We start from the raw sequence: 288,358 nt of genomic DNA on the forward strand, positions 1-288,358 counted from the left end.
AGTAAGAGGCGACTAACGGCATCGGGCAGTCCCCGTCAGGCTCACTGATCGATGCTCATGATTTCAAGCCATTCGTGACTGGATGTCAAGCACTTGACTGTCTGGTCAAGCCTCGATTATTTACTGAACGTCGTCATATAGCAGGAATGTTGCTGAGTGTGGCGTTAAACATCAAATATAAGATATAGCTACGCGATAAATCGCGAAGAACGAGGCGTGGTTTATTTCACGATAAAACATTGTTCTCTCATGACGTCATTTCTGGAGATTCGAATATGCGCTCGAAACGTGATGACGTTATATATTGGACGACGTTATTTTAGATAGGGAAGTGTGTAGTGAGTTGTTCCCCATAGATTTAGCTGGGCTACACAGATAAACGCAGTGGCCGAATGATCGCATGCGAAAGTGGTAGAGATCTGACAATCGGTATTAGGAGTTGAAATGGACTTGTCCGACATAGCCGAGGTCAGATTCTAGTCAGGTAGTTATCATTATTAAATATTTGTAAAGCTAGTACATTCTATCGTCATCCTGACAATTTTTAATGTTGGCTGGTGTTGTACACAGCCACCGGTGGCTGGAGTGATGATGTAAACCCTGCTGGGGTAGCATGCAGGAAGCCGAGGTACTGTAAGTCCCCATGATCCCCAGCGAGGTGGCCTAGCTTTGTTTACTGGTGGCCTATAGCCCGTGTTTTATATTGTATTATATTGTTATGCTCAAATATGTATCATAAATTGTTTTTAAATAAAGTATGCATGAATTGATTTTAAATATTACTTTGCATAGATGACTCAATTGTTAACATATTAAACTTGGTCACGTCGCTATATGTCTGGAATAATGCCGATGCGACGTTAAATTTTAACTCACTCACTCACTCACTCACTATCGCCATCCTTTAAGAGGCTGTACATTATGTTGATGTCCCATGTAAGAAATAGACGACTCATGGTCGTTGCTTGTCGTACAATAAACCACTGAGGGTAGAATTAACCATGAGGGGCGCAGAAAATCGTATATGCACTGGTGCAAAAATATCACTTCGCCCACCAGTGTAATTGTTTACGTCGTCCGGGCGGCATTGTTGACGTCATTCGAATCTTATTATGACGTAAGGTTGAAATGACCTCACACCAGAAATGACGTCATAGCTGAAGAATATGGACGTCTTTCGACAATGATTTTCTTAAAAGGCGATCGTGATCAGTGCATTTTTTCTAAAGGAACTCGGAAAGGGATTAAGAAATAATGGGTAATAAAGAAATTATTACACTCGCATGTTTGTCACACTGAATTTACGAAACTCGTGTAAAATTCATGTTTTACTCTTGCTCTTGCTCAGGAAATACAGGAATTCTGACACTCGTTTTGTAAAGGTTTTATGAGACACGTGCTCGTATATAATGACGTTAACAGATGGTTATGACCCTGTCTGGTGTTCGGCTTTAGGGGCTAAACAAGGACAGGTCGGCTCGGAGTCAGATACTGTTTCAGAGTCCGGTATTCATGTTAAACTGCAGCATATACATGTATATATGGTATCTGAGTGAGCTAGCACTAGAAATCGGCATCAGTCCGGACAAGTACAAGCAGCCACACACACACACACACACACACATACACACACACGTCGCTATATAAGTGCAATAATCTTAACGCGACGTTAAACACGTACCTCACTGTAGATAATGATATTAATTGGTGAATGCTGCGTTAAACACCAAACAAACAAACTATCCCTTGGAAAGTGTTCCAGCTTCCATTCCCTACATACTTAACAGTTTTTTTACGTGCGAGCAATTTTTTGTGTCTTCTTATTTACTATTTACTTATTGTGAATGTGTTTTTACAAACGCTGAAAGAATATGTCTTTACAACAAGGAATGGGTACATTACAATTGATTCCAACTCATTCGCCAGTCGCGTTAAATGTTAAATAGTCACATTGAAGATGGGCCGTCATGATCATATAGCTGGAATATATTGCTGAGTGCGGCGTAAAATTAATCAACAAACAAACAAACATTGAAGACGGAGATTGTAAAAGCGTTTATACTCAGTTATATTTATGCTAAATCAAAAACAATATCTGTACTTCAGCTTTGACAATAAATAGTATATAGTTTTTCAATTTATTTCGTATAGGTCTAACCATTCACCAACACACTGATTGTTTTTCGAGTTCAAAGGATCAGCTATATAATCTAGGATATCCTATGTTTGTGGGGGTGCGTTTCACACTATCCCTTAATACTTATGCTGGCTCATATAACAACAAGCACAATGAGCGTTGTTTTATCTTTTAATCGCTACGCATGATCGTTCATGATCGTTCATGGGAAGTGAACCTCAGCTGTTCCTTGGCAGCGTGATAACAACTGAGCTGGATTTCCCAGGCTAGGGAACCTGTCAAAATCCCATTGGATGCTATTTATAGATTGTATTACTACACCGCATTTGAAGTTTTGTTAAGATACATAACATATGCATTTCTAAACTATTAAACAAGTATATATGAAGTTTTGTTATCAACCTCTAGCGTTTCAGAGTGCTTGAGTTGAAATAGCTTGCAGTTTCTTTACTTTACATGCGAACTATTTTGTGCATTAGTACTTCCGGGTTATAGTGGTCTGCCACCGCCACACATGTCAAACTTGCAAACATGGCAAAGATGGAGAAGTTGGCACTTGTGTTATTGCTACTTTTGGGAACTTCTGCACTGTTTGTAAAGTGCGATGACTTGGATGAAGACGAAACCCCCAAAGTACCAGGTACGTTGCGCACTGGCATGCATAATGACAGTGAATGCAGGCGGTAGATATCTTCTGCTTAACGAAGTACCCCTCTTCCAAAATTTGCCTAAGCGAACTTAAAATCATTTAAATCAATATTGCACAGAAGACTCATTCGAATGTTCGCCCATTCACACATTAAGTTACCAACTAAGAGACAGTCCATTGGTTGAATTATTTACTCAATTCATTTAGTCTATAAAGTATCGGATATACGAAACGTTAATTATTTATCCATATTTATTTTAATCCCATTTGTAATTTGTACACGTCATGATTTTTTTCACAAGTACGTCATGCTTAAATTTTTTTTTTTAGAAAATAGACCCTACGTCATGACACGGCGGTAGACATTGGCACTAGTCCTATAGTCCTTGCCAAACTGCCCAATAGTTAAGGTATCATATGCACTAGTAGAAATTTGCCCCTTTTTTAGGGTTTTGTTATATGTTATCATTATAAGGACAGTGGATGAAAACTGTTTGTTTCTAACGATGTGACAGCATTGTCACGTATGCATGTTTTTGTTTTCATAATTTTCATGGTTATTTATTAAGATAACATTACAATAAGTTTACATTTATTAAAACAGAATTTCTTTTATATATTTTTTTTCTTGCCCAACTGCCAGCCACGGTTGTCTAATTACATTCCTCATCTACATTATTTCAGAGGAGGAGTCAGATGAGGGAACCGACAAGGATGGCGTTCTTGAGGAGGAGGATGTCCTGGTGTTAACCAGTGCTAATTTTGATAAAGTTATCAACTCAGAAGACATCATTTTGGTGGAGTTTTATGCTCCTTGGTAAGGAATGAGTTCTTATTATCCATAGCTCTGGTGTTGACCGTGTTAACCATAAACTCATTCTAAGTGAGACCCGTGAAGATTCCGGGGTAGAATAGGTCTTCAGCAACGCATGCTTGTCGTAAAAGGCGACTATGCTTGTCGTAAAAGGCGACTAACGGGATAGGGTGGTCAGGCTCGCTGACTTGGTTGATGCATGTCATCGATCCCAATTGCGTGGATCGATGCTCATGATATTAATCACTGGATTGTCTGGTCCAGACTCGATTATTTGCAGACTGCCGCCATATAGGTGGAATATTGCTGAGTGCGGCGTTAAACAACCAACCAACCAACCAACCAACCAACCAACCATTCTAAGTGAAATTTGTTCTTCCATCATGCTCATTATCAATCCTGTCTCAGAGTATTTTCTTTGTCGCTTAGTTTCGATTATGATTTAAAAATTTGCAAACCAGGGTTGAATGAGGTAGGGGTTGATAAGGCACATCTTTGGGTGGCCCTGGCCGGGTTCTTATTTCATACCTCTGCAAAGCAAATGGTGAATTAAGAGTTGCCTCCCCTTTAATGTTTTGAATAACACCCATTTGTTGCATAAGAATGAGAAGTGTGACACCATCAAAACTGCTGACTTGATAGTGCACACGTCTGACTTGTACACCTGTCAGAACAGTCTATCGTCATTCAGAATTTTGGTGCTTGTGTCATGATTAAAAGGAAGAGTAAAATTGTGTAAACATTATAATTTGACAAACAGTCATGTTTTATGCACAGGTTTCAAACTTGCAATTATCTTTTTAGTTAATTATGCTATATCGATATATCGATAGTCCAGTCAGAGAACGTTTCACAAAACCACCATCCCATTTGCTGAAAACATGCAGGTTTCAGAATTTGCACTGAACGTCTTTTAACACTTAAGCAAAACAAGTATTTTTTCTAGTAAGTATTTACAATTTTGAAATCAAGTCGCCCAAGTCCTGTGCATGTAAGCAGTATGATGGTGAGATCAGTCATACCCAGAACTGGTATAAACATTCATATGAAAGTGATTTACCACTGCCTGTCCTTGTTGATATGAATATGTCTTTTCCTTCATCTGTCTTTCCCCCTCAACGATTTTCTTTGTTTGTCTGTCATGGATGAAATAGCTAATGTTTTCTTTATCTGATTGACCAAGTCTTTGTCTGTGGCAGTTGCAATACGAGCCAAGAACAGTGATCTGATTGGATATCAGTGTGTTCATTACAAGGAGCACAACTCTTCATCTATGAGGTGGTGCCATGATTGAGAAAATTGCGCTTGATGTGGCAAGGGTAGAAAGTAGGCTATGATATAGGCTTAGTGGACAGGCTTGCCTCAGGAAGATGTTTTTAATCAAGCATAACTTTGAGCAGTACCCTGTCAAATAATCCGTGTAAAATCCGGGGGTACGGGTGGCCCAGTTATCTAAGGCGCGACAATTCACTGTGCAGAGTTGCGTCCCTATGATTGTGGGTTAGAATCCCCGTTCCCCCCGATTATGTTTCTAGGTTTGGCAGCACTGTACCCATACTCGTGGGTTTCACCAAATTTGTAAACGTCTGACATCTGCATTACTTTGGGCTTTCCTCCCACATTAAACCGACACGCTGTGATATAACTGGAATGTTAAACCCAACTCACTCACTCACTCAGTGTAAAACCCATTTCACCTCACCCAAGTGCATGTTCTGTTCAATGACTGGGGGCACGGGTGGCCCAGTCGTCTAAGGCGCCGCGATTCGCTGTGCAGAGTTGCGTCCCTTGGGCACGCCAGAAACCTATGATTGTGGGTTCGAATCCCGGTTCGCCCCGATTATGTTTCTAGGTTTGTCAGCACAATACCCGTGCTCGTGGGTTTCACCGAAGTGGTAAACGTCTGAGACCTGCATCACTTCGGGCTTTCCTCCCACATTAAGCTGGCACGCCGTGATATAACTGGAATACTGTTAAAAGCGGCGTTAAACCCAACTCACTCACTCAGTGTAAAACCCGTTTCACCTCACCCAAGTGCATGTTCTGTTCAATGACCAATGTTTCAGGTGTGGACATTGTAAGAGTCTGGCACCCAAGTATGCCAGCGCTGCCAAGACACTGAAGGACCATGATCCTCCAATTCCCCTCGCAAAGGTCGACGCCACTGAGAACGAGGATCTGGGTACAAGGTCAGTACTGAGTTTCCACTAAAAGTGTTGCTTGGGTTGGTAATTTCAAGGACTGTTAGTCCCTGTGTAGGGTAGAATAATGGTATACTTGTAGCCATTATCTGACCTGGATTACAGCAACAGCCTCTTGGGGCATCATGGGGAATTTATGTAAAAATAATGCGAATCCAGTACTGATTTGTGTGGTAACACCATTGTGACACCATTACATGGACACAGTTATCTCCCTTGGGCTATAGAAGCAATTTGGCTTTGCACTAGGCTTTATGGTCTGTTTTACAACAGCTAGTCGTAGCCTGGTATATTTGTGTCAAAATAGCAACTTAGGCTTAAAAGAATAAGAATTGGTTCTCAGGCAGTGGCTTTTGAAAATATAGTGCAGATGGGTGGTGTGTTTTTGTTGTTTTAGGGGGAGGGGGGTGTTAAAACTACTATGTAACCTCATAAACAGTTGTGTAAAATCAATCTGGGAAAGGGCCTCCCTACATAAATGTATTCCTTCATGAGTAAAATACTGGAATACAGTATTTGAATACCATTGGACTGGGAATATATGAGAATTTTTTGTTTTTCTTAAAAATGGAAATAAAAAACAAAATGTGCAGCGAACTTTATGTTGATGCAGGAGGTGCCTGAGAACCAAGCCTGTTATTTTTTAGCCTTATCTGACATAACACACAGGTCTTGGTGACAAGGGTATGATTGCCCTGACTGATGCTGTCATGTATGATTTTCCCACAGATTTGAGGTGTCAGGTTATCCTACTCTGAAGTTCTTCAAGGATGGCCAGGCCTTTGATTACGAGGGGGGAAGGACTGAGTTTGGTAAGTGCTGTGCTGCCATGTCTGCAGCTGATGTGACGTCAGTAACCCTGTAGACCCGTGAAGATCCGGGGTAGAATAGGTCTTCAGCAACCCTTGCTTGCCGTAAAAAGCAACTACACTTGTCGTTAAAGGCGACTAAGGGGATCGAGTGGTCAGGTTAGCTGACTTGGTTGAAGCATGTCATTGTATCCCGATTGCGTGGATCGATGTTCATGACATCAATCACTGGATTGTCTGGTCCAGACTCGATTATTATCAGACCGCCATCATATACATGTAGCTGGAATATTGTGTTAATGTTTAACAAACAAACAAGAGCAAACTATGAAGTTTGTCTTAATTAGTGCTAAAAATTAAAATTAAAGAACACCAGGGCTGTGGGCAGTCTATGACAACTTAACATTGTGCACCATCATCGGCAGGAACTGTGCCATTGTTGAGAATCTAAAGGAATCTCACATTTAATTGATGTGTAACAAAACAGTGTGGTTCCGATTTGTTCATGTCGATAAGGGACGACCCCTGCTGTCATGCTGAATGTTGCTAAAAGTGGCATAAAACTGTGCTCACTCATGTCGATAAGGGACGTCCTCCTGCCGTCATGCTGAATAATACTAAAAGTGGTGTAAAACTATGCTCACTCACTTATGTCAATATTATTTAGAGTTACCAGGTTTTTTATCAATAAACATTCACACTTGGTCTGCTTTGAATTCTGTGTTCACTCAAACAGGGGATTTGTCCGATTCTAATGTAGCAAAGTATCGAAGCAAAGTAAGAGATCTGATGATGTTGAGATTGCTTTCTGCCACCAGATATTGTGAACTATATGAAGGAGAGAGCTGACCCACTGTGGCGGCCACCGCCCGATGCTGTCATGACGCTGACCAGTGACAACTTCACCGAGGTCGTCAACAGAGAGGAACTCATCCTGGTGGAGTTCTATGCCCCATGGTAAGTTCTACACTACACTAGACGACACGACACGACACTACGCTACGCTGCACTACACTACACTACACTGTGCTACACGACACGGCACTACACTGCTACATGACACGACACTACAGTACACTGTGCTACACTACACTACACTCTGCTACACTACACTACACGATACTACACTGTGCTTCACTACATTACACTACACTGTGCTACACTACACTACACTACACTGTGCTACACTACACTGCACTGTGCTACACTACACTACACTACACTATGCTATACTACACTACACTACACTACACTGTGCTACACTACACTACACTGTGCTACACTACACTACACTGTGCTACACTACACTACACTATGCTACACTACACTACACTGCTACACTGTGCTACACTACACTACACTACACTACACTACACTACACTGTGCTACACTACACTACACTACACTGTGCTACACGACATGACACTACACTACACTGCTACACTACACTACACTACACTGTGCTACACTACACTCTGCTACACTACACTACATTCTGCTACACTACACGACACTAAACTGTGCTACACTACATTACACTACACTACACTGTGCTACACTACACTACACTACACTGTGCTACACTACACTACACTACACTGTGCTACACTACACTACACTACACTACACTAGCAGGAAACTTATTACCAGCATAAATATAACCATCTTCAAGATTGGTTGGTGGGTTTGTTGTTGTAAGCAATATTCAACCAAGTCGGCGAGCCTGACCCCCGTTAGTTGCCTCTTACGACAAGTATAGTCGCCTTTTTACGGCAAGAATGGGTTGCTGAAGATCTATTCTACTCTGGATCTTCATGAGTTACCATCTTCACGAGGCAAGAGCTTCCAGTAGCCTTTATATTAATGTCTTGTTTCCACCCTTGCCACATCAAGCCCACTTTTATTGTGCTAAATATGATTGGACTGTCGCACATGTCGATAGTCCAATTTGACAGCATTTCACAAAATCATCATCAACGACTGGTACACCTTCATCTGAAAGTGATTTATAGCTGCCTGTCTGTTGACATGAATATGTCTTTTTCATCTTTTAAACCCCCCAATGATTGCCTATGTTATTTTGTCAGGGATAAAATCGCGAATGTTTTCGTTATCTAATCGATGAGGTCGTCCCCAATGGTAGTCGCCATTTTTGTGAAGCTGTACAAGATGTGAAGACCTGCATCACTTCGGGCTTTCCTCCCGCATTAAGCTGACATGCCGCGATGTAACTGTAATACTGTTAAAAGCTCACTCACTCGCTCATTGTGGGGCAGGACCGAACCACTAGATACTCCTGCTGCCGGTCACCTATCCAAGATCTCTCCATTGCCCCGGCGTTGCTTAAAAAACATATTATAGGTCATAAACAAACATGGAAATGAGTTCCTATACAATGCTTAATATAGTGACCCTGGGGTAGAATATCTGGGGTAGAATAGGTCTTCAACAACCCATGCTTGCCGTAAAAGGTGACTATGCTTGTCATAAGACACGCCGCGTTATAACTGGAATATTGTTAAAAGCGGCGTTGAACCCAATTCACTCACTCACCCACCCAATTTAGTTGTGGTGGGAGAATGTGGTCCCAGTACCTCATGGTTGTTGTAACAGCTGAATTATTGATTTGATTAGCAATGCTGTCATGCACTATATTTTCAAAAGTCAGAACCGATTCTTTATTGATTTAAGCCTTGTCTGCTTATGGTGCGGGTTTTTTACATTTTCGTCAACGGTAATGTTTCAGGTGTGGACACTGTAAGCGCCTGGCCCCCGAGTATGAGAAGGCTGCCAAGACACTGAAGCAGCGCCAACCTCCGATCCCCCTGGCCAAGGTGGATGCAACAGTCAGCGCCGAGCTGGCCAAGGAGTACGGAGTGTCAGGATACCCCACCCTGAAGATGTTCCGTAAAGGTCGGGTGTCCGAGTACAAGGGAGAGCGGGAGGAACGAGGTGAGGCTGGCAAGGGGGGTGAAGTTGGCATTTGTGTACGCTGCTCATGAAGATGTGGGGATATCAGTTTACAGTCTGTCCCCAGCATCTTTGCTGGTTGTGTAGCAGGGCGTGGAGTCATCCCACAGATGACATCCTTACCTTGTCAGCTTGCTGATGGGGTTAACCTCTTTGGTCATGTGGACAAAGTGTCCGACCTCTGATCAGAAGGTCCATGGATTTCGAATCCAATCACGGGACTTGGAAATTTTATGGCCCAACGTTGGGCGCAAATGTAGAGGCCCGTTGGCAAGCTGACAAGGTAAGGATGTCATCTGTGGGATGACTCCACGCCTTGCTACACTGACAAGGTAAGGATGTCATCTGTGGGATGACTCCACGCCTTGCTACACTGACAAGTAAGGATGTCATCTGTGGGATGACTCCACGCCTTGCTACACTGACAAGGTAAGGATGTCATCTGTGGGATGACTCCACGCCTTGCTACACTGACAAGGTAAGGATGTCATCTGTGGGATGACTCCACACCTTGCTACACTGACAAGGTAAGGATGTCATCTGTGGGATGACTCCACGCCTTGCTACACTGACAAGTCAGGATGTCATCTGTGGGATGACTCCACGCCTTGCTACACTGACAAGGTAAGGATGTCATCTGTGGGATGACTCCATGCCTTGCTACACTGACAAGGTAAGGATGTCATCTGTGGGATGACTCCACGCCTTGCTACACTGACAAGTCAGGATGTCATCTGTGGGATGACTCCACGCCTTGCTACACTGACAAGGTAAGGATGTCATCTGTGGGATGACTCCATGCCTTGCTACACTGACAAGGTAAGGATGTCATCTGTGGGATGACTTCACGCCCTGCTACACTGACAAGGTAAGGATGTCATCTGTAGAATGACTCCACGCCTTGCTACACTGACAAGGTAAGGATGTCATCTGTGGGATGACTCCACGCCTTGCTACAGTGACAAGGTAAGGATGTCATCTGTGGGATGACTCCATGCCCTGCTACACTGACAAGGTAAGGATGTCATCTGTGGGATGACTCCATGCCTTGCTACACTGACAAGGTAAGGATGTCATCTGTGGGATGACTCCACGCCTTGCTACACTGACAAGGTAAGGATGTCATCTGTGGGATGACTCCATGCCTTGCTACACTGACAAGGTAAGGATGTCATCTGTGGGATGACTCCACGCCTTGCTACAGTGACAAGGTAAGGATGTCATCTGTGGGATGACTCCACGCCTTGCTACAGTGACAAGGTAAGGATGTCATCTGTGGGATGACTCCATGCCCTGCTACAGTGACAAGGTAAGGATGTCATCTGTGGGATGACTCCACGCCTTGCTACACTGACAAGGTAAGGATGTCATCTGTGGGATGACTCCATGCCTTGCTACAGTGACAAGGTAAGGATGTCATCTGTGGGATGACTCCATGCCCTGCTACACTGACAAGGTAAGGATGTCATCTGTGGGATGACTCCATGCCCTGCTACACTGACAAGGTAAGGATGTCATCTGTGGGATGACTCCATGCCTTGCTACACTGACAAGGTAAGGATGTCATCTGTGGGATGACTCCACGCCTTGCTACAGTTGTACGAGGTGATTGGGTTGTAAGACTCAGTCACTTGGTTGATTGTGCAGTTGTGTCATCATACCCAGATTGATCATCGCTCAATCACTGGTTTGTTTGGGTGAGTGAGTGAGTATGGTTTAACGCCGCTTTTAGCACTATTCCAGCAATATCACGGCGGGGGACACCAGAAATGGGCTTCACACATTCTACACATGTCGGGAATCGAACCTGGGTCTTCGGCGTGACGAGTTAACGCTTTAACCACTAGGCTACCCGACTGTCCCGGTTTGTTTGGTCTAGATAGGATTATTTAGAGATTCAGTGGTTTTATTGGGCGTCATCATACCCCAAATGCATACATCACAAAAGTAGTCACTGGATTGTCTGGTCCTGGCTTGACAGGCTGCCTTCATACAGTGGAATGTTGCTGAGTGTTTTAGATGTGAGACAAACAACTGAAACAGCTTGTGTTTTCATCAGCGGTTTACCTGGTCCTGGCTCCGGAATTTCCAGGCAGCCATGGTGAAGTAATTGTGGCGATACTTGACATTCACTCACTCACTCACCCTATCCATAGTGTGGAATCGGTGAAGTTCAATCTGTACATGCTGTCATGCGAAACATGAAACGTTCTTTCACGATCGCCGAAATTATTGTGTCCTATAAGCATACAAATTGAGAATGGACTCAAATAATTTACATGCAGAAACATAACATATAACCAAGTCATTAAATTTATCTGTCTTGTAGGTTGTATGTTACATACAACTGACATTTCTGTTCTGGTAAGACGTCCAGTTGAGGGTATCAGTGATTGATTTAACTTCTTGAAGTCCCCATCTATACATAGACGGATCCTGATGGGAGATGCAGAGGGTCAGGCCCCCCCCCATCCTTGAAACCCAGATGTAGTATGTTGTAGGAAAATAACCTGAGAGAGGATTGAGAGCCCGACCTTTTAAAATTGTAGGAACCACCCTTGCTATAAAAGACTTGAGGCTTCTAAGTATGAGCAGCGATATGACATGATGCTTCTTGGACAGAAAGTAAATCGTGTCAGTGTCGCCTGCCATGGCTCCCATCTTCATGCCTTGGACCCCAACAATGTATTACTGAGAGTCCCCAGGACTGAAAACTAGATGGACCCATGTAAATCCCTTCTAAAACCTTAGGGAACCAGTTTTACTCGTATTTTAATACAAGGCTTCATTTCCATTGATCCAGTCTCAATATTGCTGAGAATCTCCTATTGCTGAAACGTTGTTGACTTCCTCTCCCCCAGGCATTGTGGGATACATGATCCAGCATCAGGGCGAGGCAGCCAAGGAGCTCGAATCTGACAAAGCAGTTCGCAACTACATGAGTGACGACGACATCAGCATCATCGCCTTCTTCAGCAGCAAGGACGACCCTAGACTCCAGATGTACATGGATGCAGGTCAGTGTGTGATGGCATTGTCACGATACACGTAGTCACAATACACGTAGTCACAATACACGTAGTCACGATACACGTAGTCACGATACACGTAGTCACGATACACGTAGTCACAATACACGTAGTCACAATACACGTAGCCACAATACACGTAGTCACGATACACGTAGCCACAATACACGTAGTCACGATACACGTAGTCACAATACACGTAGTCACGATACACGTAGCCACAATACACGTAGTCACGATACACGTAGCCACAATACACGTAGTCACGATACACGTAGTCACAATACACGTAGTCACGATACACGTAGTCACGATACACGTAGTCACGATACACGTAGTCACGATACACAGTCACGATACACGTAGTCACGATACATGATACACATAGTCACCATACACGTAGTCACGATATACATAGTCACGATACATGTAGTCTAGATACATATATTCATGATACACAGTCACGATACACGTAGTCACGATACATGATACACATAGTCACCATACACGTAGTTACGATATACATAGTCACGATACATGTAGTCTAGATACATATATTCATGATACACAGTCACGATACACGTAGTCATGATACATGTGGCATGTTTAGTCACGATACACTTAGATATTCTTTGTCACTTTACACTTAGTCCCAATACTTCTTGTCACACTTTCTGATGCTCAGCACATAGGGAATTAAACCAAGACTGGAGTCAGTATACTGTGTGGGAGGAGGGCATGCACCTCATTCAAGTGCAGTAATCTTGCATTGTAATGTGCAGAATGTGGAATGGGGTCTCTTACTGTGTGTGTGTCAACCCTCGTTTATGTTGTATGTGTCTTGTTTTAGCCAATGATATGCGGGATGACTTCAACTTCGCCTTCACGTTGTCGAGCGAGGCCAGGAATCGCTACAAGGTGAACCCAGGCTCCGTGGTGGTCTTCAATGCCGAGAGATACTACACCAAGTTCGAACCAAAGTGGCACATTCTCAACAAGGTAAGCAGTTATCCCCCTTAGATAGAAATTCCTGTTTGAAAACCAACTATTTTTATGATATGTTGCAGCATCAGCTAAAATTTAAAAAAAAAATATTTACATTACGAATTTTGTTTGAGGTAACACTTTGATTTTGTATGCCAAAGACCTGGGTTCTATTCCCCACATTGGTATATTGTGTGGATTTGTGGTGTACACCCTGAAATGTCTCGAACATGTGAAGTCTCAAACACTCACGTGGACATGATGAAGTTCGATCAGTGTGTCTAACTGTGCTTCACATTTAGTGTTCAGTGGCAGCTTTTGGCCGACTGTATATTGAAAGGAACCACCTCGATTAATGAGGGACCTGCTACAAATCATGATAATCTTACCTACACAAGCCTGAAAAAATTGCTTGCTCCAATCTTGCATAAAATCAATCAGGCACCAAAAGAAGACTTGTGCTTGATGTATTGGTGTGGCAAATGATTTTCTGCAGTTGATGCCTTAGAGGCAAATTTAACTTCTGTCTCTGAAGTAATATTGTAACAATTAACAGTATGAACAATTTGATGGAATTGTGAAGAATTATTTTCTTATAGTTTATTGCACTCCTTCAGTTGCATGGGGATTATGGTGCTGCTCAGGTCCCTAGGGCCCTGTCCAACGGACCGATCTCAGCGCAAAGACAATCATAACTCCCATATCTAGACATAGACCTAAGACAATTGTCGCATTATGATCACTTTGCGTCTGTAATAAGATTGGACAGATGAGACTTGAGTCTTGAGACTTGTGATGTGTCAGCAGTAGATTGGTTACGGTTTTGGTGTCAAGAGTCAATTATTGAGACTTTTTGTTGGTCCAGTTTAAACCCAGTATGTCATCATCGCTATTTTCAGGAGGAACTGACGTCCGAGGATGTCTCAGAGTTTGTGAAGGCACATCAAGTTCCACTTGTCGGCACATACGACAGGTCAACAGAAAGACGCTACGACACCCTCAAACCACTGTGCTTTGTCTTCTACACAGTTGACTGGAGCTTTGACGGCAGAGAGGGTGTGTTGCCTTGGATGTTGTTTACAGACTCAAATATAGAGGCTCCTCGATGTGTTTGACTGGCGAAAGAATGATAGTTTTAGGATGATACTCTGCTTTCCATCAGGAGATGAAACAAGGACTGGACGGCTCTGAGTCGCCATGTTAGGTAGCCATGTTAAACTAGGGCATGGTATCTTGGTGGACTAGCACTATAAAACCGACATGAGTTCGGAGTAGTACAAGCAGCCACACACACTTGTATGTTTGATGCTATTTTAGAGCAATCGTCACGATATGGCTGAAATATTGCCGATGTGACGTAAAGCATAAACTCACTCACTCACTATTTTAGCGCAATAATCTTAAACCCCGATCCAACGACCTCTAAGACCTGCGACACTTTGGGCTGTCCTTCCACAACACAGCTTGATCATTTGTTATTTGGGGGGGAGGGGGTGGAGGCACCTAAGATTTTTTAATTATTTCATTTGTTATAGAAGAAAATCGACTGGGCCCACGCCACATCCACATCCACACCAACACCGGGGGCATGGCGTGGGTTTAACCAAAGTGGTAAATGTCTTAGACCTGCATCACTTTGGGCTTTCCTCCCACATTAAGCTGACATGCCGTGATATAACTGGAATAATGTTAAAAGCGGCGTTAAACCCAACTCACTCACTCACTCCACACCCACACCACATCCACAACATACCCACCAACCCCGCACCACACCACACCACACCACACCACACCACACCACATCCACAACATACCCACCCACCCCGCACCACCACACCACACCACACCACACCACACCACACCACACCACACCACACACCCACACCCACACCCAAACCACACTTCTACCAGGAAATTAGATGTTTGTCCCTTAAGCTCAAGCTGTCTGTATCGTTCACACTACCCCCGTGTCATAACTGACATTTCCTGTTATTTATTTCATGGCATTGAGAGTGGGAGAAGTATCTTTGCGAGAAAGTAAACAAACCAAATTGGTTGTTTAGTTTCAGTCCCTGTCCATATTTTGTAACAATAACATGATTCTATTTCTTGCTCTTCAGCCACACAAATATGGAGGAGGAAAATGGCTGATATCGCCAAGGATTACAAGAATGAGATCTACTTTGTTATTGCTAACGAGGAGAGCAACGACGCTCTGATCAAGGACTTCCAGTTTGAAGAGTCAGGCGAAGAGATGAACATCGGTATTGTCGACGGCAAGCAGAAGAAGTACCCAATGGAAACATTCGAAGACTTTGATGCTGATGACATTAGAGAATTCTTGAACAATTACAAGAAAGGTAAAGCTGTATGTGCAGTATAGACAAGGCTGTCTCTCTAACCTGTCAGAGGAAAGTCGGTCCTTGCTGAACTTTCTCATGTGTCATTCATATCTACCAGTATCTCCTGTGTTTCTCCTTGTGTGGTTCCAGGGTAGAATAGGTCCCCAGTATCTCCTGTGTTTCTCCCTGTGTGGTTCCAGGGCAGAATAGGTCCCCAGTATCTCCTGTGTTTCTCCCTGTGTGGTTCCAGGGCAGAATAGGTCCCCAGTACCTCATGTGTTTCTCCCTGTGTGGTTCCAGGGCAGAATAGGTCCCCAGTATCTCAAGTGTTTCTCCCTGTGTGGTTCCAGGGCAGAATAGGTCCCCAGTATCTCATGTGTTTCTCCCTGTGTGGTTCCAGGGCAGAATAGGTCCCCAGTATCTCATGTGTTTCTCCCTGTGTGGTTCCAGGGCAGGATAGGTCCCCAGTATCTCCTGTGTTTTTCCCTGTGTGGTTCCAGGGCAGAATAGGTCCCCAGTACCTCATGTGTTTCTCCCTGTGTGGTTCCAGGGCAGAATAGGTCCCCAGTATCGCATGTATTTCTCCCTGTGTGGTTCTAGGGCAGAATAGGTCCCCAGTATCGCATGTATTTCTCCCTTTTGAGTTCCAGGACAGAATAGCCCCCAGTATCTCATGTGTTTCTCCCTGTGTGGTTCCAGGGCAGAATAGGTCCCCAGTATCGCATGTATTTCTCCCTTTTGAGTTCCAGGACAGAATAGCCCCCAGTACCTCCTGTGTTTCTCCCTGTGTGGTTCCAGGGCAGAATAGGTCCCCAGTACCTCATGTGTTTCACCCTGTGTGGTTCCAGGGCAGAATAGGTCCCCAGTACCTCCTGTGTTTCTCCCTGTGTGGTTCCAGGGCAGAATAGGTCCCCAGTATCTCATGTGTTTCACCCTGTGTGGTTCCAGGGCAGAATAGGTCCCCAGTACCTCATGTGGATTCTCCCTGTGTGGTTCCGAGCAGAATAGGTCCCCAGTACCTCATGTGTTTCTCCCTGTGTGGTTCCAGGGCAGAATAGGTCCCCAGTATCTTATGTGTTTCTCCCTGTATGGTTCCAGGACAGAATAGTCCCCAGTACCTCCTGTGTTTCTCCCTGTGTGGTTCCAGGGCAGAATAGGTCCCCAGTACCTCATGTGTTTCACCCTGTGTGGTTCCAGGGCAGAATAGGTCCCCAGTACCTCCTGTGTTTCTCCCTGTGTGGTTCCAGGGCAGAATAGGTCCCCAGTATCTCATGTGTTTCACCCTGTGTGGTTCCAGGGCAGAATAGGTCCCCAGTACCTCATGTGGATTCTCCCTGTGTGGTTCCGAGCAGAATAGGTCCCCAGTACCTCATGTGTTTCTCCCTGTGTGGTTCCAGGGCAGAATAGGTCCCCAGTATCTCCTGTGTTTCTCCCTGTATGGTTCCAGGGCAGAATAGGTCCCCAGTATCTCCTGTGTTTCTCCCTGTGTGGTTCCAGGGCAGAATAGGTCCCCAGTATCTCCTGTGTTTCTCCCTGTGTGGTTCCAGGGCAGAATAGGTCCCCAGTATCTTATGTGTTTCTCCCTGTGTGGTTCTAGGGTAGAATAGGTCCCCAGTACCTTATGTGTTTCTCCCTGTGTGGTTCCAGGGCAGAATAGGTCCCCAGTATCTCCTGTGTTTCTCCCTGTGTGGTTCCAGGGCAGAATAGGTCCCCAGTATCTCCTGTGTTTCTCCCTGTGTGGTTCCAGGGTAGAATAGGTCCCCAGTACCTTATGTGTTTCTCCTTGTGTGGTTCCAGGGCAGAATAGGTCCCCAGTATCTCCTGTGTTTCTCCTTGTGTGGTTCCAGGGTAGAATAGGTCCCCAGTATCTCCTGTGTTTCTCCCTGTGTGGTTCCAGGGCAGAATAGGTCCCCAGTATCTCCTGTGTTTCTCCCTGTGTGGTTCCAGGGCAGAACACAGGGTTTCCAAGATCCAATTTGGCATGAGGGAGTATAAATCCTGTTTAGCGTGATGATCAAACTTTTCCGGTATTTAAGGAAGCTGTTGTTTGCAAAACCATGTTGGTGAATAAACACAAGCATGGTTCAGTGTTCAGTGTTTCTGCCACATAAAAAAAATTGGTAATAATAAAACTGTTTTACCTTACCTGATGCTACACAGTCCTATAGGTGTATCGTCAGGTAAGTAATATAACATGTCATTTAATCATTAATGCTCATTATTCATAAACAGCATGTTTGTTTGTTTGTTCAGGCAAGGTCAACCCAATCGTCAAATCTCAGCCAATTCCAAAGAAACAGGGGCCTGTCATCACTGTTGTCGGTAAGACCTTTGACAAGATTGTCCGAGACAACAACAAAGATGTCCTCATCGAGTTCTACGCCCCCTGGTGCGGACATTGTAAAAGTCTCGAACCAAAGTACAAGGAGCTCGCCAAGAAGTACAAGTCTACAAAGAAACTTGTCATTGCAAAGATGGATGCCACAGCTAATGACGTGCCGGAAGACTTCAAGGTTGAAGGATTTCCTACTCTATTTTTTGTTCGATCTGGAGATTCAAAGCCGGTGAAGTACGAGGAGGGGCGCGAGGTTGAAGACTTCAGTAAATATCTTGAAGAAAATGCCTCTTCTCTTGGTAAAAAGGCCAAAGAAGAATTGTAACATTTTAGATTATTTTATTCATTTAATTCATTCAATTCATATCATGAACATTTTGTGAATGTGAGAATCTTATTTTGCGAGGGACCACTTTGTTTTAATATAAACAATTTCTTTGTTTTGGGTTGACCAATCTATGTGCTGTTACCATGGTTACATGAATGATGTTAATGACATTATGTAATGAGGTTGAATTTCACGGTATGATGTTTTACTCCGATGTATGAATCTTAATGTAACAGTATTGATGTTTACTTTATGCGTTGTAAATGAGAAATACACACATGGATATGTACGAAACAGAAAATAGTTTTGTTTCCTTGACATCTGTTGCATGGGTGAGATTTGATTTTCATTGTTGATTGAATCATGCAGGTACTGTCTGCTTTCATCAGTGTTTGATTAATATTCTTGGTAAATAGTGACAAACTTGACAATAACCATTATATTTGAAATCAAATTGGCTCAACTGACTCGTGGAAAAATGTGAACTGTCAGGTCTTGTTATCTCCTAATATCCGATGGGTTCGAATCCTGGTTTGCCCCGATTATGTTTCAAGGTTTGTCAGCACCATACACGTGGATTTCACCAAAGTGGTAACCGTCTGAGACCTGCATGACTTCCAGCTTTCCTCCCACATTAAACTGACATGCTGTGATATAACTTGACTACTGTTGAAAGCGGCGTTAAACCCTACTCACTCATTCCGATCAGATCTTTTACTCCATTGCGATGACATACACCGTGAAGATCTGAGGTCGTGTCAGGTGAACATTCTAAAATGCCAATCAGCTTCAAATCTGGTACTTTTTTCAGTATGGGAAAACGAAGTGTTCTAACCACCGTATCTGATATCTGTATTTTGAAAGTTTTTGTGTGAAACCAATTATTTTTGTACAGCACTTGTCCTACTGGCTGTTAGAATTGTTTGGTGTACCATCATGTGACCGAGATTCTTGTCCAGAAGTTCAGATTAAGAAGACATATTGAAATGGTGTTCTGAGATTCGGTAGTGTTGACCTCCAAGAGATTCTTTGCCCTGATTGGTTACTTCTATACCAAATTCTTCGTGTGAGAGGTCACATGTTACTGTCAAGGAGAGTATGCATCCAATGAAAGTCATCTCAAGAAATTATGCATGTGGTTCTCCCACAAAGTGCCTTACTTGATTCACCATGGTAACCATGGTGACCCAGTTACCTTGTGTTTGTATGTCTGTAGTGTGAATAGTGCTGTCTGACACTAAATATTCACTCACTCACTCAGCCTGCTTGGCTAATGAAGAATTTGTGTTGATTTTTACTGCTGATACATCCACTGGAATTGAAAGTCTTATCACATCCCTCTTTTTTTCGATAATACACCCTTTTCCAAAAAAGTTATTTTTATGTAAAAAGGAGTGTTTGATTTAAAAAAAAATCCAATTTCTTTATTTTAATCACAGCTTTGGATTCCTGTGCTTCCACCGTTGACTCATCTTCACCACATGCAGCTTTAGTGCTAGGGAATACTGTGCGGAGGTTTATGTGAGATTCTCCTTGTTGCGAATTAACTGACAGTAGGTCATGTGACCCATCGTGATCTATAGTGCAAGTCATGTGACACTGCCTCCATCACTTGTGATAATTTGTGTACTTAATGCATTGGAACTACAAACATTCTTCACTTGCAACATTTATTGTTATAGTCGTGGTACTTCTGTTATTTCTTTTTGAGAATAATAATCAATAATTGAATTGTCTTGAGTATAAATTTTAGTCATTTCGCCTCAGGTTTTACCACCATCGTAAAATAAATGTCATGTGGGTCTCCCCACCCAAGCGTTTTCTAGTTTCTCAGAGAAAAACTGTGAAGTGTCTCCCAAGACATATTCTGTCACTGACAAGTATTCCATCCCTCCTTACAATATTGTCGTAAAAGGCGACTGACAGGATCAGGTGGTCAGACTCGCTGACTTGGTTTTGAATGTCATCATATCCCAATTGCGTGGATCGATGCTGGTGATGTCAATCACTGGCTTGTTGATTATTTACAGACCACCGTCATATAGTAAACATTATTGTGCTGATTTTGTAGTCACTTCTTTTCTTTTTTCTTTTTACATGTAATGTATTTTGTGAAGGGGAATTCCATTGTGACATAGTCAGGTCAGTGTCACGTGATATCCTCCAGCCTGCGGGTACTGCTCAGTGGCTACCTTTAACCCATGATGATCCGTTATCCCTCAGAACTTCATTGCCATGATCGAGAGTTTCGAATCCTATTGTGTTTTTAGGATTGTCAGTGCCATACCTGTTGTCGTGGGTTTTATCAAAGCGTTAGATGTCTTAAACCGTCATCTCGTTTGGCTTTCAAGCTGACGTGATATAACTGGAATATTGTGCAAAATGGCGTTCAACCAATATCACTCACAGAGCTTCGGTTCTGTTGGGTTTTTTTAGTGTGTGAAAGTGTGCCTGTGTCAGTTTGGGATTTCCTGCTATTCTTTATTGAAATGATATCACTGAAATACTGTTTTAAAAGCAAAGAAAGCTCAACATGTTCTTGTTAATAAGGGCGGCCTGGTAGCCTAGTGGTTAAAGCGCTCGCTCGTCACGCTGAAGACCCGGGTTTGATTCCCGACATGGGTACAATGTGTGAAGCCCATTTCTGGTGTCCCCTGCCGTGAAATTGCTGGAATAATGCTAAAAGCGGCTTAAAACAACACTCACTCACTCACTCTTGTTAATAAGCAACTGTATCCCCATCTTGTTTTGTGTTGATATAAACTCTTCCTGGTAAATGCTTGGTATTACAGGAAGTGATTGTTTGTTTGCTGTTTCCCAATATCCTTGTTAATGGCTTTGATCGATCATAAGAAGTTCAACTTGATTTAGATGTGAGTGTGTACTTATACTTCATGTTCTTGTCTGATTGACGAAAGATTATTTTAAGTTCCATGGTGACAATAAATCTGAGAGTACTCATATCACCCTTGTTGTTAAAGATATCCCCAGAGTAGTGCTTAGTGTACCTGTACAAGCAACACATGTGCATGCACATAGCTAATTAACAAGCAAGGCATAATCCCGACTGGAGTATTAAGTATAGTGGCAATACAGATACCACGGTGGGTGTTGAGTAGTAAGGTTGGTGGGGATGAAATATTTGATTTATGACCTGTAGGTCAAAAGCATAGATTGACCCAATCGAAAGCAGGTGGATCATCATTTAACCTGTGTTGTTCATGTTTTGAAGTCTGTGAACTGAAGTCAGGAATGATGTGGCTGAAATTCTGTAAAATACCCATCTAGTAATATCCTATATTTGCCACAAATCTTAGTCTATTGTCAAACCTGTGCTCTTCAGATCCAGTGTCTTGATTGATGGTGTCATCATACCCCTGAGGACGTGGATCATTGTTCATAGTATCAACCATTGGCTTGTCTGGTCCACACAATTATTTGTAAGCCACCATCATACAGCTAGAATATCTTTGTTTGCTGCATCAAACAACACCTGCACACACTCACTCTCTGTTCCCTACTGACAGCTGTATTAAGCATGTTTTCCCTTTAAAGAGCGTTATGCCACACACTTTAGGGGTAGATTGAGGTTAGACTCTTATTGTTAGTGCATTGGGTTAATAGTTTTGTTCATGTACAGTGTTAGTGATCATCTTTGTGGAATGAGGTGTAGAAGATGTCTCTGTCAATTCATGCGGAATAAATTGTTTTTGTTTGACAATATTTTCACTGTTTTTGTATAGTTGTGGATGTGCAACAAATTGAATGAGGTTGGTCTGTGGGTTCGATACACCTGCACTTGTGGCTTTTACTTGAGTGGTAACATCCTTGATTCAGATCAGCCTACCTATGATGCTTGGTTTGGATAACCCTAAGATCATGGATCATAGTCAGGACAGTCTGAACCATGAATCATCGTCAAGGCAATCCGAGCCAAGGATCATGGTTGAAGCAAATCAAATCAAGGTTCATTGGCAGGATGCTCAAAAACAAAGATCATTGTCAGGGTGCACCGAACCAAGCCTCGACAAGGACATTGTAAGGATGATCTGAGCAAAGGATCATTGTCAGGGTGCACCGAACCAAGCCTCAACAAGGACATTGTAAGGATGATCTGAGCAAAGGATCATTGTCAGGGTGATCCGAATCAAGCATCATTGTAAAGATGATCCGAGCAAAGGATCATTGTCAGGGTGATCCGTACCAATCATCATTGTCAGGGTGATCCCAGCAAAGAATCATTGTCAGGGTTGATCCGAACCAAGCATCATTGTCAGGGTGATCTGAGAAAAGGATCATTGTCAGGGTGATCCGAACCAAGCACCATTGTAAGGATGATCCGAGCAAAGGATCATTGTCAGGGTGATCCGAACCAAGCATCATTGTAAGGATGATCCGAGCAAAGGATCATTGTCAGGGTTGATCCGAACCAAGCATCATTGTCAGGGTGATCCGAAACAAGCATCATTGTCAGGGTGACCCAAACAAAGGATCATTGTCCGGGTGATCTGAACCAAGGATCATTGTCAGGGTGATCTGAACCAAGCATCATTGTCAGGGTGATCCGAGCAAAGAATCAATGTCTGGGTGATCCGAAACAAGCATCACTGTCAGGGTGATCCGAGCAAAGGATCATTGTCCGGGTGATCTGAACCAAGCATCATTGTCAGGGTGATCCGAACCAAGCATCATTGTCAGGGTGACCCGAACCAAGCATCATTGTCAGGGTGCTCCGAAACAAGCATCATTATCAGGGCGATCCGAGCAAAGGATCATTGTCAGGATGATTTGAACCAAGCATCATTGTCAGGGCGATCCGAGCAAAGGATCATTGTCAGGGTGATTTGAACCAAGCATCATTATCAGGGTGAGCCGAGCGAAGCATCATTGTCAGGGTGATCCGAACCAAGCATCATTATCAGGGTGATCCGAACCAAGCATCATTATCAGTGTGAGGCGAGCGAAGCATCATTGTCAGGGTGATCCGAATCAAGCATTATTATCAGGGTGATCCGAACCAAGCATCATTGTAAGGGTCATCCGAAACAAGCATCATTGTCAGGGTGATCCGAGCAAAGAATCGATGTCTGGGTGATCTGAACCAAGCATCATTGTAAGGATGATCCGAGCAAAGGATCATTGTCAGGGTGATCTGAACCAAGCATCATTGTCAGGGTGATCCGAGCAAAGAATCGATGTCTGGGTGATCCGAAACAAGCATCACTGTCAGGGTGATCCGAGCAAAGGATCATTGTCCGGGTGATCTGAACCAAGCATCATTGTCAGGGTGATCCGAACCAAGCATCATTGTCAGGGTGACCCGAACCAAGCATCATTGTCAGGGTGCTCCGAAACAAGCATCATTATCAGGGTGATCCGAGCAAAACATCAATTTCAGGGTGATCCGAACCAAGTATCATTATCAGGGTGAGCCGAGCGAAGCATCATTGTCAGGGTGATCCGAACCAAGCATCATTATCAGGGTGAGCCGAGCGAAGCATCATTGTCAGGGTTATACGAACCAAGCATCATTATCAGGGTGAGCCGAGCGAAGCATCATTGTCATGGTGATCCGAGCAAAGGATCATTGTCAGGGTGATCCGAACCAAGCATCGTTGTCAGAGTGATCCGAAACAAGTATTATTGTCAGGGTGATCCGAACCAAGGATCATTGTCCGGGTGATCCGAGCCAAGCATCATTGTCAGGATGATCCGAACCAAGCATCATTTTCAGGGTGACCCGAGCAAAGGATCATTGTCAGGGTGATCCGAGCAAAGGATGATTGTCCGTGTGATTTGAACCAAGCATCAATATCAGGGTGAGCCGAGCGAAGCATCATTGTCAGGGTGATCCGAAACAAGCATCATTGTCAGGGTGATCCGAGCAAAGGATCATTGTCAGGGTGATCCGAGCAAAGGATGATTGTCAGGTTGATCCGAAACAAGCATCATTGTCAGGGCGATCCGAGCAAAGGATCATTGTCAGGGTGATTTGAACCAAGCATCATTATCAGGGTGATCCGAGCAAAGGATCATTGTCAGGGTGATTTGAACCAAGCATCATTGTCAGGGCGATCCGAGCAAAGGATCATTGTCAGGGTGATTTGAACCAAGCATCATTATCAGGGTGAGCCGAGCGAAGCATCATTGTCAGGGTGATCCGAACCAAGCATCATTATCAGTGTGAGCCGAGCGAAGCATCATTGTCAGGGTGATCCGAACCAAGCATCATTGTCAGGGTGATCCGAGCAAAGGATGATTGTCCGTGTGATTTGAACCAAGCATCATTGTCAGGGTGATCCGAATCAAGCATCATTATCAGTGTGAGCCGAGCGAAGCATCATTGTCAGGGTGATACGAACCAAGTATCATTATCAGGGTGATCCGAACCAAGCATCATTGTAAGAGTCATCCGAAACAAGCATCATTGTCAGGGTGATCCGAGCAAAGAATCGATGTCTGGGTGATCTGAAACAAGCATCATTGTAAGGATGATCCGAGCAAAGGATCATGGTCTGGGTGATCCGAAACAAGCATCACTGTCAGGGTGATCCGAGCAAAGGATCATTGTCTGGGTGATCCGAACCAAGCATCACTGTCAGGGTGATCAGAGCAAAGGATCATTGTCAGGGTGATCTGAACCAAGCATCACTGTCAGGGTGATCCGAGCAAAGGATCATTGTCCGGGTGATCTGAACCAAGCATCATTGTCAGGGTGATCCGAACAAAGCATCATTGTCAGGGTGACCCGAACCAAGCATCATTGTCAGGGTGCTCCGAAACAAGCATCATTGTCAGGGTGATCCGAGCAAAGCATCAATTTCAGGGTGATCCGAACCAAGTATCATTATCAGGGTGAGCCGAGCGAAGCATCATTGTCAGGGTGATCCGAACCAAGCATCATTATCAGGGTGAGCCGAGCGAAGCATCATTGTCAGAGTGATCCGAACCAAGCATCATTATCAGTGTGAGCCGAGCGAAGCATCATTGTCAGGGTGATCCGAACCAAGCATCATTATCAGGGTGAGCCGAGCGAAGCATCGTTGTCAGGGTGATCCGGAACAAGCATCATTGTCAGGGTGATCCGAGCAAAGGATCATTGTCAGGGTGATCCGAGCAAAGGATCATTGTCAGGGTGATCCGAACCAAGCATCATTGTCAGGGTGATCCGAACCAAGCATCATTATCAGTGTGATCCGAACCAAGGATTATTGTCAGGGTGATCCGAGCAAAGGATCATTGTCAGGGTGATCCGAACCAAGCATCATTATCAGTGTGATCCGAACCAAGGATTATTGTCAGGATGATCCGAGCGAAGCATCATTGTCAGGGTGATCCGAAACAAGCATCATTGTCAAGGTTATCCGAGCAAAGGATCATTGTCATGGTGATCCGAGCGAAGCATCATTGTCAGGGTGATCCGAGCAAAGGATCATTGTCAGGGTGATCCGAAACAAGCATCATTGTCAGGGTGATTCGAGCCAAGCATCGCTGTCAGGGTGATCCGGAACAAGCATCATTGTCAGGGTGATCCGAGCAAAGGATCGTTGTCAGGGTGATCCGAGCGAAGCATCATTGTCAGGGTGATCCGAACCAAGCATCATTGTCAGGGTGATCCGAGCAAAGGATCATTGTCAGGGTGATCCGAGCAAAGGATCATTGTCAGGGTGATCCGAACCAAGCATCATTGTCAGGGTGATCCGAACCAAGCATCATTATCAGGGGGATCCGAACCAAGCATTATTGTCACGGTGATCCGAGGAAAGGATCATTGTCAGGATGATCCGAGCGAAGCATCATTGTCAGGGTGATCCGAAACAAGCATCATTATCAGGGTGATCCGAGCAAAGGATCATTGTCAGGGTGATCCGAAACAAGCATCACTGTCAGGGTGATCCGAGCAAAGGATCATTGTCAGGGTGATCCGAGCAAAGGATCATTGTCAGGGTGATCCGAAACAAGCATCACTGTCAGGGTGATCCGAGCAAAGGATCATTGTCCGGGTGATCTGAACCAAGCATCATTGTCAGGGTGATCCGAACAAAGCATCATTGTCAGGATGACCCGAAACAAGCATCATTGTCAGGGTGCTCCGAAACAAGCATCATTGTCAGGGTGATCCGAGCAAAGCATCAATTTCAGGGTGATCCGAACCAAGTATCATTATCAGGGTGAGCCGAGCGAAGCATCATTGTCAGGGTGATCCGAACCAAGCATCATTATCAGGGTGAGCCGAGCGAAGCATCATTGTCAGGGTGATCCGAACCAAGCATCATTATCAGTGTGAGCCGAGCGAAGCATCATTGTCAGGGTGATCCGAACCAAGCATCATTATCAGGGTGAGCCGAGCGAAGCATCGTTGTCAGGGTGATCCGGAACAAGCATCATTGTCAGGGTGATCCGAGCAAAGGATCATTGTCAGGGTGATCCGAGCAAAGGATCATTATCAGTGTGATCCGAACCAAGGATTATTGTCAGGATGATCCGAGCGAAGCATCATTGTCAGGGTGAGCCGAAACAAGCATCATTGTCAAGGTTATCCGAGCAAAGGATCATTGTCATGGTGATCCGAGCGAAGCATCATTGTCAGGGTGATCCGAACCAAGCATCATTTTCAGGGTGCTCTGAACAAAGCATTATTGTAAGGGTGATCCGAACCAAGCATCATTGTCAGGGTGATCCGAGCAAAGGATCATTGTCAGGGTGATCCAAGCAAAGGATCATTGTCAGGGTGATCCGAACCAAGCATAATTGTCAGTGTGATCCGAACCAAGTATCATTATCAGGGTGATCCGAACCAAGCATTATTGTCACGGTGATCCGAGGAAAGGATCATTGTCAGGATGATCCGAGCGAAGCATCATTGACAGGGTGATCCGAACCAAGCATCATTATCAGGGTGATCCGAGCAAAGGATGATTGTCAGGGCGATCCGAAACAAGCATCAATATCAGGGTGATCCGAGCAAAGGATCATTGTCAGGGTGATCCGAGCAAAGGATCATTGTCAGGGTGATCCGAGCAAAGGATGATTGTCAGGTTGATCCGAACCAAGCATCATTGTCAGGGCGATCCGAGCAAAGGATCATTGTCAGGGTGATTTGAACCAAGCATCATTATCAGGGTGATCCGAGCGAAGCATCATTGTCAGGGTGATCCGAACCAAGCATCATTGTCAGGGCGCTCCGAACCAAGCATCATTATCAGGGTGAGCCGAGCGAAGCATCATTGTCAGGTCGATCCGAACCAAGCATCATTATCAGTGTGAGCCGAGCGAAGCATCATTGTCAGGTTGATCCGAACCAAGCATCATTATCAATGTGAGCCGAGGGAAGCATCATTGTCAGGGTGATCCGAACCAAGCATCATTATCAGTGTGAGCCGAGCGAAGCATCATTGTCAGGGTGATCCGAGCAAAGGATCATTGTCAGGGTGATCCGAACCAAGCATCATTGTCAGGGTGATTCGAGCCAAGCATCGTTGTCAGGGTGATCCGAGCAAAGGATCATTGTCAGGGTGATCCGAAACACGCATCATTGTCAGGGTGATTCGACCCAAGCATCGTTGTCACGGTGATCCGAGCAAAGGATCATTGTCAGGGTGATCCGAAACACGCATCATTGTCAGGGTGATCCGAGCAAAGGATCATTGTCAGGGTGATCCGAACCAAGGATCATTGTCAGGGTGATCCGAACCAAGGATCATTGTCAGGGTGATCTGAACCAAGCATCATTGTAAGGGTGATCCGAGCAAAGTATCGTTGTCTGGGTGATCCGAACCAAGCATCACTGTCAGGGTGATCCGAGCAAAGGATCATTGTCAGGGTGATTTGAACCAAGCATCATTGTCACGGTGATCTGAACCAAGCATCATTATCAGGGTGATCCGAAACAAGCATCATTGTCAGGGTGATCCGAGCAAAGGATCATTGTCAGGGTGATCCGAGCGAAGCATCATTGTCAGGCTGATCCGAACCAAGCATCATTGTCAGGGTGATTCGAGCCAAGCATCGTTGTCAGGGTGATCCGAGCAAAGGATCATTGTCAGGGTGATCCGAAACACGCATCCTTGTCAGGGTGATTCGAGCCAAGCATCGTTGTCAGGGTGATCCGAAACAAGCATCATTGTCAGGGTGATCCGAAACAAGCATCATTGTCAGGGTGATCCGAGCAAAGGATCATTGTCAGGGTGATCCGAACCAACGATCAGTGGATCCGGGCAATTCTTGAAGACGTGGGAACCTGACACGCAGGGTGATTGTGAGCTAAGGCCCGGATAACACGGATCGTTGATCATGCCACGAGGATAAATCAAAATATTCACCGCCTCACAGATATCGATTTGTGTAACATGAGGTTTCGTCACAAGGATGTAGAAGCACCACGTTACAGACTGATAACTGTATCTATTTTCGGGAAGTCAAGAACAGAACTTGACGGGGGTGAGGGAAACTGCGAAAACAGGGAAACGAGTTATGTGCCTGCATAAAAACAGCATATCACCAAAATATATACCCGAAGATAAGAAATACATGCACTGGGACAGCTGTTTTTCATATTTCCAAGAAATGGGCTGCTGAATATAAGCGAAGCAGAAGTACCACAGACGATAACCCTGGGTCTGGTCTAAAGAAACCCCATCTGAAACTCAAGTGGAGGCTACCAACGACAAGGTTATGGCTGACCGACATGTTACAATTCAGCCTATCGCTGACACTGTTGGTATCAGATATGGGTCAGGAAAGTCCATCTTCACTGATTCATTCCACATGAGCAAGGCCCAGAATCTTGACACCAAATCAGAAACTGACCCGACAGAACATGTGAATGGCACCTTTTGACCCGTTTTCAGCAGAATCCTGATAACTTGTAACCCAGTATGAGACCTGGGTCCGTCACTTTGACCCAGAGTCAAAACGTCAGAGCAAACAGTGGAACATGTTGCCCCACCCTCAACCCAGAAGCACAAAGAGATGGCGTCCTTTTTTAGGACAGGTGAGATGAGGTGCAATTGGGTTCTGCTTGAACTAGTCCGGACTGATGTCGATTTATTGTGCCAGCTCACTGAGATACAATGCCGCAGTTTAACATGAATACCCCACTCAGACACAGTATACTGACTCCGAGCCGAACAGGCCTTGTTTTAGCCTCTTAATGGCGAGCGTAACAACAAGTACCATCTTTTAATGTCTTTTGGTATGACGCGGCCGGAGATCGAACCCCGGACCTATCTCTCTCCGGGAGGACGCTCTACCACGGAGGCGGCATTTATCGGACAGTAAAGAGATAGTCAAGTATGATCGGCAATCTGCAACGAGGTCAGAATATCAACACCCAATAATATGCCACAGAGCTACGTCTGTTGAGAGAAGCAACTAAGGAAACAGGATGAGGAAGGTTTGTCACAATATCAGTGGCAGCAGGTGCAGATTGTTGTTAGAGTTACTTCCCCTGGCCACTTCCTCTCCTGACCAAGTACACTCTGTGGTCTCTTCCCTAAATACATCTGGCACCTGATCTATTACCTGTGATGAGGATGCGATTGCCGACGTCGAGGTCTTTTGATTGTCTTTTGAAGACTTCAGGGGCAACAAAACTGGAACATCGTTGGACCAAGTGCATTGAAGTCAAAGAAGATTATATTGAAAAGATAATGAGTGATTTTTTTATTCTGAACGATTTTCTAACTGAAGCCAGGCGCCTGTCGATTTACCCTCGGATCAAAAACTAGTTTGCCTGTCCGAGACTCGATTGTCAGAGACCACGAAAGTATAGCTTGGCTATTGCTGTCGTGTCTTGAAAACACATTTATTTATTCCCTCACTCACTCACCTTCTCCCTCCCTCACTGAAATCAGAAATTCAAACATAGACCCCTCTCTGCTGGGACTACAGTAAAGTGCGTTTGTACGATGAGCTAGTTTACTCACTATTATTGCGTTATTTGTCATATTTACCTTGACCCAGGTTGATACCGTGTTTTACCAACTTGTCACTGAGCAACGAGATGACGTCCGCTGCCATTTCTCACCTGTACCTAATGCCCATCCCTACACCAGCGCCAGGCGGACTCCATGACACAAGCATCAAAGGCCATACGGTAAACGGGTAATTAAGAAAGTGTTTTAACAAATAGCAGATTACCGTGGTTAAATGTTATTGATTGGCGCGTGGATTGGGAGCACTGAGCTTGAGATTCAACTTGTACAGTGTATCGAACCCCGGTTCGCCAAGGGCCCCGTTCCACAACACGATCCTAGTGCTATGGCTGTGGCAAGTCTATGCTGTGATATAAGGGTAAGGATCATAGAACTACGGTCGCTTTGTGGAACGGAGCCCTGGTTATTTGTTGGTTTGTCAGCACAATACCGTGCTCAAGGGTTTCACCAGTTAGGCAACCGCCTAGGACCTGCATCATTTCGGGATTTCCTTCCACATCAAGTTTGCACTCAGTGATATGACTGGAATACTATTCAAAGCTACGTTAAACCCAACCCGCCCAAAACCAACGTACAAACCAATCAACTTTCTTTGTGTCTTTTTAGCGTTAAATGGTGATATAAAAGTATGGGGGTAACTTACAAAAGTTCAGGGTCTATCGTTGTAAACAGATATACTTTCATTGTCAGCTTCCCTTTCTTGTAAGACAGAAATACTATTTATTACGCGCGCACACACACACACGAACGCAGTGATTTTCTTCGTCTGCAATAAAATGAGTCTTGTTTGGTAGTGAAGCAGGCGGGATGAAAATCTAAACATTAACTTGTTAGGCCTATGAATGAATGCGTATGAACATAGTTACTTGTACATTTGAGAATATGTCAACTTTAAATCGTTTATTAGCCTTCCAGTCACCTGGGTGTAACCACAACGTGGGACAAATACAATGAAGTGTCGTCCGCCATACACGGCAGTTATCATCACAAAAACATCATCACTATCGATCTGTGTCTCCTCGCGTCAAGTGCCCCCACCAACTCCCCGAGGGCAGAGAACTTTGCGACTTGAACCCGCTTTGATCCCTGTGTTGCTGTGAGATCCATCACCTAGTCACAAATATATTTAATAATAAGAGACATTTACTTTAACGGCAAAATGTTAAAGCAGTTTTATTGCAAAGCTTTAATGTGTTTGACAATGGTGTGTCTGGCATTGTGATTCCTGCAGCTAACGCTATGGGAACTGCAAACTGATCAATGACGTAAATCATGTGCGATGGGAGCGAACCAACCACGTTGGAGGATGTTCCGGAGGCCGGGTTGCGGTGCACTGATGCTATCTTGCTGGTCGGGCTGAACCCATGATAGTGGAAACGTAAATGGTTGAGAAAATTGCCAGCGTTCATTACAGCCATTACCTGTAATTAAGTTGACAGGTGAGATTGTCACGCTGTAGCCTCACCTGAGAAAACAAAACGCGGTTAGTTACTGTCATTGTACAGGGAGGCGGTACATGGTGGGACAGGTAAGGTAGATTTTCTTAAATTTGTGTTTAATAATGTGACATTTTTTACGTGTTTTGAAATACTCAAAATTTTAATATTTCTGAATCATTCATTCAAAGGCGTGTTGGGTTGCAGTGAAATTTACGTATATGTTTAACACTTTGGGTAAATAATCACTGGATCACCGACAGAATAAAATTCAGGACGATTCGAGACCACAGCGTGTACTGACAAACCACTTGTGGCTCATACCATTAGACCATCAATAGCATCATTGTAAAATCTTCTGTAGCACCAGCTGCGAAGAATTGTAATAAGACCATTGTATAATGTTATATTTCGGAAGATTTGTAAAAACATAATTGTAAAATGTTATTCTCTTGGAAGAAGTGAAAGAACCTCATTGTAAAATGTTATAATCTGGGGAGGATTGTAGGAACATAATTGTAAAATGTTATGCTCTGGAAAGAATTGTAAGAACATAATTGTAAAATGTTACAATCTGGGGAGGATTGTAGGAACATAAATGTAAAATGTTATACTCTGGAAAGAATTGTAAGAACATAATTGTAAAATGTTATAATCTGGGGAGGATTGTAGGAACATAATTGTAAAATGTTATGCTCTGGAAAGAATTGTAAGAACATAATTGTAAAATGTTACAATCTGGGAAGAATTGTAAGAATACAATTGTAAAATGTTACAATCTGGGAAGAATTGTAAGAACCTCATTGTAAGATCATAAATCTGGGGAGGATTGTAGGCACATAATTGTAAAATGTTACAATCTGGGAAGAATTGTAAGAATACAATTGTAAAATGTTACAATCTGGGAAGAATTGTAAGAACCTCATTGTAAGATGTTACACTCAGGAAAGAATTGTAAGAACCTCATTGTAATATGTGATAATCTGGGAAGAATTGTAAGAACACAATTGTAAAATTTTATACTCTGGAAAGAATTGTAATAACATAATTGTAAAATGTCATAATCTGAGAAGAATTGTAAAAAGACCATTGTTAAATATTCTGCCATGAAATGTAATATCGGTTGAATGAGAAAACCAGGGTCTTTATTGTAGAACAAACGACAGCAAAGTTTAAGAGCTCTCATATGAAGAAGCTCAAGAGATCGATGTCGGATAAAAAAATGCCTAATTTTGGAGACATACCCTCCTCACGCCTTCAACTTTATTGTGAAAATGTTGACATCCAAAAGATTTTCAGAAAGGAAAACACAGAAATAATAGTACAAGTGCATGGGCGTTATCAAACATTTTTCAACAGGCGTGTTGGCGTAACACAACACATTATTTAAGGAAAGTTTGTTTTTAATATCGGTTTACTTGTGAAAAATATGTTTTAAATGTAAACATATACAAGACATGTTTACTGACGGTATACGGGTTCTTGTGGGGTTAGTAGTTCTGCTCTCTGATTGGTCAATCTCACTTTGCGGCATTATAATTACACGTATGCCTAGTTTGGGAATGTGTGGAAATGTTGTAGAAATGCACATTTGTGTCCCTACCCGTCCATGATCCTGGCAGGTGTGTTATGTCATATATGCCACGGGGTAGCGACACAAAACACAAATAAAGACATTGACATGTGTGCATATACCATTTGGAATAATTTGGAAAGTTTACAAATTCAAACCTTATTTCAAACGTTAGAAATATAACATTTCCCTTACATTTACAGGTACAGAAATTAATAGGAAATTGTTCAAATTCAAATGTTGCATATATGAGATAAACTTGGCACCTATACCTTGGAAATACCTAGAGAAATACAAGCCGAATCAATGAGCGGTGTGTCATGTTCTTTCCGTTCATGGCCATATACAGGCATAAGTGTTTAATCAAACAACAGATGCAACAGATGCACGTCGAAGATTTTGTGTGGATAATTTTCAAAAGAGTATATTTCTTTCTTGAGTGTGTTTGGTACAGGGGAAGGTTCAGCGTGGTAAGTGAGTGAGTGAGTGAGTGAGTATGGATTTACGCCACTTTTAGCAATATTCCAGCAATATCACGGCGGGGGACACCAGAAATGGGCTTCACACATTGTACCCATGTCGGGAATCGAACCCGGGTCTTCGGCGTAACGAGCGAACGATTTAACCACTAGGATACCCGACCGCCCCCAAACCTTATGAAATACACGGGAATCCCTGCAGGGTATGCAGGGTATGCAGGGTATGTGAACTACAGTGCAACTCGTTAAGTTGGACAAAGGATGCTCAGTACATTGTCCAGGGATATTTAATGGCAGCTGCAGGTGGCCATGGGGAAGATAACGCCTTGTTTGTTTATAACATTATCTCAGTGGATTATCTGAGGAAGTAATATTACGACAGAAACGTCGTGCGTCAAATGTATTCACGAACATGAACTCAAATATTTGCCTAGAGAACATTTTGTGAACTTTTTGATTGTTCAGTGAAAGTTGCAATAACATTTGTCGGCTCATTTTGCGATATTCAGAAGAGTTACAGTGCAACGGTAGAGTCTACTCGGTACATGTATGTAGTGGACGTTTGTGCTTCGCTGAATGAGGTCAACACGGCTATATGTTAGAGTGTGATCTAAAATACCTGTGTGATCTACACTTTGCACATCAGTCCTTGCCCTTAGCACCAACGGAAGAAAGCAACCCCTTTTTGGATTTCTCTCTCCTTATCATAAACATCAACTAGAAGAGTTTGGGAACTACAGGAACCAAACTGTTTTCTACCTTAAAGGACAAGACGCACTATGTTATTCACTTTAGCACTCTGCAGCTCTATTTACCTTCAGGTTTGAAACTTGGCAATATTCACACAGTCTTGAAATTTTCTCAATCTTGATGGATGAAACCCTATATAGATTTCAACACTAAAAAACGGAAAGAAGTTACATATGATTTTTCAAAAGATTTGTTTAAATTACTTTCCACCGCTGTCTATGGCAAACAGCTCCGAAATGACAGAAACTGTCAACAAGTGGAATTGATCACAACTGAAGAAAGACTGTGACTTTTTACATCAAAACCAAATTTAAAAAATGTTAAGATATTTTCGGACAATTTGGTGGTCGTTAACATGGAGAAAGTGTCAATGACTCTCAATCAACCCGTTTCCTTAGGCTTCTCCATTTTGGAACACGCAAAGACAATTTTGTATGAATTTCATTATAACGTTATGATGAAACACTATGGTAGTGATAATCTTAGAGTCCTGATGACCGATACTGACTCATATTTATTCGAATAAGATGGTGTACGAATCTTGGAGAAGATGTGAACCTGTCTTAAAAACGAATCCAGAACTATTTGACACGTCCAACTATCCTCGAAACCATCCAGTTGATCCCATGGACAGGCACAAAGCCATCGGTGTGATGAAAGATGAGGTAGGCGGTAAAATCGTTAGATAGTTTGTAGGGCTTCGCGCAAAAAAATATATACACATGCACAAAAGTTAAGCGCCACACACCATATTTGTGAGCTGTTACTTTTGGCACTTAATGATGACTATTATAACGAGATGAACGATTGTTAGAAGCCGAAAATGTAAACCTCATGTGATGCAATTTTTAAGTTGTCCCAAAGCAAGTTTATCTTGTGTTCCAAAAGAATATGAGCAGAAGGGAATTTTACCAAAGACCAGAAATTGAAGGATTAGAATATATTGAAAACCTTTTTTTGTCATGTAACTGTCATGATATCAGCAGACCATATCAGGTGTCACATTTTGCAAGACAGAAACGTCAGTAATGTGTGTATGATCCACGGACATTGACCACAGCTTCAACCCTACGCCTCATACTCATTACAAGTCGTTGAATGCTTCTCTGAAGTAAACGGATCCATTCTTCGTGAAGTGCGGCTTCAAGCCAGCAGGATTTTGAACTGGGGGATCATCTCTGTCCCAGAGATGCTCAGTGAGATTAAGATTTGGACTACAGGCGGCCAAGGAAGTGTGTCAATAGCTTCTTGACGGAAATAAGCCAAAACTGCCCGAGATCTGTGTGGTCTAGCATTGTCGTCCATGTAAACAGGTCTTGTCTGAAGAGTATGGTTGTCAAAATGACTACCACTGGACGAAGAACGGCATCTTGGTTTTGTTTGCCATTCAGGTTTCCACGAATTGTCACCAGCGGAAGTTTGCAGCCGAAGGAAACACAACCCAATATCATGACAGACCCCCGGTCACATGCTAAGGTCCTCTGGATGTTCCTTGGTGCAAAACGAGTGTTACGTTGCCTCCAAACACGTATTCGACCATCAACAGTTCGTAGCAGCATTCGACACTCGTCAGACCAATGCATTCTTCTCCAGTTGGCCAAGTTCCATCGACTACGGGCACGATACCATATCAGACGACTCAGCATGTGCCTCTCAGCCATGGTGATATATTTGTGGGTTTTTTTGCTGTGTGGCTATTTGTATTCTGTTGCTGCTATATGCACTATTCTATCTTTCTTCTTTGTTGTTGTTGTTTTCCATTCTCCTATTTTGCAAAGCATAGGACTCGCTATTTCCTCTAGAGCTCCAATCCGTTCTATTTCTTTCTACTAGGAAATAGCCGTATATTGGGATTTCTACATCTGTAGTAGATTCTCCATTTTCTCCAACTGTCAATAGGAATAGCAATGTTCTTCTGTTTCCTCTAAAGATTGTAGTGGTATATTTTCTACAAATGTACTCTCCTGCGGGCATGTCTAGAGCTTTTTGTTGTTTTGTTGGTATGTGGAGCATGTACTAGAAGTAGTTTGTATGTGGCATCGATTTCTATTTTCTCGTATTCTTTTTCTAGAGCTTCTTCTTGCAAAGATGCTTGCTTTTGCGGGTCTGGTGCTTCTTCTACAGAAATAGGATTCCAGAGAATTGTACCCCTACTAGACTAGAATAGAATTGCAGGTTGTACGCATATATACAATACTACTTGTTCGGTATCGTCTTTCCCTGGGTTGTTTTCTGCTCTGTTTCCTTCTACAAGAAACATATCTCTAGGGCTCCAGCAAATTTCTCTTTCGAATCTGTCTACATTGCTTTCTGCAAAGTCATGGCATTTGTCTAGCACTTTTGCAACAACAACTTCTCCTCCTTCTATTGGCACAACTACAACTCTGTTGGAGGACCAATTTTTGTTTTGGCTTTGATATCCTAGTATAGCCCAAACAGTTTTTTCGTCTACTATTTCTGCTATTTTCTTTGTTTTTGGAATTCGTGGTATATCTTCTACCAACGTTCGTGTATTGTCCAAAATGTGTGTATATTCTTGCTTTTGGCGCATTAGGGAAGATAGCAGATCTAGTTCTTTTTGTTTTTGTTCTCCATAAGATTGGTTTTGCTTTCGTTTTTCTTCTAGATAATTATAAGCTTGTCTTTTCCATTCTTCTGTATGTAGACATTCTTGTATGTCTTATAGATATTTTCCTCTATCCTTTGTGGACATGGTGTATACTTTGTAGTTTGTATTTGGACATATCTCTACCTATAACGTGGCATTTTGTTGTTCTCCACCCCCACTCTACTTTTTCTGTGGGTGGCAATAGAACGTTTCAATGTATTGCGTTTTTGTGTAGTTGTGTTGGCTTTTTGCTTGCACACAAGATAGTTTTTGTATGTTTTTGTATAGCAATATAGAGGACCTAGTTCCACACCTGACCGTTTGTGGATAGAATTTCTCCTCGGAATATTAGGCAGTTTTGGAAGCCAAAATCTCCCATGGTCCATTGTATAGCTGTATTCCATTTTGTATCGTCTTCTACACACTTTGTTGTTGGACAAATTCGTACTCCAGCTATTCTCCAAGCTGTTGTATGCGCATACCAAGCTACAAATATAGTTCCTTGTGGGCGATCTGCTACCACAAAGCAACGATCTAGACAACCAGCAAGATTTTCCCATTGTTTTGTTGTACTACAAACAAAGGCGTTGTCGAAACTATTCAGAGAGCATCTTCTACCAAATAGTCTGCTGTTTCTGTGTCTTGCAATTCATTGTTGCAGCAATACAAAGATACCTCTATACGTTTGCATCCCCTAGCTTGTACTTGAAACGATCGATCGTATAGAAACGATCGTTAAACAAAAACAACAAAATGTATTCTCTCATCACTCAGCCTAACAGTGATATAACTGCAAATAAAACAATCAAGTGCGCTAAAGTATTACACATTGTGGGTGGAGGACCAGGGGCACTTTGAGTTGACAGGTGTCATCAACTGGTCAAGTAACATCACGGTTTGTATATTCACGTTGATTGGACAGTCTAGACTTGCGCCAACTAATCATGACAGCATCTTCAGAACAAAACAGAACTTTATTTCTCCCAGGTTTAGGCTCACGTGGATAACGGTGAATTTTGTTTTAGTGCTAGCACATTTTTAATTCAATCTAATATACTTCCCTTGACTGATTATATGACTGCGGTCGTAGATCCGGATGTATCTAAATATGCTCAGTAAATACACAGGATTTATTGTTATACTATTAGGATTAATAGATACAATTGAGTATTTATACCCTTGATCATAAAGTCAGTCACTACTTTTATTTTCACATGTTCGATGTGTATGATTTGGGTTATGATTAAATTGACAAAATAAGAAATCATTCCGTGTATTTGTGTATTATATATTGTACCCCAATACGTAACTAAAATGTGTATAAATAAGGAGACTAGGTTAATTACTGTAATTGATTATTTGATAAACATATTCACCTTTAGTTGCGTAATATTTAACAGAGGTAAAGCTTATTCATAACAACTAATTGTCCCATTTATTTGGCTTCTTTCTTTTATATGAAACAAATGCTATAACATGGGGTGATAAACTTCATTGACAATAGACGTAGCATATAATTGTCCGCATGAACAGTCTACTCTGTTCCAGATATGTTTATTCATTTTGGCAGCATTTAAATTGTTGCATTCCTGGCTCAATGATTCATTTGACGAAATCTTGTTCCAGTTTTGAATTACCGTCAGATAGTTCCAGACCAATTATACAATTTCCCGCCCTATGTGTTACGCATAATTCTGAGATAATTCGAAGTTCATATTCTTGTTCGAACTCTTATCAAACTTCATTTATACCTAGTACTATTATGTAAATATGTTCATTAGTACAAATTATAATAATAAGGACCTTTATTGTCGAAACAGTCTTTGTTCTACAACAACCGTAAGTCGGTATGGGAAAACAAAATATTTGTTTAATTGTTCAAAGTTCATAGTCAATGTCATATGATTATAGACAAGCAAGATAAGAAATTAAATATAAAGAGTAGCCACTTTAAATGACAGAAATTCATTTAGTTAAATTTGCTCATGATTTGGTCTTTTCGTGTTAAATAGTGCCAAAATTCTCTTAATTATTTACTTTCATGTCATTACTAATCTCACATAAGGTCAAACGTTATACAACGTTTAACAGATATGATTATGACATGTTGTATCCAAACATATCCAAACAAATCCAAGCTTGGAAATATGACCTTGACAAATTTTGGAATGGTGGTATTTCCATGTTTTGGATTGTTTGGAATGGATGATATTTTAGTCCAGTGAATGTTTGTTTGGACAGTCCACATAGTCTGCAAGGTGTCCACCCAGTTGTTCTCGTATTTCTCCTGCTTCGAAATTTGACACGACTTTGTTGTAGAACTTCGTTCTTGTTGTATAGGCATTGTAGGTATGCAGCCATGCACAGACATTTTTCCCAACGCTATTTGTATTTTCGAGAATCGTTGGAGTATTTTCCTGGATAGCTGCTGTGAGGTCGCCTTGTTCTCGGAAACCATATTCTTTGCAGAGATATTCGACGAGAGCTACTCTATCGAGTGAACCAGAAAAGTCCCTCGTGTAGTCTATAGAATACAAACCATAGCTGTGTGCTAGAAGTTGTCTTTCAAAGTCTGGCAAAGAGGCATGCAATTCCTCTATAGGTATTTCAGAGACATCTATCTTTGCCACAAATAAGCCATGTGCCTCTTTTTCTGGATATAGTTCTTCCCACTTCTTTATTGCTTTCTGCTCTGTATCTTGCTCTATTCTTGCAAATGTACTCAGTATTGCACTATTTTTGGTTTCAGTATGTGCAGAAATAGTATGCAAAATTGTTGTATGTATATGTCCTCTTCGTTCCCAATCTGGAGTTTCTCCCATAATTGTTCGTACTGCTGCAGATATTCTCGATACTATATATTGCACAGAACTATCTTCTCCCGTACATAACAATTTTCCTTTTTTGTGTACACATTCTTTGCGGTGTAGATACTCAAACACATACAAATCGTCCACAAATGTTGGTAGACCTTCTAGCGGGATTTCCTGCCAAATAGTCTACGTTTGCAATATCTGGTACTAGGTTGCTTTGGTATGCATTTTCTAGCAATAGATTTTGCGCAATAGATTTTGCAGTTCGCAGACCCATTCTTTGGAATGTTGTCTCCAAAGTTGCTCTATATACATTGGGCTACCAAAGTTTAATTGTAAATTCTCTGCTACTTTTTGGGATATTAGGTTTTTGGGAGAAAAGGTAGCCGAAAACCCTGGTTGCCCTGCAGAAAATGGCGCTCTAGTAATGCTTTCCTATGTTTGGAAATGGGTGGTGCTGGTAATAATTTAGTTCTAGATCTGTTGGACCACCGTGGTTTGGTATTAATTGTAGGATGGGTGGATTCCTCCCGGGTGGATCGGGGAAGTCACCTTCACCTGCTAGTCTTCGGAAGTCGTTTTTTCCACATTGGCACTGCTCTGCTAGAGTTTTGGTAAGTATCGATAATTAGATACACCACCCAGCACACTCATTGTCGTACAGATTTTCTATATTAAACTAGGGATTGCTATCTGGTCTGGGGCAGCCGCTGTTCTGGTGGTGGTATGGTGGTGAATCTGTTTATCCATTTCTTGCTATCGATGCAGTGGTCTGTGGCACTGCATTTGCAAGTGGAAGTAGGATCCTCGAAGATGCTTGGTGGTGCAGGACAAGTGGAGAGACAGTCCCCGCATTGGTTGTGTGGATTTCTGTCACTTTCTCTAGAGGAAATAATACGAAGTTTGCCGAGGCTTTGATGTCTGTTGTATAAGAAAACGAAGTCTTGTATCTTGCCAGTCTGGATTGCAGGACGGAAGACGCATAGATATATCTCTAGAAACTGCTTTGGAATTTGGTGCCGCTCGTAGAAAGTATACCCTAAATACTCCAAGATTTGTTTCTCTCTATCGGATAGGAATAGACAAGGGTATCTTTTTCCGAGACAGTCATAGGCCTCCAATACTTCTTCCTGTTTCGTTTCTTGCTCCTCGTGGCTTCCACGAATTCGCATATATCTACCATGTGAAATGTGGTACTTCTGTTTTGATGCTCGAACAGATAAAGTGCCCGAACGAATTTCGGTGTATGCTTCTCTTGGTAGGGATGCTCTTGGCATTTTTATATATCCTATGTACCTCAAATGTTTAATTGGGAGTACACCTATTTGGGGGCATTCGTCCTAGCTTAATGCCATGTCGATCGTAGAATAGCATAATCATTTTAATGGAAGAAAGAAAAAAATCCCCTCTTGTAGTAGCAGTATTGGGGTATAAATCTGGCCACATCATGGGTGTACCGGTCTCATGCTATTTCCCCCCTTACCTACACTACTACTCTTATCATTATTATATACATCATGTATAATATGGACAGTACATTGTCACCTGTCAGCCTGGTAGGATTGGCCAACAGCACTCAACTCTTTTCTCATGTTGACGTTTCATGTTACAGGCAAATAAATACATTTTAAAAGAAACTCCGTCTTCAATTTTCGTCTGGGACGACTAAGAGCCTGGACCTGAGACACACTAAATAAATACATTGTGCTGTACAGATCTACACAACATGCTGTGACAGCGCACTGCATTATTGAAACGACTGAAGAACTGCATATAGCCTTGTTTAGGCTATGCACTTGTTTTTGTGTACAGATGTGACTGCGAGGTTAGGGCAACCTGACACACATGCGCATTTAAAGCCATGTTTACCTGTACTAGTTGACTGCCAAGGTTGAACTCATTCATGTGTGAAAAATGTTCTCGAGGCATCTGTACATCTACTTTGTCGATTTGCATTATTAAAGTACACATAGGTGAGGCATTTTATACATTCATATATATTTGTTGTGCACGAAGTGTAGCCCTGACATTTCCTCGAAACTATGGGCGGCCATGTAGCTTCAATATCTTAATAAGTTATATCACTGAACATTGGTCAAGGTGTAATCTGTAAACAAAGATCTGAGGGGCTGTAATTCATCTTCATCGAACACACGCTGCGTTCATCACAGTTTGTGACTTTCTAATCTAATTGGGAATCATACAGTCGTTAGGCTTACGGAAACTAACGAACTAGCACTCGTTTGGCAGGTAGGTTTTGTTAAGATTTGTTATCTTGTTCTCTCTATACCCTCTACTTCCTTAATCACAATTTAAATCCAAAAAAGACTTTCGGCCTTAACACTGTGGCAATTTTAGACCCTCTGTTTCTGTATTTACTTGAGCTAATTTCCCCTAATGTTTACATCATCTCCTAAGACTAAGTCAACAATGATGTCAAAGATGTCTGACATGTTTCTTATGAACAGTTTATGAAGCTAAACAATGTCCAAGTGACTTAAGCACAAAAATACGCGCTATCCATTTGTTCGACGTTTGTATGTGCTTTTTGGGGAGAGGAGCGTGTAATAGCGTGTATGACCTCCAGCTGCCTCAATGCATGCTGTGATACGCCTCCTCATCGATGACGTCAGTCTTCTGATGACGTGGACTGGAATCCGTTGCCACTCGTCTCTCGGGGCCTGCTGTAATTCTTGTCTGTTGACGGGAGGCTGATGGCGTGCTCTAATCTGTCTGTCAAGATGGCCCCACACATGTTCAATAGGATTCATATCGGATGAATGGGCAGGCCAGGGCAAAACGTCAACGTTCTACTGGTTTAGAAAGTTCTGAATCAGTCTTGCAGTATGGGGCCTGGCATTGTCGTGTTGAAAAAATGTCCCCTGCTGTTGGTTTTGTTAGAACGGAAGCACAACTGGCTGCAACACTTGGTCTCTGTACTGCACAGCGTTCAGGTTTCCCTGTATAATCACCAAATCAGTCTTCTGATCTCCACAAATACCGCCCCACACCATGACACCTCCCCCGCCGAATGGATGAACCTCTCGAATACACGCCGGCGCCAAACGTTCCCCTCTGCGTCGATAAGCTCGTGCTCTGCCATCATTTCCAAACAAGTTAAACCGACTTTCATCAGTAAACAGCACTCGACGCCAATTTCTCACTTGCCAGTGTCGAACCTGCCTCGCCCATCGCAGTCTCAGGCGTCGATGTTGAGCAGTCAGTACCATTCCTCGGAACGATACGCTCGGATTCCAGCAGCGCTTGAAGTCGTCGTGGTACTGTACGATGGCTAATGGGATGTCCCAACGCTGTTGCTGCCGTCGCCGTCGCCGTTACGAATCTGTTTCGCAGGTGAATGAGCCGTATCTGACCGTCTTCCAGTGGTGTTGTCACACAGGGTCATCCGGTTCTAGGACTGTCCTGTGTCCTCCCTGTCTGCCTGTACCGTTGAATCAGCCTGGCTACTGTCAATGGTGTACAACTAAACCTTCTGGCAATTTTGACCAGTGTTCCCCCTCATTTCGGACATACCGATGGCTCTCTCTCTGCTCCTGTGACAGTCGTGGCATTTCTTTTGTATGCTTTCATCACGTGTGGTTATACCCTGCAGACGAACGCATTCATACAGGTTACATGCACGTGCAGTTTATGCCATAGGCGGGAAACCCGTTTCCTCATTTTTTGTCCCCGCACGAGCGCCGTCAAAGGTGGCGCGTTCGGGTGAGGTGTTTTTTGGTTCCTGTTCCTGGGCAGTCATATTCCCAATACCCACTTTCCACTAGTTATCGCTGTTTTTAGGAAAATTACAAATTGCCCACCTATACTTTCATTTGCCGCTTAGTTTATATACACTGCAAAAAACCAAAACAAGTATGTGTGTAGACTTTATGGTCAAATGCACAGAGCCGATTAGCAGTCGGAGGTGATTGCATTGGCGGTGACTTCTATATTATAATCACTTGAAAGTGTTGAAATCGATTTGTGCTGAGCTAGGATTGCTTTGTACGGGATGCCGCTAAGTGATTTGTAACATGCTCTCGTGTGCATAGCAGATTACCCAACTGAGTGGATTGCACTGAGGATGAAAGCTATATCATTATTACTTAAAAGTGTTGAATTTGGTTTGTACGGTTTAATGGTACGGTATATTATTGGTATAATGTGAAATTTCCGCGGAAAATCGCGTTTTTTAAACAGTAGTCCTCGGAAAAATCATCTTCCGCGTAAATATATATAAACAAAGATTTAAAAGAAAATACTCCTAAAAACCGTCGCGGATTGTCCTGTTTTTTTATCAGAGCTTTTAGCACCAAACATGTCTTTATTATTCATAACACAATACTTTTATTGTCTGATCTTAAGTTTCCGGACATCATACGGTTTCTATCACGAATACTTGCACTATAACGAGGGGTGTGGCATCACACAGAAATTGTAAATACTCCGATCATGGCTTGTTTTTATGATAACGTTGTATTTTATAAATAAATGAGATGTTTTACGGTTGTTCATGTGAAAAAACTATGAATGTTTATTCAGCGTCCGAAAACTCATAACACGGGGATGTATATTGTATTGATGTCTCATGTTTTACAAAAGGTAAGTAAGTACAAGGTAAGCTTTTCTCAATATGCTTTAATATGGGAAAGGGTCAGACATTGCACGTTTGTAGCAGTATTGCTCGCAGACCAGGGCCCACTTGCACAAAGCGATCATAGCGCTAAGATGATCGTAACTCCCGTACTTTAACATAGGCTTACAATAGTCTTAGCGCTAAGATGATCGTAACTCCCGTACTTTAACATAGGCTTACAATAGTCTTAGCGCTAAGATCGCTTTGTGCAAGTGGGCCCTGGTGCGCAGAAGCTGTTCCCAATTTTTTTCGAAATTTTACTGCATCCGCCATCTTTGTTTATTTGACTTTACTTTTGCCACTGACTAATTACATTGGTTGGTATGAATATTGTCCAGACGGCACGAAACTGCTAAAAATGCAATGTTTAAAATATTTCTAGGGGCTCAGTCAACAAACTACGACTGTAAATGTATTGTACAACCGATGCAAGAAATTTTTTAAAAATGTTACAAATCCAAATTATTAACAAGTGGAATATGAATACTAATACCTGTACTTTTAAGATCAAGATTTTTTCCCATTGACGTATTCAGATTTAATTGATAGTTTGCTTTACTTATATAAATGCGAATTGTATTTATTGTGTTTCTTCATCTATAATTACACAAGGCACAAAACTTGGTTAAATTGCTTAAATCGCCTCTTTAATGCAAACCCAATTATCGAAAATGAACGGAGAATTCCATGCTTGTTTTTTTCTGCGTGAGGGAAGATAATTTATATAATGTTTTCTAAATTAGATATTAAATTATCGTTCCAACAGAACTCAGAAATTACATATGTAAGCTGTTAAGGAAGTTATACACAAAGGTGTATTTGAAAATGAACAAAAAGAAGAAGAATAGTTTATTTATGTGTCACTATTTCAGCACCCAACCATTTAAGCACTAAGTAAACAATGTCATTTAACCCTCAATTAGTTAATTAGTATAGTTAACCTGCAGTATACTGTATCTCTTCGCGTTTAAACAAGGATTGATCCCCTGTTTGTTGTTGGTGAGACAGGTCAATTAATATCTGGAAGTAAGGGATTAGCCTTAGTCACAATAAATTAACATTCCACGTGAATTCCGTTTATTAATGAAATTATTTATGATATGTTTATAATAATGGTAACTTTGAGGCCAATACCAAACTGCCAAAACGCACTGTAAATAGTTCACATGTATTTTACTTAAAGAATGCTGAAATATTTCTGGGTGCAAAGATGCCATTTCCATTTGGACATGGAAATTGTATTGATTATAAAAAAAAGTTGGTTAATGTAACATAATTTGATATATTCGCCCCATTTTCCATAATTTCTAGTTTTTGTAAAGAAACATGCGATACATTCATACAAACAATTACAGGCGAAAATCTTGTGTTATTTAACTTTAATTTGCCACAAAAATTAAGATAATATCATTTGGATATGAACATGGACCACTGACAGGCTGAGACAGTTTTAAAAAGTTGTGACGAAAAACCTCTCCCAAAAATTCAAGGGCAAGACTTGTTCGCCTTCTCGCGTATCTCCTTCAGACTGTCAGTCTGTCTCCGGCATCCTTCATGGCAGGCCATAGTTGGAATTATTTTACATTTTGCACCAGGTTAATGTTCATGGCACTACATACGTCGTAGCAGGTTATGCTGCAGCAAGGAAAGCGTCATGGTCCGGGGAAACATTTGTTTGTTTTGTTGTTTAACGCCGCACTCAGCAATATTCCAGCTATATGACGGCGGTCTGTAGATAATCGAGTCTGGACCAGACAATCCAGTGATTGACAGCATGAGCATCGATCCACGCAATTGGGATCGATGACATGTATCAACCAAGTCAGCGAGCCTGACCACCCGATCCCGTTAGTCGCCTTTTACGACAAGCATAGTCGCCTTTTACAGCAAGCATGGGTTGCCGAAGACCCATTTTACCCCGGAATCTTCACGGGTCCCGGGGATACAGGGGGATGTGGTGGAGATGGGGTTGGGTCGGGGCTATAACTAAAACAGCTGAGAGTCCATCGTACTGATCAGGTAGCCGTTGTACAAAACAACCTTATCGCTACGACTGTCGTAAGTCTATGTTAAGGTGTGAGAGTTAGGATCACCTTACCGCTAAGATCGCTTTGTACAACGGCCCCTTGATAGATAGATAGATAGATAGATAGATAGATAGATAGATAGATAGATAGATAGATAGATAGATAGATAGATAGATAGATAGATAGATAGATAGATAGATAGATAGATAGATAGATAGATAGATAGATAGATATTTTCATTGTCGGCTTCCGTTCCCTGAACGAATACTACGAGAGAATACTACGGGCGATCGATGAGAGAAATTTGCTTGACCCAAGTCAATCTAGGTGACCACATACAGGGTTAACAGGACTTAACTTGTGTTAATCTGTGTTAATCAATGATAATCACGGCAGTCGCCGAAATGAAACGCATGAAATGCAACCTTAGATATAATAATGGCTGCAAAGAGACAGAGAAACACGACAACTATGTGCTGTAAAACTATGAGAGACAAACACGTTTTACATGGCTTGACATAGCGGCCATTGTACCTTTCCTATATCATGTATATAAAATGTCAAGACGCTTAAAAAACCGCTTGTTTCAAACGACATATAACAAATATTAAATTATTTATATCAACAATCAGAAGTAAAATTTCACTGACGCATATCATATACTATCTTGGTAATCATATTCAATAAAATGCTTTTATTCATTTTGAATAAAGAAAATGACACTAATCTCTTTACCGATGACGTCATTTGGAGGCTGCTAACCAGGATACCACACCCCTCGGGTTCAGCAGGTATGGTCAACTCTTGTCAATCGAAGTGTGACGTAAATCAGTTAACCAATTTTAACTTGGTAATACCTTTGTCAAAACGCGACTATCTTGGTTTTCAAATCGAACACAATCATTTACTATTAGTCATAAAGCAAAAACACATTTATAAACACAATACTTTTAAGACATAGTCGGGATGTGTACCTGCAATCTCTAGGTTTGAAGTCAATGACGCTACCATCTCTATTACTGGGACTGTTGTCGTCACAAGTGCAAATTGTCCTAGTCACAATAACTCAGCTTGATTTGTTTTAATGTTGATATTGTAGCAAGTTAGTTCTCGTGGTATATGTGTTATACAGGTGCCTGTCCAATATATATTATACATCGTATCCATATTTGACTTATTGCCTAATAAAGGCACTATATTTTTACATGTATAAATTCTAAATATTTTTAAACATGTTGAAGTTCTGGAATGTTTAAACGTGTTTAAATTCTAAACATGTTTATGTTATGGGGATGTTGTGTTTAGGTGGTGTTTAGGCTAAGAGATTATATCTCATTTCATGTGTTTAGACCCTTAACGTGTTTAGATGGAACACACGAAATGTGTATCCCGTTTAGGACGTGAACACATTCCTAAACATGTCTTGTATGTCCTAACCACAGTACTTTCAGCGTACTGACGCACAGTTCCATAGACAGACACAGAGACACACAGACAGTCCGGCCGACAGGCATCCTTATAACACCTGCAGACAGGCATCCTTATAACACCTGCAGACAGTAATCCTTATAACACCTGCAGACAGGCATCCTTATAACACCTGCAGACAGTAATCCTTATAACACCTGCAGACAGTAATCCTTATAACACCTGCAGACAGGCATCCTTATCACACCTGCAGACAGGCATCCTTATAACACCTGCAGACAGTAATCCTTATAACACCTGCAGACAGGCATGCTTATAACACCTGTAGACAGGCATCCTTATAACACCATCAGACAGTTATCCTTATAACACCTGTAGACAGGCATCCTTATAACACCATCAGACAGTAATCCTTATAACACCTGCAGACAGGCATCCTTATAACACCTGCAGACAGGCATCCTTATACCACCTGCAGACAGGCATTCTATAACACCTGCAGACAGGCATCCTTATAACACCTGCAGACAGGCATCCTTATAACACCTGCAGACAGGCATCCTTATTACACCTGCAGACAGGCATCCTTATAACACCTGCAGACAGGCATCCTTATAACACCTGCAGACGGGCATCCTTAGAACACCTGCAGACAGGCATCCTTATAACACCTGCAGACAGGCATCCTTATAACACCTGCAGACAGGCATCCTTATAACACCTGCAGACAGGCATCCTTAGAACACCTGCAGACAGGCATCCTTATAACACCATCAGACAGGCAGCCCTGTCTGTTCAACTCCCGCTGTGAACAAAATTATTAACTCTTTTCGAGTTATTGTAAAACAAACAAAGAATAGAGAATATAGAATTAAACGTTTTGGTTTAAAAAATGCAGTCGTTAACCATTGCTGAACATGCAGTCCTACATCCCTGGGATTGATTATTTCACCCACCATACGACACAAAGCGAATAAGCAAATACACGAATCTACTTTAACTAGCACTGCGCGATTATAGTATTAGAAATTATCTCTGTCACGCTCGCATTGCTTCTAATCTGATTCCCGCTTAAAGTTGACTGACAAGGAAATGGCATCATTTTCTGTGCAAGCGATGCCCAGGCTCTATTCAAACTCAGCTGGTGGGATAGTGCATATTGGTTAAAAGGAAACCCAAAATTGCTCTGTTAATGGCCGACACAGTCAGACACGGGGTGTTTAGGGGTGTGTGTGGAAAGTGTAAACTATGATTGAGTTAAGCTTCAGACTGATTCTCATTAAAACTGTACATTAAGGTCGCCATCAAACAGCTTTAATGTGGGAGTCGTGTCAGTTGTGACATTAGACTGACTGGCAAAAACACGTGAGACCAGAGGGACGCCGATACATTCGTTTGGCAGTCTGAGAACATACGTCATTGTCGCTGAGTTCTTAGCCCTGTTTGCTTTCCTCTCCTAGCACTGTCGACCACCTCCGTGGTGTAATACTGAGATTATAGCTTTTGGGGAGTTCGACAATGGTGTGTTCTTCGCCCTGTTTTGTTTGCGATGTTTATCGATGAGTCAGAGCATCAAATAATGAACTGAAATGTGATGGAGGTATTGAACTGCATGTATAACTATTTCAGCTTCGTATTATATTGTTTGCAAATGATGTATGTCTTATGGCAGACCTTACAGTATTTACACGTTTTGGGTATAGTTGTACGTTTAAACTTTGCATGAAATACCGGTTTATACTGTTGGACATGGCTCCACTCGGTATCTGAAAGAATCTTATATGTTATTATAGGCATTTGAGAGGGGTGAAATTAACTTTGTTTAAAAATTACAGATGTTGATTTGTTAATTTCATGTGTAGGACGTGTCCAATATTTCCTTCTCGGAATTCTGTTAAGGCTCTCATATGAGCTGATATAGTAACATTTCTAGCAGCTCTACAACATACACATACACGCCGTTATAAACATATGTCGAAAATAACGTAATGAGATTTCACGTGATACGGTTAGGATAGCCTTGACCGAAGTTCTAATAATTTAAGAATTCGAACGGATAGCTATGAGGGCATTGTCAGAAGCCACCAAGTATGTCGTATATCGGTTTACATTGAGGATGAGACATCAGCAACCCTTGCTTGTCGTAAAAGGCGACTGTGCTTGCCGTAAAAGGTGACTATGCTTGTCGTAAAAGGCGACTAAAGGGATCGGGTGGTCAGGCTTGCTGACTTGGTTGATGCAGTCATCGATCCCAATTGCGTGGATCGATGCTCATGATATCACTGGATTGTCTGGTCCAGACTCGATTACTTACAGACCGCCGTCATATAGCTGGAATATTGTTGAGTGCGGCGTTAAACAACAAACAAACCAACATTGATGATGATCATACTTGCATGCTTGTTGTACAGTATACTCGAGCTTCAGGCAAAATTATTTACATTTCAATATGTATCTATGTCATCATTATATAATATTAATATTTTAATGTCAAGTAAGCAAGAAAAAGTATTCAGTGCGTTTCAGGGGAAGGTTATTGTGTTAGCAGTTGTACTGCGGGTGTGACTGTAGACACTAATAATGTATAGGGACCGATGGCCCACTCCATCGTGAAGAGAGAACCGCCTCCGTGGTGTAGTGGCTCGAGCGTCTGCCCGGAGAACGGAATGTCCGGGGTTCGATGGCCCACTCTATCGTGAATAGAGAACCGCCTCCGTGGTGTAGTGGATAGAGCGTCTGCCCGGAGAACGGAAGGTCCGGGGTTCCATGGCCTGCTCTATCGTGAAGAGAGAACCGCCTCCGTGGTGTAGTGGATAGAGCGTCTGCCCGGAGAACGGAAGGTCTCGATACCCAACCGAGTCATACCAAAGGACGTTGAACTATGGTAGCTGTTGTTACCCTGTCTGGCGCTCGGCACTAAGAGGCTAAAACAAGGACAGGTCGGCGCGCAGTCAGTATCCCGTGTCTGTCTGGGGTATCCATGTTAAACTGCGGCATGGTATCTCAGTGGGCTGGGGGCGGTCGGGTAGCCTAGTGGTTAAAGCGTTCGCTCGTCACGCCGAAGACCCGGGTTCGATTCCCGACATGGGTACAATGTGTGAAGCCCATTTCTGGTGGCCCCCGCCGTGATATTGCTGGAATATTGCTAAAAGCGGCATAAAACCATACTCACTCACTCACTCACTCACTCAGTGGGCTGGACCTGACTATGCAAGCACATGCATGGACATTGTTATATATAAAAGAGCACTAATTTGGAACACGACGTTAAAACCATTTCACCGAACCATCATACAGAGTAAACAGGAAACAGTCAATTTGAGTCTTTATTACCTTCATTCAATAGGTCTGAGCAAATACTTCCAGACGTATCAGATGACTGTTTGTTCTCTGGAGGGTTAGCATTCGTTATAGATGACTGATTGTATCTTTAATACTGCCAGAACATTGTGTGCTGTCAAAAATCAATATCACAGCCCTCAATTAAAGTGATAATTATATTGCTTAAACCTGCTATAACCCCAATCACTGGATCTCAGTGAATACGCGTGTGTATCTCACTATTGTATACATTCTCAGGAGGGTGATATAGTGAGTTGACGGACTACTTGTTTAATTCCATTACTGATGTTGCACTTCATGCATCTTCGATTATCCAGTGTATCATATACAGTGAACTACGGTTATAACGAACACGCTTATAACGAACAAACGGATATAACGAACTACTTTTTAGTCCCGACTTTTTGCTGGAGTTATACTGTATATATGCTTATAACGAATCACGGTTATAACGAACTAAGATTAGTAGTCCCTTTGAGTTCGTTATAACCGTAGTTTACTGTACGACTTAAAAGAACTAAGGACCACCCGATTCATTCATATTGTTTTAGTTATAGAGGTTATCACGCGAGTGTGTTTGGGGATGGTAAATATCCTGCATTAGGAATAAACATTGTATTTAGCGAGCCTTGGCGAGCTTATACATTTGGTGTCTATTCCACACAAGCGTGATAACCTCTTTATCATGTAATGTTATTCTTTATTTCTGTGCTTGAAAATCGCTTTCCCTCTCGCACAAACATCACCGACACGGCGACTTTTCCTTGAATGCGCGCATTAATATTTATTACGTGACAGGGTAAAAGTGATGTGTCAGTCGGACAGTGACAGTAGCCAATATAGTTCCAACTGAAATCTGTTTATTATACAGTGACGAAGCAACATATACGCAAAACAGCAAGTGTTTTTAATTGCCTTTCGCGGCAATCCATCGGTCTGTCCGCTAGAGTAACCGACCTTTGTCAAGGGAAGTTACTCTAACCCTAGTCTATGAGACGTCACGGCCACGGTCAGACGTTGTTGACAGTCGGCCTGTCCTGTCATAACGTTAAGTGTGTCAGAAGTGTAGTCAGATGTACACACAGCGACAAACGAAACAAGGTAACAATTCAAACATATTTCAGCCAAATCCATCTATTTTAATTTGTGGTGAAGCTTTCAAGCCGCAGAGGTCTACAAGCACAGATATGGCTACTGATCCCGCTTGGCTATGCCTCGTGCCCTCCCAAAATTGTTTGGAAATTTATATCTCAATTTATAAGTTGCCAAAACTTTTAAAATGCCTTAGCTACGTCACAGTTAGGCACTGATTTTCAGTATATTAGACTGTTCTTTTGATAATGATAGCAATTATCCCTGCAGTATATCCAGTTTCCCGATGGTTAATTCTGACTCGATCGCCGAATGACGAGGGCGACGCCATGTTTGTATAAATAAACAGTGAAAGTAGTCCCTACTTGACCTTTGATACGAGGGATGGTCAAAAAGTTCATAGAACTCAATATAAAAACAAGGTGTAAGTGGACTTTCATGTTTTTAATTTTTCAATATAATCTCCCTGCACTTGAATACACTTTTCACATTTATGCTGTAGACTCTCTGACCAATTCCCTGAAAATAGAAGTCTTCTGCTTGCCCCCCAAACCAAGCTTCTGTGGCAGCAATGAGGTCGTCATCATTGGCGAATCTCGTTCCACGCAGGTGTGACTTGAGATTTCGAAACAGATAATAGTCACTTGGTGCCAGGTCTGGACTAAATGGGGGATGATTCAAATGTTCAAACTTGCATTCACGAATGGCGGCTTGCGCAACTCTACTCTTGTGGACAGGTGCATTGTCGTGAAGTAGCAAAACACCAGCAGTTAACATACCGCGCCGTTTCTCTTTGATTGCATTTCGCAATTTCTTCATTCGATCTGCATAGTAAGCACCAGTGATTGTCTTCTTTGGTGGCTTATAATCTATCATTAAGACGCCCTTGGAATCCCAGAAAAGGGTGGCCATGATCTTTCCAGCAGATGGCTGAGTCTTAAACTTCTTTGGCGGCGGAGATGTCTTGTGCTTCCACTGCTAAGAATCCTTTTTGGGTTTTGGATCCCAATGATGAATCCAGGTTTCATCTCCAGTCACGCGGCGAGCATGAGTATTCTCTGGATCTGCCCTATAAATGTCCAAGAGCTCTCGACTTGATTCCACTCGTTGGTGACGATCTTGCGCATTCAGATTTCGAGGTACCCATCGGGCAGACACTTTAGACATACGCAAACGTTCATTGATGATATTGCAAACACTTCCATGAGAAATACCACACTCTGAGGCAATTTCATCCACCTTGGTACGGCGATCAGTCATAATTATATTTTGAACTTTGGCCACAATTTCATCTGTGATGACATCTGCTGGTCTGCCAGACAGTGGGTCATCTTCAAGTGATGTACGTCCGCGCTTAAACGCATTAGCCCATTTTGCTACGGTGGAATATTGAGGAGCATCCTCACTGTAGACATTAACCATGCGCTCATGAATTGGGCGAGCATTTACTCCTCCTTAAGTAAGAAATTTGATCACAGCCCTATACTCAGTTTTGGAGCTATCCATATTTTAACAAGGGTACCTCACATCAAATAAGTACTGTAACATTACTAATGGGTGTAACCACCTATACTCTTGTAGACACTGGTGTGAAAGATGTCAGAATACGATACAATCATCAAATCTTCTGCTGGGTTCATTTAGATACCATGTTCTATGAACTTATTGACCATCCCTCGTATTTGCATCTCTATCTCTATATCGTTTTTATCCGTTGGCTTTATCCTGTCGAGAAACCTACCCATTATATGATAAAATCTGTTATGTTATGACAGTGAGTATTGTTTTAAGCCACTTTTAGCAATATTCCAGCAATATCACGACGGGGGACATCAGAAATGGGCTTCACATATTGTACCCATGTGAGGAATTGAACCCGGGTCTTCGGCGTGACACTTTTAGCAGTATCAGCATTACTTTGGGATTTCCCCCCAAATTAAGCCGACACGCTGTGACACAATTCGAACACTGTTCAAAGCGGTGTATAACCAAATACACTCACTCATTCACTTAACAATGTCGTTGGGTAATACACGAGTGTTTTAGAACACGGTTTGAGAACATATTGGCGAAGGTTATATTAAATCTAGAGCTCTGAACAATCATGTACATGTGTTTAGTTTCTCTCATCAAAACGTTATCTCGTTACTTTAATATTAACATCGTTGAAAGTATTTAACATTTAAGTATACTCCATTCTATCATGTACCTGGTACCTCCGTCGCCGAGTTCTACTATTACACGTCAGCAAATCATATGACGCTCGTACGTTCGAACACTTTTTCCGAGATGTAGTTCAGTTTTATACAATATAATATAACACGTGAACGTCGGAGAATAACCAGTCTCGATTATCCAATTAGAAGACTCCGTTGGGCGTTAAAAGGCAACATAGCGGTGAAAAGTATATAATTTTTTTAATTTGACGTTTACGCGATATACGGCTTTTCCATTGGACGAGAGGTCGGTCACATGACCGCGAAATTGACGTTCATATAAGAATTGAACGTCAGTTTGGATGGGTACATTGAAGTGTGAACGATTTAAAAGCGCTGGTTAAACTTTCGTGTGAACCTCGACGTTCAATACTTATAATTTCATACTTTGTAGTTTATTAGTCTAGCTGAATAATATCGTAACAATGTTTGCTTAAATTTCAAGTTCTCTTGTTTCGCGGAAGAAAAATGCAATAATGTATTTTGTCGGTATTTGCCGGCTCTCGGTCGGTTTTCCCACTCATACTCAGTTGCGCAAAGAAAACTAGTTCTATGAATATATACCACATAATCTGAAAATATGTCAATATCAACATAATTTTATTCTCTGAACACATTAACAAACGATATTTGGGATTAATCAAATCTTTAAAATAGGTAACAGGAAAGTGAACAAAATTATTAACATGACTCGATGCACAGAGGCTAGCTCAACCTTCAAGTGTGGATTTATATATGACGTCACATAAGTTTGATTGACTTGAAAATCACGTAAAGAATTAAAGATCATAATCGACCACTGATATCACGAACGACTCTTTGTGTAACAATGACACGTGATACCCAAGCTGGCTCGATATATATAACCTTTTAATCCTCCATAAAGAAGAGTACAAAAAAAGCAGAAAATAATAGATGAACACTGGCACTGTCATCGAAACCATATGCAATGTATATACTTACAAGAATAGCGTGTTCAATTATGAAAGGGAATATCGAACACTTTTCATCCTTTCATCTTTTCAATTTCTTGGAACATAGTTTATTCAAGACGTTTCCTCTCATTGCAGATTTGATTCGCAGCAGACTCCTGAGCCAAGTTTGTTGTCCCTGAATCAGCTTAGCCCCCGGGGCAGATCCATTACCTGCTTTACAGCTCCGCAGTGAATGGGAACCTCACCAAGTCAGGACAATAATACATCAAGTCTATCCATGTATTTTTCATTAGCCTACGAACATCAAACGTCTACTGTCCAAAAAAACACTTAAAAACTAGTTTAGTTTGTTAGAGAAGAAATATTAGTTGTTTACTCCCAGGGTTTGGGGAGATATCGACAGGACGACACAGTGACTCTTCCACTTACGAAACCACCAGATCAATGTCAGTGTAGAGATATTAAAAGTGTTTCGTCGACAAAGCGACCCTATGACTACGAGATAATGTTTTTGTCGATATACCTGATGATACAGAACCTACCGTCTCTGGCTGTCTCTCAAACAATCTGAATGTAATCACAAACGATTGTTTTTGTAAAGTTTTATTGAACATTTTCCAACACCAACGAAGTCGAACTTTCAAAATGACGTCACTTCTGGATTGTCCATTGGTCCTCCTGCTGCTGTGTTTGGCGAATCAGGCGAAAGGAGACGGCTTGGCGATACGACTTCCCCAGTTTGACAACAAGCTGATGACGACGTACCTGATCAACAGTTACAGCGATGCCTTCAGTCTGACGTGGTGTGCCGTCAAGTGTTACAACGCTCTCAAATGTGGGTCATTCTTCTATAACAAGGGAGACAAGTCGTGCAAGCTTCATTCCGTCTTGTTCATCACGCCAGGAGACGCTGCAGCACATCCGGGTTCTTGGTATTTCCAGATGACAGAAGGTAATAAAGAAACAGCCGCATTCACATACAGTGAAACCTTGTTACAGCCGCATTCACATACTGTGAAACCTTGTTACAGCCGCATTCACATACAGTGAAACCTTGTTACAGCCGCATTCACATACAGTAAAACATTGTTACAGCCGCATTCACATACAGTGAAACCTTGTTACAGCCGCATTCACATACAGTGAAACCTTGTTACAGCCGCATTCACATACAGTAAAACCTTGTTACAGCCGCATTCACATACAGTGAAACCTTGTTACATCCGCATTCACATACAGTGAAACCTTGTTACAGCCGCATTCACATACAGTGAAACCTTGTTACAGCCGTACTCACATCCAGTAAAAACATTGTTGCAGCCGCATTCACATACAGTAAAACCTTGTTACAGCCGCATTCACATACAGTGAAACCTTGTTACAGCCGCATTCACATACAGTGAAACCTTGTTACAGCCGCATTCACATACAGTAAAACATTGTTACAGCCGAATACACATACAGTGAAACCTTGTTACAGCCGCATTCTCACACAGTAAAACCTTGTTACAGCTGAATTCTTATACGGTGAAACCTTATCACAACCGCATTAACATACAGTGAAACCATTTTACAGCCGCATTCACATGCGGTGAAACTGTATTAAGCCACACGTCACTGACCAAAGTGAAATTTCATGGTTTAATATTTTCCCTGATTAACGAATCAGGGTTTCGTCATAATGGCCCCAGTAAGTGTATAAACAATTTCCACGGGAATCATTCGCTCGGCGGGGTTTCCCGAATGACAGGGTTGCACTGTACATTGACTTACATCTATCAAAGCAACACCTCACATGTGGCTAATATTTGTTTCTTTCAGAACCATTTGCGATAATCTTAACCTTTGCGCGATTTGCGTCTCCTGCGGGTATTTTTCTATAAGACAACAGTGAAACCAAGTGACAGAAAGTGACCTTAGCGATACTCTTGTAAGTCTTTGATGGAGTATGAGAGTTACGATCGTTTTAGCGCTAAGATCGCTTTGTGAAACAGGGTCCTGTGAGATACATCCGCCGATACGTCTCAGTGTCAAGTTTAGGGACCCCTCCACGGGTCACGTCAGGTCAACTACGAGCAAACTCATTTTGACCACCCAAACAGAACTAGGGATGCGGCGTGTTCGCCGGGCTGATGTCAACTTTCTGAAACGAGTTTAATTCTGTTCTTTACGCGGATGAGGACAGTTTTTCATGTAAATCAGGACACGTTAGCTTAATGTGGGAGGAAAGCGTGATGGTCTAACGGAGTAAGGAAGCAGATGGGCGTAACGCCGCTTTAAAATATGAAACACACGAGCTCGTGTGTGGTACTGATACACCAATGATTATAAAAAAAAACGAATTTGGGATTCGAACCTACGATAACATGGGGCAGCTCAGCACAGCGAGTTCTAAAAGGAAGGAGTTAACATGTAAATCTATTAATTCGACATAACGTTTTGTTTCCGGCCGAATACGTATGACACAATAGTCTAAGTTGGGTACTTCACTTGTTTCGAATTACGAATAACTCGATATGTATATTATGTCACCAAGACTTCGAGTTAGCGAGGGGCTACGGGGACGCTTAGAGGTTAAGGTGGCCGCGAAATGCTGAAATCCTGGGTTCGATTCCCCACATGGGTGCAATGTGTGGAGCTCATATGAAGCTGGTACAAAACAGTGCATGACATGTAGTGTACATTCATAAACGTCCCGTTGGGATTCCGGGAACCAATATAGGCTCCATAATTACACATCAGCCTGTATTCTGGCGGCTAGAGTGATCAGGTGTTCAAGCTCGGTGACTTGGTTGATTACGAGCCGTTTTACTCCAACGGCGTGGGACGTTCTTATAATATCAATCACTGGTTTGTCCATACTTGATTATTTACAGGCCGCCTTCATATAGCTGGCAATCTGTTACCGAGAGCTGCGTTAACCTCACATCGATTCTGAAGAAGTGCTTATGGTTTCATAAGGCATGGAAAAATAAAGTTATGCTGTAGTGTGTGATTTAATTGCCGGAAATACAAGAAAACATGCAACGTGAACCTTCAGAGACACACTTGGGTTACCTAATCGATACCCCGGGGTTAGCTAGTCGATACCTTGGGGTTACCTAATCGGTACCCCGGGGTTATCTAATCGATACTCTTGTGTTACCTAATCGATGGAACTGGGTTCACACGACTGACTCGACAGCTCAAAGACGAAGCTGAATTCATTATTTACAATTTCCGTTTGCCAAGCATGATCCAGACAGTGTCTCAGGACCAGATGGTGGAGATTAACGCTATTCATACACAGTAGAGTCGTTTCTTGACAAGATGATATAGAAAAAATATACACCTGTGTCTTATGAAACGTATATACTTGGAATACTAATAGGTGGATTAATGATAGATTTTATGCCTGTACTTAAGCAATATATTTACTTCACAATATACTCATTAAACAGGAAACCAGAAAAAGAGGATGTCAAAATCGAATTTCTCTATCTGCATATATAAAGGAGAATTGCTTTGAGAATTACGATGTTAAAATGAGATGACACCAACAGCAGTACAACATTTGAACAGTAGTATGACGTCAGGTTACAGTAGTATGACGTGAGGTTGCAGTACTATGACGTGAGGTTACAGTAGTATGACGTGAGGTTGCAGTAGTATGACGTCAGGTTGCAGTAGTATAACGCCAGGTTGCAGTAGTATGACGTCAGGTTGCAGAAGTATGACGTCACGATGGACATACACAGTGTCACCACATGTGACATACAGTGAAATGCATGCAACAGTTTCATATTTTCTGTCGGACATATATATTTAAGAATTGACTTTCACAATGTCGAGTTCATTGGCGTATGAACCTTCATAGCGTAAAGGGCAAACTGTAAATATATTTTCTATTTTGATAAATACCATGAGCCCCTTCGCAACTAAATCTTGGTCTTTAGCCCGATACGAAAGACACGACGTTAAAAAATAGTCGTCCAATGAAATTACAATCTCGCGTGAGAGAAATTCGGCAATGAGATGGCGGAGCGATGGAGGTGGTAACGTCACTTCCGAAACGAAGCTAATGTAGCCAACGGGTCCAGGGTGGACAGTGGACTGGAGGTATTAGTCCCTTGGTCATCGTGGTTGGTATGGCGACTAGTTCATACATATTCAAGATGCTTCACGAAACAAAGCTAACTTTCCTGTTTCCCATTTCTCAGCTCGATGTCCGAATGACGCCGGATACGTGCTGCACCGGTCACCGGTCCTATGTTACAAGGTCCATATGGAGAAGCAGACGTACGACCAGGCCAAGGTCACGTGCCAGACAGAGGCCGCCACTCTCCTCAAGGTTAAGGACGCAGATATATCCTTTCACATGTTCGAGTTCCTCAGAGCTTCATCAGGTAGGTTGGTTGGTTGGTTTGTTGTTTAACGCAGCACTCAGCAATATTCCAACTATATGACGGCGGTCTGTAAATAATCGAGTTCATCAGGTAGGACCAGGCACCTTGATAACTCATATAAAATATATACAAACATTACTTTCATCACTGCGATTTTTAAAGTAAATATCCAAACTAATATCAAATTACAATCAAATTCCGCCTTTCAAATGAAGGTCAAGGATCTAAATAATTAATGTTTCAAATTAGTGATGTACATTAGTTTCAAAATTAATAACATTTTAGGTGGGTTTTCGATCGATTCCGTTACGCATCAAGGCCGTACTAGTGTACCGTATAAGTGTACCGTACAAGTCTACTGTACAAGTGTACCGTATAAGTGTACCGTATAAGTGTACCGTATAAGTGTACCGTACAAGTATACTGTACAAGTGTACCGTATAAGTGTACCGTACAAGTCTACTACACAAGTGTACCGTATAAGTGTACCGTATAAGTGTACCGTATAAGTGTACCGTATAAGTATACTGTACAAGTCTACTGCACAAGTGTACCGTACAAGTGTACCGTACAAGTATACTGTACAAGTGTACCGTATAAGTGTACCGTATAATTGTATAAAGTGTACCGTAAATATCCAAACTAATATCAAATTACAATCAAATTCTGCCTTTCAAATGAAGGTCAAGGATCTAAATAATTTATGTTTCATATTAGTGATGTACATTATTTTCAAAATTAATAACATTTTAGGTGGGTTTTCGATCGATTCCGTTACGCATCAAGGCCGTACTAGTGTACCGTATAAGTGTACCGTACAAGTGTACCGTATAAGTGTACCGTATAAGTGTACCGTATAAGTGTACCGTATAAGTGTACCGTACAAGTATACTGTACAAGTGTACCGTATAAGTGTACCGTACAAGTCTACTGCACAAGTGTACCGTATAAGTGTACCGTATAAGTGTACCGTATAAGTGTACCGTATAAGTATACTGTACAAGTCTACTGCACAAGTGTACCGTACAAGTGTACCGTACAAGTATACTGTACAAGTGTACCGTATAAGTGTACCGTATAATTGTATAAAGTGTACCGTATAAGTGTACCGTATAATTGTATAAAGTGTACCGTATAAGTGTATAAAGTGTACCGTATAAGTGTACCGTACAAGTCTACTGCACAAGTGTACCGTATAAGTGTACCGTAAAGTATACTGTACAAGTGTACCGTACAAGTGTACCGTATAAGTGTACCGTATAAGTGTACCGTATAAGTGTATTAAGTGTACCGTATAAGTGTACCGTACAAGTCTACTGCACAAGTGTACCGTATAAGTGTACCGTACAAGTATACTGTACAAGTGTACCGTATAAGTGTACCGTATAATTGTATAAAGTATACCGTATAAGTGTACCGTTTAATTGTATAAAGTGTACCGTATAAGTGTATAAAGTGTACCGTATAAGTGTACCGTAAAGTATACTGTACAAGTGTACCGTACAAGTGTACCGTATAAGTGTACCGTATAAGTGTATTAAATGTTCCGTATAAGTGTACCGTACAAGTCTACTGTACAAGTGTACCGTATAAGTGTACCGTACAAGTATACTGTACAAGTGTACCGTACAATTATACTGTACAAGTGTACCGTATAAGTGTACCGTACAAGTGTACCGTATAAATGTACCGTATAAGTGTACCGTATAAGTGTATAAAGTGTACCGTATAAGCGTACCGTACAAGTCTACTGTACAAGTGTACCGTATAAGTGTACCGTATAAGTGTACCGTATAAGTGTATAAAGTGTACCGTATAAGTGTACCGTACAAGTCTACTGTACAAGTGTACCGTATAAGTGTACCGTATAAGTGTACCGTATAAGTGTATAAAGTGTACCGTATAAGTGTACCGTACAAGTCTACTGCACAAGTGTACCGTATAAGTGTACCGTACTAGTGTACCGTATAAGTGTACCGTATAAGTCTACTGTACAAGTGTACCGTATAAGTGTACCGTATAAGTGTATAAGGTGTACCGCATAAGTGTACCGTATAAGTGTACCGTACAAGTGTACCGTATAAGTGTACCGTACAAGTCTACCGTATAAGTGTACCGTATAAGTGTACCGTACAATTGTACCGTACAAGTCTACTGTACAAGTGTACCGTATAAGTGTACCGTACAAGTATACTGTACAAGTGTACCGTATAAGTGTACCGTACAAGTATACTGTACAAGTGTACCGTATAAGTGTACCGTACAAGTTTACCGTACAAGTTTACCGTATAAGTGTACCGTATAAGTGTATAAAGTGTACCGTATAAGTGTACCATACAAGTCTACTGCACAAGTGTACCGTATAAGTGTACCATACAAGTTTACCGTACAAGTTTACCGTATATGTGTACCGTATAAGTGTATAAAGTGTACCGTATAAGTGTACCGTACAAGTGTACCGTATAAGTGTACCGTACAAGTCTACCGTATAAGTGTACCGTATAAGTGTACCGTACAATTGTACCGTACAGGTCTACCGTATAAGTGTACCGTATAAGTGTACCGTACAATTGTACCGTACAAGTCTACGGTACAAGTGTACCGTATAAGTGTACCGTACAAGTATACTGTACAAGTGTACCGTATAAGTGTACCGTACAAGTATACTGTACAAGTGTACCGTATAAGTGTACCGTATAAGTGTACCGTACTAGTTTACCGTACAAGTCTACTGTACAAGTGTACCGTATAAGTGTACCATACAAGTTTACCGTACAAGTGTACCGTACAAGTGTACCGTATAAGTGTATAAAGTGTACCGTATAAGTGTACCGTACAAGTGTACCGTATAAGTGTATAAAGTGTACCGTATAAGTGTACCGTATAAAGTGGTCACTGGTTACGCCAAAGTGCCGGACTCGACTCCCCACATGGGCTAAATTTGTGATGTTTATTCCTGATGTTCTCGCCTTATTATAGTTACAATATTGCTAAAATCTTACTCACTCACCTACTCTTACAGCCGTTCGTGAGACCCACTACACGATTGGAGCCGACGACTTTGACGTTCAAGGTCAGTACAAGTGGGGCGACGGCGACATTGCCACGTGGACCAACTGGGCGTCGACTGAACCAAGCTCGCCCACAGAGCGGTGCCTGGCTCTCGCCTGGTTCTTCTACTTCAAGTGGAACGACATCCCCTGCACGGAGCACATGAGCTTCATCTGTCAGATTGACGGCGTCTAGATCCGGCACGCCCACTGACTTGACAAACACAGCAGCCATGTTCGGGGACCATTTAATATTCAGAGAAAGTGCTGTGTGTCCAGAATAAATTGTGATGGGTCCTCCTTGCATCCACCCACCCCCAGCCCCACACACAGAGAGATAATATTACATGGTTGTTTCCAAACTATCACAATAATCGAATGTACTGTTACATCCGTTAGTTTTTTAATTATGAATTATGGAAATTAAACCAAAGAATTATTATTAAATGTGTGGATCCGACAAAATCGACTCCTGTCAGAAAATATGAGTGAGTGAGCATGGTTTTACGCAGCTTTTAGCAATATTCCAGCAATATCACGGCGGGGGACACCAGAAATGGGCTTAACACATTGTACCCATGTCGGGAATCGAACCCGGGTCTTCGGCGTGACGAGGGAACGCTTTAACCACTAGGCTATCCGACCGCCCCTTCAGAAGATATGAATGTCTAGAAGCATTGTTCAGTGGGGTGATGCGCTATTCTTTATTTGTGAAAGTTGATCAGGCGTCAGGCGCCTGGGGTTTAATTTTTTTTTAGATAATACTGAAAAAATTACTTATCTAAACGTATGGTCATTTGTCGTTGTTTACTTCAGCAAGCCATCTCTAATAACTAAGCCTGCCGTGTTTTCAAATTAACGCACAAATGTAACCTGTAGACTTGATGACTTGAATTTAACTTGGATTCGAACGCACATCGTGAGATTTTATAAGTTAGATATTGCACTTACCCACCAGGTTCGTACTCCGAAGTTATGTTGAAATGTAACGCGACCTGTCTCCACCTACAACATTATTACGGTTGTCACGTGACTCCGCAAGATGCCCTGTTTCCCCATCGTTCTCATGACTCAAAAAGGGTATCGGTTGGTCACAATGAGGGCTTAGTGTGGTCAGTTATACGACGTACGCTCAAGATGCTGTAGTCGATGCTGGAACCCTGTTGATACACCCGGCGGCTAACGACGGCCAAGCCTCCAGGGTCTGCTGATTGTGGTTCGAATCCCAGGCGGGCCCCAATGGTTACCCAGTGTCTAAAGGCGTCGTCATTCTATGTACAGAGTTCCTTTCCTTAGCTGCCGGAATAGTTCGGTCGGTTTGAACTGATTATAACTTAACTATATACATACAACCCGTGAAGATCCGGGTTAGAATTGGTCTTTAATAACCCATCCTTGTCGTAAGAGGCGACTAACGGGACCAGGTGGCGTAAAGCTGGTAATATTGCTGATTGCGGCGTTGAACAAGAAACAAAACAAATGTTAACTTACATACCCGTGTTCATGGAATTTAAGTGATAAACGTTGAGCCAATAGGTGAGGTGAGGTGAAATTGGGTTTAACGTCGCGTCCAAGACTATTGCACTTATATAGCGACGTGCATGCACGCGTGTGTGTGGCTGCTTGTACCAGTCCGGACTGTTGCCGATTAATAGTGCTAGCCCACTGAGATACCATGCCGCAGTTAAACATGAATACCCCGCTCAGACACAGTATACTGACTCCGAGCCGATCAGTCCTTGTTTTAACCCTTAAATGCCGAGTGCCAGACAGGGTAACAACAAGTACCATCTTTTAACGTCTTTTGGTATGACGCGGCCGGGGATCGAACCCAGGACCTTCCGCAATCCGGGCGGACGCTCTACCTGTAGGCCACGAAGGCGGTCCTTGAGCCAATAGACTGTGGTGAGCTGAAATAGTGTTCAGAGTCGCCACAACACACCAGGACCAATGGTCATTGTGGTAACGCTTTGACGGCGAGAGTAAAACACAATCCACTCACTCACACTTATTACTTTAGCAAGGCGGTAAATAAAGTCTTGGGTTTTACTGTTGAATGATCGTATTGTATGTGAGTGTAGTAATACATCTTTTCACTCACATGAAGAGGCTAAAGGAATACACTGTATGATCACTATTGATAGTGATTCATGAACACGTGCTGATGCTACAGTCGGAGCTGTACAATTGGTTCTGCTTTAGCAGGGATTTCCTTTGATAATGGAAAGGTTTTGTCGCGTGCACGGGTTTTGTATGTGCACTAGAGCAAATATCCCTTCACGCGTACCAGTGTATGGTTTACGCCATCCGGACGTCATTCGTGACGTCATTCGTGACGTCATTCGAATCTTATTTTGACGTAAGGTCTGAATGGCATTACACTTGACACGACGTTATAGCTGAAGATTGTTAACGTCATTCGACAAGTGTGTTTTTTGTGATGTCAGCACATTTTTCGAAATGAGAGCTCAAAATGATTAAGAAATAATATGTTATAACCTGTGTCGCAATATCAATGTCCACTTTTGCAAGTTATTCTGAGCAGTTAGTAATCTATCCATTTATATGCATTGTACATTATGTAATGTGATATCCACGCACGTTATGTACCGAACAAAATGTTAGAAATAAATTCTTTTGCAGAGCTAGGATTTCCTTCTGTTTTGCTTTGATGCCCCTCTAGAATCGTGATAAGCAAACAATCTACACACTATATACACTACACCACACACACACACACACACGCACACGCACACGCACGCACGCACACACACGCACACGCACACACAAACACCACACACGCACGCACACACACCACACACACACATACCACGCACGCACGCACGCACGCACGCACACACACACCACACGCACGAACACACGCAAGCACGCACGCACGCATACACACACACACACACGTTAGTTGACGTTGAAATTCCCATCTACAATAGGCTAAATGCTTCTGAGTACGTGCAATGATATGACAAGAGAAAACCATACAGGAAATCAAGTGAAGCGTGTGAAATGTCGCCCCCTCCACTCTCCCCCCAACATTTAACTGAAAGTCCCCTGGACTGGAAATTAGATAAACACAGGAGACCCCCGATGAGAGATTTTTTCTAGCGGAAATTAATATTTTAATTAACTGTCAAAGAAAGTGAAAATGACACAGCTGTAGCGAGTATGATTATTTCGAGAACAGGTTCCTCGATGACAGCAGTGTTGATGTCGGCTCCGGTCACTCAGACATTGTCTTTATAACATCAGTCATGATGTGATTGGACATTGGAGACACAACGCTACAGGTGATATGTCTTTATAACATCAGTCATGATGTGATTGGACATTGGGGACACAACGCTACAGGTGACATGTTGGGTGTCCAAATTAGCAATGAGGAAATACATCTCTGTTTGAATGTAATCGGCTACTGGTGATGATTATGTAATCAGTGAATGCTTCAATCAATATTAATTTCATATGATGTTTAAGACGCTGAGAGGGACAAAGAACAATTTCCTACTGTGACATATAAAGCAATCTTAGAACTGTTTAAGTCATCATTTTAATTACCACTGAGTCTTAGTTCGACTACAATTGTTCAATTCTACAATCATGTTGTGTTTTCTGTCGTTTTCCCCTCATTCCGTACAAAAATCTTCGGAAATAATCTTTTGATTTCTAGTTTAATAACTCGGGACGGTAAATTCTGAAATTTAATCTACATTGAAGGGTTCTTTGACATTAAAAGAAATAGGGACAAGTGTGTGCCCTCTCTTTGTGGTCGTTGTTCTTATATGCCAAACTGGTATAACTATATAATGCAGAGAATTCAAAATGATGTGAAACGTTAAACTTTGAATGCACTGCTCTCAAAACAAAAATAGTCATTCTCCAAATGTAGTTTCAAAATTCAGCCAATATCCAAGGGGCAGGTGCGAATCTATAGTATCGATGAAGACATATCAGACTGTGGATCGAAACTTGTGTAATCTTTCTGTGCTGCTTCCGTTTCTTTATTCTTTCAATTCAATGCTGAAATAACAAAAAACTTGAAATCAATACGTCAACGATGTATTCCAAGATAATGAAGTATTCCATATTTATTATTCCATTAGATCTTTCTTACAGCGTCTGAATCTTTTTATTTATTCAAACTATAAATTACAATGGGTAAAAACGTCAGACGTCAATATCACATCTTAGCATCTAAACACTATACAATGTTATAGGGATGGTTTCACGGCTTGGTTAGTGTCTGGAAGATAACAACACAAATATCCCATCTTGGCTATCAGTTCTGAAAAATAAAGCAAATCACTTTGATGGTAATTCTTAGCAGTATCTCCGATCAGACATGACGGCGTTAATTATGATTTATCATCCATCGACCATCATTTGTTTAAAAAAAATCATAACTTATTTAAAACAGACGTCATTACCACTGCATGTTAACGTTCATACATCACTCAACAGACAGATACCATTTTTTTTAATAATTAGTGGATTCGACTCGTTCCAGTGTTGGTGTGCCAAGCAAGCCTGCTCATGCATGGGTAGCCAAATGCCCAGCCGATGGTGGAACAGGATTGTGTGAAATACACACATTTACTAGTTATCTTGGGGGTAAATTGCTCCACTGAGTGACCAATAATGAATGTCCACAGGTATGGATAACACCGTGTATGACAAACAGACTTGAAAGGAATACATTTACACAAAACAGTTGAGATTACAATATCTTTTCACCTCGATAAACGAAGCATAGCGTTGAGGTAACGTTTGATGGTATACCTTAAAATATGCATGAATACGAGCAATAAGCCTCATGTTCTATTTCTATGATGAGATTAATGTAAGTTTGTACAGCGAATTTATACTTTCCAACATAATTTTCGCATCTGATATTGCGTCTACATTATAATGCGGCAGAGCGATGTCCTTCAGTTTTACGGATCCGCTGGGTGTGTTTTGGAACCTGAGTTGCCCCGATTGAAATCCTGTAACTAACTCGTTTGGTAATAGATTCCCATGGGCATCAAATGTGCTCCTCTTCTTGCTGATCTATCTCTTCATGCATATGAATCGGAATTTCTGCTCGGATTGGCAAAGTCAAAACAAGGTAATTTGGCCAAGAAGTTTAATTTAAGCTCCAGGCATATCGATGGCCAGTGAGACCGCCTAATCTGTTTTAGATCTATGCATAAAGATTCAGAGTGACAAAATACTCTCCACAAGACTGTATGACAAGAGGGATGGCTTCAACTTTCCAAAAGTCAATATTTCACCTTTATGTTCAGCAATATTCTTGCAGCTCCAGCTCTTGGTGTTTACATTTAATCTTTGGAGGTACAACCGAGCATGTGCATTCTACCAATTTTTCAACTAGCGTCTTCCGACTCTTGCTCAGAAGTTTAGAAGATGTTTGATGAAGATTACAATAAAGTTTTATGGTAGACATGTAGAGGACATTTCCAAATTTGACGCATCAGTGACAAAAATAATGTCCGATGCATCTCTATTTTGGGTATTACCAGATGTGACCGACATTTTTCAGGTGAATAATAGACTTGCCTTTGCATGTGTTTGTGACTGGTGATGGATACGCCCACCTTCTTTGTGAACACCTGGTATCATCACTATTTGAAAGAAACAGAAAATTATATTTCACCTAAACAACGGCCCAATTTCTGCTCGTTGCTATAAGGAACCATTTTTATTTCACAAAGGCATCAATTCAGTGTATATATCCAATCTGTTACAACAGATATCCAATTCTTGGAACAAAACCAGTCGGGGATAGGTAATTCGTTATTCCTCGTAAATAGTATGTTATTCTTTACCAATACGCTGGTAGTTCGCAGGTAAAGATCTATAAAAACAAGCGTATAGTCGACGAAGTCATCTATATCCCCCGCCATTTTAACACGTTATGGTCCCAAACCAGGTAACTGACCCAACATTTCTCTTATGCCATGTCAAAATAGCTGCAATGGAAATTCTAAAATAAACATTTATAAAACTCCTAAATAGCAAAAGGCACCAGTTCAGTATGTGCCTAGTAGACATGCAAAGTTTTGTAAGAAAGTATTTAATGGTTTTTGAGTTACGGTCCGGAAACAAACAGCACCCTTATGGAATCTAAGTCCAACTTGTTGCAATGGAAACGTAAAAAATAAAAATTGATAAAACTCCTTAATAGCAAAAGGCACCAGTTCAGCATGAGTCTGATAGACAGACATGCAAAGTTTCGTAGAGAAATATTTAACGGTTTCAGAGTTATGCTCCGGAAACGATTTCGGGACGCACACACACACACACACACACACACACACACACACACACACACACACGGGCGGAACCCATTTCTATTTCCCCCGCCAACTTCGTTGGGGCGGGGGATAATCAAGGAAGGTGACAACCACGAAACCAGCACGGCAGACTAGTAACACCAACATGCTAATGACACATTCACAGCAGGGGATACTAGGCTGTGTTGCTATTTCTGATCGACTTGTACTGGGTTCCTGATCGGCGCTTGATAACCCCGGATCTGAGGCCTCACTTCGACCCCCTACCGGACCTGTTCAGACCACGTCATTGGTGTCATGACCCCCGGCAGCGGAAGTAGTTGGAAGCAAAGCCGGCATCACTGTTATGGTTATGACAATGATAGGGCAGATTTACCTAATAATACTTTATCTTTCATCAACTTTGTTTTATATTTTGTAATCATTCGCATCAATGTTTTTATATATATATTTACAGAGTTATGATGGATGAATAAAAGGGGACATAAGATAATAAACCAAAGTTTAGTGTTTATCTGTCAGATCTTGTTACAAGGGAAACAAGGGCAATTATTTCAGTCAAGGAAGTAAAGAAGCAACATTCTATAATTGACCGATCTTATCATAGAGGCGATTATGTGGCAATGTAGCACTTGCAAACACGCGGATAGTTATCAGTTCGGAAAATATATATTTTGTTAATCATGTTTTGTTCCACTGATCTCCACTGGGGAAGAGTGAGTGAGTGAGTGAGTATGGTTTTATGCCGCTTTTAGCAATATTCCAGCAATATCACGGCGGGGGACACCAGAAATGGGCTTCACACATTGTACCCATGTCGAGAATCGAACCTGGGTCTTCGACGTGACAAGCGAACGCTTTAACCTCTAGGCTACCCGACCGCCCCCACTGGGGAAGAACTCTGCAGCCAAATCCATCATCAGCACTATCAACTTTTGACTCTAAACCCTACAGACATGTCTATTCCTCTTTTGCTGTGGGTTCTATAGCTCTATAAACTCAGCACTAAGAGAGATATATTGTTGGGTCATGCAAATGTACCACCAAAACCTTGCCTCAAGGAAGGTGGACTTGGCAGCTCTTGAACAAGTTCCATCCGTCTGACTAGTACTGCCATCACTTGTCAGACTGCTACCAACCTGTTAGTCATGTAATCAAAGGTGATTTATTGTTGACAAGAACAACCTTCGCCAGTTATTCAAATATAGACTTTCTTTATATTTACACAAATATCTCTAAAACACAAAGGATTGACTTGGATTTTTACAATCTCAGAAAAGAACCAAGTTCAGTTCTGTCAAAAGATTTGATTTTTCTGCTTTGTACACAACTATATCCCAAGAAAAAAATGAGATAAAACTTTATTTGCTCCAAACGAAAGCAAATGGCATCTGAAGACTACTGAGAAAATAATATGTGAAACGCCAGATAACATTTATGTAAAATAAGGGACAAGACATTTAGGCCAGACTCTGGCATCCCCATGGGTGCCAACAGTACTCCCCTTCTTACTGATCTGTTTCTTTATGCACTTGAATCGAAATTTTGCTTGGATTGGGAAAAACAAACCAAGGGAATTAGGCCAAGAAGTGTAAATTAAGCTTCATGAATGATATGATGGGTGATACCTGTAGATCAAGCCATGATTACACTTTCCGCGAATATATGGTGTCATCCCTGATATCAGTGGTCCGTTCGTATGGTTTTCATCACTGCTGTCCTTTCACGACCAGTGGAATCTGTTTTGGCAGATGATCGAGGATGATTTTCCTCGTTTTCTATTGATACTACAGCTTCTAAAATTTAAAGATACATCAGACAATACTGTTCCTTTTGACATATTCTTTGCAAATTTCAAATGTGAAGGGTGCTAGGTATTTTAAAACATTATGAACTAGTCGTAATAACTCCTACAGGTGACATGTATAATGCATGATCACATGTGGTTGGTGACCCTCATGTATGCATGATCCGTGACACCACCTGTAAAATAACTTCGTTGTCTGAGTTAAAATAGTGTGATTACGTCTTATGGAGAAATTCATTGTCATATTCAATGTTTCAGTTTGGTCCGTAAAGGCTGTTTCAGGTACAAATAAGATATATTCCAACGTTACACGAAAAAAGCCCCACTGTCTTCTTAAAGACACTTACACATGACTGTTGTTAAAAAGATATTATTACTCGAGTGTTTTTCCGTAATTTCAAATATCTGGAATATTCAACAAGATTATATACACAAAGAGAAAAGTTAAGCACACCCTAATATATTTCAGTATTGTTTGGTCCCAATATTTGTAATAGTTATGAAAGATATAATTACGTGAAGAATTATGTTTTCTCGAGATGATGTAATCAGTCATGCGTGACGAAAGCTCACGTGCCATGCATGGTGTGTCCGTGCAGCATGCTACCCTCGAGTCTCTAAAAGCAGGATATCCAAACGTTAAAAAGCTTTCTTGAGCTCGGGTTTACTCAGTTATTCCATGACATTGTGTGACCATGGCACGAAGGCGATTATCAAACGCCACAAGATGGCAAATAATCGGCATATATTTAAATGTGCTGTTGAAGATTGTAGGACACGAGTGTAGCAATGCCTATTTATGATTATTAAAACATATGTTTAAGGGTTTTGAACAGACAAATATTGGCAGTTAATATTACATTTACTTTGTTATTAAGAACCCACCTGAAAGGGAGGCAACTCTGTCACCCGCACCCCCACCACGGTCACGAAACAGCCGCTGACTAATATTACACACGACACAGTTTAAAACTCCTGATATGAAAACAGATACCTGTGTAACTGCGTCTGCGCTTATAACAAGGAAGTCACCCCGTTCCTTACATGAATTGTTTGTGTGTCAGCTTTATGATATGAAGTTGGGTGTAGTTGGAGGCAACTCTGCCATCCGCACCCCCACCACGGTCACGAAACAGCCGTTGACTAATATAACACATGACACAGTTTAAAACTGCTGATAAGATAACACATACCTTTGTAACATTGCGTCTGGGCTTATTACAAGGAAGTCATCACGTTCCTTGCATGGATTTGTTTGTGTGTCAGCTTTATGATATGAAGTTGGATGTAGTTGGATCAGCAGGATATACAATCAGAGGTAGGACAGGTTGCTACATTAGAACACTGCAAAACAATGATTACAACGTACATGTAACACGTGTACTACCCTGTGATGCAGGGTCTCGGTAGTGAGGTACATTAAGATGACACTGCAAAACAATGATTACAACGTACCACGTGAACTGACTAGTAACAACATGTATTTGGAGCTGTCTTCAGTTCATGTTAACCCTCAGATACACCTTCATAGGTGTACAGGTCCCAAAAGGGTGGTTTCCACCCGCTGAATCCCTGGCGGATAACATCAGATACCAACCTATGGAGTTTAATCGATAAGTTCTGAGCCTCAACAAAGAAGGAATTGCATTGTAGTGAAATATTTTGTTGTGGACATTGCGTAATGCCAGAGGAGTACATCCACAATTTAGCCTGTAGTTTGCCGTGACAAGTCAGTAAAATAAGGCGGGATGTTACAACCCTTAATGTAATAATTACTCTTAATGTAAAAATATTTGACATTAAGGGTTATCACTATGAAATAATACTTATCGAACTTTCATGGAACTTCACAGATTTAATTGATCGTTGCTTTGTCTAGATGTGCAAACGACTATTGATTTTTAGAATCCCCCTCTACAACGACCACCTGGTTGTTATATTCAGGCTTCATAAAAAACGTTTATGACCCCGAACCCTTTTAACCGATTTTTATCAAACCTACTGTTTTACAAAGGTTATTTTTCGATACTCTGCAAGGTAACCTCGTTACTATTTTAATACCATAACGACGGAAATGAGGATTCTGCCCAAGCAGATCAGACCAAGTTGTAGATGATGTTGGGTTGTTAGAATGGTCCATTAACAGAGTTTTAGGCATACAATTATGGCCATTTTGTTGCAATATTACGGATTTGACAGTTAAGCAAACGACAGGAATTCCAATGCAATGAAGTTTGGTTTTAAAAAACCCCGTAGGTTTCCCAAGTAAAGTTTATATTTTTCGGATATGAAGTCTATACCTTTTCTATAGCAGTTGAGCATAATCTGTAGTAAGACCATTGTTGATTGAAAATAGCGAAAAAGACCATCAGGCATACGGTGTCTAGCCGGGAGAGCCACATTTCAGAAATGGCTATTGCCGGTAGAGCCACATTTTCAGCTGAGTGCATTTCACCTATTCTGGCGGGTAATTAATTAATCCGATTACCGATACCTTTAAATGAGTGTCCCACATTTAAAATACTAAGCGTGGTGTTCTTTAGAGATACCTTTAAATGAGTGTCCCACATTTAAATTACTAAGCGTGGTGTTACTTACTTACTTACTTATATTGGAGATTTAACGTGCGCTTTCCGACTGCAAGCGTATGTCGCACACGGGCCCGGCCAGGCCATTTAATGTGTTTCCAAAAAGGGGAAAGTGAGTTTGTGCAACCCAGGAGGGGGGCTTTAGGGGTTGCTTATATAGTAATTTTGAAATTTGGAAAGAATGCCAAGAGTGGGTGGGGGACGAACTTTTTGTTTTAGTACTTTCCTGATTTGGCTATTTGAGTTTTGGTATATATTTTGCCATTTTTTGTTGATTTTTTGTTTAGTGACACTTTTGATTTCTGATTTTGAGCTGGGTAAGTTTAAGCTTATTTCTGGGAGTTTTGTCGGCTAGTGTTGTGTCTATTTTTGGTATTTTAAGTTTTGGAGTGAAGATATTAGATGATTTATTGTTTTGTTTAAGGTTATTTATTTTGTGTTCATTTAGGTAATTGGTTATTCTTTGGGAAATTGGAGTAAGTAGTGGATGTTTCCGGGCTAGGGCTTGGTTGCTAGGGCTAATATTGTTTTTTATTAAGTTTTCGATTAGAGGGTTTGGTTGGGACGCGGAAAGAAAGAAAATAATAAAATATAAATACTGGAACAAACGTGCTGCAAAGTGTGCTTGATGCCATTGCTGACTCTCCTGCTGGCCCTAAAGTGACTGCCTTCATGGACTACGTGACAACCAGTTGGGTTCAAGGAGGGGCCTTCATGCCAGAGATTTGGAACCATTTCGAAAACCAAGGCCACCGTACCAACAATCACCTGGAAGGGTGGCACAACAAGATAAAGAAACTTGCCAAGAAGTGCCACCCGACCATCTACGAGGTAGTGAAGCTATTTCAGCGAGAGCAGTCACTCAAAGAGGTTACAGTCCTGAGACTCTCTCACAGTGGTCAGAACCTTCACGAAGAAAGAAGTACAAGACAATCGATGCACGTATTGCGTCCCTCAAGATCCAGCTCCTGAACCAACACCTGAGTGAGATGGAATATGCTGACCACGTGGGCGACCCCCTTTCTTCTGCAGTAATGACATTAAATCCATTATGCTATTCATATGCTATTCATATTCATCAATGTAAAGTTTTGATGAATATGTTACTGTTATCCTTGTTGAATAAAAAATGAGAAAACAAGACTTGTTTTGTTATATACGGTAACCTGTTAGAATCACAAAGCATGTTTTGACAGCATAGCCGCGAGAGCCACATTATACAATCACGCAACCATATCCATTGCCGCGAGAGCCACATCAATTTGGGCTATCCATTTTCGAAATGTGGCTTTGCCGGCCTGTAACCAGGCATACAGCCTGTAGAGTATTTCGTGTCAGTTAGGAACCGACCATTCGATCTTCTAGGGGAGCTGACATAAGCTCACCACGGAACTTCGTCCCAGGTGAGCTGTAAGCTATCTTTCAACATATTTTATGATTCAATCGTATTGGATTGTGAATTGATTTCGCATGACTGATGACGCACGCCGTACAAAGACGGATGGCAATACGTCACATTAGCCTTACGGACATCTTGCATGTATGGATAACAATGGAGCTAACTAGAACTGTCCTATGGGGAATCAATGAAGGTATGTCGTACAGGGTCCGTAGCTACACCTACGTACATATCTGAAAGAAATCGATGTAGTAGTTTAGAAGTTGTCTAGACAAATTGAAATGACGAAGTAATAAAAGGCAATAACTCCGCCAAAATAAAAACAACAACAAAACAATTGCAATGTGCCAAACAACATGATGAAGTGGCCTCGTGTACAAAGTTTAATTGAAGTCAGTCAATTAGCTTGGAAGGGATTGTTCGGAAAGTTATTTTCTGCGGACAGACCAACAGACGGGCTTACACGCTGATTCCGTTATACCCCATAACTTCGTTGCAGGGGTACAATGAACTAATAATCTATTGAAATGACATTCACGATGGTTTTCAAAAGGAATTCATAAATATATATTTACTGATTTAGATGTTGAGACCTTTAAATTACCAAATGGCGACTGTGAGACCATCTTGGACTTCTGAATGAGGTTATATTACTGTATGTTGTGCTGATCATCCACACCTAGTTACATAAAGAGCACTTAATAGTATGGTAAAATAGTCTTAAATAGGGTTCACTATCTAAATGTCGACCAATCAGAGGACCCCATTCCGTTGGTATTGTAATAAAATGTGCTTTGTGTGCAAAAATATATCTAAATATTTAAAGTCATAAAGTTGAGGTGAGGTGAAATGGGGTTTAACATCGCGTCCAAGATTATTGCACTTATATAGCGACGTGCATGCATGTGTATGTGTGTGTGTGTGGCTGCTTGTACTAGTCCGGACTGATGCCGATTTATAGTGCTAGCTCACTGAGATACCATGACGCAGTTTAACATGAATACCCAACTCAGACACAGTATACTGACTCCGAGCCGACCAGTCCTTATTTTAGCCCCTTAATGCCGAGCGCCAGACAGAGTAACAACAAGTACCATCTTTTAAAGTCATTTGGTATGCTGCGGTTGGGGATCGAACCCCGAGCCTTCCGTTCTCCGTGCGGACGCTCTACCACTAGACCACGGAGGCGGTCCTTAACATCAAAAGCCATCCATGAAGATGTGAGTACAACACTATGGAAGGATGCCCCTTTCTATGTCACCGTAATGAGGTGGGCAGCAGTGTATACACGTGGTAGGGAGGCCCTTGAAGACGACCCCTTCCTGGTACGACTGTCACATCAGCAACACCAGAAATGACCCAGAGAATCCATGATATGGTGATGACCGACTGCAGAATGGCTGAGCGTCATGATGCTGGTTCTGGAGGCAGGAGAGAGAGAGTCTATTCCAATATCATTGAAATTTTGGCAATGAAGCAAAGATTGTTGGGTTTGAAAGCTTCTGGCATCTGATCCATAAACGCACCAGGCACGTTATGTCTCGTGATAAGCTAGCTTTGTTTGAAGCTGATCCAGAAAGATTCTTGCGACGATTTGTGATGATGGACGAAACATGGGTTTACCACTTACAGTCCAAACAATGATCAAAACAGTTGTAGTATTTGAGATCACCACCAAAGAAGGCATATACTGTACCGTCACCTGGAAAGGTTATGGCCTTCGTGTTTGAGGATGTCATCGTTTTTTACCATCTTCCAAAAGCCCAGAGAGTACAGGAAGCATATTAATATGTTATACATTTGAGGCAATTACAGAACGAAATTAAGACGTGGAGAGCTGAGAAAGTATGTGCTCTTCCATCAGGACCACTTCCTAGTGGGAAAAACGTCATTGCCATAACCACGGATGTGGCTTTGAAATCCTTCAGCACTAACATCATTCTCCTGATCTGGCTCCGTCAGCCTTCCATGTGTTGCCAAACACGAAGAAAGATCCCGGAACCATTTCGACTCGAACGATGACATAATAGCAGCGGTGGAGAAGTCTTTTGGCAACCAAGAGGACTTTTACGAAACTGGGATACAATACCTCCAACATCACTGGCAAAAGTGTATCCATGTTCGAAGAGGATTCTGGTGACAAATAAATCATTTTAATATCTGTATCAAGTCTTTGTATGTGAGGCTCAGAACACCCCTCGTACTCAGTAAAAGTGGTTTCCATCCACCCGATTCCTTGCGGATAACACCGGATACATACGGGTACATGTATGCGTCAGTGAACATGTTTCTTTTATATGTTTTTTTGTGTTATGTTTGGTGATTTAGTGTCTTGACTGATTTTCAGTGGTCTATTCGTATAGTTTTCACAGCTTTACTCCAAATGGAATCTGTTTCGGCGGATAATTTAGACTGGTTGTTCTCTTGCACTGATAAATTGTTATGTATATTTATTACCATTTGACTCATTCGACATTTCCGACTGCTCATGTGTAATCTAGAAACGTACGTGTGAATAATAGAATGTTGTGAAATCCCGATATACGTTACCAGCTGCTATTAAAAAACATTAATTTGGAATAAAGTGGAAAATATAATTATTATACTCCATATACTGCGTATTCTTCATAACAGAGCCAGTGTCTCATGCAACTTATTTAAAAGCTTAAGTGTTGTCACTCTCTATATTTGTGGTTATTTATAAGCGGCGTTATCAAAATCATTGTTTCTATTATCGTATAGACCCTGATATCGAGCATCTGAATGAGTGTTTCTCCAGCCCTAACCAACAACATGCGGACGAAGTGGCGGGGATCCCTCTTTCTGGTGACTTGGATTATACTTCAAGGTATATTGTGATAATATGTATCAAGGAATCATGGAATCTTTTGTGTATTACTTCATTTGCAACGTTGATTGGTTGACGTCGTTCATCCTCTATAAGATGACATGTATAGCTGTCTTATGTATAGCTAAATGTAGATTGAACTCGTAGATAGAACACTGGATACTAAACATAGGAAGAGCCTTACAACCGAATGAAATATATAAAGGCTTGCCCAATTGGTGAGTGAGTGAGTTATGATTTAACGTCACATCGGCAGTATTTCAGCCATATGGTGACGGTTGCCCAATTGGAGTTTCTGGGATATGAAGTGATCTTTGGTAGGAGATGGTTGGCATTTGAAGATACAATGATACAATGCAATAGATGATAAATAACAATCATGGCGTAGTCCTATCAATAGAATATCTGATACCTGTTATTATAAACATTTTAAATTCCTGTTAAATGTAGAAAAATATCTTACACTCCCCACACCAGTACATCTGAGAATATGTATGACTCGTTTCAGATGTAGCAGGTTTAAACTTGCAGTAGATTTTTGGGAGATACACACATGTCCCATACACTGAACGATTATGTAAATATTGTATAGAAAATGGTATATCTTTTATTGAAGATGAATTGCATGTTTTGCTTGTATGTGAGCATTATTCAGCCCTAAGAATTATGTATCTTAAACAGTATATCAAGTTTCAAACTGTAACATCTTTAACTGAAATTATTTCAACAGGAAACTTTGATGTTGTATATAACACATGTTTATATTTGTATAAAGTCCAACGGCTAAGAGAAATGTAAACCGATTACTTCATTGGCATGCGTAGTTTATGCAATCAAACATTGTGGCTATTATTGGCCTATGGCCTTCTTACTGAATAAACTGTCTGTCTGTAAATAACATAGTTTGCAAAATGCATCTTCTTTTTCCTTTACGAATACCATTTACCTGTATAAGAATCAGAGATCTGGGCAGGAGGAAACACTTCTCAAATATCTGGAGCTGTTGTAAATGTTGGTGGTAGTTTCCTGTGCGACATTTTCAGAACTGGCAAAAATCACCTGACGATTTTTTTACTTAATTCAAATCGACAGCCATGTCATGGCATTGTTGACCAAAGCCAATGCAATCCTTTTTGTCAGGATGAATGTGCGTTCTGATCCAAATGCAGTAGCACCTGCTAATCTACAGGTAACATGGCACTGCATGGTATGTGTATCTCCCAAATAGCGAGCAACTGCAATAGCCTACTCCGGACATAGATTCCTGACAGAAATCGACTGTGACTGTGGTTTCTGCACGGCTGACATACATACACCTTGATCTCATGGGAGCTAGGGTCACCGGACAATTCCCTTAGCTATGTTTTGGCTTAACAGGGAAGGGTCCCTGATAAATCACAACAATTTTAGTTTTTCATGTCTTCGATAGGAGCTCTCATCCAGATCTGTACTTACATAATTATTGAGATATATATTCAAGATGCGATTCACTTAATCCCTCGAAAGACGTGGTGAGTTTCACACTATAATTATGGACATTTAAAAAAATGGAATACCATAATGGATAATCAATTGAAAGAGAGTTATTTGAAATTCGTAAAATCGATATTTGTTAATATCCCCTGCATATACTAAATAAACATTTGATTTGACATAAGTCAGGATGTACAAGCCTCATGGGGACCTGGGTAAGAATAAGACCCCATGACTCACTGCGTGCTGTAAGAGGCGACGGAGATGTATCGGTGGTGAGGATTGGTGGTTTGGTTGTTTGTGTGTCATCGTACCCCGAGATGTAGCTTATAATCTCAGCCACTCGATTATTTACAGACCGACGGGGAAACGCTGGCACATTCACTCACTCATTCAGAAACAGGTTGATATACACCAAACACTACCATTATTGACATAAAGAGCATGCTCGTTAACTCTTTGATAGGGAGTGGGGCAGGGGGGACACCGCACCTTGCCGTTGTGTCCCTTACCCGTTGGTCGGGGATTTGAATCCCAAGATTATGATCCTTGGCCTTTCCACTGCAAAGTTAATTTGTTTTAGCAGGCGCTGATGCAATGAGTGTCACGGTATAGCCAATTACAAGTGAGTGAATGTTACAGTCAGCAATGTCGACAAGTAACATTTCTGTGAATGAATTATGCTATGGTACAAGTTAGGGAAATTGCAACCAAACTACTCATAATTCTATGAATGTACCAGGTTTGCGTTTTCTCAATTGGGATAAACAGAACGTAAAACGATAAACATAAAAGGTATAACGTTTTGCAAACCTTGTTGTCAGAGTGTATGTACAGTTTCTGCTTCATGGGGCTAGGCACAGTGAGTTGACGAGGTATGGATGTAGCAAACTTTATTCGGTTGTCTAGACCCACTACCGTAAATGCATTTTTAATGAGCAGGCACTGATGAGTGAGTGACTTGGTGGGTGGGTTTGGGTGAGTGAGTGAGAGAGTGGGTGAGTCCTAAAAAGTACCTGATTTTCGTTTTCATTTATTGGGATAAACACAGTCTACTTGTATGTAATCATAAAAAGCATTCGACCTTGTCAGAGTGTATGTGCAGTTTCTGCTTCACAGGGCTAGGCTCAGTGAGTTGACGATGGATGGATGTGCCAAACGACCCACTACCGTAAAAACCAGTTTAAACTAGTCTTCAGTCTCAATCTTCCTCTCGCCACGGTATTACTGAAATATTGTCGATGTTCGTTAACTTTTAATTCACTCATACTTTAGTCTCAATCAACTTTGCAGTTACAGTTCTATGTCCAACTGTCTCGGGCCTGAGACACAAGACTGCCTGTTACACCTTCATGTTGATGGTCGATCCTCCGTGTGCCGCTACAGAGATGCTTCTTCCTACCATGTTTACACTCGGGGTGTCCTCTGACGTCACATGTCACAGTGAAATAACTGGAACAAGCTTAAAACAGAAGGGTCCAGACGAAATCAGACGTTGCTGTCAACAGCGTGAGAATGATGCAGTGACAGATTACTGCCTCCCTGCCATGAAGAACCAACTCCCGGGTCACTACTTCCTTGACTTTGTGAACACATGCACGGCGGCTACAAGATGTCAGCTGTCTTCACCTGGTAGTAAAGTGGAGCACACTGATGGTGAAGACTACGTAACATTCACGTTTGAATGTGTGCACAGTGAGTAGTGTCCGTTATAAACTTAATGTTATCAGCTTCTTGTATGTCCCACAGGACACACTTTACCATTTTCCCGTACACCTGGTGTACTCACTAGTTTCAGTGATCCTTTCATATAATGTTCATCGGTACTTTGCCTATTAATATCAGTGAAATCTGTTTGGGAAGATAATCGGGACTGATTATGCACTGGCTTTGACGCCTCATACTTACTTGCACTTTATGCCACTCTGTATCGTGTAATGGTGTACAGGCACTTTTACTATTATATTTTTTGCCCATTCGTTCATTGTTGCAAGGGGGCATGGGTTGTCAAGTCGCCTAAGGCGCCGCGATTCGCTGTGCAGAGTTGCGTCCCTTGGGCACGCCAGAAACCTATGATTGTGGGTTCGAATCCCGGTTCGCCCCGATTATGTTTCTAGGTTTGTCTGCACCATACCCGTACTCATGGGTTTCACCAAAGTGGTAAACGTCTGAGACATGTACCATTTGGTCTTTCCTCCGAAGTTAAGCTGAGACACCGTGATATAACTGGAATACTGTTAAAAGCGGCATTATATCCAACTGACTGACTCACTCATTCAGCACCATACCACTGGTCGTGTGTTCTACCAATGTGGTAAAAGTATTTGACCTACATCAGTTCTGGTTTCAACACAAACTAAGCTGACACGCCATGATTTAGTGAAATACTGTTCAAAGTTGCTTTAAACTCGCTCACTCACACTTTGAAATTGGAAAGGAAAAATGGATATAGTATTCCATATATTACATCCTGTTGAAAACTTCATTTGGTCCTTATTATGTTTGATGTTATTAAAAGCATTAGGTTAATGGATATTGTTTTAAATACCTATTTACAGCGAATACTTGTACATCTACCGTGGAGTTAGAAGTATACATAACTTTAATGACTTGGCCAAGTAGTACATCTACCGTCGTGTTAGAAGTATACAGAACCTTAATGACTTGGCCATCCTTTTCAGAGGACACGGTGCTGCACATCCAACGTGATTCTACACACACAGGACAGGAGGTGTACCTTTACAACGACCAACATGACGGGGATGCCCATGCTAACTGTTTAGCATACTCTCACGAGTGTACCTCCCATGTCATTATACAACTTGTTGCAACCCGAGTTGTGTCAGCCGCCTGCAGTGTTGACTTCACTGATGGGGATGTGTCAACCAAGGTGGACTGTATGAACCCACCTGCATCAAGAAACTGTTCCAGCGTAATGTTTGAGAGCAAGTCCAACTATGTTAACATGTCAATATTCATGACAGTCGATCCTGGACGTCAAGAAAAAGAGTTTCTGTGGTTGCTGGCGAAAGGTAAGAGGCAAATTAGTGATAAACACCTTTACTGTTTCTAAGATATATGCTAAAAATGTAAAAATTTCACATACAATAAGTGTACACTGCTGTTAAAATGTTTGTTCTGACACTTATTCGTCAAATCCATGAATAATTATCACATCAGTTGCAAAATACTTGTGGGGTGTTTCTAGTCATTATGAGTGAGGAATATATTTGGAAAATGAAGCATTTCCCCCGTAAAGCATGTATTCGAACACCATATATCAATATACAGGACGATGTTATGGTTTGCTATCAGCTGTCTGATTATTCAGTTTTTCTCAATGTTGGATTAAAGTCAGATGGAATCTATGCCTGGAGACCGAATATCATTTAACTCGATCGAATGCTAAAGTATTGACGAAAAGCCCCATGAGCCTTTTTATCACAGGAAACAATACCCTTATCAATGACAGTTGGTGCGCACATACAAACGTACATGGTTACTGTACGAGGGGCTGAATATTGTACATGATCCCAGGTATTGTCACAATGTCATTAACTCTAAATTTGTAGCAGATACAGGTGAGAATATTACCGTCGTCTGTGGAGCCAACATATCTTCAGATGTGTCACTGAACTGCCCAACGTCTGCATCAACTACTCCATCAACTACTACGTCAACTACTTCAACATCTGCATCAAGTACTTCAACGTCTGCATCAACTACTTCAACGTCTGCATCAACTACGTCAACGTCTGCCTCAACAACTACGACATCAACTACCTCAACTACAACTACTAATGTTGCTGCTACCACTGCCACTACTACTACTACACAGACCTCCAAAAATGCCTCCAGCAAAGACACACCGGTAGCGGTAACATGTATGTTCCCCTTAGAATTCGAGGATCCGAATTTTGTGACCCTGAACAGAACCAATAAATATATACTCGATTAAATATTTCTGCCAGTTGTATTCAGAGACAGAAACTGTTATTGTTTTTATCATTCATATGATATTGCCTGACATTCAAGTAACATCATATGTTAGTTGAGCTTGTCGTGAAAGGCGAGTGTCCATTTGTTTGGCATGTGTACGACTCGTGAACACAGGTGAACACAGCAGCTGACTGGTTGTTCGCAAGCCACTGGTTTGGCAGTCTTACAATTCAAACTCTCCCCTGACACTACAGCTGCAGAGTGACTCCAGAAAGCCAACAACTATACCAAACAACAACAATAACCAATTATCGTTGTCATATTGAGAGACCCGTGAAGATACGGGTTTGATTCGGTCTTCAGCAACCCATGCTTGCCGTCAAAGTGACTATGCTTGTCGTAAGAGGCTCGCTGACTTGGTTGATGCATGTCATCGTATCCCAATTGCGTGGATCGATGCTCATGATGTCAATCACTGGATTGTCTGGTCCAGACTTAATTATATTCAGACCGCCGCCATATAGCTAGAATATTGCTGAGTGCGGCGTTAAAACAACAAACAAACAAACAGACAAATATATTGCAAGATAATGATATGGTGTTTTTTATCTTCTTGTACAGGTGAGCCATGCAACACACTACCCATAACACTAGGCGTATCCGTGGCTGTTCTGATCGTTGGCTTTGTTTCGGGTTGGATAATGTCGAGGTAAATCCTGTTATTTCTTTTATTTGGTATCTCAGAAAATGACACCAGTATCCAACACAAAATAAATATGCATTGAATTATGTTTTATTCTGTGTATGAGCGACAACTTGCAAACGTTAATCTTATATATATTACGATTAATTTTGTTTCTGTACGTGACCAGCCTTGTGCTTAGGATGTTGAATATATAGCTATTGTGGAAACCTTTATTTCCCAGGTGCTTCTGTCAACGGCAGACAAGGAAGAATGGTGCAGATGTTTACAACACGACCTCATCTATGGAAGAAGAACATACATACAGTACAGTCCGACCTACCAGTGCGGCAACATATGCTAACACCTCCTATGAATATCACAATCAATAAAAAATGGGCATAATATTAAAGATACATATTTCCTTTCCTTTTGGTTTGTATTTACATTTTTCAAGCACTTGGATGTCGTTTAGTTGTTGATATTAATTTACAGTGTTGCAGAAATAAATCAATTTCATTGAGTTACTCAGTGACTAGGAGGTAACGCTGCTTTCGTTTTGTCGATATCGCCATCAAAAGTGGACTTCAAACTTGGTTCCCATATTCATGTAAATAACCACAGAAGGTTTTAATGCTTCTTCTAATTACGCTGTAATGACGTCAGTATTGATATCGTTACTTTTTAATATAAATAACATGATATAAATTCCCTGAAACTGCATATAAAATCTATTTAGTACATGATTCTGGTTCTGTGGATAAACATTGAAATTTATTGGCAAACTCTGTACCAAGCTGTAGGACATTTGTTATATGATATTTGTTATGGGCAAATACTTTGCTTGTATATATTTTTGTAGATATGACAAGGTCTCATTAATTCCTGATGGACTAGAAAGGAATTCACAGAAAGTTTATGACAGATGGATTGAACCGAATGTTCTTTATCCCCCACAATCCTGATGTGTATCGTCGTTTAATGATTCATTCGATTAAAGTTGAAGACGAGATCAATGGCACTACATCTGACAGTGCCGTCCGTGAACCACCACCCCACTTCCCCACCCCTTAGAATTATCTAAACGATGCACACATAACTCTCTTCGTTGAGAGCGCGGTTTGATGCGGGGTCGGTATCGAATGTCCAATACTGGCCACAAAACCAACAAAGTATAGTAACATTCTACAGGTCTTCAGCAACCCATGCTTGCCGTAAAAGGCGACTATGCTTGTCGTAAGAGGCGACTAACGGTATCGGGTGGTCAAGCTCGCTGACTTGGTTGATGCACGTCATCGATCCCAATTGCGTGGATCGATGCACATGATATTAATCACTGGATTGTCTGGTCCAGTCTTGATCATTTACAGACCGCCGTCATATAGCTGGAATTTTGCTTAGTGCGGCGTTAAACAACAAACCAACCAACCAACCAACAACGAATACAATCAAGTATAAGACAGCCCATGACATGGAATCGAAATAAAAAATGTCTTGACATCATATCTTGTGTATTAGATGATGGTTATGCCCTGAATTGTCAGAATGTTAGATCAGGAGGACTGAACGGTAGAGTGTTTCATGATACACCAGGGTTTTGGACACTGGCTGGTTACACCAAATACAGATATGAGAAATTAGGATATGCTCTATACAAATGTACATAAAAGTACAGAAGGTAGTGGAGGAAACAAACTGAATTAGTTGTTAATCGGGACTGATTGTTCTCAACGGGTTCCGATATTGCATAGACAATACGAATTTGCATCATCGAATCGAGTTATTGTAAACTGAAGAATACCAAATGTTTCCATATAATGCGTATACTTCCACATACCCACCAAAATCAAATATACCTCCTGTGTGTAGTATTATACAGTTGAAAACTTACCGCTAAGTATTGGTAATAAATAACGTTAACTCAATGAACAGTCTCGGGTACTTGCCGAAACACATATTTGGTGAAATATAGTTGAAAATGTTGGAAGGGATGCATTTCTTCGGTGTTTACAACCCTGGTGAAACCCACGTGTACGGTTATGGTGCTGACCAACTCGCAAACCAAAGAACATCAGTGCAAAACTGGGATTCGAACCCATGATCATAGTTTCCTGGCACAACTAAGGGGCGCAACCCTGCACAGCGACTGACGGCGACTTAGAAGAGTCGGTCATCCCTGCTCCAGGTGCGTAAACAAGTAAACACGTCTTGATGAAATAAAAGTTTATAAGGTTTCAAATTTAAACTTACATAACTTAGCACTTAGAACGCATCTCTATGAAATGAAGTATTAATAAAACGGCACTTTCCTTCTCACCCCAATTTTTAGTCCTATATTTTTACATTTACACAACCATTACACAATGCAATTGGTGCCTCATTAATTTTGTATATGTGAAATAATGATCTTATTTCACACGTGTATTAAGCATGATTGCTTATGAAATGCAAAATCCATATCATGACTATACCGCAGTTAAAGTTGATGTACAATATTATACCCACTTGTGAAGAGATAACACTAGAAAGGAGAATGTTACCAAGTGCTTCTCATTGTCGAGGAGTTCCGATCAAATACCTGTACAAATGTCCACCATTCCCTCAGTACATGTAGAACAAATAGCATGTATTCCAGTGACACGAAACACGGAAGAAATCCCTGTCCACATAAAAGGCATTAATACAAGCCTGATGGTGAACCATTACTTGAATGTACTTCTGTAAATTCAAATCTCTGGAGTGTAAACATGCTATTTAATTGTGCTGTTGAAGATTGAAAGTCTTGAATGTTATTATCTATTTTATGATTATTAAGAATTGTATGAGTATCTGTGGTTATATTAAACTTACTTTAGTATTGGGCACACCTTAAACTGAGACAACTAGGCCAACTCGGCCCCACCACAAGATAGCTTAACTATTACACATGACACAGTTTAAAGCTGCTGATAAGATAACAGCTGCATGTGCAACACTGCGTCTGCGCTTTTAACAAGGAAGTAATGACGTTCATTGCATTACATTGTTTGTGTGTCAGCCATTCATGGTGAAGTTGGACATAGGTGGATCAGTAGGTAATACACTCAGAGGTAGGTACGTTGTTACATTCAGACACTGCAAAACAATGATTGAAACATGTCATGTGAACTCATCAATATGCAGCCGGTAGTGAATTACGTTGGACATATGTCTGGCGTCTTCGGTTCACGTTAACCAACAGACACACCTTAAGAGTATTTCATGTATTAAATGCACCCATTAGGTCCAAAAAAGGACCATCAGTTGGATATCGGGTACCTACTTTTGACCTAAAATTCAGCCGGGTATGCGTCAGTGAACATGTTTGTTTTATGTACACACATGTGACGTTATTCTTGCGTCTTGTTTTGTGATATATCTCATCCGACGTTTGCTTGACCTAATGTGTAATCCTAAAAGGTATATGCCATGTAAGAATTGTTTATAATTTGGTGAAACATAATCCCAACTGCTTTTAAAAATCTCTCTCAAATCTTTATCAAAGTTAGCACTGTAATTGCTATACCCTATATACTTGTGTATTCTACAAAAAAGAGTCAGCGTATCATGCAACTTAATTAAAAAGTAAAGAGTTATAATCACATCTCACTCTATATGTTTGACACAGAACCGTGTGATCAGTATTGTGTTACCAAAGTCAATGTTTTAACCACCCTATAGTCCCCAATACCGATCACCTGAACGAATGTTTCTCCAGACCTAAACCACAACAGCATGTGGACGAAGTGGCAAGCATCACACTCTCTGCTGATATGGATAACACTGCAAGGTATGTTGTGATTATTTTATGAGAAATGATAGCATCTTTGTGTCTGCAGTGTTTTAAGAATGATATGTTCACGATGTCATCAGTGCTATACTGTGACAGTTACATTAATCTATACAAACATCGTCTAAAGTTGGCCTTGTTTCGTTGTTACATTTATCAGATTCAGATTCATTCACATTCTGTAAGATGGCAGCAATATGTACAACTTATCGTAGATTGAACTTGGAGATTGAACACTGGATATTGAAAATACGTAGAGCTTAACAACCGACTGAAGTTTATAAAGGTTTCGAGTTTCTAGTAGAAATTGTTGGCATTTGAAGATGTAATGATGTAATGCTCTTGAATAACATAGTTTGCAAATTGCCTCTTCTACATCCTGTACGGTGCCATTCCACTATCAAAGTGTTCTAGGACACCCCACGTCGTTGTTGAGTCCTTAACTGTGCAAGGAACCGATGGTCGGGGGTTCGAGTCCCAAGATTATGATCCTTAGTCTTTCCACTGCGTATTGAATTTGCTTTGGCTGCAAATGAGCAGGCACTGATGTCGTGTGCATCAAGGTACAACCCATATTAAGTGAGTGGGCAAGTGAGTATGGATTTACCTCGCTTTTAGCAATATTCCAGCAGTATAACGGCGGGGGACACCAGAAATGGGTTTAACACATTGTACTCATGTCGGGAATCGAACCCTGATCTCCGGCGTGACGAGCGAACGCTTTAACCACTAGGCTACTCGACCGCCCCATATTAAGTGAGTGAGTGAGTGAGTGAGTGAATGTTACAGTCAGACATATCGAATTACAAGTACATTTTTTTTAATGAATCATGCTACAGTAAATGTTAGCAAAATTGAAAAGTAACGAAAATGATCAAAGTCCTATTAAAATATCAAGTTTGTGTTTTCACTTACTGGAATAAACATTACTTACTTGAAAGAAAATATATATGGTTTTGACCATATTGTCAGTGTATGTGCAATTTCCGATCAAAAGGGTGGGCTTATTCTCTTGCATTGACAATTTATATTGAGTGAGTTGTCGGGGTATATCGGCTGTCCAGACACTAGTATCTAATTGTAGTTAACGATCCACTATCGTAAATACCATATAAACAAGTCTTTAGTATTAGTTTACATTCACAGTTCTATGTACAGCTGTCTCTGGCCTGAGACACAAGACTGCCTGTTACTACTTCATGTTGATGGTCGATCCTCCGTGTGCCGCTACAGAGATGCTTCTTCCTACCATGTTTACACTCGGGGTGTCCTCTGACGTCACATGTCACAGTGAAATAACCGGAACAAGCTTAAGCCAGAAGGGAGTAGACGAAATCAGACGTTGCTGTCAACAGTGTGAGAATGATACAGTGACAGCATACTGCCTCCCTGCCATGAAGAACCAACTCCCGGATCACTACTACCTGGACTTTGTGAACACGTGCACGGCCGCTACAAAATGTCAGCTATCTTCACCTGGAAGTCGGGTGCAGAATACTGGTGGTGCAGACTATGTAACATTCACGTTTGAATGTGTGAACAGTGAGTAGTGTCCATTATGAAATAATGTTATCAGCTTCCTGTATGTCACCCCCTCCCGATAACTGTGTTGCAAAAAACAATCATTTTTCTAATGTGTTTTTCTTTCCGCTTTTAAGCAGTTTTTAGTTTCGACAAAATCGATATTGTCACTGTCTTGTCTGGTCCACTATCACTGGATTGTCAAGACTTGATTGTTTACACGCCGTCGTATTACAGGAGTACTGCAACAAAGGAACACTAACTTGTGAGAGTGTTGGGTGCTACCGGTACCACGGGACATACTTTACCATTTCCACCTACACCTGGTGTCATCACTAAGTGTCAGTTATCCAATTCATATACTGTTCATCGCTATTTGGCCTATTAATGTTAGTTGAGTCTGTTTGGGGAGATAATCGAGACTGACTATTCGCTGGCCTTGACTCTATTTTTTGTCCATTCTTTCATTGTTGCAAGTTTTGGTACTCAGTTATAACATACCCGATTATAATTACACGCTTCGCGTTTCTTTATTTTGTAATTGTACAATACAGTTATTTAATATGCACTGTCATTTATTACAGTGTAGAGATGTTTTCGGTCAGTCGTAAATCTGTTAATCTCAACTAGAAACAACTACCTCAAGTATTTCAAATAGTGTTGTTTTCCATTTCACAGTTATTTTGCAAGAGATGGAGGCATGCATGTCTCATTCTCCTGAGGTGCCATAAATGTAACTTTCTATGTTGCGTCCCTAAGTCCTCTCATGATTCGATAATCATTGCTCTGATTCCATATTCGTCCTTGTAATGATCCTTGTTTTGTCAGCACCTCTGGCGTGTATATGCGTTTCACTGAAGTAAATGTCTGTGACGTGCAGCTTGTCTTTGGGCTTCTCGCCCATAGTCTCAGGCGCCGCAGTCCACAGTGCAGAGTTGCGTCAACGAGACTACCAGAACCCTGTAATCAGGTGTAGGAAACCAAGATTGTGTCTTCGTCTAAGGCTCCGCGATTCGCTGTGCACAGTTGTGTCCCATGCGCACGCCAGAAACCTATGATTGTGGGTTCGAATCCCGGTTCGCCCTGATTAAGTTCCTAGGTTTGTCAACTACATACCCATGCTCGTGGGTTTCACCGAAGTGGTTAACATCTACATTACTTCGGGCTTTCCTCCCACATTAAGCTGCCACGTCGTGATATGACTGGAATACTGTTAAAAGCAGCATTAAACCTTTGTGTCTTGGTTTTTGTCAGCATCATACCAGTTGTCGTGTGTTCTACCAATTTGGTAAAAGTCTTTGAACTACATCAGTTCTGGTTTCCTTCCAAACTAAGCTGACACGCCGTGATTCAGTGAAATACTGTTCAAAGCTGCGTTAAACTTAGACACTTACTCACTTACACATGAATGGGAAGGGGAAGATAGATATATTATTCCAAATACTAGATCGTGTTAACAACTTCATTTGGTCTTTATTATGTATTATGTTTTTAAAAGCATGAGGTCAATGGATATTGTTTTCAATACCTGTTTACAATGAACACTAGTACATCTACCGTCGTGGGTCGATGCTCATGATGTCAATCACTGCCGTTACATAGATTGAATATTGCTGAGTGCAGCAACAAACAAACAAACTAACGAACTCAAAGGGACCACAATTTTTTGTTCATAATGAAGCATATTCACAGCATATATACAACAAATGGCCGGGACTAAAAAATAAATTCGTTATATCGGTCAGTTCGTTATAAGCGTCTTCTTTATAAACGTAGCTTAGTTATATACATTTATACACAACTTAAATGTCTTGGCCATCCTTTTCAGAGGACACGGTGCTGCACATCCAACGTGATTCTACACACACAGGACAGGAGGTGTACCTTTACAACGACCAACATGACGGGGAGGCCCATGCTAACTGTCTAGCATACTCTCATGAGTGTAACTCCCATGTCATAATACAACTTGCTGCAACCCGAGTTGTGTCACCCGCCTGTAGTGTGGACTTCACTGATTGGGATGTGTCAACCAAGGTGGACTGTAACAATACATCTGCATCAAGAAACTGTTCCAGCACAATGTTTGAGAGCAAGTCCAACTATGTTAACATGTCAATAGTCATGACAGTCGATCCTGGACGTCAAGAAAAAGAATTTCTTTGGTTGCGGGCGAAAGGTAAGTGATTAATAATTATATTTGCCCTGATGTGTTGGTAAACCTGGAAATGTGACTAAATGTCTTGCGGAAAAAGTCTTTGATGGCAATCTGACGTCGGCTCTGACGTCGTGCCTTGTTACATTGTTATCATATCATGTGTGTTAAACTAGGCTTAAGGATAAACACAAAGATTTTTAGGATATGCTGTTTGTGATCTGTATTCATGTATCAAGAATATCAAGGAGCAAAACCTACCTGTAACTTTCACTCAAATCAAAATGCTTAAGCATGAGTTGCTGAGTATCGTTATGTTGAAGAACATCATAATAATCATAACAATTGCTACCTTTTCTACCGTCACACCTCTCCCTCAGAGCATTCCGTATTTCAGTGAACAAATGCACGCACGTGTGACACGGTCTCAGAGTGAACGTTACTTTGCAACTACTGCTGTATGTACATGGCATATCGTCAACATGGCTTCACTCGTCACAAACATATATATACTGATCATATTAATCATAAAGTGGCCGCTAAAATGTAAAATACTTAATAAAATAACACTTAGTGCTTTCAATTTCCCCCATGTTACCTACCGGTTATTTTGCTTAGGTTTATTCCTTTGATAAACTGTCAGATAATTGTACCAAAGATATTTATTCCAATGTTTTGTGTTAAGAACCTTTGGAAAAGAAATGTTTCCATACTTGTTTACTGCTGCATCTCCCTCTCACTCCTGGTGCTTTTACATAGATAAAGAGGGGGAGGGTTTCATGCCAAAACACGCCAAACTTCTTTGTTCAGCACCGGAACACGTGGTATGTTTATCTCCGTTCCGCAGAGTGAACGCGAACATGTTTGCGAAAACAGTATGGATACCAATGTACTGTGTAGGCTAAACAGAGGGCCCAGTCGTCTGAGGCGCCGCGATTCGCTGAGCAGAGTTGCGTCCCATGCGCACGCCAGAAACTATGATTGCGGGTTCGAATCCCGGTTCGCCCCGATGGTGTTTCTAGGTTTTCAGCACCATACCCATGCCCGTGGGTTTCACTGAAAAGGTAAACGTTGGAGACCTTCGGGCTTTCCTACTGCGGAAAGCACGATATAACTGGAATACTGTTAAAAGTGGTGTTTCACTCAACTCACTACTCACTCACTGTGTAGGAAAAATGTTCTAATGGATTAGTGACAGTCCGCAGTTGTCTCCGCATATATATTCAAGGTGTAATTCTCAATAAAATATTTTAATCCCGCCTGTGAGAGGTAATACAAGCAGCGCAAGAAGACTAGCGGAAATACCAAGTAAACATTATTTAACCACATCCCAGAGCAGTGAATCGATCCTTGCGGTGTGGAGATCTAAAGTACACGCCACTATTATGACGTCATAATGTCCTAGAGACAAGAAGTCGAAGCAATAGCGCAGGAAGTGTTACAGCAACGCAAACTGATGTCAATGTTTCAAACATTTCAGAAGTTTCGTCCCTTTCAAAAACTTAGGATGCACTGTATGACACAGTGTTTATTGGGAACAATTTGTGTTTGCATGAAATAATCTACCGTTAGGTTTTGAGAAACAAGTCATTTTGAGATTTTTCGGTGATCTGTTGTCAACCTCATGATGGTCGAGCGTTGATAAGATACATAGTTGTCCTGGAAGAACACTCAAACAAGTGAATGCACATGTACATATATTATTCAATTGTCTGCAGTATATTGTTCAATTGTATCAATAACCACTTTCATATTTACCTACCACATCGGTAATAACCTACCGCGCATGTAGTGTTTGACTAAATAATATATGGCATGGTAGCCAGTACATAATTTGAAATTAATAAAAGTACATAAACTGACGCTGATGGCGATACTACGGGTGTTGTTGTAAACACTGCCTGTCTAATTTATTTCATGAATTGGTGCGGATATACATGAGTATGTGTAGTATTGTTCAATAATCATTTTGTTGTAGCGGATACAGGTAAGAATGTTACCGTCGTCTGTGGAGCCAACATTCCTGCAGATGTGTCACTGAACTGTCCAACTTCTGCATCAACTACTACGACATCAACTCCTACAACTACAGCTACTGATGTTGCTGCTACCACTGTCACTACTACTACACAAACAGTGACCTCTAATAATGCACCAAGCAAACACAGACCGTTAGCGGTAACATCATCAACTGGTAAGCCACAGGCACAATCTACAATAACAACATATGGAAGGACAACGATATACAATAACACAGGTGGCCCAGTCGTCTAAGGCGCCGCAATTCGCTATGCAGAGTTGCGTCCCTTGGACACGCCAAAAACCTATATTTGTGGGTTCGAATCCCGGTTTGCCCCGGTTATGTTTCTAGGTTTGTTAGCACCACACCCGTGCTTGTAGGTTTCACCGAAGTGGTTAACGTCTAAGACCTGAATCACTTCGGGCTTTCCCGCCGCATTAAGCCCACGCCCCGCACACGCCGTGCTATAACTGGATGAGTGTAAAAAGGAACGTTAAAGCCAACTCACTCACTCAGTGTGAACGGCATTTCCTCCGTTATCACGGCCCGCCATTCCAGTCCAAATAGTCCCACAACACACGCGCAGCAGAGTGGAGTCACAGAAACGACGTCAGGTACACGCAGTAAATTAACTTAGAAACTCTCTCTTTTCAAGAGGTTTCCTAACTTTTTGATAGTGATTCATACCGAACAATGGACGCTGTTTTCGGCAAATAATTTTTATGATAAATGAAATGGTTTTGTCCCTTCATGTATGTATCATACACTCTAATATATATTCGCAGGCCAAGTTTTAGTTTTCGTTTCCACACGTGCACATGGTTACCACTTTTTGGTTGGTTGTCCGCTGTACGAGTATAGACATGTGTAATCACTTCAGGGGCAAGGTAACCACTGGTTGGTTGTCCGCTGTACACGTATAGACATGTGTAATCACTTCAGGGGCAAGGTTACCACTGGTTGGTTGTCCGCTGTACAAGTAAAGACATGTGTAATCACTTCAGGGGCAAGGTTACCATTGGTTGGTTGTCCGCTGTACACGTATAGACATGTGTAATCACTTCAGGGGCAAGGTTACCACTGGTTGGTTGTCCGCTGTACAAGTATAGACATGTGTAATCACTTCAGGGGCAAGGTTACCACTGGTTGGTTGTCCGCTGTACAAGTATAGACATGTGTAATCACTTCAGGGGCAAGGTTACCACTGGTTGGTTGTCAGCTGTACACATACAGACATGTGTCATCATGGATGGATGTCTTGATGGATGTCTTGATGGATGTCTTGATGGATGGATCATGGATGGATGGGTGGATGGATGGATGGATGGATGGATCGATGTTTGCTCGGATGAGGTAGGCTGGCCTGAAAAGTGTAACAGAAGGGTTTCTGATTGCTGCTCAGGACTAGTCACTTTCGAAAGTGTTTTTGCAGCAAAATGTAAATATGAAATGTAGATAATGCAATGAATTGAATGAGACTTCCAACGCATGAATCCATGCTTGCTATAAAAGGCGACTATGCTGGTCGTAAGAGGTAACTAACCAGATCGGGTGGTCAGGCTCGCCGACTTGGTTGATGCATGTTCCAATTGCGTGGATTGATGATCATGATGTCAATCACTGGATTGTCTGGTCCAGACTCGATTATTTAAAGACTGCCATCATATACCTGGAATATGGAGTTCGGCGTTAAACAACAAACAAACGAAACGACATTAACTGCCGGGCAAAAGAAAGTAAACACCCATATTTGATGGTGGCTAAAATAGAAACAACCAGGAAATGGTTTTTCGATGGTGATATATTTTATACGGGTATCATAGATGTGTTTTGGACCTTAATTTTGCAGTGTCTCGGCGACTGTTTTCAGCCTAGTAACCATTTGATAACGCTTGTAATTTTTGGTCAAATCCAATTTAAAAGTGTACACTTTCTTTTATCTAAAAATCACGCGTGGGCAATATATGTAAACACTTGGCATTTCACACTACTCATACTACGACATTGTATCCCAACATGGCAACTTCATTGACTCTCTTAATCTGCCTCTAGTCAGAAATTGTAGTTCGTTCCCTATTGCTGAAACCGTTACATATATCCACATTCACTTGTTTTTTATACCTCGTGGGAATCTGGGTCAGACAAGTTCAATGGCACCCGGTTGGTTGTTGTACGAGGCCACCAAATGAGATCAGCAGGTGCGACTTGGCTGATTGCATGTCATTCTGCACCAATGACCTCGACCGGTGTTCATGTTTTCTTTCATATGTTTGTGAGGTCAAGAATTGATTTTATCTCGCCTAAATATTGCTACTGCAGTGAGAATCAATAGTTGCGCACCCAATTGTATTCAACGCAAGCTGCATGCTCTCAAGACATTTTATCTATCGTGTTGTCAGAGGCCACTTCACCAATGGATAATGACATATCGACTCAAGCTGCAACAACAAAAACTCTTCCTTCAACACAAGAAACTCTTCCTTCAACAGAAGAAACTCTTCTCTCAACACCAAGCAAAGGTACTCAAAGTTGGAAGTGTGATGTGAAGCTAATGTAATATTCAATACTGGCTCCCGAGGGTGATGTCCCTTGTGTGAGATCCTTCAGTATCTCGGGAGATAACAATAACAATAATAATACATGCTCAAATCGCACAAAGTGATGGAGATATTAAAAAATAGCACTTTCCTGATCACCAACTGATCGATTGACATTAACATCGACTTCAGGTTTACATTAACAAATCTGACACCAGTGATTCTGTTTATAAATATACTTCTTTTCACTTCCTGATTACTCCCTTAACATACCGAAATCTATGGTTACTGACAGATGGAAAATGGACAACATCCCAGCATCCACAGTCTGCTCCACAACTTAAAAGTGGTCATCAATAGCCATAAATTCGAGGGTCTTCTATTACATTCTCCATTTGGGCAAGACAACCAAGCGGTAGTCACACCGCCATTTTGGAAGAGGTCAACCGCTTGGAGCTGTTGCAAACCCTGGGATGAGCGATTAATATGCAACACGCCCCACATTTACAGTGGTTGTATATCTCAACAGAGTCTTTGGCCTCTTGTTTACCATTCAAAGGAACGGCATTTTGTCTAGCTTCCATTTTGAGTTAATGAACGCACGTAATTACAATGAATAGGCATTGATTCCTTATAGATGTTGTACCATTGCATAAGCCAAGAAGGCCACGAATAATGGTCATCAAATCAAAGGTGTACATGTACTTGAGAATGATATTGGATAAATAAAATGCCCACCCTGGCAAATATATCATCAACATTCTTCTGTTTCAGCACTGATGGCGTTTAATTGATACCAACAACCTTATTGACGTCATGTTTAATGACGTCACAATAGATTAACGTCAAATCGTATAATTTATGACGATTGATCAAGCAAGCCCTCGCGACACATAATTCAATATTTCAATTTCGTCACTACAACTAAAATGTGGACGAAAATGGATCACAAAATGGTTGAAATAATGATTCGTGACTCACAACGACACATTCTAATGTAAAACTGTATGTATCTAATACTACGGCATATGTTAACAGAGGCGCTTATCATCGGCAGCAGTGTGGGAGGAGTCATCATGATAGCAATCATAGTGACAATCACAGTCTGTGTCCGACGAAAGAAAAGGTAAAAGCTTTTACAATTAGTATTACCATATCCGAAATAACATACCCATACATTTACTCCACATGGAATTAGTCATACATGAATCGTTGTAGACTTATGTATATATTGCTTCGCAATTCAGGAGTTTATTTGTAATTGATCTTTCATTTATCGTTCTAAAATGAACATGCACACGATAGCTATTGATATTGTATAAATCAGTGAAATCTCTCCAATTTCGTTTTCTTCTGTAAAAACATGATATAAGATAATTTAAAGAAGAGAGTTTATGGATGTCAACTTTGTTGTTATGAGGATCACAACATTTCGGAATATATGCTTACTCCTTCATCTGGTGATATGTATTTGCTATATCCGGATACATATATATGTATAAGCAATGAACACTCGATCATTGGTCTTACTGGTGCCAGAATACGATCATGGTGCAATAATGGTATATGGATCGGTATAGTTAAATAATAAATAGGTTGGTTCAAGAAGTATTCCTAAATTAAGCCAATGCATACGAGCATATAACAAGCAAGCAATATATTTATTGCATATATAGAGCCTTCATTATACCTACTGAATTCATATTTTCTAGAAACAGTTCAGAGAAAACAAATCCAACACGTGGACACATGGAAGAAAACCCAATCTATGAAGGAACTGATGACTACAAGCTGGAGCAATTGCACAGGAAGACTAGCGGTGACATTAACGAGGGATATGAACCCGGACTGGAGTCACTTTGTGGCTTCACGCACTCAGGACCAGCACGTTCGGGCCTCAGTCTGGGCAAAACCTCCTGGGTGACGCAAGGACACCTTGACTATTTTGACGGCAAAGTTTTCAATACAGAGCCAAGTGAGGGACATTCAGAAGAGAAAAGCGACGGAAGAGTTTCAGATCTCTATGCCAAGGTGAACAAAGCACAGGGCACTGATCAGGTGACGGATGTGTATACTCAAGTAGACAAACCCAGGAAGCCTGCGTGTGGAACATCCGGGCAGTACTCTGATGGAGATAACCCAGGGCAGGATGAGGACCTTGATGCCATGTACGCAAAGGTTCAGAAGAAGTGACTCGACATTTGAAGGTCATCTGTATAAGGACATCATATTGTGAATGCATTAAGCCGTAAACTATGCTGGAAGAAATTGATCGCGTTTGTATGCTTTAAAGGTGATGTTTTGCATTATTCTATGAAACCCTGTATCATGTGCATCTACACGTGGGCGTATTGTCATGCACTTTTAAATTACACATGACATTGAATTAAAAAATTATGTTCTCACTGGATCCCCACAAAATGCGATGCTATTGTGCTTAAAAGCATCCTTACAATCAACATAGGTAATTTTTTCGCATCTATTATTTAATTGCTATCAAAGATGTGTTCTCAAAGTATGTTCGCACTTGTAAAACGTCTTATAGATTTTAGCTCAAGCTCGTATTTATCCTTTTCTGTCCACGATTGTTGTTCATTCTGCAGTAACAAATGTTTACTTATTAGTGCATATAGTTGTCTATTGCTTGTGTTTATTGATTTTTGAGTGAAACATTTTTGCGCATTTTCCCAAACATTGCAATTTGGGAGCTGGATAACACTATGTTCATATTAATTCCATTAACTATGCTGTTCGTACATAACCAAAGTGCGGGTGTAATTCTGTGTGTTTTTCACTACCATGTTAATTGTTCACCTGAAAGAAACATCTGATCATATGGTACAAGTCAAAATAAGGAACTGCCTCGGACATCATGTTTGTGACTGATGCATCAAATTTCGAAATGTCCTCCACATGTCTACCATCAAAACCTTTTGAAAGCTTTACTGAGACCTTGAATGTTGTAACCTTAATCAAACAACTTCTGAGCAAGAGTCGTATGACGCTCTTTGAAATCTTGGGTTGAAAGAGCATGCTCGATCGTATCTCAAGAGTTGTGAAACGTAAACACCAAAGGCTGGAGCAGCTGGAATATTGCTCGACCTGTAGGGAAAGTTGACTATTGGAAAGTTGAACTCATCACTCTTGTCATACAGTCTTGAGGAGAGTGTTTTGTCACTCTGAATCTTTATGCATAGATCTAAACATGAAACAGATGAGGCGGTCTCACTGGTCTCCTTTTTATAGTTCAGGTGGGTAAATCAGTAGAAGGGAATTGTCCATTTGATTGTTATTGAACAATATGAGATCATTGATATACCTGAAGCTTAAGTTAAACTTAAATATGCATAAAGAAACAGGTACGCAGGAAGGGGAGCACAATTGGTGCCCATGGGGATGTCTACTTCTTGCCTAAATGTCTAAATGACCCCCAAATTTTACGTAGATGTTATCAATGAGGAAGTCCAGCATTTCACATATTGTTTTCTCAGTAAACATCAGATGGCATTTGCTTTCATTTTTCATAAAGTGTCCTGAACCTCTGAATATTGTCACGTTACTGTATCTGTGTTCACCACATTTTGTAACAAAAGCCCCATGGATCAAGCAATGAAGTTTTCCCTTAAGTGCGTCATGTTAGATAGTGGTATACAAAGTTGAAAAATCAAATGTTTTGACAGAATGGAACATGGTTCTTTTCTGAGATTGCAGAACGTCAAGCAAACACTTTGAGGATATGAGAAACCACATGGTATAAATTCCACTTGTCTCAAATACTTTCTGTGAATATAAATAAAGTCCTTCCTTGTTTGTATTAAGGATTATGGTCAGTCTTTGGCAGGGATTTGGTGGTATATTTGGTGGACCCAGCCATATGTCTCTCTTTTGTACGGACTTTTATTTAGCTTTGGAATCCAGTACAGAAGAGAAATGGACATGTCTCAGCTTTTAGAGTTAAGTCAAAAGTTGACAGTACTGATTTATGGTTTGGGCAGATTACTTCCTCAGTTAACAGACTGGCCTTATATGTGGCATTATTTGATATATCATTTATACCATGTTCTTTGTTCAAGCAATTAATGTAGTGATGCTTACATATAATGGTTATGCTATTTGAGGCCTTCTCAGTGGGAACAGCTTCAAACTTTTCTTGTAGGGCAGCCAGGGCAGGATAAGAGCTGGTTGGGACAGAATGTGTTTATTCCAATTCCGTTTCCTCTTTTTAATTTTATGCATTCTAATGAATGACAACATCACGCACTGACTTTAAAACACGAATGAATACAATAACCTTTCAGTGATTTCTTTGGCTAATACTGTGTTCAACGTTCAAGGTAGAGAACTAAATGAAACTGTCAGATCTTACTCTATTCTTATCACAGTCAGCAGACACTCATTCGGTGTTGACAATTATTAAATTACGAAAATCGTTCTGCCAAATCTTACATTGCTGGGTATAGATTATTTATTCATTTTTTGAAAGTTTTACATGAAAAAAAGCGAGCGAATAGAGATTTTTTATGACAATGGAAATGTTTTTGTTGCTTTTATACAGCAAATGTTTCATAGCACTAATATTAGAATGATTCGACGATTTTAAAACGTTTATATCATTTGCATGAGATTTGATTATTGCTCAAAGCAGTAAAACTCATGTGTCAATACTAGGACTTCTTCACGAGGCAAGAACGAACTGACTGTAACAGCCCAGTTTCCACCCTTGCTGGAATTTCTGGGTTCGGTCGTAGCGCCACAAGTGGCCATTACGAGTTATGTCCCTTCTACGTCCCTCCTTCTGACCAATCAAATTCCACTCTGATATCGCTTGCATTTGCTTTAAACAAAATCGCACCGCCCTGTCTTGACGGGAGGACGCCAATGACCACTTCGTGACAAGACCCGGAATGGCGAATGTTGTTAATTGAACAGCAAGGATAACCAACCCAGATTTTGTCGTCCTTCTTTGAAGGATCACGTTTTGGGTCATTACAGTGAATTGTATACTGAGAATCTTGGACCATCATATTGGTAACAGTTTCCTATCAAGCGATCATATGTCCCTAAAATACAATTGTGTGTCTGGTAATCTATACATCTGCATACCATACCACTTTTGATCTAAGGTCGTACACAATAGCTTATTATTTGTTCTCTTTCTAGAAGCTAAATTCTATGTATTATCATCATACTGCTGTACTTAATCATTGCATAGATTATTAAATTCAAAATTGAAATGTGTTCTCATGTATTACATGTAAATGAGACTAAACATGATCAGTTAATAAACATATTCATTTATATAATTTGTGAAATCATCTTTTATGTACAGTACGTTGATATAAATTCTTATTTTAAAGTGTCCTCTCATTGATGTTACATATACTCCATATGTATTTACTTTCTTGTACGTATGTATATACACATACATATACATTCTTCGTCAGCTAATGGTGTAACACTTAGTGACCTCGTTCTACAGACAAAGACACTTCTATGTTGAGTCCAACTCCTCCCTCTCTGATGATAAACTCTACCTGACACAAGAGCCTATCCAGACGGCACTGCGACAGGAGAGGCATGTGCCGCCTATAGAACTCCCTGCGATGCTTGGGCTGACGTGTGTGTCGTTGACACTTGAAGAGTCTGACTTTGCACAAACTGCTCTTTTCACCGACACCATATGCTATTCAGCACAAAGACTAATTATGTCCACACAGGTCTCATAATAATATTTGAACTATATACCACAGAGAAGCAGTTCATGTTGATGAAGGTAACACCGACTGTAATATTCGTCTATATAAACAGTTAAAGAGGTATATATTTATGAACGCACGAACGTACACACGCACGCACACACACACGCACGCACACACGCACGCACACACATAGATGTACCCTAGGTACAATGGCATATTCAGTTGAAGACCAAAACCCCTTTGCTTCACAGGACATACTAAAACACATGATGTTATAGACACAGGTAAGGTGAAGGATTGCCACAGGTAAGGTGAAGGATTGCCACAGGTAAGGTGAAGGATTGCCACAGGTAAGGTGAAGGATTGCCACAGGTAAGGTGAAGGATTGCCACAGGTAAGGTGAAGGATTGCCACAGGTAAGGTGAAGGATTGACACAGGTAAGGTGAAGGACTAACACAGGTAAGGTGAAGGACTGACACAGGTAAGGTGAAGGATTGACACAGGTAAGGTGAAGGACTGACACAGGTAAGATAAAGGATTGACACAGGTAGGGTGAAGGATTGACACAGGTAAGGTGAAGGACTGACACAGGTAAGGTGAAGGATTGACACAGGTAAGGTGAAGGACTGACACAGGTAAAATAAAGGATTGACACAGGTAGGGTGAAGGATTGACACAGGTAAGGTGAAGGATTGACACAGGTAAGGTGAAGGACTGACACAGGTAAGATAAAGGATTGACACAGGTAGGGTGAAGGATTGACACAGGTAAGATAAAGGATTGACACAGGTAGGGTGAAGGATTGACACAGGTAAGGTGAAGGACTGACACAGGTAAGGTGAAGGATTGACACAGGTAAGGTGAAGGACTGACACAGGTAAGATAAAGGATTGACACAGGTAGGGTGAAGGATTGACACAGGTAAGGTGAAGGATTGACACAGGTAAGGTGAAGGACTGACACGGGTAAGATAAAGGATTGACACAGGTAGGGTGAAGGATTGACACAGGTGTTCCTGAATGATTCCATGCTGAGTATTCGACACTTTCCCCTTCTTCCACACTTCTGAGGATACACAGAATGAATGGTGCTAGGGATTTCGTAGCATTATTAACTTTGAATACAACTATTGGAAATGTTACTCGTAATAACTCCTACAGGTGACATGTATAATGCATGATCACATGTGGTTGGTGACCCTCATTTATGCATGATCCTTGACACCACCTGTAAAATAACTTAGTTGCCTGAATCGAAATAGTATGATTACGTCTTATGAAGAAATGCATTGTCATATACAATGTTTTAGTTTTTGAGGAGGTTTCTGGTACAAATATTCAAATGATACGTAACACGAAAAAACACTTATACATGTACATGCCTGTCGGTGGAAAAATACTATTACTCGAGTGTGTTTCCATAATTTCAATATCTGGAATATTCAACAAAATTAAATTTAAATTTGCTGATGAAGATTGAAGGACACGAGTGTAGCAATGCCTATTGATGATTATTAAAACATGTGTATTTGTGTTTTGAATAGACAAATATTGGCAGTTGATATTAAATTTACATTGTTATTCAGGACCCACATAAAAGGGAGGCAACTCTGCCAACCACACCCCCACCACGGTCACGAAACAGCCGTTGACGAGTATTACACATGACACAGTTTAAAACTGCTGATAAGATAACACATACCTGTCTAACGCTGCGTCTGCGCTTATAACAAGGAAGTCATCACGTCCCTTGCACGGATTTGTTTGTGTGTCAGCTATTCAATGTGAAGTTGGATGTAGTTGGATCATCAGGCAATACAGTCAGAGGTAGGACAGGTTGCTACATTAAGATGACACTGCAAAAACAATGATTACAACGGGAACTACCAAGTGCTGCAGGGTGTCGGTAGTGAGGTACGTCGGACATTGACATGTATTTGGAGCCGTCTTTGGTCTATGTTAACCCTCAGATACACCTTCACAGGGTTTTATGTACAGGTCCCAAAAGGGTGGTTTCCATTGGCTGAATTCCTGGCGAATAAACATCAGAAACTAAACTTATAAGGTTTGATTGATAAGTTCTGAGCCATAGAAAGAGTGAATGTACTTAGCATGATACCATAGCGGTATATTCACAATTTACCCTAATAGTGTAATGTGACTAGTGGGTAAAATAAGGAGGGTCCTGTGACCTATCAAAAATGGGCAAACTCGAGCAACGTACAGTGGTTTAAGTATTTTCAGAGAAAGGGCTTAACACCAAAAGCCATCCTTGAAGAAATTAGAACAACACTGGGGAAGTAAAGAGGTGGGCAGCAGAATGTAAACGTGGCTGGGAGAGCCTTGAAGAAGACCTTTTCATGTCACATTTCCAACACAAGAAACGACCCAGAGAACCGACCGGCGAATGTCTAAGCATCATGTCGATTCCGTTATCGTAGAGATTTTTGCAATGAAGAATGAATTAATTCGTTGGGTTCCAAAGCATCATGATGCTGAGAGAGAGAGAGAGAGAGAGAGACAGACAGACAGACAGACAGACAGTCCATTCCGTTATAACAGACATTTTGCAATGTGGAAAAACAGCCATTGCCATAACCACGGATGTGTCTTTGGATTCTTTCAGCACTGACATTATTCTCCTGGTCTGGCTCCGTCAGCCTTCCATCTCTTGCCAAACATTCGAGAGTCTCGCCGGAACCCATTTCAAATCGAATGATGACGTCATAGCAGCGGCGGAGAACTCTTTGGACAACCAAGAGAAGGACTTCCAGCATCGCTGGCAAAAGTGTATCCATTCCCGAAGAGGATTCAGTTGAAAAAATACATTTTGATATCTGTTGGTGAAGTCTTTCTGTGTGGGGCTCAGAACACTCCCCGGATAAGGTGGCTTCCATCTACCAGATTCCTTGCGAATAACATGGGATACATACTTACAGTCCATTTACTGCAAAACAGATATAAATCCGACAGCAACACTTCGCCGTAAATGGCATGAACGTTATTTATTTGTCCACACCAACCAGTGACCATAATTTCAGACATTGCCATGAAGGGTAGCAAATGTTGTTTAACAAACTCTCATGTAAGTGTTGGTGTTTTAATGTCTGTTGTTACAAGGGGGTCTGCGCTATAAACTGAACAGCCTTACATTCGCACGTGAAATTCGCGCGTGTCAGGTTAACCTTCTTAAGTCTTTTCTACAACATGACCAATTCAAATGAAAAGTCTTCATTATGAGCGTATCTTTATGTAGCAGTTATTAACCGGAATATACAATGAGAATCTGTAAACTATTCTTAAAGCAATGTTCGTGATGCTCTTGGTATTGCTATTCAGCTGATTCCAAATAAAAATAATAAAATAAACAGAACTGAGCTCAATTTTTCATTCCAGTGCGGTACGTGATGAAATTAACAGGTGATCTTAAAACCTTGGTATGGACGTTTATGATTATTGCAAGTCCGACAAAGTCGGGGCCGGAATTCAAGTTTCATAATGTAAAAGAGATGGCTTAGATCATGCAACTGTCGGTCACATTATTATTTCAGTTGATAGTGACAATGAAAATATTTCAGAATAGACGTTTTGAGACTACCCCTCTGTTCCACGACCCCATTCCACGAAGTCATTGAAAACAACGAAAATTACATGCCATCATTGATGACTTGTTGCTTTCGGATTTATATTTATTTTGCATTTCATCGGTACGATTTTGCAGCAAACGGACTATACCTAAATAGTACATGTATGCGTCAGTGAATATGTTTGTTTTATGTTTTGCGATATGGGGTCATGACTGAGTTTTAGGGGTCCATCCATCCGTTTTCACAGCAATTTTGCTCTTTACTTGTTTAAAGGAAAATAGTTTTGCATATTCATCATCATTTGACTCCTGTGACTTTTCGGAGTGTTCATGTGTATTCTAGACCCACATGTGTCACATAATATTATGTGAAATCCCGATATACGTTTTAAAATTTGGATTAAACATAATTCCAGCAGCTATTGAAAATCTGGAACGAAGCTGAGATTATAATTATTATATTCCATTTACTTGTGTATTCTACAGAACCGAGCAAGTGTATCATGCAACTAAATTAAAAACTTAAGCATTGTCACTCTCAGTATTTGTGGTTATCAAAATCGATGTTTTTATGATCGTATAGACCCTGATACCGAGCATCTGAATGAATGTTTCTCCGGACCTAGACCACCCCAACATGTGGAGGAAGACGCGAGGATCCCTCTTTCTGCTGACATGGATTACGCTTCAAGGTATCTTGTGGTAATGTTTATCAAGGAATCATGAAATCCATTGTGTACAAATTCAGTGCTCTAAACGTTGAGATGATTGGTTGACGGAGTTTATCAAAATGTCACATTTATCACGTTCATCCTCAGTAAGATTACAGTCTTATGTATAGCTAAATGTAGATTGAACTTGTAGATAGAACACTGGATATTAAACACAGGAAGATATTAAAAACCAAATGATATAAAGGCTTGCCCAGTTGGAATTTCTGCGATATAAAGTAATTTTTGGTAGGAAATGGTTGGCATTTGGAGATACAATTATACAATGCAATAGATGGTAAATAACAGAGTTTGCAAAATGCATCTTCTATGTCCTTTATGGATGCCATTTACCTGTATAAGAATCAGAGATGTCTGCAGAAGGAAACTCTTCTCAAATATCTGGAGCTGTTGTAAATGTTGGTGGTATTATCCTGTTCGACATTTTTCAAACTGGTAAACATGATGATATTTTAAGCAACTTCCTGTAAAGTTGTAAGGCATATGGCCCAAAATGCAAATGGGACAAGTCGACGCTTTACATTTGTCAACCATGGTTAGATGTGAGATTTATCCATTTTGATAAATGTTGTGGTAAGAAAGGCAACATGTTCATAAAAAAAAGCTTCCATTACGTTGTGGTATTAATCTGTGAAGTGCATTAGATGACGCGAGTGAAGTAAATTGCTGTACAAAGAAACGTGTTTGAGTAGCAAATACAGCTCCATACTATATTTTAAGATTAGTGTCGGTGTTTACTTAATTCAAATCGACAGCCATGTCAGGGCATTGTCGACCCAAGCCAAGTCAATCCTTTTTGTCAGGATGAATGTACGTTCGGATCCAAATACAGTAGCACCTTCTAATCTACAGGTAACATGGGACTGCATGGTATGTGTATCTCCCAAATAGCAAGCAACTGCACTAGCCTTCTCCGGACATTGATTCCTGACAGAAATCGACTGTGACTTTGGTTTCTGCACGGCTGACATACATACACCTTGATCTCATGGGAGCTAGGGTCACCGGACAATGCCCTTAGCTATGTTCTGACTTAACAGAGACTGGCAGCTGATAAATCACAACAATTTTAGTTTTTCATGTTTTCGATAGGAGCTCTCATCCAGTTCTGTACTTACATGATTATTGAGATATATATTCAAGATGCGATTCATTTACAAGCATAATTCCGTATTTGGCTCGAACTATATATATTTAGGTTAGAAGATGTCGATACTGTGTTAAAAACAACTCGAAAGACGTGGTGACTTTCCCACTATAATTATGGATATTCAAAAAAAATGGAATACCATAATGGAAAATCAATTGAAAGTTGATATCAGATAGTTATTTGAAATTCGTAAAATCGATATTTATTAAGATCCCCTGCATATACTAAATAAACTATCTAAAACATTTGATTATTACATTAGTCAGGATGTACACGCCTCGTGGGGACCTGGGTTAGAATAAGACCCTAGGACTCACTGTGTGCTGTAAGAGGCGACGGAGATGTAACGGTGGTGAGGATTGGTGGTTTGGTTGTTTGTGTGTCATCGTACCCCGAGATGTAGCTTATAATCTCAGCCACTCAATTATTTACAGGCCGCCGGGGGAAAGCTGGAATATTTCTGATTGCGGCGTTCAACAAACATTCACCCACTCATTCAGAAACAGGTTGATATACACCAAACGATACCATTATTGACATGAAGAGCATGCTTGTTAACTCTATGTCTGCGAGGGGGTGGGGCAGGGGTGACACCGCACCTTGCCGTAGTGTCCCTTACCTGTTGGTCTGGGACTTGAATCCCAAGATCATCTTCCTTGGCCTTTCCACTGCAAAGTTAATTTGTTTTAGCAGGCACTGATGCAATGAGTGTCACGGTATAGCCAATAACAAGTGAGTGAATGTTACAGTCAGCAATTTCGAATTGCAAGTAACATTTCTGTGAATGAATTATGCTGTGGTACAAGTTATGGAAATTGCAACCAAACTACTCATAATTCTATGAATGTACCAAGTTTGCGTTTTCTCAATTGGGATAAACATAAGTAAAACGATAAACATAAAGTGTATGTGCAGTTTTTGCTTCGTGTGGCTAGGCACAGTGAGTTGACGAGGTATGGGTGTAGCAAACGTTATTCGGTTGTCTAGATCTCTTATTGTAGGTAACGACCCACTACCGTAAATGCCAATTTAATGAGCAGGCACTGAGTTGACGATGGATGGATGTGCCAAACGACCTACTACCGTAAATACCAGTTTAAACTAGTCTTCAGACTCAATCTTTCTCTCGTCACTGTATGGCTGAAATATTGTCAATGTGACGTTAAGTTTTAATTCACTCACACTTTAGTCTCAATCAATTTGTATTCACAGTTCTATGTCCAGCTGTCTCTTGCCTGAGACACAAGACTGCATGTTACGACTTCCCACTAATAGTGGATCCTCCGTGTGCCGCTACAGAGATGCTTCTGCCTACCATGTTTACACTCGGGGTGTCCTCTGACGTCACATGTCACAGTGAAATAACTGGGACCAGCTTAAGACAGAAGGGAGTAGAGGAAATCAGACGTTGCTGTCAACAGCGCGAGAATGATAACTTGAGAGATTACTGCCTCCCTGCTATGAAGAACCAACTCCCGGATCACTACTACCTGAACTTTGTGAACATGTGCACGGCCACTACAAAATGTCAGTTGTCTTGGGTGCAGCACACTGCTGGTGAAGACTACGTAACATTCAAGTTTGAATGTGTGCACAGTGAGTAGTGTCCATTGTAAATTAATGTTTCAACTACGTATATATGTCATTTACCATATAGACAGGAAATAAGGAAACGCACAGCCCAACGCCGACTGTGTTCAGGACTTCTTATGAGCTTTACCCGCATGTTATGAAAGCCCGTATAGCATGTGACGTAGTCAGTCGTTTGAACCTATTGTACATGTACGTGGTGTTTGTTCGTTTGTTGTTTTACGCTGCACTCAGCAATATGTCAGCTATATGATGGCGGCCTGTAAATAATCGAGTCTGGAACAGACCGTGCAGTGATCGAATTTGTGATCAACGATCCACGCCGTCGGAGTAGATGGCACACAATCAATCAGGTCACCGAGCAAGACAAGCTGCCTCTCACGACCAGCTCAGGTTGCTGGGGAGCTAATACTGACAGAGGCAAATCCCCCACCTTGTCGTTCAGTACACAGCAACCAGGCGGAAGTCTTATTGTCTATCTGTTGCCAATTCTTTCATTGCTGCAAGTTCATGGGCTATATTCAAGCCTAAATCTTTCACACGTCACTTATTTCAGGATAGAGCTGTTTGTGGCCAGTCATAATGCAGATTGTTAATTTGCAACCTCAAACAACTACCACAAGTCTTTCAAAAAGTGGTTTATCCATTTCACGGCTACTTTGAAGGAGATGGAGGCATGGCTATTTATATCTCCTTAGGCGCTGTAAATGTAACCATGTAAGATGTGAATGAAACAAAGTCGGCCCAACGGTTTTCAGCAAAGAAACGTCCCAACGATCGATTAACGTCCGATTAGAAACTTGTATTACTTTATCTTTAAACATAATTATTATGATATATTTTCGAATTCCACACATTTTCACATGTTAATGCTTTTAAACATTTTATTTCATAATGTCTTGAAACTCAGAGAAAGTCTAAACAGATCTACAAACATTTATTGACAACCGAATATTTCCGGACGAGTTAGTACCTTGTTAACTGAATCATATTGTTTGGTATTTTGCCGCCCTATAATTATACTAATCCTTTCATTGATAAATAATCCAAGCTTCTGTCATCAGCGAACCCTGCAGTTATTAAAAGTGTATCTATATATCTAAAAAGAAACATACCCAGATAGGCACCTTATTGTTCAGCGCACTTAACATATATCAGCGCGCTGTGTACATGTTTGTATATGAAGCACTATGGGCCATGTGGCCTAAAATACAAATATGATAAACTTGTCATAAAACTTGTCAAACTTGTCCCTTTGGTATTAACTAACTCCCCGTTGAAGTGAATACGTGCTAATATTGACAAATAATTGAAGGCGACCATGTCATCAATCCCTATAAAATAACAACAACAACGATCCTATCTCCACTGTTTGGTGATCGAAAAGTGAACTCGCGAGGTTACGGACATCAGTGAAGCTCCGGATTTTATTTTTTATCATTTACACGGAATGCTGAGAGTTTTAGGGAGCCTCTTTCTGAATTGTTCAGTTCCGACTGATGTATATTTGATTTCTGACCGTCACAAGCAAAAGCGATTTTTATTTAGTACTTTGTGTTTTATGAGGTAGTCGTGTGCTCGCTCGCTGTCCACTCCACACTGCGACTTGTGCTATGTCTATATCTAATCAGCTGCTTCGCGTATGTCATTTGCACTGACTTAGCTGACTAAGCTGACTCGCCGTGATTTTACTGAAATACCGTTAAAAGCTGCGTTAAACTCACTCACTCGGGCTTGAAAGGGAAGCGGAAATTAAATTTATTATTCCATATATTACATTGTGTAAGAAACGTCATCCATTCCTTTTTATCCCCCGCCCCAACGAAGTTGGCGGGGGATATAGAAATGGGTACGGTCCGTGTGTGTGCGTGTGTGCGTGCGTGTGTGCATGCGTGTGTGCGTGTGTGTGTGTGTGTGTGTGTGCGTGCGTGCGTGTGTGTGTGTGTGTGTGCGTGCGCGTGTGCGTGCGTGCGTGCGTGCGTGCGTCCCGAATCGTTTCCGGAGCATAACTCAGAAACCGTTAAATATTTCTCTACGAAACTTTGCATGTCTATCATTCTTATGCTGAACTGGTGCCTTTTGCTATTTAGGAATTATTTTTTACGTTTCCATGGCAACAAGTTGGACTTAGGTTCTATAAGGGTACTGTTCGTTTCCGGAGCGTAACTCAAAAACCGTTAAATAATTTCTTACAAAACTTTGCATGTTTACCAGACACATACTGAACTGGTGCCTTTTGCTATTTAGGAGTTTTATAAAAAAAAAAATTCTACGTTTCCATGGCAACAAGTTGGACAGGTTCTATAAGGGTGGTGTTCGTTTCCGGAGCATAACTCAGAAACCATTAAATACTTTCTTACAAAATTTTGCATGTCTACTAGGCACATACTGAACTGGTGCCTTTTGCTATTTAGGAATTTTATAAATAAAAATACACCTTTCCATGGCAAAAGTTGGATTTAAGTTTTAATATAGGATTGGTTTACTTAAGTAGTATAATAAATAAACTGTTAAATATTCCCTTGCTAAACATTGCATGTCTATATATAAAGCGCGTACTGAACAAGTGCCATTTGATATTAAGGAGTTTTAGAAATGTTTATTTTAGAATTTCCATTGCAGCTATTTTGATATGGGCTAAGAGAAATGTTGGGTCAGTTACCTGGTTTGGGACCACAACGTGTTAAAATGGGCGGGGGATATAGATGACTTTGTCAACTATACGCTTGTTATCTTTGATGTGTTTTTTTAAATCATGCGGACAATGGATATTGCTTTGAATACCCATTTACAAGGAATACTAGTTCACGACGGTCGTGTTAGAAGTGTACCGAACTTTAATGACTAGGTCATCCTTTTCAGAGGACACGGTGCTGCACATCCAACATGATTCTACACACACAGGGCAGGAGGTGTACCTGTACAACGACCAACATGACGGGGAGGCCCATGCTAACTGTCTAGCATACTCTCATGGGTGTGACTCCCATGTCATAATACAACTTGCTGCAACCCGAGTTGTGTCTGCCGCCTGCAGTGTGGACTTCACTGATGGGGATGTGTCAACCAGGTTGGACTGTAAGAACCCACCTGCATCAAGAAACTGTTCCAGCGCAATGTTTGAGAGCAAGTCGAACTATGTTAACATGTCAATACTTATGACAGTCGATCCTGGACGTCAAGAAAAAGAGTTTCTGTGGTTGCGGGCGAAAGGTAAGCGGCAAATTAGTGATAAACACCTTTACTGTTTGAAAGATATATGCTCAAAATGTTAAATTTCATTAATATTAAGTGTACACTGCTGTAAAAATGTTTCTTCTGATACTTATGCGTCAAATCCATGAATAATTATCACATCAGTTGCAAAATACTTGTGGGGTGTTTCTAGTCATTATGAGTGAGGAATATATTTGGTAAATGAAGCGTTTCCCCCGTAAAGCATGTATTCTGAATCCTCAAACACCATATATCAATATACAGGACGATTTTATGGTTTGTTATCAGCTGTCAGATTATTCAGTTTTTCTCAATGTTGTATAAAGTCAGATTGATTAAAACAGGTCATGTGTTGGACTTGTATCACGTCTTCTTCCACTATGAATCTAAGCCTGGAGACCGAATATCATTTAACTCGATCGAATGCTAAAGTATTAACGAAAACCACCATGGGCTTTTTTATCACAGGAAATAATACCCTTATCAATAACAGTTGGTGCGCACATATACACGTACGTGGTTACTGCATGAGGGCTGAATATTGTACATGATCCCAGGTATTGTCACAATGTCTTGAACTCTAAATTTGTAGCGGATACAGGGAAAAATGTTACCGTCGTCTGTGGAGCCAACATACCTTCAGATGTGTCACTGAACTGCCCAACTGGATCAACTACTACGACATCAACTACTTCAACGTCTGCATCCACTACTTCAACTTCTGCATCCGCTACTACGACATCAACTACTTCAACTACAACTACTGATGTTTCTAATACCATTTCCACTACCACTACACAGACAGTGACCTGGAATAATGCCTCCAGCAAACACACACCAGTAGCGGTAACATCATCAGCTGGTGAGCCATAAGCACAACCTTCAATATTAACGTCAAGAAGGACAACGCTATACAGCAATGACTCAACCACACTATCGTTGTCCTGTGTGAACGTCTTTTCCTCCATCATCACGCCCCACCATTCCAATCCAAACCCTCCCACAACACCCTTTAAGCAAAAAGACGTCAGTTACACCTGCTAAAAAAAGTCAGAAATTGTCTCTCTTAATAGAGTATCATACACGCATATCAGCAGGTCAAGTTTTAAGGGTTCGTCCACTTCCACTTGTGTTTATCCCCCGTTGGAATCCAGGCTAGAAGAGGTCCACGACACCCCGTTAGTTGCTGTACGAGGCGACTAAATGTTATCAGCTGGTGACTGGCTGTCAGCATGTCACTGGTTTGGCAGTCTCACAATTCAAACTCCAGGAAGCCAACAACTTAAACAAACAACAACAATGACCTATTATCCGTGATATATTGCAAGACACGTGAAGATCTGGTGTAGAATAGGTTTTCAGCAACCAATGCTTGATACATGTCATTGTATCCCATTTGAGTGGATCGATGCTCATGATGTCAATCACTGGATTGTGTGGTCCAGAATGCGGCGTCAAACAAAAAACAAACATATTGCAAGATAATGATATTGCGTCCTTTATCTTCTTGTACAGGTGAGCCATGCAACACACTACCCATAGCACTGGGCGTATCCGTGGCTGTTCTGATCGTTGGCTTTGTTTCAGGTTGGATAATGTCGAGGTAAATCCTTTTATTTCCTTTATTTGGTATCTCAGAAAATGTCCAAAACAAAATAAATATATATTAAATTACGTTTCATTCCGTGTATAAGCAAGAACTTACACACGTTTCAACTTAAATATATTACGATCAATTGTGTGTCTCTACTTAATGTTAACAATAAAGAAGCAGTAGAACGTTAAATGAGTTTATTGACCACAGAACATGTAACTGCCAGTGTCTGTTAAGTTTTATCAGTATTTTCAGAAGTGACGTTTCTTTTGCCTTTCAGTGTATATTACGATTAATTTTGTTTATGTACCTGGCCAGCCTTGTGCTTACGATGTTGAATATAAAGCTATAGTGGAAACCTCTATTTCCCAGGTGTTTCTATCAACGGAAGACAAGGAAGAATGGTGCAGATGTTTACAACACGACCTCAACTATGGAAGAAGAACATACATACAGTACAGTCCGACCTACCAGCGCGCCAACATATGCTAACACCTCCTATGAATATCACAATCAATAAAAAATGATAAAAAACATTCCTGTTCCTTTTGGTTGGTGTTTACACTTCTGAATCACGATTGTATCGCTTAGTAGCTGATATTAATTTACAGAGTTGCAGTAGTAAATGAATTTTATTGAGGACATAACGCTACTTTCGTTTTGTCAAACCCCCATCAAATGTGGACTACACACTTGCTACCAACGTTCATGTAAATACGTTACAATGTCGTCAGTGTTGATTTCATTTCTCTTTAAATTAAATTACATAATACATATCATCTCCAACTGCATGTAAAAACACTTTAGTACATGATTTTGGATCTGTGCATAGAAATCCAAAATTGTCGGTCCAAGCTGTAGGGGCATTATTTCGGTTTTTCCCATCTTGAATTTCCCCGTCAATTGTATGGTAGATATTCAGAAGAATTTATTAAATATAACACATTGCTTGTCAGCATGGTGAGCGAAGCTATCCCATACTGCGGCCTTTACAGAGAGTTGTCACACCTCCCTACTCACTGGCACTTCACCAGGGTGTGTGATGCTATCCCATACTGCGGCCTTTACAGAGAGTTGTCACACCTCCCTACTCACTGGCACTTCACCAGGGTGTGTGATGCTATCCCATACTGCGGCCTTTACAGAGAGTTGTCACACCTCCCTACTCACTGGTACTTCACCAGGGTGTGTGATGCTATCCCATACTGCGGCCTTTACAGAGAGTTGTCACACCTCCCTACTCACTGGCACTCCACCCGGGTGTTTGATGCTATCCCATACTGCGGCCTTTACAGAGAGTTGTCACACCTCCCTACTCACTGGCACTTACTTCAATGGACCGGGTGGTTCAGACGGTGACTTGTTTGACAGCCTGGCGTTTCTTCATGTCAACACTGATCCATTCATATACCACTAGTTTGCCTTCTGCACCCAATGGAATCTGTTTAGGTAGATAATCGAGAATGGTTATTCTCTGGCGTAGACATTTTGAAACTAGAGAAATAGAAATAAATTTACTCAACCTATACTCTTCGTGTATGTCTTCACTATATCTGCATACAATCGTCATGGTGTTTGGGGATTGTTGGTTGAGCGTCTCTAACAAGCCGTATGATGCTGGGCCTGTCCCACAATTACGACGTACACCTACAACTATATACCGCCAGGCTGTTGAGTGTCAGCGTAGATTGTTACGAAACCCGAAGAGTCGACACAGGATTTCAAAATGTTATTAGGGCCATTTACTCTTGGATGAACACGTCACTCACCTAAGAGCAAGTTAGGTAGAGACAAGATATATGGATAAAAAACTTCGTTATCATCACTAGCTTGATAACGGTGTTAGAACCTACATCGAAACGTCGCTCCTAATTGTAATAAACCCATGAAGATTCCGGGGTAGAATAGTTCTTCAGCAACCCAGGCCTGCCGTAAAAGGTTACTATGCTTGTCGTAAAAGGCGACTAACGGGATCGGGTGGTCAGGCTCGCTGACTTGGTTGATGCATGTCATCAATCCCAATTGCGTGGATCGATGCTCATGATATTAATCACTGGATTGTCTGGTCCAGACTCGATTATTTATAGACCGCCGTCATAAAGCTGAGTGCGGCGTTAAACAACAAACCAACCATAATTGTAATAAAGAAGTTGTACATCTATATATCGTATCCTTACTTAGTACTCCAACTTCTAAATGCCTCTCAGAGAAGTTAAGAGCAAGTTTTGTCTAATGACAGAATCGGCCTATTTATAGTCTATAATCCCTGCTCACGCTATCAACTTCTATCCGTCACACCAAGCGTGAGTAAACAGTTACGCCCATGTTGATACACACGGGACTTGCCGCCTCCGTGGTCTTGTGGTAGAGCGTCCGCCCGGAGAGCGGAAGGTCCGGGGTTCGATCCCCGGCCGCGTCATACCAAAAGACGTTAAAAGATGGTTCTTGTTGTTACCCTGTCTGGCGCTCGACATTAAGGGGCTAAAACAAGGACTGGTCGGCTCGGAGTCAGTATACTGTGTCTGAGTGGGGTATTCATTTTAAACTGCGGCATGGTATCTCAGTGAGCTAGCACTATAAATCGGCATCAGTCCGGACTAGTACAAGCAGCCACACACACACACGTGCATGCACGTCGCTATATAAGTGCAATAATCTTGGACGCGACGTTAAACCCAATTTCACCTCACCTCACCTCACACACGGGACTAATGCCATGAAGTAATTAAATATTTGTTATGGGCAAATACTTTGCTTGTATATATTTTTGTAGATGACACAGTTTTGTTAATTCCTAATGGACTAGGAAGGAGTCCACAGAAAGTTAATGACAGATGAATTTGTGCCGTCATTTTCAATATTAAACATCTGACGTTGCCGTCCGTGGTCGCGTGATCAACCATCACACTTCCCTACCCCTTACTCGGCCGCGTCATACCAAAAGACGTTAAAAGATGGTACTTGTTGTTACCCTGTCTGGCGCTCGGCATTAAGGGGCTAAAACAAGGACTGGTCAGCTCGGAGTCAGTATACTGTGTCTGAGTGGGGTATTCATGTTAAACTGCGGCATGGTATCTCAGTGTGCTAGCACTATAAATCGGCATCAGTCTGGAATAGTACAAGAAGCCACACAAACACAAACACAAACACCCGTGCATGCACGTCGCTATATAAGTGCAATAATCTTGGACGCGACGTTAACCCCAATTTCACCTCGCCTCACCCCCCTTCCCCTTACATTTATCTAAACGATGCACAAATAACTCTCGTCGTTGTACAGATGCGTTGTCTGATGCGGGATCGGTATCGAATGTCCGATACTGGCTACAAAAACCAACAAAGTATATTAGTAACATTCTACAAGACCAGTGTCTGCTGCAATTTCGTGCCCTCCCAAAAAGTTTAATAAATTCGTTAAGAGATTGAAGTCCACGTATATTGTTAATTAATTGACCTCTTATTTGATATTACGAATATTACACACAGAAAACAATGATCTGGAAGAGCTACATGTGACATGTACTTTCATCATATCGGCTTAACGGCCCTGTATGTGGCTAAGTAATAGACTAATAAAATCAAGTATAAAACAGTACATGGCATGGAACCGAAATAAAATATGTCTAGATATCATATCTTGTGTATTAGATGATGGTTATCCCCTGAATTGTTAGAACGGTAAAGCGTTTCATGATACACCAGGGTTTTGGACACTGGCTAGTGGCACCAAACACTGATATGAAAAAATAGGATATGCAAATACAAATGTATACATAAATATATGGTAGGTAGTGGAGGAGAAAAGTTGAATTAGTTGTTAATCGGGACTGATTGTTCTCAACAGGTGGCCTGTGCACAGGCTGTGCCCGTCGTTAAGATATTGCATAGATAATACGAACTTGCGTCACTGATTGTATTTTAGTGAGGTACTGTGAACTGAAGAATATCAAATGTTTTCATATAATGCGTATACTTCGATTTACCCACCTAATTCAAATGTAGGTCCTGTCAGTGTGAAGCGTTATACAGTTGAAAACCTACCGCCAAGTATTGGTAATGAATAGCATGAGCTCAAATAATAATCAGTCTCGGGTACCTGCCAAAACACATATTTTGTGAAATATTGTTGAAGACTTGCGCTATAGTGTATTATGGCGTGTCAGCTTGATGTTGGAAGGGATGCATGTCTTTGGCGTTTACCACCCTGTGAAACCCACGAGTACGGGTATGATGCTGACAAACTCGCAAACCAAGGAACATCAGTGCAAAACTGGGATTCGAACCCACGACGATAGGTTCCTGGCATAACTAAGGGACGCAACCTTGCACAGCGATTTATGGTGGCTTAGACGACTCAGTCATCCCTGCTCCCTGGTCCGTAAACAAGTAAACAAATCTTGATGAAATATTAGTTTATAAGATTTGAAATTGATACTTATATGACTTAGCACTGAACGTGAATTTGTAGTCTCATGCAGTAAACATGATTGGTTGACATCAATTAAAGTTTATTTGTATAATTACGCCGCTACATGAACTAGTCGCTGAGCCTGACCACGCGATCCATTTAGTATATTCTTAATATAGGTTGCTGGGAACGTTTATTCTCACGCAGAATCCCAAAGGGTCTTGACTGAAGTGAACGCATAATCTATGAAATGAAGTATTCATTAAAAAGGCACTTTCCTTCTCACCCCAATTGTTGGTCCTATATTTTTACAATTACACAACCATTACACAATGTCATTAATGCCTCATTAATTTTGTATATGTGAAATAATGATCTGATTTCGCACGTGAATTAAGCATGATTGTTCATAAAAAGCAAGCTCCATATCCGCCATTAAGGTTGTTGTACACTATCAGGACCTCCGTGTGTTCCGCAGCATTATACACCCCTGTGAAAAGATAACACTAGAAAGGAGAATGTTACCAAGTGCTTCTCATTGTCGAGGAGTTCCGATCAATTACCTGTGTCCCGCATTCCCTCAGCACATGTAGAACAAATAGCATGTATTCCAATGACATGAAACTCGGAAAAAATCACTGTCCACATAAAAGGCATTAATACAAGCCTGATGGTGAAACATTACTTGAATGTACTTCCGTAATGTTAAATCTCTAGAGTGTATAAATGCTATTAAAATGTGCTGTTGAAGAATGAAAGTCTTGAATGTAATATTATCTATTTTATGATTATTAAGACATGTATTAGTATCTATGTTAATATGAAACTTACTTTAGTATTGGGCACACCTTAAACTGAGACAACTGGGCCCCACCACAAGATAGCTTAACTATTACACATGACAGTTTAAAGCTGCTGATAAGATAACAGCTACATGTGCAACAATGCGTCTGTGCTTTTAACAAGGAAGTAATGACGTTCATTGCATTACATTGTTTGTGTGTCAGCCATTCATGGTGAAGTTGAACATATGTGGATCATCAGGTAATACACTCAGAGGTAGGTACGTTGTTACATTCAGACACTGCAAAAAAATGATTGAAACATGTCATGTGAACTCATCAATCGGCAGTCGGTAGTGAGTTACGGTGGACATATGTTGGGTGTCTTCGGTTAACGTTAACCCACAGACACACCTTAAGAGTATTTCATGTATTAAATACACCCATCAGGTCCCCAAAAGGGTGGTTTCCATCAGCTGTGTATCGGCTATTTACTTTTGACCTAAAATACACCCGCTTATGCGTCAGTGAACATTTATGTACACACACGTGACGTAAAAATGTCATTCATATAGATGTTTCATAATTTGGTGAAACATAATCCAAAGTGCTATTAAAAATCTCTCTCTGTAAATCTTGAACAAAGTTAGCACTGTAATTGCTATACCCTATATACATGTGTATTTTACAAAACAGTTTCACTGTATCATGCAACTAAAAAGTAACGGGTTGTGATCACATCTCACTCTATATGTTTGTATCACAGAACCGTGTGATCAGTAACGTGTTACCAAAGTCAATATTTTAACCATCCTATAGTCCCCAATACCGATCACCTGAACGAATGTTTCTCCAGACCTGAACCACAACAGGATGTGGACGAAGTGGCAAGCATCGCACTTTCTGCTGAAATGGATAACACTGCAAGGTATGTTGTGATTATTCTATGAGAAATGATAGCATCAATTCAGTGTTATAAGAATGATATGTTTACGATGTCATCAGTGTTATACTGTGACAGTTACATTAATTCATACAAACGCCACCTAAAGTTAGCCTTTTCGTTAAAGTAGTTAATCAAACTGTTACATTGATCAAATTCAGATTCATTCATCCTCTGTAAGATGGCAGCAATATGTACAGCTAATTTTGAATTGAAATTGTAGATTGAACATTGGATATTGAAAATATGTAGAGCTTAACAACCGACTGAAATTTATAACAGCTTGCTTAGTTCGAGTTTCTGGTCATCTTCACGAGGCAAGAGAGTTAACCGACTCCACAAGTCTAGTGTCCACCCTTGCCGAACTAGGCTGGTATTATGGAGTTACAGTTGGCTAGACTAATGAGTCTATGCATAGTCCAATCAAAATCGCACAACGAAATCGAAATCCGATTTGTAAACTGCAGATTTCGGTCGATTGCAGTATTTGCAAATCATGTGCACCGCCAACTCGTTGTCAACACATATTTTCCAGATCTTTTCATGTTTAAAAAAAAGGTGCTCGCATGATTTGATGCACTTCGCGATGTAAGACCCGTTTTATCACAATATAGATCTTGACTGGGCGCCGCCATTGTGTTTCAAACAAATGCAAGTGATACGAGAGGTGGAATCAGATTGGACTATAGGAGAGACTTAGAAGAGACACAACTCGTAATGGCAACTGGTGGCGCTACAATCGAGTCCAGGAATTCCAGCCTAGTTCGGCAAGGGTGGAAACTGGTCTTTTTCAGTCAGTTAACTCCCTTGCCTCTGGAAGATGGTTTCTGGTGGAAATTGGTGGTATTTGAAGATGTAATGCTTGTGAATAACATACTTTGCTAACTGCATCTTCTACATCCTGTACGGATGCCATTCCACTATCCAAATGTTCTGGGACATGCCCCATCGCTGTGGAGTCCTTAACTGTGTAAGGAACCGCTGGTCGGGGATTTGAATCCCAAGATTATGATCCTTGGTCTTTCCACTGCGTATTTAATTTACTTTGGCTGCAAACGAACAGGCACTGGTGCAAAGTACAGCTGGTATTGGGTAAGTGAGCAAATGTTACAGTCAGCAATATCGAATTGCAAGTAAATGTTTTTGAAATGAGTCATGCTGCAGTACATGTTACGAAAAAAAGTCATATTAATATCTCAGGTTTGTGTTTTCATTTACTGGGACCAACTTAACTTACTATTTTTTTTACCAAATTGTCAGTGTATGTGCATTTTCTGCTTGAAAAGGCTAGGGCTTATTCTCTTGCATGACAATTTTTATTGAGTGAGTTGACGGGGTATATCAGCTGTATCTCATTGCAGTTAACGATCCACTATCGTAAATACCATTTAAACAAGTCTCTAGTATCAATTTACATTCACAGTTCTGTGTCAAGCTGTCTCTGGCCTGAGACACAAGACTGCATGTTACAACTTCCCGTTGATGGTCGATCCTCCGTGTGCCGCTACAGAGATGCTTCTTCCTACCATGTTTACTATCGGGGTGTCCTCTGACGTCACATGTCACAGTGAAATAACCGGAACAAGCTTAAGACAGAAGGGAGTAGACGAAATCAGACGTTGCTGTCAACAGAGTGAGAATGATAACTTGAGAGATTACTGCCTTCCTGTTAAGAAGAACCAACTCCCGGATCACTACTACCTGGACTTTGTGAACACGTGCACGGCGGCTACAAGATGTCAGCTGTCTTCACCTGGAAGTCTGGTGCAGAATACTGGTAGTGCAGACTATGTAACATTCACGTTTGAATGTGTGCACCGTGAGTATATCCCTATGTTGTTATCCAAACGGTTATTTGGAAATAGATGGAGGTTTGACTCTCTAAATCTCCCGAGGTTCTGATTCAATTTCGTCCTTGTAATGATCCTTGTTTTGTCAGCACCACTGGCGAGTATATGTCTGTAACATGCAGCACGACTTTGGGCTTCTCGCCCATAGTCTCTGGCCCAGTTTGCCAAGTCGTTTAAGACGCGGCACTCCACAGTGGAGAGTTGCATCAACAAGACGTACTAGAACCCCATACTGTGTAGGATTGTCCTGATTTCTTCATCTAAAGCGCCGAGATTCGCTGTGCAGAGTTGCGTCCCTTGCGCACGCAAGAAACCTATGATTGTGGGTTCGAATCCCGGTTTGCCCCGATCATGTATCTAGGTTGTCAGCACCATACCTGTGCTCGTGGGTTTCACCGAAGTGGTAAACGTCTGCATCACTTCGGGCTTTCCTCCCACCTTAAGCTGACACGCAGTGACATAACTGGAATAATATTAACAGCGGCGTTAAACCCAACTCACTCACTCACTCATGTGTCTTTTTGTCAGCATCATACCAGTGGTCGTGTGCTCTACAAATGTGATAAAAGTCTTTGACCTACGTCAGTTCTGGCCATCCTTTTCAGAGGACACGGTGCTGCACATCCAACGTGATTCTACACTCACAGGACAGGAGGTGTACCTGTACAACGACACATATGTACAGGCCCACGGTAACTGTCTAGCATACTCTCATGTACCGTCGTGTCAGAAGAATAACTTTAATGACTTGGCCATCCTTTTCAGAGGACACGGTGCTGCACATCCAACGTAATTCTACACACACAGGACAGGAGGTGTACCTGTACAACGACCAACATGACGGGGAGGCCCATGCTAACTGTCTGGCATACTCTCATGAGTGTAACTCCCATGTCATTATACAACTTGCTGCAACCCGAGTTGTGTCACCCGCCTGCAATGTGGACTTCACTGATGGGGATGTGTCAACCAGGGTGGACTGTAAGAACCCACCTGCATCAAGAAACTGTTCCAGCGCAATTTTTGAGAGCAAGTCCAACTATGTTAACATGTCAATATTCATGACAGTCGATCCTGGACGTCAAGAAAAAGAATTTCTTTGGTTGCGGGCAAAAGGTAAGTGATTAATAATTTTATCTGCCCTGATTTGTTGGTAAACCTGGAAATGTGACTGAAGGTCTTGCGGAAGAAGTTCTTTGATGGCAATCTGATGTCGACTCTGACGTCGTACATCGTTACATTGTTATCATATCGTGTGTGTTAAACTAGGCTTCAGGATAAACACAATGACTTTTGGAATATGTTGTTTGATGTTTATTCATGTATAAAGGAGCAAAACCTTCCTGTAACTTTCACCCAAATCAAATTGCTTAAGCATGAGTTTCCGAGTACCCTATGTTGAAGAACAGTATAATAATCATAAAAATTGCTACCTTTTCTACCGCCACACCTCTCCCTCAGAGCATTCAGTATTTCACGAACAAATGCATGCAGTGGAAACGTGTGACTCGGTCTCAGAGTGAACGTTACTTTGCAACTGCTGCTGTATGTACATGGCATATCGTCAACATGGTTTTACTCGTAACAAACACATTGACACTGAACATATTAATCATAAACTAGTGTAAAATGTAAAATAATTAATAAAATGATACTAAGTGCTGTTACCCCCACTGTTACCTGCCCGTTATTATGCTTGGGTTTTTCTCCTTGGATAAATAGTCAGATAATTTTATCATTGCAAAAATATTTATTCTCAATAAATGCTTTGTGCAAAGACATTTTGGAAAAGGATTTTTTACATATTTATTCACTGCTGCATCTCCCTCTCACTCCCTGGTGCCTTTACATAGCTAAAGAGGGGGATGTTTCATGCCAAAACACGTCAAGCTTCTTTGTTTTCCACCGAAATTTCGTGTTCCACAGTATGTTCATCTCCATCCTACAGAGTGAACGCGAACATGTTTGCGATAGCAGTATTGATACCAATGTGTTGTGTAGGCTAAACGGGGGCACGGGTGGCACAGTCGTCTGAGGCGCCGCGATTCTCTGTGCAGACTTGTGTCGCTTGGGCACGCCAGAAACCTATTATTGTGTGTTCGATTCCCGGTTCGCCCCGATGATGTTTCTAGGTTTGTCAGCACCATACACCTCCTCGTGGGTTTTTACTGAAGTGGTAAACGTCTGGGACCTTTGCTCGTTCCTCCAACATTAAGCTGACACGCCGCGATATAACTTGATTACTGTTAGAAGTGGTAAATCACTCACTCACTCACTCACTCACTCACTCACTCACTCACTGTGTAGGCTTAATGTTCCAATGGATCAATGACGGACCGCAGTTTTGTCGCCGCATATATATTCAAGGTGTAATTCTCAATAACATAGTTCAATCCTTCCTATAGGGATAATAGAACCAACAAGAAGCCTAGCGGAAATCCATTGTAAACATCATTTAACCACCCCCGAAAGCAATGAATCGATCCTTGCAATGTGGTGTTCTAAAGTACGTGTCACTATTATGACGTCATAATCTTGTAGAAACAGGAAGTCGAAGCATCTCAGCGCTGGAAGTGTTACAGCAACACAAACTGATGTCAGTGTTTCAAATTTTTTGTCGTGTGTCGTTTCGTCCCCTTACGTTCAAAAACTTAGGATCCATGGTATTACACAATGTTAATTGGGTCAAGTTTGTGTTTGCATGAAATAATCTACCGTGAAATCATTTGGGGAGATGTTTCGATCAACATAATGATGGTCGAGCGTTGAGACGATATATAGTTGTCATGGTAGAACACACAAACAAGTGAACACAAACAAGTGAACATGGTGAATGCACATGCACATATATTATTCAATTGTCGTCATTACCAGACCCGTGAAGGTCCGGGGTAGAATAGATCTTCAGCAACCCATGCTTGCCGTAAAAGGCGACTATATTTGTCGTAAAAGGCGACTAACGGGATCGGGTGGTCAGGCTCGCTGACTTGGTTGATGCATGTCGTCGATCCCACATTGCGAGGATCGATGCTCATGATATTAATCACTGGATTGTCTGGTCCAGACTCGATTATTTACAGACCGCCGTCATATAGCTGGAATATTGCTGCGTGCGGCGTTAAACAACAAACCAACCAATCGTCATTACCAATAACCTCTTTCATTTTAACCTACCACATCAGTAATATTCTACCAAGCATGTAGTGTTTAACAAAATAATATATGGCGTGAAAGCCGAGTACATAATTTGAAATCAATGAAAGTACATAAACTGATGCTGGTGGCGATTCTACGGGTGTTAGTGTAAACACTGTCTGTCTCATTTATTTCATGAACTGGTGCGTATTTGCATGGGTATGTGTGATGTTCAATAATCATTTATTTGTAGCGGATACAGGTAAGAATGTTACCGTCGTCTGTGGAGCCAACATTCCTGCAGATGTGTCACTAAACTGCCCAACGTCTGCATCAACTAGTACGGCATCAACTACTTCAACTACAACTACTGCTGCTACCACTGTCACAACTACTACACAAACAGTGACGTCCAATAAAGCCCCCAGCAACCACGCACAGGTAGCAGTGACATCATCACCTGGTAAGCCACAAGCACAACCTTCAAAGTCAATGGCAGCAGGGACAACGATGCACAACACTGACTCTACCACGCTATCGTTGTCCAGTGTGAACGACTTTTCCTCCGTCATCACTCCCCGCCAATCGAATCCAAATTCTCCCACAACACTCGCGCAGCAGAGTGGAGTCACAGAAACGACGTCAGGTACACGTACTAAATAAACTTAGAAACGCTTTTTTTTTTAGCTTTTCGCTTACAACCGGTATCATCACTTTCTTTAAGTGATTCATAAACACATGATTCTGATAAAGTCGGAATCGTACAATGGACGCTATTTTAGGCACATATTTGTTAGGATAAAGGAAATGGTTTTGTCGCTTTTATTTATGTATACACCTCGTCCTAAATATCGCACCACGCATTTTAAAGTAAAAGTAGACAGATAATTTTCGTTTTTTTAAACTACAAGTACATATTTCATACACTACACCATCTGTGAACATCATATCACAAACACACCCTGTTCCGAGCTGCACGTGCATGCTTGCGTTGAGCATGCTTGTACCGGGGGTGGGTTTGCTAAAAATGCAGTATGCACATAGCCTCATTTGGCGTATGTTATGTTGGCAGACACAGCTAAAATTTGGTTTTAGGCATTAATTAAGCTTTATTTTGACCAACTAGTGAAGTGCCCAAGCGTCCAGTGCCTCTGAACCAAAGATGGCAAATTATTGGTATGCACCAGACTGGTTTGTCATGTCGTGCTATTGGAGCACAACTGAACATTCATCACACTGTCATCAGCAGGCTAATACGTAAGAATACTGCTTCCGGTGAAGTGAAGGATGAACCGAGGTCTGGACGTCCCAGAAAAAAACAATGACAGGGAAGATCGTGCTCTCGTACGCCAAGCCAGACGAAGCCCAAAGTCTACTTGTACACAGCTGCGACATTGATGGCATCTATACAACAGAGTGTCCATCAGCACCATCAGACGACGCCTTAATTCTGCAGGATTGAGAGCAAGACGACCAATCAGACGTCCACTCATCACAAATCAGCACCGCCATGCACATGCTCGCTGGAACCTGAGGACATGGAGAAGGATCCACTGGTCCGATGAAAGCAGATTTTTGCTGCATCATACAGACGGTAGAGCACGAGTTTGGAGGCAGAGAGACACAGCATATGATCAGAGGAACATTCAAGCTGATGTTCCATTTGGGGGTGGATCCGTCATGGTGTGGGGGTGTTCCTATGATTGTTAACTTGACCTCATCACAGTTCCCGGAACACTGAATGGGTAGAGGTACCAGAACTTGATCCTGGACGGTGCTGTTGTGCCTCATTTCGATAATCATGCTCTCGCCACACGTCCAGTCTTTATGGACGATAATGCCAGACCACATCGTGCTCGAGCTGTTTGCAGCATCTCCAACACAACGCCATTGAGACACTACCCTGGCCTGCCAGAAGTCCAGACATTAATCCTATTGAGCATTTGTTGGACATTTTGGGACGTAGGGTGAGAGCAAGGGATCCTCCAGTTCATAACCTTCAGGAAATGACCCATGCATTGCTTGATGAGTGGCAGCAGATCCCCCAACAGAGATTCAGACGTCTGGTGACCAGCATATGACGGCGTGTAGAACATGTTATCCAAGTGCGAGGCGGTTACAGCAGATACTGACTTAGCCAGTCATTGTGGACCTTACTAGTGTGTTCGACATTAATGAAATGTGAACTGTGTTGTGTGTCTGTTGTAACGACTCCGGCAGCCATACTTATTTCACGGTGATTTTAGTGAACTTTAGTTTGCTACAATCAAACCCTCAATTAGTGCTCAAATTCGGTTTTGTGTTGTCAATTTTCTGACTGAACGCTCACATGAGGCCATATAAACAGTTTAATGTGTATTTCTTAGCACGATTTTTATGAGGTTGAAGATCCAGTTTTACTCAGTGAAAAAAAGTGGGTGGTGCGATGTTTATGACGAGGTGTATATAATACATTCAAACATATATTCGCCCGTCAAGTTTTAGCGTCCCTCCCCCACGTGCACATGGTTACGACTGTTTGGTTGTCAGCTGTACACGAATGTATATATATGTGTGTGTGTGTGTGTGTGTGTGTGTGTGTGTGTGTGTGTGTGTGTGTGTGTGTGTGTGTGTGTGTGTGTGTGTGTGTGTGTGTGTGTGTGTGTGTGTGTGTGTGTGTATGTGGCTTTCTGTCTGCTGCTCAGGACCAGTCACTTCCCATTTTGCATCAAAATGTGGCTATGAAATGTAGATTGTGTAGTACATGCCTAGCTTTGGCACAAGCACAGTGTCTTAAGTGACATGATGGCTGGCTTGATTCTTTTGTCTTCGTCATGCTTGTGGTTTTAACACAGAAGTCCATCCATGGTACGACCAAAAATATGTAGAGGGCGTTATGGAAAATAATAAATACAAAAATTCTTTGGCATAGGCATGTATACAGCCTTAGACGTATCCAGGCCAACAGAGCTGATCTTGTCTTTTTTTATGAATCCAAGGAAATCATTTATATTATTAAATTTTCTGTCCCTTTTGACACTGATGTGATTGTGAAGGTTCAGGAAAAACATGGCAGATATCCGGACTTCGCTTTCGAAATGTGATTTTTACAATATCTATTTCCAAAAACGGAATGGGATTGGTGAACAGACAAAGCCTTTTTAAATACTTCTCCCTATAAAGGACATTTAACAGGGTAAACCGTACATAGAATAATAAATTTAGATTATTTGTACCTACTGTTACAAATATTATGATGCGAATATACAAGTCACACACAAATACATAAATACGAAAATACACAAATACACACATAGACACAAACCTATATCGATACATGACCAAACCGGTTAATCCATGTACACACATGCTTGTACACCGATACCTCTACATACCAGCATACCTCACATACAAACAGCTATTTGATTGATGTAATCGTAAAGTAGACACATTTTAAATCTTTTAGATTTTGCAATGCACAAATGAACAGATTGTACAATAGCAATAGTACCAGAAGATTTTGAAGTATTTCTATATTAGACTGAATCCAAGTCGTATCCTTTTATATAATAGTACATATTGTTCCGAAGATTGCAGTAGTTGCAACATGAAAAGAGGTCATGTCTAGGATGTTCATAATGGTATCCACAGGAGCAGGTAGTAGAATCATGAATAGATCTATGATATTTGTGTGAATTTAAATCACTGCATCTTAACCTTTGATATTTACATTGTACTTGTGCTTGGTATTGCGGCTTTCTTACAAGATGATCATAAACGTCAACATGGTCATCTAATCAACGACCGCCTCCGTCGTCTAGTGGTAGAGCGTCCGCCCGGAGAGCGGGAGGTTTGGAGTTCGATCCCCGGCCGCGTTAAAAGAATATACTTGTTGTTACCCTGTCGACATTAAAGGGCGAAAACAAGGACTGGTCGGCTCGGAGTCAGTTTACCGTGTCTGAGTGGGGAATTCATGTTAAACTGCGGCATGGTATCTCAGTGTGTTAGCACTATAAATCGGCATCAGTCCGGGCTAGTACAAGCAGCCACACACACACACACACACACACACACACACACACACACACACACACACACACATGCACACACACACACACACACACACACACACACACACACACACACACACACACACACACACACACACACACACACACACACACACACACACACACACACACACACACGTGCATGTACGTCGCTATATAAGTGCAATAATCTTGGACGCGACGTGTAACTCACCTCACATCTAATCAACAGTGTATAGGTACTTGAGAATGATATTAGATAAATAAAATGTCACTACAGCTAATTGCAAGGTGGATGAAAAAGGATCACAAAAAGTTTGACTCGTGACCCACAACGACACACATTCTAATGTAAAACTGTATGTATCTAATACTACTACATATGTTTACAGAGGCAGTTATCATCGGCAGCAGTGTGGGAGGAGTCATCATGATAGCAATCATAGTGACACTCACGGTCTGTGTCTAAAGAAAGAAAAGGTAAAAGCTTTTACAATTAGTATTACCATATCGGGGGATAACATATCCACACATTCTCTGAAAGAACATTCACTCTACATGGAATTAGTCATGCATGAATCGTTGTGTTCTTAGATATACATCGCAATTCAAGAGTATGTTTGTAATTGGTCTTTCATCTATCGTTGATAAAATTATCATCCATGGTTACTGAGATTATGCATATGAGTGAAAACTCTTCTAATTTCCTATACTTCCGTTAAAAACTTGATATAAAATAAGTTCAGGACGAGAGTTTGTGGGTGTCAACTTCGGTATTATGAGGAACACAACATTTCGGAGTATATGCTTACTCCTTCATCAGGTGATATGAATTTACTTCATCCTTCCACCTGATGAAGGAGGAAGTATATACTCCTAAATGTTGTGTTCTTCATTATAAAGCAGTTGACATTAAAAAATGCTCTTTCTCATGTTTATCACTTTGATGCCATTCACAGACTTGATATACTACGTTGATATCGAACGTGTCTTAGCTGTGCTTCTCATTTTCGACATATTGCATACAACTGTCCTTGAGGCAATGAACACTCTATCATTGGTCTTCCTTGTGCCTGAATACGATGATGGTGCAATACTGCTTTATTGCTCGGTATGAAGTTAAATAATATATCAATCGGTTCCAAGAAGAAGTATTCCAAAATTATGCCAATGCACACGTGCTTATACAACAAGCGAAGCAATATATGTATTGCACATATAAAGCCATCATTATACCTACTGAATTTATATTTTCTAGAAACAATTCAGAGAAAACAAATCCAACACGTTTACACATGGAAGAAGACCACTAGGATGGGAACGAGTCAGACGGTGCCCGGGACTCTGTAAGTGATGGATACGTGCCTAACCCAATCTATTAAGGAACTGATGACTACAAGCTGGAGCAATTGCACAGGAAGATGACATTAACGAAGGCTATAAACCCGACATGGAGTCACCTTGTGGCCACGACCAGAACGTTCAGGCCTCAGTCTGGGCAAAACCTCCTCGGTGACGCAAGGACACCATGACTATTATAACCACACAGTTTTTAATACAGAGCCAATTGGGGGAAATTCAGAAGAGAAGAGCGATGGTAGAGTTTCAGATCTCTATTTCAAGGTGAACAAAGCACAGGGCACTGATCAGGTGACGGATGTGTACTCTAAAGTAGACAAACCCAGGAAGCCTTTTCGTGGAACCTCCGGGCAGTACTCTGATGGAGATAACCCAGGGCAGGATGAGGACATTGCTGCCATGTACGCAAAGGTTCAGAAGTGACTCGAAGGTCATCTGTTTTAGGACATCATTATGTGAATGCATTTAGCTGTAAACTATGCTGGAAGAAACGTGAAGTGTTAGTTTCTTCTAGGAAACCCTGTGTCATGTGCATCTACACATGGGCGTATAATGATGCTATTTTAAATTACACATGACTTTGAATAACAAAAATAAGTAAACTACGGTTATAGCAACACGCTTATAACGAACTGACGGATATAACGAACATTTGCTGTAGTTGTGCTGTATATATGCTTAAACGAACTACGGTTATAACGATTTAAAATTAGTAGTCCCTTTGAGTTGGTTATAACCGTACTTTACTGTATGTTGACACTGGATCTACACATATGCGATGCTATTATGCTGAAAACATCATTACAATCAACTTAGGTAATTCTTTCGCATCTATCATTTAATTGCTATCAAAGATGTGTTCTCAAAATATGTTCGCACTTGTAAAACGTCTTATAGATTTTAGCTCAAGCGCGTATTTATCCTTTTTTGTCCACGTGTGTTGTTCATTCTGCATTAACAAATGTTTACTTATTAGTGTATATAGTTGTCTATTGCTTGTGTTTATTGATTTTTTAGTGGAACATGTTTGCGCATTTTCCCAAAATTTGCTATTTGTGAGCTGGATATCACTATGTTCATATTAATTCCATTAACTATGCTGTTCGTACATAACCAAAGTGCGGGTGTAATTCTGGGTGTTTTTCACTTCCATGTTAATTGTTCACCTGAAAAAAGCATCGGATCATATGGTACAAGTCAAAATAGGGAATTGCATTAGACATCATGTTTGTGACTGATGCATCAAATTTGGAAATGTCCTCCAAATGTCTACCATAAATCATTTTGAAAGCTTTACTGAGGCCTTGAATGTTGTAACCTTAATCAAACAACTTCTGAGCAAGAGTCGTATGACGCTCTTTGAAATCTTGGGTTGAAAGAGCATGCTCGATTGTGAAACGTAAACACCAAAGGCTGGAGCAGCTGGAATATTGCTCGACATGAAGGGAATGTTGACTATTGGAAAGTTGAACTCATCACTCTTGTCATACAGTCTTGTGGAGAGTGTTTTGTCACTCTGAATCTTTATGCATAGATCTAAACATGAAACTAATGAGGCGGTCTCACTGGTCTCCTTTTTTCTAGTTCAGGTGGTTAAATCAGTAGAAGGGAATTGGCTATCTGAGTGTTATTGAACAATATGAGATCATCGATATACCTGAAGCTTAAGTTACACTTAAATATGCATAAAGAAACAGATCCGCAAGAAGGGGAGCACAACTGGTGCCCATGGGCATGCCTACTTCTTGCCTAAATGTCTTACCCCCAAATGTTATATAGATGTTATCAATGAGGACGTCCAGCATTTCACATATTGTTTTCTCAGTAAACATCAGATGGCATTTGCTTTCATTTTTCATAAAGTGTCCTGAACCTCTGAATATTGTTACGTAACTGTATCTGTGTTCACCACATTTTGTAACAAAAGCCCCATGGATTAAGGAATGATGTTTTCCCTTAATTGTGACATGTTAGATAGTGGTATACAAAGTTGAAAAATCAAATGTTTTGACAGAATGGAACTTGGTTCTTTTCTGAGATTGCAGAACGTCAAGCAAACCCTTTGAGTTTTGGAGAAACCACATGGTATAAATTCCACTTGTCTCAAATACTTTCTGTGAATATAAATTAAGTCCTTCCTTGTTTGTATTAAGGATTATGGTCAGTCTTTGAGGCAGGGATTTGGTGGTACATTTGCTGGACCCAGCCATATGTCTATCTTTTGTACGGACATCACGCACTGACTTTAAAACACGAACGAATACAACAACCTTTCAGCGATTTCTTTGGCGAAATTATGGTTCAACGTTCAAGGTAGAGACTTAAATGCAACTTTCAGATCTTACTCTATTTTCATCACAGTCAGCAGACACTCATTCGGTGTTTACAATTATTAAATTACGAAAATCGTTCTGCCACATCTTATATTGCTGGATATAGATTATTTATTCATTTTCTGAAAGTTTTACATAAAAAATAGCGAGCGAATAGAGATTTGTTATGACAAGTCAAATGGAATTTGTTTCTTTTATTTAGCAAATGTTGAATAGCACTAATATAAGAATAAGATGCAACGATTTCAAAACGTTTATGTCATTTGCATGAGATTTGATTATTGCGCAAAGCAGGGAAACTCATGTGTTAATACTAGGACATCTTCCCGAGGCAAGAGAGTTAACTGAATGTAACAGCCCAGTTTCCACCCTTGCTGGAATTTCTGGGTTCGGTCGTAGCGCAACCAGTGGCTATTACGAGTTATGTCCCTTCTACGTCCCTCCTTCTGACCAATCAGATTCCACTCTGATATCACTTGCATTTACTTTAAACAAAATTGCACCGCCCTATCTAGACGGGAGGACGCCAAGGACCACTTCGTGACAAGACCCGGAATGGCGAATGTTGTTAATTGAACAGCAAGGATAACCAACCCAGATTTTGTCGTCCTTCTTTGAAGGATCACGTTTTTGGTCCTTACAGTGAATTGTATACTGAGAATCTTGGACAATCATATTGGTAACAGTTTCCTATCAAGCGATCATATGTCCCTAAAATACAATTGTGTGTCTGGTAATCTATACATCTGCATACCATACCACTTTTGATCTAAGGTCGTACACAATAGCTTATTATTTGTTCTCTTTCTAGAAGCTAAATTCTATGTATTATCATCATACTGCTGTACTTAATCAATGCATGGATTATTAAATTCAAAATTGAAATGTGTTCTTATGTATTACATGTAAATGAGACTAAACATGATCAGTTAATAAACATATTCATTTATATAATTTGTGAAATCATCTTTTATGTACAGTACGTTGATATAAATTCTTATCATAAAGTGTCCTCTCATTGATGTTACTTATACTCAATATGTATTTACTTTCTTGTACGTATGTACGTATGTACCCGCAAAGGTAGATATTTAGTAAACTTATTGTACCTAATAAAGTAGATAAATTTAATAGCATAGATACAAATATAAAATTTGTGAGCTTGCTAGTCACATGTTGTCGTTGTTGAAATGCATTGAAAACTGTTCATTGTCATGTCACGTAAGGCCACAAGGTTGAGCTGAACTCAGTATCTCGTGTGACTGCCCCGGGCAGCAATCACGGCTCTGCATCTCATCGGCACTGACTTGATAAGTGTACGAATTCTGTCTTTCAGAATTCTGCGCCATTCTGCTTTTAGCGCGTTGGCCAGTTGTGGGAGTGTCGTGGCGTGTTCTGACGTAGACGTAGACGTCGATCGAGTTCATCCCAGAGGTGTTCGATAAGGTTGAAATCTGGTGATCTCGAAGGCCAGGGCAAGTCGTTGATGTTGGCATTATGCAGGTAGTCTACAGTGTCACGAGCTGTGTGCGGTAGAGCATTGTCCTGTTGAAACAGCTCCCTGTGGCGGTCAATGATTGGAAGAAGGTGAGGATGAAGAATTTGATTCATGTATCGATTTGCTGTCAAATGTCCTTGAACCACAACCAAGTCAGATCTCCAAGTGTAGGATGATACTACCGCCATCGAACTTGTCTAATTCACGTACACAATGTGGAGCAAAACGGCTCATTTCGACGACGATAAACATGTTGTCTTCCATCTCACCGATGAAGAAGAAATCATTATTCATCGCTAAACCACACTCGTCTCCAGTTTCTCGAATTCCAAGGCTGTAAGGTATGACACCAACGCAAGCGTCGCTGTCGATGGATCTGTTGCAAAACAGGGACGCTATCTGGTCATCTGGGTCGGTCTCCAGCCTCGCGAAGATGGTTCCTGACACTCTTCTCCGATATCCTCCTCAAATCAGGGATGCGTCCTGCAGTCTTCGTAGCTGTGGCATTGTGATGACGTAGGTAGAACAGTCGAATGTAGCGATCCTGTGCAGGGGTCGGCCGGTTCTCGGACTGTCTGCAGTGGAATTTAACTGTGTGTATCAGTCCCAAATGGTGCAAATGTTGCAGTGGTGGACGTTGAAGTGGCGCGCAACAGATGACTGCGATTCCCCTCTTTGGATACGTCCTATTGCGATGTTCCGATCGGCAGCGCTGGGTCTTGGCAATTTCGAACTTGAAAAATGTTTACAATTGAATGACAAATTATTGGCTTATGCCTGCCTTTCTACAGCCACTACCACGAGTTACGAATGCCATAACTTGCACGTGCATTTTGCTTTACTGTTTTCCTCCATGACATTTTTTAACAAGTGTGAAAACAATGCCGTTTGAGACATTGCAAATCGACAATGGCTGCGTTTTGACACATCGTTCGTCGAATATCAGGCCACCAATATTTTCAAATAACATATACCCAATTTAAATGCAGATTTTTTAATGTAGTCAGGTTAAATGAACCACATACTACCTTTGCGTTTCTTTTTGTGAAGAGTGTATATACACATACATATATGATGTTTCACTTAGTGACCTCGTTCTACAGACAAATACACTTCTATGTTGAGTACAACTCCTCCCTGTCTGACGAGAAACTCATAACTCATAATAATATTTCAACTGTTTACCACAGAGAAGCAGTTCATCTTGATGAAGGTAACAACGACTGTAATATTCGTGTATATAAACAGTTAAAGAGGTATATATTTATTCGCGCGCACACGCACACGCACACACACACACACACACACACACACACACACACACACACACACACACACACACACACACACACACACACACACACACACAACACACACACACACAAAAACACACACACAAACACACACACACAAACACACACACACACACACACACATAGATGTATCCTAGGTACAATGGCATATTCAGTAGAAGACCAAAACCCCTTTGCTTCACAGGGCATACAAATATACATGATGTTATAGACACAGGTAAGGCGCAGGACTGACACAGGTAAGTTGAAGGACTGACACAGTTAAGGTGAAGGATTGACACAGGTAAGGTGCAGGATTGACACAGGTAAGGTGAAGGACTGACACAGGTAAGGTGAAGGACTGACACAGGTAAGGTGCAGGATTGACACAGGTAAGGTGAAGGATTGACACAGGTAAGGTGAAGGATTGCCACAGGTAAGGTGAAGGATTGACACAAGTAAGGTGAAGGATTGCCACAGGTAAGGTGAAGGATTGCCACAGGTAAGGTGAAGGATTGCCACAGGTAAGGTGAAGGATTGACACAGGTAAGATGAAGGATTGACACAGGTAAGGTGAAGGACTGACACAGGTAGGGTGAAGGACTGACGCAGGTAAGGTGAAGGATTGACACAGGTAAGGGGAAGGACTGACACAGGTAAGGTGAAGGACTGACACAGGTAAGGTGAAGGACTGACACAGGTAAGGGGAAGGATTGACACAGGTAAGGTGAATGATTGACACAGGTAAGATGAAGGATTCACACAGGTGTTCCTGAATGATTCCATGTTGAGTATTCGACACTTTCTCCTTCTTCCACACTTCTGAGGATACACAGAATGAATGGTGCTAGGGATTTCGTAGTGTTATTAACTTTGAATTCAACTATTGGAAATGTTACTCGTAATAACTCCTATTTTAATAACTCCTATATAGGTGACATGTATAATGCATGATCACATGTGGTTGGTGAATATACGTAACACATGTACATGCCTGTAGTACTCGAGTGTGTTTCCTTAATTTCAAATATCTGGAATATTCAACAAAATTAAATTTAAATGTGCTGATGAAGATTGAAGGACACGAGTGTAGCAATTCCTTTTTTATGATTATTAAAACATGTGTATTAGTGTTTTGAATAGACAAATATTGGCAGTTGATATTAAATTTACATTGTTATTCAGCACCCACATGAAAGCGAGGCAACTCTGCCACCCGCACTCCCAACACATTCATGATACAGCCGTTGACGAGTATTACACATGACACAGTTTAAAACTGCTGATAAGATAACACATACCTGTGTAACTATGCGTCTGCGCTTATTACAAGGAAGTCATCACGTCCCTTGCATGGATTTGTTTGTGTGTCAGCTATTTGATATGAAGTTGGATGTAGTTGGATCATCAGGCAATACAATCAGAGGTAAGACAGGTTGTTACATTAAGATGACACTGCAAAACAATGATTACAACGTACCACATGAACTACCAAGTGATGCAGGGGGTCGGCAGTGAGGTACGTCGGACATCGACATGTATTTGCAGCCGTCTTCGGTCCATGTTAACCCTCAGATACACCTTCACAGGGTTTCATGTACAGGTCCCAAAAGGGTGGTTTCTATTTGCTGAATTCCTGGCGGATAACATCAGAAACTTAACTTATAAGGTTTGATTGATAAGTTCTGAGCCTCACAAAGAAGGAATGTACTTTGCATGATACCATAGCGGTATATTCACAATTTACCCTGATAGTTTGCTGTGACTAGTCGGTAAAATGAGGAGGGTCCTGTGACCTATAAAAAATGGACAAACTCGAACATAACTCGTTATCATAGAAGTTTTTGCAATGTAAAATGAATTAATTCGTTGGGTTCCAAAGCTTCTGGCATCTGATCATGCTTGTGGAGAAACGGTTATTTCCATAACCACGGATGTGTCTTTGGATTCTTTCAGCACGAACATCATTCTCATGATCTGGCTCCGTCAGCCTTCCATCTGTTGCAAAATATTCCAGACTCTCGCGCTGGAACCCTATTCGACTCGAATGATGACGTCATAGCAGCGGCGGAGAACTCTTTAGACAACCAAGAGAAGCACTTTTAACATCGTTGGCAAAAGTGTATCCATTCCCGAAGAGGATTCTGTTGAAGAATACTTTTTATTATCAGTAGGTCAAGTCTTTCTGTGTGAGGCTCAGAACTCCCCGGATAAGCTGGCTTCCATCTATCGGATTCCTTGCGAATAACATCAGATACATACTTACAGTCCGTTTCCTGCAAAACAGTACCGATGAAATGCAAACCAGATATAAATCCGACAGCAACACTTCGCCTTAAATGGCATGAAAGTTATTTATTTGTCCACACCAACCAGTCACCATAATTTCAGACATTGCCATGAAGGGTATCAAAGGTTGTTTAACAAACTCTCATGTAATTGTTGGTGTTTTAATGCCTGTTGTTACAAGGGGGTCTGCACTGTAACCTGAACAGCCTTACATTCGCACGTAAAATTCGCGCGTGTCACGATAACCTACTTTAGTCTTTTCTATAATAAAATAAGTCTTTATCAGAAGCGTATCTTTATGTAGTAATTATTAAACGGAATATACAATGAGAATCTGTAAACTATTCTCAAAGCAATGTTAGTGATGTTCTTGGTATTACAATTCAGCTGATTCCCAATACAAAAAATAAAATCAACAGAACGAGCTCAATATATCATTACAATACACTGTGAAATTCACAGGTGATTTGAAAACCTTGGTAGTTCACGTTTATGATTATTGCAAGTCGGAAAGGGTGCATTGACAATGTTGGGACAGGAATAAGAGCTTATAAGTGAATAGCAATACCAAGAACATCACTAACATTGCTTTGAGAATAGTTTACAGATAACGGTGTTAGAACCTACACCGAAACGGCGCTCTAAATTGTAATAGAGAAGTTGTTCATCCATAAATTCTTATCCTTCTTATGTACTACAATATTGAAAACCAAACTTTACTTGTTTGAAAAATACACTAAAATATTGGTGTCACAGGAACTTTTGTTGTTGAGTATATTTTGCAATTCATCGGTACGATTTTGCAGCAAACGGACTGTACCTAAGAAGCACAGGGCTTCAGTGAACGTGTTTGTTTTATGTTTTTAACGTTATGTTTTGCGATATGGTGTAATGACTGATTTTTAGGGGTCCATCTATATAGTTCACAGCTATTTTGCTCTTTACTCCAAATGGAATCTGTTTCGGCGGGTATTTTAGACTGGTTGTTCTCTTGCATCTTTGGTTTGTACAGGAAAATAGTTTTGTGTATTTATTACCATTTGACTCATTTGACTTTTCCGAGTGTTCACCTGTAATCTAGACCCGCACGTGCCATATAATAGATTGTGAAATCCTATATATGCTTTTAAATTTGGATTAAATAATCCCAGGTGTTATTGAAAAGCTTAACACTGGAACAAAGTTTAGACTATAATTATTAAACTCCATATACTTGTGTATTCTTCAGAACAGAGATATTATATATGTCACTCTCGATATTTATGGTTATTTTTTCGCGGTGTTATCAAAGTCAATGTTTCTATTATCGTATAGACCCTGGTACCGAGCATCTGAATGGGTGTTTCTCCAGCCCTATACCATACCAACATGTGGAGGAAGTGGCGGGGATATCTTTTACTGCTGACATTGATTATACTTCAAGGTATCTCGTGATCTCGTTTATGAAGGAATCATGGAATCTATTGTGTACAAATTCAGTGCTCTAAATGTTGAGATGATTGGTTGATGTAGTTTATCACAATGGTACATTTGTCACATTTATCCTCTATAAGATGACAGCCTCATGTATAGCTAAATGTAGATTGAACTTGTAGATATAACACTGGATATTAAACATAGGAAGAGCTTCACAACAGAATAAATATATAAAGGTTTGCCCAGTTTCTGGGATATGAAGTGGTCTTTGGTAGGAGATGGTTGGCATTTGAAGATACAATGTTACAATGCAGAAGAGGGTGAATAACATAGTTTGCAAAATGCATCTTCTACCTTCTTTATGGATGACATTTACCTGTATAATAATCAGAGATCTGGGCAGGCAGAAGGAAACACTTCTCAAATATCTGGAGCTGTTGTAAATGTTGATGGTAGTTTCCTGTGCGAGATTTTCAGAACTGGTAAATATGATGATGTTTGTAAGCAGCCTTCTGTAAAGTTGTAAGATATATGGCCCATAAGCCAAACAGGGCAAGTAGACACTTTACATTTGTCAAACATGGTAGTATGTGAGAATGATATATTTTGATAATTTTTGTAGTAAGACAGATAATTGTTCACGAGAAAACTTCGGTTATGTTGTGGTATAAATTATATGTACAGGTAGCATGGCACTCCCAAATGGCTAACAACTGCAAGAGCCTACTCGGGACATTGTTTTCTGATAGAAATCGACCATTATTTCTGCATGCCTGACAGACACGTTGATCTGACGGGAGCTAGGGTCACCGGGCAAAGCTCTTGGCTATGGTTTGGGCCCAAAGGAAGGGCCCCTGATAAACCACAACAATGATCCAGAGCTGTACTGACATGATTATTGAGAGATATATGCGATGCATTTATTAGCATAATTCCCTATTTGCTTCAAACTATACAATTTTCGTTCGCAAGATGCCATAAACAAATAAAACCCGCGAAAGACGTGGTGAGTTTCACACCAGTGTTATTGAGATTTTTAAAAATGGGAATACCATAATAGATATCCAATTGGAAATGGATATCAGAGAGTTATTTGAAATTCCTAATTTCGATAGTGGACTAATTTTATTTATATCCCTTGCATATACTAAATAAACTCTCTAAAACATTTTATTTTTACATAGCACTCATAATGTACACGCCTTGTGGGGACCTGGGTCAGAATAGGTCCCTGAGACTCACTGCATGCTGTAAGAGGCGACGGAGATGTAACGGTGGTGAGGATTGGTGGTTTGGTTGTTTGTGTGTCATCGTAACTCGAGATGTAGCTTATAATCTCAGCCACTCGATTATTTACAGGCCGCCAGGCAAAGCTGGAATATTTCAGATGGCCGCGTTCAACAAACATGCACTCACTCATTCAGAAACAGGGTGCCAAACGCTACCATTATTGACAAAAAGATCATGCTTGTTAACTCTTTGTCTGTGAGGGAGCGGGGCAGGGGTGACACCGTACTTTGCCCTTGTGTCCCTTACCCGTTGGTCGGGGACTTGAATCCCAAGATTATGACCCTTGGCCTTTCACTGCAAAGTTAATTTGTTTTAGCAGGCACTGTTGCAATGAGTGTCAATGTATAGCCAATTACAAGTGAGTGAATGTTACAGTCAGCAATAGCGAATTGCATGTAACAATTCTGTGAATGAATTATTCTATGGTACAAGTTACGGAAATTGCAACGAAACTGCTCATTATTCTATCAATGTACCAAGTTTGCATTGGCTGAATGGCTAAAATTGTGTCAATGTGACGTTAAGTTTTAATTCACTCGCACTACAGTCTAAATCAACTTTGCATTCACAGTTCTATGTACAACTGTCTCTGGCCTGAGACAAAGGACTGCCTGTTAAAACTTCCCGTTGATAGTGGATCCTCCGTGTGCCGCTACAGAGATGCTTCTTCCTACCATGTTTACACTCGGGGTGTCCTCTGACGTCACATGTCACAATGAAATAACTGGAGCAAGTTTAAGACAGAAGGGAGTAGACGAAATCAGACGTTGCTGTCAACAGCGTGAGAATGATACCGTGACAGATTACTGCCTCCCTGCCATGAAGAACCAACTCCCGGATCACTACTACCTGGACTTTGTGAACACGTGCACGGCCGCTACAAGATGTCAGCTGTCTTCACCTTATGGTAAAGTGCAGCACACTGCTGGTGAAGACTATGTAACATTCACGTTTGAATGTGTGCACGGTGAGTAGTGTCCATTATGAAATAATGTTTCAGCTACGCATATATGTCATTTACCTCATACAGGAAATACGGACACGCTAAGCCCAATGCCGACTGTGTTCAGATAAAACGTGACAGGACTTCTTGTGAGCTTCACGTGCATGTTATGATAGCCCGTATAGCATGTGATGTAGTTAGTCATTGGAACCCATTGTACATACACGTAGTGTTTGTTCGTTCGTTGTTGAAGGCCGCACTCAGCAATATGTCAGCTATATGATGGCGGCCTGTAAATAATCGAGTCTGGAACAGACCGTGCAGTTATCGGATCGCCGTCGGAGTAGATGACACGATGACACACAATCAAACAGGTCACCGAGCCAGACCATCCGCATCTCACGACCAGCTCAAGTTGCTGCGCACCTAATACTGACAGAGACAAACCCCCTTCCTTGTCATGCACTACACATGTAGCCAAGCGGAAGTCTTAATGTCTATCTGTTGCCAATTCTTTCATTGTTGCAAGTACATGTTGTATATTAAAACCTAACTCTTTATGCATGTCACACGTCACATATTTCAGGGTAGAGATGTTTGTGGCCAGTCATAACGCAGATTGTTTATTTGCAACCTCAAACAACTACCACAAGTCTTTCAAAAATGGGTTTATCAATTTCACGGCTACTTTGAAGGAAGGCTCCTTAGGCGCTGTAAAAGTAACCATGTAAGATGTGTATGAAACAAAGTCGGCCCAACAGTTTTCAGCAATGAAACGTTGTCCCAACGTTCGATTGACGTCCGATTAGAAACTTGTATTACTTATGTTTTAACATAATTATTATGATATATTTTTGAATTCTACACATTTTCACATGCTAATGCTTTTAAACATTTTATTTCATAATGTCTTGAAACTCAGAGAAAGTCTAATCAGATCTACAAATATATATTGACAACCGAATATTTCCTGACGAGTTCGTACCTTGTTAACTGAATCATATTCTTTGGTATTTTGCCGCCCTATAATTATACTAATCCTTTCATTGATAAATAATCCAAGCTTCTGTCATCAGCGAACCCTGCAGTTATTAACCCTCTAAAAAGAAACATACCCAGATAGGCACCTTATTGTTCAGCGCACTTAACATATATCAGCGCGCTGTGTACATGTTTGTATATGCAGCACTATGGGAATTGTGGCATCAAATGCAAATATGATAAACTTGTCATAAAACTTGTCAAACTTGCCACTTTGGTGTTAATTAACTCCCCGCTGAAGTGAATACGTGCTAAATTTGGACAAATAATTGAAGGCGACCATGTCATCAATCTCTCTAAATTAACAACAACGATCCTATGTCCACTGTTTGGTGATCGAAAAGTGAACTCGCGAGGTTACGTTATGTCATTTGCACTGACTAAGCTGACTCGCCGTGATTTTACTGGAATACTGTTTAAAGCTGCCTTACGCTCACTCACTTAGGCTTGAAAGGGAAGAGGAAAATAAATCTATTGTTCCATATATTACATTCTGTAAGAAACATCATCCGTTCCTTTTTATCTTTTTTAAATCATGCGGACGATGGATATTGCTTTGGATACCGATTTACAAGGAATATTAGTACACGACGGTCGTGTTAGAAGAGTACCCAACTTTAATGACTTGGCCATCCTTTTCAGGGGACACGGTGCTGCACATCCAACATGATTCTACACTCACAGGACAGGAGGTGTACCTGTACAACGACCAACATGACGGGGAGGCCCATGCTAACTGTCTAGCATACTCTCATGAGTGTAACTCCCATGTCATAATACAACTTGCTGCAACCCGAGTTGTGTCTGCCGCCTGCAGTGTGGACTTCACTGATGGGGATGTGTCAACCAAGGTGGACTGTAAGAACCAACCTGCATCAAGAAACTGTTCCAGCGCAATGTATGAGGGCAAGTCGAACTATGTTAACATGTCAATATTCATGACAGTCGACCCTGGACGTCAAAAAAAAAAGTTTCTGTGGTTGCTGGCGAAAGGTAAGAGGCAAATGATTGATAAACACCTTTACTGTTTATAAGATATGTGCTTAAAACAGTAAAATCTCATTTCCAATAAGTGTACACTGCTGTAAAAAATGTTTCTTCTGACACTTATGCGTCAAATCCATGAATAATTATCACATCAGTTGCAAAATACTTGTGGGGTGTTTCTTGTCATTATGAGTGAGGAATATATTTGGGAAATGAAGCGTTTCCCCCGTAAAACATGTATTCTGAATCCTCGAACACCATATATCAATATACAGGATGATGTTATGGTTTGTTATCAGCTGTCTGATTATTCAGTTTTTCTCAATGTTGTATTAAAGTCAGATGGATGAAAACAGGTCATGAGTTGAACTTGTATCACGTCTTCTGCAACTATGAATCTAAGTCTGGAGACCGAATATCATTTAACTCGATCGAATGCTAAAGTATTGACGAAAACCACCATGAGCTTTTTTATCACAGGAAACAATACCCTTATCAATGACAGTTGGTGCGCAAATATAAACGTACATGGTTACTGCACGGGGGCCTGAATATTGTACATGATCCCAGGTATTGTCACAATGTCATGAACTCTAAATTTGTAGCGGATACAGGGGAAAATGTTACCGTCGTCTGTGGATCCAACATTCCTGCAGATGTGTCACTGAACTGCCCAACGTCTGCATCAACTACTCCATCAACTACTTCTACGTCTGCATCAACTACAACGTCAACTACTTCAACATCTGCATCAAGTACTTCAACGTCTGCATCAACTACTTCAACGTCTGCATCAACTACGTCAACGTCTGCCTCAACAACTACGACATCAACTACCTCAACTACAACTACTAATGTTGCTGCTACCACTGCCACTACTACTACTACACAGACCTCCAAAAATACCTCTAGCAAAGACACACCGGTAGCTGTAACATGTATGTTCCCCTTAGAATTCGAGGATCCGAATTTTGTGACCCTGAACAGAACCAATAAATATATACTCGATTAAATATTTCTGCAAGTTGTATTCAGAGACAGAAACTGTTATTGTTTTTATCATTCATCTGATATTGCCTGACATTCAAGTAACATCATATGTTAATTGCGCTTGTCGTGAAAGGCGAGTGTCCATTTGTTTGGCATGTGTACGACTCGTGAACACAGGTGAACACGGCAGCTGACTGGTTGTTTGCAAGCCACTGGTTTGGTAGTCTTACAATTCAAACTCCCCCCTGACACTACAGCTGCAGAGTGACTCCAGAAAGCCAACAACTATACCAAACAACAATAACCCATTATCGTTGTCATATTGAGAGACCTGTAAAGATACGGGTTTGATTCGGTCTTCAGCAACCCATGCTTGCCGTCAAAGTGACTATGCTTGTCGTAAGAGGCTCGCTGACTTGGTTGATGCATGTCATCGTATCCCAATTGCATGGATCGATGCTCATGATGTCAATCACTGGATTGTCTGGTCCAGACTCAATTTTATTCAGACCGCCGCCATATAGCTAGAATATTGCTGAGTGCGGTGTTAAAACAACAAACAAACAAACAGACAAATATATTGCAAGATAATGATATTGCGTCCTTTATCTTCTTGTACAGGTGAGCCATGCAACACACTACCCATAACACTAGGCGTATCCGTGGCTGTTCTGATCGTTGGCTTTGTTTCGGGTTGGATAATGTCGAGGTAAATCCTGTTATTTCTTTTATTTGGTATCTCAGAAAATGACACCAGTATCCAACACAAAATAAATATGCATTGAATTATGTTTTATTCTGTGTATGAGCGACAACTTGCAAACGTTAATCTTATATATATTACGATTAATTTTGTTTCTGTACCTGACCAGCCGTGTGCTTACGATGTTGAATATAGAGCTATTGTGGAAACCTTTATTTCCCAGGTGCTTCTGTCAACGGAAGACACGGGAGAATGGTGCAGATGTTTACAACACGACCTCATCTATGGAAGAAGAACATACATACAGTACAGTCCGACCTACCAGTGCGGCAACATATGCTAACACCTCCTATGAATATCACAATCAATAAAAAATGGGCATAATATTAAAGATACATATTTCCTTTCCTTTTGGTTTGTATTTACATTTTTCAAGCACTTGGATGTCGTTTAGTTGTTGATATTAATTTACAGTGTTGCAGAAATAAATCAATTTCATTGAGTTACTCAGTGACTAGGACGTAACGCTGCTTTCGTTTTGTCGATATCGCCATCAAAAGTGGACTTCACACTTGGTTCCCATATTCATGTAAATAACCACAGAAGGTTTTAATGCTTCTTCTAATTACGCTGTAATGACGTCAGTATTGATATCGTTACTTTTTAATATAAATTACATGATATAAATTCCCTGAAACTGCATATAAAATCTATTTAGTACATGATTCTGGTTCTGTGGATAAACAGTCAAATTGTTTTGGCAAACTCTGTGTCAAGCTGTAGGACATTTGTTATATGATATTTGTTATGGGCAAATACTTTGCTTGTATATATTTTTGTAGATATGGCAAGGTCTCATTAATTCCTGATGGACTAGAAAGGAATTCACAAAAAGTTTATGACAGATGGATTGGTGCCGTCATTTTCAACAAAAACGAATGTTCTTTATCCTCCACAATCCTGATGTGTACCGTCGTTTAATGATTCATTTTATTCAAGTTGAAGACGAGATCAATGGCGCTGTATCTGACAGTGCCGTCCGTGAACCACCAAACCACTTCCCCACCCCTTAGAATTATCTAAACGATGCACAAATAACTCTCTTCGTTGAGAGCGGGGTTCGATGCGGGGTCGGTATCGAATGTCCAATACTGGCCACAAAACCAACAAAGTATAGTAACATTCTACAGGTCTTCAGCAACCCATGCTTGCCGTAAAAGGCGACTATGCTTGTCGTAAGAGGCGACTAACGGTATCGGGTGGTCAAGCTCGCTGACTTGGTTGATGCACGTCATCGATCCCAATTGCGTGGATCGATGCACATGATATTAATCACTGGATTGTCTGGTCCAGTCTTGATCATTTACAGACCGCCGTCATATAGCTGGAATTTTGCTTAGTGCGGCGTTAAACAACAAACCAACCAACCAACCAACAACGAATACAATCAAGTATAAGACAGCCCATGACATGGAATCGAAATAAAAAATGTTGGTTACACCAAATACAGATATGAGAAATTAGGATATGCTCTATACAAATGTACATAAAAGTACAGAAGGTAGTGGAGGAAACAAACTGAATTAGTTGTTAATCGGGACTGATTGTTCTCAACGGGTTCCGATATTGCATAGACAATACGAATTTGCATCATCGAATCGAGTTATTGTAAACTGAAGAATACCAAATGTTTCCATATAATGCGTATACTTCCACATACCCACCAAAGTCAAATATACCTCCTGTGTGAAGTATTATACAGTTGAAAACTTACCGGTAAGTATTGGTAATAAATAACGTTAACTCAATGAACAGTCTCGGGTACTTGCCGAAACACATATTTGGTGAAATATAGTTGAAAATGTTGGAAGGGATGCATTTCTTCGGTGTTTACAACCCTGGTGAAACCCACGTGTACGGTTATGGTGCTGACCAACTCGCAAACCAAAGAACATCAGTGCAAAACTGGGATTCGAACCCATGATCATAGTTTCCTGGCACAACTAAGGGGCGCGACCCTGCACAGCGACTGACGGCGACTTAGACGAGTCTGTCATCCCTGCTCCAGGTGCGTAAACAAGTAGACATGTCTTGATGAAATAAAAGTTTATAAGATTTCAAATTTAAACTTACATAACTTAGCACTTAGAACGCATCTCTATGAAATGAAGTATTAATAAAACGGCACTTTCCTTCTCACCCCAATTTTTAGTCCTATATTTTTACATTTACACAACCATTACACAATGCAATTGGTGCCTCATTAATTTTGTATATGTGAAATAATGATCTAATTTCACACGTGTATTAAGCATGATTGCTTATGAAATGCAAAATCCATATCATGACTATACCGCAGTTAAAGTTGATGTACAATATTCTACCCACTTGTGAAGAGATAACACTAGAAAGGAGAATTTTATCAAGTGCTTGTCATTGTCGAGGAGTTCCGATCAAATACCTGTACAGATGTCCACCATTCCCTCAGTACATGTAGAACAAATAGCATGTATTCCAGTGACACGAAACACGGAAGAAATCCCTGTCCACATAAAAGGCATTTATACAAGCCTGATGGTGAACCATTACTTGAATGTACTTCTGTAAATTCAAATATCTGGAGTGTAAACATGCTATTTAATTGTGCTGTTGAAGATTGAAAGTCTTGAATGTAATATTATCTATTTTATGATTATTAAGAATTGTATGAGTATCTGTGGTTATATTAAACTTACTTTAGTATTGGGCACACCTTAAACTGAGACAACTAGGCCAACTCGGCCCCACCACAAGATAGCTTAACTATTACACATGACACAGTTTAAAGCTGCTGATAAGATAACAGCTGCATGTGCAACACTGCGTCTGCGCTTTTAACAAGGAAGTAATGACGTTCATTGCATTACATTGTTTGTGTGTCAGCCATTCATGGTGAAGTTGGACATAGGTGGATCATTAGGTAATACACTCAGAGGTAGGTACGTTGTTACATTCAGACACTGCAAAACAATGATTGAAACAATGTCATGTGAACTCATCAATATGCAGCCGGTAGTGAATTACGTTGGACATATGTTTGGCGTCTTCGGTTCACGTTAACCAACAGACACACCTTAAGAGTATTTCATGTATTAAATGCACCCATTACGTCCAAAAAAGGACCATCAGTTGGATATCGGGTACCTACTTTTGACCTAAAATTCAGCCGGGTATGCGTCAGTGAACATGTTTGTTTTATGTACACACATGTGACGTTATTCTTGCGTCTTGTTTTGTGATATATCTCATCCGACGTTTGCTTGACCTAATGTGTAATCCTGAAAGGTACATGCCATGTAAGAATTGTTTATAATTTGGTGAAACATAATCCCAACTGCTATTAAAAATCTCTCTGTTGCAAATCTTTATCAAAGTTAGCACTGTAATTGCTATACCCTATATACTTGTGTATTCTACAAAAAAGAGTCAGCGTATCATGCAACTTAATTAAAAAGTAAAGAGTTATAATCACATCTCACTCTATATGTTTGACACAGAACCGTGTGATCAGTAATGTGTTACTAAAGTCACTGTTTTAACCACCCTATAGTCCCCAATACCGATCACCTGAACGAATGTTTCTCCAGACCTAAACCACAACAGCATGTGGACGAAGTGGCACGCATCGCACTTTCTGCTGATATGGATAACACTGCAAGGTATGTTGTGATTATTTTATGAGAAATGATAGCATCTTTGTGTCTGCAGTGTGTTTTAAGAATGATATGTTCACGATGTCATCAGTGCTATACTGTGACAGTTACATTAATCTATACAAACACCGTCTAAAGTTGGCCTTGTTTCGTTGTTACATTTATCAGATTCAGATTCATTCACATTCTGTAAGATGGCAGCAATATGTACAACTTATCGTAGATTGAACTTGGAGATTGAACATTGGATATTGAAAATACTTAGAGCTTAACAACCGACTGAAGTTTATAAAGGTTTCGAGTTTCTAGTAGAAATTGTTGGCATTTGAAGATGTAATGATGTAATGCTCTTGAATAACATAGTTTGCAAATTGCCTCTTCTACATCCTGTACGGTGCCATTCCACTATCAAAGTGTTCTAGGACACCCCACGTCGTTGTTGAGTCCTTAACTGTGCAAGGAACCGATGGTCGGGGGTTCGAGTCCCAAGATTATGATCCTTAGTCTTTCCACTGCGTATTGAATTTGCTTTGGCTGCAAATGAGCAGGCACTGATGTCGTGTGCATCAAGGTACAACCCATGTTAAGTGAGTGGGCGAGTGAGTATGGATTTACCTCGCTTTTAGCAATATTCCAGCAGTATAACGGCGGGGGACACCAGAAATGGGTTTAACACATTGTACTCATGTCGGGAATCGAACCCTGATCTCCGGCGTGACGAGCGAACGCTTTAACCACTAGGCTACTCGACCGCCCCATATTAAGTGAGTGAGTGAGTGAGTGAGTGAGTGAATGTTACAGTCAGACATATCGAATTACAAGTACATTTTTTTTAATGAATCATGCTACAGTAAATGTTAGCAAAATTGAAAAGTAACGAAAATGATCAAAGTCCTATTAAAATATCAAGTTTGTGTTTTCACTTACTGGAATAAACATAACTTACTTGAAAGAAAATATATATGGTTTTGACCTGATTGTTAGTGCAAGTGCAATTTCCGATCAAAAGGGTGGGCTTATTCTCTTGCATTGACAATTTATATTGAGTGAGTTGTCGAGGTATATCGGCTGTTCAGATACTGGTGTCTTATTTTAGGTAACGATGAACTATCGTAAATACCATTTAAACAAGTCTTTAGTATTAGTTTACATTCACAGTTCTATGTACAGCTGTCTCTGGCCTGAGACACAAGACTGCCTGTTACTACTTCATGTTGATGGTCGATCCTCCGTGTGCCGCTACAGAGATGCTTCTTCCTACCATGTTTACACTCGGGGTGTCCTCTGACGTCACATGTCACAGTGAAATAAGCGGAAGAAGCTTAAGCCAGAAGGGAGTAGACGAAATCAGACGTTGCTGTCAACAGCGTGAGAATGAAAACTTGAGAGATTACTGCCTCCCTGCCATGAAGAACCAACTCCCGGATCACTACTACCTGGACTTTGTGAACACGTGCACTGCCGCTACAAAATGTCAGCTGTCTTCACCTGGAAGTCTGGTGCAGAATACTGGTGGTGAAGACTATGTAACATTCACGTTTGAATGTGTGCACAGTGAGTAGTGTCCATTATGAAATAATGTTATCAGCTTCCTGTATGTCACCCCCTCCCCATGATTGTGTTGCAAAAAGCAATCATTTTTTTCTTTCCGCTTTTAAGCAGTTTTTAGTTTCGACAAAATCGATATTGTCACTGTCTTTTCTGGTCCACTAGCACTGGATTGTCAAGATTTGATTGTTTACATGCCCCCGTCCTATTACAGGAGTACTGCAACAAAGGAACACTAACTTGTGAGAGTGTCGGGTGCTACCGGTACCACGGGACATACTTTACCATTTCCACCTACACCTGGTGTCATCACTAAGTGTCAGTCATCCAATTCATATACTGTTCATCGCTATTTGGCCTATTAATGTTAGTTGAATCTGTTTGGGGAGATAATCGAGACTGACTATTCGCTGGCCTTGACGTGATTTTTCGTCCATTCTTTCATTGTTGCAAGTTTTGGTACTAAATTATAACATACTTGATTGTAATTACACGCTTCGCGTTTCTTAATTTTGTAATTGTACAAAACAGTTATTCAATACGCAACGTCATTTATTTCAGTGTAGAGATGTTTTCGATCAGTCGTAACTCTGTTAATTTTTAACTAGAAACAACTACCACAAGTATTTCAAATTGTGTTTTTTTTTCATTTCACAGTTATTTTGCAAGAGATGGAGGCATGCATGTCTCGTTCTCCTGATGTGCCGTAAATGTTACTTTCTATGTTGCGTCCCTAAGTCCTCTCATGATGCGATAATCATGGTTCTGATTCCATATTCGTCCTGTAATGATCCTTGTTTTGTCAGCACAACAGGTGTTTTTGTGAGTTTCACTGAAGTAAATGTCTGTGACGAGCAGCATGTCTTTGGGCTTCTCGCCCATAGTCTCTGGCCCAGTTTGCCCAGTCGTTTCAGGCGCCGCAGTCCACAGTGCAGAGTCGCGTCAACGAGACTACCAGAACCCTGTAATCAGGTGTAGGAAATACAGATTGTCCTGATTACTTATGTGTCTTCGTCTAAGGTGCCGTGATTCGCTGTGGACAGTTGTGTCCCATGCGCACGCCAGAAACCTCTGATTGTGGGTTCGAATCCTGGTTCACCCTGATTAAGTTCCTAGGTTTGTCAACACCGTACAAATGCTCATGGGTTTCACCGATGTGGTAAACGTCTGAATCGCTTCGGGCTTTCCTGCCACGTCGTGATATGACTGGAATACTGTTAAAATCGGCGTTAAACCCATGTGTTCTGGTTTTTATCAGCACCATACCAGTGGTCGTGTGTTCTACCAATGTGGTAAAAGTCTTTGACCTACATCAGTTCTGGTTTCCTTCCAAACTAAACTGACACGCCATGATTTAGTGAAATACTGTTCAAAGCTGCGTTAAACTTAGACACTTATAATTACTCATTTACACATGAATGGGAAGGGGAAGATAGATATATTATCGTAGATCGTGTTAACAACTTCATTTGGTCTTTATTGTGTTTGAAGTTTTTAAAAGCATGAGGTCAATGGATATTGTTTTCAATACCTGTTTACAATGAATACTAGTACATCTACCGTCGTGGGTCGATGCTCATGATGTCAATCACTGCCGTCATATAGATGGAATATTGCTGAGTGCGGCAACAAACAAACAAACTAACACTTGAATGGGAAGGTGAATATATAAACTACAGTTATTACGAACTCAAAAGGACAACTAATTTTTTTTCGTAATGAACGTAGTTCGTTATAATCATATTCACAGCACATATACAACAACTGTCCGGGACTAAAAAATAAATTCGTTATATCGGTCAGTTCGTTATAAGCGTGTTCGTTATAAACGTAGTTTACTTATATACATTTATACACAACTTTAATGACTTGGCCATCCTTTTCAGAGGACACGGTGCTGCACATACAACATGATTCTACACTCACAGGACAGGAGGTATACCTGTACAACGACCAACATGACGGGGAGACCCATGCTAACTGTCTAGCATACTCTCATGAGTGTAACTCCCATGTCATAATACAACTTGCTGCAACGCGAGTTGTGTCACCCGCCTGCATTGTGAACTTCACTGATGGGGATATGTCAACCAAGGTGGACTGTAAGAACCCACCTGCAACAAGAAACTGTTCCAGCGCAATGTTTGATAGCAAGTCGAACTATGTTAACATGTCAATATTCATGAGAGTTGATCCTGGACGTCAAGAAAAAGAATTTTTTGGTTGCGGGCGACAGGTAAGTGATTAATAATTATATCTGCCCTGATGTGTTGGTAAACCTGGAAATGGGACTAAAGGTCTTGCGGAAAAAGTTCCTTGATGGCAATCTGACGTCGGCTCTGACGTCGTGCCTAGTTACATGGTTATCATATCGTGTGTGTTAAACTAGGCTTTAGGATAAACACAAAGACTTTTAGGATATGCTGTTTGAGATCTATATTCATGTATCAAGGAGCAAAACCTTCCTGTAACTTTCACTCAAATCAAATTGCTTAAGGGCAAGTATCGATATGTTGAAGAACAGCATTATAATCATAAAAATTTCTACCTTTTGTACAGACACGCCTCCCTCTGACCATTTAGTGTTTCAGTGAATAAATACATGCAGTCGACACGTGTGACACGATCTCAGAGTGAACGTTACTTTGCAACTGCTGCTGTATGTACCTGGCATATCGTCAACAAGGCTTCACTCGTCACAAATATATTGACACTGAACATATTAATGATAAAGTGGTCCGCCGAAATGTAAAATAATGAATACAAAAGACTTAGTGCTTTCAATGTCCCCCCAATGTTACCTACCGCGATCATGTTTTTTGATAGCAGTATGGATTCTAATGTGTTGTGTAGGCTAAACGGGGGCACGGGTGGCCTAGTCGCCTTAGCCACCGTGATTCGCTGTGCAGAGTTGCGTCCCTTGCGCACGCCAGAAACCTATGACTGTGGGTTCGAATCCAGGTTCGCCCCGATGGTGTTTCTAGGTTATTCAGCACCATACCCTTGCTCGTTGGTTACGCCGAAATGGTAAACGTCTAAGACCTTCGGGCTTTCCTCCCACATTAAGCACGATGTAACTGGAACACTGTTTAAAGCGGTGTTTCACTCAACTCACTCACTCACTGTGTGGGCTAAATGTTCCAATGGATCAGTGACAGTCCGCAGTTGTCTCCGCATGTATATTCAAGGTGTAATTCTCAATAAAATAGTTCAATCCCTCCAATGAGAGGTAGCAGAAACAGGAAGAAGCCAACCGGGAAAACAAGTAAACATTATTGTAAACCTATAGAAAGAGTGTTCTGTGTTGTGATTGGCTAATTTGGGTCACACGACCAAATGTCAAAGGGTGAAAATATGATTTGCATTCCCTGAAGCAAGCGACCGAATCACTGTGTAGGAATACATAATTACTCAGCATTTTTTGCATACTAATTAACAATAGACGCAAATTGAAATACAAAATTAACATTCATAACAAATATTTTGATTTTTCTCTATTCATGGGAATTATTGGGATTTTAAATTTTTAATTAAAATTAATATCCAAAGTGAAATTAGTTGTGTGAAAAAAATGTACAAAAGATATGCAAGGTCTACATCATGAAACAGTAAAAAGCAGTTAACAATGATCGTGTGTACTTTCATTTAAGGACCTTCACCTCAGAGAAATTACCAAATATGTACAACAAATATGTTGAAGTTTGACATCACTACCATTTTCAAAATGGCGTGTTGACTGTCAACAGTGCGCGGGATTTTACGAGGGCAGTTTCGTTGATTCAGGGATGGTATATACATAAATGTGACATGTAAGTAATCAGAAACATTCTGACAATCTGTGTACTGTTTTTTGTTGTTGTATTTTTCATTGAAACCAACGTAAATAGTAAGAAATTCTGATAAATACCGTTGCCGTTGTGCGTGATTTTGCGTCAGTCATGGCGTCACACAGGACGGGAACTTCGACAAGTTCTGTTGAAAATATCAAATTATTGCAATGCATATACATGTATGTTTAATTCCCTAATTCTTCCTACGATTCTCTTCCTGTGTATATTCTGAAAATGCATTCTGAAAATGCAGATCTCGACGAATGGCTTTGTTTACATTTCCAACAAGTGCAGTTTTTTCAGCGTCCGTTTTCACACCTCATTTATTTTGCATTTAGACAATTTGTATTGGTGACAAAGACCATTTGGCATTTGATTCTAAAATGTATGAGGAATTCAAGGATGTAGGTATCGCAGCTGAAATATACGTGATGGTATTTGCGTCTCATTACCGGTGTACGTTAATTACCAAAATCACAATCACCATAGCAGCAACAGAACGTTCGATGTTGACGCATCACAACCGAGAAAGTACGAGGTGTTAAAGAGTGCTCATGTTTTTTTCTAAATAAAACAATAGGTTTACAATATCGATAAATACTATGTGTGTGTCTATTTCCGGGATTTTATCGAGTATTCGCATCTTGGAAATTTTCATTCGAGCCCCTCAAGCTAACGCTTTCGGGTCTCGAGATGAATCTTCTAATTTAACCACCTCCCAGAGCAGTGAATCGACCCTAGCAGTGTGGAGTGTTAAAGTACTCGCCACTATTATGACGTCATAATGTTCTAGAGTCAGGAAGTAAAAGCATCTCAGGGCAGGACGTTTATAGCAACACAAAATGATTACAATGTTTCAAACTTTTCAGTCGTTTGTCGTCTTGTCCCTTTCAAAAACTTAGGATCCGCTGTATAACACAATGTTTAGTGTTTTTGCATGAAATATTCTACCGTTAGGGCTGAAGAAGTCGAAAGAAGTCATTTGAGGTAGATGTTTCGGTGATTCGGTTGTCAACATGATGATGGTCGAGCGAATACAGAACTGTCATGGCAGAACACACAAACAAGTGCACATGGTGAATGCACATGCACGTGTATTATTCAATTGTCTGCAGTATCAATAACCTCTTTCATATTTACCAACCACATCGATACTAACCTACAAAGCATGTAGTGTTCAACAAAATAATATATGGCGTGGTAGCCAGTACATAATTTGAAATTAATAAAAGTACATAAACTGACGCTGGTGGCGATTCTACGTGTGTTAGTGTAAACACTGTCTGTCTGATCTATTTCATGAACTGGTGCGAATATGCATGGGTATGTGTGATGTTCAATAATCATTTATTTGTAGCGGATACAGGTAAGAATGTTACCGTCGTCTGTGGAGCCAACATTCCTGCAGATGTGTCACTGAACTGCCCAACGTCTGCATCAACAACGACATCAACTACTTCAACTACAACTACTGCTGCTACCACTGCCACTACTACTACACAAACAGTGACGTCCAATAGTGCCCCCAGCAACCATGCACAGGTAGCGGTGACATCATCACCTGGTAAGCCACAAGAACAACCTTCAATAACAACGTCAGCAAGGACAACGATATACAGCAATGCCTCTACCACGCTATCGCTATCGAGTGTGAATGGCTTTTCCTTCGTCATCACTCCCCGCCATTCCGATCCAAACTCTCCCACAACACTCCCTCAGCAGAGTGGAGTCACAGAAACGACGTCAGGTACACACAGTATATAGACTTAGAAATTCTCTCTTTTCACGAGGTTCGCTCACCTTTTAGCTAACACCTGATGTCATAACATTGTGATAGTGATTCATAAACACATGCTTGTGATATAGTCGGAAACGTATAATGGACGCTATTTTAGGGAAATATTTGTTAGGATAAAGGAAATGCTATTGTCGCTTTTATGTATGTGTAATACATTCCAACATATTTGCAGGTCAAGTTTAAATGTTCGTTTCCCCACGTGCACATGGTTACCACTGGTTGGTTGTCAGCTGTACACGTGTAGACATGTGGCATCAACACATTGATATCACATAACATGTACTTCATACTTTAGATCGAAGCTTGACACGTTCCGACAAGTGCCTTATTGCTCACAGTCCACATCCGAACTTTGTAACCCTGAACATAGGCAATATTTATTTGAGATACAATTATTATTATTATTATTAATAATAGGTCACTTTCCACTAGAAACCGTCAATGTATGATTTTGCATCAAAATGTAAATATGAATTGTAGATTATGCAATGAATTGTAATTGTTGTTCTCGGTAATTTCATATAGGATTACGTATAAGCAAGAAAGGCGAGTGGTGATTGACATTAATTGCCAGATGGTGATATATTTGATACGGGTGTCATAGTTGTGATTTGGACCTTAAATGTGCAGTGTTTCGGTGACTGTTTTCAGCCCAGTAACGTTTTGACAGCGTTTGTAATTTTCTTCAAATCCAATTTTTGAAGTGTATACTTTCTTTAATGTACGAATCACGTGTGGACAATATATATTTTATGTACATACCGCCGTCATATAGCAGGAATATTTCTGAGTGCGGCGTTAAACAAACAAAACCTCGTGGGAATCCGAAGAGAAAGGTTTCATGGCACCCGGTTGGTTGTTGTATGAGGCGACCACGTGCGATCAGCAGGTGCGACTTGGCTGGTTGCATGTCATGCTGACGTTTATTGGTGGTCATATTTTCTTTCACATGTTTGTCAGGTCAGGATTTTATTTTATCTTGCCTGAATATTGCTTACTGCAGTGATAATCAATAGTTACACACCCACTTGTGTTCATCGCTTGTTAAATACTCTCAAGATAATATATCTATCGTGTTGTCAGACACCACTTCACCAATGGATAATAACATATCGGCTCCAGCTGCAACAACAGAAACTCTTCCTTCAACACCAAGCAAAGGTACTCAAAGTTTGAAGTTTGATGTGAAGCTGATGAAATATTCAATACTGGCGCCCATAGGTGATGTCCCTTGTGTGAGATCAAACAGCATCTCAGGAGATAACAATAGAAATGATAATGCATGCTCAAAGTGGTGGAAATAATAAAATAGTACTTTCCCGATCACTAATTGACATATGCGTTGACTTCGGGTTAACATGTCAAATCTGACACCAGTGATTCTTTATAAAGATATACTTCTTTTCACTTCGTGATCACTCCCTTAAAGGCACACCGAAATCTGTGGTTATTGACAGATCTCTTGCTCTACCATTTGATTAAAGGAATGGTATTTTGTCATGCTTCCATTTTGAGTTAATGAACTCACGTAAAAACAATTAGGCTAATTCGTTATAGATGTTGTACAATTGCATCAACTAGGCAGGCCGCGAATAATTAAATCAAATTAAGAAATACATTTGATATTTACTTTTGCTAGGTGTTGCGCCTTTCTTGCGAGATGTTTAATGACGTCACAATAGAATAACGTTACATCGTATAATTTATATAGTTTAATGACGTCACAATAGAATAACGTCACATCGTATCATATATGACGATACATTGATCAAGCAAGCCCCTTCGGCACAGGTTTCAATATTGAAGGTATGTCTTCACTACTCCAGCTAAATGCAAGGTGGATGAAAAAGAATCACACAAAGTCTGACACAATGATCGGTGACTCACAATGACACACATTATAATGTAAAACTGTATGTATCTAATACTATGGCATATGTTAACAGAGATGGTTATCATCGGCAGCAGTGTGGGAGGAGTCATCATGATAGCAATCATAGTGACCATCACAGTCTGCGTACGACGAAAGAAAAGGTAAACATTTTACAATTAGTATCACCATATCAGGGAATAACATACCCATACATTTTCTAAAAGAACATTTACTTTGTATGGAATTAGTCAAGAGAGAATTGTTGTGAACTTAAATATACATTGCATCTCAATTCAGGAGTTTATTTGTGATTGATCTTTCATTTATCGTTGATAAAATGATCATGCATGGCTACAGAGAATAGATAAATCAGTGAAAACTCTTCTAATTTCCTTTACTTCCGTTAAAAAACATGATATAAAATAATTTAAGGAAGATAGTTTATGGATCTCAACTTCGCTATTATAAGGAACACAACATTGAGGACAAAATGCATACTCCTTCATCAGGTGAAAGGTATTTGCTACATCCTTTCACCGGATGAAGGAATAAGCATATACTCCTAAACGTTGTGTTCCTCATAATAAAGTAGGGACATCCATACATTCTCTTCCTTATGTGTATCACTTCTAAATGCCTTTCAAAGACAAATAATACGTTGAAATCGAATGTGTCGTAGTTGTGTTTCTCATTTTCGACATAAAACTGTCCTTGGGGCAATGAACCCTCTATCATTTGGTCTTCCTGGTGCCTGAATACGATCATGGTGCAATAATGGTATATGGATCGGTATATAGTTAAATGATATATCAATCAGTTCAAGAAGTATTCTAAAATTAAGCCTATGCATACGTGCTTATATAACAAGCAAAGCAAAATATTTATTCCATATATAAAGCCCTCATTATAACTACTGAATTTATATTTTCTAGAAACAGTTCAGAGAAAACAAATCCAACACGTGGATACATGGAAGAAAACCACGAGGATGGGAACGAGTCAGACGGTGCCCAGAACTCTGTAAGTGATGGATACGTGCCTAACCCAATCTATGAAGGAACTGATGACTATAAGCTGGAGCAATTGCATAGGAAGACTAGCGGTGACGTTAACGAGGGCTATGAACCCGACACGGAGTCACCTTGTGGCTTCACGCGATCACGGCCAGCACATTCAGGCCTCAGTCTGGACAAAACCTCCTGGGTGACGCAAGGACACCTAGACTATTTTGACGACAAAGTTTTCAACACAGGGTCAATTGGGGGAAATTCAGAAGAGAAAAGCGATGGTAGCGTTTCAGATCTCTATGCCAAGGTGAACAAAGCACAGGGCACTGATCAGGTGACGGATGTGTATACTAAAGTAGACAAACCCAGGAAGCCTGCTCGTGGAACATCCGGGCAGTACTCTGATGGTGATAACCCAGGGCAGGATGAGGACCTTGATGCCATGTACGCAAAGGTTCAGAAGAAGTAACTCGACATGTGAAGGTCATCTGTTTTAGGACATCATTATGTGAATGCATGTAGCTGTAAACTATGCTATAAGAAATTGATCGCGTTTGTATGCTTTAAAAGGTGAAGTTTTGCATTATTCTATGAAACCCTGTATCATGTGCATCTACACATGGGCGTATTGTCATGCATTTTTAAATTACATATGACGAATTAGAAAATATGTTCTCACTTGATCTCCACATAATGCGATGCTTTTGTGCTTAAAAGCATCGCTACAATCAACATATGTAATTCTTTCGCATGTATTATTTAATTAGGAGATAAACACTCCTGACTAAATTGATTGTGAACCAGCAAATATTTTGACTGAAGCGACATACATGTAGGTTGAGTCCAATGTTCTGAGTGGGTTGTCGATGTGAATTACCGATTCATCGACAACAGTCTTTAACAAAATATGGCGCTGTATATGTTCAGGCAGTTTGTTTACATCGTAATACTTTACTCGAACATGTGACAGGCATTGACTGCATATAAGGACCGCAATTTGGAAAGCCAACGTGAGGTCGGCACCCCTGAAAAAAATAAGCAAACTTTGCAAAGCTTTCGTTCTTCATCGAACGTCACTATTATGACGTCATATCGCTCATTGTGACGCAAAAGATATGACGTCACAGTCGTATATAGAAAAGCGCCAAATTCCAAGCTCTCTGTTGTCCCCAAAACTTGAAATACACTCTCTTTGTTGATTTCTATCGTTTTTTCTGCACGAAATGTATTGTCACACATCCTTTGAATTTTGTAGTAACGGTAACGTTGCAATGTGTAACCTTTAATTGTAGGCATAGTTAATTAGATACGCCTACCGACAATGATTGAAAAAAGTTCTTTTCTATGAATATTCGCTTCCGCGGTGATGCGGCCGTCAAAGCAGCTGTTTTAATCAGATCGGGTCTATTGTTATCTGATTCACTGATCAGAATCGAGTAATTTCCAAATTCATGGTAGAATTGCTATTAAAGGTGTGTTCTCAAGTATGTTCTCACTTGTTAAAAATCTTATAGGTTATACCTCAAGCGGGTATTTATCTTTTTTTCTGTCCACGTGTGTTGTTCATTCTGCAGTAACAGATCAGTTTATATAGTTGCCTATTGCTTGTGTTGATTGATTTTTGAGTGAAACATTTTTGCACATTTCCCAAACTTTGCTATTTATGAGCTGGATAATTCTATGTTCATATTATTTCCATTAACTATGCTGTTCGTACATACACAAAGTGCGGGGGTAATGCACAGTCAATAAAATTAATAACCTACAGTGTTTCTTCTTGTCATCCCAACATCCCAGCAATCGTTGTCATGTGGAAGAATCGAATAATAAACCCCTCGTCCATGATGATACGTTGTTGATGGAGAGGGGGGTGTCTGATGACATTGTCGTCATATAGCCGACAAGAGTATTTGCCCACACCCGGAGTATGAAGTTGAACTTATCAAAGGTAGTGACCAAAACAAAATCAGTAATCTACAGAAACAAACACAATCTTGTACTTATATCTGACTTATACTTCACTATTGCAATACTCTGTTCCTATATACATAACAGCAACACAACCCAGTCCATAGTCATAAGAAATCTCTGCTAAAAGCATAAATATTGTACTGTAACCACAAGGTTGTTACCATTAAGGCCTGTTCTTATCAATCAATCAGCCCCGAATGTACAAAAATACATAAGGAAGAGAATTTATGGATATCAACTTCTTTATTATGAGGAAACACAGCGCTTCGAAGTATATGCTAACACCTTCATTAGGCAAAATGGTGTTATTAAATCTTTTCTGTGAATAAAAAGAAAGTCCTTCCGTGATGGTATCAAGGATTGTATCTTGTCTTTGAGACAAGGATTTGATGGTACATTTACTGGACTCAGCAATATGTCTCTCTTTGTAAGGATTTGTATGGAGCTTTTGAATCCAGTACAACAGAAGAATGGACATGTCTCGCTCAAAAGTCAAAAGTTGACAGTACTGATTTATGTTTTTTGGAGATTTCTTCCTCAGTTAACATATGTGGCATTATTTGATATAACATTTATACCAATATACCATTTATATTATAACATTTATATCACATATATGTGATGCTTACATATAACAGTTATGCCATTTGAGGCCTTGTCAGTGGGAACAACTACAAACCTTTCATGTTGGGCAGCCAGACTTAGGATAACATCTGGCTGGGACAGAATTGGTTTATTCCAATTCCGTTTCCTCTTTTTAAGTTTGTGCATTCTAATGAATGACAACATCGCGCACTGACTTAATAACATGTACGAATGCAATAACCTTTTAGCGATTTCTTTGGATAACACTGTGTTCGACTCAATTCGACGTTCAAGGAAGACAACTAAATGCAACTATCAGATCTTACTCTATTGTTAATATAGTCAGCAGACACTCATTCGGTGTGAACGATTATTAGATTAGGAATATCATTCTGCCAATTCTTACATTGCTGGGGTATATATTATTTATTCATTTACTGAAAGCTTCCCATGGTTGAAATATGTTGCTTGTGCCTTTGGTACATACGTCTTGCGCTTTGGCGACTCCGGTTATGAAATGCAAATGAAAAATAGCGAGCGAGTAGAGATTGTTTATGACTGTGGAAATATTTGGAGAATGTTGAATAGCCCTAATATTAGAATAAGATACCACGATATCAAAACGTTTAAATCATTTGCATGAGATTTGATTATTGTGCAAAGCAGTGAAACTCATGTGTCATTACTAGGGCATCTTCCCCAGGCAAGAGAGTTAACTGACTGTAACAGCCCAGTTTCCACCCTTGCCGAACTACGCCTGAATTTTTGGGTTCAATCGTAGCGCCACCAGCGGCTATTACGAGTTATGTCCCTTCTGCCTCTCTCCTACTGACCAATCAGATTCCACTCTGATATCACTTGCATTAGCTTCAAACAAAATGGCGCCGCCTTGTCTAGAAGATCTGATCTACAATCAAGATCTATATTATAATGAAACGGGTCTTACTTCACGTAGTGTATCAAATCATTAGACTTACTTGTTTAAAAACATGAAATATTTTTTTAATATCTGTTGATGCTGAGGTGATGGTACACATGCATTGCAAATTCTGCAATGGCCTGAAATCTGCATGTCAATTTACGATTGACTTTGTAACACGATTTTGAGTGGACAATGCATAGATTCCTCAGACCACCCAAAATATAACTATGTAATTCCAGCCTCGTTCGGCTAGTGTTGAAACTGGAATTTTATAGTTGATACTAACATTATTTGCATTATTTCTGAACAACAATTTAGCAGCGTGATTACAGTGATGCCAGTTGTCTCAGAGATGCTGCGGGAGGACGCCAAAGACCACTTCGTGACAGGACCCGGAATGGCGAATGTTGTTAATTGAACAGCAAGGATAACCAACGCAGATTTTGTCGTCCTTCTATGACGGAGCACGTTTTGGTCATTACAGTGAATTGTATACCAAGAACCTAGGACCATCATATTGGTAACAGTTGTCCCTAAAATACAATTGTGTGTCTGGCAATCTGTACATCTGCATACCATACCTCTTTTGATCTAAGCTAGTACACAATAGCGTATTATTTGTTCTCTTTCTAGAAGCTAAATTCTATGTAGTATCACCATACTGCTGTACTTAATCATTGCATGGATTTTAAAATTCAAAATTGAAATTTGTTCTTATGTATTACATGTAAATGAGACTAAACATGATCAGTTAATAAACATATTCCTTTACATAAATTGTTAAAGCATCTTTTACATACAGTACGTTGATATAAATTCTCATTGTCCTCTCATTGATGTTACATATACTCCATATGTATTTACTTTCTCGTATGTATGCATACACACATATAGATTCTTCGTCAGGTAATGGTGTTACACTTACTGACCTCGTTCTACATAAAAAGACACGTCCATGTCTAAGTCCAACTCCTCCCTGTCTGACGAGAAACTCTACCTGGCCCACGAGGCTATACAGACGGGACTGCGACAGTAGAGGCCTGTGCCGCCAATGGAACTCCCTGCGATGCTTGGGCTGACGTGTGTGTCGTTGACACTTGAACATACTGACTTTGCACATACTGCTCTTTTCAACGAAACAATATGCTATTCAGCCCAAAGACTAATTATGTCCACACAGGTTGCATTATAATCTTTCAACTGTATATCACAGAGAAGCAGTTCGTCTTGATGAAGGTAACACCGACTGTAATATTCGTGAATACTAGTTAAAGGGGTATATATTTAAAACACACGATGTTATAGACACAGGTAAGGTGAAGGATTGACACAGGTAAGGTGAAGGATTGACACAGGTAAGGTGAAGGATTGACACAGGTAAGGTGAAGGACTGACACAGGTAAGGTGAAGGATTGACACAGGTGAGGTGAAGGATTGACACAGGTAAGGTGAAGGATTGACACAGGTAAGGTGTATGACTGACACAGGTAAGGTTAAGGACTGACACAGGTAAGATGAAGGATTGACACAGGTAAGGTGAATGACTGACACAGGTAAGGTGAAGGATTGACACAGGTAAGGTGAGGGAATGACACAGGTAAGGTGAAGGATTGACACAGGTAAGGTGAAGGATTGACACAGGTAAGGTGAAGGGTTGACACAGGTAAGGTGAAGGATTGACACAGGTAAGGTGAAGGATTGACACAGGTAAGGTGAAGGATTGACACAGGTAAGGTGAAGGACTGACACAGGTTAGGTGAAGGATTGACACAGGTAAGGTGAAGGGTTGACACAGGTAAGGTGAAGGATTGACACAGGTAAGGTGAAGGACTGACACAGGTAAGGTGAAGGACTGACACAGGTAAGGTGAAGGATTGACACAGGTAAGGTGAAGGACTGACACAGGTAAGGTGAAGGACTGACACAGGTAAGGTGAAGGATTGACACAGGTAAGGTGAAGGATTGACACAGGTAAGATGAAGGACTGACACAGGTAAGGTGAAGGATTGACACAGGTAAGGTGAAGGATTGACACAGGTAAGGTGAAGGATTGACACAGGTAAGGCGAAGGATTGACACAGGCTAGGTGAAGGATTGACACAGGCTAGGTGAAGGATTGACACAGGAAAGGTGAAGGATTGACACAGGAAAGGTGAAGGATTGACACAGGAAAGGTGAAGGACTGACACAGGTAAGGTGAAGGATTGACACAGGTGTTCCTGAATGATTCCATGTTGAGTATTTAACACTTTCTCCTTCTTCCAAACTTCTTTGAATTAGATTATTGGAAATGTTACTCGTAATACATGTATAATGCATAAACACATGATCCTTGACACCACTTGTAAAATAACTTAGTTGCCTGAGTCAAAATAGTATGATTACGTCTTATTGAGAAAAGCATTCTCATAAACAATGTTTCAGTTTTTGATGAGGTTTCTGGTACAAATATTCAAATGATACGTAACTCGAAAAAAACCACTTAAACATGTACATGCCTGTCGGTTAAAAAAAATACTATTACTCGAGTGTGTTTCCGTAATTTCTAATATCTGGAATATTCAACAAAATTAAATATAAATATGCGGATGAAGGACACGAGTGTAGCAATGCCTGTTGATGATTATTAAAACATATGTATTAGTGTTTTGTATAGACAAATATTGGCAGTTGATATTAAATTTACATTGTTATTCAGCACCCACATGAAAGGGAGGCAACTCTGCCACCCACACTCCCAACACAGTCATGAAACAGCCGTTGACGAGTATTACACATGACACAGTTTAAAACTGATAAGATAATAGATACCTGTGTAACTATGCGTCCGCGCTTATAACAAGGAAGTCATCCCGTTACTTGCATGGATTTAATTGTGTGTCAGCTGTTTGATGTGAAGTTGGATGCAGTTGGATCATCAGGCAATACAATCAGAGGTGGGAGCTGAAGGTGAGGTGAAATAGGGTTTAACGTCGCGTCGAAGATTATTGCGATTATATAGCGACGTGCATGTACGTGTGTGTGTTTGTGTGGCTGCTTGTACTAGTCCGGACTGATGCCGATTTATAGTGCTAGCTCACTGAGATACCATGACGCAGTTTAACATGAATATCATACTCAGGGCACAGTACACTGACTCCGAGCCGACCAGTCCTTGTTTTCGCCCCTTAATGCTGAGCGCCAGACATGGTAAGAACAAGTACCATCTTTTAACGTCTTTTGGTATGACGCGGTCGGGGATCGAACCCTGGACCTTCCGCTCTCCGGGCGGACGCTCTACCACTAGACCACGGAGGCGGTCTATCAGAGGTAGGACAGGTTGTTACATTAAGATGACACTGTAAAACAATGATTACAACGTACCACGTGAACTACCAAGTGATGCAGGGTGTTGGTAGTGAGGTACGTTGGATATCGACATACATTGGAGCCGTCTTCGGTCTATGTTAACCCTCAGATACACCTTCACATGGTTTCATGTACAGGTCCCAAAAGGGTGGTTTCCATTTGCTGAATTCCTGGTGGATAACATCAGAAACTAAACTAAACTTATAAGGTTTGATAAGTTCTGAGCCTCAAAAAGAATGAATGTACTTTGCATGATACCATAGCGGTATATTCACAATTCAGCTTGAGAGAGAGAGAGAGAGAAAGAGAGAGAGAGAGAGAGAGAGAGAGAGAGAGAGAGAGAGAGAGAGAGAGAGAGAGAGAAAGAGAGAGAGATCTGGCTCCGATAAAACATTTTAATATATAAATTTTAATATCAGTAGGTCAAGTCGTTCTGTGTGAGGCTCAGAACACCCCCCGGATAAGGTGTTATCAATCCACCGGATTCCTTGCGAATAACATCGGATACACACTTAAGACCGTTTACTGCCATATCGAACCGATGAATGCAAAACAGATATTAATCCGACAGCAACACTTTGCCTTATATGGCATGAAAGTTTTTTATTTGTCCACACCAACCAGTATCCATAATTTGAGACAGTCATGAAGGGTAGCAAAAGATGTTTAAACAACACTCATTTAATTCTTGGTGTTTTAATGCCTGTTGTTACAAGGGGGTCTGCACTGATATCTCGAGTATCAGATCAACCTACTACAGTGTTTTCTATAATATCTTTCAATGGAAAAGTCTAAATCAGAAGCGTAGTATGTAGTAGTTATTAAACGGAATATACAATGAGAATCTGTAAACTCTTCTTAAAGCAATGTTAGTGATGTTCTTGGTATTACTATTCAGCTAATTCCAAATGCAAATAATACAATAAACAGAACGAGCTCAATTTTTCATTACAATGCGGTACATGATGAAATTCACAGATGATCTGAAAACCTTGGTATTGGACGTTTATGATTATTGCAAATCCGAGGGGATGCGCTGACAAAGTTGGGGCCGGAAATCAAGCTTCATATTGTAAAAGAGATGGTTAAGATCATGCAATTGTCGGTCACATTATTATTTCAGTTGACAGTGACAATGAAAATATTTCAGAATAAACGTTTTGAGACTACCCCTGTGTTCCTCGACCCCATTGTAACAACAGGCATTGAAGCACCGACAATTACATGACAGTGTGTGAAACAACTTTTTCGCTACTTTATGAAAATGTCTGAAATTATGGTGACGAGTTGGTATCTATTAATAAGTAACTTTACTGCCATTCCTGATGAACTGTTGCTTTCGAATATATGTCTATTTTGCATTTCATCCGTACGAGCACACGGGTACATGTATGCGTCAGTGAATATGTTTGTTTCATGTTCTTTTGCATTATGTTTTGCGATATGGGGTCATGACTGATTTTTAGAAGTCCATCCTTATAGTTTTCACATCAATTTTGCTCTTTACTCAAAATGGAATCTATTTCTAAAGGTAATTTAGACTGGTTGTTCTTGCATTTACAATTTGTTTTTTACCGGAAAATAGTTTATTTATTTCTTACCATGTGACTCATTCGACATTTCCGAGTGTTCATGTGTAATCTAGACCCGCACGTGACATATAATAGAATGTGAAATCCAGATACACGTTTAAATTTTTTTGATAAAACAAAATTCAAGCAGCTATTGAAAATCTGGAACAAAGTTGATACTATAATTATCATACTCCATAAACTTGTGTACTCTACAGAACAGAGCCAGTGTATCATGCAACTAAATTATAAACTTAGGCGTTGTCACTCTCGATATTTGTGGTTATTTTTTAGCGGTGTGATCAATATCAATGTTTTTATGAACGTATAGACCCTGATACCGAGCATCTGAATGGGTGTTTCTCCAGACCTAGACCACACCAACATGTGGAGGAAGTGGCGAGGATCCCTCTTACTCGTGACATGGATTATACTTCAAGGTATCTTGTGGTAATGTTTATGAAGGAATCATGGAATCTATTGTGTACGAATTCAGTGCTCTAAACGTTGAGATGATTGGTTGAGTTTATCAAAATGTTACATTTATCACGTTTATCCTCAATAAGATGACAGTCTTATGTATAGCTAAATGTAGATTGAACTTGTAGATAGAACACTCGATATTAAACATAGGAAGATATTTTAACAACCGAATGAAATATATAAAGGCTTGCCCAGTTGGAGTTTCTGGGATATAATGTAATTTTTGGTAGGAAATGGTTGGTATTTGGAGATACAATGATACAATGCAATAGATGGTAAATAACATAGTTTGCAAAATGCATCTTCTATGTCCTTTACCGATGCCATTTACCTGTATACGAATCAGAGATGTCTGGTAAGATAGGCAACATATTCATTAAAAAAGCTTCGATTACGTTGTGGTATTAATCTGTGAAGTGCATAAGGTGACGCGAGTGAAGTACATTGCTGTAAAAAGAAACGTGTTTGAGTAGCTAATACAGATTCATACTATATTTTAAGATTATTTTCGGTGTTTACATAATTCAAATCGACAGCCGGGTCAAAGCATTGGACTCAACCAAAGTAAATTTAACATCTGTGACATGATAGAATGTGCGTTCTGATCCAAATGCAGTAGCACCTTCTAATCTACAGGTAACGTGGCACTGCATGGTATGTGTATCGCCCAAATAGCCAGCAACTGCAATAGCCTACTCCGGACATAGATTCCTGATAGAAATCGACCGTGACTTTGGTTTCTGCACGACTGACATACATACACCTTGATCTCATGGGAGCTGGGATCACCGGACAATGTCCTTAGCTATGTTCTGGCTTAACAGGGAAGGGCAGCTGATAAATCACAACAATTTTAGTTTTTCATGTCTTCGATAGGAGCTCTCATCCAGTTCTGTACTTACATGATTATTGAGATATATATTCAAGATGCGATTCATTTACAAGCATTTTTCCGTATTTGGCTCAAACTATATATATTTAGGTTAGAAGATGTCGAAACTGTGTAAAAAACAACTTAACCCCTCGAAAGACTTGGTGAGTTTCACACTATAATTATGGATATTTAAAAAAATTGGAATACCATAATAGATAATCAATTGAAAGTTGATATCAGATAGTTATTTGAAATTCGTAAAATCGATATTTATCAATATCCCCTGCATATACTAAATAAACTATCTAAAACATTTCATTATTACATTAGTCAGGATGTACACGTGGGGACCTGGGTCCGTCCCTAGGACTCACTGCGTGCTGTAAGAGGCGACGGGGATGTAACGGTGGTGAGGATTGGTGGTTTGTTTGTTTGCGTGTCATCGTACCCCTACAAAGTGGAATGAAGCTAATAGCCACTTGATTATTTACAGACCGCCGAGAGAAAGCTGGACTATTCAGAAACAGGTTGATATATTCCAAATACTACCATTATTGACATAAAGAGCATGCTCGTTAACTCCATGTCTGTGAGGGGTTGGGGCAGGGGTGACACTGCACCCTTACGTGTTGGTCGGGGACTTGAATCCCAAGATTATGATCCTTGGCCTTTCCACTGCAAAGTTAATTTGTTTTAGCAGGCACTAATGCCATGAGTATCACGGTATAGCCAATTACAAATGAGTGAATGTTACAGTCATCAATAGCGAATTGCAAGTAACATTTCCGTGAATGAATTATGCTATGGTACAAGTTACGGAAATTGCAACCAAACTACTCATAATTCTATGAATGTACCAAGTTTGCGTTTTCTCAATTAGGATAAACATAACGTAAAACGATAAACATGAAAGGTATATGGTTTTGCAAACCTTGTTGTCAGAGTGTATGTGCAGTTTCTGCTGCATGTGGCTAGGCACAGTGAGTTGACGAGGTATGGATCGGATGAGACAAATGTTATTCAGCTGTCTAGATCTCTTATTGTAGGTGACGACCCACTACCGTAAAAGCCATTTTAATGAGCAGGCACTGAGTTGACGATGGATGGATGTGCCAAAACTACCGTAGACTAGTCTTCAGTCTCAATCTTTCTCTCGTCACTGTATGACTGAAATATTGTCAATGTGACTTTAAGTTTTAATTCACTCACACTTTAGTCTCAGTCAATTTGCATTCACAGTTCTATGTCCAGCTGTCTCTGGCCTGAGAGAAAGGACTGCCTGTTACAACTTCCCGTTGATGGTCGATCCTCCGTGTGCCGCTACAGAGATGCTTCTTCCTACCATGTTTACACTCGGGGTGTCCTCTGACGTCACATGTCACAGTGAAATAACTGGAACAAGCTTAAGACAGAAGGGAGAAGACGAAATCAGACGTTGCTGTCAACAGCGTGAGAATGATACAGTGACAGATTACTGCCTCCCTGCCATGAAGAACCAACTCCCGGATCACTACTACCTGGACTTTGTGAACACGTGCACGGCCGCTGCAACATGTCAGCTGTCTTCATCTGGTAGTAAAGTGCAGCACACTGCTGGTGAAGACTATGTCACATTCACGTTTGAATGTGTGCACAGTGAGTAGTGTCCATTATAAATTAAGCTACGTATATAAGTCAGATATAACGTGACAGGACTTCTAATGAGCTTGACTTGCATGTTATGAAAGCCCGCATAGCGTGTGATATAGTAAGTCATTGGAATCCACTGTACGTTGTGTTTGTTATGATAGACCGTACAGCATGTTGTCAGTTGTTTCAACCCATTGTACATGCACGTAGTGTTTGTTCGTTTGTTGTTTATCGCCGCACTCAGCAATATGTCAGTTATATGATGGCGGCCTGTAAATTTTCAAATCTGGAACAGTCAATGCAGTGTTGGAATTTGTGAACCACGAGCCACACCATTATGGTAGGACGACACGCCATGGACTAAGTCAACGAGCCTGACCACCCGCCTGTTATGACCAGCATCAGTTGCTGGGGACCTAATAATGACAGAGACAGCACCAACTTCGTCATGCAGAACACATGCAGTGCAGTGAAAGTCTTGTACTATATTTGTTGCCAATTCCTTCATTGTTGCATGTTAATGAAGTAAAATAAAGTATAACTGGTCATACACGTCACTTATTTCGGGGTCGGGATGTTTGCTGACAGTCATAACGCAGACTGTTAATTTGCTACTTCAAAGAACTACCACTTTCAAAAAGTGGTTTGTCCATTTCACGGCTACTTTGAATGAAATGGGGGCATGGCTATATATATCTTCTAGGACGCTATAAATGTAACCATGTAAAATGTAAATAGAGCAAAGTTGGCCCAACAGTTTCAGCAAATAAACGTTGGCCCAACGTTCGATTAACGTCCGATTAGAAACATGTATTACTTTATGATTAAACATAATTATTATAATATTTTATATTTTCACATGATAATACTGTTATACATTTCATTTCATAATGTCTTGAAAGTCTAAACAGATCTGCAAATATGTATTGACAACCGAATATTTCCTGACGAGTTCGTACCTAGTTAACTGAATCCAATTCCATCCTGTGGTCTTAACTAACTCCCCGTTGTGTTGAATACGTGCTAAATAAAGACATATAATTGAAGGCGACCATGTCATCAATCTCTCTAGAATAACAACAACGATTCTCTGTCCTCTGTTTGGTGATCGAAAAGTGAACTCGCGAGGTTACGGACGCCAGTGAAGCTCCGGATATCATTTCCATGGAATGCTGAGAGCTTCAGGGAGACTCTTTCAGAATTGTTCAGTTCCGATTGATGTATATTTATATTTCTGACCGTCACAAGCAAAAGCGATTTTTGTTTCGTACTTCGTGTTTTATTAGGTAGTCGTGTGCTCACTCGCTGTCCACTCCCCACTGCGACTTGTGCTATGTCTATATCTAATCAGCTGCTTGGCGTATGTCATTTGCACTGACTTAGCTGACTAAGCTGACTCGCCGTGATTTTACTGAAATACTGTTTAAAGCTGCGTTACACTCACTCACTCAGGCTTGAAAGGGAAGAGGGAAAATAAATCTATTGTTCCATATATTACATTGTGTAAGAAACATCATCCGTTCCTTTTTATCTTTGATGTGTTTTTTAAATCATGCGGACAATGGATATTGCTTTGAATACCCATTTACAAGGAATATTAAGTAGTACACGACGGTCGTGTTAGAAGTGTACCGAACTTCAATGACTTGGCCAACCTTTTCAGAGGACACTGTGCTGCACATCCAACGTGATTCCACACACACAGGACAGGAGGTGTACCTGTACAACGACCAACATGACGGGGAGGCCCATGCTTACTGTCTAGCATACTCTCATGGATGTAACTCCCATGTCATAATACAACTTGCTGCAACACGAGTTGTGTCACCCGCCTGCGTTGTGGACTTCACTGATGGGGATGTGTCAACCAGGGTGGACTGTAAGAACCAACCTGCATCAAGAAACTGTTCCAGCGCAATGTTTGAGAGCAAGTCGAACTATGTTAACATGTCAATATTCATGACAGTCGATCCTGGAGGTCAAGAAAAAGAATTTCTGTGGATACGAGCGAAAGGTAAGAGGCAAATAAGTGATAAACACCTTTACTGTTTCTAAGATATATGCTAAAAGTTTGAAAATGTCTTCTACAATAAGTGTACACTGCTGTAAAGGTGTTTCTTCGGACACCTTTGCGACAAATCCATGAATAATTATCACATCAGTGGCAAAATACTTGTGGGTGTTTCTAGTCATTATGAGTGAGGAATATATTTGGAAAATGAAGCGTTTCCCCCGTAAAACATGTATTCTGAATCCTCGAACACCATATATCAATATATAGGAGGATTTTATGGTTTGTTATCAGCTGTCTGATTATTCAGTTTTTCTCAATGTTGTATTAAAGTCAGATGAATGAAAACAGGTCATGTGTTGAACTTGTATCACGTCTTCTTCCACTATGAATCTAAGCCTGGAGACCAAATATCATTTAACTCGATCGAATGCCAAAGTATTGACGAAAACCACCATGAACCTTTTTATCACAGGAAATAATACCCCTATCAATGACAGTTGGTGCGCACATATAAACGTACATGGTTACTGAACGAGGGCCTGAATATTGTACATGATCCCAGGTATTGTCACAATGTCATGAACTCTAAATTTGTAGCGGATACAGGTGAGAATGTTACCGTCGTCTGTGGATCCAACATACCTTCAGATGTGTCACTGAACTGCCCAACGTCTGCATCAACTACTCCATCAACTACTCCATCAACTACTTCAACGTTAACACCAACTACTTCAACGTCTGCATCAACTACCACGTCAACTACTTCAACGTCTGCATCAACTACTTCATCGTCTGCCTCAACTACTACGACATCAACAACCTCAACTACAACTACTAATGTTGCTGCTACCACTGCCACTACTACTACACAGACCTCCAATAATGCCTCCAGCAAACACACACCGGTAGCGGTTACATGTATGTTCCCCTTAGAATTCGAGAATCCGAATTTTCTGACGCTGAACAGAACCAATAAATCTTGGACATAAACAGAACATTAGTCCATAAGCACGAACCTACGAAGTTGATATACTCGATTAAATATTCCTGCCAGTTGTATTCAGAGTCAGAAACTGTTATTGATTTTATCATTCATCTGATATTGCTTGACATTCAAGTAACATCATATGTCAATTGCGCTTGTCGTGAAAGGCGAGTGTCCATTTGTTCGACATGTGTACGACTCATGAACACAGGTGAACACGGCAGGTGACTGGTTGTTTGCAAGCCACTGGTTTGGCAGTCTTACAATTCAAACTCTCCCCTGACACTACAGCTGCAGAGTGACTCCAGAAAGCCAACAACTATACCAAACAACAACAATAACCCATTATCGTTGTCATATTGAGAGACCCGTAAAGATACGGATTAGAATCGGTCTTCTGCAACCCATGCTTGCCGTCAAAGCGACTATGCTTGTCGTAAGAGGCTCGATGACTTGGTTAATGTTGCACGTCACCGTATCCCAATGGTGTGGGTTGATGCTCATGATGTCAATCATTGGATTGTCTGGTCCAGACTCAATTACTTTCCAACGGCCGCCATATAGCTAGAATATTGCTGGGTACGGCGTTAAACAACAAACAGACAAATATATTGCAAGATAATGATATGGTGGTTTTTATCATCTTGTACAGGTGTGCCCATAGCGCTAGGCGTATCCGTGGCTGTTCTGATCGTTGGCTTTGTTTTGGGTTGGATAATGTCGAGGTAAATCCTGTTATTTCTTTTATTTGGTATATCAGTTGCCAACAAATTATAAATATTTATTGAATTCTGTTTTTTTTATTCTGTGTATGAGCAACAACTTACAAACGTTTCAACTTATATATATTACGATTAATTTTGTTAACGTTGCTCTACCTGACCATCCTTGTGCTTACGATGTTGAATATATAGCTATTGTGGAAACCTTTATTTCACAGGTGTTTCTATCAACGGAAGACAAGGAAGAATGGTGCAGATGTTTACAACACAACCTCAACTATGGAAGAAGAACATACGTACACTACAGTCCGACCTACCAGCGCGCCAACATATGCTAACACCTCTTATGAATATTACAATCAATAAAATATGAGCATAATATTACAGATACTTATTCCTGTTCCTTTTGGTTGGCGTTTTCACTTCTGAATGACTATTGTATAGCTTAGTTGCTGATATTGATTTATAGAGTTGCAAGAGTAAATTCATTGAGTTATCGGTAATGTCAATATCCCCACCGTATGGCGGCGGTGGACACAAAAGCGGACCCACATTCATGTAAATAATGTCAGAATATTTTAGCGCTTCTTCGAATTTGGTTGTTAATTTTGATATAGTTACTCTTTGAATTAAAATATCCTGATATATATTCTCTTAAACTGCATGTAAGAACTCTTTCGTACATGAATTAAACTGACTGCAAACTCTGTACCAAGCTGGACAAGAGGCATTCTTTCGGTTTTCCCATCGTGAATTTCCCCTTCGGTTTTAAGGAGGACATTCAGAAGCATTTACTTAATACAACACATTGCTTGTCAACATTGTGAGCGAAGCTATCCCATACTGCGGCCTTTGCAGAGAGTTTTCACACCTCCGTACTTACTGGCACTTACTTCAATGGATCAGGTGGTTCAGACGGTGACTTGTTTGACAGCCCGGCGATTCTTCACGTCATCACTGATCCATTCATATACCACTAGTTTGCCTTCTGCACCCAATGGAATCTGTTTAGGTAGATAATCGAGAAGGGTTATTCTCTGGTGTAGACATTTTGAAACTAGAGAAAGAAATATAAATTTACTCAACCTACACTCTTCGTGTATGTCTTCAGTATATCTGCATACAATCGTCATGGTGTTTGAGGATTGTTGGTTGAGCGTTTCTGACCAGCCGTATGATGCTTGGCCTGTCCCACAATTACGACGTACACCTACAACTATATATCGCCTGGCTGTTTATTGTTAGCGTAGACTGTTACGAAACCCGAAGAGTCGATACAGGATTTCAGTATGTTATTAGGGTCATTTACTCTTGTATGTACACGTCACTCACCTAAAAGAAAGTTAGGTAAGGACAAGAAACATGGATGAACAACATCTTTAGTACAATAAGGAGCGACGTTTCGGTGTAGGTTCTAACACCGTTATCAAGCTAGTTATCATCACTAACTTGATAACGGTGTTAGAACCTACGATTAAATTTGAAGACTGCTCAGCAGTTATTGAACATCTGACAGGGCCGTCCGTTGTCGCATGATACACCATCCCACTTCTGCATCCCTTATAATTATATAAATGATGCACAAATAACTGTTTATTCTACAGCGGGGGTTAGATGCGGTGTCGGTATCAAATGTCCGATACTGGCCACAAGAACCAACAAAGTATAGTAACATTCTACAAGACCAGTGCCGTTCAGATAACCTTGTGATGCAACTCTCGTTGACAACGGCTTTCGATCTTCCTGCTGCAACTACGTGCCCCCGTGCCGCCCCCTCCTAGTTTTATAAATTCGTCAAGAGGGATTGATGTACACGTACATTGTTTTTTTTATTAATTGACCTCTTATTTCATACCGACAGAAAACAATGATCTGGAAGAGCTACTGGTTGTGACATGTACATTCATGATATCGGCTAGATGGTCCTGTTTGTGGACTTATAACAGACGAATAAAATCCAGTATAAGACAGTTCTTGACATGGAACCGAAATAAAACATGTCTTGGCATCATATGTTGTGTTTTTCATGATGGTTATGCCCTGAATTGTCAGAATGTTAGATCACGAGGACTGAACGGTAGAGCGTTTCATGATACACCAGGGTTTTGGACACTGGCTGGTTGCACCAAACACTGCTAGGAAAAAATGGGATATGCAAATACAGATGTATAAATAAAAGTATAGGACGTAGTGGAGGAAATCGAATTAGTTGTTAATCGGGACTGATTGTTCTCAACAGCTTGCCTGTGCACAGGTTGTGTCTGTTTTAGGATATTGAATAGACAATAGGAACTTGCATCATTGATTCGCGTTATTGTGAACTGACGAATATCAATTTTTTTTGTATAATGCGTATACTTCCATATACCTACCTAATTCAAATATACCTCCTATGTGAAGCATTATACAGTTGAAAACTTACCGCCAAGTATCGGTAATAAATAACGTAAACTCAATAAACCATCTTGCCGAAACATATTTGGTGAAATAATGTTGAAAACTTTATTTGTGTATTACCGCGTGTCAGCTTGTTGTTGGAAGGGATGCATGTCTTAGGCGTTTACCACCATGGTAAAACCCACGAGTATGGGTATGATGCTGAACAACTCGCAAACACACCAAGGAACAAAATCAGTACAAAACTAGGATTCTAACCCTCGAGCATAGGTTCCAGTCACAACTAAGGGGCACAACCCTGCACGGCGACTTATGGCGGCTCAGACAACTTGATCATCCCTGCTCCAAGGTCTGTTATTAAACACAATTATTAACAATTAAACACATCTTGATGAAATAGGAGTTTATAAGATTTCAAATTTAAACTTATATAACTTAGCTCCGAACGTGAATTTGTAGTCTCTGTATTCGAACCTAAGGCATTCCATGCAGTAAACATGACTGATTGATATCAATTTAAGTGTATTTGTATGATTATTTGTATACATGACCAAGTCGCTGAGCCTGACCGCGCGATCCATTTAGTCACCTCTTAACATAGGTTGCTGGGAACTTTTATTCTCACGCGGAATCCCCACGGGTATTGACTGAAGTGAAGGCATCTCTATGAAATGAAGTATTCATTCCCCATTTTTAGTCCTATATTTGCAAGTTTACTCAACCATTACAAAATACAATTAATGCCTCAAACATTTTTTATATGTGAAATAATTATGGTCTTTCGCACGCGCATTAAACATGATTGCTCATGAAAAGCAAGTTCCAGTGAGTGAGTGAGTATGGTTATACGCAGCTTTCAGGAATATTCCAGCAATATCACGGCGGGGGACACTAGAAATGGGCTTCACACATTGTACCCACGTCTGGAATCGAATCCAGGTCTTCGGCGTGACGAGCGAACGCTTTAACCACTAGGCTACCCAACCGCCCCAAAAGCAAGCTCCGTATGGTGACAACGATACCGCCATTAAAGTTGGTGTACAATATTAGGACCTTCGTGTGTTCCGCAGCATTATACTCCCCTGTGAAAAGATAACACTAGAAAGGAGAATGTTACCAAGTGCTTCTCTTTGTCGAGGAGTTCCGTCCAAATACCTGTGCAGATGTCCACCATTCCCTCAGCACATGTAGAACAAATGACATGTATTCCAATGACACGAAACTCGGAAAAAATCACTGCAAACATTTAAGACACTTATACAAGCCTGATGGGGAAACATTACTTGAATGTACTTCCGCAATGTTAAATCTCTGGAGTGTAAACATGCTATTTAAATGTGCTGCTGAAGATTGAAAGTCTTGAATGTAATAGTATCTACTTTATTATGTACATGTATTAGTATCAGTGTTAATATTAAACTAACTTTAGTATCAGGCACACCTTAAACTGAGGCAACTTGGCCAACTGGCCCCCAAAACACGATAGCCGTTAACTATTACACATGACACAGTTTAAAGCGGCTGATAAGATAATAGATACACTGCGTCTGCGCTTTTAACAAGGAAGTAACGGCGTTCATTGCATGACATTGTTTGTGTGTCAGCTATTCATGGTGAAGTTGGACATATGTGGCTCATCAGGCAATACACTCAGAGGAAGGTACGTTGTTACATTCAGACAAAACAATGATTGAAACTTGTCATGTGAACTGATCAATAATGCAGGATGTCGGTAGTGAGGTACGTTGGACATATGTTGGGTGTCTTCGTTTCACGTTAACCCACAGAAACCTTAGTATTTCATGTATTAAATGCACCAATCAGGCCCCAAAAGGGTGGTTTCCATCAGCTGGATATCGGGATTACTTTTGACCTAAAATACTTATAGAATAACCCCCGAGGTACGAGTGATTACGGAAAATCTGTCACGAGTGACATATTTTCCGTAATGACTCGTACCGAGTGGGTTATTCTATTTATTACCCATATTCATATTAAAGACATGTTCCAAGAAAAAAACAGTCAACTGTCGCCGATCAAGAATCAGCTGTTTTGTATCAATCCGCGTGTGAAAAAACACTGTCCACTCATTCCAACCGCATTACTCACTTAACGTTTTGTTACGCGTGAAAAATATAGTTCTGTTAAAAAATTGTAAAGATCACATTATTGCAGACTGTTATATTTCTGTCCGATTTACACAGCGTACACTATCTAGCATTGATAAAGAAGACAGGTTTCCAAAAAGGTTCATCAGGGTTTTTAATCAAAGCTTGTTTTGACAAGATCTCGTCACTGACAGACAGCCCCCGTCGTGCATCGGCAGATACATGCATTTCACATTGAGAAGAGGAAACACGGAAAACCTGTCAATTTGTTTATGTCATTTGACAAAAAAGCCAAAACCTATTACAACAACATAGACGGAATGTACAGAAGTTTTGTTTGTTAGAGAAAAGTTACGAAAAGAAGGTAAACTTTGAAAAGTACGATTGCTGTCACAGTGTCGGAATGAATGACCCGACTTGACCCAGATATGAGACAGCCGAAACCAGGAATGGTAAGAGAACCGGCGTTACAGTTTAATCCGGACAACAAGTTTATGCCTAATGAACATCGTGTGTGATTTGAGATAAGTGTCACTGATGGGAAACATGTGGATGTGAGATTTCAGGAGGATTTGTCAAACGGAGTGGACACAGTCAGATGACGAGAGTTTGTTGATATTTTGATGTGATTCATAATGGTCGAATACCTGTTGATAGAAAAACACGGTATCTGGAGACTTGGTGCTAAGGTGTCCGCATTCACGGAGTTCATTTAGTTCAATATCGGACACAGGATCAGCTCGCTTGGGTAAGTTTTCTTTTCCTTGTATTTTTAATTATTTTTGTTTTGATTTCAAAACCTCTCCAAGTTCAGCAAAGTGCATCGATTTCGCAACCAGATGCTGGTAATCATGTCGCTAAGGTAACACTCTATGCTATGTTCGAATTCTGAACTGTCTGATGTGCATGCCGAAATGATAAATTTTCAAATAATAATGTTTAGTTGCACCTTTCCTGTGTCATTCACCCTCATAGTCATATGGTCCCCGGACGTCAGTCAGCCTGCATACCGCTCAGCGCCTTACTTTGCAGACGTCGTGGTTACGAAAAACGTATACATTGTATAAAAAAGTGTCACGTCCTTATTTCTTCACACAACGTTACAAAATTGTACGAAATAGTGTGTCTATATGATGTCTTTCGGAAAGTCTAAGTGTTGTTGCAAAATGAATTTGTTTTTATTCTCATGCCATCGTTGAAAGTGTGAGTAGTCATATTTGTCGTGTTTTTCTTACCTGTTTACATTTGTGAACTAAGTTCATATCAACTTGTCTAGTTTAGTCTTTTTCATTGTGTTTTCATTTTCATTGGCAGTTATCGATGTCATCATCGTTCACAAAGGCAAACCTGTCTTTACAAAGTCCGGTTTTTGGATTCGGGGGATCGAAAAACCCATCAAACAGCTAGCCCTCTAACACAGACGCAAACCAGGACTTGGTGGGGATGATCTTGGCGCCCTAGAAACAGTTTCCGGCACCATCACAATCTGAATTTTGGAACTTCAATCTGGCCATATGCAGTTTTGACAACAAAGACATTAAATGTGTTCAGAGGTTGAATTATACGAATAACTTTTCATGTCAGTCAGATCTCCGTCCGCTTTAACAGGGTCATTTACTTTTACAGGTCTCAAATGGCCAGCCATATTTGTTTACAAACGGGGACGTAGTTTTGGTTTTTACTGTAAAATGAAAACCATGTGAAATAAAAAAAAAAAAATGATAATGTGTAATCATGTTGTTTATATGAAACTATGTGTCTTGTCTTAAAAATCTCGAGATTGTAGCACGTAAAACATCTGTAGGGAAAGGCGTGGATTTGTGAATGAATGGGATGAGAAAAAAATAGTTCCGTTGTCCAATGAAAATTAATCTTTGTTCCACTGACACATCAGCTTCGAGAATCGCATATTGCACACTGTACAAATATCAAAAAGTTATTACACTGCATATTTGGGCCCACATGGGTAATAAACCCGGTTATGCGTCAGTGAACATTTATGCACACACACGTGACGGTATTGTTCGTCATGTTTTGTGATGTATCTCATCCGACGTTTCCTTGACCTAATGTGTCATCCAGAAGGTACATGTCATGTAAAAATTGTCATCCTTATAGATTTATAATTTGGTGAAACATAATCCTTACTGCTATTAAAAATCTCTCTGTTGCAAATCCTGAACAAATTTGACACTATAATTGCTATACCCTATACACTTGTGTATTCTACTAATCAGAGCCAGTGTATTATGCAACTTAATTAAAAAGTAAAGAGTTGTTCTCACATCTCACTCTATATGTTTGTATCACAGAACTGTATGATCAGTAACGTGTTACCAAAGTCACTGTTTTAACCATCCTATAGTCCCCAATACCGATCAGCTGAACGAATGTTTCTCCAGACCTGAACCTCAACAGCATGTGGACGACGTGGCAGGCATCGCACTTTCTGCTGATATGGATAACACTGCAAGGTATGTTGTGATTATTTTATGAGAAATGATAGCATTAATTCAGTGTTAAGAATGATATGTTTACGATGTCATTAGTGTTTTACTGTGACAGTTACAGTATTTATACAAACACCGTCTAAAGTTGAATTGTTTGATAGGCATTACTTGACAAGGTAGACACAATTCCATAAAATTATTGTCATTCGTCTAAAGTTAGCGGTGTATTGTTGAAGTAGTTTAACAAACTGTTAATCAGATTCAGATTCATTCATACTCTGTAAGATGGCAGCAATATGTACAGCTAATCGTAGATTGATTTGGAGAGGGAACATTAGACACTGAAAATACGCAGAGCTTAACAACCGACTGAAATTTATAACGGCTTGCTAAGTTCGAGTTTCTGGTCATCTTCCCGAAGCAAGGGAGTTAACTAACTCCACAAGTCCAGTTTCCATCCTTGCCGACCTAGGCTTGTATTATGGAGTTACAGTTTGGCTGGACTAACGAGTCTATGCATAGTCCAATCATGATCGCGCAACGAAATCGAAATCCGGTTTGTAAACTGCAGATTTCGGTCGAATGCAGGATTTGCAAATCATGTGCACCGTCACCTCGTTGTCAACAGATATTTCCAGATCTTTTCATGTTTTAAATCAAAGTGCTCGCGTGATTTGATGCACTTCGCGATGTAAGACCTGTTTTATCGCAGTATAGATATTGATTATCGATCAGATCGTCTAGACTGGGCGCCGCCATTTTGTTTGAAACAAATGCAAGTGATACGAGAGGTGGAATCAGATTGGACTATAGGAGAGACTTAGAAGGGACACAACTCGTAATAGCCACTGGTGGCGCTATAATCGAGCCCAGGAATTTCAGCCTAGTTCGGCAAGGGTGGAAACTGGTCTTTTGTAGTCAGTTAACTCCATGGCCTCGTGAAGATGGTTTCTGGTGGAAATTGTTGGCATTTGAAGATGTAACGATGTCATGCTCGTGAATCAGATAGTTTGTACGGATGCCATTCCACTATCCAAGTGTTCTAGGACATCCCACGTCGTTGTTGAGCCCTCAACTGTGTTAGGAACCGCTGGTCGGGGATTCTAAGATTATGACCCACTGTATATTTAATTTGCTTAGGCTACAAACAAACCGGCACTTTTGCAACGTACAGCCGGTATTAAATAAGTCAGTGAATATTACAGTCAGCAATATCGAATTGCATGTAAAATGTCTTTGAATGAATCATGCTGCAGTACGAAAATTAAAAGTAACGACAAAAAGTCCTATTCATATCTCAGGTTTGTGTTTTCATTTACTGGGATAAACATAACATACTTGTAAGTAAATATATAGGGTTTTGACCTAATTGTCAGTGTAAGCGGAATATCTGCTTCAAAAGGCTAGGGCTTATTCTCTTGCATTGACAATTTATATTGAGTGAGTTGACGGGGTATATCGGCTGTCCAGATACTAGTATCTCATTGTAGTTAACGACCCACTATCGTAAATACCATTTAAAACAAGTCTTCAGTATCAATTTGCCTTCACAGTTCTGTGTACAGCTGTCTCTGGCCTGAGAAACAAGACTGCCTGTTACAACTTCATGTTGATGGTCGATCCTCCGTGTGCCGCTACAGAGATGCTTCTTCCTACCATGTTTACACTCGGGGTGTCCTCTGACGTCACATGTCACAGTGAAATAACTGGAGCAAACTTAAGACAGAAGGGAGTAGACGAAAGACGTTGCTGTCAGCAGCGTGAGAATGATAGCTTGAGGGATTACTGCCTTCCTGCTATGAAGAACGAACTCCCGGGTCACTACTACCTGAACTTTGTGAACACGTGCACGGCCGCTACAAAATGTCAGCTGTCTCCACCTGGTGGTAACATGCAGCACACTGCTGGTGAAGACTATGTAACATTCACGTTTGAATGTGTTCACAGTGAGTAGTGTCCATTATAAACTTAATGTTATAAGCTTCCATTATGCACCCCCCCCCCCCCCCCCCCCCCTTCTCTTTACGCAGTTTTTAGTTTCGTCTAAATCAGTAAACGCAATATGGTGACACTGGATTGTCTGGTCCATTATCAGTGGAGTGTCAAGATTTGATTGTTAACTTGCCACCGTCGTATTACAAGAGCACTGCAACAAACAAACCCTTACTTTCTTGTGAGAGTGGCGGGTGCTGCCGGTACCTCAGGACACACCTTTCCTTTTTCACGTACACCTGATGTCATCACTATTTTGCCTATTAATGTCAGTGGAATCTGTTTGGGAAGATAAATCGGGACTGATTACTCTCTGGCGTTGCATGTTATACCACTGTGTATCGTGTAATGGTGTACAGGCACTTTGACTTTTCTATTTTTGCCCATTCTTTCATTGTTGCAAGCTTTTGTACTAAATTATAAGAGACGAACTGGACTAGTGTTAAAAGCGGCGTCAAACCCAACTCACTCACTCACTCACTCACTCACTCACTCACTCACTCATTAATGTGTCTTGTTTTTGTCAGCATCATACCAGCGGTGGCGTGTACTTCCAATGTCGTAAAAGGCTTTGACCTACATCAGTTCTGGTTTCCTTCCAAACTAAGCTGACACGCCATGATTCAGTGAAATTCTGTTCAAAGCTGCGTTAAAATCGCTCACTCATATTATTCCACATAGTACATAGTGTAAACTACTTCATTTGTTCTTTATTATGTTTGATGTTATGAAAAACATGTGATCACTGGATATTGTTTCCAATGCCTATTTACAATAGATACTTGTACATCTACCGTCGTGTTAGAAGTATACACAATATTAATGACTAGGCCATCCTTTTCAGAGGACACGGTGCTGCACATCCAAAATGATTCTACACACACAGGACAGGAGGTGTACCTGTACAACGACCAACATGACGGGGAGGCCCATGCTAACTGTATAGCATACTCTCATGAGTGTAACTCCCATGTCATAATACAACTTGCTGCAACCCGAGTTGTGTCTGCCGCCTGCATTGTGGACTTCACTGACGGGGATGTGTCAACCAAGGTGGACTGTAAAAATACATCTGCATCAAGAAACTGTTCCAGCGCAATGTTTGAGGGCAAGTCCAACTATGTTAACATGTCGATATTCATGACAGTCGACCCTGGACGTCAGGGAAAAGAATTTCTGTGGCTGCGGTCGAAATGTAAGTGATTAATAATTATATTCCCCCTGATTTGTTGGTAAATGGAAATGTGACTAAATTTCTTGCGGAAAATGTTCCTTAATGGTAATTTGACGCCTGACGTCATGTTTATGCTAAAACACGTTCTTCATTGTTTCATCAGAAATTCTGAGTCCTATGAGTTTCCATTTTCATTCAGCGACGCGGACATGTTGGTGATAGCACTGTTGGGACTAATATGTTGTGCAGGCGAAATGTTCCAAGCAGTTGTCTCCGCATATATATATATTCAAGGTGTACTTCTCAATAAAATAGTTCAATCCCTCTTATGAGAGCTTAATGAGCCAGCGCAAGAAGACTAACGGAAACACCAAGTAAACATTATTTAACCACCCCAGATAGCAGTGAATCGATCCTTGCAATGTGGAGTTCTAGATTACACGCCACTATTATGACATCATAATAGTGTTCTAGAGACAGGAAGTCGAAGCAACAGCACAGGAAGTGTTACAGCAACGCAAAATGATGTCATTGTTCAAACTTTTCAGTCGTTTGTCGTTTCGTCCCCTTTCATAAACTTAGGATGCGCTGTATAACAATGTTGATTGGGTAAAATTTGTGTTTGCATGTAATAATCTACCGTTTTTGAGAAAGAAGTCATTTTATTGATATTTTTCAGTGATGTAGTTGTCAAGATAATGATGGCCGAGCGTTGATAAGACACATATTTGTCATGGAAGAACATGCAAACAATTGAACATGGTGAATGCACATGTGCATATATTATTCAAGTGTCTGCAGTATCAATAACCTCTTATTATTTACCTACTATATCGGTAATAACCTACCGAGCATGAAGTGTTTAACAAAAAAATATATATAGCACATAATTTGAAATAAATAACAATAAATAAACTGACGCTGGTGGCGATACTATGTGTGTTAGTATCTGTCTCTGTCTCATTTATTTCATTAATTGGTGCGTATATGCATGAGTATATGTGATGTTGCTCAATAATCATTTATCTGCAGCGGATACAGGTAAAAATGTTACCGTCGTCTGTGGAGCCAACATTCCTGCAGATGTGTCACTGTCTAACTGTCCAACATCTGCATCAACTACTACAACTACAGCTACTGATGTTGCTGATACCACTGCTACTACACAAACAGTGACCTCCAAAAATGCCTCCAGCAACCACAAACCGGTAGCTGGTAAGCACAACCTTCAATAACAACGTCAGCAAGGACAATGATATTACACCAATGGCTCTTCCCACGCTATCGTTGTCCAATGTGAACGACTTTTCCTTCTTCGTCACGCCCCGCCATTCCAATCCAAACTCTCCCACAACAACTACAGAATATGTAGAGGGCGACATGGAAAATGATAAATACAACATTCTTTGGAATTGGCCCATATACAGCCTCAGACCTATCCAAGCTAACAAACTTGATCTTGTCCTTTTTGATAAATCCGATGAAGTCACTGATATCTTAGATTGATAAGATTCACGAAAAACATGGCAATTATGCAGACCTCGCTTTCGAAATGGCCTCTTGCATCCCAAGTACCAAGTTGTCCGACTCCTCATTTTTTCGGTGCCTTAGGTTTGGTACCTCCCAATCTGTTGTCTGACATTGGGAGAATACCCGGGTTTGCTACCTGGAATAGAGCCATTCTGACAATCTTGGTAATGCAGAAGGCTGCAGTTTTTCACATTTTCCGAAATGTTCTCACTGGTTTGACTAGGCAGTGCTTCCTGGCAGAAGTCCCATTCGCTGTCTGGGCTGTGTGTGGAGGGGGCAAGGATCCTGAACTGATGATAAGCCAAACCAGCCTGACTGCGCCAGGATCACCCAAACCCACTTTGCTGCATTTATTATAACCTGTAAAAATAATAATCCCAGACTCATTTTTTCAAGGAGAGGCTATCTCACCAACTATTGCATCGAGTTCATGTGCAGTGTGTTGAGAGGATTAGCAGCCCTGTGCAGTCAGTGAATCAGGAGGTTTTATGTTTGTTGCTCAGGACCAGTCACTTCCCATTCGAAAGTGATTTTGCATCAAAATGTAAACATGAAATGTAGATTATGCAATGAATTTAATAAGACTGTCAAACACATTGTCAGTGGATGCCCAGCTTTGGCACAAACACAGCATCTTAAGCGACATGATGGAGTGTCTCGATCGCCATACTTGCGGTTTTGACACAGAGGCCCATCCATGGTACGACCCATAATATGTTGAGGGCGTCATGGAAAATGATAAATACAACATTCCAAGGAATTGGCCCGTATACAGCCTCAGACTTATCCAGGCTAACAAACCTGATCTTGTTGTTGAATGTTCTGTCCCATTTGACACTAATGTGATTGACAAGATTCAGGAAAAACATGGCAGACGTGCAGACCTCGCTTTCACAATGTCACGCTTGCATCCCAAGTTCCAAGTTGTCTGACTCCCCATTGATCTCGGAGCCTTAGGTTTGAAGTGTTAGTCAATAGTTGCACACCTACTTGTTTTCATCGCTGGCTGAATACGCCCAAGACAGTATAACTATCGTGTTGTCAGAGGCCACTTCACCAATGGATAATGACATATCAACTCCAGCTGCAACAGAAACTCTTCCTTCAACACCAAGCAAAGGTGTTCAAAGTTGGAAGTTCGATGTGAAGCTAATGTAATATTCAATGATAGCCCCCCGAGGTGATGTCCCTTGATCAAACAGTATCTCAGGAGATAACAATAACAATAGCAATAATAATGCATGCTCAAACTGATCGATTGACATTAGCTTTGACTTCAGGTTTACATGAACAAATCTGATACATGTGATTCTATTAAAAGATATACTTTTTTTTTACTTCGTGATCACTCATCTAATGGCACAGTCAAAAATACCGAAATCTATGGTTATTGACAAATGCGATCGAGTGCAGGGCGCTCACATTACGATGTCATACGGGAACGTCACCAAGGGTGCGTTGCAAAAAGCCAATCGCTTTACCAAACGATGTACAGCAATTAGCCTTACAGCAGGGCGGTTACTCCACTTGCAATCGCACCAATCGGTGGCTGACGTCGGTTCCTTCTCAAACCAAATTGGCGGCTAACGGAAATTTGAATTTGACAGGGGAAAAAGAAATTCTTTACTGGGAAATGGACAAAGGCAGCTAACATCCAAGCATCCCCTGTCTGCTCTATATCTTCAATAGTCATCAATAGTCATAAAGTCATGGGCACATCATCGAGCCTCTTCTAATACTTTCTTAATTTGGGCAAGGCAACCAAGCGGTAGTCACACCGCAATTTTGGAAGAGTGCAACTGCTTCAAGCTGTTGCAGACCCTGAGATGAGTGATAAACTTACTTACTTTAAGCGATTCGTGGCTTGCAACGTGCCCCATATTTACACTGGTTTTATTTCTCAATGGCCTATTTCTTTTCTTGATCATTTTAGCTTCTGTTTTGAGTTAATGAACTCAGGTAAAAACCATAATTAGGCCATAATTCGTGACTCACAACATCACATACTCGCATGTAAAACATATGTTAACAGAGGTGCTTATCATCGGCAGCAGTGTGGGAGGAGTCATCATGATAGCAATCATAGTGACAATCACGGTCTGTGTCCGACGAAAGAAAAGGTAAAAGCTTTTACAATTAGTATTACTATATCGGTGAATAGCATACCCATACATTCTTCTAAATGAACATTTACTCTATATGGAATTTGTCATGAATGAATGGCTGTGTTCTTAGATATACATGGCATCTCAATTTAGGAGTATATTTGTGATTGATCTTTCATTTATCGTTGATAAAATGATCATGCATGGTTACTGAGATTAGATAAATCAGAGCAACACTCCTAATTTCCTATACTTCCGTAAAAAACATGATATAAAATAAGTTCAGGACAAGAGTTTATGGATGTCAACTTCAGTATTATGAGGAACACAACATTTCGGAGTATATGCTTACTCCTTCATCAGGTGACATGTATTTGCTTCAACCTTTCACCTGATGAAGGAGTAAGTATATACTCCTAAATGTTGTGTTCTTCATTATAAAGTAGTTGACATTAATAAATTCTCTATCTCATGTATATCATTTTGATGCCATTCAAAGACTTGATATACTACGATAGTATCGAATGTGTCTTACTTGTGCTCCTCATTTTCGACATATTGCATACAACTGTCCTTGAGGCGATGAACACTCCATCATAGGTCTTACTGGTGCCTGAATACGATTATGGTGCAGTAATGGTATATTGTTCGGTAAGAACTATTATATCAATCTGTTCCAAGAAGAAGTATTCCAAAATTAAGGCTATGCACACGTGCTTATACAACAAGTGAAGCAATATATGTATTGCACACATAAAGCCCTCGTTATACCAACTAATTTTTATTTTCTAGAAACAGTTCAGAGAAAACAAATCAAACACGTGGACACATAGAAGAAAACCACGAGGATGGGAATGAGCCAAGCGGTACCCGGAACTCTTTAAGTGATGGATACGTGCCTAACCCAATCTATGAAGGAACTGATGACTACAAGTTGGAGCAATTGCACAGGAAGACTAGCGGTGACATTAACGAGGGCTATGAACCCGGACTGGAGTCACCTTATGGCTTCACGCACTCAGGACCAGCACGTTCGGGCCTCAGTCTGGGCAATACCTCCTGGGTGACGCAAGGACACCTAGACTATTTTGACGACAAAGTTTTCAACACAATTGGGGGAAATTCAGAAGAGAAAAGCAATGGTAGAGTTTCAGATCTCTATGCCAATGTGAACAAAGCACAGGGCACTGATCAGGTGACGGATGTGTACACTCAAGTAGACAAACCCAGGAAGCCTGCTCGTGGAACATCCGGGCAGTACTCTGATGGAGATAACCCAGGGCAGGATGAGGACATTGCAGCCATGTACGCAAAGGTTCAGAAGAAGTGACTCGACATTTGAAGGTCATCTGTATCAGGACATCATAATGTGAATGCATGTAGCGGTAAACTATGCTGGAAGAAATTGATCGCGTTTGTATGCTTTAAAAGGTAAAGTTTTGCATTATTCTATGAAACCTTGTGTCATGTGCATCTAGACATGGGCGTATAATCATGCATATTTAAATTACACATGGCTTTGAATAACAAAAATATGTTTACACTGGATCTACACATATGCGATGCTATTGTGCGTAACACATCATTACAATCAACTTAGGTAATTCTTTCGCATCTATCATTTAATTGCTGTTAAAGGTGTTTTGTCAAGTATGTTCTCACTTGTTAAAAGTCTTATAGATTATAGCTCAAACGCGTATTTACCCTTTTCTGTCCACGTGTGTTGTTCATTCTGCAGTAACAAATGTTTACTTATTAGTGCATATTGTTGTCTATTGCTTGTGTTTATTCATTTTTGAGTGAATTTATTTTGCGCATTTTCCCAAACTTTGCTATTTGTGAGCTGGATAAGACTATGTTCATATTAATTCCATTAACTATGCTGTTCGTACATATCCAAAGTGCGGGTGTAATTCTGTGTGTTTTTCACTACCATGTTAATTGTTCACCTGAAAAAAAGCATCGGAACATATGGTACAAGTCAAAATAGGGAATTGCATCGGACATCATGTTTGTGACTGATGCATCAAATTTGGAAATGTTCTCCAAATGTCTACCATAAAACTTTTTGAAAGCTTTACTGAGGCCTTGAATGTTGTAACCTTAATCAAACAACTTCTGAGCAAGAGTCGTATGACGCTCTTTGAAATCTTTGGTTGAAAAAGCATGCTCGATCGTATCTCAAGAGTTGTGAAACGTAAACACCAAAGGCTGGAGCAGCTGGAATATCGCTCGACCTGAAGGGAAAGTTGACTATTTGAAAGTTGATCTCATCACTCTTGTCATACAGTCTCGTGGAGAGTGTTTTGTCACTCGGAATCTTTATGCATAGATCTAAACATGAAACAGATGAGGCAGTTTCACTGGTCTCCTTTTTTCTAGTTCATTTGGGTAAATCAGTAGAAGGGAATTGGCTATTTGATTGTTATTGAACAATATGAGATCATCGATATACCTGAAGCTTAAGTTAAACTTAAATATGCATAAAGAAACAGATCTGCAAGAAGGGGAGCACAATTGGTGCCCATGGGCATGCCTACTTCTTGCCTAAATGTCTTACCCCCAAATTTTATGTAAATGTTATCAATGAGGAAGTCCCGCATTTCACATATTGTTTTCTCAGTAAACATCAGATGGCATTTGGTTTCATGTTTCATAAAGTGTCCTGAACCTCTGAATATTGTCACGTTACTGTGTCTGTGTTCACCACATTTTGTAACAAAAGCCCCATGGATCAAGGAATGAAGTTTTCCCTTAATTGTGTCATGTTAGACAGTGGTGTACAAAGTTGAAAAATCAGATATTTTGAAAGAATGAACATGGTTCTTTTCTGAGATTGCAGAACTTCAAGCAAACCCTTTGAGGATTTGAGAAACCACATGGTATAACTTCCACTTGTCTCAAATACTTTCTGTGAATATAAATAAAGTCCTCCCTTGTTTGCATTAAGGATTACGGTGAGTCTTTGAGGCAGGGATTTGGTGGTATATTTGGTGGACCCAGCAATATGTCTCTCTTTTGTACGGATTTTTATTTAGCTTTGGAGTTAAGTCAAAAGTTGACAGTACTGATTTATGGTTTGGGCAGATTTCTTTCTCAGTTAACAGACTTGCCTTATATGGAGCATTATTTGATATATCATTTATACCATGTTCTTTGTTCAAGCAATTAATGTAGTGATGCTTACGTATAATGGTTATGCTATTTCAGGCCTTGTCAGAGGGAACAGCTTCAAACTTTTCTTGTAGGGTAGCCAGGGCAGGATAAGAGCTGGTTGGGACAGAATGGGTTTATTCCAATTCCGTTTCCTCTTTTTAATTTTGTGCATTCTAATGAATGACAACATCACGCACTGACTTTAAAACACGAATGAATACAATAACCTTTCAGCGATTTCTTTGGCTAATACTGTGTTCAACGTTCAACGTTCTATTTTTTTATCATAGTCAGCAGACACCCATTCGGTGTTTACAATTATCAAATTACGAAAATCGTTCTGCCAAATCCTACATTGCTGGGTATAGATTATTTATTCATTTTCTGAAAGTTTTACATGAAAAATAGCGAGCGAATAGAGATTTTTTATGACAATGGAAATGTTTTTGGTGCTTTTATTTAGCAAATGTTGAATAGCACTAATATTAGAATGATTCCACGATTTCAAAACGTTTATATCATTTGCATGAGATTTGATTATTGCGCAAAGCAGTGAAACTCATGTGTCAATACTAGGACTTCTTCCCGAGGCAAGAGAGTTAACTGAATGTAACAGCTCAGTTTCCACCCTTGCTGGAATTTCTGGGTTCGGTCGTAGCGCCACAAGTGGCTATTACGAGTTATATCCCTTCTACGTCCCTCCTTCTGACCAATCAGATTCCACTCTGATATCACCCTTTTTCTTGAAACAAAATGCCACCGCCCTGTCTTGACGGGAGGACGCCAAGGACCACTTCGTGACAAGACCCGGAATGGCGAATGTTCTTTATCGAACAGCAAGGATAACCAACGAAGATTGTGTCGTCCTTCTATGAAGGATCACGTTTTTTTGTCATTACAGTGAATTGTATATTGAGAATCTTGGACCATCATATTGGTAACAGTTTCCTATCAAGCGATCATGTGTCCCTAAAATTCATTTGTGTGTGTGTTAATCTATACATCTGCATACCATACCTCTTTTGATCTAAGGTCGTACACAATAGCTTATTATTTGTTCTCTTTCTAGAAGCTAAATTCTATGTATTATCATCAAACTGCTGTACCTAATCATTGCATAGATTACTAAATTCAAAATTGAAATTTGTTCTTATGTATTACATGTAAATGAGACTAAACATGATCAGTTAATAAACATATTCTTTTACATAATTTGTTAAGTCATCTTTTACATACAGTACGTTGATATAAATTCTTATTTTAAAGTGTCCTCTCATTGATGTTACATATACTCCATATGTATTTACTTTCTTGTACGTATGTATACACAAATACATAAACATTCTTCGTCAGGTAATGGTGTTACACTTAGTGACCTCGTTCTACAGACAAAGACACTTCTGTGTTGAGTCCAACTCCTCCCTGTCTGATGAGAAACTCTACCTGGCCCACGAGGCTATACAGACGGGACTGCGACAGGAGAGGCCTGTGTCGGCTATAGAACTCCCTGCGATGCTTGGGCTGACGTGTGTGTTGTTGACACTTGAAGAGTCTGACTTTGCACATATTGCACTTTTAAACAAAACAATATCCTATTCAGCACAAAGACTAATTATGTCCACACAGGTCGCATAATAATATCTTAAGTATATATACCACAGAGAAGCAGTTGTCTTGTTGAAGGTAACACCAACTGTAATATTCGTGTACATAAACAGTTAAAGAGGTATATATGCACGCACGCACGCGCACACACACACACACACAGACACACACGCACACACACACAATCACATAGATGTACCCTAGGTACAATGGCATATTCAGTAGAAGACCAAAACCCCTTTGCTTCACAGGACATACTACAACACATGATGTTATAGACACAGGTAAGGTGAAGGATTGACACAGGTAAGGTGAAGGGCTGACACAGGTAAGGTGAAGGGCTGACACAGGTAAGATGAAGGATTAACACAGGTAAGGTGAAGGATTGACACAGGTAAGGTGCAGGATTGACACAGGTAAGGTGAAGGATTGACACAGGTAAGGTGAAGGCTTGACACAGGTAAGGTGAAGGCTTGACACAGGTAAGGTGAAGGACTGACACAGGTAAGGTGAAGAATTGACACAGGTAAGGTGAAGGATTGACACAGGTAAGGTGAAGGATTGACACAGGTAAGGGGAAGGATTGAGGCACGGTGTTCCTGAATGATTCCATGTTGAGTATTCGACTCTTTCTCCTTCTTCCACACTTCTGAGGATACGTAGAATGAATGGTGCGAGGGATTTCGTAGCGTTATTAACTTTGACTTCAACTATTGGAAATGTTACTCGAAATAACTCCTACAGGTGACATGTATAATGCATGATCACATGTGGTTGGTGACCCTTATTTATGCAAGATCCTTGACACCACCTGTAAAATAACTTTAGTTGCCTAAGTCAACTAGTATGATTACGTCCTTTAGAGAAATGCATTTCCACATACAATGTTTCAGTTTTTGAGGAGGTTTCTAGAACAAATATTCCAATGATACGTAACACGAAAAAAACACACTTATGCATGTACATGCCTGTCGGTGAAAAAATGCTATTACTCGAGTGTGTTTCCATAATTTCAAATATCTGGAATATGCAACAAAATTATATTTAAATGTGCTGTTGAAGATTGAAGGACACGAGTGTAGCAATGTCTATTTATGATTATTAAAACATATGTATTAGTTTTTTGTATAGACAAATGTTGGCAGATATTAAATTTACAGTGTTATTCAGCACCCCCATGAAAGGGAGATAACTCTGCCACACGCACTCCCAAATAGTCATGAAAGATTCGTGGACGAGTATTACACATGACACAGTTTAAAACTGCTGATAAGATAACAGATACCTGTGTAACTATGCGTCTGCGCTTAAAACAAGGAAGTCATCACGTTCCTTGCATGTATTTGTTTGTGTGTCAGCTATTTGATGTGAAGTTGGATGTTGTTGGATCATCAGCCAAAATAATCAGAGGTAGGACAGGTTGTTACATTAAGATGACACTGCAAAACAATGATTACAACGTACCACGTGAACTACCAAGGGATGCAGGGGGGCGGTAGTGAGGTACGTTGGACATCTACATGTATTTGGAACCGTCTTCGGTCCAATGTTAACCCTCAGATACACCTTCACAGGGTTTCATGTACAGGTCCCAAAAGGGTGGTTTCTATTTGCTGATTTCCTGCCGGGTTACATCAGAAACTAAACTTTTAAGGTTTGACACTCCCCGGATAAAGAGGTTTCCATCTACCGGATTCCTTGCGAATAACAAGGTTTGCTGCCAAATAGTACCGATGAAATGCAAAACAGATATAAATATAAGCAACACTTCGCCTTAAATGGCATGAAAGTTATTTATTTGTCCACACCAACCAGTCACCATACTTTCAGACATTGCCATGGAGGGTAGCAAAGGTTGTTTAACAAACTCTCATGTAATTGTTGGTGTTTTAATGCCTGTTGTTACAAGGGGGTCTGCACTGTAAACTGAACAGCCTTACATTCGCACGTGAAATTCGCACGTGTCACGATAACCTACTTAAGTCTTTTCTATAATAAAAAATGTCTTAATCAGAAGCGTATCTTTATGTAGTAATTATTTAACGGAATGTACAATGAGAATCTGTAAACTATTCCCAAAGCTATGTTAGTGGTGTTCTTGGTATTGCTATTCAGCTAAATTTCAAATGCAAATAATAAAATCAACAGAACGAGCTCATATCGTTACAATACATGATGAAATTAACAGGTGATCTGAAAACCTTGGTATTTCATGTTTATGATTATTGCAAGTCGGAGGGGCTGCATAGATAAAGTTGAGACCGGACTTAAAGCTTCATATTCAAAAGAGATGGTTTAGATCATGCAACTGTCGGTCAAATTATTATTTCAGTTGATAGTGACAATGAAATATTTCAGAATAGACGTTTTGAGACTACCCCTGTGTTCCTCGACCCCATTGTAACACCAGGCATTGAAACAATTACAATTACATGACCGTGTGTTAAACAACTGTTTTGCTTCATGACATTGTCTGAAATTATGGTGACGAGTTGGTATCATTTAATAAATAACTTAAATGCAATTATTGATAAATTGTTGCTTTCGGATGTATATTTAATTTGCATTCCATCGGTAAGATTTTGCAGCAAACGGACTATACCTAAAGTGTACATGTATGCGTCAGTGAATATGTTTTTGTTTTATGTTTTGCGATATGGGGTCATGACTAAGTTTTAGGCGTCCATCTATAGTTTTCACAGCAATTTTGCTCTTTACTCCAACTGGAATCTGTTTCTGAGGGTAATTTAGACTGGTCGTTCTTGCATATACAATTTTTTTACAGGAAAACAGTTTTGATAATTTATTACCATTTGACTCATGTGACTTTTCCGAGTGTTGATGTGTAATCTAGACCGGCACGTGACATATAATAGAATGTGAAACCCCGATATACGTTTTAAAATTTGGATGAAACATAATTCCAGCAGCTTTTGTATTCTACTGAACAGAGCCAGTGTATCATGCAACTAAATTATAAACTTCGGCGTTGTCACTCTCAATATTTGTGTGTGTTTTTAGCGGCGTTATTAAAGTCAATGTTTTTTATGATCGTATAGACCCTGATACCGACCTAGACCACACCAACATGTGGAGGAAGCGGCAAGGATCCATCTTTCTGCTGACATGGATTATACTTCAAGGTACCTTGTGGTAATGTTTATGAAGGAATCATGGAATCTATTGTGTACGAAGTCAGTGCTCTAAACGTTGAGATGATTGGTTGACGGAGTTTATCAAAATGTTACATTTATCACGTTCATCCTGAATAAGATGACAGTCTTATGTAAAGCTAAATGTAGATTGAACTTGTAGATAGAACACTGGATATTAAACATGGGCAGATATTAACAACCGAATGAAATATATAAAGGGTTGCCCAGTTGGAGTTTCTGGGATATAAAGTAATTTTTGGTAGGAAATGGTTGGCATTTGGAGATACAATGATACAATGCAATAGATGGTAAATAACATAGTTTGCAAAATGCATCTTCTATGTCCTTTATGGATGTCATTTACCTGTATAAGAATCAGAGATGTCGGCAGAAGGAAACACTTCTCAAATATCTAGAGCTGTTGTAAATGTTGGTGGTATTATCCTGTGCGACATTTTTCGAACTGGTAAACATGATGATGTTTTTAAGCAACTTCCTGTAAAGTTGTAAGGCATATGGCCCAAAAGGCAACAGGGACATGTCGACGCTTTACATTTGTCAGCCATGGTTAGATGTGAGAATTATCCATTTTGATAAATGTTGTGGTAAGATAGGCAACATATTCATAAAAAAAGCTCCGATTAGGTTGTGGTATTAATCTGTGAAGTGCATAAGGTGACGCGAGTGAAGTAAATTGCTATAAAAAGAAACGTGTTTGTGTAGCAAATACAGCTCCACACTATATTTTATGATTATTTTCGGTGTTTACTTAATTCAAATCGACAGCCATGTCAGGGCATTGTCGACCCAAACCAATTCAATCCTTTTTGTCAGGATGAATGTACGTTCGGATCCAAATGCAGTAGCACCTTCTAATCTACATGTTACATGGCACTGCATGGTATGTGTATCTCCCAAATAGCTAGCAACTGCACTAGCCTACTCCGGACATTGGTTCCGGACACAAATCGACAATGACTTTGGTTTCTGCACGGCTGACATACACGTTGATCTCATTGGTGCTGGGGTCACCGGACAATGTCCTTAGCTATGTTCTGGCTTAACAGGGAAGGGCAGCTGATAAACCACAACAATTTTAGTTTTTCATGTCTTCGATAGGAGCTCTCATCAAGTTCTGTACTGACATGATTATTGAGATCTATATTCAAGATGCGATTCATTTACAAGCATAATTCCGTATTTGGCTCAAACCATATAAAATTTAGGTTAGAAGATGTCGATACTGTGTTAAAAACAACTTACCCCTCGAAAGACGTGGTGAGTTTCACACTATAATTATGGATATTTAAAAAAAAATGAAATACCATAGTGGAAAATCAATTACAGGTTGATATCAGAGAGTTATTTGAAATTCGTAAAATCGATATTTATTAATATCCCCTGCATATACTAAATAAACTATCTAAAACATTTCATTATTACATTAGTCAGGATGTACACGCCTCGTGGGGACCTGGGTCAGAATAAGTCCCTAGGACTCACTGCGTGCTGTTAGAGGCGACGGAGATGTAACGGTGGTGAGGATTCGTGGTTTGGTTTGTCTGCATGTCATCGTGCTCCGACAAAGTGGAATGTAGCAAATAATCTCAGCCACTTGATTATTTACAGACCGCCGGGCGAAAGCTTGACTATTCCAGATTGTGGCATTTAAAAAAACTCACTCACTCATTTAGAAACAGACATAAAGAGCATCCTCGTTAACTCTATGTCTATGAGGGGGTGGGGCAGGGGTGACACCGTACCTTGCCGTTGTGTCCCTTACCCGTTTGTCGGGGACTTGAATCCCAAGATTATTATCCTTGGCCTTTCCACTGCAAAGTTAATTTGTTTTAGCAGACACTGATGCCATGAGTGTCACGGTATAGCCAATTACAAGTGAGTGAATGTTACAGTCATCAATATCGAGTTGCAAGTAACATTTCTGTGAATGAATTATGCTATGGTACAAGTTACGGAAATTGCAACCTACAATTCTTTGAATGTACCAAGTTTGCGTTTTCTCAATTGGGATAAACATAATGTAAAACGATAAACATAAAAGGTATATGGTTTTGCAAACTTTGTTGTCAGAGTGTATGTGCAGTTTCTGCTCCATGGGGCTAGGTATAGTGAGTTGACGAGGTATGGATGCAGCAAACGTTATTCGGTTGTCTAGATCTCTTATTGTATGTAACGATCCACTACCGTAAATGCCATCTTAATGAGCAGGCACTGAGTTGACGATGGATGGATGTGCCAAACGATCCACTACCGCAAACTAGTCTTCAGTCTCAATCTTTCTCTCGTCACTGCATGGCTGAAATATTGTCAACGTGACGTTAAGTTTTAATTCACTCACACTTTAGCCTCAATCAATTTGCATTCGCAGTTCTATGTACAGCTGTCTCTGGCCTGAGACACAAGACTGCCTGTTACAACTTCATGTTGATGGTCGATCCTCCGTGTGCCGCCACAGAGATGCTTCTTCCTACCATGTTTACACTCGGGGTGTCCTCTGACGTCACATGTCACAGTGAAATAACTGGAACAAGCTTAAGACAGAAGGGAGTAGACGAAATCAGACGGTGCTGTCAACAGAGTGAGAATGATACAGTGACAGATTACTGCCTTCATGCCATGAAGAACCAACTCCCGGATCACTACTACCTGGACTTTGTGAATAGATGCACGGCTGCTACAAGATGTCAGCTGTCTTCACCTGGTGGAGGTTTGGTGAAGCATACTGCTGGAGAAGACTATGTAACATTCACGTTTGAATGTGTGCACAGTGAGTAGTGTCCATTATAAATTAATGTTTCAGCTACGCATATATATGTCATTTATAATTAGACAGGAAATAAGCCAACGCCGACTGAGTTCAGATATAACGACAGGACTTTTTATGAGCTTTACGTGCATGTTATGATAGCCCGTATAGCCTGTAAGTCAGTTGTTTGAACCCATTGTACATACACGTAGTGTTCGTGTAGTGTTTAACGCCGCACTCAGCAATATTTCAGCTATTTGATGGCGGCCTGTAAATAATCGAGTCTGGAACAGACCGTGCAGTGATCGAATTTGTGATCAACGATCCACGCCGTCAGAGTAGAGGACACACAATCAAACACGTCACCGAGCCAGATCATCCGCATCTCACGACCAGCTCAGGTTGCTGGGGACCTAATACTGACAGAGGCAAATCCCCCATCTTGTCATGCAGTACACATGCAGCCAGGCGAAAGTCTTATTGTCTGTTTGTTGCCAATTCTTTCATTGCTGCAAGTTCATGGACTATATTCAAATCTTACTCCTTATACATGTCACACGTCACGTATTTCAGGGTAGAGATGTTTGTGGCCAGTCATAACACAGATTGTTAATTTGCAACCTCAAACAACTACCACAAGTCTTTCATAAAGTGGTTTATCCATTTCACAGCTACTTTGAAGGAGATGGAGGCATGGCTATTTATATCTCCTAATGCGCTGTAAATGTAACCATGTTCGATTAACGTCCGATTAGAAACTTGAATTACTTTATCTTTAAACATAATTATTATGATATATTTTCGAATTCCACACATTTTCACATGTTAATGCTTTTAAACATTTTATTTCATAATGTCTTGAAACTCAGAGAAAGTCTAAACAGATCTACAAACATTTATTGACAACCGATTATTTCCTGACGAGTTCGTACCTTGTTAACTGAATCATATTGTTTGGTATTTTGCCGCCCTATAATTATACTAGTCCTTTCATTGATAAATAATCCAAGCTTCTGTCATCAGCAAACCCTGCAGTTATTAAAGGTGTATATATATATCTAAAAAGAAACATACCCAGATAGGCACCTTATTGTTCAGCGCACTTAACATATATCAGCGCGCTGTGTACATGTTTGTATATGCAGCACTATGTGGCCTCAAATGCAAATATGATAAACTTGTCATAAAACTTGTCAAACTTGTCACTTTGGTATCAACTAACTCCCCGCTGAAGTTAATACGTGCTAAATATTGACAAATAATTGAAGGCGACCATGTCATCAATCTCTCTAAAATAACAACAACGATCCTATGTCCACTGTTTGGTGATCGAAAAGTGAACTCGCGAAGTAACAGAGATCAGTGAAGCTCCGGATTTCTTTTTTTATTATTTCCATGGAATGCTGAGAGTTTTAGGGCGCCTCTTTCTGAATTGTTCAGTTCCGATTGATGTTTATTGTATTTCTGACCGTCACAAGCAACAGCGATTTTTATTTGGTAGTCGTGTGCTCGCTCGCTGTCCACTCCACACTGCGACTTATGCTATGTCTATATCCAATCAGCTGCTTGGCGCATGTCATTTCCACTGACTTAGCTGACTCGCCGGGATTTTACTGAAATACTGTTTAAAGCTGCCTTACACTCACTCACTCAGGCTTGAAAGGGAAGAGGAATATAAATATATTGTTCCATATATTGCATTGTGTAAGAAACATCATCCGTTCCTTTCTTTCTTTGATGTGTTTTTTAAATCATGTGGACAATGGATATTGTTTTGAATACCAATTTACATCGAATACTAGTACACGACGGTCGTGTAAGAAGTATACCCAACTTTAATGACTTGGCCAACCTTTTCAGAGGACACTGTGCTGCACATCCAACATGATTCTACACTCACAGGACAGGAGGTGTACCTGTACAACGACCAACATGATGGGATGGCCCATGCTAACTGTCTTGCATACTCTCATGAGTGTGACTCCCATGTCATAATACAACTTGCTGCAACCCGAGTTGTGTCTGCCGCCTGCAGTGTGGACTTCACTGATGGGGATGTGTCAACCAGGGTGGAATGTAAGAACCCACCTGCATCAAGAAACTGTTCCAGCGTAATGTTTGAGAGCAAGTCGAACTATGTTAACATGTCAATATTCATTACAGTCGATCCTGGACGTCAAGAAAAAGAATTTCTGTGGATACGAGCAAAAGGTAAGAGGCAAATTAATGAAAAACACCTTGATTATTTGTAAGATATGTGCTAAAAATATTAAAATGTTGCGACTATTTCTTTTAAAATAAGTGTACACTGCTGTGAAAATGTTTCTTCTGACACTTATGCGTCATATCCATAAATAAGTATCATATCAGTGGCAAAATACTTGTGGGGTGTATTCTGAATCCTCGTACACCATATATCAAAATGTCGCAGGGTCGGCTTCCAGTCGTCCCAGACAAGTATTCGAAGACGGAGTTTCAATAAAATGTCTTTATTGCCTGTTACATGCAACAGAAATGTTTTTATTGCTGTCGGCCATCCTACAAGGGTGACAACTGACAGTTCATATTTTGATTGGAAAGAATGTCATCAGCTGTCTAATAATTCAAATTTTCTCAAAGTTGTTTTAAAGTCAGATGGATGAAAACAAGCCTTGTGTTGGACTTGTATCACGTCTTCTTCAACGATGAAACTATGCCTGGACACCGAAGATCATTTAACTCGATCGAATGCTAATGTATTTACAAAAGCCCCATGAGCCCTTTTCATCACAGGAAAAAATACCCTTATCAATGACAGTTGGTGCGCACATATAAACGTACATGGTTACTGCATGAGGGGCTGAATATTGTACATGATCCCAGGTATTGTCACAATGTCATAAACTCAAATCCCTTATTTGTAGCGGATACAGGTGAGAATGTTACCGTCGTCTGTGGAGCCAACATACCTTCAGATGTGTCACTGAACTGCCCAACGTCTGTATCAAATACTCTATCAACTACTTCAATGTTAACACCAACTACTTTAACGTCTTCATCAACTACTACAACGTCTGCATCAACTACTACGACATCAACTACCTCAACTACAACTACTAATGTTGCTGCTACCACTGCCACTACTACTACACAGACCTCCAATAATGCCTCCAGGAAACACACACCGGTAGCGGTTACATGTATGTTCCCCTTAGAATCCTAATTTCGTGACCCTGAACACAGCCAATAATTCTTGGACATAACCAGAACATTAGTCCATAAGCACGAACCTACGAAGTTGATATACTCGATTAAATATTCCTGCCAGTTGTATTCAGAGTCAGAAACTGTTATTGTTTTTATCATTTATCTGATATTGCTTGACATTCAGGTAACATCATTTGTAATTTGTGCTTGTCGTGAAAGGCGAGTGTTTATTTGTTTGACATGTGTACAACTCATGAACACAGGTGAACACGGCAGGTGACTGGTTGTTTGCAAGCCAGTGGTTCGGCAGTCATACAATTCAAACTCTCCCCTGACACTACAGCTGCAGAGTGACTCCAGAAACCCAACAACTATACCAAACAACAACAATAACCCATTATCGTTGTCATATTGAGAGATCCGTGAAGATACGGGTTCGAATCGGTCTTCAGCAACCCATGCTTGCCGTAAAAGACTCGCTGACTTGGTTGATGATGCAGGGCATCGTATCCCATTTGCGTGGATTGATGCTCATGATGTCAATCAGTGGTTTGTCTGGTCCAGACTCAATTACTTTCCGACGGCTGCCATATAGCTAGAATATTGCTGGGTACGGCGTTAAACAACAAACAGACACATATATTGGAAGATAATGATATGGTGTTTTTTTATCTTCTTGTACAGGTGTGCCCATAGCACTAGGCGTATCCGTGGCTGTTCTGATCGTTGGCTTTGTTTCGGGTTGGATAATGTCGAGGTAAATTCTGTTATTTCTTTTATTTGGTATATCAGAAAATGACATCAGTATCCAACATAATATAAATATTTATTGAATTCTGTTTTTTATTCTGGGTATAAGCAACAATTTACAAACGTTTCAACTTATATATATTACGATTAATTTTGTTAACGTTGCTCTACCTGACCAGCCTTGTGCTTACGATGTTGAATATATAGCTATAGTGGAAACCTTTATTTCACAGGTGTTTCTATCAACGGAAGACAAGGAAGAATGGTGCAGATGTTTACAACACAACCTCTACTATGGAAGAAGAACATACGTACACTACAGTCCGACCTACCAGCGCGCCAACATATGCTAACACCTCCTATGAATATTACAATCAATAAAATATGAGCATAATATTACAGATACATATTCCTGTTCCTTTTGGTTGGTGTTTTCACTTCTGAATGACGATTGTATAGCTTAGTTGCTGATATTGATTTACAGAGTTGCAGAAGTAAATTCATTGAGTTACCCGTAATGTCAATTTATCATCCAAAACTGGCTCCCACAGGAGATATCGCTTGGGTGAGATCAAGCGATATCTACACTGTAGATATCGCTGCAATGAAATTGCATCACAATGCTTTCCAGACCATTGTGACTTCATTGGTTACCATGACGTCACAATCAAATGACATCACTAATGGCTCTGCTACTGAAGCTGTTAGCAGGACTTTTTACACTTAAGACACTGCTTATTACTGTCTACAAACTGAAAACGTTGGAAGAATGATGTTGGATGATAAATAAAATCTCACCCTCGTGTCTTTTGATATCAAATATACCAACACTCGTTGATAAAAGTGGAAAAAATCCTCGGCAAGCCCCGGAGTTTTCCCACTTTTATCAACTCGTGTCGATATGTTTGATATCAAAAGACACTCGGGTGAGATTCTCTATATCCCCACCGTATGGACACAAGAGCGGACCCACATTCAAGTAAATAACGTCAGAAATTTTAGAGCTTCTTCGAATTTGGTTGTTAGTTTTGATTAGGTACTCTTTAAATTAAAATATCGTGATATATATTCTCTTAAACTGCATGTAAGAACTCTTTCGTACATCATTCAAACTGACGGCAAACTCTGTACCAAGCTGAAGGACAAGAGGCATTCTTTCGGTTTTCCCATCGTGAATTTCCCCTTCGGTTTTAAGGAAGACATTCAGAAGAATTTACTTAATAACACATTGCTTGTCAACATGGTGCGCGATGCTATCCCATACTGCGGCCTTTACAGAGAGTTGTCACACCTCCCTACTCACTGGCACTTACTTCAATGGATCGGGTGGTGACTTGTTTGACAGCCTGGCATCACTTCATGTCATCACTGATCCATTCATATACATGTACCCAATGGAATCTGTTTCGGTAGATAATCGAGACTGGTTATTCTCTGGCGTAGACATTTTGAAACTAGAGAAATAGAAATAAATTTACTCAACCTACACTCTTCGTGTATGTCTTCACTATATCTGCATACAATCGTCATGATGTTTGAGGAATGTTGGTTGAGCGTTTCTGACCAGCCGTATGATGCTTGGGCTGTCCCACAATCACGACGTGCACCTACAACTATATATCGCTAGGCTGTTGATTGTCAGCGTAGATTGTTACGAAACCCGAAGAGTCGACACAGGATTTCAATATGTTATTAGGGCCATTTACTCTTGTATGTACACGTCACTCACCTAAGAGCAAGTTAGGTAAGGACAAGATATATGGATAAACAACTTCGTTATCATCACTAGCTTGATAACGGTGTTAGAACCTAAATCGAAACGTCGCTCCTAATTGTAATAGACTCGTGAAGATTCCGGGGTAGCGACTAACGGGATCGGGTGGTCAGGCTCGCTGACTTGGTTGATGCATGTCATCAATCCCAATTGCGTGGATCGATGCTCATGATATTAATCACTGGATTGTCCAGACTCGATTATTTACAGACCGCCGTCATATAGCTGGAATATTGCTGAGTGCGGCGTTAAACAACAAACCAACCATAATTGTAATAAAGAAGTTGTTCATCTATATATCGTTTCCTTACTTAGTACTCCAACTTCTAAATGCCTCTGAGAGAAGTTAAGAGCAAGTTGTGTCTAATGACAGAATCGGCCTATATATAGTCTTCCATCCCTTACGCTATCAGTATACTGTGTCTGAGTGGGGTATTCATGTTAAACTGCGGCATGGTATCTCAGTGTGCTAGCACTATAAATCGGCATCAGTCCGGACTAGTACAAGGAGCCATACAAACACACACTCGCATATGCACGTCGCTATATAAGTGCAATAATCTTGGACGCGACGTTAACCCCAATTTCACCTCGCCTCACCCCCCTTCTCTTACATTTATCTAAACGATGCACAAATAACTCTCGTCGTTGTACAGATGCGTTGTCTGATGCGGGGTCGGTATCAAATGTCCGATACTGGCTACAAAAACCAACAAAGTATATTAGTAACATTCTACAAGACCAGTGTCTGCTGCAATTTCGTGCCCTCCCAAAAAGTTTAATAAATTCGTGAAGAGATTGATGTCCACGGATATTTAGGATATGTAAAAACAAATGTACATAAAAGTACAGAAGGTAATGGAGGAGAAAAGTTGAATTAGTTGTTAATCGGGACTGATTGTTCTCAACAGGTGGCCTGTGCACAGGCTGTGCCCGTCGTTAAGATATTGCATATATAATACGAACTTGCGTCACTGATTGTATTTTAGTGAGGTACTGTAAACTGAAGAATATCAAATGTTGTCATATAATGCGTATACTTCCATATACCCACCTAATTCAAATGTAGGTCCTGTCAGTGTGAAGCGTTATACAGTTGAAAACCTACCGCCAAGTATTGATAATGAATAGCATGAGCTCAAATAATACCTGCCAAAACACATATTTTGTGAAATATTGTTGAAGACTTGCGCTTTAGTGTATTATGGCGTGTCAGCTTGATGTTGGAAGGGATGCATGTCTTTGGCGTTTACCACCCTGTGAAACCCACGAGTACGGGTATGATGCTGACAAACTCGCAAACCAAGGAACATAATCTGTACAAAACTGGGAGTCGAACCCAGGATCATAGGTTCCAGGCATAACTAAGGGACGCAACCTTGCACAGCGATTTATGGCGGCTTAGACCACTCGGTCATCCTTGCTCCCAGGCCCGTAAACAAGTTAACAAATCTTGATGAAATATTAGTTAATAAGATTTGAAATTTATACTTATATGACGGTTAGCACTGGACGTGAATTTGTAGTCTCATGCAGTAAACATGATTGATTGACATCAATTAAAGTTTATTTGTATAATTACGCCGCTACATGAACTAGTTGCTGAGCCTGACCACCCGATCCATTTAGTATATTCTTAACATAGGTTGCTCAAATACCTGTACCTGTGCATTCCCTCAGCACATGTAGAACAAATAGCATGTATTCCAATGACACGAAACTCGGAAAAAATCACTGTCCACATAAAAGGCATTTATACAAGCCTGATGGTGAAACATTACTTGAATGTACTTCCGTAATGTTAAATCTCTGGAGTGTAAAAATGCTATTTAAATGTGCTGTTGAAGATTGAAAGTCTTGAATGTAATATTATCTATTTTATGATTATTAAGACATGTATTAGTATCAGTGTTATTATTAAACTTACTTTAGTATTTGGCACACCTTAAACTGAGACAACTGGGCCCCACCACAAGATAGCTTAACAATTAAAATTGACACAGTTTAGAGCTGCTGATAAGATAACAGCTGCATGTGCAACGCCTTCTGCGCTTTTAACAAGGATGTAATGGCGTTCACTGCATGACATTGTCTGTGTGTCAGCTATTTATGGTGAAGTTGGACATATGTGGCTCATCTGGTAATACATTCAGAGGTAGGTACGTTGTTACATTCAGACACTGCCAAAACAATGATTGAAACATGTCATGTGAACTCATCAATAGGCAGTCGGTAGTGAGTTACGTTGGACATATGTTGGGTGTCCTCAGCTCACGTTACCTCACAGACACACCTTAGTATTTCATGGATTAAATGCACCCATCAGGTCCCCAAAAGGGTGGTTTCCATCAGCTGTATATCGGGTACTTACTTTTGACCAAAAATACACCCGGGTATGCGTCAGTGAACATGTTTGTTTTATGTACACACACGTGACGGTATTGTTCGTCATGTTTTGTGATATATCTCATCCGACGTTTCCTTGACCTAATGTGTTTTCCAGAAAGGTACATGTCATGTAAAGATTGTCATCATTAAAGATGTTTTATAATTTGGTGAAACATAATCCCAACTGCTATTAAACAACTCTGTTGTAAATCTTGATCAAAGTTAGCACTGCAATTGCTATACCCTATATACTTGTGCATTCTACAAAGCAGAGCCAGTGTATCATGCAACTTAATTAAAATGTAAAGAGTTGTAATCACATCTCACTCTATATGTTTGTATCACAGAATTTTATGATCAGTAACGTGTTACCAAAGTCAATGTTTTAACCATCCTGTAGTCCCCAATAACGAACACCTGAACGAATGTTTCTCCAGACCTAAACCACAACAGCATGTGGACGAAGTGGCACGCATCACACTCTCTGCTGATATGGATAACGCTGCAAGGTATGTTGTGATTATTTTATGACAAATGATAGCATCTTTGTGTCTGAGTGCAGTGTTATAAGAATGATATGTCTACAGTGTCATCAGTGCTATACTGTGACAGTTACATTAATTTATACAAACACCGTCTAAAGCTGGTGGTGTTTCGTTGAAGAGGTTCATCAAACTGTTACATTGATCAGGTTCAGATTCATTTATCCTCTGTAAGATGGCAGCAATATGAACAGCTAATGGTGGATTGAACTTGTAAAAATTAAAAGTAACGAAAATAATCAAAGTCCTATTAAAATATCAGGTTTGTGTTTGCATTTTCTGTTTGCAACTTACTTGAAAGTAAATATATATGGTTTTGACCTTATTATCAGTGTAGGTGCATAAGTATGCTTATTGCATGTTTCGGTGGATAATCTGCACTGGTTATTCTCCTGTATCGACAATTTTTATTTAGTGAGTTCAAGAGGTATATCGGTTGTCCAGATACCTTATTGTAGGTAACGATCCACTATCGTAAAAAACATTTATACAAGTCTTCAATAACAATTTTGCCTTCGCAGTTCTATGTCCAGCTGTATGTATGTAATCATATCATCATTTGACTTGTCGATGTGACGTTAAGTTTTAATTCACTCACTCTTTAGTCTCAATTAATTTGCATTCACAGTTCTATGTACAGCTGTCTCTGGCCTGAGACACAAGACTGCCTGTTACAATTTCCTGTTGATGGTCGATCCTCCGTGTGCCACTACAGAGATGCTTCTTCCTACCATGTTTACACTCGGGGTGTCTTCTGACGTCACATGTCACAGTGAAATAACTGGAACCAGCTTAAGACAGAAGGGTCCAGACGAAATCAGACGTTGCTGTCAACAGCGTGAGAATGATACCGTGACAGATTACTGCCTCCCTGCCATGAAGAACCAACTCCCGGGTCACAACTACCTGGACTTTGTGAACACGTGCACTGCCGCTACAAAATGTCAGCTGTCAACACCTGGTGGTACGGTGCAGCATACTGATGGTGAAGACTATGTAACATTCACGTTTGAATGTGTGCACAGTGAGTTGTGTCCGTCATAAACTTAATGTTATCAGCTTCCTATATGTCCCACAGGACACACTTTACCATTTTAGCCTACACCTGGTGTCATCACTAGTTTCAGTGATCCGTTCACATAATGTTCATCGGTACTTTGCCTATAAATATCAGTGGAACCTGGGGAGATAATCGAGACTGGTTATTCTCTGGCGTTGACGTCTCATAATTACTTGCCACTCGTGTAATGGCGTCCAGGCACTTCTACTATTCTATCTGTTGCCCATTCTTTCATTGTTGCAAGCTTTTGGACTAAATTATAACATGCCTGGTTATAATTTCATGCTTTGCGTTTCTTTATTTTGTAATTGTACAATACAGTTGTTTATACACAATAAGTCATTTCAGGGAGAGATATTTGCGGTCAGTCGTGACTCTGTTAATTTGCAACAAGAAACAACTACTATGTGGTTTATAATGTGTTCACGGTTAATTTGAAAGAGATGGAGGCATGACCCGCTCACCCTCCCGAGGCGTTGTGACTGTAACTTTCTATGTTGCATCCCTCATCCCTCTCTTGATCGATAATCATGGTTCTGATTCTCAATTTCGTCCTAGTAAGAGCCTTGTTTTGTCAGTGTCACTGAAGTAAATGTCTGTGACGTGCAGCTTGTCCTTGGGCTTCTCGCGGCTCTGATTCCATATTCGTCCTGTAATGAACCTTGTTTTGTCAGCACCACTGGCGTGTATATGAGTTTCACTGAAGAAAATGTCTGTGACGTGCATCATGTCTTTAGACTCCCTGGCCGAGTTGGCCCAGTCGTCCAAGACGCCGCAGTCAACACTGCAGAGTCGCGTCAACGAGACGTACCAGAGCCCTATAATCATGTGTAGGAATCCAAGATTGTCCTGATGGGCACGCCAGTAACCTGTGATTGTGGGTTCGAATTCCGGTTCGCCCCGATTATATTTCTAGGTTTGTCAGCACCATAACCGTTGTCGTGGGTTTCACCAAAGTGGTAAACGTCTGAGACCTGCATCATTTTGGTCTTTCCTCCGAAGTTACCGAAGTTCAGCTGACACACCGTGATATAACTTGAATACTGTTAAAAGCGGCATTATACCCAACTCACTCACTCGCTCACTCACTTATGTGTCTTGGTTTCTGTCAGCATCATACCAGTGGTCGTGTGTTCTACCAATGTGGTAGAAGTCTTTGACGTACATCAGTTTTGGTTTCCTCACAAACTAAGCTGACAAGCAATGGTTTAGTCAAATATTGTACAAAGCTGCTTTAAACTCGCCCACTCGCACTTGGAAATTGGAAAGGAAAAATAGATATATTATTCAATATATTACATCATGTTAAAAGCTTCATTTGGTCTTTATTATGTTTGATGCTATTAAAAGCATGTGGTTAATGGATATTGTATTAAATACCTATTTACATCGAATACTTGTACATCTACCATCGTGTTAGAAGTATACATAACTTTAATTTCTTGGCCAATCTTTTCAGAGGACACGGTGCTGCACATCCAACATGATTCTCCACACACAGGACAGGAGGTGTACCTGTACAACGACCAACATGACGGGATGGCCCATGCTAAATGTCTAGCATACTCTCACGAGTGTAACTCCCATGTCATAATACAACTTGCTGCAACCCGAGTTGTGTCTCCCGCCTGCAGTGTGGACTTCACTGATGGGGATGTGTCAACCAAGGTGGACTGTAAGAACCCACCTGCATCAAGAAACTGTTCCAGCGCAATGTTTGAGAGCAAGTCCAACTATGTTAACATGTCAATATTCATGACAGTCGATCCTGGGCGTCAAGAAAAAGAATTTCTGTGGCTGCTGGCGAAAGGTAAGTGATTAATAATTATATTTGTCCCTATGTGTTGCTAAACTTGGAAATGTGACTAAAATTCTTGCGGAAAATGTTCCTTGATGGCAATTTGACGTCTGACGTCTGCTCTGTCGTCGTGCCATGTTGCATTTTTATTATATCTTGAGTGTTAAACTAGGCATTATGGACAAACACAATTACAATTACTAGGATATATTGTTTGTGATCTTTATTCATATACCAAGGAGTAAAACCTACCTGTAACTTTCACCAAGTCAAAATACTTAAGCTTGAGTTGCCGAGTATCGTTTTGTTGAAGAACAGCATTATAATCATAAAAGTGCTACCTTTTCTATCGTCACACCTCTCCCTCAGAGCATTCAGTATTTCAGTGAACAAATGCATGCAGTCGACACGTGTGACTCGGTCTCAGAGTGAACGTTACTTTGCAACTGCTGCTGGATGAACCTGCTGTCAACATGGCTTCACTCGTCACAAACATATAAATACGGATCATATTAATCATAAAGTGGTCCGCCAAAATGTAAAATAATTAATAAAATAACACTTAGTGCTTTCAATTTCCCCCAATGGTACCTACCGGTTCTTTTGCTTAGGTTTATTCCTTTGAAAAATTGTCAGATAATTGTACCATTGCAAAAATATTTATTTCAATGTTTTGTGTAAAGAATCTTTTGAAAAAGAAATATGTTTCCATACTTATTCACTGCTGCATCTCCCTCTCACTCCTGGTGCTTTTACATAGATAAAGAGGGGTATGTTTCAAGAAAAAACACGCCAAACTTCTTTGTTCAGCACCGGAACCCACATTATGTTTATCTCCGTCCTGCAGAGTGAACGCGAACATGTTTGTGATAGCAGTATGGATACCAATTTGTTGTGTGGGCTAAACGGGGGAACGGGTGGCCCAGACGTCTAAGGCGCCGCGATTTGCTGAGCAGTGTTGCGTACCTTTGGGCACGCCAGAAACCTATGATTGTGGGTTCGAATCCCGGTTCGCCCCGATGAGGTTTCTAGGTTTGTCAGCACCATACCTGTACTCGTGGGTTTCATCGAAGTGGTAAACGTCTGAGACCTGCGGGCTTTCCTTCCACATTAAGCTGACTCGCCGCGATATAACTGTAATACTGTTAAAAGCGGTGTTTCACTCAACTCACTCAGTTACTGTGTAGGCTAAAAGTTCCAATGGATCAGTGACAGTCCGCAGGTGTCTCCGCATATATATATTCACGGTGTACTTCTCAATAAAATAGTTCAATTTCTCCTATGAGAGGTAGTAGAACCAGCCAAAAGCCTAGCGGAAATATCAAGTAAACATTATTTAACCACCTCCCAGAGCAGTGAATCGATCCTTGCAGTGTGGAGTTCTAAAGTACACGCCACTATTATGACGTCATAATGTTCAAGAGACAGGAAGTAAAAGCATCTCAGCGCAGGAAGTTTACAGAAACACAAAATGATGTCAATGTTTCCAACTTTTCAGTCGTTTGTCGTTTCGTTTCGTACATAAACTGACGCTGGTGGCGATACTCCGTGTGTTAGTGTTAACACTGTCTGTCTGATTTATTTCATGAACTGGTGTGGATGTGCATGAGTATATGTGGTATTATTCAATAATCATTTTGTTGCAGCGGATACAGGTAAGAATGTTACCGTCGTCTGTGGAGCCACCATTCCTGCAGATGTGTCACTGAACTGCCCAACGCCTGCATCAATTACTACGACATCAACTACTTCAACTACAACTACACAAACAGTGACGTCCAATAACGCCTCCAGCAACCACGCACAGATAGCGGTGACATCATCACCTGGTCAACCACAGACACAACCTTCAAAATCAACGGCAGCAGGGACAACGATGCACAGCAATGACTCTACCACGCTATCGTTGTCCAGTGTGAACGGCTTTTCCTCCGTCATCACTCCCCGCCATCCCGATCCAAACTCTCCCACAACACTCGCGCAGCAGAGTGGAGTCACAGAAACGACGTCAGGTACACACAGTAAATAAACTTAGAAATTCTCTCTTTTCATGAGGTTCGCTCACGTTTTCGCTAACACCTGGTGTCATAACATTTTGATAGTGATTCATAAACACATGCTTGTGATGTAGTCGGAATCGTACAATGGACGCTATTTTAGGCAAATATTTGTTAGGATAAAGGAAATGGTTTTGTCGCTTTATGTATGTATACAACTCGTCATAAATATCGCACCACACATTTTAAAGTAAAAGTAGAAAAGATAATTTTCGGTTTTTTAAACTACAAGTACATATTTCATATACTACACCATCTGTGAACATAATATCACAAACACACCCTGTTCCAAGCTGCACGTGCATGCTTGCGTTGAGCATGCTTGTACCGGGGGTCCGTTTGCTAAAAATGCAGTATGCACACAGCCTCTTTTGGCGTATGTTATGTTGGCAGACACAGCTAAAATTTGGTTTTAGGCATAAATTAAGCTTTATTTTGACCAACCAGTGAAGTGCCCAAGCGTCCAGTGCCTCTGAACCAAAGATGGCAAATTATTGGTGTGCACCAGACTGGTATGTCATGTCGTGCTATTGGAGCACAACTGAACATTCATCACACTGTCATCAGCTGGCTAATACGTAAGAATACTGCTTCCGGTGTAGTGAAGGATGCACCGAGGTCTTGACGTCCCAGAAAAACCAATGACAAGGAAGATCGTGCTCTCGTACGCCAAGCCAGACGAAGCCCAAAGTCTACTTGTACACAGCTGCGACATTGATGGCATCCATACAACAGAGTGTCCATCAGCACCATCAGACGACGCCTTAATTCTGCAGGATTAAGAGCAAGACGACCAATCAGACGTCCACTCCTCACAAATCAGCACCGCCATGCACATGCTCGCTGGAACCTGAGGACATGGAGAAGGATCCACTGGTCCGATGAAAGCAGATTTTTGCTGCATCATACAGAAGGGAGGGCACGAGTTTGGAGGCAGAGAGACACAGCATATGATCAGAGGAACATTCAAGCTGATGTTCCATTTGGGGGTGGATCCGTCATGGTGTGGGGGTGTTGTTCCTATGATTGTTAACTTGACCTCATCACAGTTCCCGGAACACTGAATGGGTAGAGGTACCAGAACTTGATCCTGGACGGTGCTGTTGTGCCTCATTTCGATAATCACGCTCTCGCCACACGTCCAGTCTTTATGGACGATAATGCCAGACCACATCGTGCTCGAGCTGTTTTCAGCATCTCCAACACTACGCCATTGAGACACTACCCTGGCCTGCCAGAAGTCCAGACATTAATCCTATTGAGCAATTGTGGGACATTTTGAGACGTAGGGTGAGAGCAAGGGATCCTCCAGTTCATAACCTTCAGGAATTGACCCATGCATTGCATGATGAGTGGCAGCAGATCCCCCAACAGAGATTCAGACGTCTGGTGACCAGTATATGACGGCGTGTCGAAATTGTTATCCAAGTGCGAGGCGGTTACACCAGATACTGAGTTAGCCAGTCATTGTGGACCTTACTAGTGTGTTTGACATTAATGAAATGTGAACTGTGTTGTGTGGCTGTTGTAACGACTTCGGCAGCCATACTTATTTCACCTTATTTCACGGTGATTTCAGTGAACTTTGGTTTGCTACAATCAAACCCTCAATTAGTGCTCAAATTCGGTCTTGTGTTGTCAATTTTCTGACTGAACGCTCACATGAGGCCATATAAACAGTTTAATGTGCATTTTTAAGCACCATTTTTATGAGGTTGAAGATCCAGTTTTACTCAGTGAAAAAAAGTGGGTGGTGCGATATTTATGACGAGGTTTATATAATACATTCCAACATATTTTCGCACGTCAAGTTTTAGTGTCCGTTCCCCCACGTGCACATGGTTACGACTGTTTGGTTGTCAGCTGTACACGAATGTATATATATATATATATATGTGTGTGTGTGTGTGTGTGTGTGTGTGTGTGTGTGTGTATGTGTGGCTTTCTGTCTGCTGCTCAGGACCAGTAACTTCCTATTTTGCATCAAAATGTGGCTATGAAATGTAGATTGTGTAGTAGATGCCTAGCTTTGGCACAAACACAGTGTCTTAAGTGACATGATGGAGTGGCTTGATCCTTTTGTCTTCGTCATGCTTGTGGTTTTGACACAGAAGTCCATCCAGTACGACCAAAAATATGTAGAGGGCGTTATGGAAAATGATAAATACAAATATTCTTTGGCATAGGCCCGTATACAGCCTCAGACGTATCCAGGCCAACAGACATGATCTTGTCCTTTTTGATGAATCCAAGGAAATCATTTATATTATTGAATTGTCTGTCCCTTTTAACACTGATGTGATTGTGAAGGTTCAGGAAAAACATGGCAGTTATCCGGACTTCGCTTTCGAAATGTGATTTAAACAATATCTATTTCCAAAAACGGAATGGGATTGGTGAACAGACAAAGCCTATTTAAATACTTCTCCCTATAAAGGACATTTAACAAGGTAAACCGTACATAAAATAATAAATTTAGATTATTTGTACCTACTGTTACAAATATTATGATGCGAATATACAAGTCACACACAAATACATAAATACGAAAATACACAAATACACACATAGACACAAACCTATATCGGTACATGACCAATTCGGTGCATCCATGTACACACATGCTTGTACATCTATACCTCTACATACCTCACATACAGACAGCTATTTGATTGATGTAATCGTAAAGTAGACACATTTTAAATCTTTTAGATTTTGCAATGCACAAATGAACAGAATGTACAATAGCAAGGTTAGTATCAGAAGATGTTGTAGTATTTCCATATTAGACTGAATCCAAGTCGTATCCTATTATATAATAGTACATATTGTTCCGAAGATTGCAGTAGTTGCAACATGAAAAGAGGTCATGTCTAGGATGTTCATAATGATATCCACAGGAACAGGTAGTAGAATCATGAATATGTCTATGATATTTGTGTGCATTTAAATCACTGCATCTTAACCTGAGGCGGCAATGGAGAATTTGACAGAAACGGGTACCATAGTCTAAGTTAAAGTCAAATATTTGAGCATTTTCTGTTGTGATGATACATTTTGTGAAGCCATATACAGTACATTTTGATTGAACATTATCCGGTAATTCATTCGACATTCGCACTGTGTTGGGTAAAAATTATTTGTAGTGATTAACTGTTCTGGCATTTACAGTCTGTAGCTGTGAAGGAGTTCTTAAATTGAAACATGCGCCCACTGAGACATTCGGAGGATCAAGATTACATAGATATTCAGGGGCCAACTTATGAACCACTTTGTAAAATGTTTTTAACGTATGAGATTGCCGTCGTTTGGATAAGGGTGTAAGGTTGGTTTCAGGGTATAGAGACTCGTGACTGGTACCACGAGTAGCTCCACATATTGTTCTCAGTTTGTCTAAATTTAGCCTTTCCAATACCAACGCTTGATCTTCAGAACGGTTATCCCATACCTTGTCACAATAGTCGAATATTGGTAAAATAAATGATCAGTATAATTTCTCTAACTTTTCTGGACAGGCGGCATTGGAAAGTTCTGGAGCAGTTAATCATCGGGCTAACTTTATCGACTATATTGTCTATATGATTTGGCTAGTAGCCATCTTGCTGTTAAGTTAGACCTAGGTGTTTGTGCGATGTGACCTCTGTTATTGGAGTACTTTTCTTTTTACGAACAGGTTTTGAACTTGGATTAATTTTTGTTGAAAACATTATGTTTTCAGTGTGTGTGTCTTTCGAAATGTAGCAAGTTGTTCGACTGCCCATTGTTTTCGGTGCTTTAGATTTGGTACCGCCCACAATCTGTCGTCTTACATTGGGAGAGTATTTTAAGTGTTTAAGGTTTTATGTACGAATCACGTGTGGACAATATATGTAAACACTTGGCAGTTCATACTACTCCTGCTTGGTTGTGTGTGACATTGTTGGCCATGTTGACACTTCATTGACTTTCTTAATCTGCCTCTAGTAGTTACAAGTTACAATTTGCTACCTATTGCTGAAACAATGTCACATAGCCACATCCACTTATTGTAAGACCTCGTGGGAGACCTCTGAAGATCCGGGGTAGATCTTTAGCAACCCATGCTTGCCATAAAAGGCTACTTTGCTTATCGTAACGGGATCGGGTGGCCAGGCTCGCTGACTTGGTTGATGCATGTCAATGTATTCCAATTACGTGGATCGATGCTCATGATGTCAATCACTGGATTGTCTGGCCCAGACTCGATTATTTACAGCCTGCCGTCATATAGCTGGAATATTGCTTGGAGCAGCGTTAAAGAACAAACAAACAAACACGGTCTCCGGGGAATCCGGGTGAGAAAGGTTCAATGGAACCCGGTTGGTTGTATGAGGCGACCACGTGCGATCAGCAGGTGCGTTTTGGCTGGTTGCATGTCATACTGTACCCATGACTTTGATCGGTGCTCATGTTTTCTTTCACATATTTGTCAGGTCAAGATTTGATTATATCTCACCTGAATATGGCTGACTGCAGTGATAATCAACAGTTACACACCCACTCTAAAGATATTATATGTATCGTGTTGTCAGAGGCCACTTCACCAATGGATAAAGACATATCAACTCCAGCTGCAACAACAGAAACTGTTCCTTCAACATCAAGTAAAGGTATTCAAAGTTGGAAGTTTGATGTGAAGCTAATGCAATATTCAATACTTGCCCCCTGAGGTGATGTCCCTTGTGTGGGATCAAACATCATATCAGGAGATAACAATAACAATAGCAATAATAATGCATGCTCAAACCGCACAAAGTGATGGTGATAATACAAAATAGTACTTTCCTGACCACCCCCCGCGCTAACTTTCAGTCAGTTGCAATTGCACCAATCGCTGGCTGACGTCGGTTCCGTCTCAAACTAGAATGGCGGCTTACGGAAAGTTTGACAGGGAAAAAATAATTTCTTCACTCACGTAAATACAATAATGAGGAATTATTTTCTTATAGATGTTGTACCATTGATCAACCAGGCATAAATTTGATATTGACATTGTACTTGTGCTAGGTATTGCGCCTTTCTTACAAGATGATCATAAACGTCAACATGGTCATCTTATCAACGACTGCCTCTGTGGTCTAGTGGTAGAGCGTCCGCCCGGAGAGCGGGAGGTTTGGAGTTCGATCCCCGGCCGCGTTAAAAGATGGTACTTGTTGTTATCCTGTCGACATTAAAGGGCGAAAACAAGGACTGGTCGGCTCGGAGTCAGTATACTGTGTCTGAGTGGGGTATTCATGTTAAACTGCGGCATGGTATCTCAGTGTGTTAGCACTATAAATCGGCACCAGTCCGGGCTAGTACAAGCAGCCACACACGCACACGCACACGCACACACACACACACACACACACTGCACGACGCTATATAAGTGCAATAATCTTCGACGCGACGTGTAACTCCATTTCACCTCACCTCACATCTAATCAACAGTGTATAGGTACTTGAGAATGATATTAGATGAATAAAATGTCACTACAGCTAATTGCAAGGTGGATGAAAAAGGATCACAAAAAGTTTGACTCGTGACTCACAACGACACACATTCTAATGTAAAACTGTATGTATCTAATACTACGACATATGTTAACAGAAGCGGTTATCATCGGCAGCAGTGTGGGAGGAGTCATCATGATAGCAATCATAGTGACAATCACGGTCTGTGTCCGACGAAAGAAAAGGTAAAAGCTTTTACAATTAGAATTACCATATCGGGGAAATAACATATCCAAACATTCACTCTACATGGAGTGAGTCATGCATGAATCGTCGTGTTCTTAGATAGACATTGCCTCGCAATTCAAGTGAGTGAGTGAGTATGGTTTTACGCCACTTTTAGCAATATTCCAGCAATATCACGGCGGGGGACACCAGAAATGGGCTTCACACATTGTACCCATGTCGGGAATCGAACCCGTGTCTTCGGCGTGACGAGCGAACGCTTTAACCACTTGGCTACCCGACCGCCCCCGCAATTCAAGAGTATGTTTGTAATTGATCTTTCATCTATCGTTGATAAAATCATCATACATGGTTACTGAGATTATGCATATCAGTGAAAACACTTCTTATTTCCTATACTTCCGTTAAAAACATGATATAAAATAAGTTCAGGACGATTGTTTGTGGGTGTCAACTTCGGTATTATGAGGAACTCAACATTTCAGAGTATATGCTAACTCCCTCATCCGGTGATATGAATTTGCTACATCCTTTCACCGGATGAAGTAAGCCTATACACGTAAATGTTGTGTTCCTCAGAATAAAGTAGTTGACATCCATAAATTCTCTTTCTCATGTATATCACTTTTATGCCATTCAAAGACTTGATATATTATGTTGATATCGAATGTGTATTAGTTGTGTTTCTCAGTTTCGACATATTGCATACAACTGTCCTTGAGGCAATGAACACTCCATCATTGGTCTTTCTGGTGCCTGAATACAATCATGGTGCAATTATGGTATATTGATCGGTATGAAGTTAAATAATATATCAATCGGTTCCAAGATGAAGTATTCCAAAATTAAGGCTATGCACACGTGCTTATACAACAAGCGGAGCAATATATGTATTGCACATAAAAAGCCATCATTATACCTACTGAATTTATATTTTCTAGAAACAGTTTAGAGAAACAAATCCAACACGTGGACACAATGAAGAAAACCACTAGGATGTGAACGGTCAAACGGTGCCCGGAACTCTGTAAGTGATGGATACGTGCCTAACCCAATCTATGAAGGAACTGATGACTACAAGCTGGAGCAATTGCACAGAAAGACTAGCAGTGACATTAAAGATGGCTATGAACCAGACACGGAGTCACCTTGTGGCTTCACGCGATCAGGACCAGAACGTTTAGGCCTCAGTCTTGACAAAACCTCCCTGGTGACGCAAGGACACCTTGACTATTTTGACGACATAGTTTTTAATACAGAGCCAACTGGGGGACATTCAGAAGCGAAGAGCGATGGTAGAGTTTCAGATCTCTATGCCAAGGGGAACAAAGCACATCATGTGCATCTACACATGGGCGTATTGTCATGCATTTTTAAATTACACATGACAATGAATTAAAAAAATATGTTCTCACTGGATCTCCACAAATTGGGATGCTATTGTGCTTAAAAGCAAGGTTACAATCAACATAGGTAATTCTTTCACATCTATTATTTAATTGCTATTAAAGGTATGTTCTCCAAATATGTCGCACTTGTAAAACGTCTTATAGATTTTAGCTCAAGCTCGTATTTATCCTTTTCTGTCCACGTGTGTTGTTCATTCTGCAGTAACAGATGTTTACTTATTAGTGCATATAGTTGTCTATTGCTTGTGTTTATTGATTTTTGAGTGAAACATTTTTGCGCATTTTCCCAAACTTTGCTATTTGTGAGCTATGTTCCATTAACTATGTTGTTCATACATATCCAAAGTGCGGGTGTAATTCTTTGTGTTTTTCCCTACCATGTTAATTGTTCACCTGGAAAAAACATCGGACATCGGACATCATGTTTGTGACTGAGGCATCAAATTTGGAAATGTCCTCCACATGTCTACCATAAAAACTTTTTGGAAGCTTTACTGAGGCCTTGAATGTTGTCACCTTAATCCAGCAACTTCTGAGCAAGAGTCGTGTGACGCTCTTTGAAATCTTGGGTTGAAAGAGCATGCTCGATCGTATCTCAAGAGTTGTGAAACGTCAACACCAAAGGCTGGAGCAGCTGGAATATTGCTCAACTTGTAGGGAAAGTTGACTATTGGAAAGTTGAACTCATCACTCTTGTCATGCAGTCTGGTGGAGAGTGTTTTGTCACTCTGAATCTTTATGCATAGATCTAAACATAAAACAGATGAGGCGGTCTCACTGGTCTCCTTTTTTCTAGTTCAGGTGGGTAACTCAGTAGAAGGGAATTGGCTATTCGATTGTTATTGAACAATATGAGATCATCGATATACCTGAAGCTTAAGTTACACTTAAATATGAATAAAGTAACAGATCTACAAGAAGGGGAGCACAACTGGTGCCCATGGGCATGCCTACTTCTTGCCTAAATGTCTTACCCCCAAATTTTACGTAGATGTTATCAATGAGGACGTCCAGCATTTCACATATTGTTTTATCAGTAAACATCAGATGGCATTTGCTTTCATATTTCATAAAGTGTCCTGAACCTCTGAATATTGTTACGTAACTGTATCTGTGTTCACCACATTTTGTAACAAGAGCCCCATGGATTAAGGAATGAAGTTTTCCCTTAAGTGTGTCATGTTAGATAGTGGTATACAAAGTTGAAAAATCAAATGTTCTGAGATTGCAGAACGTCAAGCAAACCCTTTGAGTTTTTGAGAAACCACATGGTATAAATTCCACTTGTCTCAAATACTTTCTGTGAATATAAATTAAGCCCTTCCTTGTTTGTATTAAGGATTATGGTCAGTCTTTGAGGCAGGGATTTGGTGGTACATTTGCTGGACCCAGCCATATGTCTATCTTTTGTACGGACATCACGCACTGACTTTAAAACACGAACGAATAAAACAACCTTTCAGCGATTTCTTTGGCGAATACTGTGTTCAACGTTCAAGGTAGAGACTTAAATGCAACTGTCAGATCTTACTCTATTTTCATCACAGTCAGCAGACACTCATTCGGTGTTTACAATTATTAAATTATGAAAATCGTTCTGCCAAATCTTATATTGCTTGATATAGATTATTTATTCATTTTCTGAAAGTTTTACATGAAAAATAGCGAGCGAAAAGAGATTTCTTATGACAATGGAAATGTTTTTGTTTCTGTTATTTAGCAAATGTTGAATAGCACTAATATAAGAATAAGATCCAACGATTTCAAAACGTTTATGTCATTTGCATGAGATTTGATTATTGCGCAAAGCAGTGAAACTCATGTGTTATTACTAGGACATCTTCCCGAGGCAAGAGAGTTAACTGAATGTAACAGCCAAGTTTCCATCCTGCCTGGAATTTCTGGGTTCGGTCGTAGCGCCACCAGTGGCTATTACGAGTTATGTCCCTTCTACGTCCCTCCTTCTGACCAATCAGATTCCACTCTGATATCACTTGCATTTGCTTTAAACAAAATTGCACCGCCCTATCTAGACGGGAGGACGCCAAGGACCGCTTTGTGACAAGACCCGGAATGGCGAATGTTGTTAATTGAACAGCAAGGATAACTAACCCAGATTTTGTCGTCCTTCTTTGAAGGATCACGTTTTTGGTCATTACAGTGAATTGTATACTGAGAAACTTGGACAATCATATTGGTAACAGTATCCTATCAAGCGATCATACGTCCCTAAAATACAATTGTGTGTCTGGTAATCTATACATCTGCATACCATACCACTTTTGATCTAAGGTCGTACACAATAGCTTATTATTTGTTCTCTTTCTAGAAGCTAAATTCTATGTATTATCATCTTACTGCTGTACTTAATCATTGCATGGATTATTAAATTCAAAATTGAAATTTGTTCTTATGTATTACATGTAAATGAGACTAATCGTGATCAGTTAATAAACATATTCCTTTATATAAGTTGTTAAATCATCTTTTATGTACAGTACGTTGGTATAAATTATTATAAAGTGTCCTCTCATTGATGTTACATATACTCAATATGTATTAACTTTCTTGTACGTATATACACTCTTCAAAGAAAGAAATGCACAGGTAGATTTTGCGTAAATTTATTGTACCTAATAAAGTAGATAAATTTAATTTAATATCATAGATACAAATATAATATTTGGGAGCTCGATAGTCGACTGCTGTCGTTTTTCAAATGCATTGAAAACTGTTCATTGTCATGTTACGTAAGTCCACAAGGTTGCACTGAACTCAGTATCTCATGTGACTGCCCCGGGCAGCAATCACGGCTCTGCATCTCATCGGCACTGACTGGATAAGTGTATGAAATCTGTCCTGCGGAATTCTGCGCCATTCTGCTTGTAACGCGTTGGTCAGTTGTGGGAGTGTCTTCGGCGTGTTCATTTCGACGACGACAAACACGTTGTCTTCCATCTCGCCGGTGAAGAAGAAATCATTATTCGTTGCTAAACCACACTCGTCTCCAGTTTCTCGAATTCCAAGGCTGTAAGGTATGGGACCAACGCAAGCGTCGCTGTCGATGGATCTGTTGGAAAACAGGGACGCTAACTGGTCACCAGGGTTGGTCTCCAGCCTCGCGAAGATGGTTCCTGACACTGGTCCTGACACTGAAGATGGTCCGATATCCTCCTCAAATCAGGGATGCGTCCTGCAGTATTCGTAGCTGTTGCATTGCAGGGGTGGTAACTCTTGGTCGGCCGGTTCTCGGACTGTCTGCAGTGGAATTGAACGGTGTGTATCGGTCCCAAATGGTGAAAATGTTGCAGTGGTGGACGTTGAAGTGGCGTGCAACAGAAGACTGCGATTCCCTCTTTGAATACGTCCAATTGCGATGTTCCGATCGGCAGCGCTGGGTCTTGGCATTTTCGAACTTGAAAAATGTTGACAACTGAATGACAAATTATTGGCTTATGCTTGCCTTTCTATAGCCACTACCACGAGTTACGAATGCCAGAACTTGCACGTGCATTTTGCTTTACTGTTTTCCTCCATGACATTTTTTTAACAAGTGTGAAAACAATACCATTTGAGACATTAAATCGACAATGGCTGCGTTTTGACACACCGTGTGTCGAATATCAGGCCATCAACATTTTCCAACAACATATATCCAATTTATATACCGATGTTTTTGTGTAGTCAGGTTCAATGAACCACATACTACCTGTGCGTTTCTTTTTGTGAAGAGTATATACACATACATATATGATGTTTCACTTAGTGACCTCGTTCTACAGACAAAGACACTTCTGCGTTGAGTCCAACTCCTCCCTGTCTGATGAGAAACTCTACCTGTCCCACGAGGCTATACAGACGGGCATGTGTCGCCTATAGAACACCCTGCGATGCTTGGGCTGACGTTTGTGTCGTTGACACTTGAAGAGTCTGACTTCGCACAAACTGCACTTTTCAACGAAACAATATACTATTCAGCACAAAGTCTAATTATGTCCACACAGGTCTCATAATAATATTTCAACTATAGAAGCAGTTCGTCTTGTTGAAGGTTACACCGACTGTAATATTCTTGTATATAAACAGTTAAAGAGGTATATATTTATGCGCGCACACACACACACACACACACACACACACACACACACACACACACACACACACACACACACAGGCACACACACACACACACACACACAGGCACACACACAGGCACACACACAGGCACACACAGGCACACACACACACACAGGCACACACACACACACAGGCACACACACACACACACACACACACACACACACACACACACACACACACACACAGGCACACACACACACACAGGCACACACACACACACACACAGGCGCACACACACACACGCACACACAGGCACACACACACACACACACACACACACACACACACACACACACACACAGGCACACACACACACACACACACACACACACACACACACACACACACACATGGATGTACCCTAGGTACAATGGCATATTGAGAAGAAGACCAAAACCTCTTTGCTTTGCAGGACGGACTAATACACATGATGTTATAGACACAGGTAAGGTGAAGGATTGACACAGGTAAGGTGTAGGATTGACACACTGTGTTCCTGAATGATTCCATACAAATATTCCAATGATACGTAACACGAAAAAACCAACTTATACATGTACATGCCTGTCGGTGAAAAAATACTAATACTCGAGTTTGTTTCTGTAATTTCAAATATCTGGAATATTCAACAAAGATTGCAGGACACGAGTGTAGCAATGCCAAATTATGATTATTAAAACATATGTATTAGTGTTTTGAATAGACAAATATTACAAATATTACACATGACACAGTAATTTATCTGCTGATAAGATAACTGTTATCTGTGTAACACAATGCGTCTACGCTTATAACAAGGAAGTAATGACGTTCCTTGCATCGATTTGTTTGTTTCAGCTTTAAGATGTGAAGTTGGAAGAAGTTGGATAAGCAGGCTATAGAACCCTAGGTAGGACAGGTTGTTACATTAGGACACTGCAAAACAATGTCTAGTGAGTGAGTGAGTATGGTTTTACGCCGCTTTAAGCAATATTCCAGCAATATCACGGCGTGGGACACGAGAAATGGGCTTCACGCATTGTACCCATGTGGGGAATCGAACCCGGGTATTTGGCGTGACGAGCAAACGCTTTAACCACTTGGCTACCCCACCGCCCCAAAACAAAGATTACAACATGCCACGTGAACTACCAAGTGATGCAGGGTGTCGGTACTGACGTACGTTGGACATCTACATATCTTCAGATCACGTTAACTCTCAGATACACCTTCACAGGATTTCAAAAACAGGTCCCAAAAGGGAGCACGGGTGGCCCAGTCGTCTAAGGCGCCGCAAATCGCTGTGCAGAGTTGCGTCCCTTGGACACGACAGAAACCTATGATTGTGGGTTCGAATCCCGGTTCGCCCCGATTATGTTCCTAGGTTTGTCAGCTCCATACCCGTGCTCGTGGGTTTCACCGAAGTGGTAAACGTCTGAGACCTGCATCACTTCGGGCTTTCCTCCCATATTAAGCTGACACGCCGCGATATAACTGGAATACTGTTTAAAGCGGCGTTAAACCCAACTCACTCACTCACTCACTCACTCAGGTCCCAAAAGGGTGGTTTCCATTTGGTGAATTCCTGGCGGATAACATCAGATACTAAACTTATAAGGTTTGATTGATAAGTTCTGAGCTTCACAAAGAATGAATTGTATTATAGTGAAATATGTTTTTTTGTGGACATTGCATGATGCCACAGCGGTATATTCACAATTCAGCTTATTGTTGAGTCAGTAAAATTAGGAGGAGACTGATCTTTGGAAAATGGACACACTTGAGCAACGTGCAGTGGTCAAGTATTCTCAGAAAAAGGGTTTAACACCAAACGTTATCCATGAAGATGTGAGTACAACACTAGGGAAGGATGCCCCTTTCTATGCAAACGTAAAGAGGCTGACAGCAGAGTGTAAACGTGGTAGGGAGACCCTTGAAGACGATTCCTTCCTGGTAGGCCTGTCACATCAACAACACCAGAAATGACCCAGAGAATCCAGGATATGGTGATGACCGACCGGCGAATGGCTGAGCGTCATGCTGCTTGTTCAGTAGGCATTTCCCAGGAGAGAGAGACGCACGACATATCTTGTAATATTCTAGCTTTGTTTGAAGCCCATCCAGAAAGATTATTATGACGATTTGTAATTATGGACATGACCTAAGTTTACCACGTACAGTCCAAACAAGGATCAAAACAGTTGTAGTATTTGAGATCACCACCAAGGAAGGCAAATACTGTATCATCAGCTTGAAAGGTTTTTGGATGTCATCATTTTGGACCATCCTCCAAAAGCTCAGACTGCATACGAAGCATATTAATCCACATTGGAGGCAATTACAGAATGAAATTAAGAGGTGGAAAGCTGAGAAAGTATATGCTCTTCTATCAGGACTATTTGCTTGTCGAAAAACTGTCATTGCCATAGTCAGGGATGTCGATTTGATCTCCTTTAGCACTCACATTATTGTCCTGATCTGGTCCCGTGAGTTTGCCATCTGTTGCCAAACATGCCGAACGATGACGTCACAGCAGCGGTGGAGAACTCTTTTGGACAACCAACCGAACTTCTACGAAACTGGGATAAAACCCCTCCAACATCGCTGTTCGAAGAGGATTCTGGTGAAAAATAAATCATTTTAATATCTGTCTGTCAAGTCTTTGTGAGGCTCAGAACACCCCTCGTACCCAGGAAAGGTGGCTTCCATCCATCTGATTCCTTGTGGGTAGCATCAGATACATACTTACCTAAAAGGCACACGGGTATATGTATACGTCAGTGAACATTTTTGTTTTATGTAGACACAAGTTTTTGCTTCATGTTTTGTGATATGGTGTCATGACTGATTTTCAGTGGTCCATTCATATAAATTTCACAGATGTTTTGCCCTTTACTCCAAATGAAATGTGTTTTTTACATAGTTTTGTATATTTGTAACCCTTTGACTCATTTGCCTTTTTTCCAAGTGTTCATGTCTAATCTAGAACCGTGTCATATAATACTATGTTTTGAGATCCCGATATACGTTTTAAAACTCGTATTAGAAATAATTCCGGCTGCTTTTGAAAAAACTTAAATAGATGAGAGTATAAGTATTATACCCAATATACTTGTGTTTTCTACAGAACAGAGACAGTGCATCATGGAACTGTATAAAAAAAATAAAGAGGTGTCACTCTCTATGTTTGTGGGTGTTTATTTACTGTGTTAAACTGTCAAAATACCCTCTCCTATAGACCCTGATATCGAACATCTGAATGGGTGTTTCTCCAGACCTAGACCACACCAACATGTGGAGGAAGTGGCGAGGATCCCTCTTTCTGCTGACATGGATTACGCTTCAAGGTATCTTGTGATCTCGTTTATGATGGAATCATAGAGTCTTTTGAGCATGCATTGAGTGTTATAAATGTTGAGATGATGGGTCGAATTAGTTTATCAAACTGTTTTATTCATCACATTCATCCTCTGTAAGATGAGACCCTTATGTAAACCTAATGTAGATTGATCTTGTAGATAGAACACTGGATATTAAACATAGGAAGAGCCTAACAACCGCATGAAATATAAAAAGGCTTGCCCAGTTGGAGTTTCTTGGATATACATTTTTGGTAGGAAATGGCTGGCATTTGAAAATACAATGATACAATGCAATCGATGGTGAATAACATAGTTTGCAAAATGCATCTTCTACCTCCTTTATGGATGCCATTTACCTGTATAAGAATAAGAGATTTGGACAGGAGGAAACGCTTCACAAATATCTAGAGCTGTTGTAAATGTTGGTGGTAGTTTCTTGTGCAAGATTTTCAGAACTGGTAAATATGATGATGTTGAAACAGCTGTATGTTTATTTAACGGGTGATCTCTTCACGGGTAAGTAATAAAGAGCATGCTCGTTTATTCCAGGGTAAGGGACAGGGGTGACACCGTATCTTGAATCCCAAGATTATCATCCAAGGTCTTTCCACTGCAAAGTTTGATTTAGTTCTAAATGAGCAGTCACTGGTGCAATGAGTGTCACGGTATAGCAAATTACAAGTGAGAGAATGTTAAAGTCAGCAATATCTAATTGCAAGTAACATTTCTGTGAATGAATTATTCTACCGTACGGTAACGGTAAGTAACGAAAATTGCAACGAAAATACTCCGAATCCGATGAATGTACCACGTTTTTGTTTTCTCGATTGGGGTAAACATAATGTAAAACGATAATAATAAAAGGTATATGGTTTTGCAAACCTTGTCGTCAGAGTGTATGTGCAGTTTCTGCTCCAGACAGTGCCTTGACGATGGATGGATGTAGCAAACGTTATTCAGCTGTCTAGATCTCTTATTGTAGGTAACGACCCATTACCGTAAATGTCATTTTAATGAGCAGGCACTGAGTTGACAATGGATGTGCCAAACGATCCACTACCGTAAATACCAGTTTAAACTAGTCTTCAGTCACAATCTCTCTCTCGGCACGGTATGACTGAAATATTGTCAATGTGAGGTTAAGTTTTAATTCAGTCACACTTTAGTCTCAATCAATTTGCATTCACAGTTCTATGTCCAGCTGTCTCTGGCCTGAGACACAAGACTGCCTGTTACAACTTCACGCTGATAGTGGATCCTCCGTGTCCCACTACAGAGATGCTTCTTCCTACCATGTTTACACTCGGGGTGTCCTCTGATGTCACATGTCACAGTGAAATAAGTGGAACAAGCTTAAGACAGAAGGTAGTAGAGGAAATCAGACGTTGCTGTCAACAGAGTGAGAATGATGCAGTTACAGATTACTGCTTTCCTGCTATGAAGCACCAACTCAAGGATCACTACTACCTGGACTTTGTGAACACGTGCACGGCCGCCACAAAATGTATGCTGTCTACACCTCTTGGTAAAGTGCAGCACACTGATGGTAAAGACTATGTAACATTTACGTTTGAATGTGTGCACAGTGAGTAGTGTCCATTATAAATAAATGTTTCAGCTATGTATATATGTCATTGACCATAGACAGGAAGTAAGGAAACGCTAAGCCCAACGCCGACTGTGTTCAGATATAACGTGACAGGACTTCTTATGAGCTTTACGTGCATGTTATGAAAGCCCATATAGCATGTGATGTAGTTAGTCATTGGAACCCATTGTACATGTAAGTAGTGTTTGGTCGTTTGTTGTTTAACGCCGCACTCAGCAATATGTCAGTTATATCATGGCGGCCTGTAAATAATCGAGTCTGGAACAGACCGTGCAGTGATCGAATTTGTGATCAACGATCCACGCCGTCGGAGTAGATGACACACAGACAAACAGGTCACCGAGCCAGACAAGCCGCCTCTCCCGACCAGCTCAAGTTGCTGGGGACCTAATACTGACAGAGGCAAATCCCCCTCCTTGTCATGCAACCAGGCGAAAGTTATGTATGCTATTTGTTGCCAATTCTTTCATTGCTGCAAGTTCATAAACCATATTAAAACCTAACTGGTTATACATGCTACACGTCACTTACTACAGGGTAGACATGTTTGTGGACCGTCATAACGCAGAATGTTAATTTTCAACCTCAAACAACTACCACAAGTCTTTCAAAAAGTGGTGTATCCATTTCACGCAGATGGAGGCATGGTTATTTAAACTTTTAAGGCGCAATAAATGTAACCATGTAAAATATAAATACAGCAAGTTCGCCCAACGGTTTCAGCAAAGAAACGTTGGCCCAACGTTCGATTAACGTCCGATTAGAAACTTGTATTAATTTATGTTTAAACATAATTATTATAATATATTTTCGAATTCCACACATTTCCACATGTTAATGCTTTTAAACATTATATTTCATAATATCTTGAAACTCAGAGAAAGTCTAAGCAGATCTGTAAATATTTATTGACAACCCAATATTTCCTGACGAGTTCGTCGTACCTTGTTAACTGAACCCAAGTCATTGATATTTTGCCGCCCTATTATTATAGGGCCTTTATAATCCTTTCAATGATAAATAATCCAAGCTTCTGTCATCAGCAAACCCTGCAGTTATTAAAGGTGTATATATATATCTAAAAAGAAACATACCCAGATAGGCACCTTATTGTTCAGCGCACTTAACATATATCAGCGCGCTGTGTACATGTTTGTATATGAAGCACTATGGGCCATGTGGCCTCAAATGCAAATATGATAAACTTGTCATAAAACTTGTCAAACTTGCCACTTTGGTATTAACTAACTCCCCGCTGAAGTTAATACGTGCTAAATATTGACAAATAATTGAAGGCGACCATGTCATCAGTCTCTCTAAAAGAACAACAACGATCCTATCTCCACTGTTTGGTGATCGAAAAGTGAACTCGCGAGGTAACGGACATCAGTGAAGCTCCGGATTTTATTTGTTATCATTTACACGGAATGCTGAGAGTTTCAGCTAGCCTCTTTCTGAATTGTTCAGTTCCGATTGATGTATATTTTATTTCTGACTGTCACAAGAAAAAGCGATTTTTGTTTGGTACTTCGTGTTTTATTAGGTAGTCGTGTGCTCGCTCGCTGTCCACTCTATACTGCGTTGGTTGGTTGCTTTGTTGTTTTACGCCGCACTCAGCAATATTCCAGCTATATGACGGCAGTCTGTTTAAAGCTGCGTTAAACTCACTCACTCAGGCTTGAAAGGGATGAGGAAATTAGATTTATTATTCCATATATTACATTGTGTAAGAAACGTCATCCGTTCCTTATTATCTTTGATGTGTTTTTTTAAATCATGCGGACAATGGAAATTACTTTGGATACCCATTTACAAGGAATATTAGTACACGACGGTCAGAAGAATAACTTTAATGACTTGGCCATCCTTTTCAGAGGACACGGTGCTGCACATCCAACGTGACTCTACACTCACAGGACAGGAGGTGTACCTGTACAACGACCAACATGACGGGATGGCCCATGCTAACTGTCTAGCATACTCTCATGAGTGTGACTCCCATGTCATAATACAACTTGCTGCAGCCCGAGTTGTGTCTGCCGCCTGCAGTGTGAACTTCACTGATGGGGATGTGTCAACCATGGTGGACTGTAAGAACCCACCTGCATCAAGAAACTGTTCCAGCGCAATGTTTGAGAGCAAGTCCAACTATGTTAACATGTCAATATTCATGACAGTCGATCCTGGACGTCAAGAAAAAGAGTAAAGGTAAGAGGCAAATTATTGATAAACACCTTTACTGTTTATAAGATATGTGCTAAAAAGATTAAAATCTCATTTCCAATAAGTGTACACTGCTGTAAAAATGTTTCTTCTGACACTTATGCGTCAAATCCATAAATAATGATCACATCAGTGGCAAAATACTTGTTGGGTGTCATTATGAGTGAGGAATATATTTGGAAAATGAAGCTTTGTCCCCGTAAAGCTTGTATTCTGAATCCTCGAACACCATATATCAATATATAGGACAATTTTATGGTTTGTTAAAAGCTGTCAGATTATTCAGTTTTCTCAATGTTGTATTAAAGTCAGATGGATGAAAACAGGTCATGAGTTGGACTTGTATCACGTCTTCTTCCACTATGAATCTATGCCTGGAGACCGAATATCATTGAACTCGATCGAATGCTTAAGTATTGACGAAAACCACCATGAGCCTTTTTATCACAGGAAATAATACCCCTATCAATGACAGTTGGTGCGCACATACAAACGTACATCGTTACTGCACGAGGGCCTGAATATTATACATGATCTCAGGTATTGTCACAATGTCATTAACTCAAAACCTTTACTTGTAGCGGATACAGGTGAGAATGTTACCGTCGTCTGTGAAGCCAACATACCTTCAGATGTGTCACTGAACTGCCCAACGTCTGCATCAACTACTCCATCAACTACGTCAACGTTAACACCAACTACTTCAACGTCTGCATCAATAACTACATCAACTACTTCAACGTTAACACCAACTGCTTCAAACGCCTGCATCAACTACTACGTCAACTACTTCAACGTCTGCATCAACTACGTCAACGTCTGCATCAACTACTACGACATCAACTACCTCAACTACAAGTACTAATGTTGCTGCTACCACTGCTACTACAGAGACCTCCAATAATGCCTCCAGCAAACACACATTGTTAGCGGTAACATGTATGTTCCCCTTAGAATTCGAGGATCCGAATTTCGTGACCCTGAACAAGCCAATAAATCTTGGACATAAAACATGTGTCCATAAGTACGAACCTACGAAGTTGATATGCTCGATTAAATATTCCTGCCAGTTGTATTCAGAGTCAGAAACTGTTATTGTTTTTATCATTCATCTGATATTGCTTGACATTCAAGTAACATCACATGTGAATTGCGCTTGTTGTGAAAGGCGAGTGTTTATTTGTTTGAAATGTGTACGACTCATGAACACAGGTGAACACGTCAGGTGACTGGTTGTTTGCAAGCCACTGGTTCGGCAGTCTTACAATTCAAACAACAAAGCCAACAACTATACCAAACAACAACAATACCCCATTATCGTGTTGTTATATTGAGAGACCCGTGAAGATACGGGTTAGAATCGGTCTTCAGCGACCCATGCTTGCCGTCAAAGCGACTATGCTTGTCGTAAGAGGCTCGCTGACTTGGTTGATGCATGTCATCGTATCCCAATTGCGTGGATCGATGCTCATGATGTCAATCACTGGGTTGTCTGGTCCAGACTCAGTTATTTTCAGACCGCCGCCATATAGCTAGAATATTGCTGAATGCGGCGTTAAACAACAAACAAACATACAAATATATTGCAGGATAATGATATGGTGTTTTTTTGTCTTCTTGTTCAGGTGAGCCATGCAACACACTACCCATAGCACTAGGCGTATCCGTGGCTGTTCTGTTCGTTGGCTTTGTTTCAGGTTGGATAATGTCGAGGTAAATCCTATTATTACTTTTATTTGGTATCTCAGAAAATGTCAGTGTCCAACACAAAATAAATATGCATTGAATTATGTTTTATTCTGTGTATGAGCAACAACTTACAAACGTTAATCTTATATATATATTACGATTAATTTTGTTTCCCTACCTGACCAGCCTTGTGCTTACGATGTTGACTATACAGTAATCTACGGTTATAAAGAACACGCTTATAACTTTTTAGTCCCGACTACATGCTGTAGTTATGCTGTATATATGCTTATAACGAATTGCGGTTATAACCAACTAAAACTAGCAGTCCCTTTGAGTTCGTAATAACCGTAGTTTACTGTATAGCTATTGTGGAAACCTCTATTTCCCAGGTTTTTCTATCAACGCAAGACAAGGAAGAATGGTGCAGATGTTTACAACACGACCTCAGCTATGGAAGAAGAACATACGTACACTACAGTCCAACCTACCAGCACGGCAACATATGCCAACACCTCCTATGAATCATCTTACAATCAATAAAAAATGGGCATAATATTAAAAATAAATATTTCCTTTCCTTTTGGTGTGTATTTACATTTTCGAAGCACTAGGGTGTCGTTTAGTTGCTGATATTATTTTACAGTGTTGCAGAAGTAAATCAATTTCATTGAGTTACTCAGTGACTAAGACTGCTTTCGTTTTGTCAATATCCCAATCAAAAGTGGACTTCACACTTGGTTCCCGTATTCATGTAAATAACTGCAGAAGGTTTTAATGCTTCTTCTAATTACGTTGTAATGACGTCAGTATTGATATCGTTACTTTTTAAAATTAAATTACATGATATAAATTCCCTGAAACTTCATATAAAATCTATTTAGGACATGATTCTGGTTCTGTGCATAAACAGTCAAAATTGTTTGCAAACTCTGTACCAAGCTGTAGGACATTTGTTGTAGGATATTTCTTATTGGCAAATACTTTGCTTGTATATATTTTTGTAGATATGACAAGATCTCGTTAATTCCTAATGGAAAGGAAAGGAATTCACAGAAAGTTTATGACAGATGGAATGGTGCCGTCATTTTCAACAAAAACGAATGTTCTTCACCCCCCACAATTCTGATGTGTATCGTCGTTTATTGATTCATTCGATTAAAGTTGAAGACGAGATCAATGGCGCTGCATCTGACAGTGCCGTCCGTGAACAAACACACACCCACCCCATCCCCACCCACCCCAACAACCCCAACCCCAACCCCCACCCCCTCACTTCCCCAGCCCTTAGAAATATCTAAACGATGCACAAATAACTCTCACATGTCAAGTACTGGCCACAAAAACAAAGTATAGTAACATTCTACAGGTCTTCACAGCACTCCTTGTGTGCCGTAAAAGGCGACTATGCTTGTCGCAAGAGGCGACTAACGTTATCGGGTGGTCAAGCTCGCTGACTTGGTTGATGCATGTCATCGATCCCAGTTGCGTGGATCGATGCTCATGATATTAATCACAGGATTGTCTGGTCCAGACTCGATTATTTACAGAGTGCGGCGTTAAACAACAAACCAACCAAACCAACAACAAGGTCAGTGCCGTTCAGATACCCTTGACATGCAACTCACGTTAATAACGGCTTTCGATCTTCCTGCTGCAATTACGTGTCCTCACAAAAGTGTTATAAAATCGTCAGGAGTTTGATGTACACGTATAGTGTTTTATTAATTTACTTCTTTTTTGATATTATGGATATTACCGACAGATAATGATCTGGAAGAGCTACTGGCTGTAAAATATTCTTTCTCCATATCGGCTAAACGGCCCTGTTTGTGGATAGGTAATAGACTAATATACACGTATAAGACGAAATGAAATATGTCTTGGCATCATATGTTGTGTATTAGATGATGGTTATGCCCTGAATTGTCAGAATGTTAGATCACGAGGACTGAACGGTAGAGCGTTTCATGATACACTAGGGTTTTGGACACTTGCTGGTAACACCAAACACTGATATGAGAAATTAGGATATGCAAATACAAATGTACATAAGTATGGAAGGTAGTGGAGGAAACAAATCGAATTAGTTGTTAATCGGGTCTGATTGTTCTCAACATGTTACGATATTGCATAGACAATACGAATTTGCATCATTGATTCGAGTTATTGTAAACTGAAGAATACCAAATATTTCCATATAATGCGTATACTTCCACATACCCACCAAATTCAAATATACTTCCTGTGTGAAGCATTATACAGTTGAAAACTTACCGCCAAGTATTGCTAATAAATAACGTTAACTCAATAATCAGACTCGGGTGCCTGCCGAAACACATATTTGGCGACATAAAGTTGAAAACGTTTGTGTTGTAGTGTATGTCATGTCAGCTCGATGTTGGAAGGGATGCATGTCTTACACATTTACCAACCTGGTGAAACCCACGACTACGGTTATGATGCTGACAAACTCACAAACCAAGGAACATAATCTGTACAAAACTGGGATTCGAACCAACGATCATAGGTTCCTGACGCAATCCTGCAAATCAAGTGACGGCGACTTAGACGACTCGGTCATCCTTGTTCGAGGTCCGTAAACAAGTAAATACATCTTGATGAAATAGAAGTTTATTAGATTTCAAATTTAAACTTACGTAACTTAAAGTTTGTATAAATACGCCTCATGAACTAGTCGCTGAGCCTGACCACGCGATCCACTTAGTCACCTTTCATTCTCAAACCGAACCCCACGGGTTAAGTATTCATAAAAAAGGCACTTTCCTTCTCACCCCAATTTTTAGTCCTATATTATCACATTAACACAACCATTACACAATGCAATTGGTGCCACATTAATTTTGTATATGTGAAATAATGATCTAATTCCGCACGTGTATTAAGCATGATTGCTCATGAAATGCAAAATCCATATCATGACTATACCGCCATTAAAGTTGCTGTACAATATTATACTCACTTGTGAAGAGATAACACTAGAAGGAGAATTTCACCAAGTGCTTCTCATTGTAGAGGAGTTCCGATCAAATACCGCTACAGATGTCCACCATTCATTCAGCACATGTTTGAACAAATGACATGTATTCAAATGACACGAAACACGGAAAAAATCACTGTCCACATAAAAGGCATTTATACACGCCTGATGGTGTAACATTACTTGAATGTACTTCTGTAATGTTAAATCTCTGGAGTATAAAAACGCTTTTCAATTGTGCTGTTGAAGATTGGAAGTCTTGAATGTAATAGTATCTACCTTATTATGTACATGTATTAGTATCAGTGTTTATATTAAACTTACTTTAGTATCTGGCACACCTTGAACTGAGGCAACTGGGCCAACAGGGACCCACCACACGATAGCCGTTAACTATTACACGTGACAAAGTTTAAAGCGGCTGATAAGATAACAGCTACATGTGCAACACTGCGTCTGCGCTTATAACAAGGAAGTAATGACGTTCACTGCATGGCATTGTCTGTGTGTCAGCTTTTCATGGTGAAGTTGGACATAGGTGGATCTTTGGGTAATACACTCAGAGGTAGGTACGTTGTTACATTCAAACACTGCAAAACAATGATTGAAACTTGTCATGTGAACTGATCAATGTTGCAGGCAGTCGGTAGTGAGGTACGTTTGACTTACATGTATGTTGGGCGTCTTCGGTACATGTTAACCCTCAGATACATCTTGACAGTATTTCTTATATTATATGTACCCAACAGGTCCCAAAAATAGGTGGTTTCCATCCGCCGGATTCCTGGCGGATACCATCGAATACTTTCCTAAATTACACCTGTGAAGTCGTTAGTGAACATGTTTGTTTTATGTACATACACGTGACAGATTTTGTGCGGTATGTTTTGAAATATTTAATCTCTTACTGGTATAAAGTTTGGTTTGATTTCTTAAATACATTCCACTTTTTCTGGAGCTAATCTGTAATCTAGGTACGCACGTACCATGTTATATCTAATAAAATCCTGATATATGATTCAAAATTTGGATTAAACTTTATTCAAGCTGCCATGAAAGACTTTCTGAGTGAGTGAGTGAGTTTGCTGTTTAACGCCGCACTCAGCAATATTCCAGCTATATGACGGCGGTCTGTAAATAATCGAGTCTGGACCAGACAATCCAGTGATTGATATCATGAGCATCGATCCACGCAATTGGGATAGATGGCATGCATGAACCAAGTCAGCGAGCCTGACCACCCGATCCCATTAGTCGCCTTTTACGACAAGCATAGTCACCTTTTACGGCAAGCATTGGTTGCTGAAGACCTATTCTACCCCGGAATCTTCACGGGGAGAAAGACTTTCTGTCATAAATCTGGAACAAAGACACTATATTTTCTACACCCTATATACATGTGTTCTCTACAAAGCAGAGCCAGTGTGTCATATGTTACTTGATTACAAAGTAAATAGTTGATACCACTCTATAGTTGTGTATGACAGAACTGCATGATGACTAACGGTACTATCACACTCATTGTGTTTACTCCCCTATAGTCTCTGACACCGAGCTCTGAATGAGTGTTTCTCCAGGCCTACACCAAAACAACATGTGGAGGAAGTGGCGGGGGTCCCTCTCTCTGCTGACATGGATTATACTTCAAGGTATCTTGTGATCATTTTTATGAAAGTATCGTAGCATCGTTTGTGTATGAATTCAGTGTTATAAGAATGATATGTTTATGATAATATCAGTGTTACATGTACTGTAACAGTGACATCAATGTATATAATCATGGTTTAAACTCAGCGCTGTTTAGTTGAAGAAGTGCATATCACTGGTACATTGATCAGATTCGGACTCATTCATCCTATGTTAGATGACAGCCTCGTGTACATCTAATTGTATATTGAACTTGAAGATTGAACACTGAATTTTGAACATGTGAAGGTAAAATGTTGTTCATTATGTACCTATTGATAGAGATAATGAAGGCAGCCCAACACTTTATACGGATATTGAACACAAGCTTAACAACCGACTGAAATTTATTAAGGCTGGTCAGTTCCCATTTCTGGGATATGCAGTGATCTTTTGTAGAAAAAAGATGACATCTGAAGATTTTATGACGTAATGTAATAGTTCGCGAATTATAAGTTTGCAAATTGCATCTTCGCTGCATCTCGCCATGAAGACCCCCCTTGGTCGGGGATTCGAATCCAAAGAGCATATTCCTTGGTCTTTCCATTGCAACAACTGCAAAGTTAGTTTGTTCCGGCTCCAAATGAGCAGGCTCTGATGCAGTGTGTTACAAGGCACAGCCCATATCAACCGAGTGAGTGAATGTTACAGGCATCAATAACGAATTGCAAGTAACATTTCTATCATAATGAATACATGATGCTACAGACATTATACGCAAATTGCAACGAAATTAATCATAGTCCAATGAAAAACTACCAGGTTTGCGTTTTGATTACATGGGATAAACATAGCTTACTTAGAAGTAACGATATATGGTTTCACAAACCTTGTTATCAGTGTTTATGTGAAATGTCATAAGGTTTAGTGCGTTGATGAGGTACTGATGTGCAAACGTTATTTGGCTATCTAGATATATTGTTGTAGGTAACAATTCATTTCCGTAAATACCAGTTTATACAATTTAAATCAGTTTATATTAACAATGTACAGCTATCTCTGGCCTGAGACACAAGACTGCCTGTTACAACTTCCCGTTGATAGTCGATCCTCCGTGTGCCTCTACAGAGATGCTTCTTCCTACCATGTTTACACTCGGGGTGTCCTCTGACGTCACATGTCACAGTGAAATAAGTGGAGAAAGCTTAAGATACAAGGGAGTAGATGAAATCAGACGTTGCTGTCAACAGCGTGAGAATGATACCGTGAGAGATTACTGCCTCCCTGCTATGAAGAACCAACTCCCGGGACACTACTTCCCCGACTTTGTGAGCACGTGCACGGCCTCTACAAAATGTCAGTTGTCAACTTCTGAAAGTCGGTTGCTCAATACTGATGGTGCAGACTATGTAACATTCACGTTTGAATGTGTGCACAGTGAGTAGTTTCCATTATCAATTCATGTAATCGGCTTTTTAAATATCAGCTACCCCACCCCAACTTACCCCCATCCCAAATAGTGTTGCAAAACGAACATGTGTTTCTCTGCACGCAGCAGCAGAACCTCTGCACGTATTCGCAGCAGACGTAATTTAAATTAAGAGATGGGTTTTTTTTCAACAAAATTAATAAACGCGTTATTGGGTTACTGGATTGTCTTGTTCATTGTCATGATACAGTTGCTCACCGTCGTATGACACGAGTTCTGCTGTGCGGTGTCAAGCAATAAACAAATGCTTATTTTTATATGTAACTTGAGAGTGGGTGAATGTGGTTTAACACAACTTTGAACAGTATTCCAGTTATATCACGGTGTGTCAGCTTAATGTGGGAGGAAAGCCCGAAGTGATGCAGCTCTCTGACTTTTACAACTTTGATGAAACCCATGAACACTCAATTTGGGGCGAGTAAGAGGCCACAAACGACATCGGATGTCAGGCTCGCTGACTTGGTTGATGCATGTCATCATATACCAATTTCGTGGATCGATGATAATGATGTCAATCACTGGATTGTCTGGTCCAGAATCGATTATTTACAGACCGCCGTCAGATAGCTGGGATATTGCTGAGAGCGGCGTTAAACAAAAAAAACCACACACATAATTTTGGGCGAACTGGTTTTTGAACCCACAATCACAATCACTGTTAAAAGCGGCGTTGAACCCAAATGACGCACTTACGTGTATTTGTTCTTGTCAGCATCATACCAGTGGTCATGTGTTCTACCAATGTGATAAAAGTCTTGACCTACATCAGTTCTGGTTTCCTCCCAAACTAAGCCGACACGCCATGATATAGTGAAATACTGTTCAAAGCTACGTTAAACTCGCTCTCGCACACTTGAATGGGAAAGGATAAAAAGATATAATATTCTATGTATTACATCGTATAAAGTACTTCATTTGTTGTTTATTATGTTTGAAGTTATTTACAGCAAGTAGCCAATGGATATTGTTTTCAATACCTGTTTACAACGAATACAAGTACATCTACCGTCGTGTTAGAAGTATACACAACTTTAATGACTTGGCCATCCTTTTCAGAGGACACGGTGCTGCATATCCAACGTAATTCTACACAAACAGGACAGGAGGTGTACCTGTACAACGACCAACATGACGGGTTGGCACGTGCTTACTGTCTAGCATACTCTCACGAGTGTAACTCCCATGTCATAATACAACTTGCTGCAACCCGAGTTGTGTCTGCCGCCTGCATTGTGGACTTCACTGATGGGGATGTGTCAACCAAGGTGGACTGTAAAAATACATCTGCATCAAGAAACTGTTCCAGCGCAATGTTTGAGAGCAAGCTCAACTATGTTAACATGTCAATATTCATGACAGTCGATCCTGGAGGTAAAGAAAAAGAATTTCTTTGGTTGCGGGCGAAAGGTAAGTGATTAATAATTATATCTGCCCTGATGTGTTGGTAAACCTGGAAATGGGACTAAAGGTCTTGCGGAAAAAGTTCCTTGATGGCAATCTGACGTCGGCTCTGACGTCGTGCCTTTTTACATTGTTATCATAATGTATGTGTTAAACTAGGCTTAAGGATAAACACAATGACTATTAGGATATGTTGTTTGAGATCTTTATTCATGTATCAAGGAGCAAAACCTACCTGTAACTTTCACTCAAATCAAATTGCTTAAGGGCAAGTATCGATATGATTAAGAATAGCATTATAATCATAAAAATTGCTACCTTTTGTACAGACACACCTCCCTCTGACCATTCAGTGTTTCAGTGAATAAATACACGCAGTCTACACGTGTGACACGGTCTCAGAGTGAACGTTACTGTGCAACTGCTGCTGTATGTACCTGGCATATCGTCAACATGGCCTCACTCGTCACAAAGATATTGACACTGAACATATTAATCATAAACCGGTCCGCCGAAATGTAAAAAAATGAATACAAAAGACTTAGTGCTTTCATCTTTTCCCCAATGTTTCCTGCCGATTTTTATGCTTTGGTTGATTCCTTTGGTTAATTGTCAGATAATTGTATCATTGCAAAAATATTTATTTTCAATAAATGTTTGCGCAAAGACATAATGGGAAAAGGAAGTTTTACATATTTATTCACTGCTGCATCTCCCTCTCACTCCCTGGTGCCTTTACATAGAGTGAGAGGGGGATGTTTCATGTAAAAACACGTCAAACTTCTTTGTTCAGCACCGGAACACACGGTATGTTTATCTCCGCCCTACAGAGTGAACGCGAATATGTTTGTGATAGCAGTATGGATACCAATGTGTTGTGTAGGCTGAACGGGGGCACGGGTGAGCAGTGCTGAGTCCCTTTGGGCACGCCAAAACCTATGACTGTGGGTTCGAATCCCGGTTCGCCCCGATTTTGTTTCTAGGTTTGTCAGCACCATACCCGTGCTCGTGGGTTTCACCAAAGTGGTAAACGTCTGAGACCCTCGGGCTTTCCTCCCACATTAAGCTGACACGCCGTGATATAACTGGAACTCTGTTAAAGCGGCGTTTCACTCAACTCACTCACTCACTCACTGTGTAGGCTAAATGTTCCAATGGATCAGTGACAGTCCGCAGTCGTCTCCGCATATATATTCAAGGTTTAATTCTCAGTAAAATAGTTCAATCCCTCCTATGAGAGGTAATAGAACCAGGAAGAAGCCTACCGGGAATACCAAGTAAACATTATTCTACCACCTCCGAGAGCAGTGAATCGATCCTTGCAGTTGGGAGTGCTGAAGTACACGCCACTATTTTGACGTCATAATGTTCCAGAGACAGGAAGTAAAAGCATCTCAGCGCAGGAAGTTTACAGCAACACAAAATGATGTCAATGTTTCCAACTTTTCAGTCGTTTGTCGTTTCGTCCCCTTTAAAAAACTAAGGATCCGCGGTATTACACAATGTTTCGTGTTTTTGCATGAAATATTCTACCATTAGGGCTGTAGATGTCGAAAGAAGTCATATTAGGTAGATGTTTCGGTGATGCGGTTGTCAACATGATGATGGTCGAGCGAATACTAGTACATAATGTCATGGCAGAACACACAAACAAGTGCACATGGTGAATGCACATGCACATGTATTATTCATTTGTCTGCAGTATCAATAACCTCTTTCATATTTACCTACCACATCGGTAATAACCTACCGCGCATGTAGTGTTTAACAAAATAATATAAGGCGTGGTAGCCAGTACATAATTTGAAATTAATAAAAGTACATAAACTGACGCTGGTGGCGATACTCCGTGTGTTAGTGTAAACACTGTCTGTCTGATTTATTTCGTGAATTGGTGTGGATGTGCACGAGTATATGTGGTATTATTCAATAATCATTTTGTTGCAGCGGATACAGGTGAAAATGTTACCGTCGTCTGTGGAGCCAACATTCCTGCAGATGTGTCACTGAACTGCCCAACGTCTGCATCAACAACTACGACATCAACTACTTCAACTACAACTACTGCTGCTGCCACTGCCACTGCCACTGCTACTACACAAACAGTAACGTCCAATAATGCCTCCAGCAACCACGCACAGGTAGCGGTGACATCATCACCTGGTAAGCCACAAGCACAACTAATAACAACGTCAGCAGGGACAACGATGCACAGCAATGCCTCTACCACGCTATCGTTGTCCAGTGTGAACGGCTTTTCCTCCAACATCACTCCCCGCCATCCCGATCCAAACTCTCCCACAACACTCCCTCAGCAGAGTGGAGTCACAGAAACGACGTCAGGTACACGCAGTATATAAACTTAGAACCTTTCTCTCTTTTCACGAGGTTCGCTCACGGTTTCGCTTACACCTGGTGTCATAACTTTTTGATAGTGATTCATAAACACATGCTTGTGCTATAGTTGGAATCGTACAATGGACGCTGATTTAAGCAAATGTTTCTTCTGATCAAGGTGGTGGGTGAGTTTGGTTTAACGCCTCTTTTAACAGTATTACAGTTATATCGCGGCGTGTCAGCTTAATGTGGGAGGAAAGCCCGAAGTTTACCACTTCCGTGAAACCCACGAGTATGTATGTATGTATGTATGTATGTATGTGTGTATGTGTGCGTATGTGTGTGTGTGTGTGTGTGTGTGTGTGTTTGTGTGTGTTTGTATGTATGTATGTATGTATGTATGTATGTATGTATGTATGTATGTATGTATGTTTGCATGTTTGTTTGTTTGTTTGTTTGTTTGTTTGTTACTGAACACAAGCGATAGTTATTGAAGATACAATTAATAATACTAACACTAATACTCCCAGATTCAAGGTGAGGCAATCTGAACAACCACTGCATCGAGTTTATGTGCAGTGTGTTGAGAGGATCAGCAACCCTGTGGATGAAATCGGCTGGCCCGAAAAGTGAAACAGATGGCTTTCTGTTTGCTTCTCAGGGTCAGTTACCGCCAATTCGAAAGTGATTTTGCATCAAAATGCCCATCCATGGTACGGCCCATAATATGTAGAGGGCGTCATGGAAAATGATAAATACAAAATTATTTTGAATAGGCCCATATACAGCCTCAGACCTATCCAGGCCAACAAACCTGATCTTGTTCTTTTTGATAAATCCAGTGAAATTACTTATGTAATTGAATTATCTGTCCTTTTTGACACTAATGTGTTTGACACTATTAAGGAGAAACATGGCAGATATGCGGACTTTCATACAAAGGACATTTAACAATTAATAAGGGTAAACTGTACATAACATAATTTAGATTAATTGTACCTACTATTGCAATTATTATGTTGCGAATATACAAGTCATACACAAATACACAGATACAGATATTGGTATATGACCAAACCGGTGCATCCATGCACATGTATGTATACACATATATGCATGTACAGCTGTACCTCTACATATCATCATGTCACGCATACAAACAACAATTTGATTTACGTAATCGTAAATAAGACACATATCTAAATTTTAAATCTTTTAGATTTTGTAATGTACAAATGAACAGATTCTACAAGAAGATGTTATAGCATTTCCATATAATACTGTCATAAAAGTCATATCCTTTCTTATAGTAGTACATATTGTTCCGAAATTTGCAGTATTTGCGACATGAAAAGAGGTAATGAGTTGGATCCTCATAATGGTATCCACGGCAGCAGGTAGTAGACGCGTATGTCTATGATATCTGTGTTCAGTTAAATCTGAGGCGGGAATAGATACTTTGACAGAAACGGGTACCATAGTCTTAATTTAAGCCAAATATTAAAGGATTTTCTGTTGTGGTGATACATTTAGTGAAGTCATTTACAGTATATTTTAACTGAACATTATCCGGTTATTCATTCCACATTCGCACTGTGTCGGGTAAAAATGATTTGTGGTAGTTAACTGTTCTAGCATTTACAGTCTGTAGCTGTGAAGAAGTTCTTAAATTGAAACGTGCGCCCGCTGAGACATTAGGAGGAACAATCTAGGAACACGGTTACATAGATATTCAGGGGCCAACTTGTTAACCATTTTGTAAAATGTTTTTAATGTATGAGATTGCCGTCTTTTGGATAAGGTGTAAGGTTAGTTTTAGAATATAGAGACTCGTGACTGGTACCACGAGTAGCTCCACATATTGTTCTCAGTGCGTCGAAACACAAGCCTTTCCAATACCAGTTATCCCATACCTGGTCACAATAGTCGAATATTGGTAAAATGAATTATCGGTATATATTCTATGACGTTTTTCTGGACAGGCGGCATTTGAAATTTCTAAAGCAGTTAATCAATCATAGGGCTTACTTTATCTACTACATTATCTATGTGATTTGACCAGTAGCCAAACTTGCTGTCAAATTAGATTAGTGTTTGTACGATGAGACCTTTTGTATTGGAACACCTTTCGTTTTACGAACAGGTTTTTGGCTTGTTTTTTTTTTTCTTGAAAACATGATGGTTTCAGTGAATTAAACGAAATGTCTTTCGAAATGTCATGCTTGCTTCCCAAGTTCCAACTTGTCGTACTTCCCATTCTTCACGGTGCCTAAGACCTAGTACCTTTCAATCTGTTGACTGACATTGGGAGAATATTTTGAAGTGTATACTTGCTTTTATGTACGAATCACGTGTGGACAATATATGTAAACACTTGGCAGTTCATAGCACTCCTGCTTGGTTTTGTGTGGCATTGTATCCCAATGTGGCCATGTTGACACTTCATTGACTTTTTTTTATCTGCCTCTAGTAGTTACAAGTTCCAATTTGCTACCTATTGCTGAAACCATGTTACATATCGTCATTCACTTATTTTAATACCTCGGGGGAGACCCGTGAAGATCCGTGGTAGAACAAGTCTTTAGAAACAACCCATGCTTGCCATAAAAGGCGACTTTGCTTGTCGTAAGAGGCGACTAACGGGATCGGGTGGTCAGACTCGCTGACATGGTTGATGCATGTCAAAGTATCCCAATTACGTGGATCGATGCTCATGATGTCAATCACTGGATTGTCTGGTCGAGACTCAATTATTTACAGACCGCCGTCATATAGCTGGATTATTGCTGAGTGCGGCGTTAAACAAACAAACAAAACCGCGTGGAAATCCGGGTGAGAAAGGTTTCATGGCACCCAGTTGGTTGTTGTATGAGGCCACCAGATGAGATCAGCAGGTGCGACTTGGCTGGTTTCATGTCATGCTGCACCCATGACTTTGATCGGTGCTCATGTTTTCCTTCACGTGTTTGTCAGGTCAAGATTTGATTATATCTCGCCTGAATATAGCTGACTGCAGTGATACACACCCACTCTAAAGATATGATATGTATCGTGTTGCCAGAGGCCACTCCACCAATGGATAATGACACATCGACTCCAGCTGCAACAGAAACTCTTCCTTCAACACCAAGCAAAGGTACTCAAAGTTTGAAGTTTAATGTGAAGCGAATGCAATATTCAATACTTGCCCCCTGAGGTGATGTCCCTTCTGTGGGATCAACCTTATCTCAGGAGATAACAATAACAATCATAATGCCTGCTCAAACTGCACAAAGTGATGGAGATAATATAAGATAGTACTTTCCCGATCACAACTGATCGATTTCAGGTTTACATAAATAAATCTGACACGAGTGATTCTATTTAAAAATATACTTCTTTTCACTTAGTGATCACTCCCTTAATGCCCCCGTTAAACATACCGAAATGTGTGGTAATTGACAGATGCGACCGAGGGAAAGGAGGTCACATTCCGAAGTCAAACCTGAACGTCACCATGGGTGCGTTGCGAAAAGCCAATCGCTTGCAAACGATGTACAGTAGGGCGCTAACTTTCAGTCAGTTGCAATCGCACCAATCGCTGGCTGACGTCGGTTCCGTCTCAAACCAGAATGGCGGCTGACGGAAATTTTGACAGGGAAAAAATAATTTCTTTACTGGGAAATGGACAAAGGCATCCACAATCTGTTCCATATCTTCAAAGTGGTCATGACTAGTCATAAATTCATGGGCACGTCATCGAGCCTCATCTATTACGTTCTTCATTTGGGCAAGACAACCAAGCGGTAGCTTACCGCCATTTTGAAGAGTGCAACCGCTTCGACCAGTTGCAGACCCTGGGCTGAGCGATTAATACTGTGTCTGAGTGGGGTATTCATGTTAAACTGCTGCATGGTATCTCAGTGTGCTAGCACTATAAATCGGCATCAGTCCGGGCTAGTACAAGCAGCCACACACACACGTGCATGCACGGCGCTATATAAGTGCAATAATCCTGGACGCGACGTGTAACTCCATTTCACCTCACCTCACATCTAATCAACAGTGTATAGGCACTTGAGAATGATAATAGATGAATAAAATGTCACTACAAGGGGGATGAAAAAGGATCACAAAAGGTTTGACTCGTGACTCACAACAACACATATTCCAATGTAAAACTGTATGTATCTAATACTACGGCATATGTTAACAGAGGTGGTTATAATCGGCTGCAGTGTGGGAGGAGTCATCATGATAGCAATCATTGTGACAATCACGGTCTGCGTCCGACGAAAGAAAAGGTAAAAGCTTTTACAATTAGTATTACCATATCGGGGAATAACATACCCACACATTCTCTGAAAGAACATTCACTCTACATGGAATTAGTCATGCATGAATCGCTGTGTTCTTAAATATACATCGCAATTCAAGAGTATGTTTGTAATTGATCTTTCATCTATCGTTGATAAAATCATCATGCATGGTTACTGAGATTATGCATATCAGTGAAACACTTCTCATATCCTATACTTCCGTTAAAAACATGATATAAAATGAGTTCAGGACGAGAGTTTGTGGGTGTCAACTTCGGTATTATGAGGAACACAACATTAAGGAGTATTTGCTTACTCCTTCATCCGGTGATATGAATTTACTTCCTCCTCCTACCTGAGAAAGCCTATACTCCTAAATGTGTTCCTCATAATAAAGTAGTTGACATCCATAAATTCTCTTCCTCACTTCCTCATGTGTATCACTTCAAAATGCCATTCAAAGACTTGACATATTACGTTGATATCGAATCTGTCTTAGTTGTGCTTCTCATTTTCGATGTAAAATTGTCCTTGAGGCACTGAACACATCTTCTTCGGTCTTACTGACGATCATGGTGCAATAATGGTATATTAATCGGTATGAAGTTAAATAATATATCAATCGGTTCCAAGAAGTATTCCAAAATTAAGCCAATGCATACGAGCTTATACAACAAGCAAAGCAATATATTTATTTCATATATAAAGCCTTCATTATACCTACTGAATTAATATTATCTTGAAACAGTTCAGAGAATACTAATCCAAAACGTTTACTCATGGAGGAAAACCACGAGGATCGGAACGAGCCAAACGGTACCCGGAACTCTGTAAGTGATGGAAACGTGCCTAACCCAATCTATGAAGGAACTGATGACTACAAGCTGGGGCAATTGGACAGGAAGACTAGCGATGACGTTAAAGATGGCTACGAACCCGAACTGGAGTCACCTTACGCGTATGGCTTCACGCGATCACGGCCAGCACCTTCAGGCCTCAGTCTGGGCAAAAACTTCTGGGTGACACAAGGACACCTTGAGTATTATAACGACACAGTTGTCAATACAGAGGCAAGTGGGGGACATTCAGAGGAGAAAAGGGATGATAGAGTTTCAGATCTCTATGCCAAGGTGAACAAAGCACGGGGCACTGATCAGGTGACGGATGTGTATACTCAAGTAGACAAACCAAGGAAGCCTGCTCGTGGAACATCCGGGCAGTACTCTGCTGGAGAGAACCCAGGGCAGGATGAGGACATTGATGCCATGTACGCAAAGGTTCAGAAGAAGTGACTCGACATGTGAAGGTCATCTGTATTAGGACATCATTATGTGAATGCATGTAGCTGTAAACTATGCTTAAAGAAGTGAATCGCGTTTGTGTGCTTTATAACGTAAAGTGTTACTTTATTCTATGAAACCCTGTATCATGTGCATCTACACATGGGCGTATAATCATGCTATTTTAAATTACACATGGCTTTGAATAACAAAAATATGTTAACACTGGACTTACACATATGCGATGCTATTGTGCTTAACACATCATTACAATCAACTTAGGTAATTCTTTCTCATCTATTATTTAATTGCTATTTAAGGTGTGTCGTTATGTATGTTCTCACCTGTTAAAAATCTTATAGATTACAGCTCAAGCACGTATATATCTTTTTCTGTCCACGTGTGATGTTCATTCTGCAGTAACAAATGTTTCCCTATTAGAGCATATAGTTGTCTATTGCTTGTGTTTTTTTATATGTAATTGAGACTTTTTTGCGCATCGATGGGATAGGATGACATACATGAACCAAGTCAGCTCGTGTGGACAGTTAATCTTGACGTCAGAGCCTCCTCCGGAGATGTCTGTCTGAAAGGCTTAACCTCGGTCTCTTCAGCACTGGCACTTCTTTAACACCGCTAGACTCCGCGATAGTGACGAAGACAATGACGTGACGTAACCGGCAACTTGTGAACATAGTTAATGACGAATATATACTCTTACAGGATCTACACATAATGCGATGCTATTGTGCTTAAAACATCATTGCAATCCACTTGGGTAATTCTTTCTCATCTTTTATTTTATTTGCTATTAAAGGTTTGTTCTCAAGTATGTTTTCTTCTGTTACAGCTCAAGCGCGTATATATCTTTTTATGTCCACGTGTGATGTTCATTCTGCAGTAACAAATATTTCCTTATTAGAGCATAAAGTTGTCTATTGCTTGTGTTTATTGATTTTAGAGTGAGACATTTTGCGCATTTTCCCAAACTTTGCTATTTATGAGTCGGATTACACTATGTTCATATTAATTCCACGCCTTATGCTGTTCGTACGTGGACAAAGGGAAGATGCAATGCACAGCCAATAAAATAAATAATTCACAGTATTCTTCTTGTCATCCCAACATCCAAGCATTCGTCGTCATGTGGAAGAATCTAACTAACAAACCCCTCGGCCATGATGATACGTTGTTGATGGAGAGGGGGTACAGTGTCTGATAACATTGTCGTCATACAGTCGACAAGAGTCCTTGCCCACACCCCGAGTATGAAGTTGAACTTGTCAAAGGTAGTGACCAAAACAAAATCAGTAATCTACAGAAACAAACACAATCTTGTTCACATATCTGACTTCTACTTTCCTAATGCAATACTCTGTTCCTATATACATAACAGCAACACAACCCAAGCCATGGCCATATGAAATTTCTGCTAAAAGCATAAATGTTATACTGTGACCACAAGGTTGTTATCATTCAGACTCCTTGTCAATCGTGGGCCCCAAATGTAAATATACATGTATCCTACCAGTCTTCATTTACATGATGATGGACGATATCCAAGAATGTCGGTTCACAGTATTTCACATTTATGGGTCAGCTCCGCGTCACTCCGTCCAACTGACACGCCTATTTCTGTGTGTTTTTCACTACCATGTTACCGCAAATTTCGTAGGGGCGATGGGTAAGCCTAGTGGTTAAAGCGTTGGCTCGTCACGCCAGGTTCCATTGCGCACATGGGTATTTAGTGTAAAGTCCATTTTCCGGTCCCCCCTCATGATATTGCTAGAGTATTGCTAAAACCGGCGTAAAACCATACTCACTCACTCAAATTTCATAACTGAACCCAAATAAATGTGACCTCCAATTTGACTGTAGACACGAACCGGCGTCACGAAGGGCCCGTCACACGATCGTTACCATGGCAGCTGCCACTTGGAACTTGGTTGTATACATGGCTCTGCATAATTATTGATATTAGGACTTAGGATTACTTTGTTCTCAATGACAATGCAACTGAAACCATTTGAAAATTAAGTTATCACTCTTGTTATACAGTATTGTGGAGATTGTTTTGTCACTCTGAATCTTCATGCATAGATCTAAATATGAAACGGATGAGTCGGTCTCACTGGTCTCCTATATTTCTAGTTCAGGTGGGTAAATCAGTGGAAGGGAATTGGCTATTTAATTGCTATTGAACGATAGCAGATCATCGACATACCTGAAGCTTAAGCTAAACTTCTTGGCCCAATTACCTCGTTTTGACTTTGCCAATCCGAATAGAAATTCTTATTCATATGGATAAAGAAACAGATCCACAAGAAGGGGAGCACAATTGGCGCCTATGGGGATCCCTACTGCTTCCCTAAATGTCCTACCCCCCAACTTTACGTAGGTGTTATCAATGAGGATGTCCAGCATTTCACATACTGTTTTCTCAGTAAACTTCAGATGGTATTTGCTTTCATTTTTCACAAATTCTCCTGAACCTCTGAATATAGATATGTAACTGTGTCTGTGTACACCACGTTTTGTAACAAAAAACCCATGAAGTTTTTCGTTAAGTTTGTCATGTGGGATAGTAAGTTTTTGAATTTCTTCCTCAGGCCTTATATGTGGCATTATTTGATATATCATTTATACCCAGTTCTTTGATCATACAATTTATGTAGTGATGCTTACATATGATGGTTATGTTATTTGATGCCTTGTCAGTGGGAACAACTACAGACTTTTCATGTTGGGCAGCCAGACTTAGGATAACAGCTGGCTGGGACAGAATGGTTTTATTTCTATTCCGTTTCCTCTTTTTAAGTTTGTGGGTTCTAAAACTGACAACAGCACGCACTGACTTAAAAACACGAACGAATGCAATAACCTTTCAGCGATTTCTTTGGATAACACTGTGTTCGATTCACTTTAACGTTCAAGGAAGAGAACTAAATGTAAGTGTCAGATCTGTATTTTTATCACAGTCAGTAGACTGTCGTTCGGTGTTCAACGAAGTATTAACAATTATTTTGTAAGTTACAAAAAATCGTTCTGCCAAATCTTTCATTACTGGGGTATCTATTATTTATTCATTTTCGGAAAGCTTCACATGGTTGAAATATGTTCCTTGTGCTTTTAGTACATACGTCTCCGGTTATGAAATGGAAATGGAAATGGAAAAACAGCGAGGGAGTGGAGATTTTTGAAAGACGATGAAAGAGACTATGGAAATGCTTTTTGTTGCTTTTATTTAGAGAATGTGGAGTCAGACATTTTCCAGCAATCAGTACATCTCATTGGTCTTTGGATAAATGACATGTATGCGTTGCAGGAAATGCTATGTGTCAAGCAATGGCGTCATTACGTAAACGCTCCACACGAAATGATATTGGCAGTCTGGTATTATCTGTGACACAAATAATTGCCATCGATAAGATAACGTATCGGCGTGCAAGGAAATGATATAAGAGCGTAGGTGTGTGTGCCTTGGACTTTAAGTATCATTATCAGCGGAGAAACACTTCGTGTACACAGATGTAAAGCACATGGAAGGCCACTGCGTTAATTTAATTTAAGAGCTGTGTATGTGTATGTGTGCGTGTATGTGTTTTTAAATATATTGTTTCAATCACACTTACAACTACGCACACATTACTTTAATTAGATCCCACGATATCAAAACGTTTATGAGATTTGCATGAGATTTGCTTATTGCGCAAAGTAATGATAGTACTAAGACATCTTCCTGAGGCAAGGGAGTTCAGTGACTGTAATGGCCCAGCTTCCACCCTTGCCGAACTATGTTGGCATTTCTGAGTTCGATCGTAGCGCCACCAGCGGCTATTGCGAGTTATGTCCCTTCTACGTCCCTCCTACTGACCAATCAGATTCCACTCTGATATCACTTGCTTTTGGTTAAAACAAAATGGCGCGGTCCTGTCTAGAAGATCTGATCGATAATCAAGATCTATATTGTAATGAAACGGGTCTTACTTCGCGAAGTGTATCAAATCACGCGAGCTACTTGATTAAAAAGTTTTTTTTAAATATCTGTTGACACTAAGCTGACGGTACACATGCATTGCACATTTTGCAATCGACCGAAATCTGCACGTCAATTTATGATTGACAATGAATAGACTCCTTAGTCCAGCCAAAATTCTGTAACTCTGTAATTCGAGACTAGTTTGGCAAGGGTTGAAACTGGACTTTTATAGTAGGCTAACTCCCTTGCCTCGGGAAGATGATAGTAACAGTATTTGCATTATTTATGAACAACAACAATTTAGCAAAACAGTGACGATTATAGTGATGTCAGTTGTCTCAGAGATGCTGCGGGAGGACACCAAGGCCCACTTCGTGACAACACCCGGAATGTCGAATGTCGTTAATTGAACAGCAAGGATAACCAACGCATATTTTGTCGTCCTTCTATGAAGGACGTTTTTTTGTCATTACAGTGACGTGTATTAATATTCTGAGAACCTTGAAGCATCCTATTGATAACAGTTGCCTATCAGGCGATTATATGTCCCTCCAGTACAATTGTGTGTGTGGTAATCTATACATCTGCATACCACTTTTAATCTAGGTCTACAATCGAATTAGGTCTTCAGCAACCCATTTCGTGGATCGATGCTCATGATGTCAATCACTGGATTGACTGGTCCAGACACGATTATTTCCAGACAACCGTCGTAAGGCTGGAATATTGCCGAGTGCGGCGTTAAACAACAAACAAACAAACCTAAGATTTGATTAAATGATATTGTGTGTTATTCTCATATCTCATGTCTTGACAGCTATCACATTGATACTAATGGTACTTCCTGCCTTGGAATGTTATTCTGCAAACACAACTGTCACACCAGAGGTTGTGGTCGTCCTCCTATCACCTACGATGTCAAGGGTCCAGGTGCAAGCTTGCAGATGATACTCCGGTTTACCTCACCTGTCATAACTATCAGTCAAAATGCAGATAACATGAATATCTTGCTGAAATAAACACCCTGTTAATGATATATGGCAGGAAAAAAGATGTCCAGTCAGAGTAGGGAGATAACGCTGCCTCAGATAAATACCTCATCGCAGCCCAAGGAGTGTCACATTCGATGTATGCACGTTCCCGCTCAACCGGTGGTCCCATGCTCCAAGACTGATATCTCCCTAATCAGTGTTGTCTTGTTGACAAAAAAGTGCGCTTTTCAAGAAATGTCTAATTTCTGGGCGATAAACTTCATGGCTACAATCCAAATGAGGATCGGCAGTTTGGTGACTCGCAGGGATTATATGTAGCCGTGACTTTGGCCAACAGCGTTTTAAATACTACATCTGCACGTATTTTTCTTTCAGACCGTGCTGGTAATGTACGTAAGCTGCACATACTGCTAAATATAGCCGCTCGCAATCACCTGACTGCCGACCCTCGCTCGTTATCCTATCTTCGTAAATTACTCATTGTGATATGGTGTGATTCTATTTCAAGTGGCGAGGACTAGAGTGAAAAATAAATGAATTAAAATCATTGGTGACACCAGGTGTTCTCTACCAATAGCACCCGACACATTCAGTGTGGAATATTCACTGTGGTCCACCCATTACTATTGTCTTACTGTTAAGGGCCCTACCGAGCTATACACATAAAACAAAACGCACTGGGCAAGTAGGACGTAAATTTTATTGTATATACCTCATCAGTATACAGTAATTACATCGGCTTCGTCGTCTTCAAGAATCACCTGGCTGCGTCACTGCTAACTGGCATGTTAATGATAAACGCGTGTCATAGAACTTCAGGGGCGGTCGGATAGCCTACTGGTTAAAACGTTCGCTCGTCACGCCGAAGACCCGGGTTCGATTCCCGACATGGGTACAATGTGTGAAGCCCATTTCTGGCGTCCCCCGCCGTGATATTGCTGGAATATTGCTAAAAGCGGGGTAAAACCATACTCACTCACTCATAGGACTTCATTATGAAGTTTCAATTATGTATGTATTCTAATTTTAAATTAAGTAGACAAGTTAAGTTATTTCTATACAATACTGAATTGATCTGTATGCCAAATGTTACGATATAGCCAGGGACGTGTTCTGATGTATGAATAATATGATGACACAGCCTAGAGGTCAGTTGATAGTGCGATGGGAAAGACGCCCTGTAACAATGAATACAAAAATTAATATACAAACATAACTCCGCAACGGCTGTGTTCATGCACAAAATGCACCAAAAACCTAAACAGTAGTTTTAAATAACAATCTACTACACCTATAGGATATTCATGGTATGATATTCTACAATCATAAGCTTAAGGTGATATACTAGTACTTAGATATAACATTCACACACATAAAAAATAAATAGAACAATAACATAACTATAATATATCAAAGTCGTACGTTTAGGTTGCACAATATATATATTTGGTGAAACCCACTAGGGTGCATCGTAGAGGTAGAGTGGATAACTGCCCACGATATACCTGTCCATGATATACCTGTCCGTGATATACCTGTCCATGATATACCTGTCCATGATATACCTGTCCATGATATACCTGTCCGTGATATACCTGCCCACGATATACCTGCCTACGATATACCTGTCCATGATATACCTGTCCATGATATACCTGTCCGTGATATACCTGTCCATGATATACCTGTCCGTGATATACCTGTCCATGATATACCTGCCCACGATATACCTGCCCACGATATACCTGCCCACGATATACCTGTCCATGATATACCTGTCCATGATATACCTGTCCATGATATACCTGTCCGTGATATACCTGTCCATGATATACCTGCCCACGATATACCTGTCCGTGATATACCTGCCCACGATATACCTGTCCATGATATACCTGTCCATGATATACCTGTCCATGATATACCTGCCCACCATATACCTGCCTACGATATACCTGTCCATGATATACAACACATAAACACGTTCCTATTTACAGACATATGTAAATTACATCTCGATTATCTTTAAATCATGAGTACACTACACAAGTTACTGAATACACACATTATTCCACCTCGACCAAAACACAAATAAAATGAAATATATCTAGTAAACATCCACTATCTACACACAAACACAAGTATATGTAGTATGCTAAAATGGTATTAATGAGATTTAGACATTTAGGTATGGAATGGAATAAAAATACATAGAACACAATAATAACGTTAAATGCGAACATTCCAATTACATTAAACCCATCCCAGTGCCAAGTGAAGTGTGAGAGGGGTGCAGTGGGGAGGATAAATGAGGTAAAATGAGGACACACAACAACAAAACAAAAGACCATGAGTTTACTGATAGTGCTTAGCTGACGACTACTTAAGCAGCAGCCTGAAATGAAAAGTACAATTGTATGTCAATCAATGAGGAGAGTTACTTGATAAATCTGAAATAAATACAATAAATATGTGTTAGTAAATGCATTATCTGAAATATCCAGAATTTGTTGATTAACATACCAAACCAAATAGCTTATTCACAATTCATGATCAATATACACAGAAACTATACCATACTACAACTACAATATATTATTTCACGTAAACAAGGCATGGTGAGTGCGAATAATCAATATAATCTACAGAAATAGTGGTAGTATTGCAAATGGATATTCCTGTGTTATGTAATACGACATTGGTAATACTGCTCTATCATATTTGTACCACCTAAAGCTCAACTTTGGCGAAGGAACATCGGTAACATATTTGTGATCACTTCGATTGACACATAACGTTATAAATTTAAAGGAAAATGCCCAGAATGCATGATATCTTTTAATGCGACATTGACAACTCCTCAACAATCGTGTCAACTCAACTGTTGGAGTCCCGCGTATCTAACTTCACTGATGTTCTACTGTCAGCTCGACACTATGGTCAGACTTGAGCTTAGTGGAATTGATCAGAGATATGGCCCAGTAACTGAACTTCTAGGCAGTTGTGTATTGTCGGGTATCATTTGAAGATGATGAGCATCTTTGGCTGGTTGGTTGGTTTGTTGTTTGACGCCGCACTCAGCAATATTCCAGCTATATGACGGCGGTCTGTAAATAATCGAGTCTGGACCAGACAATCCAGTGATTGATATCATGAGCATCGATACACGCAATTTGGATCGATGACATGTATCAACCAAGTCAGCGAGCCTGACCACCCGATCCCGTTAGTCGCCTTTTACGACAAGCATAGTCACCTTTTACGGCATGGGTTGCCGAAGACCTATTCTACCCCGGAATCTTCACGGGGCGTGAGCATCTTTGAAGCAAATACCCAACTATAACGTGATGGTTGAGGGATGAGGTACACAAACTTTCTAGGAGTGATAACGAAGCGAAAAGAAGCATATTATTAAACAGAATCACTTGTGTTAGATTTGTTCATGTAAACCTGAAGTCAATGTTAATGTCAATCGATCAGTTGGTGATAACGAAAGCACAATATTATCTCCATCACTTTGTGCGATTTGAGCATGTATTATTATTGTTATTGTTATCTCCTGAGATACTGAAGGATCCCACACAAGGGACATCACCTAAGGGAGCCAGTATTAAATATTACATTAGCTTCACATCAAACTTCAAACTTTGAATATCTTTCCTTGGAGTTTCTTCTGTTGAAGAAAGAGTTTCTTGTGTTGAAAGAAAAGTTTCTTCTGTTGAAGGAAGAGTTTCTTGTGTTGAAAGAAAAGTTTCTTGTGTTGAAAGAAGAGTTTTTGTTGTTGAAAGAAGAGTTTCTTGTGTTGAAAGAAGAGTTTCTGTTGTTGAAAGAAGAGTTTCTGTTGTTGAAGGAAGAATTTCTTGTGTTGAAGGAAGAGTTTCTGTTGTTGAAAGAAGAGTTTCTTGTGTTGAAAGAAGAGTTTCTGTTGTTGAAAGAAGAGTTTCTGTTGTTGAAGGAAGAGTTTCTTCTGTTGAAGGAAGAGTTTCTGTTGTTGCAGCTGGAGTTGATATGTCATTATCCATTGGTGAAGTGGCCTCTGACAACACGTTACATATAATGTCTTGAGAGTATTCAGATAGCGTTAAAAACAAGTGGGTGTGCAACTATTGATTCTCACTGCAGTAGGCGATATTCAGGAGAGATAAAGTCAATTCTGACCTCACAAACATGTGACAGAAAACATGAACACCCATCGCAGTCCTCGGTGCACGATTACAAGCAATCAGCCCAAGCCGCACCTGCTGATCACATTTAGTCGCCTCGTACAACAACCAACCGGGTGCCGTGGAACTTGTCTGACCCGGATTCCCACGAGGTATCAAAACAAGTGAATGTGGGTATATGACATGGTTTAAGCAATAGGTAGGGAATTGTGAATTCTTACTTGAGGCAGATTAAGAAAGACAATGAGGTGTCAACATGGTAACTATGTGCACATGGGGAAACAAACACTAAAACTTGCAAAGGATTGTGTGTGGTACGGCATTAAAAGAAAAAAATTCTAAAGTTGTTTTAGCATGTGATGTTTTTTATTAACTCTGTTACTATGGTTGTCCTTGCTGGCGTTACTGTTGCAGTTGCTGTGCTCGTGGCTTACCAGTTGATGGTGTTACCGCTACCGGTGTCGGTTCCGAAGCAGTTGATTTCGTAGTAGTTGATGTAGATGCTGGGCAGTTCAGTGACACATCTGCAGGAATGGTGGCTCCACAGACGACGGTAACATTCTCACCTGTATCCGCTACAAATAAATGATTATTGAATAAATACTACACATACTTATACATTTGTACATCAATTAGAGCAAACATTTAGACAGACAATGTTTACACTTATACACGCGTCTGTAGTATTGATAATATCTCTACCAGCTTATGTATTTGTATAAAAATGTTGTGGGTGCTCCCGAGGACCATTGTCGAATTACGTTACCTACCACGGACATGATAGGAATCAGTAGCTAGTGTGTGATCCCTAGAGCACGACACTGCCACACGAGAGATATTACAACCAATATTCTTGAGACGTCATCGCGTCAGGGATTCTTGGACACGTTAAACATATACTACTGTTGCGACACCATCGTGCAGTAATTTTATTGACGATATGACAAATTGAAAAATGCATACCGAGGTAGTATCACCGGACAATTCACGATTGCACAATGTATTCACTAATTACCTACATGATTTCAGAGAGAGGTTTGACTGTAGCAATGGTGTATACATCCATGTTCATTATACAATATTTTTCAATTTCAACTCATGCTTAGGCGTTTTGGTTTGAGTGAAATTTTCACGAACGTTTACCCCTTGATATATGAACAAAGATCACAAACAACATATCTTGAAAGTAATTATACTTATCCCTCCCTAATGCCTAGTTGAATACACATGATATCAAAATAATTAGTTATCCTAGCACGACTTCAGGGCAGACATCAGACGCCAATTGCCATCATGGAACAATTTCCACACGAAATTCGTTACATTTCAAGGTTGACCAATACATCAGGGGAAATATAATTATTAATCACTTACATTTCGCTCGCATCCACAGAAATTCTTTTTCTTGACGTCCAGGATCGACTGTCATGAATATTGACATGTTAACATAGTTGGACTTGCTCTCAAACATTGCGCTGGAACAGTTTCTTGATGCAGGTGGGTTCTTACATTCCACCTTGGTTGACACATCCCCATCAGTGAAGTTAACACTGCAGGCGGGAGACACAACTCTGGTTGCAGCAAGTTGTATTATGACATGGGAGTCACACTCATGAGAGTATGCTAGACAGTTAGCATGGGCCTCCCCGTCATGTTGGTCGTTGTACAGGTACACCTCCTGTCCTGTGTGTGTAGAATCATGTTGGATGTGCAGAACCGTGTCCTCTGAAAAGAATGGCCAAGTCATTAAAGATCAAATCTTGTGCACGTACGGGGCCATTTAACAGTAATTCGGTAAAGGGATATATCACATCACAATATTCCTCGTATTGACCGTCAGAAGGAAATGTTCCTGGTATTGACCGTCAGAAGGAAATGTTCCTGGTATTGGCCGTCAGAAAGAAATGTTCCTGGTATTGACCGTCAGAGGGAAATGTTCCTGGTATTGACCGTCAGAAGGAAATGTTCCTGGTATTGACCTTCAGAGGGAAATGTTTCTGGTATTGACCGTCAGAGGGAAATGTTTCTGGTATTGACCGTCAGAGGGAAATGTTTCTGGTATTGACCGTCAGAGGGAAATGTTTCTGGTATTGACCGTCAGAGGGAAATGTTTCTGGTATTGACCGTCAGAGGGAAATGTTCCTGGTATTGACCTTCAGAGGGAAATGTTTCTGGTATTGACCGTCAGAGGGAAATGTTTCTGGTATTGACCGTCAGAGGGAAATGTTTCTGGTATTGACCGTCAGAGGGAAATGTTTCTGGTATTGACCGTCAGAGGGAAATGTTTCTGGTATTGACCGTCAGAGGGAAATGTTTCTGGTATTGACCGTCAGAGGGAAATGTTTCTGGTATTGACCGTCAGAAGGAAATGTTTCTGGTATTGACCGTCAGAGGGAAATGTTCCTGGTATTGACCGTCAGGAGGAAATTTCCTGGTATTGACCGTCAGAGGGAAATGTTCCTGGTATTGACCGTCAGAGGGAAATGTTCCTGGTATTTACAGTCAGAGGGAAATGAACACAGTCGATTAAATATGAGTGTTGACTTATGCGTTTCCTTTTTGGAAAGTATATGTATAGGTAGCTTAAACATAAACTCATAATGGACACTACTCACTGTGCACACATTCAAACGTGAATGTTACGTAGTCTTCACCAGCAGTATCCATTACCCGACCTCCAGGTGAAGATAGCTGACATCTTGTAGCAGCCGTGCACGTGTTCACAAAGTCCAGGTAGTAGTGATCCGGGAGTTGGTTCTTCATGGCAGGGAGGCAGTAATCTGTCACTGTATCATTCTCACGCTGTTGACAGCAACGTCTGATTTCGTCTACTCCCTTCTGTCCTAAGCTTGTTCCAGTTATTTCACTGTGACATGTGACGTCAGAGGACACCCCGAGTGTAAACATGGTAGGAAGAAGCATCTCTGTAGCGGCACACGGAGGATCGACCATCAACAGGAAGTTGTAACAGGCAGTCTTGTGTCTCAGACCAGAGACAGCTGTACATAAAACTGTGAATGCAAATTGACTGAGACTAAAGACTTGTTTCAATTGTATTTAAGGTAGTGGATCGTTACCAACAATAAGAGATCTGGACACCATATACCTTGTCAACTCACTAAATATATGTCGCAGGTTAAATTTGTTGCTAAAAGGTGAATGCAATATTGATTGAGACTAAAGAATTGCTTAAATGCTATTTATGGGGTAATGGATCGTTACCTTAAAATAAGATCTCTAGATAGCCTAATACCGTTTTGCACATTCATACCTCATCAAGTCTTACGAAGCAGAACTTGCACACACACTGACAACAAGATTTACAAAGTCATACATGTTCAGTTAGAAGAATGTTATATTTATCCCAATTAATGGTAACGCAAACTCATAAGACTTTGATTATTTTCGTTGCAATTTCCCTACCATGTACTGTGGCATAATTCATTCATAGAAATGTTACTTGCTGACTGTAACACTCACTCACTCACTCACTCACTCACTCACTCACTCTAATCACTCACTCACTCATTCTACTCACTCTACTCACTCACTCACTCTAATCACTAATCACTCACTCACCCATTCTACTCACTCTACTCACTCACTCACTCACTCACTCTATTCACTCACTCACTCATTCTACTCACTCTACTCACTCACTCACTCACTCTAATCACTAATCACTCACTCACCCATTCTACTCACTCTACTCACTCACTCACTCACTCACTCTATTCACTCACTCACTCACTCACTCACTCACTCACTCACTTGTAATTGATACTCATTGCATCTGTACCTGCTTGTTTGTAGCCAAACCAAATTAACTTGCAGCGGATTGCAATTGGAAGACCAAGCATCATAATCGTGGGATGCGAATCCCGTCAAGCGGTTCCTTGCACAGTTAAGGAACTTAACGGCGAGATACGGTGTCTTAGAACATTTGGTCACCCGTTTCCCCACCCCCTCACACACCGATGGTCGACAATGTAGAGCATTTATTAATTCCTTTGATTTATAAATGCATGACACCTCAGAAATATTACAGGAAGTGGCTTATAAACAATAGATCATTTTTAACAGTTATGAAAAATTCCCAAAGTACACAACCATATGAAACAGCCCTACATATTTGAGAAGTGTTCAGCTTTGCCAAAACTAATCTCTTGTTCTTATACAGGCCAATGGAATTGTATCCGTAAAGAAGATAGAAGATGCAATTTGCAAACTTTGGTATTCACGAGTAAATGCATTGCATCATTACATCTACAAATGACAGCTATGTCCAACCAAAGTTCACTGTGTCTCTCAGAAACTCGTACTGGCCTGGCTACTCATGTATAGTGTTGGACTGTCTTAAATAAAGCTTCATTATCGGTAACAACGTGAACTGCGTAGCCGAATTTCAGTAAGTTTACATCAACAGGTATGTTGTGAGGTGGTGAGGTGAAATTGGGTTTAACGTCGTGTCCAAGATTATTGCACTTATATAGCGACGTGCATGCACGTGTATGTGTGTGTGTGGCTGCTTGTACTAGTCCGGACTGATGCCGATTTATAGTGCTAGCTCACTGAGAAACCATGCCGCAGTTTAACATGAATACCCCACTCAGACACAGTATACTGACTCCGAGCCGACCAGTCCTTGTTTTAGCCCCTTAATGCCGAGCGCCAGACAGGGTAACAAGTACAATCTTTTAACGTCTTTTTGTATGACGCGGCCCGGGATCGAACCCTGGACCTTCCGCTCTCCGGGCGGACGCTCTACCACAAGACCACGGAGGCGGTCAGGTATGTTGTGAACATATATAATCTTCATATGTTCACTTTCCAATGTTCAATCTTCAAGTTCAGTCTACGAATAGCTGTACACATTGCTGTCATCGAAATGAGTGAAAATAATCTGATAAATGTAACAGTTTGATACTACTTCAACCAAACACCTCTACGTTTAGCCTGTTCACATACATTTAGTACATTTAGCACAGTATATGCAACACTCACGTCACCATACACAAGATGTTGGCATGATTCCTTCATACAAATTATCACAACATACCTTGAAGTATAACCCATGTCAGCAGAAAGAGGGACCCTCGCCACTTCCTCCACATGTTGTTTTGGTGTAGGCTTGGAGGAACACTCATTCAGATGCTCGGTGTCAGAGACTATAGGGGAGTAAACACATTGAGTGTGATAGAACCGTTAGTCATCATACAGTTCTGTTATACACAACTGTAGAGTGGTATCAACTTTTAACAATTAGCAATTACACTGTCAACTTTGTTCCAGATTTATGACAGAAAAGTTAGTTAGTTTGTTTGTTTGTTTGCTGTTTAACGCCGCACTCAGCAATATTTCAGCTATATGACGGCGGTCTGTAAATAATCGAGTCTAGACCAGACAATTCAGTGATTGAAATCAAGAGCATCAATCCACGCAATTGGGATACGATTACATGCATCAATAGCAGCTGGAATAATCTTTAATCCAAATTGTAAAACATTTATTGGGATTTTTCATGACATTCTATGACACGACACGTTACACGTTAGCTCTGGAAAAAGTAGAATGATTTTAAAGGATCCTATTTATCCAAATGATAATAAATATAGAAAACTTTAATTATACCTGTAAATGACTAAATACCACAAAACACGACGCACAATACCGTCACGTGTGTGTACATAAAACAAACTTGTTCACTGACGCATAACCGGGTGTATTTTAGGTCAAAAGTAAGTACCCGATATCGAGCTGAAGGAAACCACGCTTTTGGGACCTGATGGGTGCATTTAATACATGAAATACTGAGGTGTGTCTGTGGGTTAACGTGGGTTAACACAAGGTGTCTAACGTAATAGTTCACATGGTACGTTGTTATCATTGTTTTGCAGTGTCCCTATGTAACAAGGTATCCTTACCTCTGATTGTATCGCCTGATGACGCAACAACATCCAACTACACAATGAAGAGCTGGCACACCAACAAATCCAGGCAAGGAACGTCAGTTCTTCCTTGTTATAAGCGCAGACGCAGTGAGGCACGGGCCTCTGTTATCGTATCGGACGGTCGGGTAGCCTAGTGGTTGAAGCATTCGCTCGTCACGCTGAAGACCCGAGTTCGATTCCCGACATGGGTACAATGTGTGAAGCCCACAGTATACTGTCTCTGAGCCGACCAGTCCTTGTTTTAGCCCCTTAATGCCGAGCGCCAGGCAGGGTAACAACAAGTACCATCTTTTAACGTCTTTTGGTATGACGCGGTCGGGGATCTAACTCCGGAGGCGGTCCCTATATATAGTAGTATGGATATGTTAATACCGTGTTTTCATACCATGTACACATGAATACGAGCAGCGTGGTTGCTGCGGACCTATTCTAACCCGGAACCCCCACGGGGTTATTAGTGTATGGTGTTTAAACTAGTGCTCTGCGTCCAGAGAGGTATCGAATCGGAGTTAAAGATCTGGTTTATTGATATGGACTAAGGCTAACCTGTGAGAGAGATTACGCATTACCTGAATAAGAAAGTCTATAGTGGTCATAGCGTCCCATGGCCACACCAAAGGCCATTCGTGACCAACTCCTGTTATTCCGGGACAAGCAGGTTACGGAAAGGGGCGAGTGGTGACGAATGACCATAGACCAATATCCGGGTCCGCATGTGGGCACAATGCCCATTCTTGCTATTGCTGCAGTACAAAAGTATTGACTGTGAATTGCCGAAATGGTTTATAGTAGAACAAATATGAATAATATCATTTTATTGTTATATCATCATACTTCGTAGTTCGCAGGTGGGGATCCTGGGGCAGAATATAGATACCAGAGTCCCCTCGTGTCTTCAATGGGTGAGTGAGTGTGGTTTTACGCCGCCTTTAACAATTTTCCCTCAATATCACGGCGGGGGACACCAGAAATGGGCTTCATACATTGTACCCATGTCAGGAATCGAACCCTTGTCTTCGGTGTGACGAGCGAACACTTCAAGCACGAGGCCACCGGTCGCCCCTCATGTCATCATCGTCAAGATATGGCTGAAATATTGCCGATTTGACGTTAAACTTTAACTCACTCATGTCCTCAGTCACAGTTTGTAACCTTGTTGATAATAGTGCATCGTATTCAGGCGGCGTGTTCATGCTGTCTATCACTGGTTTGACTCCTATGGCTTGGCTTACAGGTCGCCATGCAGAACATAGCTGGAATGTTGCGGAATTCACTCACTCATAATCAGTGTAGTACTAATTCCTTAAAATAGTCACCTGGTTGGCTGTACTAAATATAGATGTTTGATATTCCCCAGACTACTGATTTATAGCCCATGCAGCTATTGACAAACAGTTTATAGTATCAAGCTGCAGTGACACGCTGTCCTCTGCTGTAATCAGCCGGATAACCTGCCACGGCCACATGGCGAGCTGTCACGGGGGTACTGTACACGCACTCTGCAATCAGGCGGAATTGGGGGATAACATTTGACAAGGATATTTAACCACAAGATTGACTAGCACTATGTCCGTGGTTTTATGTTTCCCAAATAGTCGACTCAAAGGCTTTAGTAGCGCCGTTTATCTCGACGTCGATGTTGATTGTGCTTCTGAGGAGACGTGAGATCAATATATAGGACGTTTTATGTGGTGTATAATTGAGAAAGACAAATATTGATATTTTTCGTACTTGGTGTGGAAAGTAATGAAAGAATAGAGCGGAAAACGAATTCGAACCTGTAGGTTTAAGGGCACAATTTAACATACGTATTGTTGTATTGGGCACTACGATTAGTTTTTTTATTTCCAAAACACAGTTCATGCAGTCATAATTGCATGTGACATGTTAATATTCCTTGGAAGACTTCTGGTCGGAACACACACTTAATATTATTCATTTTCCGTTTCCTAGACATTCCAATTTTTACTCCTTCAATTTCCGGGTCCATGACCTTGACCTTTTGTAACCGGAAACAGGTAGATATCAAACTTTTAGTTTTGCGTACTTTATTCATGTTCTTTACTTGATAAAGATGCAGTTTTGATCATCGCGGTTGTTTGCAAGATTATAGGCAACAATGCAGTTTACCGGGCGCAGCCCGAGCTCTACCATCCGCTCAATTACCGCGCTATAGTGCCACCGCTGTCTCGTTATACGGTTACCGTGCCTCACGCTCTGGTGACTCTCGGTTCACGATCCAACACCCGTTTTCGGTCTTAGGGAAACTTACACATCTTTACAATCAAACACCCGTTCTCGGTCTTAGGGAAACTTACACATCTTTACGATCAAACACCCGTTCTAGGTCTTAGGGAAACTTACACAACTTTACGATCCAACACCCGTTTTTCGGTCTTAGGGAAACTTACACGTCTTTACGATCCAACACCCGTTTTCGGTCTTAGGGAAACTTACACGTCTTTACGATCCAAAACCCCTTTTCGGTCATTAGGGTCAGTGGGTTTGTGCAAGGGTTAGCCATAAATTCTTACCTTTTCAAGCGATAATCCAGTTAATCCCATTGGTCGGTCATGTTGACATAAACAATTGCGGGTGTGGTTTCAAGAAAAGATGAATGGGAGAGCGGGCAGTGACGTCACACGCATGCGCAATTCATTGTTTACTGAATTACGCATGCATGTCAATGGGGATTCTAATGACCTGTTAAACGAGCACTGATTACATGTGATAGCGCCTGTGGTCCAGTGGTAGAGCGTAGGCTAATTAACGCATTAGCGGTGAGCCGGCGAAGCGCGTTCGAGCCCCCACAGCGCTAATTGGATCTGAAAAAGTGCGCCCGGTAAAGTGCACTACTCCCAGATTATATATAAGTTTTGATTTGAACGTGGTGATGGATGTGTCCTGTCATCGATATCTTCCGTCGTGAGGTCACGAAAGCAGCTGTCTACTGTTGTGTAGAAACCTTGGAAGCTAAAATGATATCTGTATGGCCTTTTAAAAATCACCGTGATATAACACTGTGGGGAATGATGATGAACAGAAATATGTTCTGTTTTTACAAAAGCCAAAGAAAAACAACAGCATTTTTACAATGGATCGACATGTACCCATTTGTTTTCATTTTTGTTGCATAATATGTGATGAAATCTCTTAGACTAATTGGCACCTATATAACACTGTCAGTGTCTCACACAAGTCGGTGTAGCAAGAAGTTTCACAATCGGTAATTTGACTACTCATGTATTGTTATATGAAACACAAAACAACAATGTCTTTTTTGAAAACCTGTTTATCAGTGCAGAGACCATATACCAATCGGTATATCGTCTCTGATCAATGTTTTGTGGTTGAGCTGATACTTTTCAGAAGTGATTGGAAGTACTGAATGGATTTCCCGGAGTTTAAGCCTTTGTTGCATAATAACATCCCTGTCACCACTACATCTACGGTGTCAGATATCATGCACAGGTCTTTGCTATAGGTAACAATAGAAGCAAATAATGTTTAACAATGTTTAAAATCATATATGTCTTCTTTGTGTATGAAGACGATTTTTTTGGTATTAGTACTGCAAAGTTACCAGACCAGATAAAATGTTGCCAGTCCTGAATTTTCTAGACTAACGAACAAAAGTAACATAAGGGTAAACATAAGACTAGTACTGTTTAATGGTTTTACGGTTCCCACAAAATACCACCTGACCTTCCAAACATCTGATTTAACTAAAATCATAAAGATATCTTTCATTGTTACACAAACTCTAATATGTGGCGATCATGGTGATTGGTTCTGAAGACCTAAACACATAAAAGAAACTAGATTTTTTTCCGCACCTTCTCCATTTGATCCATTCAGAACATCCTCATCAACAAAGTTGATGTTAAATCTTTCTCATGTCCAAAATCCAGGGCCGATGACTTTGATATGTCATGAAGTTCACCACAATAAGTACTGTATGCTCTGAAAGTCACATGTACTAGTTCTAAACTCTATTTAGAAGTGGCATAAACATGATAATTAGATAAAGGGACTTGAACGTGACATGTGACTCAATTGCTATTTGCATATTCTGAAGTGAAGTGAAGTATGTTTGATTCAGTGGTAAACTCACATCTCTCTTCCCTGATCACGTGATGCATTCATTCTGTCATGATAGAAGCAAGACCTCAATCCATTCTAGAATGTTCTAAATTAAGTGTGAAAGTCAGGGGTTGCTTGCTATAACCTTCAAGCTTGCCACCAAGCGCACATTTACATCAGTGCTTAGTCCCCTCAAAAGCATAGGATAATTTATTGTGCTGTTGAACATAATTAAAACAGGATGGGGTTTTCTACTCTTGTTTTGTGAGATACATTCACTCAGATGTTGTGGTGGTTACAATAACACTGGTGTCATATGTGAAGGTATATGCTATGTGACGTATTTAAGTCATGTGTCGCTTTAGGCCTTCAAATACTATAGGAGCAAACCCCAAGGACCATCAGGACCCCCTTAAATTTTGAACCCATTTTGCTTCTATGAGTGTAACTACCGTATTCGAAGTAATAAGCGCCCTGCTTTATTAAGTGCCCATGGCGATATTTGCTTATACATTTTGTATTTTCAACTTTGTTTAACACTAAATATATGTACATGAAGGTGAGATTAAATTCCATAATTTGTGTTTTATTTTCCATAACCTGAGCTTGTATAACACATATCATGCAGATAAAATAGCATTTGAAATCTGAATTTTATTTGACAAGGTTACAAAGTTTATGAATTGATATTACATGTACTGTTATAAATGTTTGTATCCATGGTAATGAAGGTACTATTTTCCAGGTGAAATGTGACATATGGAACAATGCTGCGCCGGTCAGTGTCCCTCCCCCTGTGTCTGTGTGCGAGTCTCTTGAAAGGTCAACACTGGACGTTAGTCACTTCCTCGCTGCACAGACAGTGTAACCATGGTAACGTGGGCACAATCGTCTTCTGTGTCAGTACAAAATATGTCCGCCACTGTCAGTTTTCAACATCATCCGGTCTTGGAGTTGGGTACAAACTGAAAAACAACCTGAGCGACTGCTACTCCCTGCTGAATATTTCAGAAGATGCTGCATTAGCTGAAGTGAGAGAAGCGTACATAAAATGTGCCAAGCTGTACCATCCTGACAGTGGATCAACAACCGCAGATCCCAAGAAGTTTACACAAGTAAAGGAAGCTTACAAGACCATACTGGTAGGAGTTACCTCCCATTTCCTTACCAATTCCACAATAGGCTCTGTCTGATTTTTAGACACCGTCATTAACCTGCCTGGCATCATTGCATCAATGCCTTCTATAGTGTTCACCCGGTCACTACATGAATGAAAAAATTTACCCTCCAGTCTCAAATTTGGCGACATGACTGTATATTTTGCGTGTTTCTGTGTATGGGATCTGTACGTCCTCTTAACCTGTGAAGATTCTGGTCAGAATTGATCTTTGGCAACCCATGCTTGCCGTAAAAGGCGACTATGCTTGTCATAAGAGCTGACTAACAGGATCGGGTGGTCAGACTCACTGACTTGGTTGATGCATGTCATCATATCCCAAACTGCGTAGGTCGCTGCTCATGATGTCAATCACTGGTTTGTTTGGCATTGACTCGTTTATTTACAGACCGCCGTCATACAGCTGGAATATTGCTGAGTGTTGCATTAAGTAACAAACAAACATATGATTGGTTTCTCCAAAGGACTCAAAGCCTTTAATCGTAGGGTTTAATCCAGGGTTGTCCTTTGACTTACCAAAGTGGGGGTCCAGGAATAAACAACACCCCTTTTATTTACATTTAATTGATTTGTGGCCCACACATTTGTAAACCAAGTTTAGAAAAAGAGGTCTGGCCTAATAAACCAGTTAAAATATTTCAACAAAGGCCAGTAAAACGGTCAGCAATATCTTGTGGCTATTTATTTGCAAAATTGCCAGTGCTGAGTTAGATTTTAACACACAGTCATTTATTCACTTCAGGAACAGAGGAAGGAAGATGAAGATTGTGAGAAGGAAGAAACAGAGGAAGACATAGACAAAATCATCTTCGACATCAAACACACGGCACCACAGCATCGGCAGTATCTGAGTTTTGAAGGCATCGGATCAGGGACCCCCATACAGAGACAGAGAATATATCAGCAGTATCGTGTTGCCAAGGCAACAGACAACGTCCATGACTACCGTGTTCAGCGTCTCGCCAATGAGGAAGAGTCAGCCGTTGTAGTGAAGGACAAAATGGAAGCCAGGAAAGTGAAGATAAGGTCAGTATGATTTTAATAATGATGATGATGATGATGGTGATGATGACAGTCACAATACCATCTCATCCTACCGGGTACCCTTTCACTGCTGGGTGAACAGAGGGAGATGAGTGGATGTATTGTAGAACTCTACCAGCAATATATCGGCCATACTGCCGATCCTGTGTCCTGGATCCTCTTTGGGATTTCAGGGCAGAGAAGGATCCAGAATCCCAATGTTGTTGTTTGTTGTTTTACGCCGCACACAGCAATATTCCAGCTATATGATGGCGGTCTCTAAATACTTGAGTCTGGAACGGACAATCCAGTTATTGATATCATGAGCATCGATCCACGCCATTGGGATATGATCACATGCATCAACCAAGTCAGCGAACCTGACCACCCAATCCTGTTAGTTGCCTCTTACAACAAGCGTAGTCACCTTGCATGGGTTGCCGAAGACCTATCCTACCCCAGATCTTCACGGGTCTCCTAAGAGTGAACAGGTTGTCTGACTTGGTGATTTGGCTGCGTGTGTGTCATCATGCCTTGATGGAGTGATGCTCATTCTTTCAGTCACTGGTTTGTCAGGTCAGGACTTGAAGTATTTACAGGCCAAATCACATATCTGTACTTCTGCTGACTGTGGCATTAAACAACATTCAATCACTTAGAGTCCTAGTGCAGGCAGACAGATTTCTGGTATTGTTTTTTTAGATTGGACGTTAATTTACCAAAATATTTGTAAAACAATATGCTTGTCTTTTAATAAATTTTTGTATTCATCGATCAACAGAGAATGAAAGCTGTAGTTCAAGGTCTAATTCAATATTCAAAACATTGAGAATCATGCACAAGATTAATTATTTTCTTTGATTCTCACATATATAAGGCCAAAATATGCCTTTTATTCTATCAAACTTCCAGTGGCAACAATACAATTTCATACTTTGGAAAACTACACAATTCTGTTGCCGTTAGAGATATGCAGGTTGGCCTTAGTTCAACTGAGGTTAATTGTTTGTTTGTTTAATAAACTGAACCAAAAAATTCAGAATGATGAATATTTTGGGGGATATTTATTTTGTAGTGAAAACTGAGCACTCAAACTCATACAAATATCGTCAAGAATATTTATCATCAACTTTTTTTTCTTTTTTTGTTAAGTTGTCTTGGAAAAGTTTGTATTTATTTTTTTTATTCTGCCCTCAGCAATGCCATAGAACGCCTGGTAGAGGACATGATCACAGACTCGATGAACAAGGGGGACTTTGACAACCTGGCCCTGAAGGGGAAACCCCTGGTGTTCGAGAATCGCAATCCGCTACTGGATACAGACACACACAACCTGAACAAGATCCTCATCAACAACGGGTACGCCCCTGAGTGGATCACACTGCAGAGTGAGATCAGGTACTGCTTTCATAAATCTGTCAAACTTCAAGTTTTATCGTGAATTTGTGTCTCTGACGCTAAGTCGCTAAATGGCTGAAATAATGCCAATGCAACGTATTGTCCCACAAACACACGTCCTTAGGTCATTGGAAATAATATGTCTACAAATCTGTATTGAATTACACAAGTTAATCATATATTAAACTATAATAGTCACATGGCAAATTTTGTTTTCATAATTTGTTTCAGTTTTTAGTTGATTAATGGTGGATATTAGAGACTGTATGACTTTACAGATAAAATAAGAGCTCAATTGACATGATTTGATCTTCTGTATGCAGGAAAGATATCACAGACGCCAGAAACAAACTGGCAGTGTTGAGAAGCAGGATGGGTTGTCCGCCCTTTGATTCGGAGGATGCCAAGAAATGGAAGTCGCAAACATACAAGCACCAGTCCATCATTACAGATGTCAATATCAAGGTGGACAAATTCAACATGATTGTTCCCTTCCTGGACAAACAGCTGGTGCAGTACGACGCCGACCGCGACATCCGGCGTATCTATGACAACTGGCAGAAATATCTTCCAGACTCCCCGGAGGATACTGAAGTTATTTATGATTCAAATTTCAGATGGCACCACTCACACCATCAGGTGTCACACCAGAAGATTGACTGGGCGGAGGTCTGGAGTAACATTAGGGCTGTGTTTAAATGATCATTTGTTACCCGATTCATCTGGGTCAGAATCATCCGTAATCCAATTTTTTTATCATAATTTCTTTTCACCAGGTAACAAAAAATAAGATTGAATGTGAAAAATGATAAAATTATAAAGAAAATATCAGACTGCATGCTGCTCAACGTAAAGTGCCAAAAGTCAATAATGGCCAATTTTGGTAGTTGTGTGCCAAGAAATTTGGCAGATACTTTTGTAACTCACGACGTTTTTTTTTTAGGCAAATAAACTTCTGAAAGTTTTGATATTATGCAAGCTGGGCATTTCTGCATACCATACGTTACTTGAAATAAACGCAAAGCCTACTCATTATACAGTTATTGCAAGTTTCACTTGGGGGTGTCCTTCGACTATGCGTCTGTTGACTGGGTTCAACAGTAGAATTGAGAGCATTAAGAAAAAGGTATCCATTATTAAATTTTAGTGATATTCTTCTTGATCATATATTTGTATAATACCTTAAAGTTTCAGTGATTAGTTCCAAAGGGGTTATTGAATGGAAATGTTAAGGCCAGTCATTACTTTTGTTGAGGAAAGATGTAGAAAATTACAGGAAAATATGTGAATTAAAACATAACCCTATCCAAGTGTCCTTTCTGACTCGGATGAGGACTTCTGACGAGTGATGTTTTACGATTATGAACAGTTGGGTGAAATGAACAATGCTGTGAAGAAAGTGATCTCGGAGTACCACATGTCTTTAGTGACTGTTAAGAATTACTTCCCTTCCAATTTCGGATTTTTTATTGCTGCCAGAAGGTTATACTGGTAATATTTTGGTTGTCAAATTCATAAACATGGTAAACCAATACATGCAACAACAACACAAGACAAATTACGTGGGAAAAACTTGAAATAGGGTGCACTGCAATTGTTTGATATGTTGATGAGCGTACGCTGTGATAGAACATGATTGTGACTGGAGTATCGTATGTTTTATTGACACCAGTCTTCTAATGCTTGTTGATTTCTGTGTGAGGTATGCGTGTTAATATATACTACTCAAAAGAAGTTCAGGAACACCTGATCCTTTCGTAGTTAATCTGACATGACAGTATAACTGTAGTGATGTGAAAGAATCGGGCACTTCTTTTGAGAAGTATATATATTATTACATTATGTCATTGTTTCCTTGTACAAAGAAGAAAAATTATGAATATATTTAAAACACAAAAAATGATGTTTTTTGTTATTTTTTAGTCTGAGACTTCGGGCTTTCTGTTCACATTGCTCTGATATGCTGTTCAAAGTGGTGTTTTAGTCAATATTTTATTTAAGGAGACAAGTGGTTTCTTTAAGGTTTTGACTCATTTTGTTTCTGAAGCAACGCGGTGTGCGGACATCTCAGTGATAATGTATGAAATACTTGTGTATCTTATTCTAGATCTGCATATATCTATATAGCCAAGGGACGCCGTAATATAACTGGCATACAGTTCAAAGCCACCTTAAACCCAACTCACTCAAAGCCAAGGGATTGTTTTTAGAGTGTCCATTGGTCAAGGTCAATGCCATACCCTTCAAATTGGTTAAGGTTAAAAACTTTCAAAAATGTTTTATTGTTGACAATACATATTCCCGAGGCAAGGGAGTGAACTGACTATGAAAGTTGAGTTTCCGCCCTTTAGAAATAGGCATGGATTTCTGGGCTGGATTGTAGCGCCACCTTTGGATGTTACGAGTTGTGCCCCTTCTGTGTCCCTCCTATTGACCAAAAAGATTCCACTCCCATATCACTTGCATTTACATCAAACAAAATGGCAGCGCCCAGTCAAGATGATCTGGTTGATAATCAAAATCTATATTGTGATAAAACATCTTACTTTGTGAAATGAATCAATTCACTATCACTTAGAGTAAAAACATGAAAAGATTTGGAAGCTGTCTGTTGACGCCAAGTTGACGGTACATATGCTTTACAAATCCTGCAGTCGACCGAAATCTGCACAGCAGTTTTTAGACTGGATGTCGATTGATTGGACTGTGCATAGACTCGTTGGTGCAGCCAAAATATAACTCCATAATTCCAGCCTAGTTCAGCAAGGGTGGAAATTCGAATTTTACAGTCAGATATGTCCTTTGCCTCAGGAAGGCGCCAACTATACTACACAAAAGAAATGAAAGAACACCCATTTTTCCATACAAATATCGTTAATCTGTCATGTCATGTCTATAGGCATATATACACATACCACAGGGACAGAGAGGGGATCTATGGACATAAACATGATGAGGACAGATAGGCAGGTCTATGGACAAACATATTACAGGGACAAAGAGGCGATCTATGGACAAACACATGACAAGGACAGACAGGCAGGTCTATGGACAAACATATTACAGGGACAAAGAGGCGATCTATGGACATACATATATTTGAGGGACAGTTATAAGGATCTAAGGACATATATACAGATGTTTCAGTGATATATCACGTCTATGGACATGTAAACAGATGTTTCAGTGATATATCACGTCTATGGACATGTATACAGATGTTTCAGTGATATATCCGTGACATATATGGACATGTATACATATGTTTCAGTGATATATCAGTGATCTCTATGGATATGTATACAGATGTTTCAGTGATATCTATGGACATGTTTTCAGATGTTTCACTGATATATCAGTGACATCTATGGACATGTATACGGGTGTTTCAGTGATATATCCGTGACATCTATGGACATGTATACATATGTTTAGGTGATATATCCGTGACATCTATGGACATGTATACATATGTTTAGGTGATATATCCGTGACATCTATGGACATGTATACATATGTTTAGGTGATATATCCGTGACATCTATGGACATGTATACATATGTTTAGGTGATATATCCGTGACATCTATGGACATGTTTTCAGATGTTTAGGTGATATATCCGTGACATCTATGGACATGTATACATATGTTAGGTGATATATCCGTGACATCTATGGACATGTATACGGATGTTTAGGTGATATATCCGTGACATCTATGGACATGTATACAGATGTTTAGGTGATATATCCGTGACATCTATGGACATGTATACATATGTTTCAGTGATATATCCGTGACATCTATGGACATGTATACATATGTTTAGGTGATATATCCGTGACATCTATGGACATGTATACATATGTTTAGGTGATATATCCGTGACATCTATGGACATGTATACATATGTTTAGGTGGTATATCCGTGACATCTATGGACATGTATACATATGTTTAGGTGATATATCCGTGACATCTATGGACATGTATACATATGTTTAGGTGATATATCCGTGACATCTATGGACATGTATACATATGTTTAGGTGATATATCCGTGACATCTATGGACATGTATACATATGTTTAGGTGATATATCCGTGACATCTATGGACATGTATACATATGTTTAGGTGATATATCCGTGACATCTATGGACATGTATACATATGTTTAGGTGATATATCCGTGACATCTATGGACATGTTTTCAGATGTTTAGGTGATATATCCGTGACATCTATGGACATGTATACATATGTTTAGGTGATATATCCGTGACATATATGGACATGTATACATATGTTTCAGTGATATATCAGTGATCTCTATGGATATGTATACAGATGTTTCAGTGATATCTATGGACATGTATACAGATGTTTAGGTGATATATCCGTGACATCTATGGACATGTATACATATGTTTAGGTGATATATCCGTGACATCTATGGACATGTATACATATGTTTAGGTGATATATCCGTGACATCTATGGACATGTATACATATGTTTAGGTGATATATCCGTGACATCTATGGACATGTATACATATGTTTAGGTGATATATCCGTGACATCTATGGACATGTATACATATGTTTAGGTGATATATCCGTGACATCTATGGACATGTATACATATGTTTAGGTGATATATCCGTGACATCTATGGACATGTATACAGATGTTTAGGTGATATATCCGTGACATCTATGGACATGTTTTCAGATGTTTCAGTGATATATCCGTGACATCTATGGACATGTATACATATGTTTAGGTGATATATCCGTGACATCTATGGACATGTATACATATGTTTCAGTGATATCTATGGACATGTATACAGATGTTTAGGTGATATATCCATGACATATATGGACATGTATGCGGGTGTGTCAGTGATATATCAGTGACATCTATGGACATGTATGCGGGTGTTTCAGTGATATATCAGTGACATCTATGGACATGTATGCGGGTGTTTCAGTGATATATCAGTGACATCTATGGACATGTATGCGGGTGTTTCAGTGATATATCAGTGACATCTATGGACATGTATGCGGGTGTTTCAGTGATATATCAGTGACATCTATGGACATGTATGCGGGTGTTTCAGTGATATATAAGTGACATCTATGGACATATATACGGATTTTTGTGACAGATGGACAGAAATATGGACATATAGACGTTCCAGACTCTGATAGTCATATCTAAGGAGTGACAGATAGGTATATCTATGGACATCAGTAAACTACGTTTCAACGAACACGCTTATAACGAACTGACGGATACAACGAAATGGTCTTTTTGGGTCCCGGCCATTTGCTGTATATATGCTGAATATATGCTTTTAACAAACTACGGTTATAACAAACTAAAATAAGTGGTCAATTGGAGTTCGATATAACCGTAGTTTACTGTATATAGAGAGTCTACAGGGACAGATAGTGAACCAAACCTGTTTATTTTTCACAAATCAAGCTTCACCAAATTCTCGTTCCATTGTCAAAATGACCTTTGAGGTTTAAACGAAGTTTATCAGCCTACGATTGACGTGTTTCTTGGTCGTTGATCTTTTCATTTTATTAAGGAGGGGAAAGGAGACTCCTTGTCTGGACATGCAAAGACGTTAAACGTGAATCTGTCAACATTACGGACATTTACGCATAATTGGGCACTAACAAGGCAACCCTGGCCACTATAATCTGCTGAAGAAACATTGGGGAGATATTGATCAGATAGCAGACTTGAAGCAACAAATACATGTATGGTGGACAGTCCATGGTTATTCCCTGTGCGATGTGGAGCTGTGCCCGAATTACCAGCAGATCAAACAGCGCCAAGGCACTGACCCGTATTTAATGTTGTTGTTTTTTCTGTTGGATCTGTTTGTTTGTTTTATGAACGCCGCACTCAGCAATATACCAGCTATATGACGGCGGTCTCTAAATAATCGAGTCCCGACCAGTCAATCCAGTGATTGACATCATGAACATCGATCTACACAATTGCAATACGATGACATGCATCAACCACGTCAGCGAGTCTGACCACCCGAACACGTTTGTCGCCTCTAACAAGCGTGGGTTGCTGAAGAATTAACTCGGATGTTCAGATGTGTTTTTTTTAATTAGATGTAGCGAGTTAACCCTTCACGTCGCAGCAATAGTTTGTTCTTCAAATCAACAGTCAGCAATATTCCAGCTACACCACTACAGCATGTACGTAATTGAATCTGGACCAGACAAACCAGTGATTGACATGAGCAAATTCTCACACAGTCGGGGTACAAGACACCGAACCTGACCATTACGTCGCCTCTTGTGACAAACAGTGGCTGATGTGGACCGCTCCAACCTGGAATCACCACGGGGTTCTCTGCCAATAGTTGTTACTGGCAGATGTGTTTCAGTATAGTGTAGGGGCGGTCGGGTAGCCTAGTGGTTAAAGTGTTAGCTCGTCACGCCGAAGACCCGGGTTAGATTCCCAACATGAGTACAATTGTCCTCCATCGTGATGTTGCTGGAATATTGTTAAAAGCGGCGTAAAACCAAACTCACTCACTCCAGTAAATGGTCTCGGCCAGCATAGTGCCGATGTTAACAGTTAAATGCAGCAAACACCAGAATCCAATGAGTCACATGTTTGTAAGATTCCCTACTGAGGTAGATTCACACGAAAACTTAAAAAAAGGTTTGCTAATTTATGTTTACAAACAAATGTTTCTGAACATTGCGAAAACAGTTTGAAATCTAGTAAGTGAAGTTAGACGAACTGTTGGCGAGAAAGGAATCAGTTTCTTGTCTCATCAACATTTTAGCGTTATCAAACTTGATTTTGACATGTGAATGGTTTCACACGTCTTAAAATTTATTCCAGCTATATGACGGCGCTCTGTAAATAATCGAGTCTGGACCACACAATCCAGTGATTAACATTGTGAGCATCAATCTACGCAATAGGGATACGATGACATACATCAACCAAGTCAGTGAGCCTGACCACCTGAACCCGTTAGTCGCCTCTTTCGACAAGCATAGTCGCCTTTAGTCTGTCTTACAGACCCTGATACAAATATATCAACTACAGCCCATGCAAGTCTATAATGTTTGGCAAGTCTAGATTACTGCAGTATCAAAATAAAGAGAATCACTGGGCTCCCTTTTTATTATATTTTTATTAAGATAACTGAACAACTGTTTTTTCTGTACGATATGTTCATTTCAGAGACTATATGTTAGTCTAAGTCGCCTTTTACAGCAAGATTGGGTTGCTGAAGACCTATTCTTCCCCGGATCTTCACGGGTCGCCTCAATATGGCGTGTCTGGGGTGAGAAATATTGTGTTGCCTAATATGGCCATGCTATTTCATGTACTTACTGTTAGCTAGTAGTAGCAGTACATGTTAGTCTCCAGATCCGGAGAGGCCGTCATTTGTAACTGCTGCTAGCAGCTCACAGTTGCTAACAAAAATGTGTTAATAGAAGGTATTATTTCCTCGATCGGGTGGTCAGTTATAGAACATTAATCACTGAAGTAGCCCCTGTTTTATATTTAATTTAAAAAAATAATGTCTGATATACTGTTTCCCTCTTCTTTGGTGTTTTCCGAAACCTCTTGAAACACATAAACGTTTTTCGAACAATACTGAAAACTTAATATTTTTTAAATATTTTGTTTGCATATTTAAGGTTATTTAAATTTGTTGGTACTTTTTCACGTCAGTCATTTTTATTGGTAATAGAAAAAATAGATTCCCGCTTAGACTCGATGTTGTCAGTTATCGATGCTTGACAATTGACATTGTATATCAGATGGCCGAGTTCAAAATGTGCCCAGCTGTGATTGTTGCATGGCATTCTTGGTGGGAAAACATATAATATGTTACTCCCTCGTCACTTTTGTTTTAAATATACATAAATATCTAATATAATGTCCTATACCTTCCTCCTCGCTTTCGGAAAAAAATGTGCTCGATAAAAATATAAACAAAATTCTAAAAATAAAAGCAATATAGAGCCTTTTATGTGAAAGTTTAAAGTATAATATTTTTGTTGCACATCCGGTGATCGTTTCCCATATGTGAGACAGTTTTTCTGTGTACTTTGGATGACCACTAACTGCACTGATTTCCAGTTGGCATAAAATGAATGACTCGATTCAGTCTAACATGTACATACTGACAAGTGTGAAAACAATGCCGTTTAAGACATTGCAAATCGACAATGGCTGCGTTTTGACGCACCGTATGTCGAATATCAGGCCACCAACATTTTCCAATAACATATATCCAATTTATATTCCGTTTTCTGTGCAGTCAGGTTAAATGAACTACATACTACCTGTGCGTTTCTTTTTTTGAAGAGTATATACATGTATATATATAGATATATATTCTTCAGACAGCATTTACTTCAATTTCAAATAATTCAGTTCAAGTCTGAAAGAGAACAAGAATCAATAGAATTGTTTGATAGGCATTACTTAGAAGTTGACGGATGACAAAGCAGACACAATTTATGGATACCAGCTTCTTCATTTACTGTAAAGGCGACGTTTCGGTGTAGATCCGTATACCGTTGTCAAGCAAGGACAACAGTATAAGAATCTATACCGGAACGTCTTTACAGTAAATAAGAAGTAGTTATCCATAAATTGTGTCTGCTTTGTAAGAATCAATAGTTGTTTACATGTAGTCTCAACACAACTGGCAAACATGCATACACTATACACTATGCAACAGATTGTGCCTATTAATTTTCGATATTTTCACATTAGTAAGGATAAGCTTTATGGATGAACAACTTCTTTATTACAATTAGGAGCGACGTTTCGGTGTAGGTTCTAACACCGATATCAAACCTATACTGAAACTTTACTCCTAATTGTAATTAAAAAAAGTTGTTCATCCGTATATCTTATAATATATCCTTGCACTGATTATACTGATTGGTCAGTTAGAGGAATCCGACGTCACCTTCCTTCTTTGTAAAGAACAGTACGATATCAGATCATATCCTGACAACCAATGTTCATGGTGCCCCTATTTGATAACATCAAGACAACTGAATATTTGTCCGACTTCAGTAAAGGGTTTCTGTAGGGCTGATATTTCGTACATTTTTCTACATTTTCTTTCTTAAAATGACAATGAGTACTATATAAAAAAAAACTTCTCGAAACACAGAATTGCGGATTATCTATCCCTCGTGAATCTCGTATAAGTTAAGACCCGTGAACATCAGGGGTAGAATAGGTCTTCAGCAACCCATGTTTGCCGTAAAAGGCGACTATGCTTGTCGTAAGAGGCGACTAACGGGATCGGGTGGTCAGGCTCGCTGACTTGGTAATTACATGTCATCGTATCCCAATTGCGTGAAATCGATGCTCATGATGTCAATCACTGGATTGTCTGGTCAAGACTCGATTTTTTATAGCTGGAATATTGCTGAGTGCGGCGTAAAACAACAAACAAACAAAAAACAACAAATCTTTTGAGTTAAAATTGTTTCTAAATATATCCTACTCTTATTAGGGTAAAAACGGTACGTCTTATTTGGTGTAACATCAATGAAAGGACAGTTTAATACATATATTCACTGTTCGGTTCCGCGTGAATAGTTCGATATTTCACGGGATATCCCATCGTTACGCTCTGTTGCATTTCCTCAAGGGAATCCCCTCCTGTTGAATTTCGCGCATCTTGCCGCTGGAGAGAATTCCCCCGTTTCCTGTGACGTCATCAGTTACTGCGCTCGCCATATTTAGTCACTGTTGGGCTTGGTCTCCACTGAATCATTGAAATCGCCAACCATATAACTTTGTTCGAAGCTTTGTTAATCACACAAGGATTACCACAGAAGAGCTCTAAACAGGTAAGACGATTGTAAGTTTTCTTGTTGGCATATGAGGGTGGACTGACGCCCTGAACGATTACGTTCCACCGGGGAATAACAGATCTCCGACAGTCTCCGGCTCCATCCCAAGTTAGGGTCGGATTCTGTGACTTGGCGTGGCGAAGTCGAATAATCAGGCCGATCTTTCAAATCATTATCCACTTGTGCATAAGTGGTGAGCCAAATCTTATAAATTCAAGAGTTTTGATTTGGTTTTAAATTATGAAAATGAGCTTCGAATTAGTTTGGTCGGCACAAAAAAAATGACAGAAATGAAAATATTCAATGATGGGAGAAGTTTGTTAAAACCCACATGCAATGCTTCATCGGTCTGTTTCCGTTGAACTGTTGGATGACCGCTCAAATAATGTAGTTTAACTGGACATGCAGTCTCCGTGGCAAAGCGAAGTCAAAGATTAGTTGATTGTTTAGGTGGTCGGTGCAAATCAACAGCTGAGACTGAGAGCGGTGTCCGTGTATTGTGGCGATAATCACATTTGACAGGCAATCATGGAGTACCGGAAGCAGACACAGAGACGAAAGTGTCAGTTATCTGGGCAAGAAATTGCTTTTGGTAATTTTTTGGGTAGTTCTCATCACTTTTTTAAGTCGTTTATTTTGTAAATAAGCACTGTTTTGGGCGAAGGACATTTTGTTAGACAGTAACCATTATGGTTTTGTACATGGTGTAGGGTGGGTGATATTGAGACTGATGAGTTTATTAAGTGTATATAGGTTCTAGATCCATGTTTTAGATCTATCACCATTAGGCATGTACTATATTTTCATGAATCATACTGATTTTGACAAGATGTCATAACAGTAATTAGTTTTGACATGTTTCAGTGTGTTTAGGGGCCAAGTGAATTATGTCATGTTCATCATTGAACTTTGTTTGGTGGAATTTATGTGCCTGCTATTTGTAGTAACTCAAGGAAACATGATTCATTAATAAATGTGTCAGAGCACCTGAAACTTTGGTAGCTCATCCATGACCAATGAGCGAAGGTGTGAGCTTTAGCTGATGTAAGTCTGTTTGTTTACTCAGGCAGAAGAGGGAAGGTTTGCTGTTAAGGGATTATGCATGTGGTTTTGTTCGGGGAGGATTGTTCCTAATTCAAACCACAGTCATGACAATGACACAGACATTCCTTTTCATTGCACACACAATCATCAGGAAAACTCACCTAGCTGTAGGGATGGTACAATCGGAAATCGCAACGAATATTATATAATAAATCATCCTTTGAAATTCATACTCGTCCACCAGCCCGAGACTACTAAATTGTGCTAAGGACAAATAAGAATTTAATGATTTTAGCCTTCATTGACTAGTAGCATTTGAGGGCTATAAGTGTAGACCAGTTCTCAATTCTGAATTTTTTTTACAATTTGGAACTGAATAAAACTGACAAAATGTAAACATTGTAAATATTTTTGTCTTGTTCAGTAGTTTTCGCTACAAACTCAGAGAACGTCTTTATTTAGATTTACTATGATGATCTGGACTAGTCGATAAATAGATTTCTCAGGCTAAAAACTGAATATAATATTTTTGAGAATGACATTAGTAAAAAGAATATTTTAAAATGGAATAATTGCATCAACATGATCAATTTAACAACATTTGTGGATGTGGATTTTGTATGTTCTAAGTGTCGAGTTGTTAAAAATGTGTAAACATATATTTCCTTGGTATTAACTAATCATGTAGACTTACATCTAGTCTCTGAAATGAACATATTTTACTGAAAAAAAACAGTTGTTAAATTATGGTTATAAAATATAAGAAAAAGGAGCCGAGTGACTTTCTTCATTTTCAGTTATCAGCGGTAGAAACGAACAGTTTCAGCATGTTCAGTCCATGCTATCTGGCTATCCATCACAGAGATGGATTATCATTGACTAAATATTGATCAGTTATCAGCAAATATTGGAAAAGTAACTTTGAGCAAATATGCAAAAAGCCCATAGAGAAAACAGTATGTTTCACATCACGGTTGAGTGGTGACACAGGAATGCATGAATTACTTTGTGGATATTTAAGATATAACAAAATCATTGCTTTCCGTCTTCAGCCGTGGGCATTAACAAGGAACAATGTTCCGTTTCGGTTTATATCAACTTTATTTCATCACAATAGTTTATGTAAAATATTAACGATGACACATTTTTTCATATCGTTAATCGATAATATTTTTCCCATTGGCGATAATTCCCATTGTCTATCTTTTTAGCCAGCCATACCATAAATAGTGTCAATAAGCAAGATAATATTACATATCATCATAATCATACTGCGAACGAACAATTGAAGTTTCTATTGTTGGTTTTGACAAGTAATATATATATATACACTGTTGGGACATTTTATCTTTAACATGTTTAACATGATCAATGACCAAAGAAATTACTTTGAATGATTTTTTCATGCAAGTCTTCTGACTTTCTATTTTCCAGTAACCGTTTAAAAATTGAATTGATAAAAATGTTTAATCACATAGTCGTGATAGTGTTAATATTCCATTATGCTAACACTGTTTAATGATAAACTGTAGAGGCTGAGATCTGCCCTGTATTCAAATGTGTCTGTGAGGTTTCATATATTGTGGAGATCTATCGAAATATATGTGTCAGTTAGACACTTGAGACCTGGTCTATTGACATGATTGAGATGGTATGTGTTTATGTAGTATTACAAGGAGGGCAGATAAGCAGGTCCACCTTCATCCTTCAGTTGACACAAGTGACCTACAGCTGGAGTGAATGGACATTCACATTTCATGGATAGAGACTCTTTTGTTGTGAGTGGAGTGATGGTATAGACACTGTTAGGTGCCTTAAGAACAAATTGTTCAAAACATTAGATATCCGTGAAGATCCGGGGTAGAATTGGTCTTCAGCAACCCATACTTGCCATAAATGGCGACTATGTTTGTCGTAAGAGTCGACAAACGGAATCAGGTGGTCAGGCTCACTGACTTGGTTGATGCATGTCATCGATCCCAATTGCATGGATCGATGTTCATGATGTAAATCACTGGATTGTGTGGTTCAGACTCGATTATTTACATACCGCCATCATGTAAGTGGAATATTGCATAGTGCTGCGTTAAACAACAAATAAGCCAACAATAAACAAATGAAAGTATTAGATATCAATCATATATATTCATGAAGGAAACAGACAGAACATTAATGGGTGGTCAACATGGTCAAAGTGATTGGTACCATTGCTACCACTTTAGAAAATAAATAGATTGTAGTTTGCATGGTACCAAGTGTGGTATGATGAAGACTGTTGACTTTCCTTTTATCATGTTTATATAAGGGCTTGCACTATTATCGGTCTTTTCTCTAAGATCTAGGGGGCAATCTAGTTTATCACGATACATCTGACTCATGTATCGATACATATTGCGCCAGAGTCATGATCCAATGCATACAGTGATGCTGGACAGCGGTGGAAACTAACAGTTTTAGTCCACTAGTCCTTATAATGATAACATATAGCAAAACCCTTAAAAATGGCAAATTTCTACTTGTCCTTATGACACCTTAACTATTGGGCAGTTTGGCAAGGACTACAGAACTAGTGTCAATTTCTACTGCTGCTTAATTTGTGCTGTTTTGGCATGGAATTCTCATTGTTTTATATATTCAGGTGTAGGTTGTTGCTGTCAGACAGCACATTTGAATCACATAGGTTCATACATCATCGGGGGCATGGGTGGCCCAGTCATTGAAGACGCCGATATTAGCCGTGCAGAGTTGCGTACCTTTTTCACGCCAGAAATCTATGGTTGTGGGTTCAAATCCCGGTTTGCCCTGATTATGTTTTTAGGTTTGTCCGCACTATACCCGTGCTCGTGGGTTTCACAGAAGCGGTAAGACCTGCATCACTTTAGGCTTTCCTCCCACATCAAGCTGACACATTGTGATATAACTGAAATACTGTTAAAAGCAGCGTTAACCATGTGTTAACACACGTCACCCACTCACTCGATACATCATCAATATTATAAATACATTGATATCACAATGTAAGATGTCTTCCTACCAACTACTAAACATACAGCTTTTATGAGAAGAGACTGGCCAACCATACCACAGGATCACTGACCTATAAATAACAAAAGACCCTCTTCCATTTCTGCTGGCCATGGGCCAAAGGACCAGCAGTTTTGTTGATCCTCCCACACCCTTCATTGCCATGGTCATTTGTGACAGGGGGCGGTCGGGTAACCTAGTGGTTTAAGCGCTCGCTCGTCACGTCGAAGACCCGGGTTCGATTCCCGACATGGGTACAATGTGTGAAGCCCATATCCGGTGTCCCCCGCTGTGATATTGCTGGAATATTGCTAAAAGCAGTGAAAACTATACTGACACATCTTCTATTATACATTTGTAGTCTGATGACAGGTTACCATCCATTCAGGCTCTGTTTTGGATAAGATTATTTGTGCTGGAAGCTTTTGACACAGCCCCTCAATGAGCTGTAGATTGTTTGCACCTGTGCAGGTAGGTGGGGAGATGCTGTAGGTCAGGGGTATAGACTCCCCCTGGTGACCGGGCATCTTCATCTGACCGGGCTGGTATCTGCAAACTAAAATTACCATCACATTCCCAGCACAGGAACACAGTGGAGGGGACATAGGCATGGATTTACTGCATGCGAAATCCTGCATCATGTTGGCTTAAAAATTGAAAATAAATGCCAAAAATGTACAGAGTGCATCCATTTAGGCCTACCAATAAAAACTGACAGACTGCAACTAGAAACTGTCAATTGTCTACAATACACAGGGAATCGACAATAGAAAATGATGAGAAGCATTGAGAACATCATTGTAAATCTGAGAGCATGTTACCGAAAACATGGAAATGGGAGCACTAAAACACACTGACTGCAGCCTTCCACACCAGGCATGAGCAGAACTAGAAGGGAGTTGACTGTCATGTACATTTACAAGTAAATTGAGTAAATTTACAAGTAAATTGAGTAAATTTACAAGTAAATTTACAAGTAAATTGAGTAAATTTACAAGTAAATTGAGTAAATTTACAAGTAAATTTACAAGTAAATTGAGTAAATTTACAAGTAAATTGAGTAAATTTACAAGTAAATTGAGTAAATTTACGTATTTCAACGCTACTACAATAATACACATCTAGAATATTCTATATTAACTCTGTAATATTAGCTCTGGGATGCAGAAAATTTGTATGTTTAGAATTAAATGCTGCGATTCCATAATTTGGTACTATTTAAATATAAATTTCCATACATAATTTATGTAAATCTTGAAATTAATGTGTCTCCAAATTAATACGACTGCTGCCCCCTAGGCAAAAGTGCGACTCAAAATCAATGTGACTCACCCCACCCCATCCCCAGTGGATTGATACATATCCTTACCTGAATCCAATCAAACAGCAAATAGCATCACTTATTAGCGCTGAGTACAGCACCTCCGTAATAACAATAAACAGTGTTTTCCTAAAAACAACACACACTTTATATGTTTATTCTGTTGACTGACACTAAGGAAGTTCAAAGGCAATATGATAATTGAACCAACAACAGTTCACTGATTGGAGTTGTCAGTGATGCCTAGTTTGACACTAGTTGGTAGAACTCTTAACATGCTTAACCCCAGCAGTGATAACTCTCTAGAAACCCATTGTATAACTCCTATTCTTTAAATGGCATTGTTATGGACTTGTTACAACTACTGCTCAGTAAACAGTGTTTGTATATTTATTCAAGTTGGTATTTCTACTATCCTAAGTGTGCAGTTAGGCCGTCCCATTGTTGATAGTTGATGTGGGAAACATTAATGCGAACAAAGACCACTCGCATTTTTCACATTTAATTCATGCTCGCGTTTATTTCAAGATTTACAATATTTCGAAACCCAATGCACAGTCAAATGCTTCACGGTTTTCTAGCGCTAGCATTTGTCACTGCAGCTGAGAAAGTCCATATCTATTTTTGACCATGGCCTCTGAGTATGCCACATCTTTATCGTTCATCTCGCTTGTGGTGGAGTACTGTATTTAATTTAAGTGATTTCTCTGGGACCCCTAGGGTTTTACCCGATGCACACATGTGCGTCCAGTACGCACAAATGTGGAGAATGGACGTAGAAAAAGAATACACTGTGTCTCTAAGGACTCACAATAACATTCATTATACCTGCAGCACATCAAGAGCAGTTATAGGTGTCTGGCCACTGTCCAAATGATCTTTGATTCATTCCAGGCTCTAAAGAAATTATCGGGGCGGTCGGGTAGCCTAGTGGTTAACGCGTTCGCTTGTCACGTCGAAGACCCGGGTTCAATTCCCGACATGGGTACCATGTGTGAAGCCCGTTCCTGCTGTGTGATATTGCTTAAATCGGCGTAAAACCATACTCACTCACTCAGAAATTATCAAAACATACAGTACGCTACACGGTTTCCTTACTATACAGGACCCTCATATTGCCGTCAAGGACCCTTAATATTACTTATTGGGGTCCCCGGGACCCCCACTTTTGTAAGTCAAGGTACAACCCTGGCCCCCCTACTTTTGTAAGTCCAGGTACAGCCCTGGATCCCCACTTAGTTGCTTGGTGCCCTTACGATTAAAGGCTTTGAGTCCTTTGGAGAAACCAATCATATGTTTGTTTGTTGTTTAACACCACACTCAGCAATATTCCAGCTTTATGACGGCGGTCTGTAAATAATGGAGCCTGGACCAGACAATCCAGTGATTGACATCATGCTCATCGATCCACGCAATTTAGATACGATGACATGCATCAACCAAGTCAGCGAATCTGACCACCCGATCCCGTTAGTCGCCTCTTACGACAAGCATAGTCCCCTGTTACAGCAAGTATGGGTTGCTGAAGACCTATTCTACCCTACATCTCCACCAATCATATGAGTCCTAGGTGTTATTGTTTGGTTATTTGTTGTTTTATGCTGCTCTCATCACTATTCCCTGCATGTGAAAGGACAGCCTGTAAATAATCAAATCTGGCCCAGACAGACCAGTGATTGACATCCCTAGCAACATCCCTAGTCAGTGGTATAAGATGACCCACAATCCACCCAGCCAACCATCACAACAGAATTATCTAATTGCCAAATGTGGCCTATTCAATTGGCATGCCTGTGTTGTGTATCTGTACATGTTTGTTAAGTGATCAATGCAGGCATCACAAACATGTACACTAGGGCTGCAACGAATACACTATGAGGCGAATACGATTCATATCACGAATATAGGGTAACGAATACGAATATTAATTCACAATTACAATAACAAGTCAGCAGTTTATGTATTATTTATTATATTCAGTGAAACAATAACATCATAATTTATTTGACATGGTTTGCTAATTATTAATAAATCATACATTTATATACTGCACTTATCCAGGTACTAGTATCTGCTCAAATGCGACAATGACCAGTGAAAACAATACTTTCAAATTAAATATTATTAGAGTGTTGTCATTGAAAGAAATCTATGCATATAATATGTTGTTATGGATATTTTTAGGTACAGTGTATGTAAATATACATGATAGCATATTCATAAATATTCGATTCTAGTGGCCATGAATAACGAATTCAATTCATGAATGGTTATGGTTCGATTCACAGAATATGCGAGTGAATCGTCACAGCCCTAATGAACACCACTCTGAACATTGCATAAATCACTAATGTTCGCTAGTTGTCTCATCTATTGTTACATTGACACATTTCCTGATAATACTTAAGCTTCTATGATGATTGTCATGCTTAGGGTCAGCATGTGAACAGAGGCAAATTAGAAATCACCTGACATGACATTTTGAGTGGAATTAATTAAAATAATGCTAACTCTTTAGTTTACAAGTACCCAATAGGCAACTCAAGGGAGTAGAATGTATTGAATACTTAATGGAAGATTAAATACTCGTCGAGCATCATTACATGTGGGTAAATACTCAATAATTATCTCAAGCAATGATTGCGGAAAGAATGATTTTTTATCATGTTTATATGACC

General features: G+C 40.4%; 13 protein-coding genes across 22 annotated transcripts in view; 12 read left to right on the forward strand and 1 right to left on the reverse strand.

The window, feature by feature from the left end:
• The first annotated feature begins 2,637 nt into the window (after nucleotides 1-2,637).
• LOC124117877 (protein disulfide-isomerase A4-like) lies at nucleotides 2,638-22,319 on the forward strand. Its single transcript, XM_046479915.2, has 11 exons — nucleotides 2,638-2,777; nucleotides 3,471-3,603; nucleotides 5,667-5,789; nucleotides 6,531-6,613; nucleotides 7,429-7,567; nucleotides 9,357-9,562; nucleotides 12,442-12,597; nucleotides 13,460-13,608; nucleotides 14,493-14,649; nucleotides 15,714-15,953; nucleotides 18,189-22,319. Exons 1-11 carry the CDS (start codon nucleotides 2,669-2,671, stop codon nucleotides 18,593-18,595), a joined length of 1,902 nt encoding a protein of 633 aa, XP_046335871.2. The 5' UTR covers nucleotides 2,638-2,668; the 3' UTR covers nucleotides 18,596-22,319.
• A 9,536-nt stretch (nucleotides 22,320-31,855) lies between these two features.
• LOC124117887 (C-type lectin lectoxin-Lio3-like) lies at nucleotides 31,856-64,728 on the forward strand. The gene is made up of 4 exons (XM_048391174.1): nucleotides 31,856-32,062; nucleotides 56,005-56,821; nucleotides 60,069-60,254; nucleotides 63,277-64,728. Exons 2-4 carry the CDS (start codon nucleotides 56,515-56,517, stop codon nucleotides 63,498-63,500), a joined length of 717 nt encoding a protein of 238 aa, XP_048247131.1. The 5' UTR covers nucleotides 31,856-32,062; nucleotides 56,005-56,514; the 3' UTR covers nucleotides 63,501-64,728.
• A 7,817-nt stretch (nucleotides 64,729-72,545) lies between these two features.
• LOC124120900 (platelet binding protein GspB-like) lies at nucleotides 72,546-160,133 on the forward strand. 2 transcript variants are annotated; one of them, XM_048391193.1, is made up of 7 exons: nucleotides 72,546-72,740; nucleotides 78,152-78,257; nucleotides 81,024-81,425; nucleotides 82,412-82,762; nucleotides 93,814-94,029; nucleotides 97,431-97,518; nucleotides 158,919-160,133. In XM_048391193.1, the coding sequence occupies exons 2-7, from the start codon at nucleotides 78,173-78,175 to the stop codon at nucleotides 159,460-159,462; spliced, it is 1,686 nt and encodes a 561-aa protein (XP_048247150.1). In that variant the 5' UTR covers nucleotides 72,546-72,740; nucleotides 78,152-78,172; the 3' UTR covers nucleotides 159,463-160,133. The 2 variants fall into 2 exon arrangements, with proteins under 2 accessions (XP_048247150.1, XP_048247153.1); XM_048391196.1 differs by lacking the exons at nucleotides 93,814-94,029; nucleotides 97,431-97,518; nucleotides 158,919-160,133 and adding exons at nucleotides 83,303-83,614; nucleotides 84,291-84,378; nucleotides 84,596-84,779 and having other exon boundaries at nucleotides 72,567-72,740.
• Nucleotides 108,770-114,478, forward strand: LOC124125048 (serine-rich adhesin for platelets-like). Its single transcript, XM_048391253.1, has 5 exons — nucleotides 108,770-109,154; nucleotides 112,011-112,361; nucleotides 112,957-113,226; nucleotides 113,880-113,967; nucleotides 114,331-114,478. The coding sequence occupies exons 1-5, from the start codon at nucleotides 108,860-108,862 to the stop codon at nucleotides 114,476-114,478; spliced, it is 1,152 nt and encodes a 383-aa protein (XP_048247210.1). The 5' UTR covers nucleotides 108,770-108,859.
• LOC124120901 (serine/threonine-protein kinase dst1-like) lies at nucleotides 121,520-129,584 on the forward strand. The gene is made up of 4 exons (XM_048391241.1): nucleotides 121,520-121,910; nucleotides 122,707-123,057; nucleotides 125,330-125,722; nucleotides 129,497-129,584. Exons 1-4 carry the CDS (start codon nucleotides 121,574-121,576, stop codon nucleotides 129,571-129,573), a joined length of 1,158 nt encoding a protein of 385 aa, XP_048247198.1. The 5' UTR covers nucleotides 121,520-121,573; the 3' UTR covers nucleotides 129,574-129,584.
• On the forward strand, nucleotides 136,902-190,098 carry LOC124120909. 5 transcript variants are annotated; one of them, XM_048391224.1, is made up of 7 exons: nucleotides 136,902-137,012; nucleotides 167,722-167,830; nucleotides 169,987-170,382; nucleotides 172,040-172,390; nucleotides 185,251-185,433; nucleotides 187,781-187,868; nucleotides 188,646-190,098. In XM_048391224.1, exons 2-7 carry the CDS (start codon nucleotides 167,743-167,745, stop codon nucleotides 189,181-189,183), a joined length of 1,644 nt encoding a protein of 547 aa, XP_048247181.1. In that variant the 5' UTR covers nucleotides 136,902-137,012; nucleotides 167,722-167,742; the 3' UTR covers nucleotides 189,184-190,098. The 5 variants fall into 5 exon arrangements, with proteins under 5 accessions (XP_048247181.1, XP_048247165.1, XP_048247168.1 ...); XM_048391208.1 differs by lacking the exon at nucleotides 172,040-172,390 and adding an exon at nucleotides 183,889-184,239; XM_048391211.1 differs by lacking the exons at nucleotides 136,902-137,012; nucleotides 172,040-172,390 and adding exons at nucleotides 165,308-165,407; nucleotides 183,889-184,239.
• Nucleotides 190,099-195,682: 5,584 nt separating this feature from the next.
• Nucleotides 195,683-202,991, forward strand: LOC124120905 (platelet binding protein GspB-like). Its single transcript, XM_048391235.1, has 6 exons — nucleotides 195,683-195,757; nucleotides 198,159-198,557; nucleotides 200,397-200,747; nucleotides 201,440-201,715; nucleotides 202,407-202,479; nucleotides 202,706-202,991. Exons 1-6 carry the CDS (start codon nucleotides 195,703-195,705, stop codon nucleotides 202,851-202,853), a joined length of 1,302 nt encoding a protein of 433 aa, XP_048247192.1. The 5' UTR covers nucleotides 195,683-195,702; the 3' UTR covers nucleotides 202,854-202,991.
• Nucleotides 202,992-206,280: 3,289 nt separating this feature from the next.
• On the forward strand, nucleotides 206,281-219,077 carry LOC124125038. Its single transcript, XM_048391233.1, has 8 exons — nucleotides 206,281-206,401; nucleotides 207,072-207,143; nucleotides 207,805-208,200; nucleotides 209,696-210,046; nucleotides 211,681-212,046; nucleotides 216,642-216,719; nucleotides 217,700-217,787; nucleotides 218,730-219,077. The coding sequence occupies exons 1-8, from the start codon at nucleotides 206,329-206,331 to the stop codon at nucleotides 218,788-218,790; spliced, it is 1,485 nt and encodes a 494-aa protein (XP_048247190.1). The 5' UTR covers nucleotides 206,281-206,328; the 3' UTR covers nucleotides 218,791-219,077.
• A 7,487-nt stretch (nucleotides 219,078-226,564) lies between these two features.
• On the forward strand, nucleotides 226,565-230,493 carry LOC124120904. Its single transcript, XM_048386157.1, has 3 exons — nucleotides 226,565-226,663; nucleotides 227,868-228,263; nucleotides 230,162-230,493. The coding sequence occupies exons 1-3, from the start codon at nucleotides 226,576-226,578 to the stop codon at nucleotides 230,491-230,493; spliced, it is 816 nt and encodes a 271-aa protein (XP_048242114.1). The 5' UTR covers nucleotides 226,565-226,575.
• Nucleotides 230,494-235,667: 5,174 nt separating this feature from the next.
• On the forward strand, nucleotides 235,668-248,735 carry LOC124120898. Of its 2 annotated transcripts, none has more exons than XM_048391181.1 (8): nucleotides 235,668-235,765; nucleotides 236,742-236,849; nucleotides 237,880-238,263; nucleotides 239,372-239,722; nucleotides 241,664-242,059; nucleotides 245,115-245,189; nucleotides 246,249-246,336; nucleotides 247,100-248,735. In XM_048391181.1, the coding sequence occupies exons 2-8, from the start codon at nucleotides 236,762-236,764 to the stop codon at nucleotides 247,641-247,643; spliced, it is 1,926 nt and encodes a 641-aa protein (XP_048247138.1). In that variant the 5' UTR covers nucleotides 235,668-235,765; nucleotides 236,742-236,761; the 3' UTR covers nucleotides 247,644-248,735. The 2 variants fall into 2 exon arrangements, with proteins under 2 accessions (XP_048247138.1, XP_048247143.1); XM_048391186.1 differs by having other exon boundaries at nucleotides 241,664-241,879.
• A 4,587-nt stretch (nucleotides 248,736-253,322) lies between these two features.
• LOC124120917 lies at nucleotides 253,323-261,897 on the reverse strand. Its single transcript, XM_046483823.2, has 5 exons — nucleotides 261,825-261,897; nucleotides 259,381-259,776; nucleotides 258,140-258,490; nucleotides 257,200-257,340; nucleotides 253,323-253,780 (listed from the first exon to the last, which is right to left on the reverse strand). The coding sequence occupies exons 1-5, from the start codon at nucleotides 261,877-261,879 to the stop codon at nucleotides 253,752-253,754; spliced, it is 972 nt and encodes a 323-aa protein (XP_046339779.2). The 5' UTR covers nucleotides 261,880-261,897; the 3' UTR covers nucleotides 253,323-253,751.
• Nucleotides 261,898-264,704: 2,807 nt separating this feature from the next.
• On the forward strand, nucleotides 264,705-271,768 carry LOC124120908 (dnaJ homolog subfamily C member 28-like). Of its 3 annotated transcripts, none has more exons than XM_046483813.2 (5): nucleotides 264,705-264,734; nucleotides 267,545-267,941; nucleotides 268,719-269,002; nucleotides 270,197-270,397; nucleotides 270,721-271,768. In XM_046483813.2, exons 2-5 carry the CDS (start codon nucleotides 267,567-267,569, stop codon nucleotides 271,097-271,099), a joined length of 1,239 nt encoding a protein of 412 aa, XP_046339769.2. In that variant the 5' UTR covers nucleotides 264,705-264,734; nucleotides 267,545-267,566; the 3' UTR covers nucleotides 271,100-271,768. The 3 variants fall into 3 exon arrangements, with proteins under 3 accessions (XP_046339769.2, XP_046339768.2, XP_046339767.2); XM_046483812.2 differs by lacking the exon at nucleotides 264,705-264,734 and adding an exon at nucleotides 265,600-265,942; XM_046483811.2 differs by lacking the exon at nucleotides 264,705-264,734 and adding an exon at nucleotides 265,979-266,200.
• An 8,399-nt stretch (nucleotides 271,769-280,167) lies between these two features.
• LOC124120912 (integrin beta-PS-like) overlaps nucleotides 280,168-288,358 on the forward strand; it is a 49,703-nt gene continuing 41,512 nt past the window's right edge. For both annotated transcript variants that reach the window (XM_048391272.1, XM_048391277.1), the window contains exon 1: nucleotides 280,168-280,288. The gene's annotated coding sequence lies outside the window, so the exon portion shown is untranslated. The remainder of the gene's footprint in view (nucleotides 280,289-288,358) is intronic.

This window comes from Haliotis rufescens, unplaced genomic scaffold, assembly GCF_023055435.1.
Source record: "Haliotis rufescens isolate VD_foot unplaced genomic scaffold, xgHalRufe1.0.p SCAF_10, whole genome shotgun sequence".
Taxonomy (NCBI): Eukaryota; Metazoa; Mollusca; class Gastropoda; order Lepetellida; family Haliotidae; genus Haliotis; species Haliotis rufescens.

Excerpts from the sequence above, each read along its gene's own strand:
- LOC124120904 (XM_048386157.1), top strand. The coding sequence starts at position 226,576 with ATGGGTGTTTCTCCAGACCTAGACCACACCAACATGTGGAGGAAGTGG. Across the intron at positions 226,664-227,867 it reads GACATGGATTACGCTTCAAG|TTCTATGTCCAGCTGTCTCT; the intron begins GTATCTTGTGAT and ends TTGCATTCACAG. Across the intron at positions 228,264-230,161 it reads TACGTTTGAATGTGTGCACA|AGGACACGGTGCTGCACATC; the intron begins GTGAGTAGTGTC and ends CATCCTTTTCAG.
- LOC124120908 (XM_046483813.2), top strand. The coding sequence starts at position 267,567 with ATGCTGCGCCGGTCAGTGTCCCTCCCCCTGTGTCTGTGTGCGAGTCTC. Across the intron at positions 267,942-268,718 it reads AAGCTTACAAGACCATACTG|GAACAGAGGAAGGAAGATGA; the intron begins GTAGGAGTTACC and ends TATTCACTTCAG. Across the intron at positions 269,003-270,196 it reads GCCAGGAAAGTGAAGATAAG|CAATGCCATAGAACGCCTGG; the intron begins GTCAGTATGATT and ends TTCTGCCCTCAG.
- LOC124120917 (XM_046483823.2), bottom strand. The coding sequence starts at position 261,879 with ATGTGGAGGAAGTGGCGAGGGTCCCTCTTTCTGCTGACATGGGTTATA. Across the intron at positions 258,491-259,380 it reads CACGTTTGAATGTGTGCACA|AGGACACGGTTCTGCACATC; the intron begins GTGAGTAGTGTC and ends CATTCTTTTCAG. Across the intron at positions 257,341-258,139 it reads TCTGTGGATGCGAGCGAAAT|CGGATACAGGTGAGAATGTT; the intron begins GTAAGTGATTAA and ends ATTTATTTGTAG.
- LOC124120905 (XM_048391235.1), top strand. The coding sequence starts at position 195,703 with ATGTGGAGGAAGCGGCAAGGATCCATCTTTCTGCTGACATGGATTATA. Across the intron at positions 195,758-198,158 it reads GACATGGATTATACTTCAAG|TTCTATGTACAGCTGTCTCT; the intron begins GTACCTTGTGGT and ends TTGCATTCGCAG. Across the intron at positions 198,558-200,396 it reads CACGTTTGAATGTGTGCACA|AGGACACTGTGCTGCACATC; the intron begins GTGAGTAGTGTC and ends CAACCTTTTCAG.
- LOC124120909 (XM_048391224.1), top strand. The coding sequence starts at position 167,743 with ATGGGTGTTTCTCCAGACCTAGACCACACCAACATGTGGAGGAAGTGG. Across the intron at positions 167,831-169,986 it reads GACATGGATTATACTTCAAG|TTCTATGTCCAGCTGTCTCT; the intron begins GTATCTTGTGGT and ends TTGCATTCACAG. Across the intron at positions 185,434-187,780 it reads CAACCACAAACCGGTAGCTG|AGGTGCTTATCATCGGCAGC; the intron begins GTAAGCACAACC and ends ATATGTTAACAG.
- LOC124120901 (XM_048391241.1), top strand. The coding sequence starts at position 121,574 with ATGGTCGATCCTCCGTGTGCCGCTACAGAGATGCTTCTTCCTACCATG. Across the intron at positions 121,911-122,706 it reads CACGTTTGAATGTGTGCACC|AGGACACGGTGCTGCACATC; the intron begins GTGAGTATATCC and ends CATCCTTTTCAG. Across the intron at positions 123,058-125,329 it reads TCTTTGGTTGCGGGCAAAAG|CGGATACAGGTAAGAATGTT; the intron begins GTAAGTGATTAA and ends ATTTATTTGTAG.
- LOC124117887 (XM_048391174.1), top strand. The coding sequence starts at position 56,515 with ATGACGTCACTTCTGGATTGTCCATTGGTCCTCCTGCTGCTGTGTTTG. Across the intron at positions 56,822-60,068 it reads GTATTTCCAGATGACAGAAG|CTCGATGTCCGAATGACGCC; the intron begins GTAATAAAGAAA and ends CCCATTTCTCAG. Across the intron at positions 60,255-63,276 it reads GTTCCTCAGAGCTTCATCAG|CCGTTCGTGAGACCCACTAC; the intron begins GTAGGTTGGTTG and ends CTACTCTTACAG.
- LOC124120898 (XM_048391181.1), top strand. The coding sequence starts at position 236,762 with ATGAGTGTTTCTCCAGGCCTACACCAAAACAACATGTGGAGGAAGTGG. Across the intron at positions 239,723-241,663 it reads TCTTTGGTTGCGGGCGAAAG|CGGATACAGGTGAAAATGTT; the intron begins GTAAGTGATTAA and ends ATTTTGTTGCAG. Across the intron at positions 246,337-247,099 it reads TGCGTCCGACGAAAGAAAAG|TTCAGAGAATACTAATCCAA; the intron begins GTAAAAGCTTTT and ends ATCTTGAAACAG.
- LOC124120900 (XM_048391193.1), top strand. The coding sequence starts at position 78,173 with ATGAGTGTTTCTCCAGCCCTAACCAACAACATGCGGACGAAGTGGCGG. Across the intron at positions 82,763-93,813 it reads TCTGTGGTTGCTGGCGAAAG|CGGATACAGGTAAGAATGTT; the intron begins GTAAGAGGCAAA and ends ATTTTGTTGTAG. Across the intron at positions 97,519-158,918 it reads TGTGTCCGACGAAAGAAAAG|AAACAGTTCAGAGAAAACAA; the intron begins GTAAAAGCTTTT and ends TATATTTTCTAG.
- LOC124125038 (XM_048391233.1), top strand. The coding sequence starts at position 206,329 with ATGACATTGTCTGTGTGTCAGCTATTTATGGTGAAGTTGGACATATGT. Across the intron at positions 206,402-207,071 it reads ATCTGGTAATACATTCAGAG|ACCTAAACCACAACAGCATG; the intron begins GTAGGTACGTTG and ends ATGTTTCTCCAG. Across the intron at positions 208,201-209,695 it reads CACGTTTGAATGTGTGCACA|AGGACACGGTGCTGCACATC; the intron begins GTGAGTTGTGTC and ends CAATCTTTTCAG.
- LOC124117877 (XM_046479915.2), top strand. The coding sequence starts at position 2,669 with ATGGCAAAGATGGAGAAGTTGGCACTTGTGTTATTGCTACTTTTGGGA. Across the intron at positions 9,563-12,441 it reads GGGAGAGCGGGAGGAACGAG|GCATTGTGGGATACATGATC; the intron begins GTGAGGCTGGCA and ends CCTCTCCCCCAG. Across the intron at positions 13,609-14,492 it reads AGTGGCACATTCTCAACAAG|GAGGAACTGACGTCCGAGGA; the intron begins GTAAGCAGTTAT and ends CGCTATTTTCAG.
- LOC124125048 (XM_048391253.1), top strand. The coding sequence starts at position 108,860 with ATGCTTCTGCCTACCATGTTTACACTCGGGGTGTCCTCTGACGTCACA. Across the intron at positions 112,362-112,956 it reads TCTGTGGTTGCGGGCGAAAG|CGGATACAGGGAAAAATGTT; the intron begins GTAAGCGGCAAA and ends CTAAATTTGTAG. Across the intron at positions 113,968-114,330 it reads TCAGGTTGGATAATGTCGAG|GTGTTTCTATCAACGGAAGA; the intron begins GTAAATCCTTTT and ends TCTATTTCCCAG.